The sequence below is a fragment of the Neoarius graeffei genome, chromosome 23, assembly GCF_027579695.1.
Source record: "Neoarius graeffei isolate fNeoGra1 chromosome 23, fNeoGra1.pri, whole genome shotgun sequence".
Classification (NCBI taxonomy): domain Eukaryota; kingdom Metazoa; phylum Chordata; class Actinopteri; order Siluriformes; family Ariidae; genus Neoarius; species Neoarius graeffei.
Window position 1 is genome coordinate 38,345,172 of NC_083591.1, and position 219,547 is coordinate 38,564,718.

General features: G+C 43.5%; 2 protein-coding genes across 3 annotated transcripts; one reads left to right on the top strand and one right to left on the bottom strand.

The window, feature by feature from the left end:
• The first annotated feature begins 53,414 nt into the window (after positions 1–53,414).
• On the top strand, positions 53,415–157,599 carry LOC132871705 (mitochondrial adenyl nucleotide antiporter SLC25A24-like). Its single transcript, XM_060906132.1, has 10 exons — positions 53,415–53,585; positions 120,842–120,968; positions 121,371–121,458; positions 128,025–128,136; positions 132,451–132,609; positions 132,845–132,997; positions 145,011–145,118; positions 146,689–146,856; positions 156,899–157,049; positions 157,418–157,599. Exons 1-10 carry the CDS (start codon positions 53,415–53,417, stop codon positions 157,597–157,599), a joined length of 1,419 nt encoding a protein of 472 aa, XP_060762115.1.
• Positions 157,600–169,831: 12,232 nt separating this feature from the next.
• Positions 169,832–207,200, bottom strand: cdc34b (cell division cycle 34 homolog (S. cerevisiae) b). Of its 2 annotated transcripts, XM_060906135.1 has the most exons (6): positions 206,920–207,200; positions 206,264–206,451; positions 189,319–189,405; positions 181,727–181,824; positions 180,957–181,091; positions 169,832–171,583 (listed from the first exon to the last, which is right to left on the bottom strand). In XM_060906135.1, the coding sequence occupies exons 2-6, from the start codon at positions 206,447–206,449 to the stop codon at positions 171,370–171,372; spliced, it is 720 nt and encodes a 239-aa protein (XP_060762118.1). In that variant the 5' UTR covers positions 206,450–206,451; positions 206,920–207,200; the 3' UTR covers positions 169,832–171,369. The 2 variants fall into 2 exon arrangements, with proteins under 2 accessions (XP_060762118.1, XP_060762117.1); XM_060906134.1 differs by having other exon boundaries at positions 206,264–207,199.
• Positions 207,201–219,547: the final 12,347 nt, after the last annotated feature.

Below are 219,547 nucleotides of genomic sequence, written 5' to 3' on the forward strand. Positions count from 1 at the left end.
CCGAATGGTAATTAGTCTTTTGATTTTTCCGTGAGGTTTGCCTTATGCAAAGAAAGACAGCATAGACGTTTTTTCCTCCCTATAAGTGGGGGGGACCAAGCGAGGTGAATTTAAATCTGGGTGGGACGAGTCCCACCCTCTATCTGCGCCCGTGATTATGCGCCATGTTGTTGTAACTTTTTTTGAGAGACCCGCCGCCTACTTCAGCGCAGAATAGTGACGTTTGTGGCTTGTTGATGACGTGTAAGTCGGATGAATGCGACCTGGAGGTTCAGACTGAAGTCGCATATGAAAAGAGCGGATAGGAATCGGAATTAGGACCACATATCCAAACGGCCTGGGTCGGATTTGAAAAAAAATCAGATCTGTGTCGTTCATATTGTCAATAAAAGATCGGATACAGGTCACATATGGGCGAAAAGATCGGATTTGAGTCACTTCAGCCTGCAGTGTGAACGTAGCCTAAATGTCTGCTGTCACAAAAATCATGCGCATTAGAATTTCCTCTTTGCGTCAGTCAACATGTGCGTGGTGAGGGTTTGAATTTTGCTATCGTCAGGTGCATTTCACTACGTTCACACTGCAGGCTGAAGTGACTCAAATCCGATCTTTTCGCCCATATGTGACCTGTATCCCATCTTTTATTGACAATATGAACGACACAGATCCGATTTTTTCAAATCCGACCCAGGCCGTTTGGATATGTGGTGCTAATTCCGATTCCTATCCGCTCTTTTCATATGCGACTTCAGTCTGAACCGCCAGGTCGCATTCATCCGACTTACACGTCATCAACAAGCCACAAACGTCACTATTCTGCGCTGAAGTAGGCGGCGGGTCTCTCAAAAAAAGTTACAGCAACATGGCTTTGATGTTCCTTTGAACGGAGGTTGCAGTCACTACCCCGCAGAACGCCTGAGCCAAAACCCTTGCCCTCTTCCTTCTCAACCTCCTCCTTAACATCAGGCTATTGTGCATGTTCTGGCTCCGTCGCAACAACAACTGCATCATCCCCAGGTACTCCATGCTGGCTACTGTCATACACAGGAAACTTTAGGTTACTTCCGTAAACACTGGCCATGCTCACTGCGTGTGACGTCGTCGTATCCTGCAATGCGCATGCGGAACACTTTTAGGTCGCTTTTCGTTCATACTGAGGATCACATACAAGTCGCATATATTTGTTAATGTGAACGACCTCACAAAAAAATCGGATTTCACAAAAAAATCGGAATTGAGCATTAAGCCTTGCAGTGTGAACGTAGCGTTTGACTGACAGACTGACGATAGCATTTTTTAAAAATAACTGTGGGCTTCTCTCGTGAACGAAATAGTTTTTTCGCTGTTAATCTATTTCAGCTCTATCTGTTGACACCCAAAAATGATAAAGCCTGCTTCCACACGATAACTACCAAAGATCCATAACGGCCAAGTCTATCGTCAGGTCATCTGGCAGAAATTCACTGACGATAGCAACAGGGATAATGAAAGGGATTTTTAAAATGGGAGTTATGTCTGTCAGATATGTCAAAGAAATAGAACTGTATTCTTTAAAAATCTTTTATTGATATACTCGGTGTATTTTTAAATGACGTACTGTTTTAGAAGACCAAATACCATATTTTCAATCTTGAAAATATTACCTCACTGAAAAAAGGACAAGAAAAATTTCTTATTTTGTGGGCAAGTGGTTAATGGATCCAGTTACGGTAGAATCTCACTCAAGCGAATATAGTAATGCACCAACCTGATTTTTGATGGCTTTTGCAACCGTGCGACGTCCGTACGTACAAAGGACATACGTGCACCACCACAGGCAACCCGATTGTAAAGTGCAAAGCAATGTATCTCATGAACACTCGACCACCAGACAACGAAATTTATGTACATAACATAGATGGGTTTTTATCTCGTGCTTATTTTTAATTTGATTTTGAAAATCAACATGGGATTACTTCTTAACACATTTTACAGAAAATATTTACAACAGTTTCATATAAAACTAGTTAAAACAGTTATTAATCCACTAGCTTGTTGGACAATTGACAGATGTAACCAGACAACTGTTTGACATATCGCGTTTGATATTCGATCGTAACTATATCGTAATGCTGTAAAGTGAAAGCTCTGGTGCCCTGCTGTCCACCAGGCACCCAGCAGAGTCGCACCATAATAAATGTCGTGGTGTTGTTTCTGACTCATGCCCTGCGGTGTCAAAGAAAGGAATAAATATGCATTCGTAACTGCAATGCGCAGCTCATTATTGGGGTCACTGTCACAATACAATGCAGCGAGTTACTGACGTGAAATACCGTAAAATACCAAATAATAGCCGAGTTCCAATTAACCGCCGAGTTCCCTTTAACGGCCGGGTGTACGCGTGTGTTGTGACAAATAAAGGCCGGTTCCGAATACTCGCCGGGGTCTAAAAAAAAAAAGCGTCCGAACGTTCTATCTAGAATCTTGAGGCCCAGCACTTTTCTGGTTTTCTGGTGTTTAAACGATTTTGCATTGCATAGTTTTCTACCGAAACAATATGAATGAATGAATGAATGAATGAATGAATGAAATTATTTCTATAATACTGTTTACAACATTTTGTTACGTGATAATAAACATGCCATTTCAATGTTATAATCTTGGTCTACCGTAATATTTCTTGAGGAATGCAACTCCGTAACTTTTGACAGATGTCTTAGCCACCCCTTTGGGTATACCCAACGAAAGCCAGCGTGTGTGGTGACATTGAGGACTGCGGGTTTCCAAGGTTGGACTGCTGCTTCTGTTAAACGACCTAAATTGCCGAATGCATGCGTCAAAGCACACACTGAGTTTTATTAAAGACCTTATACCATTTCACTTGCCCTTACCCATTCGGATCTGGAAGACGCTTTACAAAAAAGGTGAGAGCGTTCTAACATGCATTTCAGTCTGCTCGCGGCCAATCTAATCCAAGGGGCCTTTTCAACAAGTAATCTGTCGTGCAAGTTGGGCAGAAGCACGCGTCAGGCAGGCAACATGTAGGCCTACAAGTCAGTAACCTATTCAACTAACTTTCATCCGAACTTTAAGTTTTCTACGGGGTCGAGCCACCGTACCAACTCACTCGGGGAATAGGCTCATATCGGCCAAATAGGGAGACGTCTTGGAGAGAAACGTGATGCAAGATGACAGTATGTAGCCACTGCAGGTCACTTATTTTTCAGCATAAGAAAAAACCCTTTGGTTTGACACTTCGCACCCTAATTATGTTGCTTCAACGTCGCGCCCTCCATGCAATTTCAGATTGACAGACATCGCGAAGCGCAAAGGGTGGAGGCTGCATGGGTGAGGGTGATAGCAAGTGACCATAACTTTGCAGAGTAATTAAATCACAGTGCTGCGCACAGACAATGGTGTGGTTTCTTGATTATTTTGTAAAGCATGCGCTTAACTAGTCATTAACAGGAAAAGGTGTGTGATTTATCCTTTATCCACCCCGACTGTGCCATGCGAAGATGCATTCTGTGTCTTCAAAATTCCCCGAAGTCGGCACCGTGCTATCTGTAATCTAACTCGAAAGAAACTGTAAGTTATACTGGTTAAAAGTAGGCCTATCTGAGAATGATTTTTCCCCGTTTTGAGGTAGATTTTGGGGAAGGTATTTGTGAAGAAGGAATTAATCGCTTGTTCCAAACAGCCGCCTAGTCTCTAATACGCGCCGGGTCTCTTACGTGATTGAGACAAATAATCGCCCGGGCTATTATTTGGTATTTTACGGTACACTACACTACACAATTCGATGGATCATATGCCATAATATTACTCTATTCAGGTTGATTTTGTGCCCTTGCAAATATTTTGCTCACACACTCATCAGGCCATCCTTAAAAAAAAAAATCCATTTCCTGTCCACCGGGTGAGCAAAAAAATTTTCAGTCGGGAGGGAGGGATTTTTTTTTTTTATATGGATGGATAAGAAATCGCAATGCTGTGTTCGCTTTTTCTTTCAGTACTTTTTTTATTACAAAAGCAGACACATTTAATAAAATATGACGGTTTAATCAACTGAAACTTGTACAAAAACTAAGTTAGCATTTTAAATGCTGACTGCAACATTTGCAAAACTTTTCCGAAGGTACTTAAAATGTCCGACACGCGGACTTTTTGTAGTTCTAAATCGAGCGTTAGGCCTAGTTCGGATGAAATTACACTATTAAAATGATCACTGAATGATTTGTTTTTCTGAATCTTTACTATTTTGTTGTTCGCTAGAATACCATTTTGCGATTTCACACTTAAGCAAATGTTTGAAAACTCCAGATCTCCTTCCTTCATGGTGGCTGCCATTTTTTTTGTGCTGCACGGCGCATGCGCAGAGCTGATTCGACAGGGCTTTCCACAAGCGCCAGCTGCCGGCCATACCGCCGACTACACAATTAAGTCCAGCCGACTACTTTAATGACTATTTTTTGTAGCCCACAGGCTCTAAATATTAATTTTCGATTTTAATAAAATTAAATGTTTATCTAACGGACTGGGCGGCACGGTGGTGTAGTGGTTAGCGCTGTCGCCTCACAGCAAGAAGGTCCGGGTTCGAGCCCCGTGGCCGGCGAGGGCCTTTCTGTGTGGAGTTTGCATGTTCTCCCCGTGTCCACGTGGGTTTCCTCCGGGTGCTCCGGTTTCCCCCACAGTCCAAAGACATGCAGGTTAGGTTAACTGGTGACTCTAAATTGACCGTAGGTGTGAATGTGAGTGTGAATGGTTGTCTGTGTCTATGTGTCAGCCCTGTGATGACCTGGCGACTTGTCCAGGGTGTACCCCGCCTTTCGCCCGTAGTCAGCTGGGATAGGCTCCAGCTTGCCTGCGACCCTGTAGAACAGGATAAAGCGGCTAGAGATAATGAGATGAGATGAGATCTAACAGACTGACAATAATGTCAAACTGAACCGCACTCATTTAAGTTGTGATTCGCGCTGTTTGTACCGATAATAACCACAAATTCCCCGCCAACTTTGTTGATCAAGGGGGAGTAACTCATCCGCGGCCCCGACATGCGGTGTGTGTGCGCGCGCACTCGGCGGAGGCAGTAGTGTGTCGGGGCCGTTGGAGGGGACAGAAGCAGAGATAACGCTTATTTTGTCTCCGGTAAACCAGTCTTCTCTCATTCAATTACGTGCTGGCATCAAAAGACACCGTTGGTTGTAAATGAACCCAAACTGAGTGGTTGGAGTGTATTTTCATACACAAATGGAGAAATGTTCGCTGAGTGTGTAATTGTGTAGCCCCACTGCAGACCGTTGTCGTTGTTAATTCATAGCATGCTCAGCTGCGTGAATGTGTCATGCACCGAAAATAAGAGATTTACAAGCCAGGAACGCCTCATGATGCAATACGCAAGAAAAGAAAGATGATTTACTGCCATTTTACTTTGTATTTGAGTAAAGTGAATAAATAAATGGTCTGTGGAAAATACATTTAATCCTGGGAACTGCGTGCACAGGAGTTTATTTTGTGTTTCCTCCCCCCGGCTGGCTACTTATTTGTCATGACTGGCTAGTATGAGCCTTCGTGGAAAGCCCTGGGAATGCGGAAATGTCAAGTTCGATTTTAGATTTACGAACCCAAAAAAAATTTCGAAAAAACGGCGTTAAAAAAAAAAATTTCAACGCCGGTGGACCGGAAACAGAACATTTTTTAATAATGGCCTCAGGAGCTCTGCTTTTAAGCAGCATCTTTCTTTCTTTCAAAGTTTTTACAGTGACACCACATTATACTAGTGCATCTCAAAATATCGGAATATCATGAAAGGGTTTTTTTTTGTAATTTAATTCAAAAAAGGTAAACTTTCATGTATTGTATATTCATTACACGTACAGTGAAATATTTCAAGGCTTTTTTGTTTTAATTTTGATGATTATGGCTTATCGCTCATGAAAATCGGGACACATCCAGGCTAGACAAACTGATCAGGCGGGCCGGCTCTGTGGTCGGCATGAAGCTGGACTCTCTGGTGACGGTGGCAGAGAAGAAGACTATGGACAAACTATTGAACATCATGGACGATGCCAGTCACCCTCTGCACACCGTCATCAGCAACCAGAGGAGCCTGTTCAGTGACAGAATGCTCCTTCCCAAGTGCAGGATGAACAGACTTAAAAACTCCTTTGTCCCTCACGCCATCAGACTGTACAACTCCTCTCTGAGAGGGAAGGAGGGGTAACAGGAGGACAGAGGACGGGAAGGAGCAGTAGCCTAGCCTAACAATAAGCAATACTGGACAATGTACAATATAATGTGCAATATCTCTCCTCCCCCCCCCCACCTTCTCCATATCTTATTCTTTTTATATTGTATATGTAAATACTTAATTTAATTTATCTAGAAGAAGTTTTTTCTCTATTTTCTATTCTCTGTTTATCTGTAATGATGCTGCTGGAATCTTAATTTCCCTGAGGGAACCCTCCCAAAGGGATCAATAAAGTTCTATCTAATCTAATCTAATCAGAAATCTCAAATATCTCAAAATATTAGAATTTCATTTCGAGTTTGAGTAAAGCAGTATAAAAATACCGCCTTTCTCTCGATCTAGTTCAGTACACGCAACCACAATCATGGGGAAGACTGCTGACTTGGCAGTTGTCTAGAAGGCGATCATCGGCACCCTTCACAAGCAGCGTAAGCCACAGAAGGTCGTTGCTGAAAAGGTTGGCTGGAAAAGGTGCACAAGCAACAGGGATGACTGTAGCCTTGAGAGGATTGTCAAGGAAAGTCGATCCAAGAACTTGGGAGAGCTTCACAAGGAGTGGACTGAGGCTGCCACCACACGCAGACGTCTTCAGGAAAGCGGCTACGACTGTCACATTCCTAATATCGAGCCGGTCCTGAACCACAGACTTCGTCAGAAGCGTCTTACCTGGGTTAAGGAGAGAAAGCACTCGACTATTTCGTATTTTCGTGTTGAAAATATCTTCACTCGTTCGCATCGCTCACTCGTGAATATGTTCACCACTCGAAGATGAACGTCGTATCTTCGCACAGCCGTGTAATATTCTCTGTGTGACAATCTGATTATGATGTTTTGCTCATTGATACAAGTTCTTTCCGTTTAGAACCACAACGCATCTACAGTATGAATCTTTTGCTGTGTTCACACTTATACCGGTACAAAAGTGGTATAACTGTATCGATACAAAGTATACTGGTACAGTTTAGTGCATCTGTCCACACTAGCGAGAAATGTTTGCAGTTTTCTTTCACAGAAGTTGAAATGCGCGTGCGCGAAATGTTTCCGTGGTTACCAAGTAACTTCCTTCCAAGAATATGGCGGATGAAACAACGCGTGTGTGCTTTTTGTTGTCAATGTACAGTCTGTATTTCTGGTGGTCATTTATTCAGTCAAATCGTATAAAACGCGTGAGGCAGTTGAGAAAGAAACAAAGAAAATGAATCTCCCTTTCTCCCCCCTCACTTTCTCCCTCTTTCCTTCTCTTCCCCTCCCTTTCTCTCCCTTTTCCCCTCTTCCTCCTTTCTTCCTCCCTCTCCCTCCCTCCCCCTCTCCCTTTCCTTTGCTTCATGTAGCTCCACGGTCGTTTTGAGCCATTTTGACGTTTTATTTACAGCTGGAAAGCACGTGCGTATTGTATTGTATGAATAACCCGGAAGACGTAGGAATGGTTCATTGCGCTTGCGCATTATATTTGTATCGATACAGAGCCGCTTTATCTGTATCTGTCCACACTACAGCGAAGCGCTACAGTACCGATACTGTACCGGTACGAAACCCATACATTTGTGGGTTTCATACCGATACACTTATACCGCTACAGTACCAGTATAGTTGCTAGTGTGGACAGGTGTTGCGGTACGAAAGTAGTTTCGTATCGGTACAAAATCCCTAGTGTAGACTAGGGATGTTAACCGATGACCGTTTGACCGGTGGTTGACCGAATCGACGTTAACCGGTTAATTTTTTTTTGGTTGTCGGTGAAAAAATAATAATAATCAATCGTTTTGAAGCTGCCGATTTTGGAGCGGAGAACCTGGAATTCTGTGTTGTAAACGCTTGGGGCATGCCATGCGGTGTAAGGACGACAGCTGACAAATCAGAAACACCCATTCAGTCATGTCCCGCCCTCCCGCCCCAGTTAAAGACAGCTGACAAATCAGAAACACCCATTCAGTCATGTCCCGCCCCAGTTAAAGACAGCTGACAAATCAGAAACACCCATTCAGTCATGTCCCGCCCCAGTTGAACACAGCTGCCACCAGTGTTGCCAGATTGGGCGGTATCCCGCCCATTTGGGCGGTTTTAAGTGGATTTTGAACATATTTTGGGCTGGAAAACGTCAGCAATATCTGGCAACATTGGCTGCCACTCGGCGAAAGAAAAAAGTATAGACACAGGCTTTTTAGCTTACAAATTACTATTCTTTTTTTTTTTTTTATTAGAAGGCACATGGAGTTTAGTCCTGCCTTGGCCAGTGCATTCTGAAAGTACGTTTCGGTCTGTAGCCAACAATGCATGTTATTGCAGATCATATCTCTCCACACAAACTAAAGGCGCAGATGCCGACTTTTTCACGGCTTTTTCATGGACTGTAACGGCATTTGCTTATGTAGTAATTTTAATACAGAATTTACTCTGATGAAATTATTCAGACACTCCAACACCCCCCCCCCCCCAAAAAAAAAAATCGGATCTGCACGAGCCGTGAAAAAGGCGTGCCGTTTGCATCCCTGTTTAAACTCCTAGGTTAACCGACTTTAACCAGCTAATGAGGCTCGGTGGTCGGTCAAGATTTTTTTTAGTTTTCGCCATCCCTAGTGTGGACAGGGTATATTAGGTATGAAATATTGCACCATAGTGTGTAACTGTTAAACTTAGAAGAAATGAAATGGAAGCATAACCGCTCTTATACACACAGTGTTTATGTCACACATACACACTACTCCTCTTCTCGTCCACTTCTCTGCAAGCCAAATTAAGACTATGATCGTCATTCAAAAAGGAACAAGAGCCAGAAAAGGCCTGCTGCTCCTTCTTTCATATGCTCCCACTCACCAGCTCTTCTCTGCGATGCCACTATTATGCTGCTATTGATTATTCCTCAAACGGTACAATAATCCCTATAGTATATGAGCATTGCGTGTGTGTTGCACCCAGTGCCTTTGTGTGGATATCCTACGGCACGGTCGAGTATAACCCAGCCCCCGAGTCTCTCTTTCTCAGACCCTGTGTGTGTGTGGGGTGGGATACATGAAACTCGTACAGAACTCCAGCATGGCTCTATATTTAGTTGAGTAATTGCATCTCATCGTTGACGTGCTTTGTCTCGCCGATGTATAGACAAATAGATCTTGTGTGTGCAGACATCGGTGTACAGGGTGTGTTCCCACCCCAGGCTGCAGGAAAATAATAAGCAGAGGCTGCAGACATTGGGATGAGAATGCAGACTCCCCTCTGGCTATTTCTAATTTTGGATCATCAAGTGATGAGCATATGCACGCGCACACACACACACACGAGAACAAAAATCTCATCACCGCCAGATTCTGAATGGGGGTATTTTAAAATGAGCCAAATTAAACCTGCTCCAATTAAAGTATCGGGGTCAGACGATTCTGGTAATTGTGTGCGAGTGTATGCGTGTGCCTGTACACGTGTGCGCGCATGTTTATGAGCAGAAAGGGTCACGCGCTCTCGAAACGTGGCCCTCTGAGAGGCGAGAATGTCAGATTCACACAAAGATGCAAATACACACTGACATTTCGGCACAAACTCTGCCATGTTTTACACACACACACACACAAGAAATGGCCTTTGGACGATGTGTGTGTGTTGGGGAGACTTTTTTTTTTTTTTTTAAATCTCTTTATGACGCCCAAACATCCCCAAATAAAAGAACATGTGAATATGAACATGTAATTTTTTTTTTTTTTTTAACCTTGTGGTTGGACCTCATGAGGAAAAGGCTTTTTTTTTTTTTTTTTAAACAAAGAACGACATATATAAACTCAAAATATTTTCCTGAGGTTAAGGATAGAGGTGGGAGTGATTGTATAACACAAATCTGTGAAAATACCCCAAAAATATGAAATTCTAGACGCGTCTTTAAAGGAGAACTGAAGGCAATTTTTTTTATATCAAAATTCTACTTCTCTCATTTTATTAAATATCGGAATGCATTTTTGATCGCTATTTTGTCACTGCTATAGCAAATTATGAGTGTTTGAAATACTCTCTGTAATATATCGGTCCGTATGTCAAAGCGATGGCCGTAAACGAGATTCGCTGAGACCTGTGCGAGACATCGTAGGACGGAAGTAAAACGTACAGCGGAAATCAAAGCGACCGACATCTGCCGACGTTGTCAAAAGACGCGCGCGCCCTCTTTCGGATGCTGACGTAAACATTAAAACATTAAAAGAGTACATTTTCCTCAAAAAATAGAGCCGTTGCTGAACTTTTTTATGCTGTGAAGGTAACATGAGCATCAAAGCTCAATTTGTTGTCCACAACCACTCCCAGGTATTTATAGCTGTTTACCAGCTCAATATCTCATCTCATCTCATTATCTGTAGCCGCTTTATCCTTCTACAGGGTCGCAGGCAAGCTGGAGCCTATCCCAGCTGACTACGGGCGAAAGGCGGGGTACACCCTGGACAAGTCGCCAGGTCATCACAGGGCTGACACACAGACAACCATTCACACTCACATTCACACCTACGGTCAATTTAGAGTCACCAGTTAACCTAACCTGCATGTCTTTGGACTGTGGGGGAAACCGGAGCACCCGGAGGAAACCCACGCGGACACGGGGAGAACATGCAAACTCCACACAGAAAGGCCCTCGCCGGCCACGGGGCTCGAACCCAGGACCTTCTTGCTGTGAGGCGACAGCGCTAACCACTACACCACCGTGCCGCCCCCCAGCTCAATATCTACACCTTTAATGCTGGTTACTACACGACAAGGACTGGACGTTCTAAAGCTGATCATCGTATCCTTTGTTTTAGACATATTTAATTGGAGAAAGGATTCATCGCACCAAGATACAAAATCATTTACAACAGGCCCATGAATTAGCTCCTCCCCTTCAAGAAGACTCACAATGACAGAATCGTCAGCAAATTTAATAATGGGTCTATTTGCATAGTTGCTGCGACAGTCATTAGTGTACAAAACGTATAATAATGGGGAGAGACAACAACCTTGAGGAGAACCAGAGGAGGAATGCAGCCGACTTGAAAAGCAGCCATTAACCCTCACACACTGGGACCGATTGGTCAAAAAGTCCAGTATCCAACCAACAAGATTAAAATCCAATTTAAAAAAAACTGATTAGCTTCTCTGCTAACAGATGTGGCTGGATAGCGTTAAAAGCAGATGAGAAATCTACAAACAACAGTCTTGCCTGAGCTTTGGATCCCTCAAGATGGTGATACAGAAAATGTAGCAGTGTGACGGTGGCATCCTCCACACCTCCACCTGGCCTATAAGCAAATTGTAGAGGGTCCAAAAAAACAAGAAAGCTTACTAAAATTTTTCAAAGTCCCAGGACAGCCGGATCCTAAACGACCTAAAATGGACGACGTTGGACACAGTGACACTGCACCAGCACTTGCTGCAAGTGTACCAATCCGCGGGAACGATCAAAAAGAAGACGAGAAGAACGATGATGGCGGTGAAGCTAGAAGTGTTAGCGCACCAACTGCAACCGTCAGAGGGAATGAGGATGAGGATCGGGAAGATGACACTGGTGATGGCGGTGAGGCAAGTGGGGCTATCTGGACCGATGCCCAGTTTAAAGAAAAAACCGCCCCCTGCCTTTTTTTTTTTTTTTTTTGAGTCGCCGGACCCACCCACCTCCTGCGTTCCGGCCCGGGACCTCCCACTTCACAAATTAAGCACTGATAATATGGATTGCTACAGTTGTAGAACAGAGCTATTTACTGTATTATTATGTTTTTACTAGTTACTGTTTTGGTCTCCAATGCATTAAGAAGGCAAGAATTTGCACTAATTAACTTTTGACGAGGCTCCTGTTAATCGAAAAGCGTTCCAGGTGACTCCCTCATGAAGCCGGTTAAGATAATGCCGATAGCGTCCAAAGCGTCATCAAGGTAAACGGTGGCTACTTCGAAGAATCTAAAAAGTATGAAACACAAAGGCTACGTTCACACTGCAGGCTGAAGTGACTCAAATCCGATCTTTTCGCCCATATGCGACCTGTATCCGATCTTTTATTGACAATATGAACGACACAGATCCGATTTTTTCAAATCCGACCCAGGCCGTTTGGATATGTGGTGCTAATTCCGATTCCTATCCGCTCTTTTCATATGCGACTTCAGTCTGAACCGCCAGGTCACATTCATCCGACTTACACGTCATCAACAAGCCACAAACGTCACTATTCTGCGCTGAAGTAGGCGGCGGGTCTCTCAAAAAAAGTTACAACAACATGGCGCATAATCTCGGGCGCAGATAGAGGGGGGGACTCGTCCCACCCAGATTTAAATTCACTTCATTCGGTCCCCCCCACTTTGCATAAGGCAAACCTCACGGAAAAATCAAAAGACTAATTACCATTCGGTTTATTGAGGTGCACGGCAGTGTATACATAGTTGCAACAACTCACATAAAACAAAACAAAGACTGATATTCGGTTGGTTGAGCTGCGCAGACTGCACAGGTTGCGAGCTTGAGCTTGGTTGCTATGGTAACCCACAACAAGTTTGACAGGCATATCGGGGTTGGGGTTGGTTTGCTGGCAGCTTTGTCCCCCCCAGTTCAAAAAACGCATCTGCGCCCCTGCGCATGACATCAATGCGAGGGACGCTTCGGGCTGTGAAGGTTCTGAATCTTCTCAATGGAAGGACGCAGAGGTTAGGGAGCTGATTTCCATTTGGGGGGATGCAGCTATTCAAGCTAGATTGGATGGGTCATACCGCAACCGGGCGGTTTTACTTCCGTAAACACTGGCCATGCTCACTGCGTGTGACGTCGTCGTATCCTGCAATGCGCATGCGGAACACTTTTAGGTCGCTTTTCGTTCATACTGAGGATCACATACAAGTCGCATATATTTGTTAATGTGAACGACCTCACAAAAAAATCGGATTTCACAAAAAAATCGGAATTGAGCATTAAGCCTTGCAGTGTGAACGTAGCGTTAGTTTTGAACACATTTTCTTTACTACATAATTCCAGATATGTTCCAGATGTTATTTCATAGTTTTGATGTCTTCAGTTTTGTACTACAATTAAGAAAATAGTCAAAAAAAAAATGATGAACGAGTAGAGGTGTACAAACTATTGAGTGGTCCTGTATATTTAATAGCATTTTTTTTTTCAAATTCAGTCCACTGAAAGACTTCACAGTCCTGCATCTGCTTTAAACTCCTCTCACATAGACTTGTCTATCGCTTCTCTGGAGACGAAACCTGGAAGCATCGCTCCACATCGCCTTTGCCGATTTACCGGTCAAAAATCTTGTCGCGCTCATTTGTGTTTAAGTTTGGAAGTTGACTTGCGACTGATCGTCCCAGGCCCTCTCCATCTTTTCTGCATTCCGTCCTCGTATCAGTTCTGCTTTACTCTGATGAGCTTGCTCTTTCTGACAAAAATGCTGTCCCCTCGTATCGTCTTTCTCCCGGCAATCTATTTGTCCTTCCCTGACCCACTCTCGGTTTCTTCAGAATGCCACTCGCACTCCTCCGACTGCCAACAACTCCACTGCAAAAAAAACCCAAAACAATTTTCTAGGCTTATACTTGGCTTTCCATCCATTTTGTCACTTCTTTTTCTGCTCAGCGTCAAATCACAAATCAAATGTTACAGTAACATTGCTTTTTTTTTTTTTATTAATACCTTACAGCTGTAGTTTCAGACCTGATTCTGGACTCTATATTCAGCACACCTAAATTCAGTGATCAGGAAATAATCAATCATTTTACGGCTACTGAGCGCGAGTCTATACTTCCTATGCAACCAGTACAAAGACTGGCAATCACACTAATAACCACCTGGCAACCACAAAGATAAAATCCAAATCGGTAAAGTGGTACGCGGCCTAGCGATGATATCGCTGGTGCATTGACTGCTTGCACCGCACCGATTCATTCATGCGGTTCGAATAAAACCTCTGTTCCAAATCCGAGTACCACCAGAGACAAAAAGTCTAATTCAAATATTCCATCCACGCTGAAGGGAACCACGTGTGTGAAGTGTCTAAATCCCGCGATCTCCAAAAACCGGAAATGGAAACTTTTCCACACTGCCAGCCACTCCAGAATCATCTGGGATCGCAAATCAAAACCCAAGGGTATCTTAGATTAGATTAGATAAAACTTTATTGATCCCTTTGGGAGGGTTCCCTCAGGGAAATTAAGATTCCAGCAGCATCATTACAGATAAACAGAGAAAAGAAATAGAGAGAACTTCTAGATACATTAAAATAAATTAAGTATTTACATATACAAATATAAAAAGAATAAGATATGGGGAAGAGAGGAAGGGGGGGCCGGCAGGAGAGATATTGCACATTGTCCGGTATTGCTTATTGTTAGGCTAGGCTACTGCTCCTTCCCTCAATCCTCTCAAGGCTACAGTCATCCCTGTTGCTTGTGCACCTTTTCCAGCCACCCTTTTCAGCAATGACCTTTTGTGGCTTACCCTCCTTGTGGAGGGCATCAGTGATCATCTTCTGGACAACTGCCAAGTCAGCAGTCTTCCCCATGATTGTGGTTGCGTGTACTGAACTAGATCGAGAGAAAGGCGGTATTTATACTGCTTTACTCAAACTCGAAATGAAATTCTAATATTTTGAGATATTTGAGATTTCTGATTAGATTAGATTAGATAGAACTTTATTGATCCCTTTGGGAGGGTTCCCTCAGGGAAATTAAGATTCCAGCAGCATCATTACAGGATAAACAGAGAATAGAAAATAGAGAAAAAAACGTCTTCTAGATAAATTACATTAAGCATTTACATATACAATATAAGAATAAGATATGGAGAAGAGAGGAGGGGGGGGTCAGCAGGAGAGATATTGCACATTATATTGTACATTGTCCAGTATTGCTTATTGTTAGGCTAGGCTACTGCTCCTTCCCGTCCTCTGTCCTCCTGTTACCCCTCCTCCCTCTCAGAGAGGAGTTGTACAGTCTGATGGCGTGAGGGACAAAGGAGTTTTTGAGTCTGTTCGTCCTGCACTTGGGAAGGAGCATTCTGTCACTGAACAGGCTCCTCTGGTTGCTGATGACGGCCATGATGTTCAGTAGTTTGTCCATAGTCCTCTTCTCTGCCACCGTCACCAAAGAGTCCAGCTTCATGCCGACCACAGAGCCGGCCCGCCTGATCAGTTTGTCCAGCCTGGATGTGTCCTTCTTGGATGTGCTGCCTCCCCAGCACACCACGGTGTAAAACAGGACACTAGCGACCACAGACTGATCGAACATCCACAGGAGTTTCCTGCAGATGTTAAAGGACCGCAGCCTCCTAAGGAAGTATAGCCTGCTCTGTCCCTTCCTGTATAAGCGTTTGGTGTTGCAAGTCCAGTCCAGCTTGCTGTCCAGCCACAGCCCGAGGTACTTGTAGGAATCCACAGCCTCCACCTCGACTCCCTCGATCAGAACTGGTCGTGACCTTGGTCTGGACCTCCCAAAGTCAATGACCAGCTCCTTGGTCTTCGAGGTGTTGAGCTGCAGATGGTTCCTGTTGCACCACACAGCAAAGTCCCTCACCAGGCTCCTATACTCCTCCTCTCTGTCGTCACTGATACACCCAACGATGGCTGTGTCATTGGCAATGTTAGACGCCTTAAATCAAAAGCTGATGAAATTCCCCATCTTTTATTCGACTCCAACCCAGACTTCTTGTGTTTAACTGAAACGTGGCTCAATAAAAACTCACCTGCATCCATAGTAGATGTTCCAGGTTACAATGTCTTCAGGAAAGATAGAGTGGTGGAAGGTGGTGGAGTTTTAATATTCGAAAGGTGGTGGAGTTTTAATATTTGTGAAGGACAGTATTCAGGGTCATGAAATTTCATGGTCATGCACTGAACAGTTGGAATGCATCGGGCTAAATTTTACTCTCTCCTCAAATACGTCAGTCATTCTCTTTGATTGCACTATATCGCCCCCCCTTCCTCTAAAAACTCCTTTTAGGAAAACCTTGAAAGAATTTTAAAGGCGTGCAATCTCAACAAAGAGGTGATAATCATGGGAGATTTTAATATAAATTGGGACGAGAAATCATCAGGGAAAACGCTTAAACAGATTGCCAATGTTTTTGATCTCACTCAGTTAGTAAATGGACCCACTAGAATAACAAATTCATCCCAAAATCAAATAGACCTAATGTTTAGTAAAGGCCCGGTCCCACTGGCCGATGGACACAAAACGTATGCAAAAAGGACACAGCGGACGAGCAAAATTTCGGGGGTGGCTCTATCTGTTTTCATCCGCTCCAGAAATGGACAAAATTGGCGAAAATTTGCGAAAACAGAACGGAAAAGAACGGTCGTGGGTAGTATATAGCGGGGATGTTAAACGCATGTTCATAGGAAGCCTAGCGGATGAAAGCGGATGGAAGTGGATGACAGCTCCGAAGGGGTTACCGGTGATAACTGAGAAGCGGACGCATAGCAGAAAGAGCGGATGCATAGCGGATGAAGGGGATGCATCACGTACGCCTAACGGAAACAAAGGGCATGTTGCGCGGATGTATATCGGATGCAGACCGTTCACTGCGCTAGGTGTCCTTCTGCATACTCTAGACATACTCCAGACATCCTAAATATACGAGATACATCCCAGATATAAACGCTTGGTCTGTTTTGAATACTTTATGTACGAGATGCATACGCTTACATCCTTTCTATTTCCGTGCTACTAACGATGAATAGACGTTTCATGTACCTTATCTTTCCTCCCTCTTTCCGTTTTCAGCTGCAGCGGATGTGAGTTGCGAGGATGCCCAGAGGATGCAGAGAGGATACAGCAGACGTTTAACGGATGATGACGGACATAGAACGTTTGTTGCTCGTATATGTCGCGGATTTACATCGTACACGGCGGAAAGTTCATCCGTTCTAAAAGTTTTGTGCAGCTCAAAACTTTTTGCGCGGATGAAATCACAGTGGACGGATGCTCGATGGATAGAGCGTATGAAGCACGTATGCAATGAGTACACAATGGATGCATAGCGCTTTCCAACGGATGGCAAATATTTTTTTACGTTTTACATCCTCTTTGCATCCGTAAGTGCAGTGGGACCGGGCCTTAATAAACCAGAGAGGATCATCAAAACTTTCAACGTGCTCACTGGAGTATCAGACCACAATATGACTCTCATAGCTAGGAAATTACAGGGCTCGACATTAACGGTTGTCTGCTTGTCCGGGACAAGTGATACTTAATGTCGGACAAGTTCATCGTCTCAGTTACTTGTCCGATCGGACAAGTGCCGATATTCGGGTTACATATCAAATTTATCAGTTTATTCACATGATTTCCGAAGCATCTCACTCAACATATTGTTTTGACGAATCGCCAGATGTTTCTATGCGGAAAGAGCGATGTGCGCATGCGCAATATTCCACTTGCGAAACCGGCCAATACCGCTTCATGTATTTGAGCTGAAAAGTAAACGGTCGTTTATGATTGGTTTTAATCGTGTCATACACGTGGATTTGTTGACATTTCTGTTGGCGGGATCATTATTCAACTGTATATTTACGTTGAGTGTGTGGTAATTTCTAAATCTTTGAATTGTTGTTGATGGTGTTCATTATATAGCCGAGCGTGTGCTGGCGGGGAACGTGCTGTGCGCCTGCATGCGTGTGGATTGACAGGGAGTGAGGTAGGAGTGGGGAAAGTTATCTAGGAAATACCAAGCTGTCAAATGGCTGCTAATTAGGTTATTGGCTGTATTAATTAACTAATTAGTAATGGGATTTGAAACATAGGGCTCTATAATTTATATATAATTATTAGGGCTGTAACGATACACCCAACTCACGATTCGATTCGTATCGCGATTTTTGACCCACGATTCGATACGCCCATGATTTTTTTTAAAATGTTTTTTTAAAGTAGTAAATTTGACTTATTAACATTTACTTACTTACATTAACTATTTAATAACAAATAATTCAGACCGCTGCAGAGAATGAGTAATATGTATGCAAAAATGAACAAATGTATATCCAAAGATTGTTTTATTTCTCAAAATAATACTGTTGAGCCGGAAGCTCTGTTTTTTTCGGTTCTGAAAAAGTCATTTTTCCAAATCGTGTAAATCCGTTAAGATTTTTTTTTGGGGGGGTGGCTCTCTCACTGTCTCACTCTCATAGGGCCAATGATTTTCTGTGATCGCGGAAAACAGATGGAAATTACGGAATTTTTATGGTGAAACATTGCTCGCGTGTCAAAATGTAACTGGCGCAGAAGGCTTCCGCCCAAGCAGACATGCCTTCAGTGTTGCCAGATATTGCTAACGTTTTCCACCCCAAAATATGTTCAAAACCAGCCAAAAAGCACCTAAACCTGCCCAATCTGGCAACACTGCATGCCTTTCCGGTCAAGTGATTGTGATTGGCTTGTGGCACACCTAGCCAGCCAATGAGCTGCTTGTTTACAGATTCGCTCCCCGCGTCGCAACCAGAATGGCGACCGCTTAAAAGAAATGAATGCTCTGCCAGTGGCGAGTGTGGACGTTGCGTGACTCGCAGAAGATTGTCGCTGGTGGGCGAAAAAACGACTTACTAATAGATATAAAAAAATAAAAGTAATTTAAGTAAGTTTAAAATGTAATTTAAATAAAAAGTAAAGTATTCATAAATTGAAGTTTGGAAGCGCCTCTGTTTTTGGGCTGAGAAGTTTGAAAGGGTGTACCGCGATTCTGCCTTCTTGTATCGCGATACGGATCGTGGTTCTGCGTATCGCGATTTCGATACGCATATCGTTACAGCCCTAATAATTATGGATTATTTGAAATTATCTTTTTTTTAACCATTACATACCATACAGGAGCCATACTGAATAATTAGACAACAATTAATCAGTGGAGGATATACTAGTGCATCTCAAAATATTAGAATATTGTGAAAAAGTTCAATATTTTCCATCAGTTATTTAAGAAAGTGAAAATGTTATATATTATAGACTCATTACACAAACTAAAATGTTTCAAGCATTTTTCTATTTTAATCAGTATGGCATACAGTACAAAAACAAACAAAAAAAAACATATCAAAATATTAGAATATTTCATTTCGGGTTCGAGTAAAACAGTATGAACACAGTGTATCTCTCGGTCTAGTTCAGTACACACAACCACAATCATGGGGAAGACTGCTGACTTGACTGTTGTCCAGAAGATGATCACTGATGCCCTCCACAAGGAGGGTAAGCCACAAAAGGTCATTGCTGAAAAGGGTGGCTGGAAAAGGTGCACAAGCAACAGGGATGGCCGCAGTCTTGAGAGGATTGTCAAGAAAAGTTGATTCAAGAACTTGGGAGAGCTTCACAAGGAGTGGACTGAGGCTGGTGTCAGTGTATCAAGATCCACCATGAACAGACATCTTCAAGAAAGGGGATACAACTTTCGCATTCCTAATATCAAGCTACTCCTGAGCCAGAGACAATGTCAGAAGTGTCTTATCTGGGCTAAGGAGAGAAAGAAATGGACTGTTGCTCAGTGGTCCAAAGTCCTCTTTTCAGATGAAAGTACATTTTGCATTTAATTTGGAAATCACGGTTCTAGAGTCTGGAGGAAGAGTGGAGAGGCACAGAATCCAAGGTGTTTGAAGCCCAGTGTGAAGTTTCCACAGTCTGTGATGATTTGGGGTGCCATGTCATCTGCTGGTGGTGGTCCACTATTTTATCAAATCCAAAGTCAACACAGCCATCTACCAGGAGATTTTAGAGCACTTCATGCTTCCATCTGCTGACGAGCTTTTTGGAGATGCTGATTTCCTTTTCCAGCAGGACTTGGCACCTACCCACAGTGCCAAAACTACTACCAAATGGTTTGCTGACCATGATATTACTGTGTCTGATTGGCCAGCCAACTTGCCTGACCTGAACCCCATAGAGAATCTATGGGGTATTGTCAAGAGGAAGATGAGAAACACCCGACCCAAAAATACAGATACGCTGAAGGCCACTATCAAAGCAACCTGGGCTTCAATAACACCTCAGCAGTGCCACAGACTGATCACCTCCATGCCACACCGCATTGATACAGTAATTCATGATAAAGGAGCCCCAACCAAGTACTGAGTGTATAAATGAATATACTTTTCAGAAGTTGGACATTTCTGTATTGTAAATCCTTTTTTTGATTGATCTTAAGGAATAGTCTAATAATTTGAGAGACTGGATTTCTGATTTTCATGAGCTATAAGCCATAATCATCAAAACTAAAACAAAAAAGGCTTTAAATATTTCACTTTACATGTAATGAATATAGAATATATGAAAGTTTTGAATTCAATTATGAAAAAAGGTACTTTTTCATGGTATTCTAATTTTTTGAGATGCACTAGTATATACAAAATTAATAATTTAAAAATGAAAATATATACAATTTTAATTTTCTGGTTTTCAATTTCTCATAAATAAATTAATGATTGATGGAGTCCAAGTGATGGAGCAGAACCCAAGGGTTGATAGATGAAGATGAATAGAAACTTTATTTGTATCCGTTCATCTGTGAGTCAATAGAGGTGTGGAGGTTTTCATAACAAGATATATTATCTTGTCATTTGATACACTGAAATCTAGTCAGGCTTTCGTCTAAACGGGGGAACAGGGGCGCTGCGCCCTCTTACTCTCGGCGTGCGCCCCCTTACCGACTCCGTGAAAACATCCCAGCAACACCACGTGACAATGTGTCTGATCATCAAATACGTTATAATTGCTCCAAAAATATTCCAATCATAGTAGATACACCGCCAGACGGTGCAAAAACAATCCGAATTGGCGTTTTCCAGACTGAGGCACCATGTTGTTTAGTTGTTTACTTGTCGCGGCTGCTCTCGCGAGATTTGACATGGGTTCCATACAAGGTCAGCTGACTTGTAAAGCGAGATTTCTCGAGACTGAATGACCTTTCACCCACCGGCGCGGGAGCTTTTGACAGAAGTAGTTCGCGAGTTGTTTTTGTTGACACTTGGGCATTTAAAGATGTCATCCCGCGGCACGAAGCGGAAAAAAGCCAAAGACTGTCCGGGGCAGAAGATGATTACTTCTTTCTTTTTCAATGTTGACAGACAATTTGTTACAATTTCCCTCTCAGATAGCCTCAGAATGTCCCATTGGAGCATTTTTCAAAGGCTTCGCACGGCGGGGGGGGACAACCGGCACCATCTCTCCCCCCCGCTTCACTCCCTCGCCATGGTGAACGCCCTCATACTAAATTTTTCTAGAAAAAACCCTGCTAGTTATAATAATTAGTCATTTACAGTATTAATCAGTCAATTTTGTTATCAGTTGTTTTTATTTGTAGTATTGTTGTGATTTGTTTCTCTTGTCCAAACTAGTGATATCTCATCAAGTCATAAATTTTATGATAATGTTACTTTTTGTGATATTTGTTACTGAACTGCAGAGTACTGATCTGTGTACCGTATATATAATGGTTAGTGTTTCTGGATCTCATAGTATAGTTATTTTGTTCTTAAAATTTTATGTTCATAATTTCTACTCTATTGGAATATATTGCTTCTGAACTTCAGCAGAATAATTGGTGAATTAAATATGGGACGGTATCAATCAGTCTGTTTTACTATATTTTTGAACTTTTGCCTCAGTATATCAAGTAGGGCTGCACAATTATGGAAAAAATGATAATCACGATTATCTTGATCAAAATTGTAATCACGATTATTAATCGCGATTATTCTTGATGTTCGGGAAATCACTTACATTTTATTTCACTATATTCAAACAAACAATATGAACAGCTTTCAGTGCAGAATGAAATTTAAAAGAGAAATTCTGATTTCCAAATGACAAATAAATGAAATTTATCCAAGAAATTACCAAAGGATGAAGGAACTGAAAACTCAATTGCAACAATTACACAGCATTATACTGAGGCCTACGAGTTTTTAGCTAGAAAGAGCAGCCTATCAACATGCTCTGGCTTTAAACATGAGCGAAGGCAGGTCACAGCATTGCCTCCAGTGCTAAATAGTCTGTTGTTCCGGCATAGTTAGCTTTTCTCTCTCACCTCAATCTGTTACCTACTCTCACGCTATCACTCCTTGAAGATACCGCTGCACTGAAGCTCTGCGCACTTGGCTGGCTTGCCTATTTAGGCAGAGTAATGAAACCTTACATGCGTCGGTTCGCCCCCTAATGGTTTGGCGGAGTACTGGTCAAAGTGCTTGATCAGATATGCAGCAGAGCTCGCATTTTAAATGGAAATAAATTGCGATTTTCATTTAATTTAATCGTGGCAGCCAAAATCGCGATTTTCGATTAAATTCGATTAATTGTGCAGCCCTAATATCAAGTATTGATTACTTTTGATTCAGAGATATTATGCATATGTTGTGAATTCGGAAACAAATGCCATAAAGATTGTTGGGTTACAAATAGTTTATTGGGGGGGGGGGGGGGGGGGGGGGGGGGGGGGGTTTCTCAAATATTTCTTCGGACAAGTCAACTTCACATTCGGACAAGTAAATTTCCTTTCAACTTGCCCGACAGGACAAGTGGTTTCAAAAGTTAATGTAGAGCCCTGAATTAACCAAAAAACGGTTTACTCCACTAGGGCAAGAGGAGGTAACTGCTAATATCCCTAAAAATAGATATGAGAGTTTTAAAATAGCTGTTCGGAGCATTAACTGGGAGGACGTGTTGACAGGGGAAACCTTAGAAGAAAACTGCAAATGGTTCTCTGGTATATTACAGAGCACTACTGAAGAATTTACATCTATACAAAGACATAGGAAGAAAAACAATACTGTTCCTTGGATTAACTCATTTCATCTCATTATCTGTAGCCGCTTTATCCTGTTCTACAGGGTCTCAGGCAAGCTGGAGCCTATCCCAGCTGACTACGGGAGAAAGGCGGGGTACACCCTGGACAAGTCGCCAGGTCATCACAGGGCTGACACATAGACACAGACAACCATTCACACTCACATTCACACCTACGGTCAATTTAGAGTCGCCAGTTAACCTAACCTGCATGTCTTTGGACTGTGGGGGAAACCGGAGCACCCGGAGGAAACCCACGCGCACACGGGGAGAACATGCAAACTCCACACAGAAAGGCCCTCGCCGGCCACGGGGCTCGAACCCGGACCTCCTTGCTGTGAGGCGACAGCGCTAACCACTACACCACCGTGCCGCCTGGATTAACTCAAATATTGCAAAACTTATGAAAGTAAGGGATCTGGCCTTAAAAACTGCCCTCAAAACCAAACTAAGACATGACAGACACAACTTCACGACACTACGAAACAGAGTCATGAAAGAACTTAGAACAGCAAAGGCAAACGTCTTCTTAACTATAATTAATAATGCAGGGGGGAATGCAAAAATAATTTGGAGCCAGTAGAAAAAGCTAATAGGACAAAATCATAATGAAATAAAAACACTTGAGCTTGCTGTAGATGGCAAGACAATAAGCAATCCGGTTGACGTACCTGTAGCTGATGCTCTTAATAATTACTTTATGGATTCAGTTGCCACAATTGTAAAGTCTTTTAGGCCTGGGCACAGTGGTAATATCCCACAAATCATACCAACTGAACCAGTATTTAATACCAAAGCTATTACTCAGGCAGATGTCGTGAGAGTGGTGGGGGCTCTCAAGTCGTCAAGAGCTAAGGATGTCATTGGTATGACCTCAGTTATGCTCAAAGAGCTGTCAACACCTCTGCTCTGTCCCATCACAAAAATAGTCTCATCTCGTCTCGTTATCTCTAACCGCTTTATCCTGTTCTACAGGGTCGCAGGCAAGCTGGAGCCTATCCCAGCTGACTACGGGCGAAAGGCGGGGTACACCCTGGACAAGTCGCCAGGTCATCACAGGGCTGACACATAGACACAGACAACTAAACGAATCATTAATCCTTTCAGAAAACTGAAACATGGGTTCATGGGCCATGAGTGCGTGCGTTCTCCAGAAGAACCGCCTCCTTCCATTCTGCCATCAACTGATCGTGTTAAATAATGCTGCGGAGAAATCACTGAACTTGATTTTATACAGTCTATGGACGTGACGTGACTCTAATGATTACTGATCGGCTGTCTCAGTGCCACCTGCGAAACACGTTTTAGAAAAAAAAAGAAAAAAAAAACCATCCACTTTCAAAGCTGCTTCAGAGTAACGAGTAACGAGGACCTTGACAGAAATGTAGTGGAGTGAAAAGTACGATATTTGTCTTTCAAATGTAGTGAAGTTGAAGTCAGAAGTTTCCAAAAGAAATAATACTCAAAAAGTCTACTTAAAGCCTCGGTCACAACCGGCCGTACGTGCTCCTACGGCCGGTCTACGTGCAAAAAACGCAAGAAACGCACGGAGGGCGCGCGTGTGACGTGCTGATTTTCGAGCCGTAGACTGGCCGCAGAGGTTCTTTGTCATGTCAAACAAACTCTACGGGTGCTTACGTTTTTTCAGGTTGCAAGACAAAAACTTACGGCCAACGTGCGTCTTTCTCCACGAACAAAAAAAACGCAGCGATCTGGGAAACGCCAAAAATCGCACGGCCAAAAAATCGTACGTCCGGTTGTGACCTAGGCTTAAGTACTGTCTACGTCTGCAATTTAGAGCCACCAGTTAGCCGAACCTGCATGTCTTTGGGAAAACCGGAGCAAACAGGGAGAACATGCAAACTCTACACAGAAAGGCCCTTGTCGGCTGCTGGGCTCGAACCCAGAACCTTCTTGCTCTGAGGCGACAGTGCTAACCACTACACAACTGTGCCACACTGAAATAAAGCCTTACTCACAACCCGCCGTAAGTGTTTTGGACACGCACGGGTCTCAGGGTTTGGTAGCTCGCAGCCGTGCCGCAGTGAACCCGGGGGAAAGTTTGGGGGAGGAGTACAGGGAAAGTACTCGTCAAGTACAGGTTGCACACCTGACTTCTTCGAGGCGTGGGAAAAATTGCTCCGTTAGCCCGTGGAAAGCGTATATCTGACGCGTGTGGAGTGTGTGAGGCTTGCATTTGACCAGTTTCCTGCGCTATGAGTTCGGGCCGCAACTGTGTGTGACGCATGTGATTAGCACGTTACAATCACTCGTATGTAACTTGCATGTGACGGGAGCCAGGAGTGGGTATAAAACCAGCGGGTCTGCAGCATTCTGCATCTGTCTTTCGACTGAAGAACATTGTGGGAAAAATGTAAAAATTTTCAGTTTAAAGTTGAGAAAATGGGACCCAAGAAGAAGCAAGCAAAAGTGAAGTAACCCAGCCTGAAACAGCAGAGCGGGAGGAGGAGGAGGAATTTGATGATGATGGTAGCAGCACCGGCGAGCCCTGCACGGACAGGAAGTAGTTTGCCTTCAAGCCGGCAGAAGGCCCAGCACCCCGCCAGAGGGATTTTCACAGGTAAATACACATGCTTTAAACATTCATTTCAGTATCTATATGCTTATTTAATTAATATTATATATGCTGATTTTCATGTATGTTTCAGCTAACGACGCCCAGAAGTGAGGACACTGCAATCCCATCATCGCTGTCAGGCCATTGTGCCATGCTCAGTGATGAGGACAAGGACATCCCGACACCCCGTCCCACCACTCAGCAGGAGCAGGACAGCAGCTTGGAGTGTTTCAGGGCTCAAACTGTTGGGCTGTTTAGTTGGGATTTTTTACAATGTAATAAAATGCGTTATTCATTATACTCATGTTTTATTATTTGACGTTTGCATGGTAAATTAAACATCTCATCTCATTATCTCTAGCCGCTTTATCCTGTTCTACAGGGTCGCAGGCAAGCTGGAGCCTATCCCAGCTGACTACGGGCGAAAGGCGGGGTACACCCTGGACAAGTCGCCAGGTCATCACAGGGCTGACACATAGACACAGACAACCATTCACACTCACATTCACACCTACGGTCAATTTAGAGTCGCCAGTTAACCTAACCTGCATGTCTTTGGACTGTGGGGGAAACCGGAGCACCCGGAGGAAACCCACACGGACACGGGGAGAACATGCAAACTCCGCACAGAAAGGCCCTCGCCGGCCACGGGGCTCGAACCCGGACCTTCTTGCTGTGAGGCGACAGCGCTAACCACTACACCACCGTGCCGCCTAAATTAAACATATACTCAAAAAAAAAAAAAAAACAGCAAATGAGGTGGTCTTCTTCCCTTCTACAATGCTATACGCTACATGATCGGTTCCTCCCCAGTATATATACCCAGAGTCTTGCCCCTCGTGTCGTGTGCAGGTCGCGTGCCCTGCGTGCACACCACACATGGGGTAGAAAGTGAGATGCACTTCTGTCTTTCGCACTGCACAAATAGCAAGTGTGGAATACTTGTGTAGTATTTCTGAAGGATGTCACTCATACAATGACCGTGCGCCACTCATGAGCCTTACTGTCATCGCAAAAAGCCTCTACTAGCCGCTCTGCTGACTTGGTTCAGGCGTACAAAAAGAGTACGGGTCCCGTACGTACTGTATGTGTTCTTGATTTGTCGCAAGACCCGTAGAATTTGCATGTGCAGGACCAAAAGTCTTCACAGGCAGTCTGCGACCTTCTACGGCGCTCAACACTCGCAAGTCTCGAGCACGGTTTTGCCAGTTTTTTTCACCGTAGACCGCCCGTAGCAGCACGTACGGCGGGCTGTGAGTGAATATATGCTTATTCCAACGTGCCCAGGTTGCGTGCGCTGCGTGCACACCACACATAGGGGTAGAAAGTGAGATGCACTTCTGTCTTGCGCGCCGCACAAATAGCAAGTGTGGAATACTTGTGTAGTATTTCTGAAGCACGTCACTCATACAATGGCCGTGCGTCACTCTGTCATCGCAAAAAGCCCCTACTAGCCGCTCTGCTGACTTGGTTCAGGCGTACAAAAGGAGTACGGGTCCCATACGTACTGTATGCGTTCTTGATTTCTCATCTCATCTCATTATCTCTAGCCGCTGTATCCTGTTCTACAGGGTCGCAGGCAAGCTGGAGCCTATCCCAGCTGAGTACGGGCGAAAGGCGGGGTACACCCTGGACAAGTCGCCAGGTCATCACAGGGCTGACACATAGACACAGACAACCATTCACACTCACATTCACACCTACGCTCAATTTAGAGTCACCAGTTCAGTGTTTTCCCCAGAAAAAAATTAAAGCCCTAAATTCTGGCATGATAAAAAACAGACAATTGAGCGCCAACGGCGCGAAGCGAAACTAGGGGGGTGCGGTGGCATGCCCCCCCGGAAAATATTTTGAAAATAGATGCTCTCAGGTGCATTTTCAGGGTCTCTGAGAGGTTTTAGATCCATGATTATAGGATCGATTTTAACAGTGCTTCAATGATTTCTGACCTAAACAGTGTTAATGTATACACATTTGAAATTTCACCTTAAAGTTCAACCTGCAAGTTAAACTGTTTTGTTATAGATTACTGAGGTATACGATAGATTTGAACATCTACAGGGATTCCTTGCACTTAATTATCTATGATCAAGTCGTGCTGTAACAAAAATGTGCATGAAAATATGAACAGTGGTTTACTCCGTCTTACACAATCCAATGAAGAGAATCGATCATCATGACCTCCTGTTGATCACAAAGGGATCTGAACCTAAGACCTGCCACCTTAAAATAAGTTGCTGTATTACTAGAACTGTAATGATTTAGAATGTTTCTGATGCAATTACCGTAATACATGTAGAAGAGCAATTCCAGCGTTATGGACGTGACACTTGAACTCAAAATGGCAACAAATGACCCAGTGCATGTTTTATTGTCTCCCAGTATTTAAACAGGTGTTGCATATTTTAAGGCTGTACCATACTGGAGAAGTGATAGAACAAGAACAATTCCCATAGTACATCTCGGGCATGCCAGAAAATGCCAATAAAAGATGCGTTATGGATGTGACAGAAAAAGTATCACTTTTCTTGGGTTACTGTACATTTTTATCAAACTCTGTGAAATTGTAAACCTAATGTCGAAATGGAGATATCCGTTTGATAGAGGGGTCCAAGGTGAATATTAAAAAATCTTTGTTTAAAATATTTTGTATTTCATGCAGAGTTTCGGAAGGAAAAGTCAGCGTTATGGATGTGACGAAATTCCGTTACGGATGTGACGCGTCTGAAATAGACATGGCATATGTTTAGAAAATCAGCAATTTAACCACCATAACCCTTTGAAAAACTCTCTAAATATCAGCTAAAACTATCAAAGTTCTTCAATAATATTTAGGATGGCTATTGTTTTGCTGTTTTGTGGATTTTAGCATACATTTCTGTGGCTTGTGGGAATAATATAGAATTGTACATGATCAAAGTTGATTTTAGCTTGGGTTTTACATTATAAGAAAGAAAGACTGACAGTGACATATTAGGTTGGTTACAAATTGGTTCAACTTATTCACATCTGTAAAATACAGGCCTAGGTGATATCTCTGGGAGTGGTTTTGGTGGATTACATGTTGCTTTATTTTTGCATGGTGAGGTTGACATTTACATGGAATTGCCCAGAACTAAGATGCACTGAAAAGAAAAGTAAGGCAACTGTATATTATAAAGTTTAAATTTTGGCACTTTATTAAACGGACTAGATTAAAACATATTTAAAGGGAAAAAAAACTTAATTCATACATTTACGTTTGCAGAAAGATTACGTATTGATAAAAACATTCATGAAGAGATTGTGTTAATAAGTGTCAAATGTAGCATAATTTGGAATAATAATGATGAGCGTATTTGGCAGTGTGATGTCACTGTGAGCCTTTAACAAAAGAATAATCCGGAGCCGCCTTTTGTTAAATGGATCCCAGTGACATCACACTGCCAAAAATGCTTATGATTATTATTTGAAATGATGCTATATTCGACACATTTGGACAACTTCACTTCGTGAGAGTGTTTATAAGTACGTAATCTTTCTGCAAACCCAAACTAATGAATGAAATTTTCTCCTCCTTTAAAGCAGATTAATTTTCCTTGGCTTCTGCTTGGCCCGATGCTGGGCAGCCCTCTCACAGTCCATCTCGCCGTCATCCATGCTGATGTGGATCAGATTGTCCAGAGAGTCTTCTCCTCGCTTATTAAAGTCAATCAGCTTTGTCCGTCTGGTGCGGGACAATATCGGCAGCCAATGAGATCGCTTATAATGAATCGGAAACTTCTGGGATGTTTGACATTTTCTTTCGATATTTTTATTGGACGGTTTGAACACGTGATCTTGACGTAGCCAACAGATTATTTTGTTTACATCATACCACGCGGACATATTACTTTGACAGAATCAACACAAACATTGGAAAAAAAGCCCGCTTGTTTAACACAAATATCAATGGATATGTAAATGGATCTGTTATTTGCTCTCCTATGTATCTAGTTACTTGTGGGTAGGAAATTTTAACGTATCGGTATAAACCTAAAGCCTCGGTCACAACCGGCTGTGCGTGCTCCTACGGACGGTCTACGTGCAAAAAACGCAAGAAACGCACGGAGGGCGCGTGTGTGACGTGCTGATTTTCGAGCCGTAAACTGGCTGCAGAGGTTCTCTGTCATGTCAAATAAACTCTACGGGCGCTTAGGTTTTTTTCAGGTTGCAAGACAAACTTATGGCCAACGTGCGTCTTTCTCCATGAACAAAAAAACGCAGCGATTTAGGAAACGCCAAAAATCGCACGGCCCAAAAAATCGTACGTCCGGTTGTGACCTAGGCTTAAGCGTATCGGATTTTAACTAAAGCGACTAAGCGTATCGGCAGGCAGAGCAAGCGTATCGGGCCCGATACGCTAAAACGCTTTGGGGAAAACCATGCAGTTAACCTAACCTGCATGAGAACATGCAAACTCCGCACACAAAGGCCCTCGCTGGAAATGGGGCTCGAACCCGGACCTCCTTGCTTAAAAGACCAAAAAGACTCATTTTTGTGGTGCTAGTTTGTAATCTATGCTCATTCCAACTAGGGATGGCGAAAACTAAAAAAAAAATCTTGACCGACCACCGAGCCTCATTAGCCGGTTAAAGTCGGTTAACCTCATCTCATCTCATTATCTCTAGCCGCTTTATCCTGTTCTACAGAGTTGCAGGCAAGCTGGAGCCTATCCCAGCTGACTACGGGCGAAAGGCGGGGTACACCCTGGACAAGTCGCCAGGTCATCACAGGGCTGACACATAGACACAGACAACCATTCACACTCACATTCACACCTACGGTCAATTTAGAGTCACCAGTTAACCTAACCTGCATGTCTTTGGACTGTGGGGGAAACCGGAGCACCCGGAGGAAACCCACGCGGACACGGGGAGAACATGCAAACTCCACACAGAAAGGCCCTCGCCGGCCCCGGGGCTCGAACCCAGGACCTTCTTGCTGTGAGGCCACAGCGCTAAGTCGGTTAACCTAGGAGTTTAAAATTCTAGAATTGGAATTATTACAGGGATGCAAACGGTGCGCCTTTTGGCGGATGCCGCCTTTTTCATGGCTGAATCGTGCAGATCCGATTTTTTTTTTTTTTAAGAGGGGCGTTGGAGTGTCTGATTATAATTTCATCAAAGTAAATTCTGTATATAAGCAAATGCCGTTACAGTCCATGAAACATAGGAAGTACGAGAAGGAAACAGTAAATCAGAAAGCTTTCTGATTTACTGTTTTCTTCTCATACTTATACTTCCTATGTTTCATGGACTGTAACGGCATTTGCTTATTTAGTAATTTTAATACAGAATTTACTTTGAAATTATAATCAGACACTCCAACACCCCCCCCCTAAAAAAAAATTTGGATCTGCGCGATTCAGCCGTGAAAAAGTCGGCATCTGCGCCTTTAGTTTGTGTGGAGAGATATGATCTGCAATAACATGCATTGTTGGCTACAGACCGAAACATACTTTCAGAATGCACTGGCCAAGGCAGGACTAAACTCCATGTGCCTTCTAATAATAATTAAAAAAAAAAAACAGAATAGTAATTTGTAAGCTAAAAAGCCTGTGTCTACACTTTTCTTTCGGCGAGTGGCAGCTGTCTTCAACTGGGGCGGGACATGACTGAATGGGTGTTTCTGATTTGTCAGCTGTCGTCCTTACACCGCATGGCATGCCCCAAGCGTTTACAACACAGAATTCCAGGTTCTCCGCTCCAAAATCGGCAGCTTCGAAATGATTGTCGGTTAAAAAAAAAAAAATCAATCATTTCGAAGCTGCCGATTTTGGAGCGGAGAACCTGGAATTCTGTGTTGTAAATGCTTGGGGCATGCCATGCAGTGTAAGGACGACAGCTGACAAATCAGAAACACCCATTCAGTCATGTCCCGCCCTCCCGCTGCCACTCGGTGAAAGAAAAGTGTAGACACAGGCTTTTTAGCTTACAAATTACTATTCTGTTTTTTTTTTTAAATTATTATTAGAAGGCACATGGAGTTTAGTCCTGCCTTGGCCAGTGCATTCTGAAAGTATGTTTTGGTCTGTAGCCAGCAATGCATGTTATTGCAGATCAGATCTCTCCACACAAACTAAAGGCGCAGATGCCGACTTTTTCACGGCTGAATCGCGCAGATCCGATTTTTTTTTTTTTTTAACCGACAACCAAAAAAAATTAACAGGTTGACGTTGATTCGGGGCGGCACGGTAGTGTAGTGGTTAGCACTGTCGCCTCACAGCAAGAAGGTCCGGGTTCGAGCCCCGTGGCCGGCGAGGGCCAAAGACATGCAGGTTAGGTTAACTGGTGACTCTAAATTGACCGTAGGTGTGAATGTGAGTGTGAATGGTTGTCTGTGTCTATGTGTCAGCCCTGTGATGACCTGGCGACTTGTCCAGGGTGTACCCCGCCTTTCGCCCGTAGTCAGCTGGGATAGGCTCCAGCTTGCCTGCGACCCTGTAGAACAGGATAAAGCGGCTACAGATAATGAGATGAGATGAGATGAGATATGTTGATTCGGTCAAACGGTCATCGGTTAACATCCCTAATTCCAACTTGCCCAGTCGGGCATGTCAGGGACGTATCCCATTTGCCCGAATGCATGTTTCGCTCGTCCCGGGCAATCGGGCAGTCCTTAATGTGACTTATGACAGATATATAACTAAGCAATTCTTTATTACCGGCTTAATAATGTGTTGATTGAATTGAAAGAGCAGTGATGTAAACAAACAAAACAGTCACCTGTGAACACACAAAACAAACAAAAGGCCAGCTCAGCCTCCACACATTATTCTCATATCAGAACAGAGGTGTTTTCCTCGCAGTCTGGTCCTCAGAAAGGGGTTTAAAGAAGGAGAACCCCAGCCAGGTCTGTTTTAGAGAAGATGAATCCTCATCCTTACCTGCTCTCAGCCTTCCTTCATTCGGGAACTTCACCAGGATGTGACGTTTTGGCTCGAACAGCGTGTTGTTTTTGATTTTTATTGCGTTTTGTGAGTTACACAGCTGAGGCGGGCGGCGGAGTTCGAAGGCGGATGTTGCTGCATCACTTCGTGTTCTTTATGTCCTCCAGGAAACAAAAGCGCCTCTCTCTTTTTTTGTCCAGCGCCGCTGAGAAGCGATGTAGGAAGGGAAAAAAGGGTGAAAGAAGCGTTCGAGTGTGAGGTAACTGTGTAATGCGGGCGGGATGAGCGGGGTAATGCGGACGGGGTGAGCGGGGTAATCCGCCGCCGGAGAGCTGGGAAAATGTCGGCGAGTCTGTGAGCAGCTGAAAAGGCTCGAGCGCGACTGAGCGGAGCAGCGCGAGCATCTGCGCAGGTGACGAGCAGCAGCGGCGCGCGACCAAAGGAAGCAGAAAGGGGGCGGGGCTTCACAAATTAAACTCGATCCGGTTTAGTTTTACAGTCAGAACGCGCGAGCTCAAAATCGCACTCAACGCTTATTATAGGGTTCCCGAGTGTAAGGCTGTTTTCACACCTGGTCCCCTTAATGCTGCTGGGCCATAGAAGGTTCACGCTGCACGCTACACGTTCACGTGAAGAACCGGACCCTGGGCCATTAAACTTCATGCTTGGATGTTCACGTGTTGCGTCTGTTCTACTTTGACCGAGTAACCAACAATATGGACTCTTCGGATGACGACGATTGCCTCATTCTGCTTTTACTGAGACAGAGGAAGAGAAAAAGGAACAGAATTTGGAGCCGAGAACACTTCCTTCTGAGAGAAACCCCGTGGTGAATTTCACCGAACATTCTATAATCTGCTTGACAATCCCGATGAAGAACTATTTTTCAATTATCTCATCTCATCTCATTATCTCTAGCCGCTTTATCCTTCTACAGGGTCGCAGGCAAGCTGGAGCCTATCCCAGCTGACTACGGGCGAAAGGCGGGGTACACCCTGGACAAGTCGCCAGGTCATCACAGGGCTGACACATAGACACAGACAACCATTCACACTCACATTCACACCTACGGTCAATTTAGAGTCACCAGTTAACCTAACCTGCATGTCTTTGGACTGTGGGGGAAACCGGAGCACCCGGAGGAAACCCACGCGGACACGGGGAGAACATGCAAACTCCGCACAGAAAGGCCCTCGCCGGCCATGGGGCTCGAACCCAGGACCTTCTTGCTGTGAGGCGACAGCGCTAACCACTACACCACCATGCCGCCCTATTTTTCAATTATACCATTCAATTATATTTTTTCTGAAGTTTTCCCCTGAAAGCATAGAGTTATCTCCGTAGACCCGTTCTGATTGGCTGGCGCGGCGGTGACCGCATGCATTGACTGGAATTTCCATCTTCACGCCTAGAAAAAAGTGTGCATGTTCATTTCTCGCTTCACGCGTGAAGTGTGCAGCGTGCAGCGTGCAACGTGAACGCCGTTCTATGGCCCAGAGCAAGTCATGCTACGTTTGTCCACTTTTCTTTACATGCGTGTAGCGTGCAGCGTGCAGCGTGAACCTTCTATGGCCCAGCTGCCTTAAAGGAACCAGACTCAGTCCTCTTTAAGTGGACCAACAGAAAAAGAACTCGGTTCTTTGTGTTCACACTGTGAATTTATTACAAATGCCGCTTTTCCACTACCAACGCGGCTAGGGTGACCACCTGCTCATAAGCCCAAGGGGGGACAAGGGGTATGTTTTTGAGGGACAATGTGGGACGCCGCCCCCACTGCGCCGCGCCAGCCGCTGGAAGACTCACAGATAGTGGTTTACCCATTTCTAGCACATACTACCTTATATGGTATATCAATAATACCCTAATCTGCTGTTATTGGTGATGTACCGTATGGTCATGAACAGGCCACCAAATGTGTTTGTTTTTTTTTTAAATAAACATTCATAATATTTTGACCATTCAATGACTTGACAGACACACTTCCACTTATGATTTACTGAAGCTACTCAATTTTATTTATTTTCCATTATAATTTATTCACTTTAAATCAATCATAATATAATATTGAGTCTGAGGCTTTGCAGTGCATCAGAACAGCAGGAATAGTGACAAGTCTCCATTTAGTTTTCAGTGGATTAACAGGAATTGTAGTGGCTCAGCACCACAGAAACAGTAGAAAAAAAGTCTCTTAACTCACAACCACAGCTTTGTGCCACAATCTCCTGCCTGATATGATATTGCGTGTTGGACAGTGTGATGCACACTCGTCACCTCTGCCGCAGTCACTTTGTCAGCTAGAGAGTCGTTTTTAGGTCGGAGGAAAGCATCCATAGATTTAGACGTTTCTTTCTGTTGCACACGTTTCTTGTGAGTCTCCGCGAGCCTGTGTCGTTTCACATCGTATTCCCCGCCATGTCCGATTGAGAAAGATGTTTTGCAAAGGTCACAAAAAGCCCTCTCGGTATCCCCCTCAACCCCTTTCAGCCACAAATATTCATTTCCCCACTCTTTCCTGTACATACACCTTCTCTTTTTAACTGGAGGTGGCGGTGCCTCACCTGCCATCTCTCCGGTACCTTTCTCCATTTTTTAATATGAAAGCAATGCATGCGTTGCACCTGCGTCCCTCGTCACTGTCTGTGCACGTGAGTGCGGTGTCATGGCAACAACAAAAAGTTGACAACAACCAGTCAGTTGTGAGGTGTGTGTGTGTGTGGTTTTGTTCTACAGTCTATAGTGGCGACGGTGGTGTGCTGAAATGTCAAGTACTCGTAATATTCGTTTGGCTGCCTGGGTGGCCCGGGGAGAGCGACAGCCCCCTCAGCAAGCATCGATTATGCGGGACATGTTCTGAATTTGCGGGACGCATAAATTCGGCTTCAAATGCTGTACGCGCACGCGCTATGCGGGACAGGTGGTCACCCTAAACGCGGCTGAGTTGGGCTGAGTCGAGCTGAGTGGGGCTGTTGGAGTTGCATTTCGACTACAACCGCGCTGAACCGTGCTGGCTGGAAGTGGGTGGACACATTGGGTGGAGTTAGCGAAAGTGGGTGGACGTCAGGTGATGTCGTTAGGTGGCGCAAACAGTGACATCAGTGAGCTTTTAAGCGGTAGTCTCACGACCCGGATAGTAAACAATAAACATGGAGGACATGGAGTCGTTAGTGTTGCTGGTCTTGGTGCTGTGGCTTGTTGTCGCCGACAACGCCAACAGATACTGGCAAGAGCGTATAGATGAGGCGAGGCGCATAAGGCTTCATAATTCTCGTAATTCTCCTTCTTCCATGTTTACAGATCCCAGCGTGCTCGCAGGGCATGTGTGGGCATGTGAGGACACTCCTCCTCACCAATCAGTGCACAGGGGAGTGTCTGCTCACGCCCCCAGCCTCACTCAGCTCGGTTTGGCTCGCTTCAGCCCCACTCCAAAACCGTGCGAGTTTTGGGGGCTGAGCAGGGCTGAAGCGAGCTGAGTCGTGCTGTTCTTCGATAGTCGAAACGCGAGCCGTGTCGGGCTGAAGTGAGCTGAAGTGAGCTGAAAAAGGGTAGTGGAAAAGGGACAAAAGAGGACTGGGTTCTCTTTCTGGTCCAGTTAAGCTTTGATGGGGCCTCAGTCCTCTTTCTGTTCACACCAGGTCCTCTAGAGTAGTGGTGTGTCGTTCACGAACGAACCGTTCTTTTTGAACGAGTCTTCGAAGTGAACGACTAGAACTAGTTCGCGCTGCCTCTCGTTCTCGGTCGTTCGCGAATCAGCAGTCTCTCCTCGCTGGCAGCAGGGCGGTCGCTGAATCTCGGTCGTTGGTGAATCAGCAGGATCTGTTCAGTAGCAGAAGGGCGTCCAACTTGCATTTTGATCTGTGCAGAGCAGCGCCACTTTACTTCTTTAAGGGCTATCTGAGCCCTATTATCAGAGCGTTGACACATGCCAGGTCTTTAGTTTACAATTTAGAGCTCTCACTCAGCAATACATTTCAGTTCACAGCGAACGAGCTCAGCAGTTCGCGAACGAACGAACAGCCAGCAGCCAGCCTGCCTGCTGCCATACTGGGCTGGGCGCATAGCAACGGTTTCCATGACTGTGATAAACAATGAAGAACGTGGCTCTGGAGATCGCGGCATACTGTGTTCATTTTTTTAATGTTAATGCAATTTGTAATAAAGTGGTTTGTTCTTTGTAATGAGCGTTGCTGTTGAATATGAGCAAAATGGGTGTTACTTAATGGGTTTGAACAACTGCATGAAACAGTCAGCAAGGAGGTCTCTTGCTCGAACAGCTGGAAAAGGTCTCGCTAGACGTGACGTCAATCGAATGTTCGTGCATAACAACCGTTTCCATGTCCATGACCAGGCCAAACAATGAATGATCATGAATGCAGCAGAGAGACATCGCAGGCTACTGTTCGCTGAATACGATGACTTGTAAAGTTGTTTGTTCTCTGAAATGAGTGTTGCTGTTAAATAAGCAATTTATTTTTTTTTTTTGCTTACTGGGTTTGAGAGAACAACTGCATAGCCGGCAGACCATGGCTCTACTAAAATAAATATAATAAATATAAAAACAGCTTTATTCTCATCTACATTTAATTAACTTTCAGAGCTTTGTTTATCCTGGCGACTTGTCCAGGGTGTACCCCGCCTTTCGCCCGTAGTCAGCTGGGATAGGCTCCAGCTTGCCTGCGACCCTGTAGAAGGATAAAGCGGCTACAGATAATGAGATGAGATGAGATGAGCTTTGTTTATGTAGTCTTTTTCAGATAATGCTAGGATAATGTTTTTCTTCCATCTTTTTCTCAAGCACATTGTAATGTATGAAAATCTATTGTGGATGGCACCTCTGCCGCCTCTCGTTCACTCAAGATGAACTAAACTTCGGACGACAGCCATTGTTGTGCCGCTTTGGTGTGACGTCATCAAAATGAACGAGTGAACGAACTGAACGAACGAATTTCTTTGCTGAACTGACCGACATGAACGAACTGGCGGAAATGAATCGCCATGTCCCACCAATACTCTAGAGCCCTCAGACCCCCAGTGCAAGGAATTCTGGGTAATTTTCTCTTGAATCAAAATGTCTGCTGCCATGCTTGCCCTGCTGTATTCTTTGATCAAAATAGTGCGGATTAAGGAAAATAAATTTATTATATTATACTGGGTGCGATTTGCTGGGGGGGATCATCCCCCCCCCCTCTGGTTTTTATCTCTGCTGAAAAAAAATCCTCGGGGACAACCCCGTCAATAAAACAAATAAACCAAAAAAAAAGTTGACATGACAGGCATGTTGTGACACAGTTTTCTATGGTCTACATTTCACTCACTTTCAAAATGACCCGAAGTGGCAGCTTTGATGTTCACGAACGTCCCCAGCAAATAGATACATTGTAGATAATAACAATATCTTCGCGTTCTATCGCAGGGATGCAAACAGCGCGCCTTTTGGCGGATGCCGCCTTTTTCACGGCCGATTTTTTTTTTTTTTTAGGGGGGACGTTGGAGTGTCTGATTATAATTTCAAAGTAAATTCTGTATTAAAATTACTAAATAAGCAAATCCGTTACAGTCCATGAAACAGGAAGTATAAGGATGAGAAAAAAACAGTTTAAATCGGAAAGCTGCGCACAATGTGAACTGCGCCATCAGAGCAAACTGTTCATTTAGTATTCATGTATTTCAGTGATTTCCGAGTCACTGTCCATTTAATCCGGAGGGAGAGAAACTTCACAGCAACGCGACAAGCAATGCGAACTTTGTTGTGTTAGTGTTCGTGTATTTAGTCAGAGAGATACGTAGGAAGATGAATTTACTATCTCTGGTTTAGTGTTCGTTTTCATTTAGTGTTATTCATTTGATATCATCGGATGTTATTGAGCTGTTAGCCTATTGTTACCTTCATTTTGTGACGTTTCATGATTAAAAAAAAAAAACATCCCCCCTTCTGGTTTTTTGACAAATCGCACCCTGTATATATATAATATAGTTATATTATTGTGGCCAACTCATCAGTCAGTAAGTTCAGAGAACTGTAAAGCAGCTGTGGTAAGTTCCAAAAGGAAGTTGAGTTTCCCTGCTACAGTCACGTGACCAACTACGGCAAACGAAGAAGGTTAAACTACAGTGAAAAAGGCGAAGTGAACCCGGTGCGCTTTTTGTTCACAATGCGCAGATTAGGCGAACCGTACCGTTGATTTTTAGCGAACCGTACTGAGACCACCTCCTGAGGTGGTCTCAGTTCAGTTCGCTTTAAAGGGGTCTGGGTACGGTTGGAGTGTTCACATATGCACAAAAAATGCTGAGTCATCGATCTGAGTTCGGTTAGATGGCTGAAAGGGACCAAGTGTGAAAACACCCTAAAACCGGGACACTTTGCGCGTGACCGTGATACTCGTGCACGCACACGCATTTTGATGTAAACATGCTCCAGCTCAAACCATGGCTCAGACAGGTGCTTTTATCATTTTGTAGAAGCTCACTTTTATCAACATTTCAGAGAGTAATCAAGTATTTTCTTGTTATGTACATGTACTTCTATCACAATTCAGTTAAAGTAAGAAAATCAGACAACAGATGTGATGATACGGAATAGGCCAATAGCCTAAATTTCAACTGATTTATTTCACCTTTGTGAAAACGCATTGCTTGCATATTAACATCATCTCATCTCATCTCATCTCATCTCATTATCTCTAGCTGCTTTATCCTGTTCTACAGGGTCGCAGGCAAGCTGGAGCCTATCCCAGCTGACTACGGGCGAAAGGCGGGGTACACCCTGGACAAGTCGCCAGGTCATCACAGGGCTGACACATAGACACAGACAACCATTCACACTCACATTCACACCTACGGTCAATTTAGAGTCACCAGTTAACCTAACCTGCATGTCTTTGGACTGTGGGGGAAACCGGAGCACCCGGAGGAAACCCACGTGGACACGGGGAGAACATGCAAACTCCGCACAGAAAGGCCCTCGCCGGCCACGGGGCTCGAACCCAGACCTTTTTGCTGTGAGGCGACAGCGCTAACCACTACACCAAGGCGTGCAATCTCAACAAAGAGGTGATAATCCTGGGAGATTTTAATATAAATTGGGAGGAGAAATCATCAAGGAAAACGCTTAAACAGATTGCCAATGTTTTTTATCTCACTCAGTTAGTAAATGGGCCCACTAGAATAACAAATTCATCCCAAACTCAAATAGACCTAATGTTTAGTAATAAACCAGAGAGGATCATCAAAACTTTCAACGTGCTCACTGGAGTATCAGACCACAATATGACTCTCATAGCTAGGAAATTAACCAAAAAACAGTTTACTCCACTAGATCAAGAGGAGATAACTGCTAATATCCCTAAAAATAGATATGAGAGTTTTAAAATAGCTGTTCGGAGCATTAACTGGGAGGACGTGTTGACAGGGGAAACCTTAGAAGAAAACTGCAAATGGTTCTCTGGTATATTACAGAGCACTACTGAAGAATTTACATCTGTACAAAGACATAGGAAGAAAAAGAATACTGTTCCTTGGATTAACTCAAATATTGTAAAACTTATGCAAGTAAGGGATCTGGCCTTAAAAACTGCCCTCAAAACCAAACTAAGACATGACAGACACAACTTCACGACACTACGAAACAGAGTCATGAAAGAACTTAGAACAGCAAAGGCAAACGTCTTCTTAACTATAATTAATAATGCAGGGGGGAATGCAAAAATAATTTGGAGCCAGTAGAAAAAGCTAATAGGACAAAATCATAAAGAAATAAAAACACTTGAGCTTGCTGTAGATGGCAAGACAATAAGCAATCCGGTTGACGTACCTGTAGCTGATGCTCTTAATAATTACTTTATGGATTCAGTTGCCACAATTGTAAAGTCTTTTAGGCCTGGGCACAGTGGTAATATCCCACAAATCATACCAACTGAACCAGTATTTAATACCAAAGCTATTACTCAGGCAGATGTCATGAGAGTGGTGGGGGCTCTCAAGTCGTCAAGAGCTAAGGATGTCATTGGTATGACCTCAGTTATGCTCAAAGAGCTGTCAACACCTCTGCTCTGTCCCATCACAAAAATAGTCTCATCTCATTATCTCTAACTGCTTTATCCTGTTCTACAGGGTAACAGGCAAGCTGGAGCCTATCCCAGCTGACTACGGGCGAAAGGCGGGGTACACCCTGGACAAGTCGCCAGGTCATCGCAGGGCTGACACATAGACACAGACAACCATTCACACTCACATTTAGAGCGACCAATTAGCCTAACCTGCATGTCTTTGGACTGTGGGGGAAACCAGAGCACCCGGAGGAAACCCACACGGACACGGGGAGAACATGCAAACTCCGCACAGAAAGGCCCTCGCTAGCCACGGGGCTCGAACCCGGACCTTCTTGCTGTGAGGCGACAGCGCTAACCACTACACCACCGTGCCGCCCATTCTTGATTTGTCGCAAGAAAATTGGTTTTGCCAGTTTTTTTCAACGTAGACCACCCGTAGTAGCACGTACCGTGGGTTGTGAGCGAGGCTCATCTCATCTCATCATCTCTAGCCACTTTATCCTGTTCTACAGGGTCGCAGGCAAGCTGAAGCCTATCCCAGCTGACTACGGGCGAAAGGCGGGGTACACCCTGGACAAGTCGCCAGGTCATCACAGGGCTGACACATAGACACAGACAACCATTCACACTCACATTTAGAGCGACCAATTAGCCTAACCTGCATGTCTTTGAACTGTGGGGGAAACCGGAGCACCCGGAGGAAACCCACACAGACACGGGGAGAACATGCAAACTCCGCACAGAAAGGCCCTCGCTAGCCATGGGGCTCGAACCCGGACCTTCTTGCTGTGAGGCGACAGCGCTAACCACTACACCACCGTGCCGCCCATTCTTGATTTGTCACAAGAAAATTGGTTTTGCCAGTTTTTTTCATCGTAGACCACCCATAGCAGCACGTATGGTGGGTTGTGAGTGAGGCTCATCTCATCTCATCTCATCTCATCTCATCATCTCTAGCCACTTTATCCTGTTCTACAGGGTCGCAGGCAAGCTGGAATGGAATTGTTGTTCAGTGTTCTCCTGATGGTGGACTCATGAACTTTAGCATTAGCCAATGTGAGAGAAGCCTTCAGTTGCTCAGAAGTTACCCTGGGCTCCTTTGTGACCTCGCCTTGCTCTTGGAGTGATCTTTGTTGGTCGACCACTCCCGAGGAGGGTAACAACGGTCTTGAATTTCCTCCATTTGTACACAATCTGTCTGACTGTGGACTGGTGGAGTCCAAACTCTTTAGAGATTCACACTCACATTCACACCTACAGTCAATTTAGAGTCACCAGTTAACCTAACCTGCATGTCTTTGGACTGTGGGGGAAACCGGAGCACCCGGAGGAAACCCACGGGGAGAACATGCAAACTCCACACAGAAAGGCCCTCGCCGGCCACGGGGCTCGAACTCTTGCTGTGAGGTGACAGCGCTAACCACTACACCACCGTGCTGCCCGAAGTGGATCATGGTACAAACAAAGATTTCTGCGTTGTTGATGCTGATGTGTTGTTGTTGGTTTTTTTTAGTGATTTCTTTTTTTACAACTTTGCACTGATTTTATTATTATTTGTTCTTGTACTATTATCATTGTTGTTATTATATATTGTCTTATGTATTTATTCCAGCTGTAATTCTGTGGTGCCTCAGCTCTGAGGTATAAGCCTGGCTAGGCTATGTTTTTAAGTTTATTACTTGCTATGCCTGTAAAGCACTTTGGGTCAACTCCTGCTGTTTTTTAAATGTGCTCTATAAATAAATTAACTTGACTTGATCAGGCTGGAAAAGGTTACAAAGCCATCTCTAAAGAGTTTGGACTCCACCAATCCACAATCAGACAGATTGTGTACAAATGGAGGAAATTCAAGACCGTTGTTACCCTCCTCAGGAGTGGTTGACCAACAAAGATCACTCCAAGAGCAAGGTGTGTAATAGTCAGTGAGGTCACAAAGGACCCCAGAGTGGTAACTTCTAAGCAACTGAAGGCCTCTCTCACATTGGCTAATGTTAATGTTCATGAGTCCACCATCAGGAGAACACTGAACAACAATGGTGTGCATGGCAGGGTTGCAAGGAGAAAGCCACTGCTCTCCAAAAAGAACATTGCTTCATTACGTGTCATGGCACGAACAAAGGAGATTTCTAAGGACCTCAGAAAAAAAGCATTGTTGATGCTGATCAGGCTGGAAAAGGTTACAAAGCCATCTCTAAAGAGTTTGGACTCCACCAATCCACAGTCAGACAGATTGTGTACAAATGGAGGAAATTCAAAACCGTTGTTACCCTCCTCGGGAGTGGTTGACCAACAAAGATCACTCCAAGAGCAAGGCGAGGTCACAAAGGAGCCCAGGGTAACTTCTAAGCAACCGAAGGCCTCTCTCACATTGGCTAATGTTAAAGTTCATGAGTCCACCATGAGGAGAACACTGAACAACAATGGTGTGCATGGCAGGGTTGCAAGGAGAAAGCCACTGCTCTCCAAAAAGAACATTGCTGCTCGTTTGCAGTTTACTAAAGATCACGTGGACAAGCCAGAAGGCTATTGGAAAAATGTTTTGTGGACAGATGAGACCAAAATAAAACTTTTTGGTTTAAATGAGAAGCGTTATGTTTGGAGAAAGGAAAACACTGCATTCCAGCATAAGAACCTTATCCCATCTGTGAAACATGGTAGTGGTAGTATCATGGTTTGGGCCCGTTTTGTTGCATCTGGGCCAGGACGGCTTGCCATCATTGATGGAACAATGAATTCTGAATTATACCAGCGAATTCTAAAGGAAAATGTCAGGACATCTGTCCATGAACTGAATCTCAAGAGAAGGTGGGTCATGCAGCAAGACAACGACCCTGAGCACACAAGTCGTTCTACCAAAGAATGGTTAAAGAAGAATAAAGTTAATGTTTTGGAATGGCCAAGTCAAAGTCCTGACCTTAATCCAATCGAAATGTTGTGGAAGGACCTGAAGCGAGCAGTTCATGTGAGGAAACCCACCAACATCCCAGAGTTGAAGCTGTTCTGTACGGAGGAATGGGCTAAAATTCCTCCAAGCCGGTGTGCAGGACTGATCAACAGTTACCGCAAACAGTCGCAGTTATTGCTGCACAAGGGGGTCACACCAGATACTGAAAGCAAAGGTTCACATATTTTTGCCACTCACAGATATGTAATATTGGATCATTTTTCTCAATAAATAAATGTCCAAATATAATTTTTTTTGTCTCATTTATTTAACTGAGTTTTCTTTATCTACTTTTAGGACTTGTGTGAAAATCTGTTGATGTTTTAGGTCATATTTATGCAGAAATATAGAAAATTCTAAAGGGTTCACAAACTTTCAAGCACCATTGTATACTATTCCAGAGTAGTAGCCTACTGTACCAGCTTCTATCAACTCAGATGCTATACACTTTATCATGTAGACCAGGGGTTCTCAATCTTTTCTATTTTAAGGCCCAAATATTCATACTTGTCAAAAAGATCCCCAATTATTTTGGCTCATCTATTCTATTAGAATCTAATAATCTATTGTAAAATGTATTAATGTAATATAACATCACTCCCTGTTACAGACAGGAGCCCAGGAATTAAATAAATGCAATAAAAACAAACTTTTTAATTGTAGGTATTGTGTTTAAAACTGGATGGATGTCCCAGAAGTCAAATCATGCATGCAGGGCGTTGCCAGGCAAAACAAACCTTGCCCAGTAGCACTTATGATGAATATGAAGATATGGGGAAGGGGGGGGGGGGGGGGGGGGGGAATAGGTACCCTATGGGTCCATGTGGCTACTGCTTAGAAATAAAATTGTTTCCTGATACCATGTCCATACAGTAAATATTGCATATATATTTACTCTATGAAGCAGTAGCCACAAAAGTGAAGCATAATCCAAAAATGAACAATTTAAAAATCACAGAAGTAAAATATACCAAGTGCCTGTCTATTATTCTACTCTTACTTCTTACAGTTTTCGAAACTGAAACCTCCGAATCGAGGCTGACATACACACGCTATCTCCATGACCCAAACTCTTATTTCCTGGAAATGGCCCGGCGCTAGAGCTCAGTGGAACGCACTTGCCCTTTGTAATAAGCAAAAACATGTCTGAAAGCGATTTCTTTAGTTAAGTCCATTTATTTTGAATAGTGAACTGAATTGTATACACTCACCGGCCATTTTAATCGGAACACGTGTATGTGCATGCGCAGTGCGCGACTGTTATGCTCTTACATTCTTACAGCACGATGGCATAGTGGCTAGCACCTCTATATGAGGCAGTCAAAAAAAAGCCAAAGTCTTTCCCACGCCAGCAGCGCATAGGGCGGTGCCGATCTCCGTAGCCCTTGGCCTCTCACCTATTACATAGCTAGGGTTACACTGGGGGGCTAGGCCTCTGGTAACCACGAGAGTTTGACTCCTCACTCGCATCTGTATTGCAGTGTGCCTTGCCAGACGGCAGTAGGTACCATTTTTATGATGGTCTTTGGTATGACCCGGCCGTGAGTTGAACTCACGGTCTCCCAATCGAGAGGCGGACACGCTAACCACTAGGCCACTCACCGGTACTATATGAAGCAGTAGCCACGACAAAAACGATTTTGACCTTTTTGGTGACCTTGACCAGATGACCCTCAAAATGTTGGAGGTTTTATTTGAGACCAATGCCCATCTATCCTGAAAGTTTCATGAAGATTGATCCAGCCATTTTACCATAATATTGGTAACAAAAAAAGAAAGAAACAAACAAAGAAACCCAACCGAAAACAATACCTCGCCTCCTGGTGGACTCCGTCCCGGGTGACATAATGATCCAAAAGTAGAGTCTGGTCCATTAACACAAGAATTTATTCCCATGTTTGTGTACAGCAAATAAGCAAGTTATTAAAACCAAGAAGTACACTCAAAAGAAGTGGATATAGAAACCACTCAGTCGGATAGATCCTTACACGTTAACAAAAAAGGATTTTTCCTATGAGTTGGAAAATTGTCCATCCCTTGAGTTCCCCGATATCTCAAACTACCTGGTGCTGCAGACATCATTCTACACGGACAACAGATGAAAACCCGGAAGAGCATGGAGGACTGCAACTTTTTATATGTGGCGAGGTGAAAGGTCTGGGGAATAAGACACAACAAGATAAATCCTGTCTCATTTATGCCTGGATAAGTCGGCATTTTTAGGCTTTTTGTATGCATCTTTGTAATGATTGCTCGGATGCTGAAATTTTAGTATTGGATGTAAACAAACCATAGCTGCTCGATTCTCAATCCTCCCTGCTCTTCTCTTCCAGGTAAATCATTCACAAAGACCCACAGAAACCCCTTTAAAGACCTGGGTATAATGCGTATTATATACATGTTAGTTTACAATCTGGCGAACATGACCAAACAGTAAACAAAAACACATCTGAGGACTTAACGTCTTCTGAACTTCAAAACATCATGAAATAACAGAAAATGGCGAGAAAAGTGATTGATTTGCGAATTCAAACAAAATAAATCGGAGGAATTTACAAACCTTTCACGAAGTGATAACTGTAAACTCGAGCGTTCTTCGAGTCGGCTCCCCTCCATCGTAGCGAAAGGTTCAAGAGCCACCTTTCTTGTTGTCTTTTGGTAAAATCCTTTGCTCTTTCACCCTTTTTATCACTTCATAGTGAACCCGGAAGAAACTTTTATCAGTTTCACAATTTGTTTGATGTGAACAGCACAAAACAATGCAAGTGTAGGGTATTTTAATGACTAGCAAGGCGCCCCAGCGATAGTAACGCTTTGTGAACAGTGAGCTTAGCTGACCACCACTTCATGTCTTGCATATCTAATGAGGTCGATGTGACATCGAATGCAACCCATCAACTGTACCCTACGAAAAATTAGCTTCAACTTGAAAGAAAATTTGTGGCCCACTAGATGGACCAGTTGTTGAGAAACACTGATGTAGACTAATTATGTTGTGGATAGACTCGCACCTAAAAGCAGCCTGGGATGCTTATAACTGGTAACCAGGCTCAGCCAACCAAATGGGTTTAGTTTGACAGTTTTAGAGGGTTTTGGACACAGGCAGGCCAGACTGGTTGTTGCTGATTAAGGCTGGTTTGGTTTGATGGTTTTGGCCACTTACATGCTGGTTCTAGCTAGTCCACTTGGTTTGGTTTAATGGTTTGAGTGTTTTAGAGATATTTTGAACACCTACATGCTGGTTCTAGCTCGTCCACTTGGTTTGGTTTGATGATTTTAGTGATATAGAGATGTTTTGAATGTGTACATGCTGGTTCCAGCTAGTCCAATTGGTTTGGCTTGACAGTTTTAGTGTTTAGAGATGTTTTGAACACCTACATGCTGGTTCTAGCTAGTCTACTTGGTTTGGTTGAACAGTTTTAGTGTTTTAGAGATGTTTTGCACACCAACATGCTGGTTCTAGCTAGTCCAATTGGTTTGGTTTGATGATTTTAGTGTTTCAGAGATGTTTTGAACACGTACATGCTGGTTCTAGCTCGTCCAATTGGTTTGACTGAATGGTTTTAGGGTTTTAGAGATGTTTTGAACACCTACATGCTGGTTCAAGCTCGTCTATTTGGTTTGGTTTGATGATTTTAGGGTTTTAGAGATGTTTTGAACATCAACATGCTGGTTCTAGCTAGCTGGGGTGATGATCCTGGTTGTTCAGGCTGGTTGTAGCTTTGCAGACTAGCTGGTCAGGCTGGTCTGGTTTTAGAGGGGCTTTGGACATTTACATGCTGGTTCTAGCTAGTCTACTTGGTTTGGTTTGATGGTTTTTGGACTGTTAGCCACTTACATTCTGGTTCTAGCTAGTCTACTTGGGTTGGTGTAATGGTTTTAGAGAGGTTTTGAACACCTACATGCTGGATCGAGCTAGTTGGGTTGATGATCCTGGTTGTTCAGGCTAGGTGTTTGTTTTATAATTTGGCTATTATTATTATTTCTGGAGAGCAAGTTGCCCTCTGCTGACAAAAGTAATGTGTGTTTTATCCTGTCATTATCAAACATCTGATAATAAATTAATCATCAGCTACCATGCAATGATTTGAGCACATGTTCAAAATACTAGCTCAAGCCGAAATAACTTTTCTTTATTGGATGTACAGTATATTTGGTAGGCTATATAATACATTTTTACTAATTACATGCCTTATGTAGTGCACTTATTTAGGACATAACAAGCCATGTAAGGGACAACCTGATTTTATCAAACAGGAACTCGAGCTCCCATTTTTTTCTACTTCTCACACCTCACGTTCAAACACCATTTGTGTCACCAGCTTTCCTGATGTAATCACTGGTGATGGGTATCACCCAGAGAAAGACAAACAATGTTACTTATTTACTGGTAGAAATTATTAAGATGTACAAAATCAGTCAAAAGTTTGGACTCACCTTCGAATTCAATGGTTTTTCTTTATTCTTATAATTAAAAGACACTTCTTGTCTCAAAGTAATGATGGATGTCGTTTCTCTTTACTTCTTCGAGCGGTTCTGGACATAATATGGATTACAACAGTTGTGGAATAGGGCTATTTACTGTATTTTTATTATTTACTATTTAGGTCTCAAATGCATTAAGAATTGCACTAATTAACTTTTGACGAGGCACCTGTTAAATGAAAAGCATTCCAGGTGACTACCTCATGAAGCTGGTCAAGATAATGCCAGTTCTTCATGTGCAAGTGTCGTCACACTTATTTTCCAAACCAGAAGTCCGCCATGTTGGATGATGACAACAACCGGGACCCAGCACTTCACGTGTGAGCTACTGCAACGCTTCGTGATTTTCATATGAGTTCTTTGCCTTTGAAGAAAGACAATGCCTCCTTTGTGTGCAGGATATAATTGTGGCAATAATGCTACGCGTGACAAACAGAAACGGTTCTTCAGAAATCCCAAAATAATTAAAAACGGTGACAAAACAGATAAAGAACTGTCCAGAGGACGCCGTGCATATGCTGTGGTTCAAATACATACATCGTAAGGACTTAACTGAGGAAAAAGCTAATTACGCCCGCATGTGTGGTGACCACTTTACAGTATATCTAGTAAGAGTCCATTGCTCATTAAAGCTATGCTTTCTGCTGATTAAATTGAGCTTTAGTGTGAACACTCTGATTCTCACCTTGCAGGAACACCAGCAAACCTACGCGATTAAACAAATCCAGATTGGGCACCAACACTCAAATTAGGACACGATAAGACAAACCTCAAGACAAAAACTCATCTCGCAGTATCAAGAAGCAACAGGATAAATGAAAGATCTGCCAAGAAAGCCAGATTAGAAGCAGCGCAAACCTTAGTGAGTTTGGATGCACAAGGAGAACAATGTAGGTCAGCTTTGCCAGGTGAGATATTAGCAATGCCGTCCCAGTAACCCAGTAACTCTGTTTTACTGATGCGCTTTTTGTTTTACAGACGTACCGGAGTCAAATGAAACTGAGCTGAAACCCTCCCAGCAGAGACGTACACTGAAAGTGGTTGCCAGACGGAAATCACTGGGTTACAAATATCTCAAATGGAGCAGTGCAATACAGATACGACTTGTGAATTGGTGGAACTGAAGAAAAAAAATATTGAAAGCTGATTTAATTTGATAAGATTACCGAAGTATGCTGTGCCTTGTGTAATTCATCTCCATTGATTGTTCCTTTTGATTAGAGCGATTTTACTTTGTCTATGAAAAGAAAATAGAATTAGCATAATTGTACAACTTGCTTAGTGATGTTTTCATTGCGTGCTTTTAGACTGTGTTTGTCCTCTATTTTGTCAAAGAGCTTTCTTTGAAATGTAAAGGTTTCTTAATAAAATAAAAACAAGAATAATTAGAATATCAAAATATGTTAATAAAATATACTACTTATGTACATGTCCTTGCATTCTGGATTTGTATATCATTCAACATGGAGGCGGGTGCATACGTCACACTGTTTTTGTCACGTGGTTGTGCATGAAGAATAGTGTGAAAAGCACCAAAATATGAAACATTTGGGGGTTTTTTTAAATCCTTTTTTTTACCACATAATTCTGTGGATGTTCCATATGTTATTTAATAGTTTTTATGTCTTCAGTATTGTTCTACAATGTATAGTGGTGCTTGAAAGTTTGTGAACCCTTTAGAATTTTCTATATTTCTGCATAAATATGACCTAAAACATCATCAGATTTTCACAGAAGTCCTAAAAGTAGATAAAGAGAACCCAGTTAAACAAATGAGACAAAAATATTATACTTGGTCATTTATTTATTGAGGAAAATGATCCAATATTACATATCTGTGGGGGGTAAAAGTATGTGAATCTCTAGGATTAGCAGTTAATTTGAAGGTGAAATTACAGTCAGGTGTTTTCAATCAATGGAATGACAATCAGGTGGGAGTGGGCACCCTGTTTTATTTAAAGAACAGGGATCTATCAAAGTCTGATCTTCACAACACGTTTGTGGAAGTGTATCATGGCACGAACAAAGGAGATTTCTGAGGACCTCAGAAAAAGCGTTGTTGATGCTCATCAGGCTGGAAGAGGTTACAAAACCATCTCTAAAGAGTTTGAACTCCACCAATCCACAGTCAGACAGATTGTGTACAAATGGAGGAAATTCAAGACCATTGTTACCCTCCCCAGGAGTGGCTGACCAACAAAGATCACTCCAAGAGCAAGGCGTGTAATAGTCGGTGAGGTCACAAAAGACCCCAGGGTAACTTCTAAGCAACTGAAGGCCTCTCTCACATTGGCTAATGTTAATGTTCATGAGTCCACCATCAGGAGAACACTGAACAACAACGGTGTGCATGGCAGGGTTGCAAGGAGAAAGCCACTGCTCTCCAAAAAGAACATTGCTGCTCATCTGCAGTTTGCTAAAGATCATGTGGACAGGCCAAAAGGCTGTTGGAAAAATGTTTTGTGGACAGATGAGACCAAAATAGAACCTTTTGGTTTAAATGAGAAGCGTTATGTTTGGAGAAAGGAAAACACTGCATTCCAGCATAAGAACCTTAACCCATTTGTGAAACATGGTGCTGGTAGTATCATGGTTTGGGTCTGTTTTGTTGCATCTGGGCCAGGACGGCTTGCCATCGTTGATGAAACAATGAATTCTGAATTATACCAGTGAATTCTAAAGGAAAATGTCAGGACATCTGTCCATGAACTGAATCTCAAGAGAAGGTGGGTCATGCAGCAAGACAACGACCCTGAGCACACAAGTCGTTCTACCAAAGAATGGTTAAAGAAGAATAAAGTTAATGTTTTGGAATGGCCAAGTCAAAGTCCTGACCTTCATCCAATCAAAATGTTGTGGAAGGACCTGAAGCGAGCAGTTCATGTGAGGAAACCCACCAACATCCCAGAGTTGAAGCTGTTCTGTATGGAGGAATGGGCTAAAGTTCCTCCAAGCCGGTGTGCAGGACTGATCAACAGTTACCGGAAAGGGTTAGTTGCAGTTATTGCTGCACAAGGGGGTCACACCAGATACTGAAAGCAAAGGTTCACATACTTTTGCCACTCACAGATATGTAATGTTGGATCATTTTTCGTAATAAATAAATGACTGAGTATAATATTTTTGTCTCATTTGTTTAACTGGGTTCTCTTTATCTACTTTTAGGACTTGTATGAAAATCTGATGATGATGGTCATATTTATGCAGAAATATAGAAAATTCTAAAGGGTTCACAAACTTTCAAGCACCACTGTAGAAAATAGTCAAAATTCAGAAAAACCAATGAATAAGTAGGTGTGTCCAAACTTTTGACTGGTACTATTTACTTGAAGATGGAGAGGTTATTTTCACAGCACAAAATAAGTATACCCATAAATTTCTGAGCTGATCATGACCCTGTATAAAACCTGCTGTGTTTGTGCCCTTGACAAAACTTAATGGTAGAAAGCCTTATCTATAACACAGGATGTGTTGTCTGTTACAGCTTTGTTTTCTCTCTGCATGGATTTAAATGCGAGGCAATAGACCACTGAAGGTTAAAAGCTTATTGAAGCATTATAATTGGTGTCATTTGCGAAACACACAGTTTAAAATCCAATGAACAAATAGCGTACCATCCAGTGTGAATTGAGTGAATGAGTCATGGGCAATGAGAACTGAAAAGCTTGACCTCCACAATACTTAAATTATCTGTACCAACAGGTTTACCGTCCAAACGAGATCACATGGGATTACATTTCACAGGCGAGACTGGAAAAATACTTTTCATTGTATTTGGTCATTATAACGTAATTTTACGAACAGATTTTCCTGACTTTGTGGCTAATATGAAGTCTCGCGCATAATAGCTGCTCGGTGAAATCTGTCTCCAAATGACGAAGTATTTCCTTCGTAACTACGCTGATAACACTTTGTGTTTTTGTCAAACTTTGTATTCATTCTGAAGGTTTATTGTTATTAATGTTGAATAAAAAGTAACTGGGATACATCATTGTTAATTATCATTCAAATTTTAGGTAAATTGGCGGCACGGTGGTGTAGTGGTTAGCACTATCACCTCACAGCAAGAAGGTTCTGGGTTCGCGGCTGCGTAGAGTTTGCATGTTCTCCCTCTGTCCACGTGGGTTTCCCCTACAGTCCAAAGACATGCAGGTTAGGCGAACTGGTGGCTCTAAATTGACCGTAGGTGTGAACATTCAACAAAGTGCAAGTACGGGACAAATGTGTTGTATGTGTTGCAGTAGTACACATTATGCAGGCGTGTTTAACGTTAGCAAGACAGCTATTATATTGGGTAGTGGAGCGAAGGCTAACATTTGACTTGCCACGAAACACCTGCATAATGTGCACTACTGCAACACATACAACACATTTGTCCCGTACTTACACTTTGTTGAATTAATTCAATATCATAGTCGCCACTGAAGTCCACTCGATCCCTGTTTACCGTCAATGGATCGGCCACTCGTCAAACAGTCCGCCAGAATCCGAGTAGGGAATGGCTGAGCGTAGCTGTCAGTCAAACACAAGTTAGCCTATGGGAATGCATTCCTGGACAGCCCACCCACACGTGAAGTTTGTGCCAAAACTGCAAGCAAAAAGTCAGGGAGCGCAAACGAGAACGCTGGAATCGCAACCAAAATAAACGACGTCAAACAAAACTGAGAAAGACGCGGAACAAAAATAAAAGGTTTCTGAAGAGTAATAGACTGATATTTTGCACGATTACACAAATAATTTGTTTGCCAGTCTAAAAAAATGGACTTGGCGGCACGGTGGTGTAGTGGTTAGCGCTGTCGCCTCACAGCAAGAAGGTCCGGGTTCGAGCCCCGTGGCCGGCGAGGGCCTTTCTGTGCGGAGTTTGCATGTTCTCCCCGTGTCCGCGTGGGTTTCCTCCGGGTGCTCCGGTTTCCCCCACAGTCCAAAGACATGCAGGTTAGGTTAACTGGTGACTCTAAATTGACCGTAGGTGTGACTGTGAGTGTGAATGGTTGTCTGTGTCTATGTGTCAGCCCTGTGATGACCTGGCGACTTGTCCAGGGTGTACCCCGCCTTTCAGCTGGGATAGGCTCCAGCTTGCCTGCGACCCTGTAGAACAGGATAAAGCGGCTAGAGATAATGAGATGAGATTTTAGGTAAATTATTTTAATTTGCATCTTATACGGATTTTATAAGGGAAATACGGATTTTGGAGGTTGGTTATACAGGTTTGATTGACCAAAAGGTTGACATGTATGAGCTTTAATGCTGCAACCTGGTTCGACCTACATTGACTGCATTGAGTGGGCGTGGTTACTCATCGTCCCGCCCCGCCCCTACAGCTAGTGGTCCTGGCACTCCGCCTTCGTGTTTACGTTTCCGGATCGAGCTGTCGCGTTCTGTACTTTCGTAAATACATGTCGGGAGCCTCTTTCAGCCTCTTTGCAGAATCGTCGCAGGTCTGTCGGGCCGACTGCAGGGATGCGCATGCGCGGATTCCTCCTGAAGGACTGCAGGTGCTGGGATGCGACCAGCAGCAGAAACTACGAGGAGCTGTTTGAGAAACTAGACACTAATAAAGATGGGAAAGTTGACGTGGCAGAGCTTCGGACAGGTCTCATAGCGATGGGGATAGCCCTGCGGACCGCAGAAGCTCAGGTAGATTGAACGCATGACCCGGTGTAGAATAATCCGGGCTGCGATCACTAACCTGCTGCCAGGAATGCAGTGTGATGCAGCGTTCACGTGCTCCGCGGATGTTGCCATTTCCCCGTGTTTTCTTTCCGGTTATGAAATCGTAATTCTGTAAATTCACGTGCACCGCTAATGCTAGATATCTTCCTCACATTTCAGGGTTTTATTATTATTATTATTATTATTATTATTATTATTATTATCATTATTATTATTAAAACAAACATGCGTCCTATTAACCTCTAAACCGATGCTCAAACCCCAGGGGCATTTAGACTCGTGAAGGCAGCATGATTCTATGCTACATGATCATATTCTCATTTTTATTCTTCAGTCTTTTGCAAACTGCATCGTCCCCAGACGACATGCTTTAATCGATTCCAGTCATTCCATCTCCATAAAATGCCAACAGCATGCGGATGCGGGTGGGCGTGGTCAGTTATTAGCCCCGCCCACTACCAAGGACCTAAAACTGTCAGTCAAGGTTGTGATGAAGATTCTCATCTCATCTCATCATCTCTAGCCGCTTTATCCTGTTCTACAGGGTCGCTGGAGCCTATCCCAGCTGACTACGGGCGAAAGGCGGGGTACACCCTGGACAAGTCGCCAGGTCATCGCAGGGCTGACACATAGACACAGACAACCATTCACACTCACACTCACACCTACGGTCGATTTAGAGTCACCAGTTAACCTAACCTGCATGTCTTTGGACTGTGGGGGAAACCGGAGCACCCGGAGGAAACCCACGCGGACACGGGGAGAACATGCAAACTCCACACAGAAAGGCCCTCGCCGGCCACGGGGCTCGAACCCAGGACCTTCTTGCTGTGAGGCGACAGCGCTAACCACTACACCACCATGCCGCCAAGTCAATTTTTTTAGACTGGCAAACAAATTATTCGTGTAATCGTGCAAAATATCAGTCTATTACTCTTCAGAAACCTTTTATTTTTGTTCCGCGTCTTTCTCAGTTTTGTTTGACGTCGTTTATTTTGGTTGCGATTCCAGCTTTCTTGTTTGCGCTCCCTGACTTTTTGCTTGCAGTTTTGGCACAAACTTGACGTGTGGGTGGGCTGTCCAGGAATGCATTCCCATTGGCTAACTTGTGTTTGACTGACAGCTACGCTCAGCCATTCCCTACTCGGATTCTGGAGGACTGTTTGACGAGTGACCGATCCATTGACGGTAAACAGGGATCGAGTGGACTTCAGTGGCGACTATGATATTGAATTAATTCAACAGAGTTTAAGTGCGGGACAAATGTGTTGTATGTGTTGCAGTAGTACACATTATGCAGGTGTTTCGTGGAAAGTCAAATGTTAGCCTTCGCTCCACTACCCAATATAATAGCTGTCTTGCTAACGTTAAACACGCCTGCATAATGTGTACTACTGCAACACATTTGTCCCGTACTTGCACTTTGTTGAATGTTCACACCTACGGTCAATTTAGAGCCACCAGTTCGCCTAACCTGCATGTCTTTGGACTGTAGGGGAAACCCACGCGGACAGAGGGAGAACATGCAAACTCTACGCAGCCGCGAACCCAGAACCTTCTTGCTGTGAGGTGATAGTGCTAACCACTACACCACCATGCTGCCTCCATATGAATGATCCATCCACCCATCCATTATCTATAGCCGCTTATCCTGGTCTACAGGGTCGTGGGCAAGCTGGAGTCTATCCCAGCTGACTATGGGTGAGAGGCGGGGTACACCCTGGACAAGTCGCCAGGTCATCACAGGGCTGATACATAGAGACAAACAACAATTCACACCTACGGTCAATTTAGAGTCACCAGTTAACCTAACCTGCATGTCTTTGGACTGTAGGGGAAACCGGAGCACCTGGAGGAAACCTGCGCGGACACGGGGAGAACATGCAAACTCCGCACAGAAAGGCCCTCGCCGGCCACAAACCCAGGACCTTCTTGCTGTGAGGCGACAGCGCTAACCGCTACACCACCATGCTACCTGATGTGCAAATATTTTTTTAATATCGTTTTTGTTACTTATTAATTAACGTAAATCCTGTTGTGTTTCTCATTTATTCATATTAATAATATCATCAATATTTATTAATTATAATTGGAACCAAAAGGACACATGGAAGAGTGCGTACCTTCACCAAGCCACATATTATCAACATCAAAATCATATCACTTGAATGTAGGATAATACTAAAACTGTGCACCAAGTTTCATCAAAATCTGTTCACTAGTTTTTGATTTGGTGCTGTAGTGGTTAGCGCTGTCTCCTCACAGCAAGAAGGTCCGGGTTCGAGCCCCGTGGCCAGCGAGGTCCTTTCTGTGTGGAGTTTGCATGTTCTCCCTGTGTCTGCGTAGGTTTCCTCCGGGTGCTCCGGTTTCCGCCACAGTCCAAAGACATGCAGGTTAGGTTAATTGGTGGCTCTAAATCGACCGTAGGTGTGAATGTGAGTGTGAATGGTTGGTTGTCTCGATGTATCAGCCCTGTGATGGCCTGGCAACTTGTTCAGGGTGTACCCCGCCTCTCGCCCATCGTCAGCTGGGATAGGATCCAGCTTGCCTGCAACCTTGTCAAACAGGATAAGTGGCTACAGATAATGGATGGATGGATGGATGGATGGATGGATGGAAGAGTGCGTACCTTCACCAAGCCACAAATTATCAACATCAAAATCATATCACTTGAATGTAGGATAATACTAAAACTGTGCATCAAGTTTCATCAAAATCTGTTCAATAGTTTTTGATTTGCTGGTGTACTGCAACCCTGCACTGTTGCCTCACAGCAAGAAGGGTCTGGATTCGAGCCCAGTGGCTGACGGGGGCCGTTCTTTGTGGAGTTTGCAGGTTCTCCTTGTGTCTGCGTGGTTTTGCTTCGGTTTTCCCCCACAGTCCAAAGACATGCATTTTAGGCTAATTAGTGGCTCTAAATTGACCTTAGGTCTGAATGTGAGTGTGAATGGTTGTTTGTGTTTATGTATCGGCCCTGCGATGAACTGGTGACTTGTCCAGGGTGTACCCTGCTTCTTGCCCATAGTCAGATGGGATAGGCTCCAGCTTGCCCGCAACCCTACACAGGATAAGCGGTTACAGATCATGGATGGATGGATGAAGGAATTGGCTTTGTGTTTTCCAGTTTCTCTGACTCATATTAGGCCGCATCACACCCACCCAGTCATTCATTATTTCCATATAACTGAACATCATAACAATGCTTTGGTTTCCCCCACAGTCCAAAGACATGCAGGTTAAGCGAATTGGTGGCTCTAAATTGACCGTGAATGTGAATGGTTGTTTGTCTCTATGTGCCAGCCCTGTGATGATCTGGCAACTTGTCCAGGGTGTACCCCGCGTCTTGCCCATAGTCAGCTGGGATAAGCTCCAGCTTGCACGTGACCCTGCACAAGATGAGTGGTTACGGATAATGGATGGATGGATAGTTTTTGAGTTACTTTGGGATAATTAAAAAATATATATATCTTGGATTCGCATACATGTCTGGATCCTGGATCCACAAACATATCCAGATTTGCATCAAAAGCTAATAATTTATTACTTGGCCCATGGCTCACCTTTTCTCAAAACTTCATCAAAATCCATTCACTACTTTTTGAGTTATGTTGGGAAAAGACAAACCAACAAGCAGAGGCGAAAACATAACCTCCTGCAACAAAGTTGGCGGAGGTAATCATGGATCTTACTGAACTTTATGCACGTCGCATTTTTAAAAAGTCATTAAAATCATAGCTTTTAATCATAGATTAATCCCAAAAGGCTGCATTGTTGATGTATAGTGAACTGTGTAGGGTGTAGAAACCATCATTTCATACCTTAGTGCACTTGAATGTAACAGTCTTGAGAATCCGTGTGTTTATTGGTCAATGGTAACTTTATGTAACATAAGCCCAGTTAAGAGAATGTTGCACTTTCTTAAAGTTAATAATCAACACAGTAGACATATGTAAGTACGCAAGAATACAGTGCCTTGCGTAAGTATTCACAACCAACGAACTTTTCCATATTTTACAGTGCTAGAACCTGCACATGAAATTGATTGAATTAGGATTATACTGTATGTCATGAATCTACAAGATAGCCCATAATACTGGTTATTTAAAAAATGGTAATGGTAGAACAGAAGTTGTGATTGCATGCGTATTCACCCTGTTGGTGTGAAACCCCTAAATTACTCAAGTAATTAGTCACAGCCTGGTCAGACTGGTCACATGGCGAATAGTTGAATGGTGAATAATTGAACGGTGTCCACTTGTGCCCAAGTAAAGTGTCACATGATCTCAATATACCTCAATACACCTCTTCCTGGAAGTTTGTTAGACAATATACATAAACAAACAGCATCACAAGGAGCTAAGACCAAAGAGTATACAGTCTGGGACAAAGTTCTACAAAAATGTTTCCATCATACACTACCGTTCAAAAGTTTGGGGTCACTTTGAAATGTCCTTATTTTTGAAAGAAAAGCACTGTTCTTTTCAATGAAGATCACTTTAAACTAATCAGAAATGCACTCTATACATTGCTAATGTGCTAAATGACTATTCTAGCTGCAAATGTCTGGTTTTTGGTGCAATATCTCCATAGGTGTATAGAGGCCCATTTCCAGCAACTCTCACTCCAGTGTTCTAATGGTACAATGTGTTTGCTCATTGCCTCAGAAGGCTAATGGATGATTAGAAAACCCTTGTACAATCATGTTAGCACAGCTGAAAACAGTTGAGCTCTTTAGAGAAGCTATAAAACTGACCTTCCTTTGAGCAGATTGAGTTTCTGGAGCATCACATTTGTGGGGTCGATTAAATGCTCAAAATGGCCAGAAAAATGTCTTGACTATATTTTCTATTCATTTTACAACTTATGGTGGTAAATAAAAGTGTGACTTTTCATGGAAAACACAAAATTGTCTGGGTGACCCCAAACTTTTGAACGGTAGTGTAGTTTGGTTATAAAAATAATAATCCCAATTTTTTTTTTCAACATTCAGCAGAGCACATTGAAATTCATTATTTAAACAAACAAAAAAAAGGATAACATATGTCATAACAACTCTGCCTAGAGAAGACTGTCTAAATTTCTAAAGAGGGGATTACACAGAGAAGCAACCAAGAGGCTGAGGGTAACTCTCAACATGATACTACCACCACCAAGCTTCACTGTGAGGATGGTGCTGTCAGGGTGATAAGCAGTGATAAAGTGTTTTAACCCAATATGTTGGGTGTTGCTTTGTACCAAGGCCAAAAAAGTTACATTTTGGTCTTATCAGACCAGAGAAGCATTTTTTTTCTCTTCCACATGTTTGTCTCCAACATGTCCAAACAAGATTCTCTATGGCTTGTGCTCTTCCATAAAACCCAGTTGTGGCTATGAACAAACAGCCCATACTAGTACTACTGCTAGGTTGAGTCTCCTTGGGAATGACTGGCGATGGCATGCCAGGATGGCCTATGACCCATCAAAGTTCTGATTTCATCTGCTGAAGCGAGACCAGTATCGTGCATCAGCTGGTTGACATATGTCAGGCACTGTCCGCCCCGGAAAGCCTGACCATGACGTGGTTCCCACAGAACCAAGTTGTGAGCTGCCTCATCGCTGTGGCGGACACAATGCCCCGCCAAACCCAATCGTCTTGATCTTATCTTTAAAGAGAGTGGTGGTAAATCTCCATTCAGCGCTTCATTTGGAATTCGGTCCCGCCAGGTGACACTGTGGACTTTTTGGAGCATGCATGTGTAGCAACCATCCAGTCTCGATTCCTCATGGACCGTCAGTGTCCAGGTCTCACATCCGTAGGTCAGAATAGATTCCACCGAAGCCACGAAGATACTCTTTTTTTTTAACCCGATTGCCATATTTGAATGCCAGATGTTCTTCAGTTTATGGAGTGCGCACCAGGCCTGGGCCTTTCTCACGCCAATATCCTTCCCTGATGAACCAATGCATGAGTCTAAGTACAACCCTGATTCCAAAAAAGTTGGGACAAAGTACAAATTTTAAATAAAAACATAATGCAATAATTTATAAATCTCAAAAACTGATATTGTATTCACAATAGAAAATAGACATTAAAGCCGCAAGCGGCCTCGACGGGCCCTCGCGCCAGCGGCCAAGGGGGGCGGGGGCACGCTTCCCCGCGAAAGACCTTCCACAGCTTCTGCGGCAAGAGACATTACTCCCACAATGGCGACAAAGCACAGAATTGGACACATGGCAACAATAGGGTCTCGCACTGTACGGTGCTCGGGGCCTAATAATAATAATAATAATAATAATAATAATAATCCTTAAAAAACAATAGGGTCTCGCGCTGTACGGTGCTCGGGCCGTAATAATAATAATAATAACTAGAAACTATATGCCAAGCAGGCACCTTAATGCGAGAGGCAAAAATCACAACACGTTAGGGGGCGCTACAGAGGCCCTGAGGCCCGCCTGGATCTGGGCTTCTGGTTCTCAGTAGCGGTGGCAGTCCAAGAAAAAGGAGCCAAATTTCGTGCGTTGTCGACCATGGCAAGCGCCCCAATAAGGGTCTTGTAAAGAGTTTGCTTGCCAAGTTTAACAAATCTGAAGCTGCAATATCATTTTTGCCATAACCAGCACCCCCAGGGGCGAAAGTGCACAAAATTTGGCGTACATGTCAGGTGAGCTATGAAGAGTTTGAATATCAAGTTTGATCAAGATTGAGTAAATAGAAGATGAGATATTGATTTTTGAAGAAAAAATGTTTTGGTTTTTCCCATGTCAGTAGGTGGCACTATGCTGTACATGAGCGATTATGAGTTGGAAAAATAAGTGTCTACAACAGCAACGTACTACCACAAGGTAGTGGAGTGAAGGAAAAGCATTATGGAATTATTTACCAAAAACCCGTTTTGGAGCAATTGCGTCGGCCAAAAACAGCGCCCCCCATGGACGAAAATTCCCAAAATGGGGTATACATGACATGGGAGGTAGTAAGAGGGTGGCCGTGAATTTTGACCAAATTTGAGGAAAGATTGGATTTTTTGCCCAAAAATAGCGCCCCCAGTGGCGAAATATCACAGAATTTGGGTAGCATGTCAGAAGCCCAATGAGTGATTTGCGTGTGAAGTATGAGCAGTTTTGAGCAATTAGAAGATTTGTTATGAATTTTTTAGCATGTAAAATTTTGAAGTGAAAATTGATTGACGTATAACTTCTGAACGGCTTATCCTACGTGAAACGTATTTAGGAACTTTTGTCAGCCATGTCTGTAGATGATGTCTATCAATTTTGGTGACATTCCTATGAACGGCCTAGGAGGAGTTGCGCCGTCTTCGTGGCCATGCATTTCGCACAAAAGTGAAATTACCTCACTTCCTGTTGGGCGTGGCTAATGCATTGGCATTACATTTTTGACCGGCTTAGTGAGATACATATGCGTACCAAATGGCATGCCACTACTACAAACTACATGGCAAACAGGCACCTTTATGCGGGAGGCCAAAATCACAACGACTTAGGGGGCGCTAAAGAGGCCCTGAGGCCCACCTGGATCTGGGCTTCTGGTTCTCAGTAGCGGTGGCAGTCTAAGAAAAAGGAGCCAAATGTCGTGCGATGTCGACCATGGCAAGCGCCCCAGTAAGGGTCTTGTAAAGAGTTTGCTTGCCAAGTTTGACAAATCAGAAGCTGCAATATCATTTCTGCCATAACCAGCACCCCCAGGGGCGAAAGTGCACAAAATTTGGCGTACATGTCCGGTGAGCTATGAAGAGTTTGAATATGAAGTTTGATGACAATTGAGTAAATAGAAGATGAGATATAGATTTTTGAAGAATAAATTTTTTGGTTTTTCCCATGTCAGTAGGTGGCGCTATGCTGTACATGAGCGATTATGAGTTGGAAAAATAAGTGTCTACAACAGCAACGCACTATCACAAGGTAGTGGTGTGAAGGAAAAGCATTATGGAATTATTTACCAAAAACCCGTTTTGGAGCAATTGCGTCGGCCAAAAACAGCGCCCCCCATGGACGAAAATTCCCAAAATGTGGTATACATGACATGGGAGGTAGTAAGAGGGTGGCCGTGAAGTTTGACCAAATTTGAGGAAAGATTGGAATTTTTGCCCAAAAATAGCGCCCCCAGTGGCGAAATATCGCAGAAATTGGGTAACATGTCAGAAGCCCAATGAGTGATTTGCGTGTGAAGTATGAGCAGTTTTGAGCAATTAGAAGATTTGTTATGAATTTTTTAGCATGTAAAATTTTGAAGTGAAAATTGATTGACGTATAACTTCTGAACGGTTAGTCCTACGTGAAATGTATTTAGTAACTTTTGTCAGCCATGTCTGTAGATGATGTGTATCAATTTTGGTGACATTCCCATGAACGGTCTAGGAGGAGTTGCGCCATCTTCGTGGCCATGCATTTCGCACAAAAGTGAAATTACCTCACTTCCTGTTGGGCGTGGCTAATGCATTGGCATTACATTTTTGTCCGGCTTAGTGAGATACATATGCATACCAAATGGCATGCCACTACTACAAACTATATGGCAACCAGGCACCTTAATGCGGGAGGCCAAAATCACAACGACTTAGGGGGCGCTATAGAGGCCCTGAGCCCCGGCCAAGTTTGTGGTTTTGGTTCTGAGTAGCGGTGGCAATTCTCGGAACTGGTGCCAAATTTCGTGCGTTTTCGCCCATGGCAAGCGCCCCGAAAATGGCCCAACAGCGGAGAAAAATAAAGAAGAAGAAGAAGAAGACGGAAGAATAATTAAAGCCGCAAGCGGCCTCGACGGGCCCTCGCGCCAGCGGCCAAGGGGGGCGGGGGCATGAGTCCCTGCGAAAAAACTTCCACAGCTTCTGCGGCAAGAGACATTACTCCCACAATGGTGACAAAGCACAGAATTGGACACATGGCAACAAAAGGGTCTCGCACTTCGTGCGTTGTCGACCATGGCAAGCGCCTCAATAAGGGTCTTGAAAAGAGTTTGCTTGCCAAGTTTGACAAATCAGAAGCTGCAATATCATTTTTGCCATAATCAGCACCCCCAGGGGCGAAAGTGCACACAATTTGGCGTATATGTCAGGTGAGCTATGAAGAGTTTGCGTATGAAGTTTGATGACAATTGAGTAAATAGAAGATGAGATATAGATTTTTGAAGAATAAATTTTTTGGTTTTTCCCATGTCAGTAGGTGGCGCTATGCTGTACATGAGCGATTATGAGTTGGAAAAATAAGTGTCTACAACAGCAACGTACAATCACAAGGTAGTGGTGTGAAGGAAAAGCATAATGGAATTATTTACCAAAAACCCGTTTTGGAGCAATTGCGTGGGCCAAAAACAGCGCCCCCCATGGACGAAAATTCCCAAAATGTGGTATACATGACATGGGAGGTAGTAAGAGGGTGGCCGTGAAGTTTGACCAAATTTGAGGCAAGATTGGATTTTTTGCCCAAAAATAGCGCCCCCAGTGGCGAAACATCACAGAAATTGGGTCACATGTCAGAAGCCGAATGAGAGATTTGCGTGTGAAGTATGAGCAGTGTTGAGCAATTAGAAGTTTTGTTATGAATTTTTAAGCATGTAAAATTCTGCATTGAAAAATGATTGACGTATAACTTCTGAACGCTTTACCCTACGTGAAACGTATTTAGCAACTTTTGTCAGCCATGGCTGTAGATGATGTGTATCAATTTTGGTGACGTTCCTATGAATGGTCTAGGAGGAGTTGCGCCGTCTTCGTGGCCATGCATTTCGCACAAAAGTGAAATTACCTCACTTCCTGTAGGGTGTGGCTAATGCATTGGCATTACATTTTTGTCCGGCTTGGTGAGATACATATGCGTACCAAAGGGCATGCCACTACTACAAACTACATGGCAACCAGGCACCTTAATGCGAGAGGCAAAAATCACAACACGTTAGGGGGCGCTATAGAGGCCCTGAGGCCCACCTGGATCTGGGCTTCTGGTTCTCAGTAGCGGTGGCAGTCTAAGAAAAAGGAGCCAAATTGCGAGCGTTGTCGACCATGGCAAGCGCCCCAATAAGGGTCTTGTAAAGAGTTTGCTTGCCAAGGTTGACAAATCAGAAGCTGCAATATCATTTCTGCCATAACCAGCACCCCCAGGGGCGAAAGTGCACAAAATTTGGCGTAGATGTCAGGTGAGCTATGAAGAGTTTGCGTATGAAGTGTGATGAAAATTGAGTAAATAGAAGATGAGATATAGATTTTTGAAGAATAAATTTTTTGGTTTTTCCCATGTCAGTAGGTGGCGCTATGCTGTACATGAGCGATTATGAGTTGGAAAAAAAAGTGTCTACAACAGCAACGTACTATCACAAGTTAGTGGTGTGAAGGAAAAGCATTATGGAATAATTAACCAAAAACCCATTTTGGAGAAATTGCGATGGCCAAAAACAGCGCCCCCCGTGGACGAAAATTCCCAAAATGTGGTGTACATGACATGGGAGGCAGCAAGAGGGTGGCCGTGAAGTTTGACCAAATTTGAGGAAAGATTGGATTAATTGCCCAAAAATAGCGCCCCCAGTGGCGAAATATCACAGAAATTGGGTCACATGTCAGAAGCCCAATGAGTGATTAGCGTGTGAAGTATGAGCAGTGTTGAGCAATTAGAAGATTTGTTATGAATTTTTTAGCATGTAAAATTTTGAAGTGAAAATTGATTGACGTATAACTTCTGAACGGTTTATCCTACGTGAAACGTATTTAGTAACTTTTGTCAGCCATGTCTGTAGATGATGTGTATCAATTTTGGTGACATTCCTATGAACGGTCTAGGAGGAGTTGCGCCGTCTTCGTGGCCATGCATTTCGCACAAAAGTGAAACTACCTCACTTCCTGTTGGGCGTGGCTAATGCATTGGCATTACATTTTTGTCCGGCTTAGTGAGATACATATGCGTACCAAATGGCATGCCAGTACTACAAACTATATGGCAAACAGGCACCTTAATGCGGGAGGCCAAAATCACAACGACTTAGGGGGCGCTATAGAGGCCCTGAGCCCCGGCCAAGTTTGGGCTTTTGGTTCTGAGTAGCGGTGGCAATTCTCGGAAGTGGTGCCAAATTTCGTGCGTTTTCGCCCATGGCAAGCGCCCCGAAAATGGCCCAACAGCGGAGAAAAATAAAAAAGAAGAAGAAGAAGAAGACGGAAGAATAATTAAAGCCGCAAGCGGCCTCGACGGGCCTTCGCGCCAGCGGCCAAGGGGGGCGGGGGCATGCGTCCCCGCGAAAAACCTTCCACAGCTTCTTCGGCAAGAGACATTACTCCCACAATGGCGACAAAGCACAGAATTGGACACAGAGTACACGGTGCGCTGAGATGTTGTCATGGACAGAACATTTTATGCCATGGCTTCCCAACCAAATTAATGTATTTACCTCATCAGTCACCAAGCTATAGCTACATAGGATTGTCTTCTGTTAGACATCTATTAGTCTGTATGTAACGCTACAACACTTGCTCCCGACTGCCTACCCATTCCCCACAAGTCATGTGTGTTTAAGGCAACCAAAACAACATACTCCTGGTGCCTCATGATTGTAAACACCTCTCCTGCAACTGCTACAGTGCAATGAGCGCCACCAGTGGTCCACAAGTCATGTGTGTTTAAGGCAACCAAAACAACATACTCCTGGTGCCTCATGATTGTAAACACCTCTCCTGCAACTGCTACAGCGCAATGAGCGCCCCCAGTGGTGAAAGTTCACCAAATTTGGTATACATGTCAAGGGACCTATGAAGAGTTGTTTTGTAAAGTTTGATCAAGTTTGACCAATCAGAAGCCGAGATATAAATTGTTGCCTGAAAACAGCGCCCCCAGTGGCAAAAGTTCACAAAATTTGGCACATATGTCAGGTGACCTGTTAAGAGTGTGCGTATCAAGTTTGATCAAGATTGAGTAAATAGAAGATGAGATATTGATTTTTGAAGAATAAATTTTTTGGTTTCTCCCATGTCAGTAGGTGGCGCTATGCTACAACACTTGCTCCCGACTGCCTACCCATTCCCCACAAGTCATGTGTGTTTAAGGCAACCAAAACAACATACTCCTGGTGCCTCATGATTGTAAACACCTCTCCTGCAACTGCTACAGTGCAGTGAGCGCCCCCAGTGGTCCACAAGTCATGTGTGTTTAAGGCAACCAAAACAACATACTCCTGGTGCCTCATGATTGTAAACACCTCTCCTGCAACTGCTACAGCGCAATGAGCGCCCCCAGTGGTGAAAGTTCACCAAATTTGGTATACATGTCAAGGGACCTATGAAGAGTTGTTTTGTAAAGTTTGATCAAGTTTGACCAATCAGAAGCCGAGATATAAATTGTTGCCTGAAAACAGCGCCCCCATTGGCAAAAGTTCACAAAATTTGGCACATATGTCAGGAGACCTGTTAAGAGTGTGCGTATCAAGTTTGATCAAGATTGAGAAAATAGAAGATGAGATATTGATTTTTGAAGAATAAATTTTTTGGTTTCTCCCATGTCAGTAGGTGGCGCTATGCTGCACATGAGCGATTATGAGTTGGAAAAATAAGTGTCTACAACAGCAACGTACTATCACAAGGTAGTGGTGTGAAGGAGAAGCATTATGGAATTATTTACCAAAAACCTGTTTTGGAGCAATTGCGTTGGCCAAAAACAGCGCCCCCCATGGACGAAAATTCCCAAAATGAGGTGTACATGACATGGGAGGTAGTAAGAGGGTGGCCGTGAAGTTTGACCAAATTTGAGGAAAGATTGGATTTTTTGCCCAAAAATAGCGCCCCCAGTGGCGAAATATCACAGAAATTGGGTAACATGTCAGATGCCCAATGAGTGATTTGCGTGTGAAGTATGAGCAGTTTTGAGCAATTTGAAGATATGTTATGAATTTTTAAGCATGTAAAATTTTGCATTGAAAATTGATTGACGTATAACTTCTGAACGGTTTATTCTACGTGAAACGTATTTAGGACCTTTTGTCAGCCCTGTCTGTAGATGATGTGGATCAATTTTGGTGACATTCCTATGAACGGTCTAGGAGGAGTTGCGCCGTTTTCGTGGCCATGCATTTCGCACAAAAGTGAAATTACCTTACTTCCTGTTGGGCGTGGCTAATGCATTGGCATTACATTTTTGTCCGGCTTAGTGAGATACATATGCGTACCAAATGGCATGCCACTACTACAAACTACATGGCAACCAGGCACCTTAATGCGGGAGGCCAAAATCACAATGAGTTAGGGGGCGCTATAGAGGCCCTGAGGCCCGCCTGGATCTGGGCTTCTGGTTCTCAGTAGCGGTGGGAGTCTAAGAAAAAGGAGCCAAATTTCGTGCGATGTCGACCATGGCAAGCGCCCCAAAAAGGGTCTTGTAAAGAGTTTGCTTGCCAAGTTTGACAAATCAGAAGCTGCAATATCATTTCTGCCATAACCCGCACCCCCAGGGGCGAAAGTGCACAAAATTTGGCGTACATGTCAGGTGAGCTATGAAGAGTTTGCGTATGAAGTTTGATGACAATTGAGTAAACAGAAGATGAGATATAGATTTTTGAAGAATAAATTTTTTGGTTTTTCCCATGTCAGTAGGTGGCGCTATGCTGTACATGAGTGATTATGAGATGGAAAAATAAGTGTCCACAACAGCAACGCACTGTCACAAGGTAGTGGTGTAAAGGAAAAGCATTATGGAATAATTTACCAAAAACCCGTTTTGGAGAAATTGCGTCGGCCAAAAACAGCGCCCCCCATGGACGAAAATTCCCAAAATGTGGTATACATGACATGGGAGGTAGTAAGAGGGTGGCCGTGAAGTTTGACCAAATTTGAGGAAAGATTGGATTTTTTGCCCAAAAATAGCGCCCCCAGTGGCGAAATATCACAGAAATTGGGTAACATGTCAGAAGCCCAATGAGTGATTAGCGTGTGAAGTATGAGCAGTGTTGAGCAATTAGAAGATTTGTTATGAATTTTTTAGCATGTAAAATTTTGAAGTGAAAATTGATTGACGTATAACTTCTGAACGGTTTATCCTACGTGAAACGTATTTAGTAACTTTTGTCAGCCATGTCTCTAGATGATGTGTATCAATTTTGGTGACATTCCTATGAACAGTCTAGGAGGAGTTGCGCCGTCTTCGTGGCCATGCATTTCACACAAAAGTGAAATTACCTCACTTCCTGTTGGGCGTGGCTAATGCATTGGCATTACATTTTTGTCCGGGTTAGTGAGATACATATGCGTACCAAATGGCATGCCACTACTACAAACTATATGGCAACCAGGCACCTTAATGCGGGAGGCCAAAATCACAACGACTTAGGGGGCGCTATAGAGGCCCTGAGCCCCGGCCAAGTGTGGGCTTTTGGTTCTGAGTAGCGGTGGCAATTCTCGGAAGTGGCGCCAAATTTCGCGCGTTTTCGCCCATGGCAAGCGCCCCGAAAATGGCCCAACAGCGGAGAAAAATAAAGAAGAAGAATAATTAAAGCCGCAAGCGGCCTCGACGGGCCCTCGCGCCAGCGGCCAAGGGGGGCGGGGGCATGCGTCCCCGTGAAATACCTTCCACAGCTTCTTTGGCAAGAGACATTACTCCCACAATGGTGACAAAGCACAGAATTGGACACAGAGTACACGGTGCGCTGAGATGTTGTCATGGACAGAACATTTTATGCCATGGCTTCCCAACCAAATTAATGTATTTACCTCATCAGTCACCAAGCTATAGCTACATAGGATTGTCTTCTGTTAGACATCTATTAGTCTGTATGTAACGCTACAACACTTGCTCCCGACTGCCTACCCATTCCCCACAAGTCATGTGTGTGTAAGGCAACCAAAACAACATACTCCTGGTGCCTCATGATTGTAAACACCTCTCCTGCAACTGCTACAGTGCAATGAGCGCCCCCAGTGGTCCACAAGTCATGTGTGTTTAAGGCAACCAAAACAACATACTCCTGGTGCCTCATGATTGTAAACACCTCTCCTGCAACTGCTACAGCGCAATGAGCGCCCCCAGTGGTGAAAGTTCACCAAATTTGGTATACATGTCAAGGGACCTATGAAGAGTTGTTTTGTAAAGTTTGATCAAGTTTGACCAATCAGAAGCCGAGATATAAATTGTTGCCTGAAAACAGCGCCCCCAGTGGCAAAAGTTCACAAAATTTGGCACATATGTCAGGTGACCTGTTAAGAGTGTGCGTATCAAGTTTGATCAAGATTGAGAAAATAGAAGATGAGATATTGATTTTTGAAGAATAAATTTTTTGGTTTCTCCCATGTCAGTAGGTGGCGCTATGCTACAACACTTGCTCCCGACTGCCTACCCATTCCCCACAAGTCATGTGTGTTTAAGGCAACCAAAACAACATACTCCTGGTGCCTCATGATTGTAAACACCTCTCCTGCAACTGCTACAGCGCAATGAGCGCCCCCAGTGGTGAAAGTTCACCAAATTTGGTATACATGTCAAGGGACCTATGAAGAGTTGTTTTGTAAAGTTTGATCAAGTTTGACCAATGAGAAGCCGAGATATAAATTGTTGCCTGAAAACAGCGCCCCCAGTGGCAAAAGTTCACAAAATTTGGCACATATGTCAGGTGACCTGTTAAGAGTGTGCGTATCAAGTTTGATCAAGATTGAGAAAATAGAAGATGAGATATTGATTTTTGAAGAATAAATTTTTTGGTTTCTCCCATGTCAGTAGGTGGCGCTATGCTGCACATGAGCGATTATGAGTTGGAAAAATAAGTGTCTACAACAGCAACGTACTATCACAAGGTAGTGGTGTGAAGGAGAAGCATTATGCAATTATTTACCAAAAACCTGTTTTGGAGCAATTGTGTTGGCCAAAAACAGCGCCCCCCATGGACGAAAATTCCCAAAATGAGGTGTACATGACATGGGAGGTAGTAAGAGGGTGGCCGTGAAGTTTGACCAAATTTGAGGAAAGATTGGATTTTTTGCCCAAAAATAGTGCCCCCAGTGGCGAAATATCACAGAAATTGGGTAACATGTCAGATGCCCAATGAGTGATTTGCGTGTGAAGTATGAGCAGTTTTGAGCAATTTGAAGATATGTTATGAATTTTTAAGCATGTAAAATTTTGCATTGAAAATTGATTGACGTATAACTTCTGAACGGTTTATTCTACGTGAAACATATTTAGGAACTTATGTCAGCCATGTCTGTAGATGATGTGTATCAATTATGGTGACATTCTTATGAACTGTCTAGGAGGAGTTGTGCCGTTTTCGTGGCCATGCATTTCGCACAAAAGTGAAATTACCTTACTTCCTGTTGGGCGTGGCTAATGCATTGGCATTACATTTTTGTCCGGCTTAGTGAGATACATATGCGTACCAAATGGCATGCCAGTACTACAAACTACATGGCAACCAGGCACCTTAATGCGGGAGGCCAAAATCACAATGAGTTAGGGGGCGCTATAGAGGCCCTGAGGCCCGCCTGGATCTGGGCTTCTGGTTCTCAGTAGCGGTGGGAGTCTAAGAAAAAGGAGCCAAATTTCGTGCGATGTCGACCATGGCAAGCGCCCCAAAAAGGGTCTTGTAAAGAGTTTGCTTGCCAATTTTGACAAATCAGAAGCTGCAATATCATTTCTGCCATAACCCGCACCCCCAGGGGCGAAAGTGCACAAAATTTGGCATACATGTCAGGTGAGCTATGAAGAGTTTGCGTATGAAGTTTGATGACAATTGAGTAAACAGAAGATGAGATATAGATTTTTGAAGAATAAATTTTTTGGTTTTTCCCATGTCAGTAGGTGGCGCTATGCTGTACATGAGTGATTATGAGATGGAAAAATAAGTGTCCACAACAGCAACGCACTATCACAAGGTAGTGGTGTAAAGGAAAAGCATTATGGAATAATTTACCAAAAACCCGTTTTGTAGAAATTGCGTCGGCCAAAAACAGCGCCCCCCATGGACGAAAATTCCCAAAATGTGGTATACATGACATGGGAGGTAGTAAGAGGGTGGCCGTGAAGTTTGACCAAATTTGAGGAAAGATTGGATTTTTTGCCCAAAAATAGCGCCCCCAGTGGCGAAATATCACAGAAATTGGGTAACATGTCAGAAGCCCAATGAGTGATTAGCGTGTGAAGTATGAGCAGTGTTGAGCAATTAGAAGATTTGTTATGAATTTTTTAGCATGTAAAATTTTGAAGTGAAAATTGATTGACGTATAACTTCTGAACGGTTTATCCTACGTGAAACGTATTTAGTAACTTTTGTCAGCCATGTCTGTAGATGATGTGTATCAATTTTGGTGACATTCCTATGAACAGTCTAGGAGGAGTTGCGCCGTCTTCGTGGCCATGCATTTCACACAAAAGTGAAATTACCTCACTTCCTGTTGGGCGTGGCTAATGCATTGGCATTACATTTTTGTCCGGCTTAGTGAGATACATATGCATACCAAATGGCATGCCACTACTACAAACTATATGGCAACCAGGCACCTTAATGCGGGAGGCCAAAATCACAACGACTTAGGGGGCGCTATAGAGGCCCTGAGCCCCGGCCAAGTGTGGGCTTTTGGATCTGAGTAGCGGTGGCAATTCTCGGAAGTGGCGCCAAATTTCGCGCGTTTTCGCCCATGGCAAGCGCCCCGAAAATGGCCCAACAGCGGAGAAAAATAAAGAAGAAGAATAATTAAAGCCGCAAGCGGCCTCGACGGGCCCTCGCGCCAGCGGCCAAGGGGGGCGGGGGCATGCGTCCCCGCGAAATACCTTCCACAGCTTCTTCGGCAAGAGACATTACTCCCACAATGGTGACAAAGCACAGAATTGGACACAGAGTACACGGTGCGCTGAGACGTTGTCATGGACAGAACATTTTATGCCATGGCTTCCCAACCAAATTAATGTATTTACCTCATCAGTCACCAAGCTATAGCTACATAGGATTGTCTTCTGTTAGACATCTATTAGTCTGTATGTAACGCTACAACACTTGCTCCCGACTGCCTACCCATTCCCCACAAGTCATGTGTGTTTAAGGCAACCAAAACAACATACTCCTGGTGCCTCATGATTGTAAACACCTCTCCTGCAACTGCTACAGTGCAATGAGCGCCCCCAGTGGTCCACAAGTCATGTGTGTTTAAGGCAACCAAAACAACATACTCCTGGTGCCTCATGATTGTAAACACCTCTCCTGCAACTGCTACAGTGCAATGAGCGCCCCCAGTGGTGAAAGTTCACCAAATCTGGTATACATGTCAAGGGACCTATGAAGAGTTGTTTTGTAAAGTTTGATCAAGTTTGACCAATCAGAAGCCGAGATATAAATTGTTGCCTGAAAACAGCGCCCCCAGTGGCAAAAGTTCACAAAATTTGGCACATATGTCAGGTGACCTGTTAAGAGTGTGCGTATCAAGTTTGATCAAGATTGAGAAAATAGAAGATGAGAGATTGATTTTTGAAGAATAAATTTTTTGGTTTCTCCCATGTCAGTAGGTGGTGCTATGCTACAACACTTGCTCCCGACTGCCTACCCATTCCCCACAAGTCATGTGTGTTTAAGGCAACCAAAACAACATACTCCTGGTGCCTCATGATTGTAAACACCTCTCCTGCAACTGCTACAGTGCAATGAGCGCCCCCAGTGGTCCACAAGTCATGTGTGTTTAAGGCAACCAAAACAACATACTCCTGGTGCCTCATGATTGTAAACACCTCTCCTGCAAGTGCTACAGCGCAATGAGCGCCCCCAGTGGTGAAAGTTCACCAAATTTGGTATACATGTCAAGGGACCTATGCAGAGTTGTTTTGTAAAGTTTGATCAAGTTTGACCAATCAGAAGCCGAGATATAAATTGTTGCCTGAAAACAGCGCCCCCAGTGGCAAAAGTTCACAAAATTTGGCACATATGTCAGGTGACGTGTTAAGAGTGTGCGTATCAAGTTTGATCAAGATTGAGAAAATAGAAGATGAGATATTGATTTTTGAAGAATAAATTTTTTGGTTTCTCCCATGTCAGTAGGTGGCGCTATGCTGCACATGAGCGATAATGAGTTGGAAAAATAAGTGTCTACAACAGCAACGTACTATCACAAGGTAGTGGTGTGAAGGAGAAGCATTATGGATTTATTTACCAAAAACCTGTTTTGGAGCAATTGCGTTGGCCAAAAACAGCGCCCCCCATGGACGAAAATTCCCAAAATGAGGTGTACATGACATGGGAGGTAGTAAGAGGGTGGCCGTGAAGTTTGACCAAATTTGAGGAAAGATTGGATTTTTTGCCCAAAAATAGCGCCCCCAGTGGCGAAATATCACAGAAATTGGGTAACATGTCAGATGCCCAATGAGTGATTTGCGAGTGAAGTATGAGCAGTTTTGAGCAATTTGAAGATATGTTATGAATTTTTAAGCATGTAAAATTTTGCATTGAAAATTGATTGACGTATAACTTCTGAACGGTTTATTCTACGTGAAACATATTTAGGAACTTTTGTCAGCCATGTCTGTAGATGATGTGTATCAATTTTGGTGACATTCCTATGAACGGTCTAGGAGGAGTTGCGCCGTTTTCGTGGCCATGCATTTCGCACAAAAGTGAAATTACCTTACTTCCTGTTGGGCGTGGCTAATGCATTGGCATTACATTTTTGTCCGGCTTAGTGAGATACATATGCGTACCAAATGGCATGCCACTACTACAAACTACATGGCAACCAGGCAACTTAATGCGGGAGGCCAAAATCACAATGAGTTAGGGGGCGCTATAGAGGCCCTGAGGCCCGCCTGGATCTGGGCTTCTGGTTCTCAGTACCGGTGGGAGTCTAAGAAAAAGGAGCCAAATTTTGTGCGATGTCGACCATGGCAAGCGCCCCAAAAAGGGTCTTGTAAAGAGTTTGCTTGCCAAGATTGACAAATCAGAAGCTGCAATATCATTTCTGCCATAACCCGCACCCCCAGGGGCGAAAGTGCACAAAATTTGGCGTACATGTCAGGTGAGCTATGAAGAGTTTGCGTATGAAGTTTGATGACAATTGAGTAAACAGAAGATGAGATATAGATTTTTGAAGAATAAATTTTTTGGTTTTTCCCATGTCAGTAGGTGGCGCTATGCTGTACATGAGTGATTATGAGATGGAAAAATAAGTGTCCACAACAGCAACGCACTATCACAAGGTAGTGGTGTAAAGGAAAAGCATTATGGAATAATTGACCAAAAACCTGTTTTGGAGAAATTGCGTCGGCCAAAAACAGCGCCCCCCATGGACGAAAATTCCCAAAATGTGGTATACATGACATGGGAGGTAGTAAGAGGGTGGCCGTGAAGTTTGACCAAATTTGAGGAAAGATTGGATTTTTTGCCCAAAAATAGCGCCCCCAGTGGCGAAATATCACAGAAATTGGGTAACATGTCAGAAGCCCAATGAGTGATTAGCGTGTGAAGTATGAGCAGTGTTGAGCAATTAGAAGATTTGTTATGAATTTTTTAGCATGTAAAATTTTGAAGTGAAAATTGATTGACGTATAACTTCTGAACGGTTAATGCAACGTGAAACGTATTTAGTAACTTTTGTCAGCCATGTCTGTAGATGATGTGTATCAATTTTGGTGACATTCCTATGAACGGTCTAGGAGGAGTTGCGCCGTCTTCGTGGCCATGCATTTCACACAAAAGTGAAATTACCTCACTTCCTGTTGGGCGTGGCTAATGCATTGGCATTACATTTTTGTCCGGCTTAGTGAGATACATATGCATACCAAATGGCATGCCACTACTACAAACTATATGGCAACCAGGCACCTTAATGCGGGAGGCCAAAATCACAACGACTTAGGGGGCGCTATAGAGGCCCTGAGCCCCGGCCAAGTGTGGGCTTTTGGTTCTGAGTAGCGGTGCCAATTCTCGGAACTGGCGCCAAATTTCGCGCGTTTTTGCCCATGGCAAGCGCCCCGAAAATGGCCCAACAGCGGAGAAAAATAAAGAAGAAGAATAATAATAGTGAACTCTGACAAGAACAATAGGGCCTTCGCCCTATAGGGCTCGGGCCCTAATTAAAGCCGCAAGCGGCCTCGACGGGCCCTCGCGCCAGCGGCCAAGGGGGCATGCGTCCCCGCGAAATACCTTCCACAGCTTCTTCGGCAAGAGACATTACTCCCACAATGGCGACAAAGCACAGAATCGGACACAGAGTACACGGTGCGCTGAGATGTTGTCATGGACAGAAAATTTTATGCCATGGCTTCCCAACCAAATTAATGTATTTACCTCCTCAGTCACCAAGCTATAGCTACATAGGATTGTCTTCTGTTAGACATCTATTAGTCTGTATGTAACGCTACAACACTTGCTCCCGACTGCCTACCCATTCCCCACAAGTCATGTGTGTGTAAGGCAACCAAAACAACATACTCCTGGTGCCTCATGATTGTAAACACCTCTCCTGCAACTGCTACAGTGCAATGAGCGCCCCCAGTGGTCCACAAGTCATGTGTGTTTAAGGCAACCAAAACAACATACTCCTGGTGCCTCATGATTGTAAACACCTCTCCTGCAACTGCTACAGCGCAATGAGCGCCCCCAGTGGTGAAAGTTCACCAAATTTGGTATACATGTCAAGGGACCTATGAAGAGTTGTTTTGTAAAGTTTGATCAAGTTTGACCAATCAGAAGCCGAGATATAAATTGTTGCCTGAAAACAGCGCCCCCAGTGGCAAAAGTTCACAAAATTTGGCACATATGTCAGGTGACCTGTTAAGAGTGTGCGTATCAAGTTTGATCAAGATTGAGAAAATAGAAGATGAGATATTGATTTTTGAAGAATAAATTTTTTGGTTTCTCCCATGTCAGTAGGTGGCGCTATGCTACAACACTTGCTCCCGACTGCCTACCCATTCCCCACAAGTCATGTGTGTTTAAGGCAACCAAAACAACATACTCCTGGTGCCTCATGATTGTAAACACCTCTCCTGCAACTGCTACAGCGCAATGAGCGCCCCCAGTGGTGAAAGTTCACCAAATTTGGTATACATGTCAAGGGACCTATGAAGAGTTGTTTTGTAAAGTTTGATCAAGTTTGACCAATGAGAAGCCGAGATATAAATTGTTGCCTGAAAACAGCGCCCCCAGTGGCAAAAGTTCACAAAATTTGGCACATATGTCAGGTGACCTGTTAAGAGTGTGCGTATCAAGTTTGATCAAGATTGAGAAAATAGAAGATGAGATATTGATTTTTGAAGAATAAATTTTTTGGTTTCTCCCATGTCAGTAGGTGGCGCTATGCTGCACATGAGCGATTATGAGTTGGAAAAATAAGTGTCTACAACAGCAACGTACTATCACAAGGTAGTGGTGTGAAGGAGAAGCATTATGCAATTATTTACCAAAAACCTGTTTTGGAGCAATTGCGTTGGCCAAAAACAGCGCCCCCCATGGACGAAAATTCCCAAAATGAGGTGTACATGACATGGGAGGTAGTAAGAGGGTGGCCGTGAAGTTTGACCAAATTTGAGGAAAGATTGGATTTTTTGCCCAAAAATAGTGCCCCCAGTGGCGAAATATCACAGAAATTGGGTAACATGTCAGATGCCCAATGAGTGATTTGCGTGTGAAGTATGAGCAGTTTTGAGCAATTTGAAGATATGTTATGAATTTTTAAGCATGTAAAATTTTGCATTGAAAATTGATTGACGTATAACTTCTGAACGGTTTATTCTACGTGAAACATATTTAGGAACTTATGTCAGCCATGTCTGTAGATGATGTGTATCAATTATGGTGACATTCTTATGAACTGTCTAGGAGGAGTTGTGCCGTTTTCGTGGCCATGCATTTCGCACAAAAGTGAAATTACCTTACTTCCTGTTGGGCGTGGCTAATGCATTGGCATTACATTTTTGTCCGGCTTAGTGAGATACATATGCGTACCAAATGGCATGCCAGTACTACAAACTACATGGCAACCAGGCACCTTAATGCGGGAGGCCAAAATCACAATGAGTTAGGGGGCGCTATAGAGGCCCTGAGGCCCGCCTGGATCTGGGCTTCTGGTTCTCAGTAGCGGTGGGAGTCTAAGAAAAAGGAGCCAAATTTCGTGCGATGTCGACCATGGCAAGCGCCCCAAAAAGGGTCTTGTAAAGAGTTTGCTTGCCAATTTTGACAAATCAGAAGCTGCAATATCATTTCTGCCATAACCCGCACCCCCAGGGGCGAAAGTGCACAAAATTTGGCGTACATGTCAGGTGAGCTATGAAGAGTTTGCGTATGAAGTTTGATGACAATTGAGTAAACAGAAGATGAGATATAGATTTTTGAAGAATAAATTTTTTGGTTTTTCCCATGTCAGTAGGTGGCGCTATGCTGTACATGAGTGATTATGAGATGGAAAAATAAGTGTCCACAACAGCAACGCACTATCACAAGGTAGTGGTGTAAAGGAAAAGCATTATGGAATAATTTACCAAAAACCCGTTTTGTAGAAATTGCGTCGGCCAAAAACAGCGCCCCCCATGGACGAAAATTCCCAAAATGTGGTATACATGACATGGGAGGTAGTAAGAGGGTGGCCGTGAAGTTTGACCAAATTTGAGGAAAGATTGGATTTTTTGCCCAAAAATAGCGCCCCCAGTGGCGAAATATCACAGAAATTGGGTAACATGTCAGAAGCCCAATGAGTGATTAGCGTGTGAAGTATGAGCAGTGTTGAGCAATTAGAAGATTTGTTATGAATTTTTTAGCATGTAAAATTTTGAAGTGAAAATTGATTGACGTATAACTTCTGAACGGTTTATCCTACGTGAAACGTATTTAGTAACTTTTGTCAGCCATGTCTGTAGATGATGTGTATCAATTTTGGTGACATTCCTATGAACAGTCTAGGAGGAGTTGCGCCGTCTTCGTGGCCATGCATTTCACACAAAAGTGAAATTACCTCACTTCCTGTTGGGCGTGGCTAATGCATTGGCATTACATTTTTGTCCGGCTTAGTGAGATACATATGCATACCAAATGGCATGCCACTACTACAAACTATATGGCAACCAGGCACCTTAATGCGGGAGGCCAAAATCACAACGACTTAGGGGGCGCTATAGAGGCCCTGAGCCCCGGCCAAGTGTGGGCTTTTGGTTCTGAGTAGCGGTGGCAATTCTCGGAAGTGGCGCCAAATTTCGCGCGTTTTCGCCCATGGCAAGCGCCCCGAAAATGGCCCAACAGCGGAGAAAAATAAAGAAGAAGAATAATTAAAGCCGCAAGCGGCCTCGACGGGCCCTCGCGCCAGCGGCCAAGGGGGGCGGGGGCATGCGTCCCCGCGAAATACCTTCCACAGCGTCTTCGGCAAGAGACATTACTCCCACAATGGCGACAAAGCACAGAATTGGACACATGGCAACAATAGGGTTCGCCATAACCAGCACCCCCAGGGGCGAAAGTGCACAAAATTTGGCATATATGTCAGGTGAGCTATGAAGAGTTTGCGTATGAAGTTTGATGACAATTGTGTAAATAGAAGATGAGATATAGATTTTTGAAGAATAAATTTTTTGGTTTTTCCCATGTCAGTAGGTGGCGCTATGCTGTACATGAGTGAAAATGAGTTGGAAAAATAAGTGTCTACAACAGCAGCGTACTATCACAAGGTAGTGGTGTGAAGGAAAAGCATTATGGAATAATTAACCAAAAACCCGTTTTGGAGCAATTGCGTGGGCCAAAAACAGCGCCCCCCATGGACGAAAAATCCCAAAATGTGGTATACATGGCATGGGAGGTAGTAAGAGGGTGGCCGTGAAGTTTGACCAAATTTGAGGAAAGATTGGATCTTTTGCCCAAAAATAGCGCCCCCAGTGGCGAAAGTGCACAAAATTTGGCCTATATGTCAGGTGTGCTATCAAGAGTTAGCGTACAAAGTTTGATGACAATTGAGTAAATAGAAGAAGAGATATAGATTTTTGAAGAATAAATTTTTTGGTTTTTCCCATGTCAGTAGGTGGCGCTATGCTGTACATGAGCGATGATGAGTTGGAAAAATAAGTGTCCACAACAGCAACGCACTATCACAAGGTAGTGGTGTGAAGGAAAAGCATTATGGAATTATTTACCAAAAACCCGTTTTGGAGCAATTGCGTCGGCCAAAAACAGCACCCCCCATGGACGAAAATTCCCAAAATGTGGTATACATGACATGGGAGGTAGTAAGAGGGTGGCCGTGAAGTTTGACCAAATTTGAGGAAAGATTGGAATTTTTGCCCAAAAATAGCGCCCCCAGTGGCGAAATATCACAGAAATTGGGTATCATGTCAGAAGCCCAATGAGTGATTTGCGTGTGAAGTATGAGCAGTTTTGAGCAATAAGAAGATTTGTAATGAATTTTTAAGCATGTAAAATTTTGCATCGAAAATTGATTGACGTATAACTTCTGAACGGTTTACGCTACGTGAAACGTATTTAGTAACTTTTGTCAGCCATGTCTGTAGATGATGCCTATCAATTTTGTTGACATTCCTATGAACGGCCTAGGAGGAGTTGCGCCGTCTTCGTGGCCATGCATTTCGCACAAAAGTGAAATTACCTCACTTCCTGTTGGGCGTGGCTAATGCATTGGCATTACATTTTTGTCCGGCTTAGTGAGATACATATGCATACCAAATGGCATGCCACTACTACAAACTGCATGGCAACCAGGCACCTTTATGCGGGAGGCCAAAATCACAACGACTGAGGGGGCGCTAAAGAGGCCCAGAGGCCCGCCTGGATCTGGGCTTCTGGTTCTCAGTAGCGGTGGCAGTCTAAGAAAAAGGATCCAAATTTCGTGTGTTGTCGACCATGGCAAGTGCCCCAATAAGGATCTTGTAAAGAGTTTGCTTGCCAAGTTTGACAAATCAGAAGCTGCAATATCATTTTTGCCATAACCAGCACCCCCAGGGGCGAAAGTGCACAAAATTTGGCGCATATGTCAGGTGAGCTATGAAGAGTTTGCGTATGAAGTTTGATGACAATTGAGTAAATAGAAGATGAGATATAGATTTTTGAAGAATAAGTTTTTTGGTTTTTCCCATGTCAGTAGGTGGCGCTATGCTGTACATGAGCGATTATGAGTTGGAAAAATAAGTGTCTACAACAGCAACGTACTATCACAAGGCAGTGGTGTGAAGGGAAAGCATTATGGAATAATTTACCAAAAACCCGTTTTGGAGCAATTGCGTCGGCCAAAAAGAGCGCCCCCCATGGACGAAAATACCCAAAATGTGGTATACATGACATGGGAGGTAGTAAGAGGGTGGCCGTGAAGTTTGACCAAATTTGAGGAAAGATTGGATTTTTTGCCCAAAAATAGCGCCCCCAGTGGCGAAATATCACAGAAATTGGGTAACATGTCAGAAGCCCAATGAGTGATTTGCGTGCGAAGTATGAGCAGTTTTGAGCAATCAGAAGATTTGTTATGAATTTTTAAGCATGTAAAATTTTGCATCGAAAATTGATTGACGTATAACTTGTGAACGGTTAATCCTACGTGAAACGTATTTAGTAACTTTTGTCAGCCATGTCTGTAGATGATGTGTATCAATTTTGGTGACATTCCTATGAACGGTCTAGGAGGAGTTGCGCCGTCTTCGTGGCCATGCATTTCGCACAAAAGTGAAATTACCTCACTTCCTGTTGGGCGTGGCTAATGCATTGGCATTACATTTTTGTCCGGCTTAGTGAGATACATATGCGTACCAAATGGCATGCCACTACTACTAACTACATGGCAACCAGGCACCTTAATGCGGGAGACCAAAATCACAACGACTTAGGGGGCGCTATAGAGGCCCTGAGCCCCGGCCAAGTTTGGGCTTTTGGGTCTGAGTAGCGGTGGCAATTCTCGGAACTGGTGCCAAATTTCGTGCGTTTTTGCCCATGGCAAGTGCCCCGAAAATGGCCCAACAGCGGAGAAAAATAAAGAAGAAGACGGAAGAATAATAATAGTGAACTCTTACAAGAACAATAGGGCCTTCGCCCTATAGGGCTCGGGCCCTAATTAAAGCCGCAAGCGGCCTCGACGGGCCCTCGCGCCAGCGGCCAAGGGGGGCGGGGGCATGCGTCCCCGCGAAATACCTTCCACAGCTTCTTCGGCAAGAGACATTACTCCCACAATGGCGACAAAGCACAGAATCGGACACAGAGTACACGGTGCGCTGAGATGTTGTCATGGACAGAAAATTTTATGCCATGGCTTCCCAACCAAATTAATGTATTTACCTCCTCAGTCACCAAGCTATAGCTACATAGGATTGTCTTCTGTTAGACATCTATTAGTCTGTATGTAACGCTACAACACTTGCTCCCGACTGCCTACCCATTCCCCACAAGTCATGTGTGTTTAAGGCAACCAAAACAACATACTCCTGGTGCCTCATGATTGTAAACACCTCTCCTGCAACTGATACAGCGCAATGAGCGCCCCCAGTGGTGAAAGTTCACCAAATTTGGTATACATGTCAAGGGACCTATGAAGAGTTGTTGTGTCAAGTTTGATCAAGTTTGACAAATCAGAAGCCGAGATATAAAATGTTGCCTGAAAACAGCGCCCCCAGTGGCAAAAGTTTACAAAATTTGGGAGATATGTCAGGTGACCTGTTAAGAGTGTGCGTATCAAGTTTGATCAAGATTGAGTAAATAGAAGATGAGATATTGATTTTTGAAGAAAAAATGTTTTGGTTTTTCCCATGTCAGAAGGTGGCGCTATGCTGTACATGAGCGATTATGAGTTGGAAAAATAAGTGTCTACAACAGCAACGAACTATCACAAGGAAGTGGTGTGAAGGAAAAGCATTAAGGAATTATTTACCAAAAACCCGTTTTGGAGCAATTGCATCGGCCAAAAACAGCGCCCCCCATGGACGAAAATTCCCAAAATGGGGTATACATGACATGGGACGTAGTAAGAGGGTGGCCGTGAAGTTTGACCAAATTTGAGGAAAGATTGGATTTTTTGCCCAAAAATAGCGCCCCCAGTGGCGAAATATCACAGAATTAAAGTAGCATGTCAGAAGCCCAATGAGTGATTTGCATGTGAAGTATGAGCAGTTTTGAGCAATTAGAAGATTTGTTATGAATTTTTAAGCATGTAAAATTTTGCATTGAAAATTGATTGACGTATAACTTCTGAACGGCTTATCCTACGTGAAACGTATTTAGGAACTTTTGTCAGCCATGTCTGTAGATGATGTCTAGCAATTTTGGTGACATTCCTATGAACGGCCTAGGAGGAGTTGCGCCGTCTTCGTGGCCATGCATTTCGCACAAAAGTGAAATTACCTCACTTCCTGTTGGGCGTGGCTAATGCAGTGGCATTACATTTTTGTCCGGCTTAGTGAGATACATATGCCTACCAAATGGCATGCCACTACTACAAACTACATGGCAACCAGGCACCTTTATGCGGGAGGCCAAAATCACAATGACTTAGGGGGCGCTAAAGAGGCCCTGAGGCCCGCCTGGATCTGGGCTTCTGGTTCTCAGTAGCGGTGGCAGTCTAAGAAAAAGGAGCCAAATTTCGTGCGTTGCCGACCATGGCAAGCGCCCCAATAAGGGTCTTGTAAAGAGTTTGCTTGCCAAGTTTGACAAATCAGAAGCTGCAATATCATTTGTGCCATAACGAGCACCCGCAGGGGCGAAAGTGCACAAAATTTGGTGTACATGTCCGGTGAGCCATGAAGAGTATGCGTATGAAATTTGATGACAATTGAGTAAATAGAAGATGAGATATAGATTTTTGAAGAATACATTTTTTGGTTTTTCCCATGGCAGTAGGTGGCGCTATGCTGTACATGAGCGATTATGAGTTGGAAAAAAAAGTGGCTACAACAGCAACGTACTATCACAAGGTAGTGGTGTGACGGAAAAGCATTATGGAATTATTAACCAAAAACCCATTTTGGAGCAATTGCGTCGGCCAAAAACAGCGCCCCCCATGGACGAAAATTCCCAAAATGGGGTATACATGACATGGGAGGTAGTAAGAGGGTGGCCGTGAAGTTTGACCAAATTTGAGGAAAGATTGGAACTTTTGCCCAAAAATAGCGCCCCCAGTGGCGAAATATCACAGAAATTGGGTACCATGTCAGAAGCCCAATGATTGATTTGCGTGTGAAGTATGAGCAGTTTTGAGCAATCAGAAGATTTGTTATGAATTTTTAAGCATGTAAAATTTTGCATCGAAAATTGATTGACGTATAACTTCTGAACGGTTTATCCTACGTGAAACGTATTTAGTAACTTTTTTCAGCCATGTCTGTAGATGATGTGGATCAATTTTGGTGACATTCCTATGAACGGTCTAGGAGGAGTTGCGCCGTCTTCGTGGCCATGCATTTCGCACAAAAGTGAAATTACCTCACTTCCTCTTGGGCGTGGCTAATGCATTGGCATTACATTTTTGTCCGGCTTAGTGAGATACATATGCGTACCAAATGGCATGCCACTACTACAAACTACATGGCACCCAGGCACCTTAATGCGGGAGGCCAAAATAACAACGACTTAGGGGGCGCTATAGAGGCCCTGAGCCCCGGCCAAGTTTGGGCTTCTGGTTCTGAGTAGCGGTGGCAATTCTCGGAACTGGTGCCAAATTTCGTGCGTTTTCGCCCATGGCAAGCGCCCCGAAAATGGCCCAACAGCGGAGAAAAATAAAGAAGAAGAAGACGGAAGAATAATAATAGTGAACTCTTACAAGAACAATAGGGCCTTCGCCCATAGGGCTCGGGCCCTAATAATAGTGAACTCTTACAAGAACAATAGGGCCTTCGCCCTATAGGGCTCGGGCCCTAATAATAGTGAACTCTTACAAGAACAATAGGGCCTTCGCCCTATAGGGCTCGGGCCCTAATTAAAGCCGCAAGCGGCCTCGACGGGCCCTCGCGCCAGCGGCCAAGGGGGGCGGGGGCATGCGTCCCCGCTAAAGACCTTCCACAGCTTCCTCGGCAAGAGACATTACTCCCACAATGGCGACAAAGCACAGAATTGGACACATGGCAACAATAGGGTCTCGCACTGTACGGTGCTCGGGGCCTAATAATAAAAATTAAAGCCGCAAGCGGCCTCGACGGGCCCTCGCGCCAGCGGCCAAGGGGGGCGGGGGCATGCGTCCCTGCGAAAAACCTTCCACAGCTTCTGCGGCAAGAGACATTACTCCCACAATGGCGACAAAGCACAGAATTGGACACATGGCAACAATAGGGTCTCGCACTTCGTGCGCTGTCGACCATGGCAAGCGCCTCAATAAGGGTCTTGAAAAGAGTTTGCTTGCCAAGTTTGACAAATAAGAAGCTGCAATATCATTTTTGCCATAATCAGCACCCCCAGGGGCGAAAGTCCACAAAATTTAGCGGGTATGTCAGGTGAGCTATGAAGAGTATGCGTATGAAGTTTGATGACAATTGAGTAAATAGAAGATGAGATATAGATTTTTGAAGAATAAATTTTTTGGTTTTTCCCATGTCAGTAGGTGGCGCTATGCTGTACATGAGCGATTATGAGTTGGAAAAATAAGTGTCTACAACAGCAACGTACAATCACAAGGTAGTGGTGTGAAGGAAAAGCATTATGGAATTATTTACCCAAAACCCGTTTTGGAGCAATAGCGTGGGCCAAAAACAGCGCCCCCCATGGACGAAAATTCCCAAAATGTGGTATACATGACATGGGAGGTAGTAAGAGGGTGGCCGTGAAGTTTGACCAAATGTGAGGAAAGATTGGATTTTTTGCCCAAAAATAGCGCCCCCAGTGGCGAAACATCACAGAAATTGGGTCACATGTCAGAAGCCCAATGAGTGATTTGCGTGTGAAGAATGAGCAGTGTTGAGCAATTAGAAGATTTGTTATGAATTTTTAAGCATGTAAAATTCTGCATTGAAAAATGATTGACGTATAACTTCTGAACGGTTAACGCTACGTGAAACGTATTTAGCAACTTTTGTCAGCCATGTCTGTAGATGATGTGTATCAATTTTGGTGACGTTGCTATGAACGGTCTAGGAGGAGTTGCGCCGTCTTCGTGGCCATGCATTTCGCACAAAAGTGAAATTACCCCACGTCCTGCAGGGCGTGGCTAATGCATTGGCAATATATTTTTGTCCGGCTAGGTGAGATACATATGCGTACCAAATGGCATGCCACTACTACAAACTACATGGCAACCAGGCACCTTAATGCGGGAGGCCAAAATCACAACGAGTTAGGGGGCGCTATAGAGGCCCTGAGGCCCGCCTGGATCTGGGCTTCTGGTTCTCAGTAGCGGTGGCAGTCTAAGAAAAAGGAGCCAAATTTCGTGCGTTGTCGACCATGGCAAGCGCCCCAATAAGGGTCTTGGAAAGAGTTTGCTTGCCAAGTTTGACAAATCAGAAGCTGCAATATCATTTCTGCCGTAACCAGCACCCCCAGGGGCGAAAGTGCACAAAATTTGGCGTACATGTCAGGTGAGCTATGAAGAGTTTGCGTATGAAGTTTGATGACAATTGAGTAAATAGAAGATGAGATATAGATTTTTGAAGAATAAATTTTTTGGTTTTTCCCATGTCAGTAGGTGGCGCTATGCTGTACATGAGCGATTATGAGTTGGAAAAATAAGTGTCTACAGCAGCAACGCACTATCACAAGGAAGTGGTGTGAAGGAAAAGCATTATGGAATTATTTACCAAAAACCCGTTTTGGAGCAATTGCGTCGGCCAAAAACAGCGCCCCCCATGGACGAAAATTCCCAAAATGTGGTATACATGACATGGGAGGTAGTAAGAGGGTGGCCGTGAAGTTTGACCAAATTTGAGGAAAGATTGGATTTTTTGCCCAAAAATAGCGCCCCCAGTGGCGAAATGTGACAGAAAATGGGTAACATGTCAGAAGCCCAATGAGTGATCTGCGTGTGAAGTATGAGCAGTTGTGAGCAATCAGAAGATTTGTTATGAATTTTTAAGCATGTAAAATTTTGAAGTGAAAATTGATTGACGTATAACTTCTGAACGGTTTATCCTACGTGAAACGTATTTAGTAACTTTTGTCAGCCATGTCTGTAGATGATGTGTATCAATTTTGGTGACATTCCTATGAACGGTCTAGGAGGAGTTGCGCCGTCTTCGTGGCCATGCATTTCGCACAAAAGTGAAATTACCTCACTTCCTGTTGGGCGTGGCTAATGCATTGGCATTACATTTTTGTCCTGCTTAGTGAGATACATATGTGTACCAAATGGCATGCCAGTACTACAAACTATGTGGCAACCAGGCACCGTAATGCGGGAGGCCAAAATCACAACGACTTAGGGGGCGCTATAGAGGCCCTGAGGCCCGGCCAAGTTTGGGCTTATGGTTCTGAGTAGCGGTGGCAATTCTCGGAACTGGTGCCAAATTTCGTGCGTTTTCGCCCATGGCAAGCGCCCCGAAAATGGCCCAACAGCGGAGAAAAATAAAGAAGAAGACGGAAGAATAATAATAATAGTGAACTCTTACAAGAACAATAGGGCCTTCGCCCAGTAGGGCTCGGGCCCTAATAATAATAATAATCCTTCAAAAACAATAGGGTCTTGCACTGGACGGTGCTCGGGCCCTAATAATAATAATAATAATAACTAGAAACTATATGCCAAGCAGGCACCTTAATGCGAGAGGCAAAAATCACAACACGTTAGGGGGCGCTATAGAGGCCCTGAGGCCCGCCTGGATCTGGGCTTCTGGTTCTCAGTAGCGGTGGCAGTCTAAGAAAAAGGAGCCAAATCTCGTGCGTTGTCGACCATGGCAAGCGCCCCAATAAGGGACTTGTAAAGAGTTTGCTTGCCAAGTTTGACAAATCAGAAGCTGCAATATCATTTTTGCCATAACCAGCACCCCCAGGGGCGAAAGTGCACAAAATTTGGCGTATATGTCAGGTGAGCTATGAAGAGTTTGCGTATGAAGTTTGATGACAAGTGAGTAAATAGAAGATGAGATATAGATTTTTCAAGAATAAATATTTTGGTTTTTCCCACGTCAGTAGGTGGCGCTATGCTGTACATGAGTGATTATGAGTTGGAAAAATAAGCGTCTACAACAGCAACGTACTATCACAAGGTAGTGGTGTGAAGGAAAAGAGGAAAGATTGGATTTTTTGCCCAAAAATAGCGCCCCCAGTGGCGAAATATCACAGAAATTGGGTAACATGTCAGAAGCCCAATGAGGGATTTGCGTGTGAAGTATGAGCAGTTTTGAGCAATTAGAAGATTTGTTATGAATTGTTAAGCATGTAAAATTTTGCATTGAAAATTGATTGACGTATAACTTCTGAACGGTTTATGCTATGTGAAACGTATTAAGTACCTTTTGGCAGCCATGTCTGTAGATGATGTGTATCAATTTTGGTGACATTCCTATGAACGGTCTAGGAGGAGTTGCGCCGTCTTCGTGGCCATGCATTTCGCACAAAAGTGAAATTACCTCACTTCCTGTTGGGCGTGGCTAATGCATTGGCATTGTCAAGTGTATGTGAGCATCAGGGTTTCCCACACTTGAAAGGGAAGGACTCAGACACAGGATTCCACTCGTCTTGTATTTTATTGGTTTTCAGTGGAACTGACGTTAGAATCAGAAGTAGAATCAGAAGTAGAAGCTGGAAGCTTGGAGCTTGAAGCCGAAGTTAGAAGGTGAAAAACCTTTAAAAACATACAAAATAAATGTATGAATAAATGCTTGTTTTTCTACAACAAAGCATGTATGAATAAATGCTTGTTTTTCTATAACAAAACCCAAGTTACTTAGGCAACAATATATAAATATTTATGTATAAGGTAAATTAGGTATATTTTAACCATTTTTAATAATTCAGGTAATATGTTGCTGAACAAATATAAATGAACAGAAAAACAGTTTTAAACTAAGAACCATTTTAACCATTAGCCCTTTCACAGGCAGTTTGTTCACTTTAACTGAAGATATTTTACTACACGCCACTGAGAAAGAAAGTTTAAACCATTAAACCAATCACAGGTAAGGAACAAACATTTCTCATGCCCACGGATTACTGCGAGCGCAGCGTTTGCATATAAAAAAGTTCAGTGAGTTTACCGGTAGCCTTTTTTGTCCTTTTTTCCCTGATGTGCTGTAAAGTTTGTGTTAGTAGTGAAGTTCTCTTTGCAACTGCTGCGCTGCTGCTTCGTTACAAACTGAATGTCAATTCTGCCTAGCGTTCTAGAACGACCGCTGCCCTGCTATTGGCTGCCCTGCTAACTAGCGTCGTGATTGGCTGCCTGTTCAGCGCAGCGTGCGTGCGCTGGTAGCGCAGCGATTCAGCATAGCAGGAAGTGGCAGAGGCAGCTGTCAATCATGTGAGCCTGCGTTTAGGCACTCCTTGTGGCAGGTCGCCGCAACACCTCCCACTCGATCTTGGTGTGGCGCAACACGGGAAGATCGCACCCATCAGGCGAGCTGGTCTCTGCTGACTTGTTCCTCCACTGGGAGGAGGACAATGAGGCGTCGCACATCCCGATGCAGTGTGGTACCCTGTGGGTCCCAGGACTTTTCGGTTGGCTTTGGAGTCTTCACTCGAGCACGTCCACCTAGGGGGACTTTCACATGGACATCCCGGACAATGCCTTTGGAGTCTGCATTCACGCTGACCACTCTTGCAAGCTTGAATTGCCCCCTCAGTGTGTTTTGGTCGCAGAGCCACACTATGTCTCCGACGGCAACATTCCTTTTTGTAGTGTGCCACTTGCTGCGGATGAACAGGTTCGGACCTGCAAGTTGGCTCCAGGACCTCCAGAAGTGGCTAACTTGTGTTTGCATTTCTCGCAGTCTCTTGAAGGGGTAGGTGGTGTAGTCTACTGTTTTGAAGTCTCCAGTTTGTGTGGCTCGGCCAAGCAGCAGTGTGTTTGGGGTTACGTAGTTGATGCGGTCCTCACGGCTCTGAACTCTGGCATCGATTGGCCTTTCGTTGGCAAGGTTAGCAGCTAGCTTAAGCACTGTCAGGAACTCACTGAAGGTAAGGCCTCCTCCGCCACCGAGGCTTTGCAGAGCTCTTTTCTTCTTGCAGATGATGCAGTTGTTGACAACTTTTTGGGCCAGAATTCTTCCTCTGATCACCCAGGCTCTCTTTCGCATCCGCAGGAGAGTTCCTGCCACTCCGTCATGTCCCTCACTGTGTGCTTCACGGGCCAGGAGAGTGGAGACCCAGGCTTGGTATGGTAGCAGGGGAACAGCATTATGGTCCTCTTTGAAGGCCTGTATCCGCCCTCCACACATCAGGATCCCAGTTACTTGGTCTTTGTATACAACAAGCCTGTCAGTAGTTGTATTTGGGAAGTTCACACCTTCTTGCGCTGCCAGACATAGTTTCAGGAACACGTTTTTCCTTTCGCTGACAGTGATGACGCCAGATGAAGGTATTGCCTCCCACTTTGCTTCATCTCCCCTCTTGGCACGCAAGAACTTCTTAGCCGCCCTCCAAATCCATGCAACCGTCCCGACCAGCCGTCTTAGACTGCTGAAGCACCTTTCGTCCAATAGATTTTGGACTGCTGCTCCTGTTGGTGGCGGGTTTCTGGACTTGGATTGTGCTTCGTCCTGGACTGCAATTGGGCTTTGTGTCTTCAGCTGACTTCGGGTGAGTACAGCAGTGAATGTTTTCTTCTGCATTTTTGTGACGTTGTCTCTTGCCTGTGCAGCAACATCTTTCACTGACTTTTTTGGCCACTCACTCTCAGGAAGCTGAAGGAACTGCGGACCTGACTGCCACTTGGATTTCTCGATTAGGTCATCAGGACTGGCCCCTCGGGTGATAATATCTGCAATGTTCTCGGCACCTGGAATCCACCACCAATCTCGGATGTCGGTGCTGCTCTGGATCTCACCAACTCTGTTTGCGTAGAAGGTTTGGTATCCATAACTTTCACGCTGTATGGCACCCAAGATGGTCTGGCTGTCGACTAGATGATACCACCTCTTGACCTCGATTCGGCAGTGCTTTTGGAAGTAATTCTTCAGCCGTGCTGCAAAGACTGCTCCGCACATTTCTGCTTTCACAGGGTCACCTTTATGGTCAAGGGGGGTTTGTTCTCTCACTTGTTCTTTCAACAAGTCCTGGCCGAGGCACATTTTCTTCTTCTTCTTCTTGGAGAAGTTCACTGCAACCATGACATGTAACTTGTCATCGTCGACGGTGTAGCCGAGGCCCAGGGCTTTGTTATCCTCTTCGGTGAGTTGGTTTGGCAGGATCATGGTGTTTGACTCGATCTTCTCACCTCTCGACTCGCTCCTCCCACTTTGATCCGAGTAGATCCAGGGCTTCATGAAGAACCCTCCTGCTTGAAGGATCTGCTCAATGTTGGATGTAAGGCGTTTCAGGTGGTCGAGGTTGTTGTGGGAAGTCAATATGTCATCGACATAGGCATCCTCTTCGAGGACACGTCTCTCCTCTTTGGAGTGGTTGAATGAAGGCAGGCTGGCTGTCTCTCGCATGGCAACTTGGGCTATGCAACCAGCAGGCTTGTCTCCAATGACAGCTGCAGTGCGCATGGATCTTGCAAAATGAGTCTTGGAGTTGTGGGCCATTAAGGTGACTTCTTCAAAGAGGTCCGGGTGTGTGCCTCCAATGGTTTTGCCAAGCGGGCCATCCCAGAGCACCAAGTCACCGACGGAACGAACCTTCTGGGGTACCAGCTGCCCTTCTTTGTGGCTGATGAGGAGTTGGATCTCCTTTGGTCTTGCCAGATCTTCCAGGGAGATGTCTGAGAAGATTTTCTGCAGTTTTTTCGCCGGGACATGTCTGTGGACTTCCGCTATTTTGTCAAGTCCATAGCAGATGAGTTGGTGTGCTTTGAGTGTCCCTCTTGGGGTGCTGACTCGTATCTTCAGCAAATAACGCTTGGTTGCAACAGACACCTTCATCCCTCCAACGCCATGAACCTCCAGCGTAACGTCTTCACTTCTCAGGTTCAACTTGCTTGCAGCTTTGTGCGTTATGTAGTTTGTGTCTGATGCCAAGTCGATGAGGGTCCCGACACTCTGTCCGTCATTAGCAGTGACATTGAGGAGCATTAGGATGACTGGGTACTCGGTGAGGCAGTGTTCATCTAGAAGACCTCTCTCAGCAGCACTGGAGTTGAATGCCCTGGACGCTATGTTGCAGAAGGCATCTCGACACTGTTGTGCCAGCTCTGGTGTGAGTTTGGAGAGGAACTGCTCCTGGGTTTCAGTGAGTCTTCTGCCCTCAGCCCTCACTGGACTGAACTTGGGTGTTCTTTGGGACTGGGGTCTGGTAACTGGACAGAGGAGGAAGTGGTGTTGATCTTTGCATTCTGGATTCCCGCACAGGTAGGTGGTTTTCTTGCAGCTTTCACCAGTGTGGACTTCGAGGCATCTTTTGCAGGCACCGAGTTGTTGTGCTGCATCCCTCTTCTCCGATGGCTTTAGGTTGGTTCTAAACTTTCTGCAGAAGTACAGTTTTCTTCTGTGCTTTGGATCACCACAGACGATGCAGCCTGCTGCGTCACCGTTGGATGACACTGCCGGACTGTTGGTTGCTTTTGTTCTGGCTTGCTTCAGGAACTTGGTCTTGTCCTTGGCGGGTTCAACGCCATCTTTCAGCTGGTCAAGTTGCTCATATATGGCTTCCTGTGACTTTAGGTAAGCCAGCAGCTTGTCAAAGCGGTTGTGATGGTCCACAGCGTTACTCACGTCAGCAGCATAGGTGAGCCAGTCTTTCTTTAAAGTTTCTGGAAATTTGCCCTCAATGGATTTGGTCACAATGGGGTTCTTTATGGCCTCGGCATTGTCCAGTTCATTTAAGTCGTAGAGAGCTTTTTCCACTGTTTGGATGAGCTCGATGACTCTTCTTGGCTGGCTGGCTTTGACTGCAGGAGTTGCTTGTAGATCTTCAATGATCTCGAGAGCAATTTTGGCTTGGTTCCCAAACCGGTTATCCAGGACTCTGAAGATTTCGTTTGAGGAGCTGTAGGTCGACAGGTGTAGGTTTTCGGCCACCTTTTCATCGATGCTGTCGAGCAGCTGGAATTTCTTGACCTCTCTAGACCCTGTCGGTTCACCCTGCTTCTGTAGAGCTTCCCACTCCTTCTTCCACCTGTAGTAACTTCGCTGGTTGCCAGCAAACTTTGGAAGGGCTGTGGCTTTCAGCTTTATTGCTGGCACTGGAGCTGTACGGTGGACAGAGGGCTCATCAGATTCTGTCTTGATTTTTGCAGCTTTGATGAAGGTGGCCTTGCGTGACACCAGCTGGGGAAGTTGCACTTCAAGCTCTGTCATGCGTTGATCAAAGTCTCTTTGCTCTGCAGCGGGAGCCCAGCGGTTCCAGTCGCGGTGCGCTTCTTTTGCCTTCAGCACCAACATCTCAAAGTGCTTCAGCATGAACTCATATGCCTCCAGAGTCACGTCGAGCTGGGCAGAGGAGACATTCTTGCAGTCAGCTTCAGCGATGTATAGAGCAAGGGGCAGCTCTTTCTCCCCATACGATTCCCAGAGTGTTTGTTGAATTAGGAGCTTTGCTTCTTTAGTCCTCTGCTTACAGTATGCCTCTATCTTCTCCAGGTCGGCTTTCTTCTCGGCGCCCAGGTCCTCTACAGCGGCTGCGGCTGCTTCTGCCATGTAGGCGGCCTCAATCTCTTCGTTCGCCTCCATGAGTCTCGAGCTTTCTGCTGTAAGCTTGTTGAAGTTTTGCTTTAGCTCCTCCACAGTCATCTCCGAGTGTGTTCTTGCAATGCAGTTAGCAAGACGGGAGAAAAGTCTTTTGGCTGTGGTTCGCTCTGTTTTCAGTTCTTCTAATGACTTCGCCATTTCGTTTCTTTTTTCCAGATGACTTTAAGCTTTATCCTCCAGGCCCCCAGGTGAAGTGTCTTCCCTCTCTGTTGGGTTGTGGCACGAATGGAGTCTTGCTTCTTGGTCACTGGTTTCGGTTTGATGCACTGGTGCAGCGGTGATTCACTGGCAGTTGTCTGGCAGTCGTCAGTTTCCACTGGTGCATCGGTTTTTCACTGTCAAGTGTATGTGAGCATCAGGGTTTCCCACACTTGAAAGGGAAGGACTCAGACACAGGATTCCACTCGTCTTGTATTTTATTGGTTTTCAGTGGAACTGACGTTAGAATCAGAAGTAGAATCAGAAGTAGAAGCTAGAAGCTTGGAGCTTGAAGCCGAAGTTAGAAGGTGAAAAACCTTTAAAAACATACAAACAAAATAAATGTATGAATAAATGCTTGTTTTTCTACAACAAAGCATGTATGAATAAATGCTTGTTTTTCTATAACAAAACCCAAGTTAATTAGGCAACAATACATAAATATTTATGTATAAGGTAAATTAGGTATATTTTAACCATTTTTAATAATTCAGGTAATATGTTGCTGAACAAATATAAATGAACAGAAAAACAGTTTTAAACTAAGAACCATTTTAACCATTAGCCCTTTCACAGGCAGTTTGTTCACTTTAACTGAAGATATTTTACTACACGCCACTGAGAAAGAAAGTTTAAACCATTAAACCAATCACAGGTAAGGAACAAACATTTCTCATGCCCACGGATTACTGCGAGCGCAGCGTTTGCATATAAAAAAGTTCAGTGAGTTTACCGGTAGCCTTTTTTGTCCTTTTTTCCCTGATGTGCTGTAAAGTTTGTGTTAGTAGTGAAGTTCTCTTTGCAACTGCTGCGCTGCTGCTTCGTTACAAACTGAATGTCAATTCTGCCTAGCGTTCTAGAACGACCGCTGCCCTGCTATTGGCTGCCCTGCTAACTAGCGTCGTGATTGGCTGCCTGTTCAGCGCAGCGTGTGTGCGCTGGTAGCGCAGCGTTTCAGCATAGCAGGAAGTGGCGGAGGCAGCTGTCAATCATGTGAGCCTGCGTTTAGGCACTCCTTGTGGCAGGTCGCCGCAACAGGCATTACATTTTTGTCCGGCTTAGTGAGATACATATGCGTCCCAAATGACATGCCACTACTACAAACTACATGGGAACCAGGCACCTTAATGCGGGAGGCCAAAATCACAACGAGTTAGGGGGCGCTATAGAGGCCCTGAGGCCCGCCTGGATCTGGTCTTCTGGTTCTCAGTAGCGGTGGCAGTCTAAGAAAAAGGAGCCAAATTTCGTGCGTTGTCGACCATGGCAAGCGCCCCAATAAGGGTCTTGTAAAGAGTTTGCTTGCCAAGTTTGACAAATCAGAAGCTGCAATATCATTTCTGCCATAACCAGCACCCCCAGGGGCGAAAGTGCACAAAATTTGGCGTACATGTCAGGTGAGCTATGAAGAGTTTGCGTATGAAGTTTGATGACAATTGAGTAAATAGAAGATGAGATATAGATTTTTGAAGAATAAATTTTTTGGTTTTTCCCATGTCAGAAGGTGGCGCTATGCTGTACATGAGCGATTATGAGTTGGAAAAATAAGCGTCTACAACAGCAACGTACTATCACAAGGTAGTGGTGTGAAGGAAAAGCATTATGGAATTATTTACCAAAAACCCGTTTTGGAGCAATTGAGTCGGCCAAAAACAGCGCCCCCCATGGACGAAAATTCTCAAAATGTGGTATACATGACATGGGAGGTAGTAAGAGGGTGGCCGTGAAGTTTGACCAAATTTGAGGAAAGATTGGATTTTTTGCCCAAAAATAGCGCCCCCAGTGGCGAAATATCACAGATATTGGGTAACATGTCAGAAGCCCAATGAGTGATTTGCGTGTGAAGTATGAGCAGTTTTGAGCAATCAGAAGATTTGTTATGAATTTTTAAGTATGTAAAATTTTGCATCGAAAATTGATTGACGTATAACTTCTGAACGGTTTATCCTACGTGAAACGTATTTAGTAACTTTTGTCAGCCATGTCTGTAGATGATGTGTATCAATTTTGGTGACATTCCTATGAACGGTCTAGGAGGAGTTGCGCCGTCTTCGTGGCCATGCATTTCGCACAAAAGTGAAATTACCTCACTTCCTGTTGGGCGTGGCTAATGCATTGGCATTACATTTTTGTCCGGCTTAGTGAGATACATATGCGTACCAAATGGCATGCCACTACTACTAACTACATGGCAACCAGGCACCTTAATGCGGGAGACCAAAATCACAATGACTTAGGGGGCGCTATAGAGGCCCTGAGCCCCGGCCAAGTTTGGGCTTTTGGGTCTGAGTAGCGGTGGCAATTCTCGGAACTGGTGCCAAATTTCGTGCGTTTTCGCCCATGGCAAGTGCCCCGAAAATGGCCCAACAGCGGAGAAAAATAAAGAAGACGGAAGAATAATTAAAGCCGCTAGCGGCCTTGACGGGCCCTCGCCCATGTGGTTCCGCAACCCAGGACATTCCGCCACCCAACAAAACAGTCACATGTCATATATTCATCAAATGTTCAAAGGTGATGTGCATGTTGCAAATGCCATGACTGCTTGACGGATGAGAGACAGACAGACAAACACTAAAGAGTGTGTGTGTGTGTGTGTGTGTGTGTTTCTGTGGTGTGAAAATGTACATTTATATATGTACAAAACTATACATGTGTCTCCTCCTTATCTCCATCTCATGCTGTAATCTTAAGTCATCTTAGCTTCCCTGTGTCTGCAGTGTGTGTGTGTGTTGCTAGGACAACTATCATGATTCATGTCATTTTTGTACTGATCTAAGGGTTCTGAGTAAGGTTCTGGCCATAAGTTCTGAAGAGATTTGTTTCAATTAGGGGGCGCTATGAAGTCCCTGGGCCACGCCCGGGGCCAAACGTCTGTGGCTGAGAAGAGGCTACAATGACTGATGTGTGTATCAAATTTCATGAGTTTTCGTGCATGGGGAAATGCCTCAAATAAGGTCAAATGCGACAGAAAAATAATAAAAATAACCCCCAGGGGCGAAAGTGCACAAAATTTGGCGTACATGTCAGGTGAGCTATGAAGAGTTTGCGTATGAAGTTTGATGACAATTGAGTAAATAGAAGATGAGATATAGATTTTTGAAGAATAAATTTTTTGGTTTTTCCCATGTCAGTAGGTGGCGCTATGCTGTACATGAGCGATTATGAGTTGGAGAAATAAGTGTCTACAACAGCAACGCACTATCACAAGGAAGTGGTGTGAAGGAAAAGCATTATGGAATTATTTACCAAAAACCCGTTTTGGAGCAATTGCGTCGGCCAAAAACAGCGCCCCCCATGGACGAAAATTCCCAAAATGTGGTATACATGACATGGGAGGCAGTAAGAGGGTGGCCGCGAAGTTTGACCAAATTTGAGGAAAGATTGGATTTTTTGCCCAAAAATAGCGCCCCCAGTGGCGAAAAATGACAGAAATTGGGTAAGATGTCAGAAGCCCAATGAGTGATTTGCGTGTGAAGAATGAGCAGTTTTGAGCAATCAGAAGATTTGTTATGAATTTTTAAGCATGTAAAATTTTGAAGTGAAAATTGATTGACGTATAACTTATGAACGGTTTAACCTACGTGAAACGTATTTAGCAACATTTGTCAGCCATGTCTGTAGATGATGTGTATCAATTTTGGTGATGTTCCTATGAACGGTCTAGGAGGAGTTGCGCCGTCTTCGTGGCCATGCATTTCGCACAAAAGTGAAATTACCTCACTTCCTGTTGGGCGTGGCTAATGCATTGGCATTACATTTTTGTCCGGCTTAGTGAGATACATGTGCTTACCAAAAGGCATGCCACTACTACAAATTACATGGCAACCAGGCACCTTAAAGCGAGAGGCAAAAATCACAACACATTAGGGGGCGCTATAGAGGCCCCGAGGCCGCCTGGATCTGGGCTTCTGGTTCTCAGTAGCGGTGGCAGTCCAAGAAAAAGGGGCAAAATTTCGAGCGTTGTCGCCCATGGCAAGCGCCCCAATAAGGGTCTTGTAAAGAGTTTGCCTGCCAAGTTTGACAAATCAGAAGCTGCAATATCATTTTTGCCATAATCAGCACCCCCAGTGGCGAAAGTGCACAACATTTGGCGGATATGTCAGGTGAGCTATGAAGAGTTTGCGTATGAAGTTTGATGACAATTGAGCAAATAGAAGATGAGATATAGATTTTTGAAGAATAAATTTTTTGGTTTTTCCCATGTCAGTAGGTGGCGCTATGGTGTGCATGAGCGATTATGAGATGGAAAAATAAGTGTTCACAACAGCAACGTACTATCACAAGGTAGTGGTGTGAAGGAAAAGCATTATGGAATTATTTACCAAAAACCCGTTTTGGAGAAATTGCGTCGGCAAAAAACAGCACCCCCCATGGACGAAAATTCCCAAAATGTGGTATACATGACATGGGAGGTAGTAAGAGGGTGGCCGTGAAGTTTGACCAAATATGAGGAAAGATTGGATTTTTTGCCCAAAAATAGCGCCCCCAGTGGCGAAATATCACAGAAATTGGGTCACATGTCAGAAGCCCAATGACTGATTAGCGTGTGAAGTATGAGCAGTGTTGAGCAATTAGAAGATTTGTTATGAATTTTTTAGCATGTAAAATTTTGAAGTGAAAATTGATTGACGTATAACTTCTGAACGGTTTATGCTACGTGAAACGTATTTAGTAACTTTTGTCAGCCATGTCTGTAGATGATGTGTATCAATGTTGGTGACATTCCCATGAACGGTCTAGGAGGAGTTGCGCCATCTTCGTGGCCATGCATTTCGCACAAAAGTGAAATTACCTCACTTCCTGTTGGGCGTGGCTAATGCATTGGCATTACATTTTTGTCCGGCTTAGTGAGATACATATGCGTACCAAATGGCATGCCACTACTACAAACTATATGGCAACCAGGCACCTTAATGCGGGAGGCCAAAATCACAACGACTTAGGGGGCGCTATAGAGGCCCTGAGCCCCGGCCAAGTTTGGGCTTGTGGTTCTGAGTAGCGGTGGCAATTCTCGGAACTGGCGCCAAATTTCGTGCGTTTTCGCCCATGGCAAGCGCCCCGAAAATGGCCCAACAGCGGAGAAAAATAAAGAAGAAGAAGAAGAAGAAGACGGAAGAATAATAATAGTGAACTCTTACAAGAACAATAGGGCCTTCGCCCTATAGGGCTCGGGCCCTAATTAAAGCCGCAAGCGGCCTCGACGGGCCCTCGCGCCAGCGGCCAAGGGGGGCGGGGGCATGCGTCCCTGCGAAATACCTTCCACAGCTTCTTCGGCAAGAGACATTACTCCCACAATGGCGACAAAGCACAGAATCGGACACAGAGTACACGGTGCTCTGAGATGTTGTCATGGACAGAAAATTTTATGCCATGGTTTCCCAACCAAATTAATGTATTTACCTCATCAGTCACCAAGCTATAGCTACATAGGCTTGTCTTCTGTTAGACATCTATTAGTCTGTATGTAACGCTACAACACTTGCTCCCGACTGCCTACCCATTCCCCACAAGTCATGTGTGTTTAAGGCAACCAAAACAACATACACCTGGTGCCTCATGATTGTAAACACTTCTCCTGCAACTGATACAGCGCAATGAGCGCCCCCAGTGGTGAAAGTTCACCAAATTTGGTATATATGTCAAGGGACCTATGAAGAGTTGTTGTGTCAAGTTTGATCAAGTTTGACCAATGAGAAGCCGAGATATAAAATGTTGCCTGAAAACAGCGCCCCCAGTGGCAAAAGTTTACAAAATTTGGGAGATATGTCAGGTGACCTGTTAAGAGTGTGCATATCAAGTTTGATCAAGATTGAGTAAATAGAAGATGAGATATTGATTTTTGAAGAAAAAATGTTTTGGTTTTTCCCATGTCAGTAGGTGGCGCTATGCTGTACATGAGCGATTATGAGTTGGAAAAATAAGTGTCTACAACAGCAACGTACGATCACAAGGTAGTGGTGTGAAGGAAAAGCATTAAGGAATTATTTACCAAAAACCCGTTTTGGAGCAATTGCGTTGGCCAAAAACAGCGCCCCCCATGGACGAAAATTCCCAAAATGGGGTATACATGACATGGGAGGTAGTAAGAGGGTGGCCGTGAAGTTTGACCAAATTTGAGGAAAGATTGGATTTTTTGCCCAAAAATAGCGCCCCCAGTGGCGAAATATCACAGAATTTGGGTAGCATGTCAGAAGCCCAATGAGTGATTTGCGTGTGAAGTATGAGCAGTTTTGAGCAATTAGAAGATTTGTTATGAATTTTTAAGCATGTAAAATTTTGCATTGAAAATTGATTGACGTATAACTTCTGAACGGCTTATCCTACGTGAAACGTATTTAGGAACTTTTGTCAGCCATGTCTGTAGATGATGTCTATCAATTTTGGTGACATTGCTATGAACGGCCTAGGAGGAGTTGCGCCATCTTCGTGGCCATGCATTTCGCAAAAAAGTGAAATTACCTCACTTCCTGTTGGGCGTGGCTAATGCATTGGCATTACATTTTTGTCCGGCTTAGTGAGATACATATGCGTACCAAATGGCATGCCACTACTACAAACTACATGGCAACCAGGCACCTTTATGCGGGAGGCCAAAATCACAACGACTTAGGGGGCGCTAAAGAGGCCCTGAGGCCCGCCTGGAGCTGGGCTTCTGGTTCTCAGTAGCGGTGGCAGTCTAAGAAAAAGGAGCCAAATTTCGTCCGTAGTCGACCATGGCAAGCGCCCCAAAAAGGGTCTTGTAAAGAGTTTGCTTGCCAAGTTTGACAAATCAGAAGCTGCAATATCATTTTTGCCATAACCAGCACCCCCAGGGGCGAAAGTGCACAAAATTTGGCGTATATGTCAGGCGAGCTATGAAGAGTTTGCGTATGAAGTTTGATGACAATTGAGTAAATAGAAGATGAGATATAGATTTTTGAAGAATAAATTTATTGGTTTTTCCCATGTCAGTAGGTGGCGCTATGCTGTACATGAGCGATTATGAGTTGGAAAAATAAGTGTCTACAACAGCAACGTACTATCACAAGGTAGTGGTGTGAAGGGAAAGCATTATGGAATAATTTACCAAAAACCCGTTTTGGAGCAATTGCGTCGGCCAAAAACAGCGCCCCCCATGGACGAAAATTCCCAAAATGTGGTATACATGACATGGGAGGTAGGAAGAGGGTGGCCGTGAAGTTTGATCAAATTTGAGGAAAGATTGGATTTTTTGCCCAAAAATAGCGCCCCCAGTGGCGAAATATCACAGAAATTGGGTAACATGTCAGAAGCCTAATGAGTGATGTGCGTGTGAAGTATGAGCAGTTTTGAGCAACTAGAAGATTTGTTATGAATTTTTAAGCATGTAAAATTTTGCATCGAAAATTGATTGACGTATAACTTCCGAACGGTTTATCCTACGTGAAACGTATTTAGTAACTTTTGTCAGCCATGTCTGTAGATGATGTGTATCAATTTTGGTGACATTCCTATGAATGGTCTAGGAGGAGTTGCGCCGTCTTCGTGGCCATGCATTTAGCACAAAAGTGAAATTACCTCACTTCCTGTTGGGCGTGGCTAATGCATTGGCATTACATTTTTGTCCGGCTTAGTGAGATACATAGGCGTACCAAATGGCATGCCACTACTACAAACTACATGGCAACCAGGCACCTTAATGCGGGAGACCAAAATCACAACGACTTAGGGGGCGCTATAGAGGCCCTGAGCCCCGGCCAAGTGTGGGCTTTTGGTTCTGAGTAGCGGTGGCAATTCTCGGAACTGGCGCCAAATTTCGTGCGTTTTCGCCCATGGCAAGTGCCCCGAAAATGGCCCAACAGCGGAGAAAAATAAAGAAGAAGAAGAAGAAGAAGAAGACGGAAGAATAATAATAGTGAACTCTTACAAGAACAATAGGGCCTTCGCCCTATAGGGCTCGGGCCCTAATTAAAGCCGCAAGCGGCCTCGACGGGCCCTCGCGCCAGCGGCCAAGGGGGGGCGGGGGCATGCGTCCCCGCGAAATACCTTCCACAGCTTCTTCGGCAAGAGACATTACTCCCGCAATGGCGACAAAGCACAGAATTGGACACATGGCAACGATAGGGTCTCGCACTGTACGGTGCTCGGGCCCTAATAATAATAGCGCCCCAATAAGGGTCTTGTAAAGAGTTTGCTTGGCAAGTTTGACAAATCAGAAGCTGCAATATCATTTCTGCCATAACCAGCACCCACAGGGGCGAAAGTACACAAAATTTGGCGTACAGGTCAGGGGAGCTATGAAGAGTTAGCGTATGAAGTTTGATGACAATTGAGTAAATAGAAGATGAGATATAGATTTTTGAAGAATAAAATTTTAGGTTTTTCCCATGTCAGTAGGTGGCGCTGTGCTGTACATGAGCGATTATGAGTTGGAAAAATAAGTGTCTACAACAGCAACGCACTATCACAAGGTAGTGGTGTGAAGGAAAAGCATTATGGAATTATTTACCAAAAACCCGTTTTGGAGCAATTGCGTCGGCCAAAAACAGCGCCCCCCATGGACAAAAATTCCCAAAATGTGGTATACATGACATGGGAGGTAGAAAGAGGGTGGCCGTGAAGTTTGACCAAATTTGAGGAAAGATTGGAAATTTTGCCCAAAAATAGCGCCCCCAGTGGCGAAATATCACAGAAAGTCTGTAACATGTCAGAAGCCCAATGAGTGATCTGCGTGTGAAGTATGAGCAGTTTTGAGGAAGTAGAAGATTTGCTATGAATTTTTAAGCATGTAAAATTTTGCATTGAAAATTGACTGACGTATAACTTCTGAACGGTTTATGCTACGTGAAAGGTACTTAGAAACTTCTGTCAGCCATGTCTGTAGATGATGTGTATCAATTTTGGTGACATTCCTATGAACGGTCTAGGAGGAGTTGCGCCGTCTTCGTGGCCATGCATTTCGCACAAAAGTGAAATTACCTCACTTCCTGTTGGGCGTGGCTAATGCATTGGCATTACATTTTTGTCCGGCTTAGTGAGATACACAAGCGTACCAAATGGCATGCCACTACTACAAACTACATGGCAACCAGGCACCTTAATGCGGGAGGCCAAAATCACAACGAGTTAGGGGGCGCTATAGAGGCCCTGAGGCCCGCCTGGATCTGGGATTCTGGTTCTCAGTAGCGGTGGCAGTCTAAGAAAAAGGTGCCAAATTTCGTGCGTTGTCGACCATGGCAAGCGCCCCAATAAGGGTCTTGTATAGAGTTTGCTTGGCAAGTTTGACAAATCAGAAGCTGCAATATCATTTTTGCCATAACCAGCACCCCCAGGGGCGAAAGTGCACAAAATTTGGCGTAGCCGTCAGGTGAGCTATGAAGAGTTTGCGTATGAAGTTTGATGACAATTGAGGAAATAGAAGATGAGATATAGATTTTTGAAGAATAAATTTTTTGGTTTTTCCCATGTCAGTAGGTGGCGCTATGCTGTACATGAGCGATTATGAGTTGGAAAAATAAGTGTCTACAACAGCAACGTACTATCACAAGGTAGTGGTGTGAAGGAAAAGCATTATGGAATTATTTACCAAAAACCCGTTTTGGAGCAATTGCGTCGGCCAAAAACAGCGCCCCCCATAGACGAAAATTTCCAAAACGTGGTATACATGACATGCGAGGTAGTAAGAGGGTGGCCGTGAAGTTTGACCAAATTCGAGGAAAGATTGGAATTTTTGCCCAAAAATAGCGCCCCCAGTGGCGAAATATCACAGAAATTGGGTAACATGTCAGAAGCCCAATGAGTGATTTGCGTGTGAAGTATGAGCAGTTTTGAGCAATCAGAAGATTTGTTATGAATTTTTAAGCATGTAAAATTTTGCATCGAAAATTGATTGACGTATAACTTCTGAACGGTTTATCCTACGTGAAACGTATTTAGTAACTTTTGTAAGACATGTCTGTAGATGATGTGTATCAATTTTGGTGACATTCCTATGAACGGTCTAGGAGGAGTTGCGCCGTCTTCGGGGCCATGCATTTCGCACAAAAGTGAAATTACCTCACTTCCTGTTGGGCGTGGCTAATGCATTGGCATTACATTTTTGTCCGGCTTAGTGAGATACATATGCGTACCAAATGGCATGCCACTACTACAAACTACACGGCACCCAGGCACCTTAAAGCGGGAGGCCAAAATCACAACGACTTAGGGGGCGCTATAGAGGCCCTGAGCCCCGGCCAAGATTGGGCTTTTGGTTCTGAGTAGCGGTGGCAATTCTCGGAACTGGTGCCAAATTTGGTGCGTTTTCGCCCATGGCAAGCGCCCCGAAAATGGCCCAACAGCGGAGAAAAATAAAGAAGAAGAAGAAGACGGAAGAATAATTAAAGCCGCAAGCGGCCTCGACGGGCCCTCGCGCCAGCTGCCAAGGGGGGCAGGGGCATGCGTCCCCGCGAAATACCTTCCACAGCTTCTTCGGCAAGAGACATTACTCCCACAATGGCGACAAAGCACAGAATCGGACACAGAGTACACGGTGCGCTGAGATGTTGTCATGGACAGAAAATTTAATGCCATGGCTTCCCAACCAAATTAATGTATTTACCTCATCAGTCACCAAGCTATAGCTACATAGGATTGTCTTCTGTTAGACATCTATTAGTCTGTATGTAACGCTACAACACTTGCTCCCGACTGCCTACCCATTCCCCACAAGTCATGTGTGTTTAAGGCAACCAAAACAACATACTCCTGGTGCCTCATGATTGTAAACACCTCTCCTGCAACTGATACAGCGCAATGAGCGCCCCCAGTGGTCAAAGTTCACCAAATTTGGTATACATGTCAAGGGACCTATGAAGAGTTGTTGTGTCAAGTTTGATCAAGTTTGACCAATCAGAAGCCGAGATATAAAATGTTGCCTGAAAACAGCACCCCCAGTGGCAAAAGTTCACAAAATTTGGGAGATATGTCAGGTGACCTGTTAAGAGTGTGCGTATGAAGTTTGATCAAGATTGAGTAAATAGAAGATGAGATATTGATTTTTGAAGAAAAAATGTTTTGGTTTTTCCCATGTCAGTAGGTGGCGCTATGCTGTACATGAGCGATAATGAGTTGGAAAAATAAGTGTCTACAACAGCAACGCACTATCACAAGGTAGTGGTGTGAAGGAAAAGCATTATGGAATTATTTACCAAAAACCCGTTTTGGAGCAATTGCGTCGGCCAAAAACAGCGCCCCCCATGGACAAAAATTCCCAAAATGTGGTATACATGACATGGGAGGTAGTAAGAGGGTGGCCGTGAAGTTTGACCAAATTTGAGGAAAGGTTGGATTTTTTGCCCAAAAATAGCGCCCCCAGTGGTGAAATATCACAGAATTTGGGTAGCATGTCAGAAGCCCAATGAATGATATGCGTGTGAAGTATGAGCAGTTTTGAGCAAGTAGAAGATTTGTTATGAATTTTTAAGCATGTAAAATTTTGCATTGAAAATTGATTGACGTATAACTTCTGAACGGCTTATCCTACGTGAAACCTATTTAGAAACTTTTGTCAGCCATGTCTGTCGATGATGTCTATCAATTTTGGTGACATTCCTATGAACGGCCTAGGAGGAGGTGCGCCGTCTTCGTGGCCATGCATTTCGCACAAAAGTGAAAATACCTCACGTCCTGTTGGGCGTGGCTAATGCATTGGCATTACATTTTTGTCCGGCTTAGTGAGATACATAAGCGTACCAAATGGCATGCCACTACTACAAACTACATGGCAACCAGGCACCTTTATGCGGGAGGCCAAAATCACAACGACTTAGGGGGCGCTATAGAGGCCCTGAGGCCCGCCTGGATCAGGGCTTCTGGTTCTCAGTAGCGGTGGCAGTCTAAGAAAAAGGAGCCAAATTTCGTGCGTTGTCGACCATGGCAAGCGCCCCAATAAGGGTCTTGGAAAGAGTTTGCTTGCCAAGTTTGACAAATCAGAAGCTGCAATATCATTTTTGCCATAACCAGCACCCCCAGGGGCGAAAGTGCACAAAATTTGGCGTAGACGTCAGGTGAGCTATGAAGAGTTTGCGTATGAAGTTTGATGACAATTGAGTAAATAGAAGATGAGATATAGATTTTTGAAGAATAAATTTTTTGGTTTTTCCCATGTCAGTAGGTGGCGCTATGCTGTACATGAGCGATTATGAGTTGGAAAAATAAGTGTCTACAACAGCAACGTACTATCACAAGGAAGTGGTGTGAAGGAAAAGCATTATGGAATTATTTACCAAAAACCCGTTTTGGAGCAATAGCGTCGGCCAAAAACAGCGCCCCCCATGGACGAAAATTTCAAAAACGTGGTATACATGACATGGGAGGTAGTAAGAGGGTGGACGTGAAGTTTGACCAAAATTGAGGAAAGATTGGAATTTTTGCCCAAAAATAGCGCCCCCAGTGGCGAAATATCACAGAAATTGGGTAACATGTCAGAAGCCCAATGAGTGATTTGCGTGTGAAGTATGAGCAGTTTTGAGCAATCAGAAGATTTGTTATGAATTTTTAAGCATGTAAAATTTTGCATCGAAAATTGATTGACGTATAACTTCTGAACGGTTAATCCTACGTGAAACGTATTTAGTAACTTTTGTCAGCCATGTCTGTAGATGATGTGTATCAATTTTGGTGACATTCCTATGAACGGTCTAGGAGGAGTTGCGCCGTCTTCGTGGCCATGCATTTCGCACAAAAGTGAAATTACCTCACTTCCTGTTGGGCGTGGCTAATGCATTGGCATGACATTTTTGTCCGGCTTAGTGAGATACATATGCGTACCAAATTGCAAGCCACTACTACAAACGATATGGCAACCAGGCACCTTAATGCGGGAGGCCAAAATCACAACGACTTAGGGGGCGCTATGGAGGCCCTGAGCCCCGGCCAAGTTTGGGCTTCTGGTTCTGAGTAGCGGTGGCAATTCTCGGAACTGGTGCCAAATTTCGTGCGTTTTCGCCCATGGCAAGCGCCCCGAAAATGGCCCAACAGCGGAGAAAAATAAAGAAGAAGAAGAAGACGGAAGAATAATTAAAGCCGCAAGCGGCCTCGACGGGCCCTCGCGCCAGCGGCCAAGGGGGGCGGGGGCATGCGTCCCCGCGAAAGACCTTCCACAGCTTCTTCGGCAAGAGACATAACTCCCACAATGGCGACAAAGCACAGAATCGGACACAGAGTACACGGTGCGCTGAGATGTTGTCATGGACAGAAAATTTTATGCCATGGCTTCCCAACCAAATTAATGTATTTACCTCATCAGTCACCAAGCTATAGCTACATAGGATTGTCTTCTGTTAGACATCTATTAGTCTGTATGTAACGCTACAACACTTGCTCCCGACTGCCTACCCATTCCCCACAAGTCATGTGTGTTTAAGGCAACCAAAACAACATACTCCTGGTGCCTCATGATTGTAAACACCTCTCCTGCAACTGATACAGCGCAATGAGCGCCCCCAGTGGTGAAAGTTCACCAAATTTGGTATACATGTCAAGGGACCTATGAAGAGTTGTTTTGTCAAGTTTGATCAAGTTTGACCAATCAGAAGCCGAGATATAAAATGTTGCCTGAAAACAGCACCCCCAGTGGCAAAAGTTTACAAAATTTGGGAGATATGTCAGGTGACCTGTTACGAGTGTGCGTATCAAGTTTGATCAAGATTGAGTAAATAGAAGATGAGATATTGATTTTTGAAGAAAAAATGTTTTGGTTTTTCCCATGTCAGTAGGTGGCGCTATGCTGTACATGAGCGATTATGAGTTCGAAAAATAAGTGTCTGCAACAGCAACGTACTATCACAAGGTAGTGGTGTGAAGGAAAAGCATTAAGGAATGATTTACCAAAAACCCGTTTTGGAGCAATTGCGTCGGCCAAAAACAGCGCCCCCCATGGACGAAAATTCCCAAAATGTGGTATACATGACATGGGAGGTAGTAAGAGGGTGGCCGTGAAGTTTGACCAAATTTGAGGAAAGATTGGCTTTTTTGCCCAAAAATAGCGCCCCCAGTGGCGAAATATCACAGAATTTGGGTAGCATGTCAGAAGCCCAATGAGTGATTTGCCTGTGAAGTATGAGCAGTTTTGAGCAATTAGAAGATTTGTTATGAATTTTTAAGCATGTAAAATTTTGCATTGAAAATTGATTTACGTATAACTTCTGAACGGCTTATCCTACGTGAAACCTATTTAGGAATTTTTGTCAGCCATGTCTGTAGATGATGTGGATCAATTTTGGAGACATTCCTATGAACGGCCTAGGAGGAGTTGCGCCGTCTTCGTGGCCATGCATTTCGCACAAAAGTGAAATTACCTCACTTCCTGTTGGGCGTGGCTAATGCATTGGCATTACATTTTTGTCCGGCTTGGTGAGCTACATATGCGTACCAAATGGCATGCCACTAGTACAAACTACATGGCAACCAGGCACCTTTATGCGGGAGGCCAAAATCACAACGACTTAGGGGGCGCTAAAGAGGCCCTGAGGCCCGCCTGGATATGGGCTTCTGGTTCTCAGTAGCGGTGGCAGTCTAAGAAAAAGGAGCCAAATTTCGTGCGTCGTCGACCATGGCAAGCGCCCCAAAAAGGGTCTTGTAAAGAGTTTGCTTGCCAAGTTTGACAAATCAGAAGCAGCAATATCATTTTTGCCATAACCAGCACCCCCAGGGGCGAAAGTGCACAAAATTTGGCGTATATGTCAGGTGAGCTATTAAGAGTTTCCGTATGAAGTTTGATGACAATTGAGTAAATAGAAGATGAGATATAGATTTTTGAAGAATAAATTTTTTGGTTTTTCCCATGTCAGTAGGTGGCGCTATGCTATACATGAGCGATTATGAGTTGGAAAAATAAGTGTCTACAACAGCAACGTACTATCACAAGGTAGTGGTGTGAAGGGAAAGCATTATGGAATAATTTACCAAAAACCCGTTTTGGAGCAATTGCGTCGGCCAAAAACAGCGCCCCCCATGGACGAAAATTCCCAAAATGTGGTATACATGACATGGGAGGTAGTAAGAGGGTGGCCGTGAAGTTTGACCAAATTTGAGGAAAGATTGGATTTTTTGCCCAAAAATAGCGCCCCCAGTGGCGAAATATCACAGAAATTGGGTAACATGTCAGAAGCCCAATGAGTGATTTGCGTGTGAAGTATGAGCAGTTTTGAGCAATCAGAAGATTTGTTATGAATTTTTAAGCATGTAAAATTTTGCATTGAAAATTGATTGACGTATAACTTCTGAACGGTTAATCCTATGTGAAATGTATTTAGTAACTTTTGTCAGCCATGTCTGTAGATGATGTGTATCAATTTTGGCGACATTCCTATGAACGGTCTAGGAGGAGTTGCGCCGTCTTCGTGGCCATGCATTTCGCACAAAAGTGAAATTACCTCACTTCCTGTTGGGCGTGGCTAATGCATTGGCATTACATTTTTGTCCGGCTTAGTGAGATACATATGCGTACCAAATGGCATGCCACTACTCCTAACTATATGGCAACCAGGCACCTTAATGCGGGAGACCAAAATCACAATGACTTAGGGGGCGCTATAGAGGCCCTGAGCCCCGGCCAAGTTTGGGCTTTTGCGTCTGAGTAGCGGTGGCAATTCTCGGAACTGGTGCCAAATTTCGTGCGTTTTCGCCCATGGCAAGTGCCCCGAAAATGGCCCAACAGCGGAGAAAAATAAAGAAGAAGACGGAAGAATAATAATAGTGAACTCTTACAAGAACAATAGGGCCTTCGCCCATAGGGCTCGGGCCCTAATAATAGTGAACTCTTACAAGAACAATAGGGCCTTCGCCCATAGGGCTCGGGCCCTAATTAAAGCCGCAAGCGGCCTCGACGGGCCCTCGCGCCAGCGGCCAAGGGGGGCGGGGGCATGCGTCCCTGCGAAAAACCTTCCACAGCTTCTTCGGCAAGAGACATTACTCCCACAATGGCGACAAAGCACAGAATTGGACACAGAGTACACGGTGCGCTGAGATGTTGTCATGGACAGAACATTTTATGCCATGGCTTTCCAACCAAATTAATGTATTTACCTCATCAGTCACCAAGCTATAGCTACATAGGATTGTCTTCTGTTAGACATCTATTAGTCTGTATGTAACGCTACAACACTTGCTCCCGACTGCCTACCCATTCCCCACAAGTCATGTGTGTTAAAGGCAACCAAAACAACATACTCCTGGTGCCTCATGATTGTAAACACCTCTCCTGCAACTGCTACAGCGCAATGAGCGCCCCCAGTGGTGAAAGTTCACCAAATTTGGTACACATGTCAAGGGACCTATGAAGAGTTGTTGTGTCAAGTTTGATCAAGTTTGACCAATCAGAAGCCGAGATATAAATTGTTGCCTGAACACAGCGCCCCCAGTGGCAAAAGGTCACAAAATTTGGGAGATATGTCAGGTGACCTGTTAAGAGTGTGCGTATCAAGTTTGATCAAGATTGAGTAAATAGAAGATGAGATATTGATTTTTGAAGAATAAATGTTTTGGTTTTTCCCATGTCAGTAGGTGGCGCTATGCTGTACATGAGCGATTATGAGTTGGAAAAATAAGTGTCTACAACAGCAACGTACTATCACAAGGTAGTGGTGTGAAGGAAAAGCATTATGGAATTATTTACCAAAAACCCGTTTTGGAGCAATTGCGTTGGCCAAAAACAACACCCCCCATGGACGAAAATTCCCAAAATGTGGTATACATGACATGGGAGGTAGTAAGAGGGTGGCCGTGAAGTTTGACCAAATTTGAGGAAAGATTGGATTTTTTGCCCAAAAATAGCGCCCCCAGTGGCGAAATATCACAGAAATTGGGTAGCATGTCAGAAGCCCAATGTGTGATTGGCATGTGAAGTATGAGCAGTTTTGAGCAATTAGAAGATTTGTTATGAATTTTTAAGCATGTAAAATTTTGCATTGAAAATTGATTGATGTATAACTTCTGAACGGTTTATGCTACGTGAAACGTATTTAGTAACTTTTGTCAGCCATGCCTGTAGATGATGTGTGTCAATTTTGGAGACATTCCTATGAAGGGTCTAGGAGGAGTTGCGCCGTCTTCGTGGCCATGCATTTCGCACAAAAGTGAAATTACCTCACTTCCTGTTGGGCGCGGCTAATGCATTGGCATTACATTTTTGTCCGGCTTGGTGAGATACATATGCGTACCAAAGGGCATGCCACTACTACAAACTACATGGCAACCAGGCACCTTTATGCGAGAGGCAAAAATCACAACACGTTAGGGGGCGCTATAGAGGCCCTGAGGCCCGCCTGGATCTGGGCTTCTGGTTCTCAGTAGCGGTGGCAGTCTAAGAAAAAGGAGCCAAATTTCGAGCGTTGTCGACCATGGCAAGCGCCCCAACAAGGGTCTTGTAAAGAGTTTGCTTGCCAAGGTTGACAAATCAGAAGCTGCAATACCATTTCAGCCATAACCAGCACCCCCAGGGGCGAAAGTGCACGAAATTTGGCGTATATGTCAGGTGACCTATGAAGAGTTTGCGTATGAAGTGTGATGAAAATTGAGTAAATAGAAGATGAGATATAGATTTTTGAAGAATAAATTTTTTGGTTTTTCCCATGTCAGTAGGTGGCGCTATGCTGTACATGAGCGATTATGAGTTGGAAAAATAAGTGTCTACAACAGCAACGTACTATCACAAGGTAGTGGTGTGAAGGAAAAGCATTATGGAATTATTCACCAAAAACCCATTTTGGAGAAATTGCGTCGGCCAAAAACAGCGCCCCCCATGGACGAAAATTCCCAAAATGTGGTATACATGACATGGGAGGTAGTAAGAGGGTGGCCGTGATGTTTGACCAAATTTGAGGAAAGATTGGATTTTTTGCCCCAAAATAGCGGCCCCAGTGGCGAAATGTGACAGAAATTGGGTAACATGTCAGAAGCCCCATGAGTGATCTGCGTGTGAAGTATGAGCAGTTTTGAGCAATTAGAAGATTTGTTATGAATTTTTAAGCATGTAAAATTTTGAAGTGAAAATTGATTGACGTATAACTTCTGAACGGTTGATCCTACGTGAAACGTATTTAGTAACTTTTGTCAGCCATGTCTGTAGATGATGTGTATCAATTTTGGTGACATTCCTATGAACGGTCTAGGAGGAGTTGCGCCGTCTTCGTGGCCATGCATTTCGCACAAAAGTGAAATTACCTCACTTCCTGTTGGGCGTGGCTAATGCATTGGCATTACATTTTTGTCCGGCTTAGTGAGCTACATATGTGTACCAAATGGCATGCCAGTAATACAAACTATATGGCAACCAGGCACCGTAATGCGGGAGGCCAAAATCACAACGACTTAGGGGGCGCTATAGAGGCCCTGAGCCCCGGCCAAGTTTGGGCTTTTGGTTCTGAGTAGCGGTGGAAATTCTCGGAACTGGTGCCAAATTTCGTGCGTTTTCGCCCATGGCAAGCGCCCCGAAAATGGCCCAACAGCGGAGAAAAATAAAGAAGAAGACGGAAGAAGAATAATAATAGTGAACTCTTACAAGAACAATAGGGCCTTCGCCCATAGGGCTCGGGCCCTAATAATAATAATAATAATTAAAGCCGCAAGCGGCCTCGACGGGCCCTCGCGCCAGCGGCCAAGGGGGGCGGGGGCATGCGTCCCCGCGAAATACCTTCCACAGCTTCTTTGGCAAGAGACATTACTCCCACAATGGTGACAAAGCACAGAATTGGACACAGAGTACACGGTGCGCTGAGATGTTGTCATGGACAGAACATTTTATGCCATGGCTTCCCAACCAAATTAATGTATTTACCTCATCAGTCACCAAGCTATAGCTACATAGGATTGTCTTCTGTTAGACATCTATTAGTCTGTATGTAACGCTACAACACTTGCTCCCGACTGCCTACCCATTCCCCACAAGTCATGTGTGTTTAAGGCAACCAAAACAACATACTCCTGGTGCCTCATGATTGTAAACACCTCTCCTGCAACTGCTACAGTGCAATGAGTGCCCCCAGTGGTCTACAAGTCATGTGTGTTTAAGGCAACCAAAACAACATACTCCTGGTGCCTCATGATTGTAAACACCTCTCCTGCAACTGCTACAGCGCAATGAGCGCCCCCAGTGGTGAAAGTTCACCAAATTTGGTATACATGTCAAGGGACCTATGAAGAGTTGTTTTGTAAAGTTTGATCAAGTTTGACCAATCAGAAGCCGAGATATAAATTGTTGCCTGAAAACAGCGCCCCCAGTGGCAAAAGTTCACAAAATTTGGCACATATGTCAGGTGACCTGTTAAGAGTGTGCGTATCAAGTTTGATCAAGATTGAGAAAATAGAAGATGAGATATTGATTTTTGAAGAATAAATTTTTTGGTTTCTCCCATGTCAGTAGGTGGCGCTATGCTGCACATGAGCGATTATGAGTTGGAAAAATAAGTGTCTACAACAGCAACGTACTATCACAAGGTAGTGGTGTGAAGGAGAAGCATTATGGAATTATTTACCAAAAACCTGTTTTGGAGCAATTGCGTTGGCCAAAAACAGCGCCCCCCATGGACGAAAATTCCCAAAATGAGGTGTACATGACATGGGAGGTAGTAAGAGGGTGGCCGTGAAGTTTGACCAAATTTGAGGAAAGATTGGATTTTTTGCCCAGAAATAGCGCCCCCAGTGGCGAAATATCACAGAAATTGGGTAACATGTCAGATGCCCAATGAGTGATTTGCGTGTGAAGTATGAGCAGTTTTGAGCAATTTGAAGATATGTTATGAATTTTTAAGCATGTAAAATTTTGCATTGAAAATTGATTGACGTATAACTTCTGAACGGTTTATTCTACGTGAAACGTATTTAGGAACTTTTGTCAGCCATGTCTGTAGATGATGTATATCAATTTTGGTGACATTCCTATGAACTGTCTAGGAGGAGTTGCGCCGTTTTCGTGGCCATGCATTTCGCACAAAAGTGAAATTACCTTACTTCCTGTTGGGCGTGGCTAATGCATTGGCATTACATTTTTGTCCGGCTTAGTGAGATACATATGCGTACCAAATGGCATGCCACTACTACAAACTACATGGCAACCAGGCACCTTAATGCGGGAGGCCAAAATCACAATGAGTTAGGGGGCGCTATAGAGGCCCTGAGGCCCGCCTGGATCTGGGCTTCTGGTTCTCAGTAGCGGTGGGAGTCTAAGAAAAAGGAGCCAAATTTCGTGCGATGTCGACCATGGCAAGCGCCCCAAAAAGGGTCTTGTAAAGAGTTTGCTTGCCAATTTTGACAAATCAGAAGCTGCAATATCATTTCTGCCATAACCCGCACCCCCAGGGGCGAAAGTGCACAAAATTTGGCGTACATGTCAGGTGAGCTATGAAGAGTTTGCGTATGAAGTTTGATGACAATTGAGTAAATAGAAGATGAGATATAGATTTTTGAAGAATAAATTTTTTGGTTTTTCCCATGTCAGTAGGTGGCGCTATGCCGTACATGAGCGATTATGAGATGGAAAAATAAGTATCTACTACAGCAACATACTATCACAAGGTAGTGGTGTGAAGGGAAAGCATTATGGAATTATTTACCAAAAACCCGTCTTGGAGCAATTGCGTCGGCCAAAAACAGCGCCCCCCATGGACGAAAATTCCCAAAATGTGGTATACATGACATGGGAGGTAGTAAGAGGGTGGCCGTGAAGTTTGACCAAATTTGAGGAAAGATTGGAATTTTTGCCCAAAAATAGCGCCCCCAGTGGCGAAATATCACAGAAATTGGGTAACATGTCAGAAGCCCTATGAGAGATTTGCGTGTGAAGTATGAGCAGTTTTGAGCAATCAGAAGATTTGTTATGAATTTTTAAGCATGTAAAATTTTGCATCGAAAATTGATTGACGTATAACTTCTGAACGGTTTATCCTACGTGAAACGTATTTAGTAACTTTTGTCAGCCATGTCTGTAGATGATGTGCATCAATTTTGGTGACATTCCTGTGAACGGTCTAGGAGGAGTTGCGCCGTCTTCGTGGCCATGCATTTCGCACAAAAGTGAAATTACCTCACTTCCTGTTGGGCGTGGCTAATGCATTGGCATTACATTTTTGTCCGGCTTAGTGAGATACATATGCATACCAAATGGCATGCCACTACTACAAACAACATGGCAACCAGGCACCTTAATGCGGGAGACCAAAATCACAACGACTTAGGGGGCGCTATAGAGGCCCTGAGCCCCGGCCAAGTTTGGGCTTTTGGTTCTGAGTAGCGGTGGCAATTCTCGGAACTGGTGCCAAATTTCGTGCGTTTTCGCCCATGGCAAGCGCCCCGAAAATGGCCCAACAGCGGAGAAAAATAAAGAAGAAGAAGAAGACGGAAGAATAATAATAGTGAACTCTTACAAGAACAATAGGGCCTTCGCCCTATAGGGCTCGGGCCCTAATTAAAGCCGCAAGCGGCCTCGACGGGCCCTCGCGCCAGCGGCCAAGGGGGGCGGGGGCATGCGTCCCCGCAAAAAACCTTCCACAGCTTCTTTGGCAAGAGACATTACTCCCGCAATGGCGAGAAAGCACAGAATTGGACGCATGGCCACAATAGGGTCTCGCACTGTACGGTGCTCGGGGCCTAATAATAATAATAATTAAAGCCGCAAGCGGCCTCGACGGGCCCTCGCGCCAGCGGCCAAGGGGGGCGGGGGCATGCGTCCCCGCGGAATAACTTCCACAGCTTCTTTGGCAAGAGACATTACTCCCACAATGGCGACAAAGCACAGAATTGGACACACGGTAACAATAGGGTCTCGCACTGTACGGTGCTCGGGGGGCGCTATAGAGGCCCTGAGGCCCGCCTGGATCTGGGCTTCTGGTTCTCAGTAGTGGTGGCAGTCTAAGAAAAAGGAGCCAAATTTCGTGCGTTGTCGACCATGGCAAGAGCCCCAATAAGGGTCTTGTAAAGAGTTTGCTTGCCAAGATTGACAAATCAGAAGCTGCAATATCATTTTTGCCATAACCAGCACCCCCAGGGGCGAAAGTGCACAAAATCTGGCGTAAATGTCAGGTGAGCTATGAAGAGTTTGCGTATGAAGTTTGATGACAATTGAGTAAATAGAAGATGAGATATAGATTTTTGAAGAAATTTTGTGGTTTTTCCCATGTCAGTAGGTGGCGCTATGCTGTACATGAGCGATTATGAGTTGGAAAAATAAGTGTCTACAACAGCAACGTACTATCACAAGGTAGTGGTGTGAAGGAAAAGCATTATGGAATTATTTACCAAAAACCCGTTTTGGAGCAATTGCGTCGGCCAAAAACAGCGCCGCCCATGGATGAAAATTCCCAAAATGTGGTATACATGACATGGGAGGTAGTAAGAGGGTGGCCGTGAAGTTTGACCAAATTTGAGGAAAGATTGGATTGTTTGCCCAAAAATAGCGCCCCCAGTGGCGAAAGTGCACAAAATTTGGCGTATATGTCAGGTGAGCTATGAAGAGTTTGCGTATGAAGTTTGATGACAATTGAGTAAATAGAAGATGAGATATAGATTTTTGAAGAAAAAATGTTTTGGCTTTTCCCATGTCAGTAGGTGGCGCTATGCTGTACATGAGCGATTATGAGTTTGAAAAATAAGTGTCTACAACAGCAACGTACTATCACAAGGTAGTGGTGTGAAGGAAAAGCATTATGGAATTATTTACCAAAAACCCGTTTTGGAGCAATTGCGTCGGCCAAAAACAGCGCCCCCCCATGGACGAAAATTCCCAAAATGGGGTATACATGACGTGGGAGGTAGTAAGAGGGTGGCCGTGAAGTTTGACCAAATTTGAGGAAAGATTGGATTTTTTGCCCAAAAATCGCGCCCCCAGTGGCGAAATATCACAGAATTTGGGTAGCATGTCAGAAGCCCAATGAGTGATTTGCGTGTGAAGTATGAGCAGTTTTGAGCAATTAGAAGATTTGTTATGAATTTTTAAGCATGTAAAATTTTGCATTGAAAATTGATTGACGTATAACTTCTGAACGGCTTATCCTACGTGAAACGTATTTAGTAACTTTTGTCAGCCATGTCTGTAGATGATGTCGATCAATTTTGGTGACATTCCTATGAACGGTCTAGGAGGAGTTGCGCCGTCTTCGTGGCCATGCATTTCGCACAAAAGTGAAATTACCTCACTTCCTGTTGGGCGTGGCTAATGCATTGGCATGACATTTTTGACCGGCTTAGTGAGATACATATGCGTACCAAATGGCATGCCACTACTACAAACTACATGGCAACCAGGCACCTTTATGCGGGAGGCCAAAATCACAACGACTTAGGGGGCGCTAAAGAGGCCCTGAGGCCCGCCTGGATCTGGGCTTCTGGTTCTCAGTAGCGGTGGCAGTCTAAGAAAAAGGAGCCAAATTTCGTGCGTTGTCGACCATGGCAAGCGCCCCAAAAAGGGTCTTGTAAAGAGTTTGCTTGCCAAGTTTGACAAATCAGAAGCTGCAATATCATTTTTGCCATAACCAGCACCCCCAGGGGCGAAAGTGCACAAAATTTGGCGTATATGTCAGGTGAGCTATGAAGAGTTTGCGTATGAAGTGTGATGAAAATTGAGTAAATAGAAGATGAGATATAGATTTTTGAAGAATAAATTTTTTGGTTTTTCCCATGTCAGTAGGTGGCGCTATGCTGTACATGAGCGATTATGAGTTGGAAAAATAAGTGTCTACAACAGCAACGTACTGTCACAAGGTAGTGGTGTGAAGGAAAAGCATTATGGAATTATTAACCAAAAACCCATTTTGCAGAAATTGCGGCGGCCAAAAACAGCGCCCCCCATGGACGAAAATTCCCAAAATGTGGTATACATGACATGGGAGGTAGTAAGAGGGTGGCCGTGAAGTTTGACCAAATTTGAGGAAAGATTGGATTTTTTGCCCAAAAATAGCGCCCCCAGTGGCGAAATATCACAGAAATTGGGTGACATGTCAGAAGCCCAATGAGTGATTTGCGTGTGAAGTATGAGCAGTTTTGAGCAATTAGAAGATTTGTTATGAATTTTTTAGCATGTAAAATTTTGAAGTGAAAATTGATTGACGTATAACTTCTGAACGGTTTATCCTACGTGAAACGTATTTAGTAACTTTTGTCAGCCATGTCTGTAGATGATGTGTATCAATTTTGGAGACATTCCTATGAACGGTCTAGGAGGAGTTGCGCCGTCTTCGTGGCCATGCATTTCGCACAAAAGTGAAATTACCTCACTTCCTGTTGGGCGTGGCTAATGCATTGGCATTACATTTTTGTCCGGCTTAGTGAGATACATATGCGTACCAAATGGCATGCCAGTACTACAAACTATATGGCAACCAGGCACCTTAATGCGGGAGGCCAAAATCACAACGACTTAGGGGGCGCTATAGAGGCCCTGAGCCCCGGCCAAGTTTGGGCTTTTGGTTCTGAGTAGCGGTGGCAATTCTCGGAAGTGGTGCCAAATTTCGTGCGTTTTCGCCCATGGCAAGCGCCCCGAAAATGGCCCAACAGCGGAGAAAAGTAAAGAAGAAGAAGAAGAAGAAGACGGAAGAATAATTAAAGCCGCAAGCGGCCTCGACGGGCCCTCGCGCCAGCGGCCAAGGGGGGCGGGGGCATGCGTCCCCGCGAAATACCTTCCACAGCTTCTTCGGCAAGAAACATTACTCCCACAATGGCGACAAAGCACAGAATTGGACACATGGCAACAATAGGGTCTCGCACTGTACGGTGCTCGGGGGGCGCTATAGAGGCCCTGAGGCCCGCCTGGATCTGGGCTTCTGGTTCTCAGTAGCGGTGGCAGTCTAAGAAAAAGGAGCCAAATTTCGTGCGTTGTCGACCATGGCAAGCGCCCCAATAAGGGTCTTGTAAAGAGTTTGCTTGCCAAGTTTGACAAATCAGAAGCTGCAATATCATTTTTGCCATAACCAGCACCCCCAGGGGCGAAAGTGCACAAAATTTGGCGTATACGTCAGGTGAGCTATGAAGAGTTTGCGTATCAAGTTTGATGACAATTGAGTAAATAGAAGATGAGATATAGATTTTTGAAGAATACATTTTTTGGTTTTTCCCATGTCAGTAGGTGGCGCTATGCTGTACATGAGCGATCATGAGTTGGAAAAATAAGTGTCTACAACAGCAACGTACTATCACAAGGTAGTGGTGTGAAGGAAAAGCATTAAGGAAGTATTTACCCAAAACCCGTTTTGGAGCAATTGCGTCGGCCAAAAACAGCGCCCCCCATGGACGAAAATTCCCAAAATGTGGTATACATGACATGGGAGGTAGTAAGAGGGTGGCCGTGAAGTGTGACCAAATTTGAGGAAAGATTGGATTTTTTGCCCAAAAATAGCGCCCCCAGTGGCGAAAGTGGACAAAATTTGGCGTATATGTCAGGTGAGCTATGAAGAGTTTGCGTATGAAGTTTGATGACAATTGAGTAAATAGAAGATGAGATATAGATTTTTGAAGAATAAATTTTTTGGTTTTTCCCATGTCAGTAGGTGGCGCAAGGCTGTACATGAGCGATAATGAGTTGGAAAAATAAGTGTCTACAACAGCATCGTACTATCACAAGGTAGTGGTGTGAAGGAAAAGCATTATGGAATTATTAACAAAAAACCCGTTTTGGAGCAATTGCGGCGGCCAAAAACAGCGCCCCCCATGGACGAAAATTCCCAAAATGTGGTATACATGACGTGGGAGGTAGTAAGAGGGTGGCCGTGAAGTTTGACCAAATTTGATGAAAGTTTGGATTTTTTGCCCAAAAATAGCGCCCCCAGTGGCGAAATATCACAGAAATTGGGTAACATGTCAGAAGCCCAATGAGTGATCTGCGTGTGAAGTATGAGCAGTTTTGACCAATCAGAAGATTTGTTATGAATTTTTAAGCATGTAAAATTTTGCATCGAAAATTGATTGACGTATAACTTCTGAACGGTTTATCCTACGTGAAACGTATTTAGTAACTTTTGTCAGCCATGTCTGTAGATGATGTGTATCAATTTTGGTGACATTCCCATGAACGGTCTAGGAGGAGTTGCGCCGTCTTCGTGGCAATGCATTTCGCACAAAAGTGAAATTACCTCACTTCCTGTTGGGCGTGGCTAATGCATTGGCATTACATTTTTGTCCGGCTTAGTGAGATACATATGCGTACCAAATGGCATGCCACTACTACAAACTACATGGCACCCAGGCACCTTAATGCGGGAGGCCAAAATCACAACGACTTAGGGGGCGCTATAGAGGCCCTGAGCCCCGGCCAAGTTTGGGCTTCTGGTTCTGAGTAGCGGTGGCAATTCTCGGAACTGGTGCCAAATTTCGTGCGTTTTCGCCCATGGCAAGCGCCCCGAAAATGGCCCAACAGCGGAGAAAAATAAAGAAGAAGAAGACGGAAGAAGAAGAAGAAGAAGACGGAAGAATAATAATAGTGAACTCTTACAAGAACAATAGGGCCTTCGCCCATAGGGCTCGGGCCCTAATAATAGTGAACTCTTACAAGAACAATAGGGCCTTCGCCCTATAGGGCTCGGGCCCTAATAATAGTGAACTCTTACAAGAACAATAGGGCCTTCGCCCTATAGGGCTCGGGCCCTAATAATAGTGAACTCTTACAAGAACAATAGGGCCTTCGCCCTATAGGGCTCGGGCCCTAAATATATCAAATGTTGAAAGTGAGACATTTTGAAATTTCATGCCAAATATTGGCTCATTTGAAATTTCATGACAGCAACACATCTCAAAAAAGTTGGGACAGGGGCAATAAGAGGCTGGAAAAGTTAAAGGTACAAAAAAGGAACAGCTGGAGGACCAAATTGCAACTCGTTAGGTCAATTGGCAATAGGTCATTAACATGACTGGGTATAAAAAGAGCATCTTGGAGTGGCAGCGGCTCTCAGAAGTAAAGATGGGAAGAGGATCACCAATCCCCCTAATTCTGCGCCGACAAACAGTGGAGCAATATCAGAAAGGAGTTCGACAGTGTAAAATTGCAAAGAGTTTGAACATATCATCATCTACAGTGCATAATATCATCAAAAGATTCAGAGAATCTGGAAGAATCTCTGTGCGTAAGGGTCAAGGCTGGAAAACCATACTGGGTGCCCGTGATCTTCGGGCCCTTAGACGGCACTGCATCACATACAGGCATGCTTCTGTATTGGCAATCACAAAATGGGCTCAGGAATATTTCCAGAGAACATTATCTGTGAACACAATTCACTGTGCCATCCACCGTTGCCAGCTAAAACTCTATAGTTCAAAGAAGAAGCCGTATCTAAACATGATCCAGAAGCACAGACGTCTTCTCTGGGCCAAGGCTCATTTAAAATGGACTGTGGCAAAGTGGAAAACTGTTCTGTGGTCAGACGAATCAAAATTTGAAGTTCTTTATGGAAATCAGGGACGCCGTGTCATTCGGACTAAAGAGGAGAAGGACGACCCAAGTTGTTATCAGCGCTCAGTTCAGAAGCCTGCATCTCTGATGGTATGGGGTTGCATTAATGCGTGTGGCATGGGCAGCTTACACATCTGGAAAGACACCATCAATGCTGAAAGGTATATCCAGGTTCTAGAGCAACATATGCTCCCATCCAGACGACGTCTCTTTCAGGGAAGACCTTGCATTTTCCAACATGACAATGCCAAACCACATACTGCATCAATTACAGCATCATGGCTGCGTAGAAGAAGGGTCCGGGTACTGAACTGGCCAGCCTGCAGTCCAGATCTTTCACCCATAGAAAACATTTGGCGCATCATAAAACGGAAGATACGACAAAAAAGACCTAAGACAGTTGAGCAACTAGAATCCTGCATTAGACAAGAATGGGTTAACATTCCTATCCCTAAACTTGAGCAACTTGTCTCCTCAGTCCCCAGACGTTTACAGACTGTTGTAAAGAGAAAAGGGGATGTCTCACAGTGGTAAACATGGCCTTGTCCCAACTTTTTTGAGATGTGTTGTTGTCATGAAATTTAAAATCACCTAATTTTTCTCTTTAAATGATACATTTTCTCAGTTTAAACATTTGATATGTCATCTATGTTCTATTCTGAATAAAATATGGAATTTTGAAACTTCCACATCACTGCATTCCGTTTTTATTTACAATTTGTACTTTGTCCCAACTTCTTTGGAATCGGGGTTGTACTTGAAACAACCCATCTGAGATGTGGATCCCTCCAGCTTCTTCGGAATTACCCTTGGCCTTATTTTTGCCTCCTTACAACAGGGCCTATTGAGATAAATCTTGTTTCAGCTCTTAGCCTGTTGTCTGCTAGGCTTTACAACATATTCTGTTTTGTGTCTAACAATACTTAAGCATTTTCGAACCACCTTTAGTCAATTATGGCTGTGTTTCCAGTGGTATAAAAGGCCGATTATGAATTTATACCCCATGCGTGACAGCTGTCCTTAATTCAGCGTGTGACTAACCATTTGTATGTCTTGACAGAAAATAGTGGCCACCGGTGACAAGAACAGCGACGGTGTGCTTGACTTCACTGAGTTTGCCAAATATCTGAAAGAACATGAGAAAAGGCTGTGGCTCACATTCAAGAGCTTGGACAAGAATAATGATGGTAATAGGTTTGACATTCTTCAGGCTTACAGTAAGGCTGAGTTCCTAAATGCTGTGTGATCGTAATAAAGTGTTAATGCAGCACCTTGGTGTCACCGGAATGGAAATCAATTTATATCGGGTGCTCATAGCTTGCTATTTAGTCAAAACTGACCAAAGAATTGGAAATTAAATACACGGAAACCTTGTTGCGTTCATGGTACAGTACAAACGACATCAAAGTGCAATCGCACAGTATCTGTGTTTACAAGCAATATTATAATAGATAGCTGAAGTCACAGTTGGATTTGCTCCATGTTTTCATTGCTCTACAGTGTTTTATTGCATTAAGCGCTGCAACTCTTAATTAGAGTGCATTACTGAAGGGTGCAGAGCTGGTGTAATTCTCTTTATCTGCTGTTAGGTCGTCTGGATGCCTGTGAGATCAAACAGTCTCTGGCTGAACTGGGAATGGACGTATCCACAGAAGCAGCACAGAAAATCCTACAGAGGTCAGATATTCAAGATCTCTTCAATGAAAATACATGAACATGTTACATACATGTCTTGTCTGGGAACACAATAAGTTTGCGAGGTCAGTTTTTTTCCACTGGCTGTATAATATTTTCAAAATATAATAAGCAGAGCTGCGCTTGTATTTTTCCTGTGAATCATGCATTTCATAGTAAAGTGCGTTGAAGCTGTACATTATATACAGTGCTGAGCGTAAATGAGTCCACCCCCTTTGAAAAGTAACATTTTAAACAATATCTCAATGAACACAAACAATTTCCAAAATGTTGACAAGACAAAGTTTAATATAACATCTGTTTAACTTATAACGTGAAAGTAAGGTTAATAATATAACTTAGATTACACATTTTTCAGTTTTACTCAAATTAAGGTGGTGCAAAAATGAGTACACCCCACAACAAAAACTACTACATCTAGTACTTTGTATGGCCGCCATGATTTTTAATGACAGCGCCAAGTCTTCTTGGCATGGAATGAACAAGTTGGTGACATTTTGCAACATCAGTCTTTTTCCATTCTTCAACAATGACCTCTTTTAGTGACTGGATGCTGGATGGAGAGTGATGCTCAACTTGTCTCTTCAGAATTCCCCAAAGAAAATTTCTTTATACCACAAAGGTGAAGGCTACAAGAAGATCAGCAAAGCTTTACTTGTCAGTCAGAATACTGTAGCAAAAGTGGTACAAAAATTTAAGAGAGATGGAACTGCAACCATCTCACAGAGACGTCCAGGTCGTCCACGGAAGTTAACACCTCGACAGGAGCGTCTTCTGATGAGAAGGGTTGAAGAAAATCGGCATGCAAGTTCACTGCAGTTATCTAAAGAAGTAGAAAGCCAAACTGGGGTGACTATTTCCCGTGACACAATACGGCGTACACTGCAGAGGAATGGCATGCATGGAAAGAAGCCTCTCCTAAAGCCCAGGCACAAAAAAGCCCGCCTAGAGTTTGCCAGGGCCCATGCTGACAAAGATGAAGACTACTGGGACTCTATACTCTGGAGTGATGAGACCAAGATAAATGGTTTTGGAGCTGATGGCTTCAAAACTGTATGGCGTCGCAAAGGTGAGGAATACAAAGAAAAATGCATGGTGCCTACAGTGAAACATGGTGGTGGCAGTGTCCTTATGTGGGGCTGCATGAGTGCTGCTGGTGTCGGGGAGCTGCATTTCATTGATGGCATCATGAATTCACAGATGTATTGCTCTATACTGAAAGAGAAGATGCTACCATCACTCTGTGCCCTTGGTCGTCGTGCACTTTTCCAACATGAGTAAACACACATCTAAGGCCACTGTTGGATTTCTGAAGAGAACAGGGTGAAAGTGATTCAGTGGCCAAGTATGTCTCCTGATCTGAACCCAATAGAACACCTATGGGGAATTCTGAAGAGACAAGTTGAGCATCACTCTCCATCCAGCATCCAGTCACTAAAAGAGGTCATTGTTGAAGAATGGAAAAAGATTGATGTTGCAAAATGTCGCCAACTTGTTCATTCCATGCCTAGAAGACTTGGTGCTGTCATTAAAAATCATGGAGGCCATACAAAGTACTAGATGTAGTAGTTTTTGTTGTGGGGTGTACTCATTTTTGCACCACCCTAATTTGAGTAAAACTGAAAAATGTGTAATCTAAGTTATATTATTAACCTTACTTTCACGTTATAAGTTAAACAGATGTTATATTAAACTTTGTCTTTTCAACATTTTGGAAATTGTTTGTGTTCATTGAGATATTGTTTAAAATGTTACTTTTCAAAGAGGGTGCACTCATTTACGCTCAGCACTGTAGAAGCAGAGATGGACAGTAATGAAGTAGATTTACTTGAGTACTGTACTTACAGTAAGTACACGTTTTGAGTATCTGTACTTTACTTGAGTATTTTTTTTTTGGAAACTTCTGACTTTATCTTCACTACATTTGAAAGACAAATATCGTACTTTTCACTCCACTACATTTCTGTCAAGGTCCTCGTTACTCGTTACTATGAAGCAGCTTTGAAAGTGGATGGTTTTTTTCTTTTCTAAAACGTGATTGGTTTTTTCGCAGGTGACACTGAGACGGCCGATCAGTAATCACTAGGGTCGCGTCACGTCCATAGACTGTATAAAATCAAGTTTAATGATTTCTCAGCAGCGTTATTTGAACACGATCAGTTGATGGCAGAATGGAAGGAGGCGGTTCTTCTGCGGAATGCACACACCCAGGGCCCATGAACCCATGTTTCAGTTTTCCGAAAGGATTAAAGATTCATTTCGTTTTAAATATTTGCTTTGTTTGCCTAAAACGAACCACATCACGGCCTACAAAAACTCGCCGTCCGACCTGCAGAAGCATATTGAAGTCTATAAACGTTTTATTCCAAGAGAAAGCTTGCAACGAAGTTGTCTGTGCTTTTAGAGCTAGCGATAACGTTGAAATAGCTATGCAGTCTGGTTCATCAAATGACTTTCTATGGATTTGCCCACCAGCATGCCATAGCCTTGTCCACGGCTAACGTTTACACATAGCTAGTTAACTTGGACACTGTTAGTTAGCATGTAAAAACGGAGTTACGCTAACATGAATAACGTTAACTTATCTGAAGTCCTTTCAGAAATATGTTTTAGCAGAATCTTGCCAAATAAACAGAATGTAGAAATCTTTCTTTTCTAGTTGCGTTAGCTACCCAATATGATTTCAAGTTTGAAAAGAGTTTGCTAGCATGTCAGGTGAAGCTTCACTGACTAGCTAGTTTAACGTTAAACCACCATGATGGCACGGCATGCGTTCATTTTCTGAATTCACATTTCTGTCTTTGGTAACGGCATTAGGTTTTGTAAGCAATGTGGCAATAATACAACGATGCGTTGAGAGAAAATGTACTTTTAATACTCAAGTATTTTTGAAAGCAAGTACTTCAGTACTTTTAACTTAAGTAGAAATTTGACTGGACAACTTTCACTTGTATTGGAGTAACATTTGACCAGTGGGATCTGTACTTTGACTTAAGTAATGAAGTTGGGTACTTTGTCCACCTCTGTATAGAAGGCACACTTTATACCATGTTTCATGACAATGCTGTAAGGGTACAAAATGGCGAAAATGGCATTGAAGTATTTGAAGCAACGTTTCCTTTTAATAAAAGGGTTCCTCAAGGTTTATTTGGAGAGTTTCGAACATTCTTTGTTAACTAAAAGAGTTTGAAATGGAAGGACTCTGTTGTAGGGCTATACATAGCACATGTATGTGTGGACAAACCAGTCAACCTTTAAAACTAGATGGACTTTCGATTTCATAAAATCGGTGAAATTTAGTTCACTCTAAAAACTGGTCATTGCGATATATGTTTCTTTCTGTAATATCTAAAAAAAAAAAAAAAAGGCCATTCTGTGGCTGGGAAGTTATTTAATTTGAGCGGATTTCTGAGCAAATAATGTGCATGAAATCGCTTGCTTTGTGCAGTCAAACAAACAGAGGAAGTCCGTGTGCGCATGCGCAGGTTTACCTTAACCGTGCACTGACAGTTCCATCATTCTGTTGCTAAACAAACAGCTGGTCACACCAAGGTGCTAGCTGACCGCCGATATTTATTAGTTTGGTCCTGCCAAACGCGCAGCTTGTGAACAGGCAAGGCAGGCAACTGCTTGGGGCCCCCTGGCCCAGGGGCCCCCCCCCGAGAGTTGGGGCCCGAGGGCTTATTTATTTTGTTTTTTATGGTTTTTATTGTTCTTTACCATTGTATTTTCACATTTGGAATTTAAAAAACTTTGGTTCCATACATTTTTTGTTGGTGTCAGATTATTTATAACATATTGGTGATGAACACTGGTCAGAAGGGCCCCCTGGAAATTCTTGCTTGGGGCCACAACAGACTCTAGAATCGCCTCTGGGTCCTGCGTTTCCTTTCCTTCGCAACATAACGTCTTTTCTTCTCGCTTTCTGTTACTGTAGTCGGTCTTTCATGTTTCATTCACGTCCTCCATTGTTCTCTCCTGTTTCAAATTTGTATCCCACAATGCCTTGAGCGAACGGGGAAAACCCACCACGTGATGCATGACATAGTATCTTGTATTGCATCATGGTGAAGCAAGAAAAAATAGTGGAGAATTTAGGGCCATGTGGCCTTAAATTCATTAATTGTTCTATTTTTAAAAAACTAATAAAATTGGAAGTCTGTGATTCGAATTCAGGGGGCGGCACGGTGGTGTAGTGGTTAGCGCTGTTGCCTCACAGCAAGAAGGTCCGGGTTCGAGCCCCGTGGCCGACCAGGGCCTTTCTGTGCGGAGTTTGCATGTTCTCCCCGTGTCCGCGTGGGTTTCCTCCGGGTGCTCCGGTTTCCCCCACAGTCCAAAGACATGCAGGTTAGGTTAACTGGTGACTCTAAATTGACCATAGGTGTGAGTGTGAATGGTTGTCTGTGTCTATGTGTCAGCCCTGTGATGACCTGGCGACTTGTCCAGGGTGTACCCCGCCTTTCGCCCGTAGTCAGCTGGGATAGGCTCCAGCTTGCCTGCGACCCTGTAGAACAGGATAAAGCGGCTAGAGATAATGAGATGAGATGATTCGAATTCAGTAGCTTTCGGTCCACGAAACAAAAATAATTGGGTGTCGGGGAAAATTCTTTTTATGACCTACACTTGAAAAATCTGAAAGGCGGTCTACCTTTAATGATTCCATTTTGAATCATTCAGTATAAGATTTTATTTTAACATCAAATTAGTCACTAACAATGAATTTATAAAAGTACTGTTGTTATCACAATACTCTGCAAAGTATATCAGTGCAGTTTATCACGATATCAGGTATGCCGTGTCAAATAAAGGAATAAATATGTATTTGTAATTGTAATGCGAATCTCATTATTGGTATCACTGTTACAAGACAGTGCAGCAGTTTATTGACGTGAAATACAGTACATTACACAATTTGACTTATTGAGGTACTGATTAGGTGATCATCTGAACCAAATCTTAATTAATGAATAAAAGTATAAAACCCACTGCTGTGGTCGTCACTATCCTTGTGCAATAGGACCAGTTTGGATGGCAAAAACAGTGCTAGTAGTACCTTACATTTAATTGGAATACAAAAATATCTATTCATCATGCCAAAAGAGTGAAAAAGAAAAGTTTTGAGTGAGAAAAAAAGGGTTCAATTTTAGCTTTACTGGCAGAGGGATACAGTGAGCGTCAGTTTGTTTTTATCCTCAAAATTTCAAAGACGTCAGTTCGTAAGAACAAGGTCAAGCAGAAGACATTGAGGAACAACAAAGTTACAGACTGGCTGAGGGCGAAAACGATTCTCCACTGACCGGGATGATCGTCAACTCCGAACGTCACTCAACAACCACAGGATGATGTCAAGTGACCTACAAAAAGAATGGGAAATGGCAGCTTGGGTTAAGTGCACGGCAAGGATGGTTTGAAACAGGCTCTTCTGGGTGGGTTGAAGTCATGCAAAACGAGAAATAAGCCCTTCATCAATGAGAAGCAAAGAAGAGCCAGGCTGAGGTGTATTAAAGACCATAAGGATTGGACTGTAGAGGACTGGAGTAAAGTCATCTTCTCTGATGAGTCCAATTTTCAGCTTTTCCCAACACCTGCTCATCTAATGGTTAGATGGAGACCTGGAGAGGCCTACAAGCCACAGTGTCTCGCACCCATTGTGAAATTTGCTGGATGATCTGGGGGTGCTTCAGCAAGGCTGGAATGGGGCAGCTTTTTGTTTGTGAAGGACACATGAATCAAGCCATGTACAAGGTTATCCTGGAAGAAAACTTGTTTCCTTCTGCACTGACAATGTTCCCGAACTCTGAGGATCGGGTTTTCCAGCAGGACAGTGCTCAAAGCCACACAGTCAATCAAGGTGTGGATGGAGGACCACAAGATCAAGACCCTGTCATGGCCAGCCCAATCTCCAGACCTGAACCCCATTGAAAATCTCTGGTGTGTGATCAAGAGGAAGATGGATGGTCACAAGCCATCAAAGAAAGTTGAGCTGATTGAATTTTTGCGCCAGGAGTGGCATAAAGTCACCCAAGAGCAACGTAAAAGACTGGTGGAGAGCATGCCAAGACACATGGAAGCTGTGACTAAATGTCAGGGTTATTCAACCAAATATTGATTTCTGAACTCATCCCAAGTTCAAACATTAGTATTGTGTTGTTTAAAATTGAATATGATCTTGATTTCTGAAAACACTTCATCTTTTTTGCTATTTTGACCAGTTGTCATTTCTGCAATGAAATGCTTGAAGTGACAATAGTTTTATGTGTAAATTGGGGGAAACGTTGTCAGTAGTTTGTGGAATAAAACAGAAATATTCTTGTTCCTCGAACACGTACCTATAAATAGTAAAACCAGAGAAACTGATCATTTTGCAGTGGTCTCGTAATTTTTTTTTCAGAGCTGTATATAAGGTGTCTTAGAACAGTGAAAAAACTAAAACTGTACAATGCAGTCTTAACGTGTATTGCTAACATTCTGGATACAGGCTCTTTGTTTTTGTGATGTTGTAAATATTTGAGAATACGATCCTTACATGACTTTGATATGTTCCGCAGCATTGACATTGACGGCACCATGACTGTGGACTGGAACGAGTGGAGGGAGCACTTCATGTTCAAGTCGACCACTGATCTGGAAGAAATTATTCGATACTGGAAACACTCCTCGGTCAGATAACGTTCCAGAGCAAATTCACTTTCTGTGCTGTTAAAGTGTTAAAATACACTGAAACAATTTTAACGGGACCAAAGGAAAGACATGGTTTGGTTGGAAGTGAAAGTTAAAAGGAGCTGAATTATGTTTAAGTGATTTATCGTCATTGAAAATGCATTATTTTTTCTGTAGAGGTTGTTACTGTGAAGTTAATCATTTGAGCTGACGCTGGTGTTTCAGCAGCAGATATAGTCCACTCAGCAAAACTGCTAGATTTTACATAGACCATGTCTCCAGGCGATATCAATTTCCTGCTTGGTTTTATGATGCCGTGTCCCACATATTTAATCAAGCTTTTTAAAAAGTTCTTACCTTTTTTCAGAAATACAATATTTAGTCGCTTGGTATCATGAATTCATTTATCGCATACATTTTGAAATGGAGCATGAAAAGAAATGCTAATCAAATGACATTGCATATTATATTCATTTTATACAGTTTTACAACATCAATCATTTTGTTGTACCTGCAGGTAGTAAAATATTAGCATGAATAGCAATAATATGGTATCCTTCACTTTTATTTTTGCATGATTGTACGACTATGCCTCTATTGTGATTCCTTACGCCATTTGAATCTCATGACTCATTTTATTCCCACAAGATTTCAAGCATTGCGTTATATATGTAGCTGTACACCGATCAGCCGTAACATTAAAACCACTGACAGGTAAAAGGAGGGCGGCACGGTGGTGTAGTGGTTAGCGCTGTCGCCTCACAGCAAGAAGGTCCGGGTTCGAGCCCCGTGGCCGGCGAGGGCCTTTCTGTGTGGAGTTTGCATGTTCTCCCCGTGTCCGCGTGGGTTTCCTCCGGGTGCTCCGGTTTCCCCCACAGTCCAAAGACATGCAGGTTAGGTTAACTGGTGACTCTAAATTGACCGTAGGTGTGAATGTGAGTGTGAATGGTTGTCTGTGTCTATGTGTCAGCCCTGTGATGACCTGGCGACTTGTCCAGGGTGTAACCCGCCTTTCGCCCGTAGTCAGCTGGGATAGGCTCCAGCTTGCCTGCGACCCTGTAGAACAGGATAAGCGGCTAGAGATAATGAGATGAGATGAGAATGAGGTAAAAGGAATTACATTGATTGTTGTTACAACGGCATGTATAAGACAGTAGTGAGACCAGCTGTGATGTATGGATTGGAGACCGTACCCTTAACGAAGAGACAGGAGGCAAAGTTGGAGGTGGCGGAGTTGAGGATGTTAAGGTTTGCGATGGGAGTGACGAGGTTGGACAGGATAAGGAACGAGCACATCAGAGGGACAGCACATGTGGAGAGCTTGGGAATTAAGCTAAGAGAGATGAGACTGAGATGGTATGGGCACATCCTGAGAAGAGATGCAGAGCATGTGGGAACGAGAATGTTGAGGATGGAGCTGCCAGGCACACGAAAACAAGGAAGGCCAAAGAGGAGATACATGGATGTGGTGAGAGAGGACATGAAAGTGGCAGGTGTGGTAGAGAAGGATGCGGAAGACAGGGACCAATGGAAACGAAAGATCCGCTGTGGCGACCCCTAATTGGGAGCAGCCAAAAGAAGAAGAAGATGTTGTTACAATGGCACCTATCAAGGGGTGGGATATATTAGGCAGCAAGAGAGCAGTCAGTTCTCAAAGTTGATGTGTTGGAAGCAGGAAAAATGGGCAAACTTAAGGCCCCCGTTACACTTATTTGGAATTAGCAGGAATCAAGCAGAACCAGCTGGAATGAAATTTTCAAAATTCGTGCCACATTCGGGCGGGAATTTCAAACTGACCAACATTCTTACAGCTTTGTAAGAATGCCGTTTGAATACTTAGAATGCGTTTCAAACCTGCCTCGAATGATTCTTGCACATTCCAGGTGTATTAGCTTTCGAATGCAGTTCAAATGTAGTTGGAACACAGTAGGAATATCTAGAATGCTGTGCGAATGCTGTAAGAATATTAAGAATGCACTTCGAATGCCGTATGAGTGCGGTTCGATTGCTGCCCGAATACCACCCGAGGTCTGGTCAGAAGGTGCCTTGAATGCTGTACGAATTCACCTCAAATGCAGTCAGAACGCTCCCGGAATAGCCGCTGAATATGTTTCGAACGTCTAAGAATTCAAAGAGAATGCAGCTCGAATACTTAGAATGTACTTCGAATATCCCGGAATATACGAAGAATTTTCATTCCGACGGCATTCCGGCTCATTCGAGGCACATTCGGGACATTCTGGCAGGATTTGAAGTGGCTTGCCATTTTGATTTTTCCCTCAAACACGATCAGAATGTTTCGAATGCTGTTGGAATGCCGTAAGAATATTTAGAATGCAGTCAGAATGCAGTTAGAATACACTTCGAGTGCCGTTCGATATTTCTCCTCTTCGAATGCACCTTGAATGTTTTGAGCATAAGCTAAACATTCAGGCCGGCCACAAGAGTGGGCCCGAATGTTTGGAATGCACTCAGAATGCAGTCAGAATTTTTATAATGCACTTCAAATATCCCGGAATATATGAAGAATTTTCATTCCGACGGCATTCCGGTTCATTCCACCTCTAGTGCGACTACCCTATAAAGCTATACTGCCTTTCAGATTTTTCATGTTTAGGTCATAAAAAGAATTTTCCCTGACACCCAATTATTTTTATTTAGTGGACCGAAAGCTACTGAATTTGAATCACAGACATCCAATTTTATTACTTTTTTCCCCTAAAAGAACAATTCATGAATTTAGAGTCATGCGGCCCTAAATTCTCCGCCATTTTTTTCCTGCTTCACCGTGACCTCATTCAAGATACTACGTCACACATCACATGGTGGGCTTTCCCCGTTCGCGCAAGGCATTGTGGGATACAAATTTGAAACAGGAGAAAAAAATGACGTGAGTGTGCGAATGAAACGTGAAAGACCGACGACAGTAACAGAAAGCGAGAAGAAAAAACGTCATGTTGCGAAGGAAAGGAAACGCAGGACCAAACTAATAAATATCGGCGGTCAGCGAGCACCTCGGTGTGATCAGCTGTTCATTTAGCGACAGAATGATGTAACTGTCAGTGCATGGTCAAAGGTAAACCTGTAGATGGCAGTAATGCAACACTGGATGCCAGCTGCCGTAAAACCCAAAAGATGAAGACGACGACTCAGGTAAACCTGCGCATGCGCACACGGACTTCCTCTGTCTGCTTGACTGCGCAAAGCAAGTGATTTCATGCACATTATTTGCTAGGGAATCCCCTCAAATTAAATAACTTCCCAGCCACAGAATGGCTGGGTTTTTTAAGATATTACAAGAATAAACATATATCACAATGACGAAATTTCAGAGGGAACTAAATTTCACTGATTTTATGAAATCGAAAGGCCGTCTACTTTTAAGGATCTCAGTGACTTTGACAAGGGCCAAATTGTGATGGCTAGATAACTAGGTCTGAGCATCTCCAAAATGGCACCTCTTGTGGGGTGTTCCTGGTATGCTACCAAAAGTGGTCCAAGGAAGGACAACCAGTGAACTGGTGACAGGGTCATGGGTGTCGAAGGTTCATTGATTGGCATGAGGCATGAAGGCTAGCCCATATAGTCCAGTCTCACAGAAGAGCTACTGTAGCACAGACTGCTGAAAAAGTTAACGCTGACACCTTTCTGTTTTAGCCAGCATTAACTTTTTCAGTAGTTTGTGCTACAGTAGCTCTTCTGTAGGATTGGACCATATGGGCTAGCCTTAGACACCCATGACCCTATCACCAGTTCACTGGTTGTCCTTCCTTGGACCACTTTTGGTAGGTACTAACCACCGCACACTGGGAACACCCCACAAGATGTGCCATTTTGGAGATGCTCAGACCCAGTCATCTAGCCATCACAATTTGCCCTTGTCAAAGTCACTCAGATCCTTACGCTTGCCCATTTTTCCTGCTTCCAACACATCAACTTCAAGAACAGATTGTTCTCTTGCTGCCGAATATATCCCACCCCTTGACAGGTGCCATTGTAACAACATAATCTATGTAATGAACTTTACCTGTCAGTGGTTTTAATGTGATGGCCGATCAGTGTATATGATAGTTAAAGGTCCAAGTTTTAGAAAGTGTTTTACACCTACAATAATCATTTAAATTTCAAAGCTGCCTTAAAATTATTTCTTAAAATTACAATTCACAATACTGCCATGCATTGAATCTTATTAGTCTATTAAGTTCAGACTTCCAGTCCAGTCTCCACCAGTTCCTTCACTTGGCTCTAAATGGCAACCCAAATACCAGTTATCGTATTATTATTAGCATTATACTCTATGCCTCTCCAAGTTAGCAGCTGGATATTGGTGATAATCTCGTCATTCCCGATGAGTTCACCAACGAGGAGAAGATCTCCGGCGTATGGTGGAGACAGCTAGTTGCTGGGGCAACAGCGGGGGCAGTTTCTCGAACAGGCACTGCACCTTTGGACAGGATAAAGGTTTTTATGCAGGTATGCAGAGTTCAGTTCTTATTTGTAGTTCACATGATGCAGTTTTAAGATATTCCATCTAAATGAGAATGGATTTACAGTATTTCCTGAACAGATTTGAGCAAGAATGTACATTTTAATATTTTTTTAACCTTTCATGACGGACAGAAAATGAACACTGCCATTCAGGAAAGGTCTTACTGAATGTATTGCTATGAAACATGCCTTGGTGTTTCACAGATTTGTTTTGTTTTAGGTTCATGCATCCAGGTCAAACCAGATCAGTCTGGTTGGGGGGTTCAGACGGATGCTGAATGAAGGAGGAGTGACGTCTCTGTGGAGGGGAAATGGCCTCAATGTGTTAAAGATTGCTCCCGAGACCGCAATCAAATTTATGGCCTATGAACAGGTGGGCTGTCATAAAGTCTTTGACTCTGTATTTTTCCCTGCACTGCACTACCCAATTAAACTCCTCAAGTAATTACAGAGTTCTTCATGAGATTAATTATCTGGGAATGGGAAAAAAAAATGTGAAGTGGATTTTATACTGCCTGCTGGTTCTTTATTACATTGTAGTATCACACTGATGTACAGTTCAGCTTTCTCTTCTTCCAGTGATGACTGGATCACACCATTCTGAAAATGCCTTTCAGACTATGCTAAATACTATTTATGGTTATAAATAACCATGTTTCTATAAGATCTGCGTTCACGTTTCAACGTGTGGAATAAAAACGTTAGTATTTTATTGTATCGACTATAAGGTACAGTGGTGCTTGAAAGTTTGTGAAGCCTTTCGAATTTTCTATAGTTCTGCATAAATATGACCTAAAACATCATCAGATTTTCACACAAGTCCTAAAAGTAGATAAAGAGAACCCAGTTAAACAAATGAGAAAAAAAAATTATACTTGGTCATTTATTTATTGAGGAAAATGATCCAATATTACATATCTGTGAGTGGCAAAAGTATATGAACCTTTGCTTTCAGTATTTGGTGTGACCCCCTTGTGCAGCAAAAACTGCAACTAAATGTTTCCGGTAACTGTTGATCAGTCCTGCACACCGGCTTGGAGGGATTTTAGCTCATTCCTCCGTACAGAACAGCTTCAACTCTGGGATGTTGATGGGTTTCCTCACATGAACTGCTCACTTCTGGTCCTTCCACAACATTTCGACTGGATGAAGGTCAGGACTTTGACTTGGCCATTCCAAAACATTAACTTTATTCTTCTTTAACCATTCTTTGGTAGAATGACTTGTGTGCTTAGGGTCATTGTCTTGCTGCATGACCCACCTTCTCTTGAGATTCAGTTCATGGACAGATGTCCTGACATTGTCAACACCTTGTCAGCCAATCAGATTACATCTTAGTGACAGCACACGGCAGCATCATGGCTGCCTCTATTTCCTATGGATGTGTTAGTATTTGGCCATTATTGTAGAAACTTTCTGGATGTGGGTGGAGCACAGAAGTACGGCAGGCTGTTATTTGCTTCTGAGTTATTTTTATTTTTGCTTTTCAGCACAACTCTGTCCGTTGGGGACACACTCAAACACACACTCATACACACAGACTACTAGTGTTCTCCTCTGATCTCTCCTCCTCTCACTCCTTTTATAGGGCGCCGTCAGTGTAAGAGACACGCAAATACACGTTAATTGACAACAAGTGTAGCGATACGACCACTCACCTTCCCTGACTCCACCCTCCATTCACAGACTGACGCTCGGCCACGCCCCCGCTGCCACATACCCCCACCGCCTGACTAAGGCCGGGGAGCCGTCTGGAAGTCCGCCACCACCATCTGCGCCACCATGATGGCCTGTGGACCACCTTGAATTTGATTGGCTGGAGGGCAAGATACCAATGGGTGATCTGCGTGTGGGCATCCTTCATGCAGTGGAGCCACTGGAGGGGCACGTGGTCCGAACAGAGGGTGAAAGGGCGTCCCAGTAGGTAGTACCAGAGGGCGAGGACCGCCCACTTGATGGCTAGGCACTCTTTCTCTATCGTGCTGTAACTGCCTTCCTGCATTGACAGCTTCCAGCTAATGTACAGCACAGGACGTTCCTCCCCCTCCACCTTCTGGGACAGAACGGCCTCCAGCCCTCTGTCCGATGCATCCGTCTGTAAAATAAAAGGGAGAGAAAAGTCAGGGGAATGTAACAGTGGTCCCCCACACAGTGCAGCCTTTACCCTAGAGACAGCTTGTTGGCATTGTTCCATCCACTGGACCAGATCTGGTGCTCCCTTTTTAGTGAGATCAGTCAGCGGGCTGGTGACGTCCAAATAATTAGGAATGAACCTACGATAGTAGCCAGCCAGCCCCAGGAACTGTCTCACCCCCTTTTTGGTCTTGGGCCTTGGGCAGGCCTCAATCGCTGCCGTCTTATTAATTTGGGGATGCACCTGCCCATGGCCTAAGTGGAAACCCAGATACTGTACTTCCACCCGCCCAATTGCACACTTCTTTGGGTTAGCTGTGAGACTCGCACGCCTCAGCGACTTTAGGTCGGCCCTAAGGTGTTCGAGTTGCCGCGACCAGTCATTGCTATAGATGATAATATCATCGAGATACGCAGCTGCGTAGGTGGTGTGGGGGCAGAGAACCCTGTCCATGAGCCGCTGGAATGTCATGGGAGCCTCAAATAACCCAAAAGGAAGTGTGATGAATTGGTGTAAGCCAAACGGTGTGGAAAAGGCTGTTTTCTCTCGGGATAGAGGAGTCAAGGGGATCTGCCAATATCCCTTCATTAAATCCAGTGTCGAATAAAAATGAGCAGTGCCTAATCGATCGAGCAGCTCGTCAATGCGAGGCATTGGGTAAGTGTCAAATTTAGACACCGCGTTGACTTTTCTATAGTCCACACAGAACTGGACCGACCCATTGGTCTTGGGGACCAGGACCACTGGGCTGCTCCAGTCACTGTAGGACTCCTCGATTATGCCTATATCAAGCATGGCCTCGAGTTCATCCCAGACCATCTTTTTTTTGTGTTCAGGCAGGTGGTAAGGGCAGCTGCGCACTACCACCCCCAGGGGCATCTCAGTGTGGTGTTCTATGAGGTGAGTGCGGCCGGGCAGGGGCAAAAACACGTCGGAAAATTCCTTCTGCAACTGGGCTACCTCCGTGAGCTGGGCCAGGGAGAGGTGGTCTCCACAAGGGACCGGAGTGGTTGGCGATGTCAGTTTTCTTTTTTGAACCTCTGGCCCCAGCTCCGCCTTCTCTGGGATTACTGACACCAACACCACGGGGACCTCCTCATTCCAACGTTTTAACAGATTGAGGTGGTAAATTTGCAATGCCCCACCCCTGTCCGTTCGCCTCACCTCATAGTCGACGTGCCCGACTCGCCGTGTGACCTTGAAGGGCCCTTGCCACTTGGCGATCAATTTGGAGCTCGACGTGGGCAATAATAGAAGTACTTTGTCTCCCGGTGTGAACTCTTTAAGGCACGTGCCCCTGTTGTACAGTTGGATTTGACGTTCTTGTGCCTGCCGCAAATTCTCCTGGGTTAAGTGCGTGAGTGTGTGGAGTTTGGCACGCAGGTCAAGAACATATTGAATTTCGTTCTTACTAGATGAAGGTCCCTCCTCCCAATTTTCATGTAGCACGTCCAAAATGCCACGTGGCTTACACCCATATAATAATTCAAATGGTGAAAAATCTGTGGAGGCTTGCGGTACCTCTCGTACTGCAAATAACAGGGGCTCGAGCCACTTATCCCAATTACATGCATCTTTGCTTACGAACTTCCGAATTATGTTTTTGAGAGTTCGAATAAAAGGTTCCACTAAGCCATCAGTTTGTGGGTGATAGACACTGGTGCGGATAGGCTTAATCCCCAGTAACCCATACAGTTCGTGCAGTGTGCGTGACATAAATGTAGTGCCTTGGTCTGTCAGGATTTCTTTCGGAATTCCGACCTGGGAGATAAAGCGGAAGAGCGCTTCTGCAATACTGCGTGCTGAGATATTGCGGAGAGGCACTGCTTCCAGATATTGCGTTGCATAGTCCACCAGAACTAAAATAAAGCGATATCCCTGTGCTGACCGATCTAATGGCCTGACGAGATCCTTCCCAATTCTTTCAAAAGGGGTCTTGATTAAAGGGAGAGGGCACAGAGGTGCTTTTGGAGTGGCCGCGGGATTTACTAATTGGCATTCGCGGCACGCCGCACACCACCGACAGACATCCCCGCGAATCCCTGGCCAATAGAACCGGGCCATTATTCGGGCTAGTGTTTTATCCTGCCCTAAGTGTCCAGCCATGAGATTAAAGTGAGCCATCTGGAATATGAGTTCCCGATGGCTCTTTGGAATTAATAACTGTGTTATCTTTTCGCCAGTTTGAGTGTCCCGCATCACTCAGTATAACCTATCCTTAATAATAGAAACGTAGGGGAAGGCCGGCGTCGCATTTGGCTGGAGAATTTGACCATCGATTACTCTCACTTGGTCAAATGCATGCTGCAGAGTCCTGTCTCGCGACTGCTCTAATGGGAAATTCCCAAGGGAATTCCCGAAAGAGGGAGGAGGGGCGGGCTGCTCCTCACTCCACGTATCGCCCTGACGCGGTGCTGATGTAGACGGCTCTGTGACATCTTCTCCCGCCAATGCTAGTCCGGGGTCTTCCCCAGACGGATTACTGCAGGACCCACTCCTTACTATGTGTGTCATTGACGCCTTAAAACTCAGCCAATCAGTCCCCAAAATCAGTGAGTGGGTGAGACAAGGGTTAACCGCTGCCCTTCCACTTTGCTTTTCACCCCGAAATAGAATGTGGACGGACACTAAAGGGTAGTTGTGAACAACCCTGTGCACACAACACCTTCACCATTCGTGCTGTCCCCAATGCCTCACCTTGCACCAGGCTTTGGTGGATTGAGGTCTGGTTACAGCCAGAATCCACCAAAGCCTGGTACGTATCCCCTTGGACACTTACTGGTATAAAATACGCTCCGGCCTGATCGAGGACGGTTTCTGGCGCGTCGGGGACCCGGACCACCGTGCCCACCTCCATCGTGGAGCACTGATTTTGGAGATGTCCCAGCTCCCCACAGCGCCAGCACACCGGCCCAGGCTCTTCCTCTGCACGGGTGTTATGGACATCACTCACCTGGGGGGGAGAAGACACAGACAAGGAAGGGGAAAATGGGAGGACACCACGGGTGCGCCGGGCCGGCTGGGGGGCAGCCGGCCCCCGCCTCCGCAGTGGGGGAATGGGGAGAGGACAGGAAGGAGAGGGAGAGAGAGAGGAAAGAGGAGAAGAGGAAACATGTCTTCCTGCTGTCGGAACTGACGCCATGTGGTCCTCTGCCAGCTCGATAGCTTGATCCAGCAACGCCGGGCGATGACACTGGACCCACTCTGCCGTTCCTTCCAGAAGTCACACGATGAATTGTTCCAGTGTAACCAGGTCAATAATTCCCTTGGCGTCGCAGTCATCTGCCCTCAGCCACCGCCGGCAGGCGTCCCAGAGTTGTTGCCCAAACGCGAACGGTCGGCTGACCTCCTCCAAGCGCAGCGAGCGGAAGCACTGCCGCTGTTGCTCTGGGGAGTGGCCGACACAGTGGAGGATGGCTCTTCGGAGGTCCACGTACACGAGCCGGCTGTCGGCGGGAAGCTGCAGCGCGGCAAGCTGCGCCTCGCCCGTCAGCAGGGGTAGTAGGTGTGCTGCACGCTGTTCGACCGGCCAACCCCATGCCTCCGCTGCTTGCTCAAAGAGCATGAGGAAGGTTTCTGGATCGTCATGCGGACCCATCTTTGTTAGGGTGAGGTGGGGAGGGTCCGCTCTGGTGGCGGTCATGGACGCCACCGACGCAAGCAGGTGCTGGAATGCCTGGCGGTCTTCTTGTTGGGCTAGCACCAAGGCTTGAAACCGTTGTTCCTGCTCCTTTTGGAGGGCGATCAGCGCTTGATGCTGGTTCTGCTGTGCTGTAGCAAGGGCATGGATAAGCTCTTTAAACAGCGAGGACTCCATGGGGCTGTTCCCTTCTGCACTCCCAGGTTTTGGCACCACTGTAGAAACGTTCCGGATGTGGGTGGAGCACAGAAGTACGGCAGGCTGTTATTTGCTTCTGAGTTATTTTTATTTTTGCTTTTCAGCACAACTCTGTCCGTTGGGAACACACTCATACACACAGACTACTATCGTGTTCTCCTCTGATCTCGCCTCCTCTCACTCCTTTTATAGGGCGCCGTCACTGTAAGAGACACACAAACACACGTTAATTGACAACAGGTGTAGCGATACGACCACTCACCTTCCCTGACTCCGCCCTCCATTCACAGACTGACGCTCGGCCATGCCCCCTCTGCCACAATTATTTAGTTGAATAAAACTTAGTTTCACATTGCACGCTGCTCAGTTTTGTACAAAAATATTTTTGTTACTCAGTGAAAAATAGACAGTGGCAAATCCTACTACACATGGTGATTTGCTGCTGCTGACCAGTGTAATGGAAATTTCTAATAAACACTTCAGAACGCTTAACAGTTGTCTTTTCAGTCATTTATTATAGTAGATCATATAAAAGATATATAAAATAGGAAAGGAAAGAGAAGAATAGAAGAAGACATCACTTCTGATGATGCCGAGAGTACGCGCACTCTGAGTTGTGTTTTAGGAATGTTATCTATTATACTCTGGAAGCATTCGCTCACTGCTTGCATCTTCACGTGATTGGCTCAAGATTTTCTATGAAGCTTTGTTAGAGCGTGCACCTGGCGTGCGGGCGGATGCGTAGTTATGAGAACTCAGGCACCCTGCTTATCACCACCAAGGTCAGGAAAGGTGGTTACATCATGAGAAGATGCAAGCTAGGATGAACTCAAGCACCCTGCTCATTACCACCAAGGCCACAGAAAAGCGATTACAACATGTGGAAAAACATCTCAGTAACTAAGCCACTTTAGTTCAACATACAGAAACACAGAGAGTAATAATATTCATCCATTAAAAATTCCCTCACACCAGCTACTTTTGAGACCTCTGCAGTATCAGGCAACATGAACCAGCAACCTTTTGTTCCCAAAGCTGCTTCTCTAACGATTAGGCCATGGCTTCCCCATTCAAAACTATCATTGACCTTGTCCTCATCCATTCGTGTTTTTTTTCTTGCCCATCCTCTTTTTACCATACTCCATAGACATTGGAACCAGCACACTTCCAGTTTCCTCATTTGTTGCTCATTGGGCAGCCAGGCCTGCACTGCGTGCCATATATTAGTCATGATCTTATGCATGCGTCCACAAGTTTTCTTCTTGTACGTAGATTAACATTGTTATCTGTCAGCATGTTCTGAAGTCCACTAAACTTTGCAGTAGCACTAGCCACAAGGCCATAACTGTTCCCTAGGAACTACAGTGTGAAAAACAAAAACGTTTGTCAGGAGATATAAATATTACTTGATAAGAGTTTAGAGAGAGGTACGTGTGTGGTTTCACAGATTTTATGAAGATGGCAGCATTAATGGAGCTTCAGCAAAATACTGACTTACTTAACCTTTGGAAGATTAATAATTAAAAAGCAATCGACCATAAACACCTGCTGTTAGGACTGTTTTAGCTCACATACACTTGAATGAAATAGATGACAGCTAAATTTTCACCAGTGTGAAGTGGAGGAATCTCCTGCAACTCAATGTCGCAAACAATCATGTTTGTTTATTATATCTGATATGCACAGTAGTGTAATGACTAGATATTTGCTTACAACTTTTTTCTTTTTTTTTTGAGTGACTCACTAAGGTCAGTGAATGGAAGAGGCTCAGTAGTTAATCTGCTGTTCTCTTCATTGCTGTGCACAGCAGTAAGTGATGCAGTGTTTCCATAACCTGTGAAGCTTGCTTCCTGTGTCGCTAACAGCTTTATGCTTCAGTCAGCGCAGGGCTTTCTAATGCTGTGTTCACACTTATACCGGTACAAAAGTGGTATAACTGTATCGATACAAAGTATACCGGTACAGTTCAGTGCATCTGTCCACACTAGCAAGAAATGTTTGCGGTTTTCTTTCACGGAAGTCAAAATGCGCGTGCGCGAAATGTTTCTGTGGTTACCGAGTAACTTCCTTCCGAGAATATGGCGGATGAAACAACGTCTCGTCTTCTTCCGCTTATCCAGGACCGGGTCGCGGAGGCAGCAGTCTAAGCATGGAAGCCCAAACTTCCCTTTCCCCAGACACCTCGGCCAGCTCCTCGGGAAGAACACCGAGGCGTTCCCAGGCCAGCCGAGAGACATAGTCCCTCCAGCGTGTCCTGGGTCTTCCCCGGGGCCTCCTCCCGGGGGGACATGCCTGGAACACCTCCCCAGGGAAACAACGTGTGTGTGCTTTTTGTTGTCAATGTACAGTCTGTATTTCTGGTGGTCATTTATTCAGTCGAATCGTATAAAACGCGTGAGGCAGTTGAGAAAGAAGCAAAGAAAACGAATCTCCCTTTCTCCCCCCTCACTTTCTCCCTCTTCCCTTCTCTTCCCCTCCCTTTCTCCCTCTTCCCTTCTCTTCCCCTCCCTTTCTCCCTCTTTCCTTCTCTTCCCCTCCCTTTCTCCCTCTTCCCTTCTCTTCCCCTCCCTTTCTCCCTCTTCCCTTCTCTTCCCCTCCCTTTCTCCCTCTTCCCTTCTCTTCCCCTCCCTTTCTCCCTCTTCCCTTCTCTTCCCCTCCCTTTCTCCCTCTTTCCTTCTCTTCCCCTCCCTTTCTCTCCCTTTTCCCCTCTTCCTCCTTTCTTCCTCCCTCTTTCCCCCTCCCTCCCCCTCTCTCCCCCCTTTCTTTGCTCCATGTAGCTTCACGGTCGTTTTGAGCCATTTTGACGTTTTATTTACAGCTGGAAAGCGCGTGCGTATTGTATTGTATGAATAACCCGGAAGACGTAGGAATGGTTCATTGCGCTTGCGCATTATATTTGTATCAATACAGAGCTGCTTCATCTGTCCACACTACAGCGAAGCGCTACAGTACCGATACTGTACCGGTACGAAACCCATACATTTGTGGGTTTCGTACCGATACAGTTATACCACTACAGTACCGGTATAGTTGCTAGTGTGGACAGGTGTTGCGGTACGAAAGTAGTTTCGTATCGGTCAAAATCCCTAGTGTGGACAGGGTATAAATGTTTGCTGCAAATGTTCGGATCCCAAACAGTTTAGGTATTGATCAAGTCCAATTCCCTCTGAGCCTGGCAGAACAAACAACTCGCTACTCTGCCCTGGAGGAAACCCATGCAGGCACGAGGAGAACCTGCAAACTCCACACAGAAAGACCCCAGTCGGTCACGGTACTCAAACCCATAATCTTCTTGCTGTGAGACGACAGTGTTAACCACTACACCAACATGTCGCCCAGTCAATAAGAGTGAAAATCGTAATATTAGATGAGAATATCCTCCTCCCACGGCCATATTAACAACAATTCATACTTTTCAAGCGCTGTAATCATCATCTCGTATCCACGTCCCTGACTGCATGAGAACGGGAAAGAGGATGAAGGAAGTGTGATGTAGTGGGGACCTTTTATAGGCAACTCATTTGAAGTCCTGGACACAATGTGATGCCTTTTCTGTTGGTATTGACCAAGGAAATGAGCAGTTCAGAAGGAACCACGATGTCAGTCCAGAACAAAAGGCACCATGTATTAAATAAGCAAGCCCATTCAGTGAATAAGGAAATATAAAACACAAATTCTTATTCCTTTCAATAAAACTGCAGTACTGTCCATCACGAATTTCAGACTAAGAATCTAAAAGTGGAGTAAGTTATGATGAACAGTCTATCAACTAATTAAATATATACAGTGCTGTGCAAAAAGCTGAGGCACATGGAAAGAAATGCTGTCGACCAAAAATAGCTTAAAATAGTGAAATTAAATGTTTCAACATTAAATAAATACTATAAACAATAATCAGTAAGCCATAACAAATGAAACAAAGTCAGTATTTGGTGTGAGACGACCCTTTGCTTTAAAAAAACAATAGTAGTCCCAGGTACAGTGAGTGCAGTTTTATGCGGAAATGAGCTGTAGGTTTTACTGAGCATCTTACAGAACCAGCCCCAGTTCTTCAGGACACTTTGACTGTCACACTCGCTTCTTCATTTTGCACCAAAACCCAGTAGACTTTATTATGTTTTCTTTTTTCATCTGAAAAGTGCTCTCTTATGTAATATGCTGCTCAGATACAAACTGTTTTTTTTTTCTGTAACATTTAATTTTCTCCTGGGAAACGAACGTTTGGACTCTAAAATGTTTTTGTACTGTCTCGATAATGTAGAAGTCATAAAATAGAAATCTATAACAAAGTTTGTATGAAGAAGAAATAGGGGGCCTAAGACTTTTGCACAGTACTCTGTGTGTGTGTGTGTGTCTTGCAGAAGTGTTCATCCCCCCTGGTGTTTATCCCATTTTGTCACATTACAAGCTGGAAGTAAAATGGATTTTGGGATTTGAGTTACACAACGTGCCTACCACTTTAAAGGTGCAAATTGGTTTTTTTTGGGTTTTTTTTGTGTGACACAAACAATAATTAAGATGAAAAAAACAGAAATCTGGAGTGTGCATAGGTGTTCACCTCCCCAAAAGTCAAAACTTTTGTAGAGCCATCTTTTGCTGCAATTACAGCTGCAAGTCTCTTGGGGTTTGTCTCTATTAGCTTAGCACATCTAGCCACTGGAATATTTCAAGTTAGATGGGTTGCGTTGGTGGACAGCAATCTTCAAGTTATGCCACAGATTCTCAATTGGATTGAGGTCTGGGCTTTGATTAGGCCATTCCAAGACATTTAAATGTTTCCCTTTAAACCACTCCAGTGTAGCTTTAGCAGTATGTTTAGGGTCATTGTCCTGCTGGAATCTGAACCTTCATCCCAGTCTCAAACCTCTGGCCGACTCAAACAGGTTTTCCTCCAGAATTGCCCTGTATTTAGTGCCATCCATCTTTCCTTCAGTCCTGACCGGCTTTCCTGTCCCTGCAGATGAAAATATCCCCACAGCATGATGCTGCCACCACCATGCTTCACTGTAGAAATGGTGTTCTCAGGGTGTTGGGTTTACACCACACATGGCGTTTCCCATGATGGCCAAAAAGACCAATTTTAGTCTCATTTGACCAGAGAATCTTCTTCCATGTGTTTGGGAAGTCTGCTACATGCTGTTGGGCCAACTCCAAACATGTTTTCTTATTTTGTCTTAAAGCAATTACTTTTTTCTGGCCACTCTTCCAAAAAGCCCCGCTCTGTGGAGTGTATGGCTTAAAATGGTCCTGTGTACGGCTTAAAATGGTCCTATGGACAGATATTCCCATGTCCGCTGTGGGTCTTTGCAGCTCCTTCAGTGTTATCTTTGGTGTCTTTGTTGCATCTCTGATTAATGCTCTCCTTGCCCGGTTTGTGAGTTTTGGTGGGCGGCCTTCTCTTGTCAGGTTTGTAGTGGTGCCATATTCTTTCCATTTTGCTATAATGGATTTAATGGTGCTCCATGGGATATTCAAAGTTTGGGATATTTTTTATAACCCAGCCCTGAGCTTCACAACTTTGTCTCTGACCTGTTTGGAGGCTCCTTGGTTTTCATGTTGCTTGCTTAAGCCTAGGTCACAACCGGACGTACGATTTTTTGGCTGTGCGATTCTTGGCGTTTCCCAAATCGCTGCGTTTTTTTTGTTCGTGGAGAAAGACGCACGTTGGCCGTAAGTTTGTCTTGCAACCTGAAAAAAACGTAAGCGCCCATTGAGTTTGTTTGACATGACAAAGAACCTCTGCGGCCAGTCTACGGCTCGAAAATCAGCACGTCACACGCGCGCCCTCCGTGCATTTCACGCGCACCCTCCGTGCGTTTCTTGCGTTTTTTGCACGTAGACTGGCCGTAGGAGCACGTACAACCGGTTGTGACCGAGGCATTAGTAGTGTTGCAGAGTCAGGGTCCTTCCAGAACAGGTTGATTTATACAGACATCATGTGACAGATCATGTGACACTTTGGTTGCACACAGGTGGATCTTAATCAACTAATTATATGACTTATGAAGTGAATTGGTTGGACCAGCTCTTATTTAGGGGTTTGTGTCACAATCAAACAACAATTTTCACCTTTAAAGTGGTAGGCATGTTGTGTAAATCAAATGGCGCTAACTCACCAAAAATCCTTTTTAATTCCAGCTTGTAATGCGACAAGACAGGACAAACACCAAAGGGGATGAATACTTTTGCAAGACACTATAATATATATAATTTCGATATGAAACGCTTTGCCACATGTACACAAGGTTTATTTTAATTTGCTGGTTTTGTATTGTCCATGATTGTATGACTGTGAAAGACTATGAGCCAGGATTGTGGCTCATCTTTTTTCATTGTGCAGTGTAACTTTTATGATGACCACTTTTAAATTCTGTGTACCCATCCGTGCTCATTGACAATAAATTTTCCTTTCAGTATAAGAAGTATCTGTCATCCGAGGGTGATAAAATAGAGACAGCACAGAGATTCATGGCTGGCTCTTTAGCTGGTGCAACAGCACAAACTTCCATTTACCCCATGGAGGTGAGCATTTCTGATGTTTATTGATCTGTACTTTTTCCACTTTCAGGCATAAATCTCAGGATGTAATGATGTCGATGACTTCCTCAATTAATTTATTCTTTGTTGAGCATTAATATTGAACTATACTGTCGTTCAGTTAGTAGTTTCATCAAATGTATGGTGTATGGGTGTATCAGGAGGGATAGTACCTCTGGCCGGGAGGGCATGTCACGTCCTTTCAGGACGGCTCGTCCGCCTTTGGTTCCCACTGTCACCCAGCTCTCACCTGTGGCTCCAAGAAGCTGTTAGCATGTGACAGTGGCCACACCCCGGCAAACGGCTTCGGCAGGCTGGCTAAACCAGGTAAGGGTAGCTGATGGGTCTGAAACCCTTGGTCAGTTAGGGCTTGCCTACTCTAGCATGTGAAGCCTGGACTCGGCGGACTGTGCAGAGGAAACCACCTATTGGTTCAATGGGCAGAAAGGCGTTTACCAGCTAGGCACCGTGGGGTGCCCAGAACACGTCAAGGCACGGAAGGTGACGTGGTCACCCACTGCATTCTGGTCTATTTCCAGCCATCTTGACTCTGTCTTGCCACTGGACCCAGGCAGACAGGGACGAGAGAGTGAGGCCGACGACATGACGCAACTTCCCTTCGCTTTAAATAAATTCTAGCACCAGTCATGACTTCATCTATCATTCCTATTGACAGCAACGTGCCTTACAGGATAGCCAGGGCCAGTGCGGTCTTCGGCAGACTTCAGGACAGGGTATGGGACAGGAGAGGCGTCAGCTTGGAGACCAAAATAAAAGTCTACCGGGCATTGGTCCTCCCGTCCCTTCTATACACTTGTGAGACATGGACAGTGTACAGCCGTCACACCAAGCAGCTCAATGCTTTCCACATGAGGTGCTTCAGGAAGCTCAAATGGCAGGACAAAGTGCCAGACACTGAGGTGCTCAAAATCACAAACCTGGAGAGCATTCACACAATCGTCATGCGCTCCCAACTGAGATGGGCCGGTCATGTCTGCCACATGGACGACTCTCGACTACCAAAAAGACTGTTGTCTGGCGAGTTGACCACAGGAAAACGCTCCCACGGATGCCAGAAAAAAAACGATTCAAAGACACTCTGAAAGCCTCCCTGAAAGCCTGCAACATAAACACTGACACCTGGGAGGAAGAGGCTCAAAGCCGCAGCAGTTGGCACGCCTTAGTACGCTCGGGCACCTTTGCCTATGAAACAAGGCGCACAGAGGAGCGAGAGCGCAAATGCCAGCGGCGAAAAAGCAGATCCAGCTCCAGCTGTCAGACCGGCTCACCCTCAGCCTCATTTCCCTGTCCCCACTGTAACAGACACTTCAAAGCGAGGATCGGTCTCTTCAGCCATCTTTGCACCCAGTGATACCCGAAGTCAAGGTCCTCTTCGCCAGCGAAGGACGAACATCAGTTTCATCAAAGATGGCTTTGCACTCAGACATTTCTGGACCATATTCACTATTGTTCACATAATTTCTGAACAGTAACCATAAATTCATATGTAGAAATATAGAAATATGTACTATTTCTTTCTTTTTTTTTTCACCAGGTAGTGAAGACTAGACTGACCCTGAGGAGAACCGGACAGTATTCTGGGATGATCGACTGTGCCAGGTCAATTCTGAAAAGAGAGGGCATTAAGGCTTTCTATAAAGGTTATGTCCCCAACATGCTGGGCATTATCCCATACGCGGGCATCGACCTTGCTGTTTATGAGGTACATACAGTTACAGCTACACACTGTCATTTTCAAGTCTGTTAACTTTGAATACAGTCAGATTGCTATTTAATCCTTGGAACACTCTGATAATCAATTTCAAGATGTCATGTACTTGAGTTGTTTATAATTTCAATTATATGCACTGAAGCAGAGTGTCACACAACCTTACGATGTCGCGTCTCTATCCTTCTCTGGAACATACATATTCAATTTCATGTTGATGTTTTTTTGCCCCATTTATTTGTATAACTTTTATAAGAATTTCAAAAAAGCCATGTTGCTACTGACAGGACTTGGGAGTACAGTGGTGCTTGAAAGTTTATGAACCCGTTAGAATTTTCTATATTTCTGCATAAATATGACCGAAAACATCATCAGATTTTCACACAAGTCCTAAAAGTAGATAAAGAGAACCCAGTTAAACAAATGAGACAAAAAATATTATATTTGCTCATTTATTTATTGAGGAAAATGATCCAATATTACATATCTGTGAGTGGCAAAAGTATGTGAACCTCTAGGATTAGCAGTTAATTTGAAGGTGAAATTAGAGTCAGGTGTTTTCAATCAATGGGATGACAATCAGGTGTGAGTGGGCACCCTGTTTTATTTAAAGAACAGGGATCTATCAAAGTCTGATCTTCACAACACATGTTTGTGGAAGTGTATCATGGCACGAACAAAGGAGATTTCTGAGGACCTCAGAAAAAGCATTGTTGATGCTCATCAGGCTGGAAAAGGTTACAAAGCCATCTCTAAAGAGTTTGGACTCCACCAATCCACAGTCAGACAGATTGTGTACAAATGGAGGAAATTCAAGACCATTGTTACGCTCCCCAGGAGTGGTCGACCAACAAAGATCACTCCAAGAGCAAGGCGTGTAATAGTCGGCAAGGTCACAAAGGAGCCCAGGTTAACTTCTAAGCAACTGAAGGCCTCTCTCACATTGGCTAATGTTAATGTTCATGAGTCCACCATCAGGAGAACACTGAACAACAATGGTGTGCATGGCAGGGTTGCAAGGAGAAAGCCACTGCTCTCCAAAAACAACATTGCTGCTTGTCTGCAGTTTGCTAAAGATCACGTGGACAAGCCAGAAGGCTATTGGAAAAATGTTTTGTGGACGGATGAGACCAAAATAGAACTTTTTGTTTGTGTTTGTTTGGGCCTGTTTTGCTGCATCTGGGCCAGGACCACTTGCCATCATTGATGGAACAACGAATTCTGTATTATACCAGCGAATTCTAAAGGAAAATGTCAGGACATCTGTCCATGAACTGAATCTCAAGAGAAGGTGGGTCATGCAGCAACACAACGACCCTAAGCACACAAGTCGTTCTACCAAAGAATGGTTAAAGAAGAATAAAGTTAATGTTTTGGAATGGCCAAGTCAAAGTCCTGACCTTCATCCAATCGAAATGTTGTGGAAGGACCTGAAGTGAGTAGTTCATGTGAGGAAACCCACCAACATCTCAGAGTTGAAGCTGTTCTGTACGGAGATATGGGCTAAAATTCCTCCAAGCCGGTGTGCAGGACTGATCAACAGTTACCGCAAACATTTAGTCGCGGTTATTGCTGCACAAGGGGGTCACACCAGATACTGAAAGCAAAAGTTCACATACTTTTGCCACTTACAGATATGTAATATTGGATCATTTTCCTCAATAAATAAATGACCAAGTATAATATTTTTGTCTCATTTGTTTAACTGGGTTCTCTTTATCTACTTTTAGGACTTGTGTGAAAATCTGATGTTTTAGGTCATATTTATGCAGAAATATAGAAAATTCTAAAGGGTTGACAAACTTTCAAGCACCACTGTTTGTTGATGATCCATGTGTATGAGGTTTATTAATACACTGCAACCCTGCCATAACAAACTCCTTGAGAGACGTTCAAATAGTTCGTTATACCAAAAAATTCGTAATACTGAAATAGATCAATTTGTCACACCAAACACTCACGCATATGTAAAATAAGACCATAAGACCAGGTGTGTTTCATTTATGTTTACGCTTAATTCACCTACATATTTACAAAGTAATGGAGCGAGATGGAGTAAATGTGCGTGAATGATGGTGAGGACAGTGGAATGGTACAGCTGCAAGGAATAGAGGTGGTCAAAGCACATGAGTTCAAATGTCTGGGGTCAACCATACAAAGTAATGGTGATTGTGGAGGAGAAGTGAAGAAGAGCGTGCAAGCAAGTTGGAATGGATGGAGGAGAGGAGGACGTCAGGAGTGATTTGTGACAGAAGGTTGCCAGCAAAAGTGAAAGGGAAAATGAACAAGACAGTAGTCAGAGCAGCAATGTTGTACGGTTTAGAGACAGTGGCACTGACAGAAAGACAGGAAGCTGAACTGAACTGGAGGTAGCAGAGCTGAAGATGCTGAGATTCTCAATGAGAGTGAGAAAGTTGGACAAGGACACATAGGATGGCTTGGAGACAAAGCGAGAGAGGTGAGATTGAGATGGTTTGGATACATACAGAGGAGAGATCCAGGGTATATTGGGAAAAGAGTGCTGGAGATGGAGTTGCCAGGTAGAAGGAAAAGAGGAAGAGCAAAGATGAGATTTATGGGTGTGGTGAAGGAGGACATGAGGATGGTTGGTGTGGCAGAAGAAGATATGGAGGACAGGAGGAGATGGGGGACATTATCCACTGTGGCAACCCCTAACGGTAACAGCCAGAAGAAAAAGAAGATTTATGAAGTAAAGGAAATAAGTCATTCTTTACAGTGTCATAAAAATAATGCGAATATTTTTGAAAGTGGTGAGTCTCAGGTCCAGGAGGACTTGAGTATTGGGGAAAGTGGAGTTACCCCTTAATCACCATTGCTCCCAGGTCTGCTCTGACCTGGAGTGGGAGCACCTGCCTGGGTTCCAGCTATGGGTTAAATAGTACATCACCAATAAGGCGTTGGCAGCAGGGCGCTTTTCGTTGCAGTGTGGCAGATGAACCCAACAGGGTCAATGGCACACCACTAGATGGAATGCAGAAGAGCCACTCAAATGGCCAATGGATGGCATCACTCAGCAAGTCAGTTGTCACTGCGGGGCAACTTCCATACCCATCAGGTCTGTGGTGCTTTTGTGCACCACTTGACAGGTCCAGAGAGACAACATGATGGGAGCATGACATCTTTTGTCTTACCTTACCGTGCAAGGCACTTCGTTAGGAGAGGAGAATAGTATGCGGGAGCTCACAGAGCTAGACGTTCCGTAGCGGCTCGGCCGGGCCTTTCGTGCCGCCGCTGCAGACGGCTCTGTCACTCTGGTGTATCTGCATTTCTGCGCACCCTAATGAAGCAGTCATCATCGCTAATGATGGACAGCCAATGACGATGGCAAATATTGTAAACTTTCAATTCGTAAAAATACATGTGACAGCAAGGGTGTGAACGAAGAGGAGTTGGGTTGAACCAGAGGGTAACGTCATGAGTTACACCTCTGTCTAATCGCTGACTGTCTGTTTACATGTCTCTGTGTGTCTTTCAGATGGTCAGTAACAAGAGAGAGCTGTGTTCTCCAATATGTGTATATGCGTGTGTACGCACGAGCGAAACCTAAAATCCCTGAAAAGTGAAAATAAAGATAAATAATAAAACACACCTTGACCTGTCGCGCCTGTCTCCCAGTTCCTCATTGCCCCAGCATGCAAGCTGTTACAGTACGATACTAGCGTCCCATCAGTTTTACTCGCCAAAGAAACTTGTCATCCTGGACTACTTTTTCTTCGATGACTTAAATGTCCGAGTCACTATGCACTATCGGAGGCGAAGATTTCTTCGTCTGTTATGGAAATTATGAAGATTACCGTTGTATCGTTGTCAATGCCCACCCACTGACTCGCTATGTTTTCTAAATCTTCACCATTCAGTTCATTCATGTGTTGCAAATCACCGATGATGTCAGCAGTCATTTCGTCCTTTCATCGATCTTTTGATCACCGCTCTGGATAATTGTTAGTGATCGACGCCTAAGCGAGGCGAGTTAAGCCTTTGTTTATGGTGTTAACACGCATTGTTAACTTGACTGCGGACTTGATTACTTATTGTTTGTCTCTCGGTGATGTGGGGTTTTTTTTTTTGAAGACTCCAACTCATTGTCATTAAAGGCAAGGGGACACGAGCCTTAAGGCCCGGTCCCACAGTACCGATAACTCTAACTATAAATATAACTATAACTATAAATAAATCGGCCCCCTCCAGTTTATGTGGCTGGTGGTCACACCAGTATGATAACGATACCTCTATAGCCCAGGCCTGGGTTTATCCGTATCGGTGAAGTTGCTTCTGGAGTGATTTTTCCAGGCCTGGACCTGATCCGATAAAACATCTGACCAATGTGACGTTGTCTGAGCATGTGTTATTTTTCCCAGGCGTCTTTGTACATCCTTGTTGCATCATAAAGTCATGGAATACGGATTCACGGAAACTAAAAAATATATATAATATAAAGCACGAATCTTTTATTCACGGATATGTGATTTTCCGTGAAATATCAATAGTAATTTAACAAGCATATAAATGCAGGTAAAGTATTTAAATTATGAACTTCGGCAGTCCAAACATTTTAGACTTCTTCATTTTTTATCCGTGATGCATCATCTGTATGAAATCAGTAACCAATCTGTAATACGTCCGTAAATTATTAGCATCCATGATGCATCCGTATTAAAATCCGTAACCACCTTGTATTTTGTATCTTTTTTTATTATATTTCCATAGTCCGTGACCTATCCGTATTTTGTCAACCACCGGAGTGTGTGCATGGGTTGTTTTGAACTCCAGGCTGTACGGTATGACCCGGAATAATGTCCTACTACTTGGAAAAAACTTCCATGACTCTTCCTAAGTTGCATGCATTTATTTCCCTGAGTGGCAGGACCAAGCGAGATTATAGTCGGGATTATAGTTGTGGTGTGACTGCTTCAGACTGGAACTAAATTCAAGCAGAGGTATAGTCATAGTTGGAGTTATAGGTATAGTTATAGTTATCGGTGTTGTGGGACCGGGCCCTTAGTTCATTATCTATGAAAGTTCGTAGTAAAAGCGTTTGTTAAAGCGGGGTTGCAGTGTAATTCCAAAACGTAATCCAAAGTAACAGTCAAGGGTTCAACCCAAATCTTCATCCAATCCAACAAGGTCAAAACAGTAATCCAAAGAATAATCCAAATACACAAGCAAAGGGCGGCACGGTGGTGTAGTGGTTAGCGCTGTCGCCTCACAGCAAGAAGGTCCTGGGTTCGAGCCCCGGGGCTGGCGAGGGCCTTTCTGTGCGGAGTTTGCATGTTCTCCCCGTGTCCGCGTGGGTTTCCTCCGGGTGCTCCGGTTTCCCCCACAGTCCAAAGACATGCAGGTTAGGTTGACTGGTGACTCTAAATTGACCGTAGGTGTGAATGTGAGTGTGAATGGTTGTCTGTGTCTATGTGTCAGCCCTGTGATGACCTGGCGACTTGTCCAGGGTGTAGCCCGCCTTTCGCCCGTAGTCAGCTGGGATAGGCTCCAGCTTGCCTGCGACCCTGTAGAAGGATAAAGCGGCTAGAGATAATGAGATGAGATGAGATGAGACACAAGCAAAGGTCAACGGTACAGTAAAGCAGTCTGAACAACAACAAGGCTCAGAACTAGTTAGTTGACAAAACATCCCAATGAGCTTGACGAAGAAGAGTCCTTGGTTCTGTATTTAGGAGACAGAGACCTCTGCTGGCGTTGAAGTATAGTGTCATGGGTATGTGTGAAACACATCCTGTTACATTCACTACCTAGTATGTCATGTCCCGTGGCCATGGACACATTTTTTTTTTTCTTGATGCCCAACATACCACATTTTCATCTCTATTATTATGTACAACAATTTTCGGAGTTACAAACATACAAAACCTTATTCCTGTGCTTAGGGTTAGTCAAATACACAGAAAATGCATTTTGTAATAAAAATACACACATCAAAAGCGACCAGAGGTTATAGTTTTGTACTCTGCGGTGTATTTAATAAGAGTGCAATGTATGATATGATATGATATATGATATGACGTACGATTTTGATTCTTAAGGCAAGACTTTGAGGGGTTGAAATCAAGTCACTTTGGTCTTGGTCTTGACCTGATCTGATATTTGACAGCACCACTAAATCTGCTGGAATATGATATAAGAATACAATTTCAATTTATGAGCCAATGATTCACACATGGAAAACACAATCCAATCTGCTGTAATATAATACTTAGTAACCTCATATCTAGTGTTGTAGTACTTGAGATTGGTCTTGGTCTTGAGTCCAGTCTTATCTTGGAATCGACTTCATTTTTACCCAGTCTCGTCTCAGTCTCAGACATAGAGGACTGAGGATTTTATTTCAAGGCCGCTCAAGACCACAACTGTGGGGATTTCTAAACTAAACTAAATTGCCTGTGCGTCGTCGGATTTATTTGTTAACATCATTGCTGTGATTGGATGCAAAATTTCCTGCTTCAGATGCGACTAATAATGTGATTCCTTGCTAATTTGAAAATTTTCTTCCTGTTAATGGCTGCCACCCCTCCCTCACCCCCCTTGACACACACCGGTCTGGTTTTGGGCTTGGCTCGGTCTCGCCCTGTCTCGATCATGACTTGATCTCAACCCTTCAAAGTCTTGGTCTTGATACACTTTGGTCTTGGTAATTACTTGATTTCAACCCCTCAAAGTCTTGGTCTTGTCTTGGTCTCGATACAAGTTGGTCTTGGTCATGACTTGATCTCAACCCCTCAAAGTCTTGGTCTTGTCTTGGTCTCGATACACTTTGGTCTTGGTCTTGACCTGATCTCAACCCCTCAGAGTCTTGGTCTTATCTTGGTCTCGATACACTTTGGTCTTGGTCATGACTTAGGCTCAGTTTAGGTGGTCTTGAATACAACACTCTTCTTCTTCTGGCTGTTCCTGTTAGGGGTCACCACAGCGGATAATGTCCCTCCATCTCCTCCTGTCCTCCGTATCTTCTTCTGTTACACCAACCGTCCTCATGTCCTCCACCACATTCATAAATCTCATCTTTGCTCTTCCTCTTTTCCTTCTACCTGGCAACTCCATCTCCAACACTCTTTTCCCAGTATACCCTGGATCTCTTCTCTGTACATGTCCAAACCATCTCAATCTCGCCTCCCTCACTTTGTCTCCAAGCTGTCCTACGTGTCCTGTCCCTCTAATATTCTCGTTTTTCATCCTGTCCCACTTTGTCACTCCCAATAAGAATCTCAGCATCTTCACCTCCGCTACTTCTAGTTCAGTTCGGCCTCCTGTTTTTTTGTCAGTGCCGCTGTCTCCAAACCATACAACGTCGCTGCTCTGACTACTGTCTTGATTACAACACTACTCCTATCAATATGTAACAAAGCTTGCTTCAACTCTGGGGTAAATCTGCCTTTAATTTGTGAATGATGACGATGTAGAAAAGTACACCAGTTACAGGCAAATTACCGTGCTAGCCTGTTTACACATTAGTGTAAAATGTGAATTATTTTTACACAAATGATCCAATTATTACATTCACACTATTTAGTCTAGCTGTCAAGAATTAGTACGCTAGTTTGCATCCATCATTGTTGCACATAAACGTGAGCTAACAGAGCAGTGCACGGTGACATTACAAACAGGTTTGACTCTTTAACTTGGTACTCACTAACTGTCACACTGATGTGCACAATTAATTATTTCATGATATCCTCAGAGTCACAAACACTTGTGCAGCATCCCAAACTGCTTACTACTGTCTGACATTGCATTTCATAATCTCAAGGCTAGTTCCTATATTAGAGCAGCGGCTACAATTATCGACACCTTAACGATGTTTTGGCCGTTGCAAAAGTAGAAAAGACTTTCATTACGTAAATTGTGTATGAACAATTACTCAAACTTCCACTGGAACAAAAACGAGTTGATTCTCGATTAAGCCTCGGTCACAACCGGCCGTACGTGCTCCTACGGCCGGTCTACGTGCAAAAAAACGCAAGAAACGCACGGAGGGCGCGCGTGTGATGTGCTGATTTTCAAGCCGTAGACTGGCCGCAGACCGGCTGCAGAGGTTCTTTGTCATGTCAAACAAACTCTACGGGCGCTTACGTTTTTTTCAGGTTGCAAAACAAACTTACGGCCAACGTGTGTCTTTCTCCACGAACAAAAAAAATGCAGCGATTTGGGAAATGCCAAAAATCGCACGTCCGGTTGTGACCTAGGCTTTACTTAGCGTATCAGATCGCGTGACACCATTCCACAATTATCGACAGCTTTGTCCACAGTTATCGACACCGTTCGACAGTTATCGACACCAGATGATTATTTATTTTTTTAAAAATCAGTATGTGGTATTAAGTTAACAAAACATACTTTTTATTTAAAATGTGTTTGACATAGACTTATATTTAGTACAAAATATCTTTTATATAAATATATCCATGTCAGTGTTTACGTAAATGAGGAAGTAATTCTAATGTTTATAAACAAATGAACTGATAATGTTTAACCTGTCAGAAAATCTTTTTGTTCCCCTTTCTACTTTCGAAGTATTTTCGTAAATCACATTTTGCTAATCATTCGTTGTTGTTTGTATTAATTTCTAGTTTTGTCGTTTATCAATAAATGTCAACAGACAGTGTAACCGTATGAAAATCCAGGTCAAAGGTCACATGTCATTCCTCGAACCAAAATATAAAATGTCGACTGATATTGTAATATGTGGTAGATATTTATAAGAAACTGCAAAAAAAAAAAATTTATATGCTAGGAATTTAATTCTGGTCTAATTCTATTTATTGCAATCGGATTCCAAATACTCTATAAACATTCCATTCTATTATGGATCAGAAAAAAATATATAAATCACAGCACTTTTATATTTTTAAAGTATTTCATCTACTTCAACAATGTTCCACAAAGATGGCTCCATTACAGCTGTAAACGCCACTTAATTCCACAGCGTGTCGATAATGGTGGACACCGGTGAAAGTGATCACTATTATCGACACCTCACGTGACTTCTCAAACGCGCGTTTCGATACAAAATGGCGGCTGTCAAATGAAAGAGTAAGAAACAAAGTCGGTTTCGACAAGTAGATCATGAAATATCGGTGAATTTGATCAGTAAAACCACGTCCATGATCTTTCCACCACGCTTACCTACGATGATAACGTCCGGATTTTCCTCAAATTGCTGATCGTGCTGAAAAAAATTCCATCTCAGGTAACGAGCTGTGTCATCAGACAACAAGGTTAAAGGGCGAGGCGGGTCTTCCGGTTGATTAATTAACCAATAATAACTGTTGTAACTGAAACTCGGCTTTGTAAAATTGTTTTTATTGGTAAATCTGAAAAGGTGTCGATAATTATGGACTGTCGCTGCTCTACTACTTATTATGAAGTGTAGGAAATTCCAGAATCATGCATCCTGTAGCGATAAGGTTGTTTTTTTTTTTTAAATTTACATACACTAGTGTTCAAAAGTTTGGGGTCACCCAGACAATTTTGTGTTTTCCATGAAAAGTCACACTTTTGTTTCCCACCATAAGTTGTAAAATGAATAGAAAATATAGTCGAGACGTTTTTCTGGCCATTTTGAGCATTTAATCGACCCCACAAATGTGATGCTCCAGAAACTCAATCTGCTCAAAGGAAGGTCAGTTTTATAGCTTCTCTAAAGAGCTCAACTGTTTTCAGCTGTGCTAACATGATTGTACAAGGGTTTTCTAATCATCCATTAGCCTTCTGAGGCAATGAGCAAACACATTGTACCATTAGAACACTGGAGTGAGAGTTGCTGGAAATGGGCCTCTATACACCTATGGAGATATTGCACCAAAAACCACACATTTGCAGCTAGAATAGTCATTTAGCACATTAGCAATGTATAGAGTGGATTTCTGATTCGTTTAAAGTGATCTTCATTGAAAAGAACAGTGCTTTTCTTTCAAAAATAAGGACATTTCAAAGTGACCCCAAACTTTTGAACGGTAGTGTACATTGGTATTAAAGGTATTCTGTTTTTGCATTCTGCCACTTCTAGAGCCTAAAGAATGCCTGGCTTGCACACTATGCCAGAGACACAGCCAACCCCGGTGTTCTGGTCTTGCTGGGCTGTGGTACTGTCTCCAGCACATGTGGGCAGCTGGCCAGCTACCCTCTGGCCCTGGTACGCACTCGTATGCAGGCACAAGGTAGGTACTGTGTCCATTTCAAAGGCCCAAAGAGCTCAGAGAGCCACTCTTGAATACTCGATGGACGACAGATGTGTCACCGTGCTGTTTGTGCATGAGGGAGAGCTGAAGTGAATACAGAGACTACTGGCATTTTAGGAGGCATTAGAGAGCTGGTACTTGGCAGTAAGCAAAAGGGGCACATTGTTTACAAAAGTACTTGATGGCTTAAGGGTTAGGAATAATTAAGCTTCATGAAGGAGTTCATGTTCATGTAGAGAATCCAAAAGAACCAAGCTCATTTTTTTAATATAAAGAGATTTAGGAAATCCAATACAACATGATAAAAATGTGTTAATAACTGGTGTCAGTCTGTGTTGTGGTTTCAGCATCGCTCGATAACTCGGAGCAGCCCTCGATGCGCTTGCTGATTAAGAGCATCGTGGCGAAAGAAGGCTTTTTCGGTCTCTATCGGGGGATCCTACCCAACTTCATGAAGGTCATTCCAGCTGTCAGCATCAGCTACGTAGTGTACGAGTACACAAAATCATCGCTGGGTATCTCAAAGTGAACATCACAGGGCCGTGTTCCCAAATCGCAGCACAGGAGTGCTGTTCCTGGATCCGTTTATCTTCTTCGACGCAAGAAAAACGTATTCATCACATGGATCAGCCACAATCTGATCCCAGATCAGCATTCCTGTGTTCAAAAGCTTTGTGAGTCCAGGCTGTTGTTGCTGTTTTGCAGCACTTTTATGAATTTCATGAATGTCCCGTCTGCACTAAACACCACTGAATTTTCAACTTTTGAAACCCAGAGAAGTGCATCAATAGTGTCTGAGAGACAAGGCTGAAGCAGTGGGATGGACTCATGGACTGTAGAATTAACTACATGATTTAATTACTGTATATAGGTATTTTGTCATTGGTTTATTTCGATTTGTAGCAATAGGAAAGGCCAGTCACTGCACCGAATAATATGGCAAATAAGATTTACCTGATGGCATGCTATGACCGCTTTAATGTGTCTATTCATGCGAATGTCTGATGTCTGTGAATGTTGCTTTTATTTCTATTACAACCTCAATTCCAAAAAAGTTAAGTCTGAAGATTTGCGAATCATGGAAACCCTGTATTTCATTGAAAATAGTTCAAAGACAACATATCAAATACTGAAACTGATAAATTTTTATTGTTTTTTGAAAAATACATGCTCATTTTTTAATTTGATGTCAGCAACACATTTCAGAAAAGTTGGGACAGGTGAATTGGCAACAGGTCAGTAACATGATTGGGTATAAAAAGAGCATCCCAGAGAGGCAGAGTCGCTCAGAAGTAAAGACGGGGAGGGGTTCACCGCTCTGTGAAAGACTGTGTGGGCAAACAGTGCAACAATTTTAGAATAATGTAAAATTGCAAAGAATTTGTGGATCACATCAACGATGGTACAGAATATCATTAAAAGATTCAGAGAATCTGGGGAAATCTCTGTATGCAAGAGACAAGGCTGAAAACTGACACTGGACGCCTGTGATCTTCAGGCCCTCAGGCGACACTGCATTAAAAGTAGACACGTGTCTGTAGTGGGAATCACTGTATGGGCTCAGGAACACTTCAGAAAACCATTGTCTGTGAAAACAGTTCATTACTGCATCCACTAATGCAACTCAAAACCAGATATAAACAATATCCAGAAACACCGCCACCTTCTCTGGGCCCGAGCTCTTTTACGATGGACTGAGGCAAAGTGGAAAATTGTCCCAAGGTTTGACGAACCAAAAGTAGGAATTCTTTTTCGGAATCATGGACACCACGTCCTCCAGGCTAAAGAGGAGAGCGACCATCCGGCTTGTTATCAGTGCACAGTTCAAAAGCCAGCATCTGTGATGGTATGAGGGTGTATTAGTACTAATGACATGGGTAGCTTGTACATCTGGGAAGGCATCATTAATGCTGAATGATATATACACGTTTCAGAGCAATATGCTGCCATCCGGACAAAATCTTTTTCAGTGAAGGCCTTCCTTCTTTCAGCAAGACGATGCCAAACCGCTTTCTGCACATATTAAAACTGCATGGCTCTGCAGTAAGAGAGTCCAGGTGCTAAACTGGCCTGCCAGCAGTTCAGACCTGTCTCCCATTTAAAACATTTGGTGCATTATGAAACGCAAAATAATCTGACAAAGGAGACCCCGAACTGTTGAGCAACTGAAATCGTATATCAGGCAAGAATGGGACAACATTTCTCTTTCAAAACTACAGCAATTGGTCTCCTCAGTTCCCAAACGTTTACAGAGTGTTGTTAAAAGTAGAGCTGATACAACACAGTGGTAAACACGCCCCTGTCCCAACTGTTTTTTGAAACGTGTTGCTGACATCAAATTCAAAATGAACATATTTAAAAAAAAAACCCTCAATAAAATTTCTGTTTCAACCTTTGATATGCCGTCTTTGTACTATTTTCAATGAAATACAGGGTTTCCATGATTTGCAAATTATCACATTCTGTTTTTATTTACAGTTGACACAGCGTCCCAACTTTTTTGGAATTGGGGTTGTACATCACTTGTATATTTTTATATTTTATTATAAATTTGTACAACGTAGACCGTAAGCTACCACTTCACAACTCAACAGATAACACCAGTGCACCACTGAGAAAGGTACTAAAATGGGTAGTTTATCCAAATTCTAAATAATAAAAACGTGTTCCATATCTGAGCCCTTACTGGCTCGCTGCCCTAAACTCCAAATGGGAGGAATTTCCGTCAACATCATAAGGGCTCCTGCGTGATGTTATCAGTTATTGCGAAAATTCTTGGCCTTTTTAAGGTCTGTGGGATTGACTTCACCAGAATTTGCCCAGAAGGCACTGCAGTCTGATGTCATTTCCTTTTCCAAACAGCAAAAAGCTGTGGATGAAGCTATTCATAAATGTAAACAGAAGCAATAAAAGACCTGTGGGATAAAAGCCGCAAAGGCGTTTACTCCTTAGCAAGCTGAATAATTCTGTACGTAGTTCAAAACAAATAGACGATTGAAATCACCAAAGAAATCGCTTTCATCCTTTCACGCACTTTTTTTTAATTACTGTAATTTTCTCATTTGCTAATAAGTTAGTATAATAGTTTATTAACAAGGCAATGTGACAATTTAGAGAAAATAGTTCAAACAATTCAATTTAAGGATATTGCTTTGAGATACCTTATGGGGAAAAAAAAAAACACATTTTGTTAGACAATATTTTTTTCCGCAAGTGAAAACGTGAGCTGATGGGAACAAGGAGAAGTCAATGAATAGTTGGACCACATACTGGAGTGGTTAGTAACATAATCTGTGAAACAAATCACATACAGTTGTGTTCAAAATAATAGCAGTGTGTTTAAAAACGTGAGTAAAGCTCAAAATCCTTATAATAGTTTTTATTTCCATGCATTGGGAACACTGCACATTATATTCTACATCAAAACATGAAGAAAAATGTATGAATATTTTAATTACTTTACAGAAAATGAAGAAAAATGAACATTGGGCTGTTCAAAAAAATAGCAGTGTCTGCATTTTTCATTACAAACTCCAAATATTTACTGTATAAACTGAAAAAATCTTAAGGATTTAGTATTCCTGTGAATCACTAAACTAATATTTAGTTGTATAACCACGGTTTCTGAGAACTTCTGGCACCTGTGAACAGGTATTCCAGCCCAGGATGATTTGACAACATTCCACAATTCCTCTGCATTTCTTGGTTTTGCCTCAGAAACAGTATTTTTGATGTCACCCCACAAGTTTTCTATCGGATTAAGGTCCGGGGATTGGGCTGGCCACTCCATAACTTTCATTTTGTTGGTCTTGAACCCTGATGCTGCTCGCTTACTGGTGTGTTTGGGGTCGTTGTCTTGTTGAAACACCCATTTCAAGGGCATTTCCTCTTCAGCATAAGGCAACATGACCTCCTCAAGTATTTTGATATATGCAAACTGATCCATGATCCCTGGTATGCGATAAATGGGCCCGACACCACAGTAAGAGAAACATTCCCATATCATGATGCTTGCACCACCATGCTTCACTGTCTTCAGAGTGTACTGTGGCTTGAATTCAGTGTTTGGGGGTCGTCTGAAAAACTGTCTGCGGCTCTTGGACCCAAAAAGAACAATTTTACTTTCATCAGTCCACAAGATGTTTTTCCATTTCTCTTTAGGCCAGTCGATGTGTTCTTTGGCAAATTGTATCCTCTTCAGCACATCTTTTTTTTAACAGTGGAACTTTGCGGGAGCTTCTTGCCGATAGATTAGCTTCACACAGGCGTCTTCTAATTGTCACAGTACTCACAGGTAACTTCAGACCGTCTTTGATCACCCTGGAGCTGATCATTGGCTGAGTCTTTGCCATTCTGGCTATTCTTCGATCCATTCGAACGATAGTCTTCTGTTTTCTTCCACGTCTCTCTGGCTTTGCTGTCCATTTTAAAGCACTGGAGATCATTTTAGCTGAGCAGCCCATCATTTTCTGCACTTCTTTACAGTATACGTTTTACCTCTCCAATCAACGTTTTAATCAAAGCACGCTGTTCTTCTGAACAATGTCTGGAACGACCCATGTTTCTCAGGTTTTCAGAGAGAAATGGATGTACAACATGTGCTGGCTTCATCCTTAAATTAGGGCCACCTGACTGACATCTGTTTTTTCACAGAATGAATGATCTCACTAATTAAACTCCACACTGCTATTATTTTGAACACGTCCCTTTCACTTAATTATTCGATTACACAGACTCAGGAGCATGCATATCATGAATGTCGGGTCTGTTGGTTTTCTATGACTCTACTACACCTACTGGTAAATTATTTGCCATGTAGTAATATAATTTCCACCAAAAACAGTGATTGATCTGGTTAGTCGTGTTGGACTGCTATTATTTTGAACACAAGTGTACTATGACCAAATACATAAAGAACATTTCTTTGTGTTAAGCATGTTTACATACGCAAGGTTTGTTAAGGTAAACTAATCATTGATTGTAGAAATGCATCCGATATGAACGATACTGCACGATTGCATCCATTGCTATCTGCCGTGTGTTAAGTAACCAACATAAAACATTTGCTGTACTGTTTGTCATTTTAATACTGAGTTCATTAACAAGTTTTGAGACTGAGACTGTAGCTGGTCAAGGCAGTTTTTATTTGTATTTTTTTTTTTAATATATATATCCGACATTTGTTCACATTTCTTCACGATGAAGCGTGTCGATACTCAGCCTTGTTTATTACTCTGTCGATCAATAAATGTAAATGTTGTCAGAGAACAAAGTTTCACAAACCCAGACGCTCTCGTAGGATATATACTAACTGGATTTAATAACCACCGCATTTCTTGTATAAATTCTTAAAAGTAGACGGCCTTTCGGTTCCGTAAAATCAGTGAAATTTAGTTCTGTCTGAAATTTGGTCATTGTGATATATGTTTATTTCTGTCATATCTAAAAAAAAAAAATAAACGTTCTGTGGCTGGGAAGTTATTTAATTTGAGGAGATTCCTGGGCAAATAATGTGCATGAAATTGCTCGCGTCAAGCAGAGAAAGGAAGTCCGTGTGCGCATGTCCAGGTTTGCCTTGACTGTGCACTGACACTAAACGAACAGCTGATCACTGACTGCCGATATTTATTAGTTTGGTCCTGCGTTTCTTTTCCTTCGTACAGTTAGGTCCATACATATTTGGACAGAGATAACATTTTTCTAATTTTGGTTCTGTACATTACCACAATGAATTTTGAACAAAACAATTCAGATGCAGTTGAAGTTCAGACTTTCAGCTTTAATTCAGTGGGTTGAACAAAATGATTGCATAAAAATGTGAGGAACTAAAGCATTTTTTAAACACAATCCCTTCATTTCAGGGACTCAAAAGTAATTGGACAAATTAAATAAATGTTCATTTCTAATACTTGGTTGAAAACCCTTTGTTGGCAATGACTGCCTGAAGTTTTGAACTCATGGACATCACCAGACGTTGTGTTTCCTCCTTTTTAATGCTCTGCCAGGGCTTTACTGCAGCGGTTTTCAGTTGCGGTTTGTTTGTGGGCCTTTCTGTCTGAAGTTTAGTCTTTAAAAAGTGAAATGCATGCTCAATTGGGTTGAGATCAGGTGACTGACTTGGCCATTCAAGAATATTCCACTTCTTTGCTTTAATAAACTCCTGGGTTGCTTTGGCTTTATGTTTTGGGTCATTGTCCATCTGTATTCATCATTCTGGTAGAGGTTGATCTTGGTTTCATCTGTCCAAAGAATGTTCTTCCAGAACTGTGCTGGCTTTTTTAGATGTTTTTTAGCAAAGTCCAATCTAGCCTTTTTATTCTTGAGGCTTATGAGTTGCTTGCACCGTGCAGTGAACCCTCTGTATTTACTTTCATGCAGTCTTCTCTTTATGGTAGATTTGGATATTGATACGCCTACCTCCTGGAGAGTGTTGTTCACTTGGCTGGCTGTTGTGAAGGGGTTTCTCTTCACCATGGAAATTATTCTGCGATCATCCACCACTGTTGTCTTCTGTGGGCGTCCAGGTCTTTTTGCATTGATGAGTTCACCAGTGCTTTCTTTCTTTCTTTCTCAGGATGTACAAACTGTAGATTTTGCCACTCCTAATATTGTAGCAATTTCTCGGATGTTTTTTTTCTGTTTTCGCAGCTTAAGGATGGCTTGTTGCACCTGCATGGAGAGCTCCTTTGACTGCATGTTTTCTTCACAGCAAAATCTTCCAAATGCAAGCACCACACCTCAAATCAACTCCAGGCCTTTTATCTGCTTAATTGAGAATGACATAACGAAGGAATTGCCCACACCTGCCCATGAAATAGCCTTTGAGTCAATTGTCCAATTACTTTTGGTCCCTTTAAAAACAGGGTGGCACATGTTAAGGAGCTGAAACTCCTAAACCCTTCATCCAATTTTAATGTGGATTCCCTCAAATGAAAGCTGAAAGTCTGGACTTTATGTCCATGTCCATTATATAACTATAACTTGAATATGTTTCAGTAAACAGGTAAAAAAAAACAAAATTTGTGTCTGTGTCCAAATATATATGGACCTAACTGTATATAATAACGTCTTTTCTTCTCACTTTCCGTTACTGGAGTCGGTCTTTCACGTTTCACTCGCATACTCACGTCCTCCATTTTTCTCTCGTTTCAAATTTGGATCCCACAATGCCTTGAGCGAACGGGAAAAGCCCACCACGCGATGCATGACGTACAGTAGTGTCTTGAATCGGGTCATGGTGAAGCAGGAAAAAACAGTGGAGAATTTAAGGCCACATGGCCTGAAATTAATTAATTGTTCTATATTTTTAAAAAAACTGATAAAATTGGAAGTCTGTGATTCGAATTCAGTAGCTTTCAGTCCACTAAACAAAAATAATTTGGTGGTGGTGGGGGGGTCTGAAAGTCAGTCTACCTTTAAATAGCTACCCAGTTTGATAAATGAGGCTTCTTTCTTGTCTAGACAGTTTCTGGATGTAAACTACAAAATGATCTAGAATTGCATTCAAGAACAGGACATGAGACAGTTCTAAGTTGTTCGCCGTTACAGTCCATGGCCACTTTTAGCTGGCAGGAGTGGAACCCGATGTGCTTTTCTTTTTTTAAAGATTTTTTTGGGGCTTTTTTCACCTTTATTGGATAGGACAGTGTAGAGACAGGAAATGAGCGGGAGAGAGAGACGGGGAGGGATCGGGAAATGACCTCGGGTCGGAATCGAACCCGGGTCCCCGGATTTATGGTATGGCGCCTTATCCACCTGAGCCACGACGCCCCCCCCAATGTGCTTTTCTGCTCACCATGGTTGCTACCGTATGAGTTACTGGCAGCTCGAACCAATCTGGCCATATTCCTCAGACCTCTGTTCTCAACAAGGCGTTTGTTTCCACCCACAGAACGGTCACTCGTTCAATGTTTTTTGTTTGTCGCACCATTCTGTGAGACTGTTGTTTGGGTGTGAAAACTCCAGATCATCAGCAGTTTCTGAAACACTCAAACCAGCCCACCTGGCTCAAACCAACACCCACACCACAGTGAAAGTCAGTCACACTTTGAGATCATAATTTTTTCCCATTCTGATGTTTCAAGCGAACATTAATTGAAGCTCTTGATTTGTATCTGCATCATTTTATGCCTTGTGCTGCTGTCAAGGGATCGGCTGATTGATTAGATAACTGCACAAAAGCAGGCGTGTGGGTATTCTGAATAAAGTGGCTGTTGAGTGTATATCACAAGCTTAATATCACGATTGATTGTATAATTTGCATTTTGAAAGATGTAACTAAATAGCATGCCAACAGTTAGCCTATACATTCATGTGAATAATGACAGGCTGAATTAAAAACCTAGTATTACACTGTTTATCATTGGATTATCACTGTTAAGATACAATTTTAGTGTTTATATTTGTGTTTGCTATGTATTTGAATGGATGCTAATGCTTGAATAAAGACTGTTCGTTTATCCTGTAAATAAACGTAAAGAGGCATTTGTTGTCGGGTAAAAACCTCCCTGCATGGACATATAGTATACTCTTAGAATGTCTGGAAGTCATTATTTCTTCCTCTGTGTAGTGCACTTCTCCAGGAAACACCGAGTCAAACAGGATTGTGCCAGTGTTGTCATGGTAACACTGCAACCGTGACTGGCCTTTGGACCGAAGAGCTTGTGATGTCGACAGAACAAGTTTGTTTTGTCAGCATTACTTACCAAGTCCAAGAACAAAATGTTACTTGTTTTGCCCCCTACCCCTTTTTTTTTTTTTAAATAAATCACTTTTTTTTTCTGTGATGTCACTGTTGCTAATACAGCACAAATGTCCTTGAAAGGACTCGAGTACATTCTTCAGGCTCCAGAATAATGATGGCAAAGTTGTAATTTTAACCGAGACAGGTCCACTAGTTGGTTAGTGCTGTCGCCTCACAGCAAGAAGGTCCTGGGTTCGAGCCCCGGGGCCGGCGAGGGCCTTTCTGTGCGGAGTTTGCATGTTCTCCCTGTGTCCGCGTGGGTTTCCTCCGGGTGCTCCGGTTTCCCCCACAGTCCAAAGACATGCAGGTTAGGTTAACTGGTGACTAAATTGACCGTAGGTGTGAATGTGAGTGTGAATGGTTGTCTGTGTCTATGTGTCAGCCCTGTGATGACCTGGCGACTTGTCCAGGGTGTACCCCGCCTTTCGCCCGTAGTCAGCTGGGATAGGCTCCAGCTTGCCTGCGACCCTGTAGAACAGGATAAAGCGGCTAGAGATAATGAGATGAGAGGTCCACTCGTGCTCACTTGACTCAGTCCATGAGGAACTATCAATCGTGTGTATTAAAAAGGTTGGGAATACAAACTATTAATTGAACGCATCAGTAAAAGTTAGACTCAAAATACAGTTCTGGCACAGTGGTTAGCACTGTCGCCTCGCAGCAAGAAGGGCCTGGGTTCGAGCCCAGTGTCTGTATGGGTTTCCCCTACAGTCATGCAGGTTAGGCTAATTGGTGACTCTAAATTGACCGTAGGTGTGAATGTGAGTGTAAATGGTTGTTTGTCTCTATGCGGCAGCCCTGCGATGATCTAGCGACTTGTCCAGGGTGTACCCCGCCTCTCACCCGTAGTCAGCTGGGATAGGCTCTACCTTGCCCAGGATAAGCGGTTACGGATAACGGATGGAGTACCGTCATAACTACGATGCTGATTTGCATGCCTTTAACCGGAACATCTTCACCTGACCAAAATTCACGTAGGGCCGAGTTCATCATCATACGAAGGACAATGTGATAAAGGGAAGTTGGGATACAAGCCAGCTGTTAGCACTTTGTTTTTACAGTCACATATTGGTTGCCTTTAGGTTTAAATATGTAGTTTTGCTTTACTTGAAGGTCGACAGACATTCTAACCTTGTAATGTTATAACACTGGCTGGTTTGACTCATTTATATCTTAAAGCATACAAATACTGGTTAAGTTCCAGTTGCTGTTGAAGGCTTCCTGAGCGTAGCCTACGTCATGTTATAACCTTTCAAGATTAGGCTGGGTGAAGCAAGTCAATAATTCTAAATTAAATATGGATGGATAGTGACTCATTCACCACATTTCACTTCTTAGCCTGCCAGTTTTGTTTAAGAAATATTCAAGATCAACCCAAAGGCCTGAGGTGCCGAGTTACTGATTGGACAATCAGGGATACAAGCCCCAGAGCTGCCAAGCTGCCACTGTTGGGCCCTTAGGCAAGGCCTTTATCCACATCGACGTGGCAAAAAAAAAAAAAAGATGCAGCAGAAGAAGGATCAACCTGAAAGGTTCCATTATAAGCTCAAAGCTTTCCCATTAGAGCAGGGCTCAATAGATACTTGAGTAACCTTTCAACAAAAAGTCATGAAAGAACCTACGATGCAATATCCAGTCTATGCCTCCTTCATAGTCGTCTTTTTCAACGAGCTGTTTCTGGGTTAGCACTGGTTCCAAATACAAAGTGCTTGAATTTATCCCGAAATAACCATCGGGGTATTTTCGAGTTCACTCGGAGACCAACTGTGCAATCTGAGCAAAGAGGGTGGACGTGTCCCAAATGGCCTGCTCCCTGCTGGAGGCCAGTCGTCAAAAGGGGTGTTCACACGGCAACTTTTATGCTGCGTTCATGTGCTATGGGAAGATGATATTTTCCAGTTGGGAAGTGGTATTTACCAGTGTGTTGTGTTCACATGCTTTTGTTGTTGTTGACAAGTTAAAGATGGTGGACCAGAATCAGAATCAGGCCTGTTATTTGGCTAAAACAATTATAGATTGCCTTGTTCATCAGCTGCAGCAGGAATACGAGTTATCAAAAGTCAAAAGGTAAATAATGCTGAATATTTCCTGATCATGACAAGTAGAGATTTTCTTAACACATTGAATGCCAAACAGTTTTTGGAAATTTGGCTGTAGCCACAATGAGAGTAGCCAGTCTCTAGATCATTGTTGGCGTTCTTTGGACAGCCACAGAATATTTTGTATTAGGCTATAACATACATCTCATCTCATTATCTCTAGCCGCTTTATCCTGTTCTACAGGGTCGCAGGCAAGCTGGAGCCTATCCCAGCTGACTACGGGCGAAAGGCGGGGTACACCCTGGACAAGTCGCCAGGTCATCACAGGGCTGACACATAGACACAGACAACCATTCACACTCACATTCACACCTACGCTCAATTTAGAGTCACCAGTTAACCTAACCTGCATGTCTTTGGACTGTGGGGGAAACCGGAGCACCCGGAGGAAACCCACGCGGACACGGGGAGAACATGCAAACTCCACACAGAAAGGCCCTCGCCGGCCACGGGGCTCGAACCCAGACCTTCTTGCTGTGAGGCGACAGCGCTAACCACTACACCACCGTGCCGCCCTATAATATACATATTATAATAATATAATATCCATAACATGACTCGTTTAAAAGGTGAGAGTCAGCTTTCCATAGGTGAAAACCACTTCTTTCTTGGTTCATAAGCTAGTCCTGTACCGCTCGCCGCCATGTTGAAAAGGTTAAAGTTCATCTCATCTCGGCAACTCGTGTATTAAAATTTTCTACGAGTTGCCCAGTGGAAAATACCACAAGAGGGGGCGTTCATGTGTGCTTTCCATGTCGGCGTTTGGTATTTACCATAATTCCCATAGCACATGAACGCACCATTACTCCGGTGTAGCACCGGGGCTGCCCCGGTAGTGTGTTCACACGGTACAAAGTTATACCGGTGTCGCCCCTGAAAGCTGCTTAAACCGGTGCAAATCTAACCCTGCTCGGGAGGGGGTTTAAGAAATTTACTCCGAAGTAAATGCTAGTTTGCGGGGCAGCACCGATATAAAATGGGGCGTCTGAACGCTACAGGGGTAGACTCGCTACGCGTGAGGAGAGTTGATTACATACGGGCATTGCATAATTTGCATCCTGGTATTTTGCGCTTCCAAAATGGCGAATATCAACAACAACAGAACTGCGTGTCTTCCAGTGTTGCCAGATTGGGCGGTTTTAAGTGCATTTTGGTGGATTTGAACATATTTTGGGCTGGAAAACGTCAGCAGTATCTGGCAACACTGGTGTCTTCATCCACGTTGTTTTCCCGGCGCTTGGTGATGCCATGACAACCGGGAAAAGGAAGTACATTTTCACGCATGCGCATATTTTATTTCCGCATTATTACTATCGTATAGCACGGTCGCAAAAACTGCCGTGTGAACGCAAGTGGGGCTGCACCGGTGCTAACACGCTTCTCTCTAGTAAGCAGGTTTGAGATGTGTGAACGCTCCACAAAATTTACACCGGTGTAAGAGATATCGCAACAAAATACACTGGTGCAGCATCGGTGCAAATATGTGCCGTGTGAACACCCCTTAAAAATAGCAGCATCTTGAGGTCTCTGGAGGGTCAGGGGTTCAAGGCCCAGTGCTGCCAAGCTGCCACTTGTTGGGCCGTTAGGCAAGACCTTTACCTGATATGAACTATTTACAAAGTTAGAACGAGTTAAATATTTGAACGTATACAATATGCATTTTTCTTATGTGGCTCCCATGTATTGTACTTAAGTTACTTCTTAAAATTTTATCCAAAAAGAGTCGTATGCCTAACGTAACACCTTATGTGACCTGCTGATTAGCTATAGCTCTTAGTAGCTAGCTTGTCGTCAGCTTGAGAAGTCGAGCTTGTCTTCTTACTCGCGATTATGATGAAACCAACATCACGCTATTCAAGTGTCCCAAAAGCTGTGCTTCGATCTCTCAGACGTGCCACTGCAACGACTAAAAACTCAGTTATTCTAATAAAGATTTTTATTTTTCAGTTTTAAATAGGCCAACAAACCATAAAAATACATACAGGTCAGTAAAATGATCAGCCACATACTCACGTGTGCACATCAGCATTAAGGTTTAAGATTGTAAACCGCCTTCAAAAAACAGAATTGAATTGATAGACTGGTTAAACTGCTGTTCGCAAGAACGTCGGTGGTGCTGTGGGATTTTTTATTTTTTTTTCCGTTTGCTTTATCCTGAGAGAGAGTCAATCAAAACGAGCTCACATTGAATTAATTCAACTGGTCAATGCTGATGTTAAAAGCCCTCTCCAGTCCAGAAATGCTCAAAAGGCGTGAAATTAAATTAATGCTGACAGGGCTATCATTTTACTGAATGAGAAATCCAAAAAAAAAAAAAAAAAACCCAAAACACATTATCATTCATAAGTCCAGGAGAGAAGAAAAAAAAAAAAAAAATCACCCCAGTCGCCCCAAATGAAGGAATTTATGTTGCCGTCATGAAAAAAATACATTCTCTATTAATAAAAACCTAGTTGTACATTAAATGTAATTCGTGAGGGAGTGATACAATATTGGCGTCACGAAAACAAAAAAACAAAAAGGGAGAGAGACCCTCCTACCATTTGAACATCACGTTCACACCCTTGATGATTGGATGCACACTATCACAGGACAAAGAAACGTGTGATTACAATCCGAGGTTAAAACACTACCATCTTAAAATAATGCACGGAATCTCACATAGTGGTAGTCGGGGTTTAGGCCTCTCCCTCAAACCAAAAGATTAAATCATTCCCTTAACATCGATGAATCTTTCGACAAGCATTCAAACCAGACGGAGGTCATCTATCCACAGTTCGGTGGGTTTTCCCCCTGCTCAAGCACATCTGCACATAAAATGAAATGTGTTAGAGCAGGAAAAACACTGGTGTAAACACAAAATGTCAGGATAAAAGACAATTCTGATGTATTCAGTTCCTACGTCTCGTCTCTGGAGCAGAGAAGTATGCAAAATGTATTTTATTGCTGAACTGGTTGGACTCGGAGATGATCCGTAATTAGAGGAATTTTCAGAAAGGAAAAAAATAAAAAATAATAAAATTGGTGGATGAAGGGAGCAGCACTGTGTCAAAAAAAAAAAAAACAACACCACAATGCCAACATGCACAGTACAGCAGGAAAAAAAAAAACCCTCCATTTCACCCATTCATAGTCCTATTATTTAGCTGTTTGACAACGTGGAAATGTTTGGATTTTTATAGCGCAAGAAAATGAGAAGTGTTTAAAAAAAAAAAAAGTCAAAGAAATGAAGAGGGAACAAAAAGGAAAACAATCCAAAAAAGAGACCAGAGAGAAAACAAACAAACAATGCTTTCATTTTCCAACTAGGGGGAAGGAAAAAAAAAAAACGAACCTAAAAACATCTTTTATAGCATTTTCAAAAGGAAAAGTAAATACAAGGTGCATGCGACAGCTTTTCAACGGTTCAGGGTAAAGATGATGGTGATGAAAAGGATAATGATTGTGATGGTGGGGTCACGATTCCTCGTTTCCTGAGTCGTCTTCGTCGTAGCAACAGTCCTCATCGTTATTGTCCTCCAAGTCCTCGTCGTCATAGTAATCATCGTAAAACAAGTCAGAGCCTTCATCTGTAGGGGGAGCGCGTGTGCGCACACAGTACTCAGCCAGAGTAGTGGGAACTTTAACACCGTCTCGCTCTGCTTCTGCTTTAGTGGCCAGAACCTGCTTCCTGTAAAACAAACACACACACAAAGATGATTCAGCAGTGAGCTACTGCTCACGTACGTATCCCCCCTCGCGAATATCAGAACGCAAGCAATCGAAGGAATAGGACGCTTATTATGAATGTTGACTTCTACAAATAATCCTGAAACAAGGTCAGTGTTCTTCACAGGGATTTCAAATAGCATCAAAATCATTAAAGGTCAGTAAACAGGAAGTTTACACGGTATAGAACCCCAACCTGAAGCACAGTACCGAGTATTTGTGGTTGCTGAGAAAAAGGGTGTTTCGGACGGACGGAAACCAGTATACCCCTGCTCTGAAGGACGAAGGTAGGGCTGTGCGATATGGGAAAAAAATGAATATCCCGATACATTTTCTCCGTTTCACGAGATACGATATATATCTCGATATATTTAAATCTCCTCTAAAGGACCCCATGAAATCTAACTTTTACTCTCTACTGTTTTCACTACAATCCCTGCAGATTAAATAACATTCTTGGTTAACTTTACAGGTGGTTTTTCAACAACACGTTTTACATTGTCATGTTAGTGATTAGGGGCGGCACGGTGGTGTAGTGGTTAGCGCTGTCGCCTCACAGCAAGAAGGTCCTGGGTTCGAGCCCCGGGGCCGGCGAGCGCCTTTCTGTGCGGAGTTTGCATGTTCTCCCCGTGTCCGCGTGGGTTTCCTCCGGGTGCTCCGGTTTCCCCCACAGTCCAAAGACATGCAGGTTAGGTTAACTGGTGACTCTAAATTGACCGTAGGTGTGAATGTGAGTGTGAATGGTTGTCTGTGTCTATGTGTCAGCCCTGTGATGACCTGGCGACTTGTCCAGGGTGTACCCCGCCTTTCGCCCGTAGTCAGCTGGGATAGGCTCCAGCTTGCCTGCGACCTTGTAGAAGGATAAAGCGGCTACAGATAATGAGATGAGATGTTAGTGATTAATCACAATTGAGTTGAAATAAGACTATTTTTATTCAACAAAGATGTGGCACAAACTGCAAAAACAATCTTGAAAATTGCAACAAAGGGGCAACACAATACAGAGCTGCTCAGAGCTCAAACCAATAAAGTGCAGCTCAACACTGAGAAAGACATTTAGCTTAAATAAGAAAAAAAAGTGTTCCTTCATTAAATTATTTAAAAAAAATAGATCTCCAAGCTATTAACCTGACTACTGAGAACCACTGGAACATTCACAATAGAGAGAGAGATTGAGGGAGAGAAGAGAGAGCTCTGCAAAACATCATTTTTCTCTTTGCACACTTTTGAACTGAGTGTTTTCTGGCGCTGCCTCTCAGATGTGTAGAATTCCGGTTTTGCCTTCTCTGTAAAATGTCTGCGACCAGGCAACTCATGTTTGGGATCGAGTGTGTTTAGTAAGTTTTGGAAGCCTGGTTTTTCCACTATACTAATTGGGATCATGTCTTCGGCAATGAAGTTAGTGATTGCATCCATTATAGCTCTCCATCTCGGACTCGTTTTCTCATATGGCATGGCTTTGGAGAACGAGGCCGCTATGGTCATTTGTTTAGCTCGTGGTGGGTTTTAGCTCGTGGGCAAGTAGTTCGGAGTTTAAGAGACTCTTCATACTGTACCGGGTGAGTTTCAGGTGATGGAACATATTTGTAGTGCTGCTGCCTTTCGTAATGACAGGTTTTTTTGCACACTTTACAAACTGGCATTTGCTGTTCCACGTCCTCCTCGCGATATCCAAAAAAATGCCAGTTGACTGACCCCTTACTAGTTCTTTTAGGAAGTAATTTGTCACTGAAATTGCCAGAGCTTACACGGTAGCCTATGCAACACCAGCGATTGCACGAACTGAGTCAGCGCTGTAAACCGGAACCAGGAAATCTTCCCGCCGGCAGTGTTGCCAGATACTGCTGACGTTTTCCAGCTCAAAATATGTTCAAAACCCGCCAAAATACACTTAAAACCGCCCAATCTGGCAACACAACCGAAACTAGAAAATCTTCCCGGAAGTTCCTTTCAGCACCGAGATGTCGCCCGGGATTGGTTGGCGAGTGCGTGACGTTATTGTTTTCTTTACCCTTAGGCAGCCTCTCACGTTACTGCCTGAGGGACAGGGAGAAAACCACCGGGAAAGGTTTTAAACAAACGCAAGTCGGAAGATGACCATAAAAAATACTCGATAGTTACGATATAATTTTATGTATCACACACAGAATTTTCGCGATATATTGAGTATATTCGATATATCGCACAGCCCTAGACGAAGGTAGCCTGGGAAATCCCATGCTGCTTTGCACAATCGTTCCGATCTGAAAAGACAGCATGGAAACTATGGTCTCAAGGCTCGCCTGAGTTAGGGAGCCAATCAGAGAGTGGGGAGGGGTGGAAAGACGGTGACGCGTACTACTCGACAAACGGAAGCTTGTAGTTTATTTGGGACTGTTTACGGATCACATTTAACATGGCGGCGAGCGATACGAACCAAACTTTCGATCAAGCTTTAGACACTGTTCTGAATTAGTCTGGTTAACACCAGACCATATCACAAGTGAAATAAGTTCGGTGCCATTGTTTTCCTATTTTTGTTTTGCCTTCTCTTCGTCGCTCTAACTACGTCACCGGGTACAACTGCCATGATTGGCCATGGGTTACGTATACGCCAAATGATAGACATTCACAACGTCCAATAAACGGCCGTTGACAATCGTAAACCACACCTCCCCTACGAGAAATTCAATAGGCGGATTCCAGACCATATTTCACTTGTGATATGGTCTGGTGTTAACCAAACTAAGACGAAGGTATACTGATGTGGATCACTGATCCACATCCTGGAGAACGATGCAGGACAACAAGCGTTAAAGATTCTCGCAATAATATTTTCCGACCAGAGAGAGAAATTCCAAAACCTTAGATCCTGCACAAATGCAACGATCATCACAGCAATCTCAAACCCTTACAGTCCGGCCTAAAATGCCACTATAGCCAATGAAGACTAGAAATCTGTTTCATTTGGTATTGTCGGTAAAAAATATTTGCAGGTATTGTACAATGAATATACACTGCATCACACTTCCTGTCATGATAAATATTTCTACCAACATTCTCCCAAGATGTCCTTTTTCTTATTTACACATCAGGCCTCATCAGGGTTGAGGAATAAAGTAAGAAACAGGAGGAAATTAGACAAAGCGTGCTCCCAAAAGTCAAATGGAACTCGTGGTTACAAGTCATGTACATGAAATACTCAGTGCTCAAGTGGTGTCATAAGAACACTGCTGCGAGGCAACAGAAAGATGGACGCCGAAAGACTCCTTGTTCAGGTTAGGGTTGTTTTACAATCAGGGTACGCAAGCTAAAAAGCACATTTAACACTTAACTTCAATATCAAAAGGCTTGACTAAATAAACTTGGTTGTTTATTGTAGCCCTGTGATAGCTCTATTTACCATGCAAAAAAAAATTGAGAGAACGTTATTTTTGGTGACTGTATGGCAATATACAGTGGGGCAAAAAAGTATTTAGTCAGTCACCAATTGTGCAAGTTCTCCCACTTAAAAAGATGAGAGAGGCCTGTAATTTTCATCATAGGTATACCTCAACTATGAGAGACAAAATAAGAAAAAAAAAATCCAGAATCACATTGTCTGATTTTTAAAGAATTTATTTGCAAATTATGGTGGAAAATAAGTATTTGGTCAATAACAAAAGTTCATCTCAATACTTTGTTATATACCCTTTGTTGGCAATGACAGAGGTCAAACGTTTTCTGTAAGTCTTCACAAGGTTTTCACACACTGTTGCTGGTATTTTGGCCCATTCCTCCATGCAGATCTCCTCTAGAGCAGTGATGTTTTGGGGCTGTCGCTGGGCAACACGGACTTTCAACTCCCTCCAAAGATTTTCTATGGGGTTGAGATCTGGAGACTGGCTAGGCCACTCCAGGACCTTGAAATGCTTCTTACAAAGCCACTCCTTCGTTGCCCGGGCGGTGTGTTTGGGATCATTGTCATGCTGAAAGACCCAGCCACGTTTCATCTTCAATGCCCTTGCTGATGGAAGGAGGTTTTCACTCAAAATCTCATGATACATGGCCCCATTCATTCTTTCCCTTACACGGATCAGTCGTCCTGGTCCCTTTGCAGAAAAACAGCCCCAAAGCATGATGTTTCCACCCCCATGCTTCACAGTAGGTATGGTGTTCTTTGGATGCAACTCAGCATTCTTTCTCCTCCAAACACGACAAGTTGAGTTTTTACCAAAAAGTTCTATTTTGGTTTCATCTGACCATATGACATTCTCCCAATCCTCTTCTGGATCATCCAAATGCTCTCTAGCAAACTTCAGACGGGCCTGGACGTGTACTGGCTTAAGCAGGGGGACACGTCTGGCACTGCAGGATTTGAGTCCCTGGCGGCGTAGTGCGTTACTGATGGTAGCCTTTGTTACTTTGGTCCCAGCTCTCTGCAGGTCATTCACTAGGTCCCCCCGTGTGGTTCTGGGATTTTTGCTCACCGTTCTTGTGATCATTTTGACCCCACGGGGTGAGATCTTGCGTGGAGCCCCAGATCAAGGGAGATTATCAGTGGTCTTGTATGTCTTCCATTTTCTAATAATTGCTCCCACAGTTGATTTCTTCACACCAAGCTGCTTACCTATTGCAGATTCAGTCTTCCCAGCCTGGTGCAGGTCTACAATTTTGTTTCTGGTGTCCTTTGACAGCTCTTTGGTCTTGGCCATAGTGGAGTTTGGAGTGTGACTGTTTGAGGTTGTGGACAGGTGTCTTTTATACTGATAACGAGTTCAAACAGGTGCCATTAATCCAGGTAACGAGTGGAGGACAGAGGAGCCTCTTAAAGAAGTTGTTGCAGGTCTGTGAGAGCCAGAAATCTTGCTTGTTTGTAGGTGACCAAATACTTATTTTACCGAGGAATTTACCAATTAATTCATTAAAAATCCTACAGTGTGACTTCCTGGATTCTTTCCCCCCATTCTGTCTCTCATAGTTGAAGTGTACCCATGATGAAAATTACAGGCCTCGCTCATCTTTTTAAGTGGGAGAACTTGCACAATTGGTGGCTGACTAAATACTTTTTTGCCCCACTGTATGTCATATTTAGCAAAATTACTCGTGTCATTTAGAAAAAGTGCTTTTTTGACCACAGGTAGCTCCAAACGGGATGCACTTAAATCATTCTTTATACCATAAAACAAATATTTGGTTCCATATCATTGGAAACAGTTAAGTTTTAATTAACCCTACTGCTGCAATTCTGGCCAAGTCAAACAAGCATGGTTTGCCTCAAGCCCGGATCAGGTTCAGCAGCGACAAGGACGAATGTCACAGGAAATGCAAAGGCAGAATGAAAAGATGAGGCTGTTGGGAATATCGACGCTCTCCTCAGACATATTATAAAATCACCCAAAAAACACCCTCTATATATGACTAACTACAATTTATTAACTTTTCACCCACTGACAAAATGTACTTCCATGGCTGCTACCATTCGTGAAAACACATCAGAAAATTTCCACTTCTGAAGACGTGAATACCACAAGAAGGGGGAATTCATATGAACTGTTCTCAAAGACACTCATTTGAAGGCACTGATAGTCCAGGGTTTGCCTCGCTCCAATCCTGGTGGGCTGCAGTCAAACACCGTTTGGTGAGAGAGTTCCCGAGTTAACTGCTTGTTTTAATAGCCATGTTGGAGCAGAAGGAAAAGAGTGCGCTGAAAGCACAATAACCTCCGCTGATAACTCAGCCATAACTCTGGTAAAATGTGACTGAATTGAACAAAACTGCAACATGCTCCTATCAGGAGTACAGTGTAGGAGCATTTAAAAAACTCCGCACAAGCACACAATAACACAAGTACACTTTAAAACATGGGACTTGAGGGGGGGAAAGAGGTAGAGGTAACCCAGCGCAAGCAACCAGCCGTCCACTCATGCAGTCATGCAAACGGCGCTGGTTACGCACCCGCTTGTCACACTGGGGGTGAAAAACGGCGACCGCGGAAAATTGGGGAAGGAATGCGAAGAATGCAAGTGTGTCTCCCAGCAGTGACCTTCTGGGGGAAATGTTACCCCAGCAACGGCCTTGAACTCTGCTAAAACTTGCCCAAATTAAATGAAATTTCAATCTGTGTATTACAGTCATATAACAAAGCCTTTTGCCAAGTTTGGTGAAATTCCTCCAAAAATTGTGAGAGGGAGTTGATTTCAGAAGGCAAGTACCCTTCCCAGGACGGACACTGCCACGACATAATCCCCCTTCAGCCCTTTCGGCCAGCGGGGGATAATAAAAATTGTAGGGGAAGTTGATTTCAGAAAGCAAGCACACCTTGATGAAATTATTAACAAACTTGTACTTTGGCAATTTCATCAAGGTGTGCTTGCTTTCTGAAATCAACTCCTCTCACAATCTTGGGACGAATTTCACATAAGGCCTTTTTTGCCAAGTTTGATGTCGGTACTACGCATATTATTTTGTTCAATTCGGTTGCATTTTACCAGAGTTGTGGCGCTTGATTAACAACCTTGTACTTTGACAATTTCATGAAGGTGTGCTCGCCTTCTGACATCAACAACTCCCACAATTTGTGGAGGAATTTCACCAAACTTGGCAAAAGGCCTTGTTATATATGACCATAATACATAGAGTGAAACTTCATTTAATTTGGTAAAATTTGTACCAGAGTTATGCCTTTGATTATTAACATACTTGTATTTTGGCAATCAAGGGCATAACTCTGGTAATATTTGCCCAAATTAAACGAAATTTCACTCTGTATTACTGTCATATAACAAAGCCTTTTGCCAAGTTTGGTGAAAGTTTGGTGAGAGGAGTTGATTTCAGAAGGCGAGCACACCTTCATGAAACTGTCCAAGTATAATTTTGTTAATCACGGGCTGTAACTCTGGTAAAATGTGACCCAATTTAACAAAATTGCAAAACGCATATTACTTACATATAACAAAGACTCCTGCCAAGTTTTGTGAAATTCCTCCAAAAATTGTGAGAGGAGTTGATTTCAGATGGTGAGCACCCTTCAAGGGACGGACATCGCCACGACACAATCCCCCTTTGGGCCTTTCGGCCAGCAGGGGATAAAAAGTGCACAATTCTGCACACTGAACCAAGATGATAAACTATCAGCAAAGTTTTCAGTATGCAGTCTAACCACAAGAGGGCAGCGCTATTCAAAAGCATTGCAGCAGCTTTGTGACTCAAACTTCACACTTAAAGGGGAACTGAAGGCAAATTTATCAAAATTCTATTTCTCTCATTTTATTAAATATCGGAATGCATTTTTGATCGCTATTGGTGTCGCTGCTATAGCAGGTTATGAGTGTTTGAAATACGCTCTGTAATATATCAGTCCATATGTCAAAGCGATGGCCGTAAACGAGATTCGCTGAGACCTGTGCGAGACATCGTAGGACGGAAGTAAAACGTACAGCGGAAATCAAAGTGACCGACATCTGCCAACGTTCTCAAAAGATCCATGCGCCCTCTTTCGGATGCTGACGTCATCAAGCCGGAAGTTTTCCCTGTGTCCGAAATCGCTCCCTAATCACTATATAGTAGGGACGCCATTTTGTCGTGCTGTCCGAAACCTTCGTGAGGATTATATGGGAAATGCGCTCAGTATAATATGGATTTATCACAAAAACACACGCATGTATTTATCATTTTGGAAACCCACCAGCCGCCTGATCTGGCACGTTTTAATTGTAGGACGGTAATGACGTAAATACCAGCGCGACGGACTCGTCCTTATCCCGTCGTCTTTCCAACTCTACTCCACGTTGGTTCGGAGTCGTATGGAGTAATCTCCATCACTGATGAAGCTGGCAAATCTCAAAATGAATCTAAATTGGAACGATATGGCTGCTGTCTAAACAGTTTTCAAAATGGCGGCGCTGGACACTTCACGTTTGAAGTCTCGCGAAGATTGCGCGGATAAGCGACGCCTGCCGTGGACCAAACGAACTCCATTTGACGTGGCTAAAAACCGAAAAGGCCGATAAGTGTAATATAATCTGCCAATACGAGTCACGATATAATGTTACGAAAATGTAATGGAATAACACGTTAATTAAGAAATAAAGCAAGTTTAAAAATAACTTCAGTTCCCCTTTAAAGTCTATATCACGGGTAAATTCAGGAGCAAGATCAGTGCAATTCTCCTATTTTATATTAAACTTTGGTCAAATATGTGTCACGTTTTGCATTTTGTGCAATTTTTGTACCTTGCGCAATACCAGAAAAATCAGTCGAAATCGAGCCGTTTGAGGCGAATTGGTCCGCCTCTGAAAAAACCTGGCATTTGGATTTCCCGGGAAACATTGATTTTCGTGACGTCACGTGCGGGACGCCTCCTTCTGAATCCTACGTGAGCGCTGGTTTGTTTATGAGAAAACGACCTGGTGGTTTTCTGCAAATTTCTTCAACATTATCACGTAATTATTAAAATGGCTAACAGATGTATCGTAGGACGGTGTAGCAACACCAATCTTGATTCTTGATGGGATTAGTACTCATCGTTTCCCACATTGCGCTCAGGTGACGATTCCATATTTCAGTCTAAAATCGCTTGCTGCTAAACTTGGTCTACACAGGCTGTGCACTGAAACTGCGCAAGCTCTTGCAGCCTGCTGGCGCTTCCGCACGTGACGTCACGAATCTCGCTCCAGACTCCCTTGGGATTTTTCCAGACGCGTTTTGTTATTTTTTTTCTGCTGTAGACAGATGGCCTTGGGCAAAATTACCCTTCTGGAGGAGTGTGTAAAGGGACATTCTTTCATATAAAAACAAACAAATTTGGTCCAGGATATGCACTTTAACATCTTTAAAAGCTGCCACTCAGTCACTTTGAAAAGCGAGTACACGACACATCACGTCATCCTTCACCATATTCTCAACATGGAGGCGTGTGCACTGTATGCCAAGAGATTGCTCCAGTCCTGCATGCTTGAAACCTACACCGAGACTCTTATACCGCAGGTGGCGTTTTACTGGGACGTTTCACGCCCACTTGCCCCCATAGAGTGAAGGGCCACGACAAATCAGTCCGAAGTTCATCTAACGGATCGCCTTTATCCTATTCTAAACTGAAAGGGAAAGGACAAGACCCGACTGAATTGTTTGATGAGGATGAAAATGGTACTTGGTGGCCTTCTCGCTCACCAGATCTCGATCTGTCTGAACACTTAGGGGAGATTACGGACTGACGCCTCTCTCTCGCACCACCATCAAAACACTTACTGGGAGCATCTTTCAGGAAGCATGTTCATCCCTCCAGGAGAGTTCCAGAAGCCACGCCACGGTGGCACCTGATGGTTTGTCAGTGATGTGCTAACGCGACGAAACCTTTCGAGAGATGAGAATCTTACCGAATGATCTCTGCGTACTCTCTGTCCTTTCCTTTGCTGTCTCTCCACTTGCGGTACATCACAGAGGCATCCACGTTCGCAGGAGAGAAAGTGTTGGGCTCGTTCAGCAAGGATATGACGCTCAGCAGGATGGTTCTGAAAAAAAGAAAAACACACCACACACACCCGCGCATGAACAATACGCCAAGGTAACCAGAAGGCTTGACAAAATTTTAAAATAGATCCACCCATTGCGACTGATTAGGATGCGACAATCCTCCTGCCTACTGAGCAGCGTGTACAGATGATTTGCCAGAAAAATAACGAGACAAAAATCACGCCAATCTGAAAAATCAGCTTCATTGAGGACAGACTGTTGATGTTTCACATATATTGGGGGGTGAAAAAAAAAAAAAACCCTCAGTGCTCAGTAACAGCTGCTCCACACACACACACACGTATTCTTCCAGGAAGATGCAAGGCTTTCCTCCAACGCTAGAGACGTGAAACTCAATATTGGACGTCGGGACCGAACACAAGCATACAAACGAACAAAAAAAAAAAAACAATCCGCAAACCTAGGACAGGAAAGGACTGAGTCACTTCCTACGATGTGACAAATACATCAACACACCGTTCTACATACCAACAAGAGAACAAAGAAATCCAGGCTGAGAGAGGAAAAAAAAGCTTTCAGATCAAAAAGCCCAAAAAAATTGCTTTTATTTTATAATGCTCTCTTTTCTGACAGACAAAGGATGGCACGAGAAGTGTTTGTCCTGTAATTTCACCTGACGTTCTGTGTTGGGTTCCACCTCTCCGAGGGCAGCTCTCCGCTCTGTGGGTCGTCTACTGGAGGGTGGAGGATAGAGATGCACACGTCGCCGTTCTGAAAGACAGACACACCGTTCATTTACAAGGCTAAATCATTATGTCCTTCGAGGTGGGGTGTGTGTGTGTGTGTGTGTGTGTGTGTGTGTAAAGTGTATACACGCGGGCTGCACGAGATTTTGTTAACATAATACACCGCTACTTCTGCCGGGATCCTCCTCTCTGGAAGTTCATACATTCATCAGACTCGATAGATATCAAGCGCTACATTGCTGACTCGAACTAAAAATAAATAAATAAAAAACCAATCAGTTTTTGGCAGAGCAGCACTGCACACCACCGCGCAAATTATACGGATCAGCACGTCGGCTTCTTTATGAAATGATACGAATGAGAGAGGTTTTATAGGGAGAGGAGGAAAAGTCACCAATAATATTTTAAAGAAAAAAAAAAAAAATTAGGGCATTTGAGCTTGTTTCAATTCAGTTTTTGTAACGTGTTAAACATCATAATATTCAAGTTTTGCAACTGGCAAAAATATTGGCACTGAATAACAGTGCGAGTGTGAAACCATGATATTTTTAGACGAGGCTGTCACGCCGTGAAATGTCACACTTGAGCAACCCCACTGTGAGCTAATAAATAAATAAATCCCACTTTTGTCAAATTAATGCAAGCCAGTCTTTCAAAAAAATATTGTTTTTTTAAATCAACAAGTTTCATTTCAACTCCTGTACTACTTCTGCAACATTTAAACACCACAATCATTCTAATACAGACCTGAGCATTTTACGGCCCGCGGGCCGCATCCGGCCCTTTGGTTCATTCTGACCGGCCTGCGTAAGGTTAATTAGAAATTACAAAAACGTATTTTCTAATTTTACCTCATGCATGGACTGAATGTGCATTGCTTTTATTTTGAAGTTGTGTTCAACAAAAACGCAATGCGCGCGACATGAAAATGACATGAAATCCCACGAAACCTAATCCCGCGATAACTACTTCCGTAATTTGTCCAGACCAACCACAAACTTGTACGTCATCCTTCAAACGGTCCAGCCAATCACATAGTGTGACATCACCAGCAGGCGCCGGAGCCGATCTGTTCGCATCTCCACCTCAGACATTCAACCTGACTTTGATGCTAGATTTGCTAGATTGATGCTTTGAGACTAGATTTCTCTCACTGAACAAATAAACTGAAAAACACCAAATGAGGTGATTACCGTATTTTCTAGACTATAAGCCGCTACTTTTTTCCTAGGTTTTGAACCATGCGGCTTATACAAAGGTGCGGCTATTCTGTGGATTTTTCTTCCACCGCTAGGGGCGCTCTAACCGGAAGTAGAATCAAAAATAAGATAGACGAAAAATCAATGCAAAGAAGAATTAGCAGATCTTTAGCAGATGGAACACGCACGACAAATTACTAACTGGTAATTATTTTCAAATCCAGCGAAGATGATTAAAGTGACTTGTGGTTTCAAACACAGGAGAAATGAAGGTAAATAAATACCGGTTATTTTCTCTTGGTTCTGTTCCGTTTTAATCAGCAAAGTTGCTGCCGTGTTAAAAGGCACTGTTCGGAAAGAATCTGTTCAGGTACATACATGTACATTTACAGTACAAAATCGTTCTGTACATGCAGTAAATATCTAATTTTTCACCAAAGATATCTGCGGCTTATAGCCCGGTGCGGCTTGTATATCTTTTTTTAAATTTTTTTTAAAAAATAGAGCGGATGCGGCTTATATACAGGTGCGCTCTATAGTCCAGAAAATACGGTAGACTACAAACGTGAGCATCATTATTATAATATGATGTATCTTGCTTGATATTTGGAGTAGAAAGACAATATTGTGATGTCTTTATTGTGTTTTGGTGTGAATGTGACTGGAAAAAAAAAAAGGTACAAACGTTGACATTTTGTTAACCATTGTTTTGGGAAATTTGATTGAATAAATGACATTTTTTGTAAGGCAACCTCATTTTTTTCCAGACTCTTACCAGTCTTAGCAGCTTGCAAAAACAATGTTATTTACTGCTTTAGATAAAGAAATACAATTAATATTATGTAGAATTTAGTTCAGCCTTTTGGTCTGGCCCTCCACAAAATTCTGTTTCTCATGTGGCCCCATGGAAAAAATAATTGCCCACCCCTGTTCTAATACATGCTGCATACCTTTTATACAGAGACACTTGCGTGATATTTTTGCAACTTATTAGGTGCTTTCGGACCAAACAGTTCTTGGGATTTGTTGTGAGGAACTGCAGACCTTCTCGGGACTTTTCTCCCACTGCCAGTAGAAACACTTAAATGCCGTAAGCCGGGTTTCTAACACGCGGTAGGAAACGCGAGCGAAGATTTTAATATTATTTTGCTTAGGTGCGTCAAAATTGCGCTGTATTTCCTCCTTCGCATATACTCTCAATAAAACCTGGACTTCATTAGTTCATTTCTCTCTCTTTTTTTTTTTCCTCCTCTCCTTCAGGTGTTAACGCTAACACTAATACCCCTTTTCCACCAAATCAGCTCCAGGGCTGGTTCGGGGCCAGTGCTGGTGCACAACTCGTTCAACTTGCGAGCCAGCTGAGAACCAGTTTGCTTTTCCATCGCTCGCGGTGCTAAGGGAAGCCACGTCATTACGTCGCTGTATACGTCAGTTACGTATCTACGTTTGCATAAACCTTGGCGCAAATATCAAAGCAAAAAGAACACGTAAGAAGCAGCAGCAGCAACAATAATAAATGACTTCGCGTTTGTACAGCTGCTGCTTCTTGTCGCTTAAAAATGGCGATCTTTCGCGGTCTTGTTATTGCTGTTGGTCTTAACAACTCCGCTCCCCCCGCTGACGTAAGCGGTTCTTTCCTCTGGCCCAGCAGAGAGTTGGTGCTAGCCTGGAACCGGTTTTTCTGGCCCCAGAGCCAGTTCTTTGTCAGTGGAAACAGAAAACCCGGTTCCAAACTAAGCACTGGCCCTGAACCAGCCCTGGAACTGCTTTGGTGGAAAAGGGGCATAAGAGCTGTTTACACAGCGAATGCCTTCCATGACGGTTGCCAGTGTTGCACTGGCTTGTGTTCGACACATCAAGGTAAAGTTACACCCGGACCAAACACTTTTTTAGGGCACTTTAAAAAAAAAAAAAAAGGCCCTAAAAACAGCGTTACAGGAACTAAATCAATCTTAGTTCCGGCAGTGCAGACACAAAAAAGGGGCGCTTCCTCCAAGTTCTAAGAACTATGAAACCGCTCCTCCAGTCCAAAAGCGTCTCGTAAGAGTCCGAGGTAAAGCAATAACTTGTTCAACACAGAAAATGTCAAGCTGAAGGGATCTGCAGTTCCCCTGTAACATTCCAATCTGCATTTTTTTTCCGTCTTAACTTGAAAAGAGAAGGCGAGATCACAAAAACAACTCTCAATGAAACAAAAGCAAGGTGTGGTATTCACTGGAAGCTCCACATGTAATAATTCACCCAGTTCACTATTCGATTCGTGATATCGGCTTCACCATTTGATTTTCCCATTAAATGTTTGGGGGGGGATTAATTTAAGAAAATGCTATAACCAAAAATAAGTAAATAAATAAATAAAATACATATTTAAAAAAAAAAAATCCACTCACACCTGTTTCGCTTTCTTCATAACCAATAATAATCCCACATTTGTAAGGACTGAAGCAAAATACACTAGCCTCATTAACTAAAATTTTCCTTTTATTAAAAATAAGCTCGCTTCAACTGATAAGCATTTGTAGGTCTTTATTTGCTTCCCTTTTCGTCATCTTTCAGTAGTCTATAAAAAGAGCGCTCCAATTTCTTGTGAAATCTATTTGTCCAGTCAGTCAGAAAACATCTCTTTCCCATTTTAGATCGGTTTGTGTTTTCGCGCAGCGTTGTAGTTGAGTCACTAAACCTCGAGTCCCCGGTGTTCAAGTCTGCGTCAAGTCCCAGTCATTTAAAAAAAAAAAAAAAAAAGTCTGAGGACAAGACTCCAACCGCACCATGTGAGAGCGGCTGTTTCAGCGCTGTTTGTTATTGAACAGGACATATGAACAGGTGAATGTGCTTCTCTTTATCAGGGAGTACGAAGTATTCGGTCAGAGATGGTTGGGAGACGGATGTGAGTACAGAAGGTGTGTTTATTAATACAAGAGAAGACAAGTAAACAATCCAGAACGGTAGGCAAAATAGTAAAACGGGCAATAGGTCAAGCGAGGCACAAACAGGCTATCGTAAACTCTGCACAAAGACCAGAAACAGGAAATCAGGAAACCAAACAAGGAAATAAGGCGTTGCTGACACATTACCGAGCAACTCAATACTTTGCAAAATAAGCGCGTTTTCACAGGCGTCCTGATTTGGGCCTTAATCCTGTGCAGGTGTGAGTCGTTCATGGCGTGTGCGAGTCCGCTTGGCGTGCGCCCGAGAGTCTATGCCAAATTATGGCATGTTACAAAAATAAATTAAAAAAATGAGTCCTCATCTTCAATTTACGAGTCATTAGTGCTCAAGTCCAAGTCAAGTCACGAGTCCTTAAAATTAAGGAACGAGTCAGACTCGAGTACTGCAAGCATGTTTCTGCGGTATTCGAGCTGTGTTACTTCCACCTACTGTAAAGTCATGTTCTAAGTTGCTGTCTAAACTACACAATTACAGCTCAGAAAAACAGATTATGCAGCCTGATTATAATCATGGCTCATTTATTTCATCGACTCAAATCTGTATCACGATTAGGGCTGGGTTCAAAAGATCGATCCGCGATCTGATATCGATTCATGTTCAAAAAATACGAGATCGATTCAAAAATGTGTGGATCGATCTCTTCCAGGTGGCTATAGGCACTATTTTCTCGACCGTGCAAGGACGGCTATAAAAAGCGGGTGCCGGCAAACGAAACCGAAACTTAAGAACGCGAGATGGCTGAAGCTGCACAGCTAAAATCACCGCCTGGCCTGAAAGCTGATGTATGGCATTACTTTGGATTCAAACGTTACGAGGACAGAGACGAACTTGACAGAACAAAAGCAGTGTGCAAACTGTGCCACATAGAGGTAAAATATAGTGGCAATACAACCAATCTCCGCAACCACTTATCCAGGCACCATGCCGACACAGTTTCAGCTAAACCTGCGGCGAATCAAACTGCACTGGAGAAGGCAATTGGTGTTAAATTTCCTTCAAATTCTCAGCGCGCCTTGAGCATAACCGAGGGTGTCGGAATATTTATTAGTAAAGACCTACGCCCCTATAGTGTCGTAGAAAATGCTGGATTCAAACTACTGGTGAAGAGACAGGAACCACGCTATGTCCTGCCCAGTCGCAAACATTTGAGCGAAACCGTTATCCCAAAAATGTATGCGAAAACATATGGGGCTGTTCCTGTCAATAGACCTCTTGCAGTCACGTGACCGAATCCCGGCTGGAATGTAAACAGCCGCCATCTTGTCAGTCAACAACACAGCTGAATATTGTTGCACTCGTATACAAAATGGATCAATTTCAACCGACGGACTACACGGCTCATTTTTCTAATGAACAGATAACTAGATACATGTCTAAAATAAACGACCTACAGATTAGTGACCCTTATCGATTACCGGACGTAGTTTTCACGACCGTGTCCGTGGATATTGAACTGCCAGAGGTGGAATACCCAGATGTGTATAATTACCTCATTAAAGGAACAGTCCACCGTACTTCCATAATGAAATATGCTCTTATCTGAATTGAGACGAGCTGCTCAGTACCTCTCCGAGCTTTGCACGACCTCCCAGTCAGTCAGACGCAGTCAGACGCGCTGTCACTCCTGTTAGCAATGTAGCTAGGCTCAGTATGGCCAATGGTATTTTTTGGGGCTGTAGTTAGATGCGACCAAACTCTTCCGCGTTTTTCCTGTTTACATAGGTTTATATGACCAGTGATATGAAACAAGTTCAGTTACACAAATTGAAACATAGCGATTTTCTATGCTATGGAAAGTCTGCATTATAATGACAGGCGTACTAACACCTTCTGCGCGCTTCGGCAGCGCATTGATATCTGAGCCTAGCTACATTGCTAACAGGAGTGACAGCGCGTCTGACTGACTGGGAGGTCGCGCAAAGCTCGGACAGGTACGGAGCAGCTCGTCTCAATTCAGATAAGAGCATATTTCATTATGGAAGTACGGTGGACTTTCCCTCGCTGTTCAGTGGTGAAGCACTGCGTGCTTATAAATCTCTGGACAGTTATCTTTACAGAAATTCAGGATTTGTCAGCCCCCCTCAGATGTGGCATCTTGTAAACAAGAAAATAACAATCCTCATTGGACGGGTAAGTCACTTAAGTATTGAGTACTAGTACTGATACCACATGGATATACTGGAATAAATACATGGCGAACCTGAGATGAAATGGTCACTGTACAGGCGCCAGTGATCGTTCTTTCCAGTTGGTACCCATGCCTTGTTGTTGTTTGGATTGGCCCGGCTGATAGCAGCAATCCATTTTGCGCGCCTGTCAGGGTCCCGTGGCAGCCTATGAAACTTTCTTCCCGATTTCTGACCTCTCCTGTTGCGCCATTTATATGCCATACAACTCTCCGGCATTGTGGCACGGTAATATTTGCAGATTTGGGCGAAAAACAACAAAAGTCAGTGTCAGTAAATTGCGATGGCGGAAATATGGCGCTTGACCGACAAGATGGCGTCTGTTTACAATCTGGATCGGCTGTGACGTCACATGCAAGTGGACTATAGGGACAGTTTTTACTTGAAAGTGACAATCCAGCAATATCTAAGTAGATTGATATCGGATCGAATCGGAATCGAATCGATCCAGGAAATCTGGATCGATTCCCAGCCCTAATCACGATTCATCATTGTATGCCTACTGGAAAGCCTGACTGGTTATACGGGCTTTTGTCAACATTCCTGCCCTTATTTATTGTTGTAGCTTGGATCTTCATGAATTTTCCTCTTCTTTGTTGCTATAAAGCTAGTTTACTTGAGAATTGCCCAGAAGGGGTTGCTGAAGGTTTTGAAAGAAAGACTTTGTGTGAGCACCTTGGGCTTTCTTTGTTCAGAAATTTGTTTTGGTTAAACCCATTCTCAGGAGTGAAGGATGGCTTCAGCAGAAATGCACAAATGGGTCCTCCCCGCCGAAGGCACATATTTCAGAGCCTAGAAATGCTACTGAGTTATCTAGGAGCGGTTTGTCTGGTTCATACACTCGCGCTGTGCTAGATTAGATTAGATAAAACTTTATTGATCCCTTTGGGCAGGTTCCCTCAGGGAAATTAAGATATGAGCGAGAGAGAGAGAGATTCCAATGAACTTCTCTTACCTCATCATTTACAACAGGAAAGGAAGAGTCATGTCAATCCAAATAAACAAATGGAGGTTAACACTCAACTGAGCAAGCAGTTTGTATTATTAAACATGGTGTTACTTTGCCCCGTGATGTCTGCATAATTTCCAAACAGGCTGAGAAGGGTTTAATAGCCTAGTAAGATTTTCCAACACCGATCACATGACTGAGGGAAAAAACAAAACAAAACAAAGGCATGCTCTTACCTCGTAAATGTTCGGGTGCCACATTTTCGTCAGGAATCTGAAGGCTGGAGGAGAGTAAGGGTAGTCGATAGGGAACTTGATACGTGCCTTGGGTAAAAAGGGGGAAAAAAAAAAAAGACGACACACATTAGTTCACCAAACAAATGCACAATGAAAATAAACAGGCGTGTAGGTTCTCAACCTCAGACCTAATCAAAGTCTGATTTTACACTCGACACGACCAAACAACTTGGCCTGACTGTACTGAGGTTCAGGAGGATTCGGAACCCATTAAAGCACCATCGTAAATCATACTTGGCCCACCAAAACACACCGTCTCCCTCAGTCAGCAGGGCAAGGAGACACTGGGACAACTGCTGATAATTGGATTGGAGATGCATTAAAGCTCAAGGATAAAGCACAGACATGCCGATGAGGAACATACCAAACAAAAACGGACTGAATACCAGGAGGCGCTGCACATTTTGTGCACTAAAAACCAACTTGGATTCTGATTACGCAAGACCTGTGCACTCTCGAACTCCATCCAGCCCCTTAACAAAAATGCAGCGAAGATCAAGTAGCTGCCCCTGAAACCCAACACACTCGTCATTTCCATGCCAGAGACACACGAGTCGTCAGGGAGCTGGGAACAGTGTGTAAAATATTGAAAATGTTTGCATGGTACCAAAGGTGAGCGAGACATAAAAAAACAGTCCAGATGGAATTAAATTTCATTTAAAACTGTGCAGAATTTGCTCATCAGCTCGATTAGCACTCTAATGAGTCCCATTAGCACCGGGATCAGCGACTGGTAGACATGATCCAGGCACCAATTATTCATACTTTGCACTGCACATCATGTGCTCACAGGACTGACATTAACCTACTTAAAAAGCCATCAGCGAGTTCGATTCCCTGAGGCTTAAAAACCGTGCTCTGTATTTTTCTAATGATCTCAAAGATGAGAAATTCTTTCCATCTTTCCAAAAAATAAATAAAATCATTTTTATTGCCATTTAACCCGGTGCTCAGCGTGTGTAAAAACTTCCGAGTCTGCAGAAAGAGCTCACACGCAACTGGTTTGATCAAGAAACTGCTGAGAAAACCACAAGTGTGCAAAGCTGTCAAAAGCTCTGAGCAAAGTTTCATTTATCTTTACCATCATCAGATGAGTTAGGACTATGTTTTTCAGATGCACACGCCGAAAAACAGAAGTGGGTTATACAGAAACCTATTTCCAAAAATTCTGAACAACGATACATCATGGCATTCAATATTTCCAAGCTAAGAGTGGAAATTATAGCCAACAACGGACATCAGAGAATAATTTAACATTAACACCATCAGCGTATTCCACAGCAAAATGATCTGCAGAAGGAGGACCTTACTTACTGACCAATCTCTGGGGATTCTTTCCATGCATACATCATCCACTAAACTGAACTTCGAAATTATTTAGTCCTGTAAAACCAAACCTGGATTTATGCAAGACATGGTATATACGGGTCCGTCTCAGAAACTGCTCTCTCATTTGGGACATTATGGTCAAAAAAATTAATTTTCTAAATTTTACTATTTTTTTTGCATTTACCCAAAACTCAATGTTTCTCTTGTCATGTTTAATAAGAATAAAGATCGCATCTTGCTTTATCTGGCCTCCACTGTGGAAAAGTTTTTTTTTATTACAATTCAAATGCTTTTGGCGGCACGGTGGTGTAGTGGTTAGCGCTGTCGCCTCACAGCAAGAAGGTCCTGGGTTCGAGCCCCGGGGCCGGCGAGGGCCTTTCTGTGCGGAGTTTGCATGTTCTCCCCGTGTCCGCGTGGGTTTCCTCCGGGTGCTCCGGTTTCCCCCACAGTCCAAAGACATGCAGGTTAGGTTAACTGGTGACTCTAAATTGACCGTAGGTGTGAATGGTTGTCTGTGTCTATGTGTCAGCCCTGTGATGACCTGGCGACTTGTCCAGGGTGTACCCCGCCTTTCGCCCATAGTAAGCTGGGATAGGCTCCAGCTTGCCTGCGACCCTGTAGAAGGATAAAGCGGCTAGAGATAATGAGATGAGATGCTCAAATGCTTTTGTAAAATTGATTTCCATATAAAATAACTCCATCATGAAGAATTAAAGCCCCTCCTTCACATACGAGTGAAAATATTGAATAAATTTCCTCTGATTGCTTGGGTTAAAAATGCCAAGTTATGATGACTGAATTGATTATTCACTTAAATATGAATAATATGGTACAGTTTGGGTATTTGATATGGCGAAATAGGACACAATGGAAAAATCAAGAACACACCGGAAAGATGAGAATAACGGCGCTGGTAAAAGAACAGCGACTGTACCGGCTGAAGGTCGCGCAGGTCTCTGCTGTGGCACGCAAGCAACGGGACATCGCTACCGCACCAGATGGAGCGCGAGGCGGGGGCGGGGCAAAATGACTGGCTGTAGATTCTATCAAAAGCTCGATCTAAATTGACCATGGTTGCAAAATATCGGCCAAAAATACGCAGACACTATGAAATATGAAAGTAAGATGAAAAAGAAACATTCCATTGCCTTATACTGCAAGACTAAAACAAAATAAAACTGTCAAACTCACCTTTTCAGTGATAACGTCCGAACAGATCACCCGCGTAACAAAGACCGCAAATGGAAGCACGACCAGCTTCTACCTGTTGGAGTGGAAAATTCCATTCTACACATGCAAATTGTTAATGTGTGTCCTTCCCCGCACACAACACGCTACGGTAAAAAATAGACCACAACTCATTTTATAGCTCAGAAATTCATACAAGACCAGCTACCTCATCTCATCTCATTATCTCTAGCCGCTTTATCCTGTTCTACAGGGTCGCAGGCAAGCTGGAGCCTATCCCGGCTGACTACGGGCGAAAGGCGGGGTACACCCTGGACAAGTCGCCAGGTCATCACAGGGCTGACACATAGACACAGACAACCATTCACACTCACATTCACACCTACGCTCAATTTAGAGTCACCAGTTAACCTAACCTGCATGTCTTTGGACTGTGGGGGAAACCGGAGCACCCGGAGGAAACCCACGCAGAGACCAGCTACCATCGTAACATATTCTGTAAGAAACATATTCTATACCTAACTTGCAGCTTTCGTTTTAAAAAACAAAAATCGCAGATTTATAACTAAATTTTTATATGCTGTAGTGATTTTTAAAGTTACTACTTTTGGTGAGGTAGTGACCTTGACCCTGAGGCTTTCCGTTTAGATCAAAACACACGATCGTATTGGTTTTGGGTATGTGGAAAATGGAGTTACGACGGTGATCAAATATTTTGCATGATGTTTTATTACGGTTATGATTATTCTGTGAGCGCACCGATCCTTAGGTGGATAAAGTTACAACTTTAAAATACAATTAGTGATAACTGTGGACTTTTCAATGGACTACAACCTGCGATGTAGTCAACCGTTTATCATGTCCCAGATCAAGCCGCCATTTTTCCACAAATCTGCAGAATTTTTGCCAAATTCTGAATAGAGTATTCACATCAAAGATTTAGTTTTATCTGTATTATTTCTTTCATCATTTTATTTCAAATTAAAACCAACATCACCATTCAAAACCGTACAGTTTATTGACTGAGTATATTTAGTGGGGTACCCCCACAGTACCCAGTTTGAGACAGACCCATACACACACACACTTCTAAATGAATACAAGCATCTTCCTGAACCACACTGTTTATAATATTATAAAAATACAAAATGATTCATTTTTTGGCTTTAGACACCAGTACATATATAAGAACTGACAGAGTGACGATCTTCCTGGCCTTCAGTGCAGACAGGGAGCTCGGACTACACGTTTATTTTCCCATCAGCACAAAATGTGTTTCTCTGTAACACATCAAGTTGATTACTGACTGACCAGGGGAGGCACTTTGGATGCGAGAGCAGCCGAGTCAGGATCTTTTGAGAAAGTCAGGAACGGGTTTGTGGAAGCGCTGACAAACCCGAATAATTGAAAGTGCAAGTACGTCTTCTCAGAGCAACAGAAAATAAAAGACGCAAGCCAGGTTTAAATGAGTTGTATGTGCGACGCAATGACAGAACACTGCAGCTTGTACAAGCAAAATACACTTTTTTTTTTTGGCAGGGCCACAATCACAATGTGCTCCTCGTGTGCTCGCTAATGAGTTTATGATTTGTCCACCCATGCAGAGTTATGTAATGTCGCCTGCAAGTTGTTTACAACTGGGATATAATTTATTTTCCGCAATCAGAGGCTGAGTTAGTGTTAAGCTCACCACTTTAAAAAAAAAAACAACCCACCACACAACCCCAACCACACCTTTTCAGTGACTGAGACTCTTGCTCAGATCTTTTCGAGTTATAACCAAATCACATGCAACGACGAACAACTGCCAACACAATCATGCTGCCACTGAGCACCTGACTTGAACACCGTTGTCATTTGTTCACAAGTCTGAAGTATTTCCCCCCCTAAACCGCAATTTATTTAAAAAAAAAAAAAAAACCACCACCCACACCCACATATACTAATGAAGGTCAAAACATTCACAGGAACACCGAGACAAAAACTGAACTGTGAACAGTCCGTTTGCATCCTACAAGCACTCGAGAATGTGTGCAAATTGACATAGGACACTTACGTGAGCCAAATAACCAGCCCAAGTTACTTCCATTTTTTTTTTAAATAAATGAACAAGCTTAAAATCACCAATTTATTTCAACTGCACATACACACAAAAACCAAAAGAACGAAGCCATAAATTAAGGCTAAACAAGGCGAACCACTCAGTTCGAACAAACTAAGGCTACATCCACACGACAACGAGATTTTTTTTTTTTTTTAAATATCGCGTCCACATGGGCAACGGATCAGTAAAATTTCAGGTTCATATGGCAACGCAACGCTTGCTGAAAATGATGCAATACACATGCCACACCACTACGTGCGCTGTAAGACGGTCCCATCGGAGACACCAGAACAATAGAAGTAGACGCATGCGCATAAACCCCTTCTTCTGTAGCATTAGCCTTCTTCAGGAATGTATTGTCAGACTTAAACCAACATCTGAAAAGGTGAAATCGCTCCTTTTTTTTTTTCCCCTATTTTTGCTGGCGGGATTGTTTTTGTTTTTGGAAAGCGCACGGGTGGTGCGCGGTTTTGGTTATACTGCTTCCACAGTGTTTGGACTAAAGACTCTGCCCTAAGGGCTATTCTCTCACTCACTCTGCACCATTACACAATAAATATTCACAGTGAAAATATTTTGTAAGCACGTTTCATGAACCAAGTTATAGGATTTGTTGACAACTCGCATCGAGTTCGTTACACTTCTACCCGGCGTGAAGCACTGACAGTCATGTGGTTGTGACGTCATCGTAAACAAATCCGTTCTACTCATCCAGACGACTTCGCAACGGCGCCGTTGCCAGATTTTTTCACTCTGGAACCCGTTCTCAAAAGATTTCGTTTTGGGGCACCCAAAACGCCGGTGCCGTGTGGACGCCAGGCCGAAACAATAAGCAATTTTATCAGATTCACCTGAATCCGTTGCCAGGTGGACAGGGCCTAAAAGACACCCTATAAAAGGAAGAAGAGGAGCTAGCTGTAATGGCTGAGCTGCATTATTGGAACATTTAGCTCATGCTGAGTCTTTCATCATTTATACTGTGTGCACATTACACAACCTTTAAAATCTCAGTCTCTGACCTTTTCATTCGACAACTTTAATTGCTTGCCATCAGTTGAGAGACGGATTAGTTGTTTCGGGGATGGGGGTTGCTCGCAGAAGAGGCTTGCTCTCTCTCACACAAACAAGACATAAACTTCCACCTGGAGAGCACGTTGAATCCCCAAATTCTACTGAGTCAAAAAAAAAAAAAAAAAAAAGACATGACATGACAGCAGTCTACCATGTGACAGTCAGGCTTTTTTTGTTTGGAAACATGAACAGGGATGCAAATGGTGCGCCTTTTGGCGGATGCCGCCTTTTTCACGGCTGAATCGTGCAGTTAGTTCTGATTTTTTTTTTTTTTTAGGGGGGGCGTTGGAGTGTCTGATTATAATTATCAAAGTAAATTCTGTATATAAGCAAATGCCATTACAGTCCATGAAACATAGGAAGTATAAGAACAGTAAATCAGAAAGCTGCGCACGTTTGCGCAGCTTTCGCGCAAACGTGCGCAGCTTTCTGATTTACTGTTTTCTTCTCATACTTATACTTCCTATGTTTCATGGACTGTAATGGCATTTGCTTATATACAGAATTTACTTTGATGAAATTATAATCAGACACTCCAACACCCCCCCCTTAAAAAAAAAAAAAAAAAAATCAGAACTGCGCGATTCAGCCGTGAAAAAGGCGGCATCTGCCAAACGGCGCATCGTTTGCATCCCTGCATGAAAAAGAGAAAGACGTTGAGGAAATATTGGTTGGGGAGCTGCAAACAGTGAATCTGGTCTGTTCTGCCAAGAGAACTGGAGGTATGGGGGGGGGGGGGGGGAGCGCCATTTTTATACCGTGTGCAACCAGGAATGTCAGGTTTGTTTTTATTTTGGCTGTTCCAAATAGCAATTTTGGAATGACTCAACAAAATCTCTTACAGAAGCAATATTACTAATGCATCTCCAAAAATTTGAATATTGTGGAAGTTCAATATTTTATCCAACATTTAATATATTCGACTCATTACACGTAAACTAAAACGTTAAGCATTTTTAAATTTTATGGCCAACAGCGCAAAAATAAAGGCACCACAATAAACCAATATTAAAAAAAAAAAAAAAAAGTGCAATTCTTGGTCTAGTTCAGTACACACAACCACAACTATGGGGAAAACTGCTGACTTGACAGTTGTCCAGAAGACAACCAGACACCCTCTACAAGGATGGTAAAGCCAGTATCTCACTGGGCTGCGACAGCTTGCAAACATCATTCGCGAGAGAGTTTCAAAAAAAGTGTCTTGAAACATTCGCAGGGCTTCTCAATTTCCTTGCATGAGTCGCAAAGTGTCGCTCCTTCGTCGCTGAACTTTTGAACATGTTCAAAAAAAATTTGCGCGACAAAATCTCTCAAAATAGCCGCAAATGTGTCGCTGGTGTCGCAAAGCCATCACTAACCCTTCTCAAGTCAGTTTCCGTGAGACAGGAAATGTGAGTGTCTCTCACTGGGCTGCAACAGCCTGTGACTAGTTGGAGACAACAATTGTGAGAAAATATGCAAATAGCAATTGTGTGATTCCAAGTGAAAATTGTCGCCAATTCGCATATATTTTCTTGCAATTGTTGTCTTCCCAACTAGTCACAGGCTGTCGCAGCCCAGTGAGATACTACCTAAAGCCACAGGTGGTCACTGCTGAAAAGGTGCACAAGCAACAGGGATGACCACAGCCTTGAGAGGACTGTTAAGAAAAAGTCGATTCAAGAACTTGTAAGAGCTTCACAAGGAGTGGACGGAGGCTGTTGTCAGTGCATCAAGAGCCACCACACACAGACGTCTAAAGGAAAGGGGTTACAACTGTCGCATTCCTAATGTCAAAGCACTCCTGAACCAGAGACAACGTCCGAAACGTCTTACCTGGGCTAAGGAGAGAAAGAACTGGACTGTTGCTCAGTGGTCCAAAGTCTTCTTTTCAGATGAAAGTAAATTTTGCATTTCATTTGAAATTCAAGGTCCTGGAGGAAGAGTGGAGAGGCACAGAATCCAAGGTGGTTGAAGTTCAGTGTGAAGTTTCCACAGTCTGATGATTTGGGGTGCCATGTCATCTGCTGGTGGTCCACTGTGTTTTATCAAGTCCAAAGTCAACGCAGCCATCTCCCAGGAGATTTTAGAGCACTTCATGTTTCCATCTGCTGACAAGCTTTATGGGGATGCCAATTTCCTTTTCCAGCTGGACTTAGCACCTACCCACAGTGCCAAAACTACTACCAAATGATTTGCTGACCATGATATTACTGTGCTTGATTGGCCAGCTAACTTGCTTGACTTGAACCCGAGAGAGAGAGAGAATCTATGGGGTATTGTCAAGAGGAAGATGAAAACGCCCGACCCCAAAAATACAGACGAGCTAAAGGTCACCATCAAAGCAACCTGGGCTTCAATAACCTCAGCAGTGCCACAGACTGATCACCTCCATGGCACACTGCATTGACACAGTAATTCATGGTAAAGGAGCCCCAACCAAGTACTGAGTGTATAAATGCACACTTTTCAGAAGTTGGACATTTCTGTATTGCAAATCCTTTTTTGACTGATCTTCAGAAATATTCTAATAATAGACACATCAGATTTCTGACTGTCATGAGCTATAAGCCATAATCAAAATTAAAACAAAAAAGGCTTGAAATATTGAACATGTAATGAAAATAGAATATATGAAAAGTTTACCTTTTTGAATTAAATTTTTAAAAAATCAACTTTCACCATATTCTAATTTTTAGAGATGCACTCATTGTGCTTCCATATTGCTCTCAGGCCATCCTTAAAAAAAATCCGTTTCCTGTCCACCGGGTGAGCAAAAAAATTCAGTCGGGAGGGAGGGATTTTTTTTTTTTTTTTACTATATGGATGGATAAGAAATCACAATGCTGTGTTTGCTTTTTCTTTCAGTGCTTTATTACAAAAGCAGACACATTTAATAAAATATGACAGTTAAATCAACTGAAACTTGTACAAAAACTTGCAAGTTAGCATTTTAAATGCTGACTGCAACATTTGCAAAACTTTTCCAAAGGTAATTAAAATGTCCGACACACGGACTTTTTGTAGTTCTAAATCGAGCGTTAGGCCTAGTTCGGATGAAACTACACTATTAAAATGATCACCGAATGATTTGTTTTTCTGAATCTTTACTATTTTCTTGTTTGCTAGAATACCATTTTGCGATTTCACACTTAAGCAAATGTTTGAAAACTCCGGATCTCATCCACGGCCCCGACATGGTGCGCGCGCGCACTCGGCGGAGGCAGTAGTGTGTCGGGGCCGTCGGAGGGAACAGAAGCAGAGATGACGCTTATTTTGTCTCCGGTAAACCAGTCTTCTCTCATTCAATTACGTGCTGGCATCAAAAGACACCGTTGGTTGTAAATGAAGCCAAACTGAGTGGTTGGAGTGTATTTTCATACACAAATGGAGAAATGTTCACTGAGTGTGTAATTGTGTAGCCCCACTGCAGACCGTTGTTGTTAATTCATAGCATGCTCAGCTGCGTGAATGTGTCATGCACCGAAAATAAGAGATTTACAAGCCAGGAACGCCTCATGATGCAATACGCAAGAAAAGAAAGATGATTTACTGCCATTTTACTTTGCATTTGAGTAAAGTGAATAAATAAATGGTCTGTGGAAAATACATTTAATCCTGGGAACTGCGTGCACAGGAGTTTATTTTGTGTTTACCCCCCGGCTGGCTACTTATTTGTCATGGCTGGCTAGTATGAGCCTTCGCGGAAAGCCCTGGGAATGCGGAAATGTCAAGTTCGATTTTAAAGTTACGAACCCGAAAAAAATGTTGAAAAACCTGGGGGCATCATGGCTCAGGTGGATAAGGCGCCACACCATAAATCCAGGGACCCGGGTTCGATTCCGACCCGAGGTCATTTCCCGATCCCTCCCCGTCTCTCTCTCTCTCTCTCATTTCCTGTCTCTACACTGTCCTAAAGGTGAAAAAAGCCCAAAAAATATATGTCGAAAAACTGGCGTTAAAAAAAATTTAAACTGCACAAACGGCACTCACCCGCCTGGTGGACCGGAAACAGAACATTTTTTAATAATGGCCTCATCCTCGAACACAATGAAACAGAGGAACAATCTGGATTCTGGGTTCTGCTGCGCATGCAAGTAGATGAACTTCATTTCCTGTGGGACTCTCACTGGCTGTTTTTCATTGCTGCACTCGCAACTATTTGCATAGAGAGCCTCACAGTAAGTGACATCATGATAAAATCAAACATGCTTTAAGTACACGATATGGCCCGATGTGGACATCTCGCCATGGAAATTTCGGAAAACTGAAATCAAAAGATGAAGGTGTTGCAGAAAAGTAGACTTTTATTAAACCAAATAAAAGTCGAGTCAGTCTGCAAAGGAATCCAAACATTAATCATGGGGTTTTCCCTTTTTATTCAGCTCTAACACACAGTTACACCTTTTCTGCAACGCAACAGTTTTCCACCAATATTTTCCATTGGGCAATACATCGCATACTTTTCACACTTGGTTTCCGCTGACAGTTAGAAACCCTCACCAGAATGACGTGCAAAACCAAACACATGCTAAAAAGTAATACATGATGCAGAAACACCGAGCAAAAAGTTATATTAAGCAATAAAAGGAAAGAAAAATATATATATAAAAAACATTCCAATGAAATCAATTTCAGCTGCTTTTCTGTATTTGAGTGCAGTCGCAAACTTATAAAAAATTTAATTATTGCTTTTAATAAAACCAACTTCATTGTTGTTTTAATGCGAGTGTGATCTCACCATCACATCCATGCATGTTTTTCTCAACGTCCTGGTCCTGATTTACCCCCCTTTTACTGGTAATAACCCCCACTCTTCTGGCAAGGCTTTCCACCAGATCTTGATGCGTGGCTGCTGGAATCTGTGCTCATCCCGCCACAAAAAACATTCATGAAGCAGGGTTCTTCAGAAAATCCGAAGTAGCCGGATTTATTTAAAAAAAAAAAATAAAAAAAAAGGTAGTTGGTGGCTCTGGAACTTGCAGTGGTGAAGCACTAATGCCAGGAGGATCTGTGGACATACCCTCCAGAAAATATTGATATTCACATGCCTTCTTGTGCACTCTCAACGAATAAATTAACCATTTCCATGTAAAATATGCATGAAATTTCCCTCCAGATGTATACGTGCTTGGCTCTCACTTAGCCTCTGTAGTACGCTGCCTGGCTCTGTAACCTACCTCCATTACCCCTTTTCCACCAAATCAGTTCCAGGGCTGGTTCGGGGCCAGTGCTGGTTCACAACTCGTTCAACTTGCGAGCCAGCTGAGAACCAGTTTGCTTTTCCATAGCACGTGGTGCTAAGCGGAGCCACGTCATTACGTCGCTGTATACGTCAGTTACGGTGCTACGTTTACATAAACCTTGGCGCGAATATCAAAGCAAAAACACGGAAGAAGCAGCAGCAACAAGAATAATAATAATGGATGACTTCGCGTTTGTACAGCTGCTGCTTCTCGTCGCTTAAAAATGGCAACCTTTCGCGGTCTTGCTATTGTTGTTGGTCTTAACAACTCCGCCCCCCCGCTGACGTAAGCGGTTCTTTCCTCTGGCCCAGCAGAGAGTTGGTGCTAGCCTGGAACCGGTTTTTCTGGCCCCAGAGCCAGTTCTTTGTCAGTGGAAACAGAAAACCCGGTTCCAAACTAAGCACTGGCCCTGAACCAGCCCTGGAACTGCTTTGGTGGAAAAGGGGCACATGGTGAGCTTATTTGGTGCATGTGTAATGTACTTGATGTGCTTCTGATGTGGTATTGCATCGTTTTAATTTCAGCATAAACATTTGCACACAGTTATTTGCATTTTATAAAGTATGACGCCTTAGCGAAGGGACCAGACATCTTCATGGGAATTTAGGCACTCCTGGTGGCTTCTGGATAGAAAAATACTCTCAGAAATGAAAGTATGATTTATACGTACAAACCTGCAGAAGACATGGACTTTATTTGGGCCATGGAAGGTTTGAGTTTCTTCGTCGGTGGCATTTTGGGAAAACCGAGTGAAATCGTCTGCAACAACCACCAACCGCGTTTTTACCATCTGCTACGGTGGTCACATGGTCCGGCTCAGCCGATCAGAGCGCAAGAATCAATCAGCAAATATGGAATCACTTCCGGTCATGCTAGACCCGAATCAAAGACAATTTCATGGTGGGATAATTGGATTTGCAGCAAAGACAATATAAATCGCTTGAACACTGAAAGGCAAGTTTTTTTTTTTTTCCTTGTATCGAGTAGCCAGTGCAGACCATCCGTGTAAGCGGAGAAAACCACCGGTCACTGGTGCTTGTAGACATCTCTGGTGAGGAGTCCTGGGGTGCCATCAGCATTACAGTTTATCCCAAAGGTCTTCAGTGGAGTTGAGGTCCAGGCCACTCAAGTTCTTCCACATCAACCTTTGAAAACCATGCCTTTTCAGACCTAGTTTTGTGCGCAGGGGCACTGTCATGCTGGAACATGTCGAGACCCGTTAGTTCCAGCGCCGTGAAAGTGTAAATCTACCGAATACAAAGACATTCGATACAATTGTGTGCTGCTGACTGTGTGGCAACAGTTTGGGGAAGACTCACATACGAGTTAGATGGTCAGGTGTCCACAAACTTTAGCCAAATGGTGTAGCTGAGCCTCTGCTGTTGAATGCGCACGGAGAAAAAATGGCACCTTTGAACCATTTCACGCTACATGAGTAATCAGCGTGGGAGCCCCAAAATCTGGCTAAAATCACGTAGCCTGTGCCAGGCTTTAGTCACCTTTTTGTTATTTTGTTTTCGGCTCAGTTTTGCGAGCCTTGTTTGGACTTTTACAAGCATCACTAAATGTAACTCAGCTGTGCCATAAACACATTTGGTAATTTATGACTAACACAAAGCCTTACTGAAAGATTGAGATAAATGAGGCCCGTTCTTTTTAAAGGGGAACTGAAATCATATTTAAACTTGCTTTATTTCTTAACGTGTTATTCCATTACATTTTCGGTTTTAGTAACCTTATATCGTGACTCATATTGGCAGATTATATTACACTTATCGGCCTTTTCGGTTTTTAGCCATGCTGAAGGTGGTTCGTTTGGTCCACGGCAGGCGTCGCTTATCCGTGCGATCTTCACGAGACTCGTGCGAGACTTCAAACGTGACGTGTCAGTGCTGCCATTTCGAAAACTGTTTACACAGCGGCCAGATCACCATATCGTTCCAATTTAGATTCATTTTGAGATTTGCCAGCTTCATCAGTGATGGAGATTACTGCATACGACTTCAAACCAATGGTTAAATGAAAAAAAACCCGCTTTCAGACACTACGCCGCCGCGCTGGTATTTACATCATTACTGTCGCATAATTAAAACGTGCCAGATCAGTCGGCTGGTGGGTTTTCAAAATAATAAATACATGCATGTGTTTTTGTGATAAATCCATATTATACTGAGCGCATTTCCCACAATCAATACAAAGTACCTGCATCTTTCAGTTTTTAAGTCAAGGCTGAAGACTTTCTTCTTTGCTGCCGCCTTTTATTAAATCAAATTTCAGGCTTTTAATTTGATTTCTTTCAGTGCAACCGCAATGCATGATGGGATATATTGCTTTGGTTAGTCACCATCAGTTGTGCATGACCTTTTCTGATGCACTGTGGGATACTTTGAGCGCACTCTATAGTGTGTAAATAATCCTCACTCGGGTTTCAGACAGCACTACAAAATGGCGTAGAGAGAGATTTCGGACTAGGGATGGCGAAAACTAAAAAAAATCTTGACCGACCACCGAGCCTCATTAGCTGGTTAAAGTCGGTTAACCTAGGAGTTTAACAGGGATGCAAACGGCGCGTCTTTTTCACGGCTCGTGCAGATCCGATTTTTTTTTTTTTTTTTTGGGGGGGGGGGGGGGGGGCGTTGGAGTGTCTGAATAATTTCATTAGAGTAAATCGTGTATTAAAATTACTACATAAGCAAATGCCGTTACAGTCCATGAAAAAGCCGTGAAAAAGTCGGCATCTGCGCCTTTAGTTTGTGTGGAGAGATATGATCTGCAATAACATGCATTGTTGGCTACAGACCGAAACATACTTTCAGAATGCACCGGCCAAGGCAGGACTAAACTCCATGTGCCTTCTAATAATAATTTAAAAAAAAAAAAAAAAACAATAATAATTTGTAAGCTAAAAAGCCTGTGTCTACACTTCTTTCGCCGAGTGGCAGCCAATGTTGCCAGATATTGCTGACGTTTTCCAGCCCAAAATATGTTCAAAACCCGCCAAAATCCACTTAAAACCGCCCAATCTGGCAACACTGGTGGCAGCTGTGTTCAACTGGGGCGGGACATGACTGAATGGGTGCTTCTGATTTGTCAGCTGTCTTTAACTGGGACGGGAGGGCGGGACATGACTGAATGGGTGTTTATGATTTGTCAGCTGTCGTCCTTACACCGCATGGCATGCCCCTAGCGTTTACAAACACAGAATTCCAGGTTCTCCGTTCCAAAATCGGCAGCTTCAAAACGATTGATTTTTTTTTTCACCGACAACCAAAAAAAAATCAACCGGTTAACGTTGATTCGGTCAACCACCGATCAAACGGTCATCGGTTAACATCCCTATTTCGGACACAGGGACACAGAAAACTTCCGGCTTGATTACATCAGCATTCGAAAGAGGACACGCGCGTCTTTTGAAAACGTTGGCAGATGTTGGTCACTTTGATTTCCGCCCTACGATGTCTCGCACAGGTCTCAACAAAATCTCGTTTACGGCCATTGCTTTGACATATGGACTGATATATTACATAGGATATTTCAAAACACTCATAACTTGCTATAGCAGTGACAAAATGGCTATCAAAAATGCATTGCTATATTTAATAAAATGAGATAAATAGAATTTTTTTTTTACACCACTTGCACCACCACGCGCCCTCTTTTGGGCGGCACAGTGGTGTCGTGGTTAGCACTGTTGCCTCACAGCAAGGTGGTTCTGGATTCGAGCCTAGCAGCTGGCGGGGCCTTTCTGTGTGGAGTTTACATGTTCTCCCCGTGTGCGTGCGCATGGGTTTCCTCCAGGTGCTCCGGTTTCCCCTACAGCCCAAAGACATGCAGTTAGGTTAACATGGGACGTCCTTGGGCTGAAGTGCCCAAGAGTGGCGGCGTCACGCACGTATCATCTATGATGAACTAAGTTTCGTTGTACATTTGTGTAGAGACAATAAAGGCATTCTATTCTTTCATTTAAAAAAAAATTGCTTTCAGTTCTCCTTTCACCCCTTAATGACGACCCTGTGTACATCCCATAATGACGACATATGACGCCTTGTCTGAAACCTTGTCTTTAGACTTTTTTCTTGTAAATACGTTCTAAGGGTGAACAGCATATACATATACAAGGGTGGCTCTAGCAACTGCCTTAAAGTCTATATCACAGGTAAATTCAGGAGCAAGATCAATATAATTCTCTTTTATATTCAACTTTGGTCAAATATCTGTTACATTCTGCATTCTCTGCATTTTTTTTTTTTTTACCTTGCGCAATATCAGAAAAATTCAGTTGAAATCGAGCCATTTGAAGCGAATTGGTCCGCCTCTGAAAAAACTTGCCATTTTGATTTCCCAGCAAACATTGATTTTCGTGACGTCGCGTGCGGGACGCCTCCTTCTGAATCCTACGTCAGCGCTGGTTTGTTTATGAGAAAACGACCTGGTGGTTTTCTGCAAATTTCTTCAACGTTATCGCGTAATAATTAAAATGGTTAACAGATGTATCGTAGGAGGGTGTAGCAACACCAATCTTGACGGGATTAGTACTCGTCGTTTCCCAAAAGACCAGACAATGAGAGAGAAATGGGAGCGCTTGGTCTACACAGGCTGTGCACTGAAACCGTGCAAAGCTCGCACAGCCTGCTGGTGCTTCCGCACGTGACGTCACGAATCTGGCTCCCGACTCTCTTGGGATTTTTCCAGACGCGTTTTGTTATTTTATTATTTTTGTCTGCTGTAGACAGATGGCCTTGTGCAAAATTACCCTTCTGGATGTGTATGTAAATGGACATTCTTTCAAATAAGGCGAAAATGGTTAATGTAGAACTCTCTCGAACTGATGATCAATGGATTTTCCTGTCAGTTTGATTAAAGTTCAGGCTGTTATGAACAGTTGCGAAGCAGCATGACTGGTTCTGGGACGGCATGCCAGGAGCCCTGCAGGTTCTCTCTCTCTCACACACACACAGGGAGCAGCTCACACTCCCAGCTCTGGCACTGCTCAAGTCTGAACACAGCCGCAGAAGGTAACGACGCCAGAGTTTCGGCCAAACCCAGATCGCTTCGTCAGTGTAAACAAAGACGATAGATGAACTTGTATCGGTGTGACATTAATGGGTTGATAAATTCCTTCACGACGCATTTTACTCACTCACCCGGTGCGTCTAACTGCGTTTTGATCTCCATTCTCTCGACAATGAGCATATAGTCATTCGCATCACTACTGCGTCTCTGAACAGGAACCGAAACTTGGGTCATTTCCTATTTGTGCTGCTTGACTGATCAACTATATGGTAGTGGTGGTGGGGTGGAAACAAAAAACACACACCCTGAGTTAGAAAAAAAAACTTTCTGCTCAACACACTATTGTTCTTGCTGAAATATTTTCATCCAAACCTCAGACAGACATGAACACACTGCTCTTCAAAACACTATGATCTGACATTTTCTGGCCAGATTTACCCACCTACACAAAGCTCATTAGTTTGTTGCCTACTTCATGTGATTAAAAAGACCACAGAGGAGGAAAAAAAAACCCTCTCTCTGTCTACATGTATAAAACCACATCGTTCTTTTTAAATCCCAGGACATCTGACGGGCAGAAACTCGTCTCAGAACTCCCTGCTCGTGTGTCACAGTTGACAAAAGAGGAACAAAGAAGGAAAGCCATTCTCTTCTTCTTCTGACTGAAATATATGTTTTATAGCTTCTCAATAATAATAATAACCGAGCTGACCAGGAAAATAAACCTGTCAGGCTGGACAAGCTGTTGATTGTTCTTTTAAAAACAAAAAAAAAACAAGAAGAAAAAGAGCGCTGTGGCTAAACAACCACAAAGCTACTAGCATGAGGAATGCTAGTTTTATTTCATGGGGATAAATATAGAGCTCGGGGGCTGCTATATATAGCCAGTGAAACATCCAGAGACTGAAATAATATCTCACACAAGACAGAATAAAGAAAAATTAACTCGTCTTACCTTAAAGTAACCCCCTTCATAGAGTGTATTTGGGGGTCCAAAAATGGCTACTTCCCAGTTATAGAGGTCTGCTTCATCCACCAGGGTGATTTTAAAGCCCTCGACTGGCTCCTCTTGAAGGCTTTTCATTTCGAGCATTAACGCTTTCTGTGAACTTGCTACGTGAGAACTGCTGTTCTGAGCCATTTCTGAGGAAAAAGGTCACGAAATAAACGGGTTTGCGACAACGCCTGGGTAGTGTGTGTGTGTTTTCTCTCAGGCTAACTCAAGCTAAGCTAAGCTAGGCTAGGCTAAGCTAAGCTAAGCTTTGTGTGAAAGCTCGCGAGCTCTTGCCAGCTCCACAAAAACGCCTATTGTTTAGTCGGAGTTACCTCACGCTCAGCTTGACATGCGACAAGTTTAATTCCCGTTCAAAAACCACCCTCCTTACAGCAAAATAAACTAAAAAATAATATATTTACACACTTTTTATTTAACCGTCTAACATTATAAATCGTTTCCTGTAGAAATACCACACTTGTTTTCCTAGCAACAAAGCTAAACTATCCGACCGTTCACGATGGAGGTTTCCAAACAAGCTACTCTTGTCTTTTTTTTTCTTTCCTTGTTCCAAAGTTCTCCTGAGAGGAAAAAAATAACTCTCCACAACGACTTACAAGAAAATGGAGTAAACAACTGAGATAGTTGACTGTCGCAGCTGGTCGAATCTCTCTCTTTTTTTTTTTTTTAACACCAGTTCCACTCGTCAATAAATTCGCAATGCATTGTGGGTATTGAAGTTCACAAGGCCAACCATATAACTCGGTATTTAAAGGTTCTGAAAAGTTTTTTTTTTCTTTTTTCAGCCACGGACCGACTTTCTTGTAATTCCAGGACAAAAATTCAAATTATATCATGGACATAATCAAAACCGTCTGTCATAACACCAACAATCATGAGGTCCGTCTGGGGCAGTTAAAGATGGCGTCGAGGGCTGTTTATGAACATCAGTACTGCGTAATTATTGCGCAAAGGAATGAGTTTACTTCTGGATGTGATCATATCCGCAGTGGTATTTAAAGGTTCTGAAAGTGTTTTTCAGCCACGGAACGACTTTCTTGTGATCCCAGGGCAAATATACTAAACTTCAAATTAGATCATGGACATAATCAAAAACGTCTGTCATAATAACAACAATCATGAGGTCCGTCTGGGGCAGTTAAAGATGGCGTCGAGGGCTGTTTATGAACATCAGTACTGCGTAATTATTGCGCAAAGGAATGAGTTTACTTCTGGATGTGATCATATCCGCAGTGGTATTTAAAGGTTCTGAAAGTGTTTTTCAGCCACGGAACGACTTTCTTGTGATCCCAGGGCAAATATACTAAACTTCAAATTAGATCATGGACATAATCAAAAACGTCTGTCATAATAACAACAATCATGAGGTCCGTCTGGGGCAGTTAAAGATGGCGTCGTGGGCTGTTTATGAACATCCGTACGGCGTAAATATTGCGCAAAGGAATGAGTTTACTTCTGGATGTGATCATATGCGCAGTGTGGGTGTCAGTGCTTATTTGATTTACCACAAATAAGCATCAGGGACTGAAATAAAGTACGTCAGGGGACTTTTAAACTGAGAATTTTTATTTGTATGTGGTGGAGGGACAATAAATAAACAAACAAACAAAAACCCTGAGGTAGAAATACCAGCACTGTCAACATAGACTGAATTAATTTCCTCAACCCCAGCTACATCATTCAAGTTTATCCATCTCATTATCTGTAGCCGCTTTATCCTGTTCTACAGGGTCGCAGGCAAGCTGGAGCCTATCCCAGCTGAATATAGCCAAGTCGCCAGATCATCACAGGGCTGATACACAGAGACAAACAACCATTCACATTCACACCTACGGTCAATTTCGAGCCACCAGTTAACCCTAACCTGCATGTCTTTGGACGAAACCCACGCGGATACAGGAAGAACATGCAAACTCTACATAGAAAGGCCTCCCTGTTGGCCACTAGGCTCGAACCCAGAACCTTCTTGCTGTGAGGCAACAGTGCTAACCACTACACCACCGTGCCGCCTGCAAAGTTGAATTCTGGGCAAATTGTTCTAGAGCAGGTGACACGGTGGTGTTGTGGTTAGCACTGTCGCCTCACAGCAAGAAGGTCCTGGGTTTGAGCCCAGCGGCTGGTGAGGGCCTTTCTGTGTGGAGTTTGCATGTTCTCCGGGTGCTCTGGTTTCCCCAACAGTCCAAAGACATGCAGGTTAGGTTAACTGGTGACTCTAAATTGACCGTAGGTGTGAATGTGAGTGTGAATGGTTGTCTGTGTCTATGTGTCAGCCCTGCGATGACCTGGCGACTTGTCCAGGGTGTACCCCGCCTTTCGCCCGTAGTCAGCTGGGATAGGCTCCAGCTTGCCTGCGACCCTGTAGAACAGGATAAGCAGCTGCAGATAATGGATGGATGTTCTACAATTATCGACACCTTAACGATCTTTTGGCCATTGCAGAAGTAGAAAAGACTTTCAATATGTCAATTGTGCATGAATAATTACTCAAACTTCCACTAGGGGAAAAAAATGAGTTGATTCCCGATTACTTAGTGTATCAGATCACGTGACACCGTTTTACGGTTATCGACACCCAGATCCATCCATCCATCATCTGTAGCTACTTATCTTGTTCTACAGGGTCACAGGCAAGCTGGAGCCTGTCCCAGCTTACTATGGGTGAGAGGTGGGGTACACCCTGGACAAGTCGCCAGGTTATCGCAGGGCTGACACATAGACAACCATTCACACTCATGGTCAATTTAGAGCCACCAATTAGCCTAACCTGCATGTCTTTGGATTGTCAGGGAAACCGGAGCACCCGGAGGAAACCCATGCAGAGAACATGCAAACTCCACATAGAAAGGCCCTCGTCTGCTGCTGGGCTCAAACCCAGAACCTTCTTGCTGTGAGGCGACAGTGCTAACCACTACACCACCGTACCACCCCAAGTGGCAACCTCCGGTCCTGAAAAGTGAAGCCAATTCAGAAGGATGAAAATCTGCAGTTCCTCAAATGGCCACTTGAGGCAGGCTCCAAAAGTGAGTCAATTCCCATAGACCCCCATGTTAAAATGTCCAACTTTACAGCAAAAACAGACATGTTTACAGCCTGGTACCAAAAAAAAAAAGTTTTGGTCTCTATAGCTAGTGTCCCCCTTCATGACAACTGTATGAGGGTGAATTTTTATCCCCCCGGCATATAATGCGGAGGGATATACAACCCCGATTCCAAAAAAGTTGGGACAAAGTACAAATTGTAAATAAAAATGGAATGCAATGATGTGGAAGTTTCAAAATTCCATATTTTATTCAGAATAGAACATAGATGACATATCAAATGTTTAAACTGAGAAAATGTATCATTTAAAGAGAAAAATTAGGTGATTTTAAATTTCATGACAACAACACATCTCAAAAAAGTTGGGACAAGGCCATGTTTACCACTGTGAGACATCCCCTTTTCTCTTTACAACAGTCTGGAAACGTCTGGGGACTGAGGAGACAAGTTGCTCAAGTTTAGGGATAGGAATGTTAACCCATTCTTGTCTAATGTAGGATTCTAGTTGCTCAACTGTCTTAGGTCTTTTTGGTCGTATCTTCTGTTTTATGATGCGCCAAATGTTTTCTATGGGTGAAAGATCTGGACTGCAGGCTGGCCAGATCAGTACCCGGACCCTTCTTCTATGCAGCCATGATGCTGTAATTGATGCAGTATGTGGTTTGGCATTGTCATGCTGGAAAATGCAAGGTCTTCCCTGAAAGAGACGTCGTCTGGATGGGAGCATATGTTGCTCTAGAACCTGGATATACCTTTCAGCATTGATGGTGTCTTTCCAGATGTGTAAGCTGCCCATGCCACACGCACTAATGCAACCCCATACCATCAGAGATGCAGGCTTCTGAACTGAGCGCTGATAACAACTTGGGTCGTCCTTCTCCTCTTTAGTCCGAATGACACGGCGTCCCTGATTTCCATAAAGAACTTCAAATTTTGATTCGTCTGACCACAGAACAGTTTTCCACTTTGCCACAGTCCATTTTAAATGAGCCTTGGCCCAGAGAAGACGTCTGCGCTTCTGGATCATGTTTAGATACGGCTTCTTCTTTGAACTATAGAGTTTTAGCTGGCAACAGCGGATGGCACGGTGAATTGTGTTCACAGATAATGTTCTCTGGAAATATTCCTGAGCCCATTTTGTGATTTCCAATACAGAAGCATGCCTGTATGTGATGCGGTGCCGTCTAAGGGCCCGAAGATCACGGGCACCCAGTATGGTTTTCCGGCCTTGACCCTTACGCACAGAGATTCTTCCAGATTCTCTGAATCTTTTGATGATATTATGCACTGTAGATGATGATATGTTCAAACTCTTTGCAATTTTACACTGTCAAACTCCTTTCTGATATTGCTCCACTATTTGTCGGCGCAGAATTAGGGGGATTGGTGATCCTCTTCCCATCTTTACTTCTGAGAGCCGCTGCCACTCCAAGATGCTCTTTTTATACCCAGTCATGTTAATGACCTATTGCCAATTGACCTAATGAGTTGCAATTTGGTCCTCCAGCTGTTCCTTTTTTGTACCTTTAACTTTTCCAGCCTCTTATTGCCCCTGTCCCAACTTTTTTGAGATGTGTTGCTGTCATGAAATTTCAAATGAGCCAATATTTGGCATGAAATTTCAAAATGTCTCACTTTCGACATTTGATATGTTGTCTATGTTCTATCATGAATACAATATCAGTTTTTGAGATTTGTAAATTATTGCATTCCGTTTTTATTTACAATTTGTACTTTTTCCCAACTTTTTTGGAATCGGGGTTGTAGCTATCGCTCTGGGGTGGGTTTCCCAAAAGCCTCTTAATGCTAAGACCATCTTAACTAGGAGAAAGAGTGTTCATTGTGATGCTCGCGCTACCATTTAACGATGATCTTTGTGCTATGATGCTTTTGGGAAACCAACCCCTGTCCATCTGTCCATCCATCTGTAAACATTTTAGTTTCCGGAGCATAACTCAAAAACTATTAGGAATTTTTTCACGAACCCTGAGAGTTATATTAAGTAACTAGAGGAGTTGTGCCTTTTGACATTTCTGTGATTTTTAATTTTTCCGTATTTCCATGGCAACCAATTCAACTTAGGAAAATTTGAAGTGGGGTTTCGTGTGAGGGCCGGGAGGGATATTTAATCTCCTGATGACTCTTGTTATATAATTCAACAGTTTAAATTATACTGAGCCATAAATTTATGTATAATTAGGGGCGGGGCTGATTTGAGTGACAACTGGGTTTGTGTCATCTTGTTAGCCGCTAGCTGGTGTTACCTCAGAATTCGAGCCAAATTCACCGCAGGTGATGGATTTATGTAGATAATTCATGGGGCCTTGCTTGTTTTTGTCTCAGAGCTTTTCCATGCGAACACAATTTTTACACACTATTACACTTTAATTTGCTTCATTGGATTGTACTTACCTTGAAGTTTATCGGGTTCTCCCCTTCAGTAAATTAGGCTCAATCTGACAGCTTGAGCGATGAAAAAAAATTTACATTTTGGAGTTTGACATAGAAATAATATCTATTCAGCATGAAGATTTGCATAGCAACAATCAACTTTTCACTAAGAGGCACATATCATAACTAAATTGCAGGTTTGGTCAATTGTTTCATACCAAATACATTGTGCGATGTGACCATTATACTGTAGACTGATCATCTAACAGTAGCTGCTATTGACCTCAGCTACACCTAGCTAGCTATTAACCAAGTTAACGCTCGTTATCAAAGCTATCAGGGGAAAATATTATCGCTAATGTTGCTTTTATTAACAATTATTAAGATTGAAAAGACGACACTCCCTGATCAAATATGTTTAGTAGATGATTAGATCACACGCCCAGTGATTTGATTTTTTTTATTTTTTGTTTTTTTGTAAACCAGACATTTGAGTTTATATTCTGTATCTTATGGAGCGGCTTCTTTTAGTTTAGCCAGTAGCTTGTTGGATAGCTTGCATAGCTAGCTTGTTAGCTTTGTGGTTAGTATGTGGCTTCACTATCCCCGCCCCTTTCTCCATTTATGGACTAGCCGGGAGTTACGTGGAGTCAGGTATCGCCAAGATAGCGACGCTTGTAGCCTCCTTATTTGAGCTTAAGACCTGCTCTTCAGAAATCCTATAAGTGATGTCACAGAGGCTTTGTACATTATGTTTGCAGTCTATGGTTTGTATTTGCATCTATTTACTTACAACCCTTTCCCCCTTCATTCTGAATAACGTATTTGGTTACATCCCATATAAAGAAAATTTCCATATATATATTAAAATGACACCTAAATTGACACATTGATCAGGAAGCAAGCTTTTCAGAGATGTCCAAGACGCTTAACATAACATAACACATGACACAATTTCAACCCATTTACCAGTGTGCAACTGAATGTAGAACAGTGTTAATGTGCAATACCTGTCCCTGTTCACTCTGTGCAGTAATAATAATAGATGTTTTAACTTTTGCAAGTTTATACTTGTTGCACCATGGCATGGATGATTTGGGCACTGACGATGGCATCTACATCCACTACCGCACTGATGGCAGCCTGTTTAACCTGAGACGCCTACAGGCTCACACCAAGACGATGGAGTAGCAAATTCGGGAACTTCTGTTCGCTGCTGCTGCTGCTCTTGTTGCCCATACTGAGTCAGCCATGCAACGCTTAGTGACCTGCTTTGCGGAAGCTGCCCAACTCTTCGGCTTAGAAGTCAGCCTAAAAAAGACCGAAGTAGAGCCCTGCACTCCCGCGGGAGTCCCGCAGGACTCGCGGGACCCGCCGCAAAGCAGTGCGGCGAGGGACAAATTTTGAAAGCTCATTGCGGGCACGGGCGGGACCCGAAGTGCACATATGCGGGCGCAGGCGGGAGCGGGAGTGCACATATGCGGCGCAGGCGGGAGCAGTGATAAGCTGCAGTCCCGCTAACTAAAAACATGTTTGAAATAAAACTTATAAATTATTAATTTATGTCTATCATATATAATTTGTGCTGGATATTTTATTTGGCATTAATAAAAACATTTTAAGATGCCTAAATTTGCAGAGAGAGTCAGATTGCCAGATTGAGTGAGGAATAGCATCTTAAATTTGCCATTGATCATCCTAATGGGAAATCCTTTGATCACTCTAATGACTCGCCGTTCACACCCAGCTAGCAAGAGAACCATGAGTGAAGTGATTTACTGCTTGAGTTAGTCTACAACTCTAATCAGAGAGACAGGTTACACAGTGACGGTAGGCTTGACTCAATGCTATCCCAGAAATTCTTCCTCATCTCATCTCATTATCTCTAGCCGCTTTATCCTTCTACAGGGTTGCAGGCAAGCTGGAGCCTATCCCAGCTGACTACGGGCGAAAGGCGGGGTACACCCTGGACAAGTCGCCAGGTCATCACAGGGCTGACACATAGACACAGACAACCATTCACATTCACACCTACGGTCAATTTAGAGTCACCAGTTAACCTAACCTGCATGTCTTTGGACTGTGGGGGAAACCGGAGCACCCGGAGGAAACCCACGCGGACACGGGGAGAACATGCAAACTCTGCACAGAAAGGCCCTCGCCGGCCACGGGGATCGAACCCGGACCTTCTTGCTGTGAGGCGACAGCGCTAACCACTACACCACCGTGCCACCAGAAATTCTTCCTGTAATATGAAAATTTGGCTGTCCAATCAGAGGCGGCCACATTTGCATATTACAGGAAGGATTTCTGGGATAGCATTGAGTCAAGCCTACCGTCACTGTGTAACCTGTCTCTCTGATTAGAGTTGTTCACTCATGGTTCTCTTGCTAGCTCTGCTTTGCAATAAAAAAAAAATAAAATTGGTACAAAGCAAGCCCATTCACTTTTTTATCCTGATCAGAGAATTACAATGGTTTCTCATGTGACAAAAATGTGCGATTCGCTATTAAATATTTTAATCGCTTGACAGCACTAATTATTATTACTAGAGACACTACATGTTGAATTCAGAAACAAGGTAAATAATAACAAACGTGAACGTGAGCTGTAGATATTTATGCTCAAATCCACTCAAAGTAGGGGGCGGGGCACCATCAAGACAAGAACTTTCCTGAGAAATAACGCGAACGTCTGCATCATGCGGGATTTGCGGGCAGGAGCGGGACAAAATATGGCAGGCGCGGGCGGGAGAGGGACTGAAAATCATAATTCTTTGTGGGCGCAGGCGGGAGCGGGACTGAAAATCATAATTCTTTGCGGGCGCGGGCGGGAGTGGGACTGCACAATGCGGGCGCGAGCGGGAGCGGGACTGAAAAATCCGACCCGCGCAGACCTCTAGACCGAAGTCCTCCATCAGCCTGCACCAAATCAACAGTACCAACCACCCCACATTACCATCAACAAGTCTGAGCTGAAAGCTGTTCAGCAGTTCACCTACCTTGGATGCACGATCTCTGCGGACGCAAAGATCGACAAAGAAATTGACAACAGACTGGCAAAAGCGAACAGCGCCTTCGGCTGGCTCTACAAACGAGTCTGGAACAACAAGGACCTGAAGAAGAACACCAAAGTTAGTGTCTACCGTGCTGCCGAGCTGATTACACTGCTGTACGGCTCGGAGTCATGGGTCACCTATCGGCGACATATACATCTCCTTGAGCGTTTTCACCAGCGCTGCCTCCGTTCCATCCTTAACATCCACTGGAGTAACTTCATCACCAACATTGAAGTCCTTCAGGAGGCAGGTCTCACCAGCATTGAATCCATGCTTCTGAAGTCCAGGCTTAGTTGGGCAGGCCATGTGTCCAGGATGGAGGACCACCACCTGCCCAAGATCGTCCTTTACAGTAAGCTATCATCAGGTTACAGAAACATAGGAGCCCCCAAGAAGTGGTTTAAAGACTTACTCAAGGCTTCCCTCCAGGACTGCAACATAAGCCCCACTCACTGGTCCTCCCTAGCCGCCTACCGAGACTGGTGGAGAAGTACTGTGTATAACACAATTGCATCCTTTGAGAACACCCATCATGCCAGCCTCGAGGACAAGCAAGCAAGGAGGAAAGCCAGGCAATCCACAGCTCCTATTCCTGACCAGACCCTACCCTGCAGCCTGTGTGGTCGTGCCTGTTTATCTCGCATAGGACACTTTAGCCACGAGCGCGCCTGTAGGAGACGGGGACAGCCCCTATCATAAATCTTCATTTGCGAAGCCAAGGCATGATGATGAAGTTTATACTTGCATTTATATATCTTTTTATACTTCTTATATATATTTTTATACTACTTATATATAAAAGAAGATATGTTACAGATGGGGTGGCATGGTGGTGTAGTGGTTAGCACTGTCGCCTCACAGCAAGAAGGTCTGGGTTTGAGCCCCGTGGCTGGTGAGGGCCTTTCTGTGCGGAGTTTGCATGTTCTCCCCGTGTCCAAGTGGGTTTCCTCCAGGTGCTCCGGTTTCCCCCACAGTCCAAAGACATGCAGGTTAGGTTAACTGGTGACTCTAAATTGACCGGAGGTGTGAATGTGAGTGTGAATGGTTGTCTGTGTCTATGTGTCAGCCCTGTGATGACCTGGCGACTTGTCCAGGGTGTACCCCGCCTTTCGCCCGTAGTCAGCTGGGATAGGCTCCAGTTTGCCTGCGACCCTGTAGAACAGGATAAAGCGGCTAGAGATGATGAGATGAGATGTTACAGATGCAATTTGTACAAAAATCTGAAAAACAATTGCCATGACCAAAATTATTTCTGTGTGTAGTGTCTTGAATTTAGGTCTTTTACCTTAAACATCTGCATTCTCAGGTTTATGAGTAAAAGCTTGATAAGACACCAACCCATTAATTATGATGTGGTGTGGTTGAAACTTGCTCACCTCAAAAAGAGCCAAAGGTCAAGGAGTCATGGGACTCCTTTATAGACTCAAACAAAAGCCGGATCAGTTTACAGAGTGATCTAATCAGGAATGACAGAATTTCTCATTTATTACAGTTCGAAAGCATCATACTTCACACCCATTTTGATATCGCCAGTAATCTTAATGGGTGACATTTCACATCCACTTTTGCCAGATTTCCACCATTGTTTTCTACTGGTCAGTACGTTTAACAGTTATTCCACAAAATCATCTCGTACATGAGCTGACAGCCTGACAAGGCGCATAGCACCGAGTTAGCTATAAGCCATATACAACGAGATTGAGTAGTTTTATTTTTATTCTATTCACATTCACTGGATTTTGAGAAACAGAGCATTTTAATCTTTTGCAAATTTGATAAATCAAAACTTTATACGAGCAGCACGGTGGTGTAGTGGTTAGCGCTGTCGCCTCACAGCAAGAAGGTCTGGGTTCGAGCCCTGTGGCCGACGAGGGCCTTTCTGTGCGGAGTTTGCATGTTCTGTCCGTGTGGGTTTCCTCTGTGTGCTCCAGTTTCCCCCAAAGACATGCAGGTTAGGTTAACTGGTGACTCTGAATTGACCGTAAATGTGAGTGTGAATGGTTGTCTGTGTCTATGTGTCAGCCCTGTGATGACCTGGCGACTTGTCCAGGGTGTACCCCGCCTTTCGCCCGTAGTCAGCTGGGATAGGCTCCAGCTTGCCTGCGACCCTGTAGAACAGGATAAAGCGGCATGAGATGAGAAAAACTTTATACAAAACGTGCAACAAAATAATTTTTGCTTAGAATGTAAACAAACCGGCGATATGACAGTAGCAATTTGTGAAAAATGCTATAATAATTCTTGAAAAATAAAAAAGACGCTCTTACCATCAAATACTTTCATTCCATATTTTCTTGCATTTTTTGGGGTTTTGTTTTCGAGTAGAGTTTTTACTGTATTTAGTCCTCGGTTGGTTCAGCAACACCCTCTGCCATTTTGTTTTTCTCTACTCATGGTATATGAGCTGATAGCCTAGTAGTAGTGTCGCCAATCAGAGCACACGATTGCTCATATCCAGTGAATCTGGATTGAATAATTAAATAATATTGGCTGGCTTTGAGTGTTATATCAGATATATTCCATTCAGCTAGCATGATATTGAATGAGTCGAAGACGAGTTCAATATCATGCTAGCTGAATGGAATATATCTGATATACCACTCAAATTCAGCCAATATTATTATTATTATTATTATTATTATTATTATACATACACATTAGATGGAACAATGATAGATTTTACAAAAAGTTAAGAACAGGGCGGTAACAACAATATTGAATGCTGATTCTGATCGAATGTAATTCAATGTTCTGTCAATCCAATGCACATGTACAAAGTTCTAACAATAAAAATGGTACAAGTCCAAAAAGCCTGAACAACAACCCAACTTATATACAAGCTACATACGGGTTTACAGTTCAAGTTCAAAGTTATTTTTGGTCGTAGTTAATTGTTCCATTGCAGTTGTTCAAAACAAAAGGGCTTTGCTGAGTGAAGTCCACAAGTGAAGTCCTCTTGTAAAAGTCTCTGTCACGTTTCCTCACCTCCAAGTAGAACTTTGACAATATTTCTGCTGTTGCTCTCTTTTCCAGTTTTTCGATGTCCGTTGGTCTGTTTTTCTCTTGTAAATATGCGTGAAGAATATCCAGTGATGTTTTTGTCGCCTTTCAGGTGTTCAGCGCGTCTTTCTCTTTAAATCTTCCGCTTTTAACGAAGCAAACCTTGCGGCCATGTTTGTGTACAAATTGTCACAGTCACTCGCTAGCGCGGAAGTTTTACATCTCCGACATGTCTCTTTTCCAGTTTTTCAATGTCCGTTGGTCTGTTTTTCTCTTATAAAACACATGTGAAGAATATCCAGTGAAGTTTTGGTAGCCTTTCGGGTGTTCAGCGCATCTTTCACTTTCAAAATTCTCTCTAAATCTTCCACTTTTAATGAAGCAAATCTTGTGGCCATTTTTGTGAACAAACTGTCAGTCATTCACCAGCACAGAAGTTTTACATTTTCGACGTGTCTCTTTTCCAGTTTTTCGATGTCCATTGGTATGTTTTTCTCTTGTAAATATGCGTGAAGAATATATAATGAAGTTTTGGTAGCCTTTCGGGTGTTCAGCGCGTCTTTAGTTTTCAGTTTATTTATTTAATGCTTAATCCGAGCACTGAATTAACCCCGTCTTCTCTCTTTCCCGGCCAACAAAGAAATGCTTGTGCACATGCGCAGCAGAAAAGTTTTGTTATTGGATCTTCGCATGAGCTCCGAAGTGTGACGTTGTGTTGTCTTGACATTGTGCAATATTGTAACAATATTGCACGCTCATTCTCCATTGGGTAGAGTGGCGTAATACACTCTATCTAATACATTTATTGATTGCTATCAATAAACCCACTAGAAGGGAATAGAATACATGTTTTTATTCCATGGAAAAAGTGGCCTGTATGTATAATATTTCTCATTACCCATACAACATAACCACCAGTATTCCAAGCCACTGACAACAAGATTTAAAAAAAACGTTTTTTAATAGTACATAATTCATGATACTTGGCAAAAACAGTCGTCAACTTTTAATTTATTTTACTTGCTGGCTTTAATATAATCATTCTTAATTGATTACTTGATCAGAATCAACTTCATTTATTCTGAATAAAATCAACATCATAAATCAACATGTCCCAACAACTCCCTTTCCTCACTTTCTCATACTTTCTTGTCGACTGTATCGACCAAACACTCCAGTGCATGAATGCTTGATCGAGAATGAACAATACGCAACTTAGGATACTTCTTGATAATCTGTAATACATTAAGTTGCAAGACCAGCACAACACATAATTCAAGTAAGACATAATACAGAGTGGATAATTCCTTAATTCAGAATGCACATTACTTGATTCAGCATGGTCTTGGAGAGGTCATTATGACATATCAAGAATGCAGATGCAGGAGTTAGAACAATACACAATTCATCAGGAAGCAGAACAGGATGACGGAGCAGAAACCAACCTTTCAGTAACATCACCCTCAACTTCATTTGAAAGAAATAAGTAGGCCAGTATAAAACCTGATTTTGGATGTGATTACACGTGAAATATTTCATAGTGGCTATATAATTAGCCTTCATTACTCGCTGTACATGAGCAAACCACAAGTGTGTTGGGCAACAACAACAAAAAAAACCCCCAGAAAATTGTTGAGAATGTATCTCTGGGAAATTACAATATTGTAGCCAGAAAAATAACTTTAAGGGTGCCTGGCTGTAGCGAAACAAGATGTTCCAGAACCAAAGTGCAATGT

What these genes read in the sequence shown, in the direction of transcription:
- LOC132871705 (XM_060906132.1), top strand. Translation starts at nt 53,415, where the DNA reads ATGCGCGGATTCCTCCTGAAGGACTGCAGGTGCTGGGATGCGACCAGC. An exon ending in TGCGGACCGCAGAAGCTCAG is followed by an intron (nt 53,586 to 120,841) that starts GTAGATTGAACG and finishes ATGTCTTGACAG; the next exon opens with AAAATAGTGGCCACCGGTGA. An exon ending in CACTCGTATGCAGGCACAAG is followed by an intron (nt 157,050 to 157,417) that starts GTAGGTACTGTG and finishes TTGTGGTTTCAG; the next exon opens with CATCGCTCGATAACTCGGAG.
- cdc34b (XM_060906135.1), bottom strand. Translation starts at nt 206,449, where the DNA reads ATGGCTCAGAACAGCAGTTCTCACGTAGCAAGTTCACAGAAAGCGTTA. An exon ending in AACCCAACACAGAACGTCAG is followed by an intron (nt 181,092 to 181,726) that starts GTGAAATTACAG and finishes TCTTTTTTTCAG; the next exon opens with AACCATCCTGCTGAGCGTCA. An exon ending in GAGTACGCAGAGATCATTCG is followed by an intron (nt 171,584 to 180,956) that starts GTAAGATTCTCA and finishes TTTGTTTTACAG; the next exon opens with GAAGCAGGTTCTGGCCACTA.